The 214,416-nt window shown below is 33.4% G+C and overlaps 30 protein-coding genes, 1 long non-coding RNA gene, 1 other non-coding gene and 1 pseudogene across 46 annotated transcripts; 14 read left to right on the top strand and 19 right to left on the bottom strand.

The window, feature by feature from the left end:
* Positions 1 to 8,857: 8,857 nt before the first annotated feature.
* LOC105767741 (conserved oligomeric Golgi complex subunit 8-like) lies at positions 8,858 to 12,702 on the bottom strand (annotated as a pseudogene).
* LOC128032032 (conserved oligomeric Golgi complex subunit 8-like) lies at positions 12,414 to 14,164 on the bottom strand. Its single transcript, XM_052630919.1, has 4 exons — positions 13,820 to 14,164; positions 13,568 to 13,720; positions 13,116 to 13,221; positions 12,414 to 12,979 (listed from the first exon to the last, which is right to left on the bottom strand). Exons 2-4 carry the CDS (start codon positions 13,673 to 13,675, stop codon positions 12,795 to 12,797), a joined length of 399 nt encoding a protein of 132 aa, XP_052486879.1. The 5' UTR covers positions 13,676 to 13,720; positions 13,820 to 14,164; the 3' UTR covers positions 12,414 to 12,794.
* Positions 13,698 to 15,377, bottom strand: LOC105766750 (ENHANCER OF AG-4 protein 2). Its single transcript, XM_052631410.1, has 3 exons — positions 14,850 to 15,377; positions 13,820 to 14,001; positions 13,698 to 13,743 (listed from the first exon to the last, which is right to left on the bottom strand). Exons 1-3 carry the CDS (start codon positions 15,375 to 15,377, stop codon positions 13,698 to 13,700), a joined length of 756 nt encoding a protein of 251 aa, XP_052487370.1.
* An 829-nt stretch (positions 15,378 to 16,206) lies between these two features.
* Positions 16,207 to 20,199, bottom strand: LOC105767731 (U-box domain-containing protein 52). Its single transcript, XM_012587303.2, has 9 exons — positions 19,450 to 20,199; positions 19,234 to 19,307; positions 19,027 to 19,148; positions 18,728 to 18,940; positions 18,358 to 18,652; positions 18,156 to 18,257; positions 17,608 to 18,036; positions 16,682 to 17,479; positions 16,207 to 16,505 (listed from the first exon to the last, which is right to left on the bottom strand). The coding sequence occupies exons 1-9, from the start codon at positions 19,607 to 19,609 to the stop codon at positions 16,470 to 16,472; spliced, it is 2,229 nt and encodes a 742-aa protein (XP_012442757.1). The 5' UTR covers positions 19,610 to 20,199; the 3' UTR covers positions 16,207 to 16,469.
* Positions 20,200 to 27,681: 7,482 nt separating this feature from the next.
* On the top strand, positions 27,682 to 29,506 carry LOC105770179 (protein ALP1-like). The gene has a single exon (XM_012591259.2). The coding sequence runs from the start codon at positions 27,737 to 27,739 to the stop codon at positions 29,192 to 29,194; it is 1,458 nt and encodes a 485-aa protein (XP_012446713.1). The 5' UTR covers positions 27,682 to 27,736; the 3' UTR covers positions 29,195 to 29,506.
* Positions 29,507 to 33,189: 3,683 nt separating this feature from the next.
* Positions 33,190 to 40,182, top strand: LOC105767946 (uncharacterized). 2 transcript variants are annotated; one of them, XM_012587557.2, is made up of 13 exons: positions 33,190 to 33,531; positions 34,822 to 34,996; positions 35,152 to 35,235; positions 35,615 to 35,775; positions 35,908 to 36,142; positions 36,623 to 36,702; positions 36,978 to 37,062; positions 37,541 to 37,672; positions 37,757 to 37,870; positions 38,016 to 38,063; positions 38,443 to 38,527; positions 39,455 to 39,502; positions 39,614 to 40,182. In XM_012587557.2, the coding sequence occupies exons 1-13, from the start codon at positions 33,389 to 33,391 to the stop codon at positions 39,703 to 39,705; spliced, it is 1,482 nt and encodes a 493-aa protein (XP_012443011.1). In that variant the 5' UTR covers positions 33,190 to 33,388; the 3' UTR covers positions 39,706 to 40,182. The 2 variants fall into 2 exon arrangements, with proteins under 2 accessions (XP_012443011.1, XP_012443010.1); XM_012587556.2 differs by having other exon boundaries at positions 33,191 to 33,531; positions 35,534 to 35,775.
* Positions 40,183 to 42,305: 2,123 nt separating this feature from the next.
* LOC105767945 (protein phosphatase 2C 53) lies at positions 42,306 to 46,587 on the top strand. Of its 5 annotated transcripts, none has more exons than XM_052631426.1 (7): positions 42,306 to 42,513; positions 42,613 to 42,687; positions 42,771 to 42,844; positions 43,170 to 44,477; positions 44,571 to 44,888; positions 44,979 to 45,084; positions 45,862 to 46,587. In XM_052631426.1, exons 4-7 carry the CDS (start codon positions 43,560 to 43,562, stop codon positions 46,194 to 46,196), a joined length of 1,677 nt encoding a protein of 558 aa, XP_052487386.1. In that variant the 5' UTR covers positions 42,306 to 42,513; positions 42,613 to 42,687; positions 42,771 to 42,844; positions 43,170 to 43,559; the 3' UTR covers positions 46,197 to 46,587. The 5 variants fall into 5 exon arrangements, with proteins under 5 accessions (XP_052487386.1, XP_052487385.1, XP_012443007.1 ...); XM_052631425.1 differs by having other exon boundaries at positions 42,771 to 42,853; XM_012587553.2 differs by lacking the exon at positions 42,771 to 42,844.
* Positions 46,588 to 47,505: 918 nt separating this feature from the next.
* LOC105767947 ((S)-coclaurine N-methyltransferase) lies at positions 47,506 to 51,893 on the bottom strand. Of its 4 annotated transcripts, none has more exons than XM_052631428.1 (8): positions 51,578 to 51,893; positions 51,364 to 51,472; positions 51,044 to 51,268; positions 50,848 to 50,947; positions 50,646 to 50,756; positions 50,405 to 50,488; positions 50,208 to 50,266; positions 47,506 to 47,914 (listed from the first exon to the last, which is right to left on the bottom strand). In XM_052631428.1, the coding sequence occupies exons 1-8, from the start codon at positions 51,762 to 51,764 to the stop codon at positions 47,722 to 47,724; spliced, it is 1,068 nt and encodes a 355-aa protein (XP_052487388.1). In that variant the 5' UTR covers positions 51,765 to 51,893; the 3' UTR covers positions 47,506 to 47,721. The 4 variants fall into 4 exon arrangements, with proteins under 4 accessions (XP_052487388.1, XP_052487389.1, XP_052487387.1 ...); XM_052631429.1 differs by lacking the exons at positions 50,208 to 50,266; positions 50,405 to 50,488 and adding exons at positions 48,078 to 48,136; positions 48,275 to 48,358; XM_052631427.1 differs by lacking the exon at positions 50,208 to 50,266 and adding an exon at positions 48,078 to 48,136 and having other exon boundaries at positions 51,578 to 51,892.
* A 2,581-nt stretch (positions 51,894 to 54,474) lies between these two features.
* On the bottom strand, positions 54,475 to 56,379 carry LOC105767985 (uncharacterized). Its single transcript, XR_001125689.2, has 3 exons — positions 55,992 to 56,379; positions 55,784 to 55,855; positions 54,475 to 54,792 (listed from the first exon to the last, which is right to left on the bottom strand). It is a non-coding gene; the product is annotated as an uncharacterized LOC105767985 (long non-coding RNA).
* A 4,525-nt stretch (positions 56,380 to 60,904) lies between these two features.
* Positions 60,905 to 65,027, top strand: LOC105767979 (25S rRNA (cytosine-C(5))-methyltransferase NSUN5). The gene is made up of 13 exons (XM_012587633.2): positions 60,905 to 61,193; positions 61,339 to 61,397; positions 61,489 to 61,539; positions 61,967 to 62,102; positions 62,184 to 62,269; positions 62,554 to 62,652; positions 62,786 to 62,839; positions 63,077 to 63,221; positions 63,486 to 63,547; positions 63,847 to 63,934; positions 64,242 to 64,325; positions 64,410 to 64,571; positions 64,685 to 65,027. The coding sequence occupies exons 1-13, from the start codon at positions 60,956 to 60,958 to the stop codon at positions 64,933 to 64,935; spliced, it is 1,515 nt and encodes a 504-aa protein (XP_012443087.1). The 5' UTR covers positions 60,905 to 60,955; the 3' UTR covers positions 64,936 to 65,027.
* Positions 65,028 to 65,118: 91 nt separating this feature from the next.
* On the bottom strand, positions 65,119 to 65,981 carry LOC105767983 (17.3 kDa class II heat shock protein). The gene has a single exon (XM_012587640.2). It carries the CDS (start codon positions 65,772 to 65,774, stop codon positions 65,304 to 65,306), a length of 471 nt encoding a protein of 156 aa, XP_012443094.1. The 5' UTR covers positions 65,775 to 65,981; the 3' UTR covers positions 65,119 to 65,303.
* Positions 65,982 to 66,910: 929 nt separating this feature from the next.
* On the bottom strand, positions 66,911 to 67,805 carry LOC105767982 (17.6 kDa class II heat shock protein). The gene has a single exon (XM_012587639.2). It carries the CDS (start codon positions 67,586 to 67,588, stop codon positions 67,109 to 67,111), a length of 480 nt encoding a protein of 159 aa, XP_012443093.1. The 5' UTR covers positions 67,589 to 67,805; the 3' UTR covers positions 66,911 to 67,108.
* Positions 67,806 to 68,550: 745 nt separating this feature from the next.
* Positions 68,551 to 70,504, top strand: LOC105767980 (uncharacterized). Its single transcript, XM_012587636.2, has one exon. The coding sequence runs from the start codon at positions 69,292 to 69,294 to the stop codon at positions 70,348 to 70,350; it is 1,059 nt and encodes a 352-aa protein (XP_012443090.1). The 5' UTR covers positions 68,551 to 69,291; the 3' UTR covers positions 70,351 to 70,504.
* A 3,306-nt stretch (positions 70,505 to 73,810) lies between these two features.
* Positions 73,811 to 76,629, bottom strand: LOC105767981 (PHD finger protein ALFIN-LIKE 4). 2 transcript variants are annotated; one of them, XM_012587637.2, is made up of 5 exons: positions 76,302 to 76,629; positions 76,147 to 76,179; positions 75,243 to 75,471; positions 74,676 to 74,808; positions 73,811 to 74,365 (listed from the first exon to the last, which is right to left on the bottom strand). In XM_012587637.2, the coding sequence occupies exons 1-5, from the start codon at positions 76,396 to 76,398 to the stop codon at positions 74,090 to 74,092; spliced, it is 768 nt and encodes a 255-aa protein (XP_012443091.1). In that variant the 5' UTR covers positions 76,399 to 76,629; the 3' UTR covers positions 73,811 to 74,089. The 2 variants fall into 2 exon arrangements, with proteins under 2 accessions (XP_012443091.1, XP_012443092.1); XM_012587638.2 differs by having other exon boundaries at positions 73,811 to 74,356; positions 76,302 to 76,626.
* A 16,686-nt stretch (positions 76,630 to 93,315) lies between these two features.
* On the top strand, positions 93,316 to 97,242 carry LOC105770073 (omega-amidase, chloroplastic). Its single transcript, XM_012591122.2, has 10 exons — positions 93,316 to 93,619; positions 93,711 to 93,827; positions 94,166 to 94,390; positions 94,869 to 94,962; positions 95,231 to 95,305; positions 95,413 to 95,491; positions 96,039 to 96,054; positions 96,509 to 96,589; positions 96,732 to 96,814; positions 96,926 to 97,242. Exons 1-10 carry the CDS (start codon positions 93,344 to 93,346, stop codon positions 97,002 to 97,004), a joined length of 1,125 nt encoding a protein of 374 aa, XP_012446576.1. The 5' UTR covers positions 93,316 to 93,343; the 3' UTR covers positions 97,005 to 97,242.
* A 5,699-nt stretch (positions 97,243 to 102,941) lies between these two features.
* LOC105770838 (protein BIG GRAIN 1-like B) lies at positions 102,942 to 104,631 on the top strand. The gene has a single exon (XM_012592194.1). It carries the CDS (start codon positions 103,135 to 103,137, stop codon positions 104,485 to 104,487), a length of 1,353 nt encoding a protein of 450 aa, XP_012447648.1. The 5' UTR covers positions 102,942 to 103,134; the 3' UTR covers positions 104,488 to 104,631.
* Positions 104,632 to 108,565: 3,934 nt separating this feature from the next.
* On the top strand, positions 108,566 to 110,655 carry LOC105766024 (serine/threonine-protein kinase STY46). The gene is made up of 5 exons (XM_012585318.2): positions 108,566 to 108,821; positions 109,133 to 109,417; positions 109,496 to 110,009; positions 110,088 to 110,230; positions 110,328 to 110,655. Exons 1-5 carry the CDS (start codon positions 108,573 to 108,575, stop codon positions 110,523 to 110,525), a joined length of 1,389 nt encoding a protein of 462 aa, XP_012440772.1. The 5' UTR covers positions 108,566 to 108,572; the 3' UTR covers positions 110,526 to 110,655.
* Positions 110,656 to 113,342: 2,687 nt separating this feature from the next.
* On the top strand, positions 113,343 to 117,449 carry LOC105768145 (mechanosensitive ion channel protein 10). 4 transcript variants are annotated; one of them, XM_052631226.1, is made up of 7 exons: positions 113,343 to 113,466; positions 114,212 to 115,571; positions 115,681 to 115,801; positions 116,017 to 116,310; positions 116,394 to 116,596; positions 116,778 to 117,067; positions 117,311 to 117,449. In XM_052631226.1, the coding sequence occupies exons 2-6, from the start codon at positions 114,235 to 114,237 to the stop codon at positions 117,052 to 117,054; spliced, it is 2,232 nt and encodes a 743-aa protein (XP_052487186.1). In that variant the 5' UTR covers positions 113,343 to 113,466; positions 114,212 to 114,234; the 3' UTR covers positions 117,055 to 117,067; positions 117,311 to 117,449. The 4 variants fall into 4 exon arrangements, with proteins under 4 accessions (XP_052487186.1, XP_012443357.1, XP_012443359.1 ...); XM_012587903.2 differs by lacking the exon at positions 113,343 to 113,466 and adding an exon at positions 113,537 to 113,911; XM_012587905.2 differs by lacking the exon at positions 113,343 to 113,466 and adding an exon at positions 113,537 to 113,911 and having other exon boundaries at positions 117,192 to 117,449.
* Positions 117,450 to 117,702: 253 nt separating this feature from the next.
* LOC105768147 (40S ribosomal protein S3-3) lies at positions 117,703 to 120,418 on the bottom strand. Its single transcript, XM_012587908.2, has 6 exons — positions 120,250 to 120,418; positions 119,739 to 119,886; positions 119,455 to 119,626; positions 118,483 to 118,537; positions 118,260 to 118,391; positions 117,703 to 118,069 (listed from the first exon to the last, which is right to left on the bottom strand). Exons 1-6 carry the CDS (start codon positions 120,277 to 120,279, stop codon positions 117,884 to 117,886), a joined length of 723 nt encoding a protein of 240 aa, XP_012443362.1. The 5' UTR covers positions 120,280 to 120,418; the 3' UTR covers positions 117,703 to 117,883.
* A 314-nt stretch (positions 120,419 to 120,732) lies between these two features.
* TRNAD-GUC (transfer RNA aspartic acid (anticodon GUC)) lies at positions 120,733 to 120,804 on the bottom strand. The gene has a single exon. It is a non-coding gene; the product is annotated as a tRNA-Asp (tRNA).
* Positions 120,805 to 120,840: 36 nt separating this feature from the next.
* Positions 120,841 to 122,215, top strand: LOC105768148 (NAD(P)H-quinone oxidoreductase subunit U, chloroplastic). The gene is made up of 5 exons (XM_012587909.2): positions 120,841 to 121,231; positions 121,383 to 121,444; positions 121,535 to 121,624; positions 121,711 to 121,851; positions 121,983 to 122,215. Exons 1-5 carry the CDS (start codon positions 120,961 to 120,963, stop codon positions 122,076 to 122,078), a joined length of 660 nt encoding a protein of 219 aa, XP_012443363.1. The 5' UTR covers positions 120,841 to 120,960; the 3' UTR covers positions 122,079 to 122,215.
* Positions 122,216 to 122,266: 51 nt separating this feature from the next.
* LOC105768146 (uncharacterized) lies at positions 122,267 to 125,922 on the bottom strand. Its single transcript, XM_012587907.2, has 3 exons — positions 125,538 to 125,922; positions 124,155 to 124,384; positions 122,267 to 122,770 (listed from the first exon to the last, which is right to left on the bottom strand). The coding sequence occupies exons 1-3, from the start codon at positions 125,878 to 125,880 to the stop codon at positions 122,492 to 122,494; spliced, it is 852 nt and encodes a 283-aa protein (XP_012443361.1). The 5' UTR covers positions 125,881 to 125,922; the 3' UTR covers positions 122,267 to 122,491.
* A 729-nt stretch (positions 125,923 to 126,651) lies between these two features.
* On the bottom strand, positions 126,652 to 127,716 carry LOC105767566 (transcription factor MYB114). The gene is made up of 3 exons (XM_012587134.2): positions 127,497 to 127,716; positions 127,279 to 127,408; positions 126,652 to 127,196 (listed from the first exon to the last, which is right to left on the bottom strand). The coding sequence occupies exons 1-3, from the start codon at positions 127,639 to 127,641 to the stop codon at positions 126,899 to 126,901; spliced, it is 573 nt and encodes a 190-aa protein (XP_012442588.1). The 5' UTR covers positions 127,642 to 127,716; the 3' UTR covers positions 126,652 to 126,898.
* Positions 127,717 to 130,390: 2,674 nt separating this feature from the next.
* LOC105765990 (transcription factor MYB114) lies at positions 130,391 to 131,903 on the bottom strand. The gene is made up of 3 exons (XM_012585284.2): positions 131,623 to 131,903; positions 131,382 to 131,511; positions 130,391 to 131,264 (listed from the first exon to the last, which is right to left on the bottom strand). Exons 1-3 carry the CDS (start codon positions 131,762 to 131,764, stop codon positions 130,937 to 130,939), a joined length of 600 nt encoding a protein of 199 aa, XP_012440738.1. The 5' UTR covers positions 131,765 to 131,903; the 3' UTR covers positions 130,391 to 130,936.
* Positions 131,904 to 143,244: 11,341 nt separating this feature from the next.
* On the top strand, positions 143,245 to 146,629 carry LOC105769821 (cytokinin dehydrogenase 7). Its single transcript, XM_012590707.2, has 4 exons — positions 143,245 to 144,037; positions 144,189 to 144,461; positions 145,066 to 145,328; positions 146,152 to 146,629. Exons 1-4 carry the CDS (start codon positions 143,342 to 143,344, stop codon positions 146,477 to 146,479), a joined length of 1,560 nt encoding a protein of 519 aa, XP_012446161.1. The 5' UTR covers positions 143,245 to 143,341; the 3' UTR covers positions 146,480 to 146,629.
* Positions 146,630 to 150,558: 3,929 nt separating this feature from the next.
* On the top strand, positions 150,559 to 152,265 carry LOC105768346 (uncharacterized). The gene is made up of 2 exons (XM_012588228.2): positions 150,559 to 150,816; positions 151,419 to 152,265. Exons 1-2 carry the CDS (start codon positions 150,750 to 150,752, stop codon positions 152,012 to 152,014), a joined length of 663 nt encoding a protein of 220 aa, XP_012443682.1. The 5' UTR covers positions 150,559 to 150,749; the 3' UTR covers positions 152,015 to 152,265.
* A 164-nt stretch (positions 152,266 to 152,429) lies between these two features.
* LOC105768348 (uncharacterized) lies at positions 152,430 to 153,432 on the bottom strand. The gene has a single exon (XM_012588233.2). It carries the CDS (start codon positions 153,317 to 153,319, stop codon positions 152,762 to 152,764), a length of 558 nt encoding a protein of 185 aa, XP_012443687.1. The 5' UTR covers positions 153,320 to 153,432; the 3' UTR covers positions 152,430 to 152,761.
* A 2,426-nt stretch (positions 153,433 to 155,858) lies between these two features.
* Positions 155,859 to 172,638, top strand: LOC105768345 (myosin-15). Its single transcript, XM_012588227.2, has 39 exons — positions 155,859 to 156,156; positions 156,345 to 156,473; positions 156,579 to 156,728; positions 157,602 to 157,747; positions 157,839 to 157,995; positions 158,443 to 158,501; positions 159,096 to 159,252; positions 159,747 to 159,896; positions 159,979 to 160,115; positions 160,795 to 160,941; positions 161,074 to 161,175; positions 161,292 to 161,349; positions 161,444 to 161,545; positions 162,077 to 162,114; positions 162,211 to 162,337; positions 162,429 to 162,602; positions 164,232 to 164,363; positions 165,058 to 165,167; positions 165,540 to 165,600; positions 165,735 to 165,912; positions 166,436 to 166,641; positions 166,923 to 167,042; positions 167,576 to 167,674; positions 168,005 to 168,226; positions 168,426 to 168,565; positions 168,737 to 168,848; positions 169,038 to 169,088; positions 169,206 to 169,295; positions 169,426 to 169,596; positions 169,767 to 169,919; positions 170,191 to 170,367; positions 170,770 to 170,904; positions 171,105 to 171,175; positions 171,256 to 171,355; positions 171,424 to 171,480; positions 171,561 to 171,617; positions 171,705 to 171,785; positions 171,865 to 171,947; positions 172,124 to 172,638. Exons 2-39 carry the CDS (start codon positions 156,354 to 156,356, stop codon positions 172,245 to 172,247), a joined length of 4,554 nt encoding a protein of 1,517 aa, XP_012443681.1. The 5' UTR covers positions 155,859 to 156,156; positions 156,345 to 156,353; the 3' UTR covers positions 172,248 to 172,638.
* A 642-nt stretch (positions 172,639 to 173,280) lies between these two features.
* On the bottom strand, positions 173,281 to 174,529 carry LOC105768347 (protein OXIDATIVE STRESS 3 LIKE 1). Of its 3 annotated transcripts, none has more exons than XM_012588231.2 (3): positions 174,393 to 174,529; positions 173,954 to 174,219; positions 173,281 to 173,870 (listed from the first exon to the last, which is right to left on the bottom strand). In XM_012588231.2, exons 2-3 carry the CDS (start codon positions 174,175 to 174,177, stop codon positions 173,537 to 173,539), a joined length of 558 nt encoding a protein of 185 aa, XP_012443685.1. In that variant the 5' UTR covers positions 174,178 to 174,219; positions 174,393 to 174,529; the 3' UTR covers positions 173,281 to 173,536. The 3 variants fall into 3 exon arrangements, with proteins under 3 accessions (XP_012443685.1, XP_052487692.1, XP_012443683.1); XM_052631732.1 differs by lacking the exon at positions 174,393 to 174,529 and adding an exon at positions 174,355 to 174,372; XM_012588229.2 differs by lacking the exon at positions 174,393 to 174,529 and having other exon boundaries at positions 173,954 to 174,343.
* A 1,738-nt stretch (positions 174,530 to 176,267) lies between these two features.
* On the bottom strand, positions 176,268 to 181,362 carry LOC105769724 (guanine nucleotide-binding protein alpha-1 subunit). Its single transcript, XM_012590548.2, has 14 exons — positions 180,727 to 181,362; positions 179,720 to 179,913; positions 179,525 to 179,597; positions 178,950 to 178,987; positions 178,770 to 178,859; positions 178,560 to 178,637; positions 178,357 to 178,464; positions 178,129 to 178,230; positions 177,790 to 177,845; positions 177,440 to 177,574; positions 177,217 to 177,310; positions 177,054 to 177,113; positions 176,892 to 176,971; positions 176,268 to 176,812 (listed from the first exon to the last, which is right to left on the bottom strand). Exons 2-14 carry the CDS (start codon positions 179,804 to 179,806, stop codon positions 176,635 to 176,637), a joined length of 1,179 nt encoding a protein of 392 aa, XP_012446002.1. The 5' UTR covers positions 179,807 to 179,913; positions 180,727 to 181,362; the 3' UTR covers positions 176,268 to 176,634.
* Positions 181,363 to 190,840: 9,478 nt separating this feature from the next.
* On the top strand, positions 190,841 to 196,052 carry LOC105767624 (polyadenylate-binding protein-interacting protein 7). Its single transcript, XM_012587193.2, has 6 exons — positions 190,841 to 191,130; positions 191,942 to 192,829; positions 193,442 to 193,892; positions 193,997 to 194,067; positions 194,740 to 194,864; positions 195,306 to 196,052. The coding sequence occupies exons 2-6, from the start codon at positions 192,035 to 192,037 to the stop codon at positions 195,598 to 195,600; spliced, it is 1,737 nt and encodes a 578-aa protein (XP_012442647.1). The 5' UTR covers positions 190,841 to 191,130; positions 191,942 to 192,034; the 3' UTR covers positions 195,601 to 196,052.
* Positions 196,053 to 196,311: 259 nt separating this feature from the next.
* Positions 196,312 to 200,629, bottom strand: LOC105767625 (uncharacterized). Its single transcript, XM_012587197.2, has 10 exons — positions 199,941 to 200,629; positions 199,769 to 199,860; positions 199,466 to 199,568; positions 198,948 to 199,210; positions 198,607 to 198,738; positions 198,355 to 198,477; positions 198,115 to 198,243; positions 197,812 to 198,026; positions 197,574 to 197,727; positions 196,312 to 197,454 (listed from the first exon to the last, which is right to left on the bottom strand). The coding sequence occupies exons 1-10, from the start codon at positions 200,161 to 200,163 to the stop codon at positions 197,236 to 197,238; spliced, it is 1,653 nt and encodes a 550-aa protein (XP_012442651.1). The 5' UTR covers positions 200,164 to 200,629; the 3' UTR covers positions 196,312 to 197,235.
* An 8,343-nt stretch (positions 200,630 to 208,972) lies between these two features.
* Positions 208,973 to 211,154, bottom strand: LOC105767626 (uncharacterized). Its single transcript, XM_012587199.2, has 2 exons — positions 209,849 to 211,154; positions 208,973 to 209,288 (listed from the first exon to the last, which is right to left on the bottom strand). The coding sequence occupies exons 1-2, from the start codon at positions 211,051 to 211,053 to the stop codon at positions 209,240 to 209,242; spliced, it is 1,254 nt and encodes a 417-aa protein (XP_012442653.1). The 5' UTR covers positions 211,054 to 211,154; the 3' UTR covers positions 208,973 to 209,239.
* Between the last annotated feature and the right edge of the window lie 3,262 nt (positions 211,155 to 214,416).

The following is a 214,416-nucleotide window of genomic DNA, read 5'->3' as shown; positions in this document are numbered from 1 at the left end:
TTATATTTTGTGCTTAATTTTAAATAATATACCAAACAATTTGTATAACCTAAATTCAATACTTAAATTTTAGTTTATCAAACAACACCTTAGTTAAAATTGGTATAAATAATTTATAATAAATATTATGTAATTTAGTTAAATATTTAGTAGGTCAAAATGTACAAAAAAAATATCTTTTATGGATAAAAGTTTCAATTTTCAAAATAAAATATAATTGTAATTTAAAAAAATATATGTACTATTATAATTTTATAAAATTAAAACTTAAATTTAAATTATGTATGAGTGTTTGGAATGGCATAAGCTAATTAGATTTTAGTGTAATTATTTGTAATTATCAGTATAATTGCTCCAACTCTCCTCTTCCTCCAAAATTGAAGAATATAAACACTCAATTTAACGGGATTCACTAATTATAATAATTATAGAAACAAACCACACATATATAATTATAATCACACTCAAATCATAAAATAATTTTACAATCGCATCCAAAAATTAAAATTTCGTTTGGATTGTATTAACATGTAATAATACTATTCATGTTTGGGTTAATTTAATAATTACACTCCCAAATCTACTTAAATTTGTTTCAATTAATAAGCAATATATTAGTTTTTGGGGACTAGATGCTTTCTTAGAAAAAATAAATTAATATATGTTCCTCAATATATATATATATATATATGAAATTCGAGCGTACGTAACAAAGATAAATTTAAGTCTTAAATTTTGATTAAGTTCATCAGCCTTTATTTTTAAATGTTTATATTATAAAAATAAAATAATTATAAATTAAATAAAAATAAATTTTAATTTGAATAATTATGAATTTTTAATACTAACCAAACCAAAAGTATCAAATAATAGTCACACCAAACACTACGGGTTTTTTTTAAATTTTTATAGTTGCTCATCAACTCTTAAATAGAAAGATAACACATTTCAACGCTCTCAAACACACGTCTTCTTACATTGACATCAATACTCATATCAATCGAGCTGAAACTCAACTAACATCTTTAACACAAATTTACAAGGAAGAAAAATAAGAATCTTGCACAACAAAATCTATTATTTCATTCTTTCAAAATTTAAAGTAAAACTTAATTTTCTTGATATCTAAAAATGAAACCTAAAGGAAGTAAACTTGACCGTAAGTCTTGTATAATTTCTCCATAAACCAAAAAAAAAGAAATGGACGATTGTCTGCACACTTCACATCTGTAAATGCACTTTTTTTCAACTACAATTTATATTTTTTTTCCTTAAAAGGTAAAAAAAAAATTGAAACAAAATTGAAAAAAAAGAGGAGACTGAAACGATCGGGACGCATGCATGCATGGGAAGGGCGTTGTTTGCCAACCCTGAAGAGCCAATGGCATGCATACATTGATGTTACAAAGTTAAAGAAGCATGTGGGTGAAGCACATGCATCTGATACCCTGAAAACCCTCACATGCTTCGCATTAAGCTGTCGACTGTTGACCCACAAACCGGCCTTTTCCTCATTCCTTCATCTGTTTTAATGCCATAAGGGATGGTTGGTTCATGGTCCTCCACAATCCACATATCTCTCTTTTACTTTTTAATTCATATTTCTACACTTTCTCAGACAAGAGAATAATTAATTTAATATGCTCCATCTTTTCTTTTTTTCTTGGGAACAAACAGTTGACTGTCTTCATCCTTCTACTGCTGTTAAAAAAACTGTCCTAATTTGGACAGTATTGCAGGTAAGATTAGGTTAAATATATAGTCCAGCATTGAAGTTGTTGGGTTATCTTTATTCAATTTTATGTTTAGAAACGAGTTTTAAGTAAGTTTATGAAGTTTTTGATCCTATCCTTATATACATTCCTCGCAAAACTGATTAATTTGATTATATTCATAGACAAACAACTTACCCACGACAAACAAGACTATCTTTGTGATTAGAACATGACTTTTAAGTAAGTAAACACCTAGTTGCTAGGTCAAGAGCTGAGATTCAGATTAATTGCTTTTGAATATATTTTCCTTTTTTGATTGGACAAAATTCAAAGCTGAGAGATCATTGAAAGAAGGGGGAATATAATAGACAGTGGTAGGAGATGCAAATGGCAAAGGCAAAAACAACAAACTGATGGGTATGTATGTGTGAAGCTGGGAGCAGGTTCCTTCAAGCTTCTCCCTGTGTTGCCATTTGTAGTCCACACACACACACATCAAAATCCAGTCTCTGTACCAACTTGCCGAAAGTTGTAGAAACAGATAGGGTACCCCAACCCCAACTTTCTCTTCATTCTATACACGTGAAAAATAATTAAATAAAATTTTACCAGCCTTTTGAATACTCCTTAATATTATTATATGCAAAATATTTTTAATTTCATATTGAAAATTATAAAATATTATTATTGTTACAAATAAAAATAGTTCCAAATTTGAAAAAAAGAAAAAGGAAAAGGTGTTAGCCTTTAGCCTTTGCATATATAGAAGATGCTTATCATAATTGTTGAAGTTGGGGTTTGTGGTGAGAAATGGGATCCCACATGTAAGGGAGCCTCATTTTCAACTCTCGACCAACTTGAAAGGGAAAGTTTAGGGTTTAGAAATACTCCCCCCATTTCCATAATGGGAAAAAAACTTTTATAATTCTTTTGTTTTGTACCCACTAGATGCCATCATTCTTAAGTACACTAGTAAATTAGGTTATTCTCCATTATGGAATCATCTTCTTCTTTTTTTTTAAAAAAAAAACAGGTTTAATTGCTAAGTCAGTACACTTTTTTTATTATATAAGAAAATACTATACTTTGCATTTGCTTAAAATGATATTCTTTTTAAAAATACAATAAAAAATAATGGATTAAATAATTCTTAACTTATTTTTAGGGTAAATATCTATAAACAATGATTATATAATATTTCATATATCATATATATGTATGTCTATGATCTGATTACAATCTTAATTATGATTAAGTAATTGGATCAACGCGGATTGCATCATTACATTAAAGGTGAAGCATGCTTGATTTGGAAAAAGAAAAGACTTAAAACAATAAAAATTCTAATTTTTCAATAAATAATAAATTCTAATGAGACACATCATCAAATTTTTTTTTAAAAATTAATTCTATTCTTAATGACATACCGTTATTTAATTCTTCTTAATATATAAAATGTAAAAAATTATATGTTAATGTTGGAGGTTACTTTACGCTAGCATCAAAATCTAATGGGGGTAGCGAACCAAGCATTTGGGTATGGAGTGATTGGTCGGAACATTTGTGATATGATTCTTTTACATATATAAAGCATGATTTATTTATGTTTAATTAATAATTAATTAAATATAAAAGCATATATACTTTAAGGTACATTATAGTATATAGCAGCGCCGTATTGGAGCTTTGCGTTCTCATGCGCTGTGTTGAGCTCTCATTGGCTCAACCTAATAACCTTTTACTTTTAACGAAAACCACTCTTTCATTCTCTAATTTATTTTATTTACTAACCTTTTCTTTTTCTTCTTTATCTTTTTTCAAAGGCAATGGGGAAGGACCAGTTGCAATTTTGGGTCCCAACTTCATTTGTTATGTACTATTAATTCATTAATATTACCAGGTGACTGAATCATAATATTAGTAAAAAAACAAAAATTAGAATTAACAAGTGTAATAGAAAATATTAATTATTTTTATTTTTATTTTGATGAATGATAAGAGAGGGCAAAACCTTAACAGCAACACGACTAACGTGATTCGAATCCAGACCACACCTAGAGTGATGAACAGCTTAACTATTAGGTCAACGCACAGATTTCTATTTTTAATTTTTTTTACTACCATGTTGTATAACATTCTAAATTTTATGTTGTCATTTATGGCATCTTTGGTCACAATAATTAAGAAGGGTGAAAAAGATAAAAGAAAAATGGAATTCAATTTTTTTTTCAAACACAAAATATTAATTGAATTAAGCATGTTGGATGCGATACAATCATGAGTCGGGTTGGGGATTATATGTAGGAAAAAATGGGTAAGAGAATTTTAGGGAACTTCTTGTTTTAAGAGACAAAGCTAAAATTAATATAAAATATGAGTCGGGAGAAGTCAAAAAAATTTTGGGTTAGAATTAAATTATATATTTTTATGATAGTAGAAATATAATTTCGTCATTTTGATAGTTTATAATTTATAATTTTAGAAGGTTAAATCAATTTTTTATCATTTTCAGAGGACCAAAGTATAATTTTACTATTATTAATTTAAAATTTTATAAATTATAAAGAACTTAAATAGAAAATTTTCCAGGTTAAAACACTTAAGTCTATAACTTTCAACATGAGTGTGAGTAATATTGATATATTATTCAAAAACAATATTAAACAAATGAATGAAATACTTTTAACTTCATTTAGTAACTTCATAATTATGTTACTGTACTGGTAATAAGTTATGTTAAGTTGAAGAAAAGAGTTAAAAGAAATGTTGGGAGCAAGATTATATATAGTAAGAGACATGGTTGTGTGGTAATTCCAATGTGGAAGAAATCAAGCGAATAAGAGTAAAATATATGATCTAGTTTTTACTCATTCTTTCTAAATTAAACCAAGCAAAGAGTCAAAAATAAAGACAAGAAGGCATTTAATGGGGAAAGATGAAATTGATTATATCATCAGACCACCATAAAAGGGAAAGGTTGAGGATTGGGGAGGGCAGGGTTTTTAAAGATTTAGAATTACTAGATGCATTGGCAACAGTAATCTGTAATTGAATAAAGGAGGGTGGTTAGATTTGTATGGGCCTTTGTCTTCTTATAATAATATATTAGAAATTCCATTAATAAATATTTTATTGGTGCTACTGCCTAAGGATTATCTAACTTAATTCCTAATCTTATAGTAAATGAGAAAGAAAACCCTACGTATAAAAACCAGCTAATTAACAAAAATATACTTTCTTTCAATTTCCGGAAATGGTATTAAAAAAATGGGGAGTGACACCCACATTTATTCCAAACGTGATGCAACCACCTTCTTTTCCATTCTATATAAAGCCCCCAAAATCCTCCATTGTTTCCCACACCAAAGCAAAACAAAGCCAAGACATGTTTCAGTACTCTAATATTGAAACATTTCTAGGTATATAAATACAATTTTATATGTTATATAGGGATCATATGTATACCTAGCTAGGGAAGTCATAGAATCCAGCTCCAGGGCATGGGAGTTTGGCCTGCCAAAAAAGAAAAAAGAAAAAAGAAGAAGGGGGTTTTAGGGTAAGGGAGGTGACAGAAGAGAGTGAGCACACAGGGTACTTTCTTGCATGCTTGAGCCTTTCATGCTTGAAGCTCTGCGTGCTCACCCTCTATCTGTCATCCACTTTTCTCTCTCTCTCTCTCTCACTCTTTCTCTTTGTTGTTTATGTTTTTCTATGAATCTGTGTAAAGGCCAGCTGCTTGCTATGCTAGGGATTTTCTGTTTATTTTCCACATGTATACTGTGCATAGTACTTGATTCATTTACCTTGTGTACTTGTGGCTATGGAAAAAAAGTCATGGTCGTTTCATTTTGATAGGACTACAAAGATCTTGTACTTGGCTTGCACTTTTACAGTGTTAGAGCTGAATCATACCACACTCCATCGAAACCATAGCCCGAAACAAAGACCAAAATATAATAAATTTTCTAGCTGTTAGGAATTCCAGCTTCCGTTTTCATCTTTAGTTAGGGTTTCATTAACTACCTGACTAGATCTAAGTTGAACTCGATGGAGGTGCATGATCTTTCAGTCTTATTATAAGCTATAATTATGGATACATGGAGTGTGTAGCATATAATCCCGACATCAGAGTTAGCATGTTGCTATATGCATATATATATGGTTCAGTTTGTATATGTAGTTAACTTGTGAAGGTGAAGATATATGCAGGTGCAATGGTGGATCTACGCAGTTGTTTCAAGTGTTTATTACAATTACAAGAAGAATGGCTCCATTGAATTTTTGTTTTGTCTTTCATTCCTACTCTTCCTGATCTACTTATAAAGGTGTATATATGAAAGATATGCGAAATGAATTTCTCCAGTTCCTTGCATGTGTGCATCAGATCTGTGGATATGGAGGTGTTAGAGAAGCACAACCCAGAATCTGCAAGCTTTCAAATAACTGGCTCTTCTTAGTTTGTGAAATGTTAGTGTCATCTGAAAAAAACCCTCAACTTATAACCATGTTGATGTTGACATTTCTAAGCAAGCAAGTTGGAAGTTCTCTTAATTAAGGAGAAGTAAAGAAGATGATAATCACTTTCCTTTGCTTTTTTCAATGTTTTATTTTGATCTATCTGTGACGGCTCGTAATTTTACTTGGTTTATTCGATGCGATTTCCTTTGTAAATTCAATCCAGAAAAGGAAACCGAAGCATTAATTTTTTTAAAAACAGAACATTGATTTTCTCGTAAGTTGTACCGTTTATGTTATTTTAATCTGATCCAAATTCGTCTTTGTTGTTATTTGATGAAGCAAATCTAATAAAGTAAAAAGTTCATCTAACAAACTAATGGCAGATCTGAGTGTAATAATGAATGCATATGTTGTGGTTTGTCTCATGAAAGGGTAAATAAGAAGGAAATCATTTTCAGGGTTTTGGCTTAATCAATCTCAAAATATAAATTACAAAAAAATTTCAATCCAGCGTGCATAATATAATAAGGTCAAACTAAAACATCCGATCTTAACTCTTGGATGCAATTTTATCTGCTCTTCATTTTGAATATATGTATATATACACACACTATTAATTGGTGATCAAAAGATTTTTTTTTCTCGCGGGCAAAGGGAACGACGGATCATATTATAAAAGTATATCAAATCAGATAAGATTTTGGTTTTCTTTCTTTGCATGGTTGAACAGTGTAAAATGCTCTATGCGTCAGAGTCCTTCAAGCTAAATATAAGATTACAGATGATTTCTCAAACACAGATTTCTAAAGGTCAGTGTTTTTTTTTTTTTGAGATCTCTAGCTAAGGTTTCATCAAATCCTTGTTTGGTCAGTGGGTGATGGAAGTCTAATTAGATTCTGGACTCTTTCTTGGATTGTGGAGCTTGGTCCATTAATTAACTTCTGTCTTAATACCGAGTTGATTGATGTTTCTATTACTCTTAGGGAGGTGACGACTACTGATGGTATTTGGAATTGGAACTACTTGGGTCGTTATTTGAATAATAATATTATTTCTTATATTGTAGGCATTCCGGCACCGAGCCCTTTAATAGGGTGTGATACTTTGATTTTGAAGTGATCTACAAATGGTAGTTTTATTATTAAATCAACTTATAATACTCTTATGAAAGATTCTTTTCAATTGATGACAACAAATGGAAGCTTGCATATGGTCCTTTTCTAGCCCTCAACGTGTTCGACAGTTTCTTTGGTTAATCTTTAAAGAACGTTTGCTCACTAACGCTGAACGTTGCAGAAGAGGTAGGGTGTTGAGCAAAAGCTAATACTATACATGTTCTTCAATCAACATGGTGTTGGGCAAAATCCTAGAAGACAGATTCGTGATCGAACTTGAAATCCCCCACCTATAGGTTCTACTAAGCTGAATTCGAATGGGGCACGAAATCCAGGCTCGGGTTTAGCCTTCTCGACGCTAGTGGTTAGGGATGACTAGGATAAGTAGATTTCTGGAATTGGAAGAAATATTGGTAGATATAGTGTTAAACAAGTTAAGTTATAGCTAATTTATGATGGTCTCCAATTGACTTAGTCTGCTAATGAAATAATATAATTGTTGAATCGGATTGTGCTTTAGCTGTTGAAGCCCTTAATGGTAGGCTCCAAAAACAGATAAATATAGAAGATTGATTCTAAGAATTTAAGAACTTTGTAGAAGAGATTGGAGGGTAAAAATTAAACAAGTTTCGAAGGAGACAAATAATGCTGCTCTTACTCTAGCTGGGTTAATGAAAGATTTTCCTTTTGATTCTTATGTTTTTCAAGAATTACCTTCAAAAATTGCTGATCAAATTAAAAATGATGGTCAAATTTTGGATTTATGACTTTACTGCTCATTTGTAATTGATCTATATTTTTTTCCTTTTACCAAAAAAAATAAATTGAATTAATTAACATGCCGATCATGTACAGTGAATTTAGGCATGATCTCATATCATAACTTTAATACACTCAATATAATCATTATTTTTTTTATAGTGATAATGAATAATTTAATAGGAAAAAAATTTCATAAAAATATACACATATTTACTTATCACGATTCACAGATCAAAACTCATAATAAATATACACAAAACGTCGCAGGAAAGTTAATTGATTGAATTGGGTTCATTCGATCCACTTGAATTAACTTAATTCATGGAAGATGTGGAAAAATCCATCTATTTGAAAGTTTGATAGTAAAGTGAAGCACTTAGATAAAATCCCTTAACAATCTCAATTGTAAAGTAAATTCTACCGTTGGATCTAAAAGAACTCTATTATAAATAAGAGTTTTTCCTATTATACTTCATTTTGAGTAATATAATACTTTGAGAACATTTACTCAAAAACTTTATAAGCATTGTTTTCTTATGACTTTTCCGTTTTATTTTCGATACCTTAGAAAATTTATACGATGAATTGTCATTTTTGAGATCAAAGTTAACTTAAACGAATTTGAATTCCAAAAATACTTAAAACTACATAGATTAACACTTATATCTATCTAAGTGCAAATAACTAAAATTCAAAACTTAAAAATGAAGTCATTAATATTGATTTAAAATTAATCTCTGTATTCAGCAAACAAAAATAGAAAGTATTTTGGCTTTAAAATGTAAATTGAAAATGCAAATGTTGCTGTTTTCTAACTTAGTGAAATAGTATTCTCAATCTTTCTTGCATATATAGTAGGACATATCTATATCATATTCTGAAATGAAATCTGCTTTTTCTTTTACGGGCAGCAAGAATGGACCAATAATTACAAACAACTAAGATAAAAAACCGAGTGGTTAAAAGGAAAAGAATTTTTAAATGATGAGCTACCTAGGATACTTCCCCAACCTCTAAGATAAAAAATCGAGTGGTTAAACGTAAAACAATTTTTAAATGATGCGCTACCTAGGATACTTCCCCAAGCTTTTCATCAATCTGCAAAATGGGACTGTTCTATTTCCTTCTCATCTGCATTTGAGATCCTCGTTTCATCAATTGTGCCTGTGGGTTCAACACCATTTTCCATAACAGCCTGACGAAAGTCACCATTTTCTGAAGTGGTCTTTTCTTCTACGTTACGAACTGGTTTCGAAGGTTCTTTCAATGAAGCGATTGTCGACAGGCGACCAAATCCATCATATAAATTCTTAGCATCCATGATAAGAGCAGCTCCACCAGGGTAACAACGACCAAAGCATGTTGCACTATGTGGGAAAGCAACCTATGAATAAGAGAACTTAATTACATGAAAGCTGTCAAATATGCTTTGTGAAGAGAAATGGCAGGGGGGACAGTCTGCCAAATTTCATTAGAAAGCACCTCTATAAATGCTTGGCAAAGCGAGAGGAAAAGCCCAGACTCGTTTTCTCTGAGCATCCAAATGCAACCCCTTAATTAATTCTTGAGCAAGAACTTTCTTCAAACTTACTAGCGCACAAGCACGTAGCTCAGTCAATGCCACAGAAACACCTCAAATCACCGGAGAGAAGAAATAAAGCGTGTCAATTTCCACTTATGGAATGAAAAATATTTCACCATTTATTTATTCGGAAAGCATCTGTAATGAAAATATTTCATGATCAACCATTTATTTATTCGGAAAGCATCTGTAATGAAGAGATTAATAATTTATTCGAAAATCACCTTATTTACAACAAATAAAAAATAAAAAGCTTTTGCTCACAAGATTCAAGTAACTGAATGAAAATTATCACGATAGTTTGTAGTTTTGCAGATAATTTATATAATTCTTCTAGTTTTAGCTAGAAACCAAATGAAAAAACACAGATACACAGGAAACACCTCAATTCCTTATGGTCCAACATCAAAAGTCTAACTTAAGACACAAAAACTGGTTCTCTTTTGCCTTTGCACTCAATACAAGAGTATTATGGATAAAACTAGCTTGAATTTAGAAGTGATCTCCAACTTTGAATGTTCAAAACTATGACTCAAGAAATAAGACTGAGCATTTTGAGAAGCATGGATCAAACTTACTGTTAATTAACACTGCAACCGGCGCTGTTCCATAAGATAAGATGGAACTAATACTTGTTGCTGAAAAGCCAACGGCTGGCAGTGGAACCCAACGGTGTGAATCCAAAACTAACTGGAGCCGAGTAACACAAGAAGTTACTAATCAACAAAATGTAGATTGTTCAGAAAAAGTTGTGAGCCCAAACTGTAACACTTAGCCAAAGTAAACTCATCTGAGGACATCATAAAACAATAATTCCTAACTTTGACTTCCTCCCGCATTCTTGAGAGTTATCAACCGCTGTTTTCATATTCCTTGAGAATATATTCAGCACTGTTCTGTAAAGGGTGAAAGTCAATGTAATTAATCACGAGGTATATTGTGTTATTTGCTCACCTCATCCTTCCTTTAATCGTATAGAGGTTGGATTCCCACTTATAAAAATGGAGCACATTTCATACTTATTATTTATCTTTTTAGAGAAGACCGTGACGAGAAAATTAATCACTTCAATTGACAAAATGAACACCTTAGTTTCGAAAAAAATCAATGTAACTACTCATAGATATAGGAAAAACGCAGTTTTGGGAAACAAGAAAAAGAGGATTATTTATTTACTCTTCAAAAAGAGATGGAAGCAAACCTCGAAAATCCAGCCCAACCCAACCTAGTCCTATTGCACAATACTGTCAAGTGTCAACAACAAAGAACAAAACAGACTATTACCAAATTTGGAAGCAACAAAGTTACTTGTTTCACATGAGGTATGAATCAGCCACCTAGGAGCAGCGTTTCTTTTGCACAATTAACCCCATTCTAAAATGAAGTGGTGTTAGAGTAGCATTACTGCAAATCTGAAACCAGATTACCTTTCAAGTTCGCTCAAAAAGTGAAATCTTTTGATACAAGCTGATATTGACTATGATCTTGTTAGAAACGAAAATTTTTCTCACCATACACTGATCCAGAATACTTGACAGTGATTCACCCTCTGTTATCTTTGGGAGCATGAAAGAGTTTTAAGGTCTGAACTAATCTGATGCATGGCTCAACTAAAAAGAAGCCCACCGTCATAGTTCTCTTCACTTCCAGATGCATCATCAGAAAAAATTGCTCGATATTGGTTAACAACATCAAAAAGATGCATCCTATGACAGCTTATCATCCCTTTTAAATACTCATAAGCATTTTCTGGTCCACATCCGCAAGAATCCTAGTGAGCCACGTCTCTCGGCATCTCAAAAACTGAAACATTAAGTAATGCTGTCAGAAGGGCACACATGAAGTCACCGACTTCTCTTTCTCGATCTTTCTTACTGTTTTCTAGAGAACTCTTAAACTCGTCATCATTTAAGCTTATTCATAGATAAACTTATCTATAATTATTATATGCATGTATATTTAATCTAAACTGTATAGGAAACCTATAAGTTGGCTATGAATTTCTTCATTTATATGCGTGAGTTAGTATGTCATTTTAATCTATGGATAAGTTTATCTATGGATAAGCTTAGATGATAAGAGTTCTCTGAAAACGGTAAGAAAGATCGGGAAAGAGAGAAGTCGGTGACTTCAACACTTCCCTCATCGACTTTTCTTTTTTACTATAATTTTTTTATGCTATTTCAATTGAATTGCAACAATTAAGCACTAATTTAATTAATGAAAATTTTGATTTTCACTCATGAATGAAACATATGGAGATACATTATCGATAATTTAATTTTTATACGAATATATTTTATTTTAATTTCGTATATGAAAGATTGGATTCTTCTAATTAAATTGTTGATCCTAAGATGACATAAAAACAATAATGAGTTAGAAAAGTTTGATGAGAGAAAGTGTTGAAGTCACCGATTCTTTTCTTTTGCAATCTTTTTCATTGTTTTAGAGAACTTTTGAACTTATCATCATATAATCTTATCCATAAATTAAAATAATATTACACGTATGTATATCTAGTCTAAACCGGCTTAGGAAGCTTATAAATGGGCCATGAATTTCTTCATTTATATCCACGAGTTAAAAGGAAAATAAAAGTGGAAGTAAATGGTTTCTTAAGTTTTGGTGTTATTTTCTATGTATCCAAGTTTGTTTTATTTTCTTTTTATTCAGTCCCTCCCTTTTATTATTTGTTATTTTATATTTGCTCCCTCAATTACTTCAACACATGATGAAGACCAAAAAGAAATAAGGGAACGGAGATGGAAATTGATGAAGTAGCTGTGCAAAAAGTTACCTGCAATCGCATTTCATACTCGCCAAACACTCCTATTCGGCGTAAATATCCAATAATTAGAAGACATTCCAGTAACTGCAATACATGGACCATGTACTTCACTAAATTCCAAGTAAAATAAAATTTCACTCATTGCTTGCAAATAAATACCTGAATATTAGAGCGAAGCTTCTGGAGAAGCTGAGAGAGCAGCGATGGGGTTGTCTGCCTAACTTCTACAGCCACTGCTTGAATAACAGGTAATCTTCTTAAGAAGGGAAAAGCAAAGCTCGCTCAATTGTCTTCTAAAGTTGACAAGGAAATAATAGGAGTTAACTCACTTAGGGTGAGTTTGGATGGGCGGTGCGTTTACCTATTAACGGTTAGTGTAAAAACAACGGAGGCGGTGAGATTAGATACTGTAGCGATGCTGTAGCGTGAGACAAAAAGTAAGCTAAACGCACCGCACCGCGCCCATCCAAACCCACCCTTAGGGTGCAAGGTTGAGAGCTTGCAAACAAATGCTTCCAAGTCCAGAGCTTCATCATAATTGCCATTTCGTACACATCTGCAGAAATTTTGAATTTAATTATGCATCCTAGAATGTGCATTCGAAGCAATTAATGTCTCAATAACATTTACAATTTATTCAAGCACATAAGTGTCCATAAGCTGAGGAATCTCAAGCAAGTCGAGCAAAGTACTATGATTTGCTAGCAGAGTCTGATTCATCTTCCTCTTCTCCAAGATATGTTCTGCAGATTCAACAAACTCTGTGCAACCGGATGTCAGGTTTGGGATCACAGTTATCTGAAAAGCCATGAGATATTGTGATTGATTCCTCCTCTTAAGTAGAGTAACTTTACCCGATGTACAAGTTCTGCCTTCTTTCACCATTATAAATATGGGGACAGAGAAAGAGAAGCAAACACATTAGGAAAACCAAAAAAAAAAAACACAGTGTATGCCCTCATGCTTTATCCAAAGATACTTTCTAACACAAGATAATTGAAGCTATTTTTCAAGTTTTTTGCTCTTACTCATATTAATTAGCAAAGGTAACCGGTATAATTGAGATTCACTAGGTGGCCTGTACCACTATTATTCAGTTACATAACACCATAGCTCAAATGAATTGAAAAAGTAGGGTCATTACCATCGATTCAAGATGCTTATTGATAGAAGGTACTTCCTCTTTGATCGCAACCAACGCATCCGCAGCAGAGATGAAAGCGCGATAATTACCAACCGCCACTTCTAGCATTTGCCTCTGAATCCTCTCCGTGTCAACTCGAAGAAGCTCCGGTTCCTTTCTCATTCAGGAACAATAAACTTAATTCAGTATCAAACAACTTATACAAAGAAAAGAAGAAAACAAGAAAGACAATAGGAAAAAAGGAAGAGAGACCTTATGTCCTTATGGAGGCGATCGAGAGTGAAGGAGAGGAGCTCGGAGACGTAAGGCTGTTGAGAAACGGAAGCGAGAGGGAGGAGACTGGCCATGGCGGAGGCCACTGACGCTGATAGGGAAACGGCGATGTCTCCATTCTGTAGCTCCATTACCATTGCCAAATTATGGTTTGCTGGATCCTGGAACAGATCCGGAATTTGGTTTAAAGGAGATTGAAAAAAAAAAAAGTCGGTACAACTTTAGTTTGCTACAGCTTCTTTTCCAGTTAGAACATTTCTGGATCCGGATGACTTTTTGGTAGTGAGTCTCCGACTTCCGAGGAGTTAGCGGTTAGCTTGATCATATCAGGCCATGTCAGCATTCTGGCGGGTACCCGATTTAGACCCCTTTTTTTTAACTTACAAAACGCTGTGTTAATGTATTATTATAATTATTTTTTTATTTTTACTGATTCCAACCTAAACTAGTCTTACGAAGATGAACATCAGACTGTAATTTGGAGTTTATTTGTTTGTTTTTTGAACTTAGAAAATGCAGAATTAAAGTATAGATTGAGTTATTTAATTTTACAAATTAAGGGATTAAAAATGAAATATATCATTTATTTTTAATCATCTTAAAATTCTACCGTCAATGTATATACATTAATTCATTTTATGTAAATTATGATGAAATGTTTTAATTAGCTTAATAGGTATTCTTTATGCTTTATAATCATGAAAACTAATTTTTAGGAATTGTGATTATTGTTGCTAAGTTTTAAATTTATGATAGATGAACAGATTAAGAACACTTGCACAAGTTCCAAACAAATGAGGAATAACAAAAACCTGATATATTATAATTAATTTATGTCTAAACATCCCCAGAAATAGAATGATAAACGAGCATAAAAAATGAACAGGCCAAATGGCTTCCTGATTTCTCTACATTTACCTGTGAGATACCATTACTCCCCATAAAAGAACATATAAACGTCAACCCTTCAACAACGCAATAACAAAACAGTGAAACAAAACAGCATTACAAGTGACAAGGATGCCTGAAAAGAAAGAGGGGAAGCCTTTGATACATAGTAGTAAGGATAGGGATACTGGATTGGTCCTACTATTGCAGGTGGCCCTTGACCATTAGGTGCGTTGTAGAAGTACTCAAAACGAGGTGGTGGTGGACTAGCCTTTGAGGAATACGATGAAGGTGCTGGTGGTGGCGGGGGTGAGGGTGGCCGTGGTGGAGGTGGAGGTGGAGATGGAGATGGAAGTGATACCGATTCTAATGGTGGTGGTGAGCATTGAGAGTCAGGTAATTGTGGTGGGATGTAATCAGGTTCAGGTGGTGAGTCGTGAACTGATGGTGACGGTGGTGAAAACGACTTCAGCTGCGACGGAGGTGGCGGTGAACAAATGACTGGACATGTTGTGCATTCGCTGATGCATAGTGACCCGTCTGATGGTGTCCCCATTTCATGCTCGGATGTTACTCTAGCCAGCATGATCATGCCCATGATCCCTATTTTCAGCCATTTGCTTCCTTGGAAAACTCGACCCATCACCATTTCTTTAGTTTTCTTGTAACATAAGTTGAAAGAAACCAGTTATGGCTATATGTTCTGAAGCTTTATCGACACAAATGCCAAATGAAAACTACGCACCTTTATACAAGCGTGTGTATGGCTCTTCTAAAAGTCTGGTTTAGATTCTTCCTTAATGATGGTTTATGATGCTTTGCTGTAAAGTGAAAGATTTACTTCCACAACTTTTTTTTTTTTTCAATTGTTAAATCGATCGGATTAAACAACGAAATGGCCAATATTTTGGACACATAATAACACTAGGTAGCATTGATTACTAAATAGCTTGAAATTGGTAACCCTTCAAATATAATTGCATTACATCATACTACTGAAAAAAAGTAGACATCGAATGAGATGGTTAAAAATACATTAGTGCTAATCTGCTTGGCTTTTGAAGCTTTCGCTTTCATGGCAGGGGGGAATCCAAAGCTGAACTTGGTTGGTAATACCATTCTATACCTTTTTTCTTATCATAAGTTCAACTTTGCTTAATATGTCACCCTTAAAACTTTATTCATTGTTTGTGCTTTTCTTTCATAAGAGGGCTCTCCTGATTCTCCTTTTCCTCATTGCAGCTTTCTAGGGAATTCTTTGCTTGTAGCAGCATTTTGTATGAGTTGGAACTAATTGTTATAGGCCAGCTTGGAACTAATTGTCAGGCCATGTTCATCCAGAACAAGAAAAAAATACCTGTGTTATTAGATGATTCAGTGTGTATCATTATGATTTGTGATACTAATGAACGACTTTCATATATTATACATCTAAATATAAGACGGGAAGTAAGTTTTCAATTCTTAAAGATAAATTAAAAAAAAAAAAAAAAGCTGCTAATTGTTCTGCAAGCACAGACATGAAGTAATTTTAATAAGGCTTAATTTCCGAAAGCAGCTTTTTGTAAGTACTAAAATGATCCTGTAAATATACACATTCCTATGTTATATTGTATAATCCAGCATCCATCCATCCCTCTTCATCTTGTTTCTCTTTAGATGCAAGCAGTTTCTTTCTCTCAGTCCTTCAATCTATGTTGGAACTTCAGTTAGTGCCATCTTCATTACAGTTTGCCGTTTCTTAAGGGTCAGAATTTGCAGTCTTAGTCAATGATTCCTAGCCATTACACAACAAAACTATGTAAGTAAACCAGGTTTTGAGTAATAGTCACTTGTCTGAAGACGTTCTTGTAACTATTCCTGTTTCTTCTGTTTATTTGGCTATGATTTGAAATACATAAACTTTTCAAGCAATGCATCTAATTTAATGTGAATGATAGATAAGTCTCAAACCTGACTATCTGCTGACAGCATCGACCTCGAACTGCGACCATTAGCACCGGTGTTACCATCACTGCTATAACCACCGCTGTTACCCTGGCATCCATGGCTATGCGAGTCAGAGCTACTTCCCAAGTCTCTTAATCGGTTAAGTTCCGGCACTATGATAGTGCCAAGATCTGGTCTGTCCCTCTTTCTCAGCTCCACACACTTGAGTGCTAATTGAGCAAATGATAAAGCCTCTTCAACTGGCCAATTTGGTACCGCTGGATCAAGCATATCGGCGAAAGTTCCTTTCTCAATGGCCCTTCCAACATGGTGAGCAATACCCATTGGAGGCTTGGCTGTAATAATCTGAAGCAGCATTATTCCAAGGGAATATATGTCTGATTTAGTTGTTAGCATGCCTGTTTGTTGATATTCCGGATCTATGTAACAGAATGTCCCTGCAGCTGAAGTCATGTGATATTGTGTCACACTGTCAGCTACAGAAGGTGGAACTAGCCGTGCTAGGCCGACATCGCTTATTTTGCTCACATAATTTCGGTCTAAGAGAATGTTAGCCGGCTTAAGGTCCCGATGCACTAGTGGTTCTGGCTTTGCTTGGTGAAGGAATAAAAGGGCAGTTGCGATTTCAGCAGCTATTGTAAATCGTCTCCTCCATGAAAGTGGAGGAGTATTGCCCCTTCGGAACAGCCTATCCTCTAAACTGCCATTGAACATGTATTCATATACCAGGCATCCATACTCAGGGCAGGCACCAAGGAGAAGGACCATGTTTGGATGTCTCATGCAGCTAAGAACCTCAACCTGTACAGGTAACAAAGTATTAGCTTAAGATAACCATGCCAACATCCTGTTTGGTCTTTTCCAACTGAAATTAAATGATCTTAAGAACATGATAATCTTTGTTTGATATCCCAACATTGACAGCTAACCTCTTGCTGGAACTGTTTCTTTCCTTGAGCAGCATCAGGTCTTAAAACTTTGATGGCAACCGGAGTGTGATCAAGTTTGCCTTTATAAACAGGTCCATAGCCTCCTTCTCCGATCTTATTATGTGCTTCGAAGTTTTCAGTAGCTTCTTCTATTTCTTCAATGGTATATTTTCTATACCGAACATCATTATGAGCCAAAGCATTCAAAGCTCGATTCTTCTCGTCAGCCTCCTTCTTGGCTTTAAGCTCTGCTTGTCTTCTTCTATGTGCTTCCATCTCTGCTAGCCTCTTAGCTGCCTCAGCTGCTTCAATGGCAGCTTTGCACTTAGCCTTCTCCTTCTCTGCCATGGCAAGAGCTGCCTCTCCAGCTAGCCTTGCTTCCTCAAACTTACGAGCCTCCTCCATCTTCCACTGATGAAGCTCATTAGCCTGGACTCGAAAAAGTCCATTAATTATGTTCTCAAATTAGTGTTATTGACACTTGGTATTATCTTGTTGCTTTAATTGATAGAAATTTAAGAGTTGAGACTATATTGGTATAAGATTACCTTTTGCTTGGCTGTAAGAGCTTCTTTGCAAGCTGTGCTGTACATATCCATGGTTTGCTTAAGTTCAAGCTTCAACCTTCTCATTTCAGCTTCTATGTCTCGCTGCAATTCACGGCCATGAATGTTAGCAATTCTTCCATTAAACAGCCAATGCTTTACTGTAAAATAGAATAAAATTTCACTATCTGTCAATTCTTCTTACAGAGCTTTGCGGGAGTTGCCCCGTAGAGGGACCGGAAATCACAGAAAAATCTAAATTTTGGTCTGAAAAATCGATAGATCCATGGGAGCGTTTGTTTGGAAAACTCGAGTCACTAGACAAAGAATCTTGGCTAGATGAAGGCTGTGCCGCTCGCATAGCTGAATCAATGTCAAATGACAGATTTCCTGGCGAGCTTCTTTGCCTGTCACGGTCACGCATAGGGGCTTTCGGGGTATTATCCACTGACATTCTATCCGCTCCTGCATTTCTCGACCCTCCCCGCGCATAATATGCTCTGTTTTAGATACAATGTCAACAACGGACCAATATCCAATCAATAAACAACAATGTAAAACCAAATTTCCTTCACCTGCTTCCATCGTCTTCAAATTGATCCGACGGAATTGGCGGTGGCATTCCGCTTGGTGCCTTTGGTGGGGTAGCAGTGTTCGATATAGGTCGCTGTGCCGTACGCATTGTCAGTATCTTACCTTTGGAAATCACATACACAGAACAAAAATCCGGTGCACTTTTGATCAAGCTTGCCGAAATGTCATTCTTGCATTTCCTATACGTCAAATAACTGAACCCCTTTGATCGTTAGAAAATGATGAAAAGAAATAAATTCGAGCTTGAATAAAGAAGGAAAGAAGATTTATATTGCTTAACCTTGATAAACCATTCCTTGTTGCTCCGCCAATAACTAGGTTGTTAATCAAGTTTTTGTTCACATAGTCCATAAGTGCTTTACAGATATCAGCATCATCCAGGACAACCTCCTTCAATTGAATCTGAACTTGACAATGAAAAATTGGATATCAGCTTGAAATTTGATTACAAACAATTATAATACTGTTCTGCATGATGATTGTTTACCGCTTTGCGTGCACAGTAGCCGCGAAAAGGAATGAAAAGCTGGTTTATGTCGTAATCAGATTCGCTTTCGCCCACTGCATGTTGGATTTCAGAACAAAAATATACCAGAAAAAGGAAGGTTTAAGATCAATAGTTTCATTAACTCTTTTCTTGCGTCACAAGGCAACGAAGATAATAACAATAATACTACTACGAGAAAAGAGAGAGGGTACCTACGGTTTCTATGCCTAACATGGATCAAGATGATGTAGGGATTGGAGACCACGAGATGGTCAATAGCCCAACGTACAGCATGTGGGCTGTTTTTATCTTTGTCGATGGCCACCGCAGTGGTGTTGGTCGGTATATTATCATCAGATGAGAAAGGAGGAGCCATATCTCAAGGGAACAAATCCAGAACTTTTGTCACCGGCACGACCACCGTCACAAACGCGCCCCTCCACCTCCCGATATACAATTTTTTTTTTATAATATTTTATTTGTAAGACGAAAGAAAGAAAGATGGGAAGGGAGAAAAAGCCTAGTCGAGGGGTTTATTTCTGCCGGTGTTTAGACGCAATGCAATGCGATATTTGGTCATGAAATGAACTTTTAAGAATCTATTTCCGCCATTGCCTTGTTTTAGGCAATTTGACCTGGCCCGTTCCTTCAACAACTGTATTGTAAAACGAAAGGAAAAAGAAAAAAATGGCTGCCATTTGAGTTTATCAGCAGTTTTTATTGTTTGTTTTATTTTTTACTATAATTAGAGCATTTGGCCATCAGCCGATCTAGTCAAAAAGCATGATATTTCAACTTCAGCTCTTCCTTGGAATGGTTGGATGGATCAGTTCAGACGATGTTAAAGGAACTAAAATTAGAGCAAAGCTATTTTCCTTTGTGGATTCTAACTACAACTTCCCCACCATTATTTATAAATGGCTGGATAGTTTTTTTTTTTTTAAATCAAAGTGGATCTTTTCTTGAGAGAAATATGCATCCCTCTGGATTGTTTTTTTAATATAATAATAAAATTTTTTTATAAAATTTTCAAATAAAAATAGATAAGTTATATTTATTTTTTTTAAAAATTGAATTTCTCACTTAATTTTATATACACGTTTCTCTCACATTAGCAAAACTTTTAAATGTTCTGTTAGATGTTTGAAATTTTTAAAATTTATAATTAGATCCCAAACAATAATTATTGAACTTTTACAGATAAAGAGATACATGAGACATTGAATTTATTTAGCTTGAATGCATCATCTAAAATAAATTTTGCATACGGTTATTTTAGAGTATCATGTTAATAGACTTTGAATAAAGTTTGAGAATTTGTCTGAAGTGGTCAAAGAGTAGAAACTAGAAACTATGACCACTAAAAAGTAAGAGTGCATGGTAACATGGCTGCTAAAAAACTAGCGCATGTATGATTTGGACACATGACCTCAATAAATGACTCATGGGCAATGAAGGTGCCATTTGGATTAAACCAGCTTTAGCAGTCATGAGTTTCCACCACGTTCGATTTCTTCATTGGTGCAAGAGGTGCCTTTTAAGTTTTTTTCAGAGTCAGTGGACAAAATCTTGAGAATGTGTTGATCTTTTAGCATCATTCAAAGATAACAATACCTTTAATTTATCAATACGATATATCTAACAGCATCAAAAGCCAAGTATGTGTGCATGGCTAATGCTGATACGGATTTCCAGTTGTTCAGCAAGGCTACACGAAGAAAGTTATTACAAAAACTGAAGAAGTATAGACTTCAAGGACATGAAAATGAAGTATGTTATAAATTTTTTTGTTCAATGTTTTTCCTTACTATTTTGCGTCTCTTTATTTATTTTTTCTGTCTATATAATAAGCTCTCACATGTTAGAATCTCACATTCAACTTAGTTTTGGAAAAAGTGAGTGATTATAGGCTTTGTTGCTTATGAAAATCATTTCTCTTAATTTTTTTTAACATAAACATCCTTCCTTGTAAAAAGGTGGCCAATACTACTAGTATATAGCTATTACGTACATTGCCTGAAGGCGATCAAAAATGGGGACCAAAAGAACCCCAAACATAGAGCTCAAGATCACGTAAAACCCAACTCAGAACTCAAACCAAATCAACAACAAATGTTTGGAAACAAGACTTACAGACAGGTACATGCAAAAAACTCGCGTGTGAGAGCGTTGAATCCGTGGATCAACTATATCCCTATTGTCGCAACGAAAGAGTCAAATTTAGTGACAAAATAAAACAGAAACAAATAAAAAGAACAAATACAAGAAATTACACCGAAAATAGAAAACAGGGAAAAGTTTAAGAAAATAGGATGAAAAAAAGTACAAAGAAAGGAGAGAAAAGAAAAAGATAACATCGACCAAACTAATTAGTCATGTAGTTTCACAACAATCTCATCCTCCTCGATAAATAAATAAATAAAAACTCTATTGCAAAAGAGGAGAAAAGAGCTACTAACCATCAATGGATAGTAGCATCCCATCAATGGATCCATCCTTGGGCCAGTAGATAACTGAACCACAGTTCAAGGCTTAACTTTTCATAAAGGATAGAAACAAAGGGACAAAGAAAAAGGAAAGGAAGAGAGGAGAGGAAAGTGTAACGGCAAGCCACCTAGCAAACTAGATTTAGAGCTTGATTACTTTTAGAGACAAATCAGAGAGTTTGTTTTAGAAAAAGAAGAGAGATGATTGCGCATGCATTTTGTTGGGGTAGAAAAGAAGGCAAAGCCTTGTATTACATCAAACTAAAGAGTAAAGACAACATTATCTCCCATATGTAATTTCCATACGACCGGCAAGTAATGTGTGTTTGACCCCTAGTGCATTGTTGGGCCAACTAGCCATGTAATCGGCCACTAAATCTGCCTCCCTGTAGATGTGTTTGATTTTAACTCGTGTATGCTTTTGGCCAAAGAAAAATTACTGGCGTCTTCCTTTGCTCCATTCAGCATATGAAGCATTAATTTATTATCAATCTCAAGTACGATTTTCCTGCCACCCTGGGCTATTAGCATCCCATCACCCTAAACTCACAATTTCGCTTGAGTGATGGTACAAATTTCTAAATTCATTCTGAATTCAACAATCCCATTATCATTTAAATTTCAAAGAACATCCCTGGGGAATAAATTCCAATGTTTCTATCTACAAATGTTGAGCACAAAAATAAAATTATATTTTTTAAAAGAGTTATTTTCATTTTTAGAACGAATAGAGAGAATATTTTAATTAAAAAAATTTATCGTTAAATTAACATTAAATTTTACCTGATGATATCCACCCAATTTACTTAAAACTCTTTCCCGACTTATTAAGATATGCGTTACCTAAACTAACCCACAATTTCATCAACATTATGATTAATGTCTTCGGAAAAAGAAATTATTTTCTTACTAATTTCCATAGCCGCCAACATACCATACCAAATTCTAGAGTTTCTCTTAATTGAATATTGGAGAGAAAGAAAAATGGTGATAGGCATGGGCTTAGATATTTATTCATACGTTTTGCATATTCTAGAATCATAACATAATGAGTCGAATAGAGGAATTGGAGATTTCCTTAATTTATTAGTAATCTTTAATGGGGTTTTATCTAGTTAAGGATGTACATGCCCGGAAATGATCATCTTTTAACTTTATTTGAAAGAATTGAATATGAATGGCATTTGGGTTTTTGCCAAACCCACCAAAGATTCGGAAAATTCAACCATTTGACACGTTAAGAGTTTCATGGAGCATCCATCCACCTGCAAAATTGTCTATCTTATATTAATAGCTTTGGAAGCATGCACGCTGCCTGCAATCTTTTATTCTAGGTAAAAGACTCATTCAACAACTACTCACTGCCACTGCACCCTCATTTTTAATGTTACTAATCGAAACTTGATGCATACAAAAAGTCAAAAAGAGACACGCATGGTTGACTCTGCATGTGCCTTTCAGATTTGGCCAATCTCGTTTTTACTGTTTACGTATTTTGGGTTTGATTTTTCTGAACTGGTCCCAGAGAATCGAAGGACAGTTAACGTTATGCTTTAAATCTTGGCTACCTTTTCTTATTTTCAAATTTTGGCAGAAACAAAAGTAGCAGTAAATGTTGAAAAATGGTGACCTTTGTGTACCCCACTTGAGCCCCTCTTCACTAAATCAGGTAACATTCATTCAGCAGCACACCAGTAATCAAGCAATTAAGTGTGTTATCTGTGTTCATTTTAGACTTCTTGAAATTCCAATTTACACTCTTCTTGTTTTTGAACTTAGCTTTATTTAGGTGATGAGTGTTTTACTTTTACTTTTACTTTTTTTAGTAAAAACCCTCTAATGTAATATACATTACTAAACTTAAATTTTTTATTTAGTTAATAACATGTATCAATTCAATTAAAAATTATCTAAAAATTAATAAATATTATTATAGTAGTATTTTTGTCATGGTGTAGTTGTTATGGGTTGCGTATGGAAGCCCGCAACTACGACACACTTGTGTGATCCATCATGTTTAAGGGAGATCATTTGGCTTAATCGAACTGGCTCGTTGCTTGGAGAGATTGAAAGCCCATCTACAAAGCATGACAAATATGGAATGTAATCTTCGAATATATGCAATCTTAGATATGACTTGTAATCTTAGAAGATATGATTTTATAATCTTAAAAAATTGATTTTGTAGATAGCTTTTAATATTAGCCGTTGATATACTTCAATTTGTACCATTAATTTTGGAGGCTCAACTATAAATAAAAGTCACCTCATTGAGTAATAGAATTATTGAGAGCATTCATTCAAATTGCTTTTGCTTTGGGTCAATGCCTTGGAGGAATTTTATTTGAATCCTCAATTATTGAGAGTTAGATTAACTTAAGTGTTTTTGAGTGCGGAACTAAAATTTTATACCCATAATCTCTTAACCAATCCTCACTCATGGGGATTAGTTACTGCTGCTAATGATGAATCTATTAATTTAAAATATATATTTTTATTCTTTTATATTTATAAAATCAATTCAAAATCAAATTAAATTCACTAATTTTAACTTAAAACACTAAAATTTTAAATTAATCAAAACGTCATTTAATTTTATTATAATTTTAATTTTCTTTTTGAAATATTGCATTTATGCATAGCCTAAAATAAATAAATAAATAGATTCTACTCAAGTTTAGACTTAGTTTTATCCTTGATTCCATCCAGGCAGGCGTAATGTTTTACTTGTACCAAAGGAAATCAAGATTCTTCTCGAATGTTATGCACATTTGCTCCTTTATATATAAGAGTAAAAATTCAATTAATAAAATTAAAATAATGTCTCTCCAAACATATTTAAAAATTAAAACAAATAAAACATACATCATCATTGTAATATTTTTTCAACATTATTTATCATTTTCCCAAAATTCATTCAATATGAAATAAAATATTTACAATATGATTATAAATGTCAATGTCAATGTGAAAGTATCATCAAGCCAAGCCAAGCATATATTTTTTAATAATTAAGATGGATATCTATAATTGCCAATGCCATGACTCAAGGCACCGATTTGTGGGCCTAAAAATTTCACAACCATTTTCGTGCCTTTTCTTTTTTGTCCGTTACTAATCAGAGAAATTAATTATATATATATATTTGTTAAAATTTTATCAAATTATACATATAAAATGTGGAGATATCTTATCGTCAAACAAGTTTTGAAATTTAAGAGAGCCGAAATTACCCAAAATAAAAAAATAAAAAGAAGAAAAGAAAATAGGAAAATCCACGTAATCTAATTCCAATCTAAGGCCACCGTCCCACACCTACCGCCTAGGCGCCTACCACCTCCTTATCTAAACAGTTTAACTAAAAAAAGTAAAAGGCCTCGTTCACACTTCACACTGGTCGCTATTTTTCTTTAAAAAATGTTTATTCCTATTTACAAATTGCAACTCTATGTTGGCTGGCGCCTTCATCCAAAGTTGTAAGTTTTGACTTTCTGCTTTTCCTCCTTATTTATGTTTATAACCATTAATTACATAATTTTAATGAAAAATGTCTTTTAGTTTTTTTAATTATTAATGCATTTAACATGATTGATGAATTATTTAGTTAACACAATTAATGCAATGTTATTTTAAGGAAGCATTTTACATTTTACATTTAATTATTAATTATTCTTATAAGAAAAATAGTGTATTTATAATATTTTAAAGCTTCGTTCCTGCCTATAATTAAAATTTGTATTTGGAAGTAGTTAAAATTTAAAACTTTTCTCTTTTTACCAGCTGAATTTATTTCTTATGATTAATTCTTTCAAATATTATTATATTCTTTAAATACATGTATCGTATTTGAATTTGCTTTTTATATAAAATTGCCCACAAAAACACACAATTGAAATTGAATGATTGAATCTCTTTGCGTTCACACTTACTCCAATCTTTTCATGCCTTTCTCCCCCACACTTTCCAAACCCCACAAGAAAAGAAAAACAAATGATAAATTGCACAATTAAGTCACTCAATTTTTGTAAATTTTCATTTTGAGCATTAAAAAGACAAGTTTGCAAAAAAGGCACCGTTGTTAGCAAATATTTTAGTTTGGTCACTATCGATTGTAAGGGCTACGGAAATTTTACCTGGCATGCCAACTCATTTTTTATTTTTTTTCATGTATACAATTTCCACCTCATTATTTGTTTTAAACACAAAAAAATCTCATAATATAATTTTGGATATCTTATCATCCATTTTTCTTTTTTTTTTTGAAACCCTAAAGAACATTATTGTGATGTCATCGCCGCTTCTTCTCTAGCGACCATCTCCAATTGTTGACATCACTAAAATGCTTCTCATCCTCCTATTTCACTTTATTGGAGCAAATCTCCTTGAAATAGCTAAGTTTCACTCCTTTTATCCCTTATTGTTTTAGCAATGCCATGAGAACCACATTTCTTCAGCATCGAAACTTTGATCGGGCACAATTGTTCGATAGCCCAAAATCTCCTCACTCTTTCTCTCTCTCTCTCTCTCTCTCTCTCTCTCTATAATATATATATTTGTTATCTTTGTTCTTTAAAGAATGGCTTAAAACTTTCTAAGTTTACCCCTTAAGTCATGATTGAAAACATTTTCAATCTACAAATCTTGTCGTCCTTGGCATTGGCTTCTAACTATATTTATGTGGTGTAGGTGGGTGATGGTTGGTTTTGACGGTGGTAATTCAGGATTGTTGTGGATGATGGGACCAGTGGTTGAGATTTTGGGTTTCATGGAAGTTGGTTCGAGTTAGAGTAGCATAATGAGTTGATGGTGGTTCAAAGTGGAGGGGATGCATTAGAGGGTGAAGATTTAAAGAGTTAGAACCAGAATAAGGAGGTGGAAATTATATACTTATGTGGAAAATAAAAAGAATGATTTGACGTACCAATTAGAATTTTCGTCAATCTCTATAACCGAGAGTGACTAAAATGAAAACATTTGTTAACGTCAATGCCCTTTTAGCAAATGGTACACAAAATGAGAATCTATGAAAGTTCTATGTAGTTTACCAAAAGCAAAATTCATTTTTTAATGGGTAAACTACACCCGTGGTCACTTTTGTTTACCTTAGGTTACATTTCAGTCACTTATGTTTGAAATGTTACATTTTAGTCACTTATGTTATCGTGTTGTAACATTTTAGTCACTGAGCCGTTAATTGTCGTTAATGGTGTAATGGTAAGCTGACATGGCACGTTAAATCATCATTTCAAACAAAAACTTTAGGTTAAATTATAGAATTGGTCCCCATAATTTTTCGTTTTGAGCAATTTAATTCTTTTATGTTCTTTTAACTTTCTTTCTTCTTTTTTTTTCCTTTTTTTTCCATTCTCTTCTACTTCTCCCTCTGTTTTTCTACCTTCTTTATCTCTTTTAATATACCAGAAAGTCGAATTGGTAGTGAAAAAAGAAGCATGGTATGAGTTTATGGGTTTTGGTTATAGGCAAATGATGACAGTCGACTTCTTACTTCTTTTTTCATTGCCAATTCAACTTCCTAATATGTTAAAAGAAATGGAAAAGGTATGAAAACAGAGGGAGAAACAAAAGAGAATGGAAAAAAAGAGGAAAGTTTAAAGAACATAAAAGAAAAAAAATTAAATTACTTAAAACGGAAAAAATATGGAGATCAATTGTATAATTTAACCTAAAATTTTGTTTGAAATGATGATTTAACGTACACGTCAGCTATCGTTACACCATTAACGATTTATTAATGGCTCAATGACTAAAATGTTACAACATGATAACGTAAATGACTAAAACGTAACATTTCAAACATAAGTGACTAAAACGTAACGTAAGGTAAACAAAAGTGACTATAGGTGTAGTTTACCCTTTTTTAATTTATTTAAAATTTCGCCTGTTTAAATTAAATATTTTCCCTTATTTTCATTTTCTTTTCATATATAAAACGCCCAGCTTTGCTATTCCCCAAAGAAACGAATTTTTGTTTTTTCCTCACTATTTCTTGCTTTGAAATGATTAACGGCGAGAATTATAAGAGACGACGGGAGGAAACATTTTCCGACGATGAAGATAGCTGTTCCACCGACAATGAACCCAAGAAGAAAGATTTGAACGGTATTATCACTTCGCTACTGTTGCTTGAAGAGCAAGAAAAGCGAGACCATGAAGAGCAAAACGAAGCATCCAATGAAGAGAAATCGATCTTGGAGTCCAATCACAAGAGAAAAACTCGAACTATGCTCGAATTTTACACCAATCTCCAAGACTACTACTCCGAAATCGACGAAACCGACCGTGTGAAGCGGAAGAAGTCCCGAACCATGGCGGCATCCGTCGCTGTCGCTGCCGTTAGCCAAACGGAAAACCAATCACCCAACCAACAGAACAAACAATCCGGGTCGGGTCAGCAAAGGCGATTATGGGTAAAAGACAGATCGAAGGCTTGGTGGGACGACTGCAACCGACCCGATTACCCCGAAGAAGAATTCAAGAAGGCTTTCAGGATGAGCAAGTCAACCTTCGAGCTCATCTGCGAAGAACTCAACTCCGTTATCGCCAAAGAAGACACGACGTTACGGAACGCGATCCCCGTTAAGCAAAGAGTGGCGGTTTGCATTTGGCGGCTAGCCACAGGCGAACCGTTACGGCTCGTTTCGAAACGGTTCGGTTTAGGCATCTCGACGTGTCATAAGCTGGTCCTCGAAGTGTGTTCGGCAATACGCAGCGTTTTGATGCCGAAATACTTACACTGGCCAGAAGAGGATTCCTTGCGGAAAATAAAAGAAGAGTTCGAGGGCATTTCGGGGATACCAAACGTCGTCGGATCAATGTACACAACGCACATCCCGATTATCGCACCGAAAATAAGCGTGGCGGCGTATTTCAACAAGAGACACACGGAGCGGAACCAGAAAACCTCGTACTCGATAACCGTACAAGGCGTGGTCGATCCTAGGGGAGTTTTTACAGATGTTTGTATAGGGTGGCCGGGTTCGATGACCGATGATCAAGTGCTTGAAAAATCAGCTTTGTATCAAAGGGCAAATGGGGGATTACTAAAAGGAGTTTGGATTGTTGGGAGTTCAGGGTATCCATTAATGGATTGGGTTTTGGTTCCTTACACACAACAGCATTTGACTTGGACACAACATGCTTTCAATGAAAAGATTGGGGAGATTCAAAAGATTGCTAAGGAAGCATTTGGGAGACTTAAAGGGAGGTGGTGTTGTTTGCAGAAAAGGACAGAGGTTAAGTTACAGGATTTGCCTGTTGTGCTGGGAGCTTGTTGTGTTTTACATAATATTTGTGAAATGATGGATGAAGGGATCGACCCAGACTTGAAATTTGCGCTTGCTGATGATGAAATGGTCCCTGAAGTTGCTTTGAAATCGGTAAGTTCGATGAAAGCTAGAGATGCTATTGCTCATAATCTTTTACATCATGGTCTTGCTGGCACTGCTTTTCTGTAATTTACAAAAATGGAATTTGGGGGGCAGAGAATATCCAATATTTGTTTTTTTGAAAGATTATAAATTCTTTTTTTTTTTTTTGCAAGGTAGTATGACATTATTGCAGGGATTAATTGTAAATTTGTTTGAAGGGATGTGTAAAATTCTATATTTGTTCCCTCCAATGAATGAAACATTTATTTAGTTTTGAGTTACAGTGTTAGCCTGTTAGGTTTTCACTTACATTAAGATATGTGTATTCCTTGGTTCTATACTGCTTCCATTATGGAATAAAGACTATGAATGAAATCAAAAATCAAAATTATTCTTTTAGATGTTCAATTTCAAACAAGGTTATATGAAAATTTTCTTTTTCTTCTTGAATTTTGTTGTGAACGAACTTAGCCTGTTGAGTCAAATGAATGGAAGGGACCCTTTAGGCCCATTTTTGTTACCATTACTTTGGGAGTGCCCCTTTCAGATTTATCTTTGCATATCTCCTCTCAAGACCAGCTTAAAATCAAAATATGGTTCAAGCTTTAGCACTGTTTGTTTTTCTCATTTTTCTCATATGTTATTATATTAACAGTATGAGCTTATGCCCTTGGTTAGGTTGCCTGGTGATTTTATGGTTATTTTAATACTTGACATCCACTCGCAACTGAGTATTAAATTTACAAGCTACACGACAAATCAAAATGATTCTAATAGGACAGGAGAAGCAAGTTTATCACCTGATTTATTGGTTTATTAAACAAAGAAATGAATAGCTGTCGTGGTGACTTCATCCCCAAGACATAGGAATGCTGAAGTCCTTGGCGAATTTCAGGGCATAACATCTTTTATTAGTCAAACCTGTAATCTTTCTTGGATGACTTCAAACGCCCCTGTTTTATTGATTTGTCTTTGTCTGAACATTCTTCAACAAACTAAATATTCTTTTCACGTTTAATCTACCACTCTCGTGGTGTATGATGCCCTAAAAATATGAGATTTCAGTTTTAGTTGTCAACCCCACGTTTGTAATGAAATTGTATTGAGTTTTGCAAAATAGCTTGCCTTGAGTTGCCTGATTCAGACAGGCATTGGGCTGCAATCTGCATGGGAACTAGGCAATTATAGCAACCATTACATGATTAAAACATGTCGATATCATGATGCATAGAAAGCTTTAAGCAGAAAAATGTATGGTAACTGGTTTGATACAACTTAGGTGTTATTCTAACAGAGGAAAGAGCTCCACCGATAACTAGGAAGTCAAATAGAGAGAAAAGACCCATTAGTAAACTTACATGTCTTTGTTCCTTGTAAATAAATTGTCATTGTGGCGTTAGGGAGCCTTCCTTAAATATCCATGAAAGGTTTACGTAATCAACTCCAGCAAAGTCCAGTTTAAATGATATCATAATAATCACATCCACTACAACGGGAGAAAAAAGAAGAAGAAGCTAAATTCAAAATATCATATAGATTGAAAATTTGCAGACAATGATCCCAGAAGACAATCTTTATAATCAAACAAGCGAGATTCCAGTAATCAAAAGAAAGAAAACGTAAACATGTGAAAAAGACAAGCATGAGCACTTCTGTCAGCTGTAACAGCACGTTGCCTGTAATAAGGTACCCCCACCCCCTCCCATGTGTTTCTGCAACTTCCCCTTTCCCTTTCATATTGAAACCTCTTTGCTTATCAGCTATTGCCATTGGCGATTTTGGTGATTGAGAGTAGGGGAGGACTACCTGGGCTCCGTTTTGTTCAGGCTTAAAATATTCTAAACAGCCCAATAATGAAACTTTACCCTTTTGTTTTGATCGAATGGTCCAAAAGGTTTTCTTTTTATTCGAAGAAAGTTTTGGTTTTGCTTTTAAGTCCTAATTGCTTCATCTATTGTGTTGAGTTGAGTACAGTGATGATATATATATTAATTTTTAAGAAAATAGTAAAGAAATACTTACGAATTTAAAAAAATATTTAGTCTTCATGGAATAATTTTTTTTTGTTGTTAAAAATTGGGATTTCAAGGGCGAATAAATATACTAAAGATCAATTTATATGACAAAAGCTTTATAACTAAAATTAACATTAATTTTCAAGACATTAAAAAGCTTCAAAGAGGGTCACAGTGTAGTCTAAGCAATTTTCACTACCTCATATCTGAAACTAAAATTGCAGCTATTGTTCTTCTTACACTGCAAAAAGTATTAGATTGATTGCACAAAGGCAACCACAGACAGGGCTTTTTTTCTTCTGAAAACTTGCCCACTACACCAAATGGAACAGCTGTCTTTTTGAGAGCTGCTGCTAAACTGCCTGTCCTAAATGCTGTCAAACATGAAAGGAAGATAAAACAATTTCATTTTCCCCCACTCTTTGTTTACAATTTTTGATTTCTCTCATGTCACCCACATTTAGAAAATGTACAACTTCAATGATTTTCTCATCTGTATACAAAAATACTGAAATACTACAAAAGTGACCCATTAATGTGGGATGTCATCACATGACCGAGAACTGTCATTGACCAATAAAAAATGGACAAGTTGAGAGACCCAGGTGAACTTGGTTTTTTTTTTGGAGTACTGAATCATTTGGTCTAATTATGGTACAACTCACCACACATGAGATATACATATCATATATGAGTTCTATGGCAGAGTGTTGCTGGTTTAACAGCTAGATTTCACTGTGAAAATTAATTATTTTTTAAGACAATATTGCCTGCATAGATACAGGTAATCTTTCCTACCCTCACATGTCCAAAAAGCACATCTTATTTAGAATCCTAGATTACCGATACTAGATTTTACCGGTTTCTGTGTTACCAAAAAGTACAACTCACCACACATGAGATATACATATATATGCTCTCTTTTAGTCAAGTCACCATAATTTTAACTCTAATTTATTGATTAATACAAAAAATATATATATATGTATTAAACATAACAACTTATTTTTAATTTTAATTAAATTAAAATATTAGGAGCGGAGTGTTTGACTGCAGCTTTAATTACTATGTTAGCTTATTGTACTCAATGATTTGATTCCCATAATCAGTTATTTTATTAGAGCTTTAAATATGTAGTTAACACAGTATTAACATTAATTAATAAAAGAGTAATTTTCGAAGCTCCCTTTTTACTATTGGATTTTATTTATTTTTCAGTAAAATGATTCACTTCAAACAAATTTAAAGCATGAATTATAAAATCCATTGAAATAAATAATTACACAAATCAATTAAATTAAACATGTCTAGAATTGTAAGTTCTAACGCATAGAAATCATCAAACTATTGTATTTGGTAAATATTCTTATAAATAATAATTTAATTGAAGAATCCATGATTTATTTACCACCTTTATAATCTTGAAAGGGAAATAATAACAATAAATATAAAAGACAGCAGCATGTTAAGGTTGTCGTAAGATTTCAGTATATGAATTTCTTTTGTTACAACTAAGATCAAAGGGAACAAACAATAATGCAAACAGTGAGTTTGTGTGTGAGCATTAATAGAAGAGATCGACCCTTTTTTTTAAGCAGCAAAAGACAGCCAATCACTGACCAGATAATTAAAAAAAATTGGAAACAGACAAAAACCCACATTGTATTCGAGGCGAGTGAGCGGCACTGTCCAATCATAACCCAGAACCCAGTGGGCCCGATTGCAGCTTTCTTGTCCTAAAATGTGTTAAATAATCATTTATGACCGGAAAACGACACCTCTCTCCACCGCATCTCGAAGGGAATTCACGCTTTCATCGCCGCGCGTGAGAGTTTCTTTCCCCCCATTCCTACGCTGACAACACTCGCTAAATTTATTGCTTAAAAATAAAATAAAAACATATCCTCCACTGCTCCCAGTCCCACCCTGAACCCGCTCCAAAACAAGAATCAATACGCTGCCATGATGGTATTTATCCACGTGGATGATTTTTATTGGGTATAAACAGGAAAGGATGGTGAGAGTGGAAGTAGAAGATTAAGAGGAAAATCAGTGAAAGAGCTCTCTGTTTTCTCTTCCATCATCTCTCTTCCTTGGCTGTTGCAGTAAATCAGAAAGTTTTTATCTTTCTTTAAGTAAAGAGATATACAGAAAAAAGTTGAAAGCTTTTAGAAGAGGAAATATATAAATATATATACTGAGAGAGAGAGACAGACAGACAGACGGAGAACGGGAGATTTTAGAGAGAGAGAGAGAGAGAGGGGAAATGGAGGGTATAGAGGAAGAAGAGAGTGGAGAAGAGGAGGTGTTAGGGTCAAGCTTGACGATGGAGAAAGTGGCGGCTGCTAAACAGTTTATCGAGAATCATTATAGAGCTCAGATGAAGAATATTCAAGAACGCAAAGAAAGGTATTGTTTTACTTAAACAAAAAATTGCAATTTCTTTCTCCTTTTTTTTTTTTGCATTATTTACGATTTTTGTTTGGTTGCTGTGAAATCAAAAAAGAGAAAGATAGGAACTTGTGATGATAGATTAGAGCATTTTTGTTGGTGGAATCAATGAACTTTGTCGTCAGCTGATCCTAATTTCAACTGCTTCTTCTTTTTAATTCAATTTTCCGGTTTTGAGCTGATGAGTCTGGTGTTTGCTTTGCTTTACTATGTATGAGGCTTAGTTTTTTTTCCCCTTTGTTAGTATTTGGGGAGTGGATTAATGTCAAACTAGGTTTCCATGATAGGAAATTGGGGCAGTTAATAGGAGAATTTAGCAGTTTCCCAAATCAGGTAATTTTTCGAAAAATGGATTTCGAAGTATCAGGAAAAGAAAATTGTGTTATGTATTCTCCTTTGCTTTTCTCATCAATTAATGGTATGTGCTTATTAAAACTGATCTGGTGCATGCTTTACTTATAATGCAAAGTTGTTCCAGTAAGAAGCTTCTATTTAATGTCTTTTACAGTTCTCTTTGAGTTGATAATTTTGATGATCCAAACTTCTCCTTATACCATTGATATTTTGTAGTTGAAGCCCCAAACCAGCTCCCTCGGAACAAAAGAAACTACAATCACCTCAAAGGGAACTCCTGTTACTTGTGTCCTTAGGAGATAAAAAATGTTAAAAGCAAAATTTTTATTTTGGAAACTATGGAAAATTTAGGGCTAATATAAATGACTTATCATGAGGTACATATGCAGTGCTGTCCAACACATATTTGATTAAGACAATGAAGGAAAGCATGTTTTGCTTCATTGATCTACAGGATATGCAGATGTTATTTGTAGAAAACTGATAGATTTGGATTGGTTCATACCAATTCACCACAACCATGACATCAGGTTATCTTTTTCGTTTTTCATTTTTTTCTGTGTGTGTGCATGCATGTGCAGTGCGCAGATTAAAATATCTGATTTGCTAGTCAAATTATTACTTTTAGTTTTATCCTTAGAGAACTTACTAATTTCATGTGGTACATGATATTTTCAGCTTTATTTGATAAAGGATTTTTAAATCAATTCTAGAATGACTTTTGGGTTATTTTGTAAATGAGATCTATTGCGATGAAGTTTCTTGTTCCTTGTAAGTTGTAACACTGTTTTCCTCAACCTGATGTAGCCTTTTCCAAAATGTTCTCTGCATTTGTATGCTTGAAGTTGGTAATGCCAATTTCAGTTTAAATAACATGATTTAATTTCATTGCAGACGATGGGTCCTTGAGAGAAAGTTAGCTGCTTCAGATGTGCCCAAGGAGGAACAGATCAATCTGATAAAGGATTTAGAGAGGAAAGAGACAGAGTTTATGAGACTTAAAAGGCACAAGATTTGTGTGGATGATTTTGATCTTTTAACCATTATTGGCAGGGGAGCCTTTGGTGAGGTTAGAATGCTAATTCTTGTTATGTGCCAAACTATTTGTTGCTTCTAACATAAGCTGCTTCATAGTCTTGGAACTACATTCTGTTTTGGGCTTCTTATTTATATCACCATTTGCTGGCTGCCCGGAGTATTTTACTGCTCATACTTGTTCTGCAGGTTCGGTTGTGCCGGGAGAAGAAATCTGGAAATATTTTTGCAATGAAGAAGTTAAAGAAATCTGAAATGCTTATGAGGGGACAGGTAACATGCAATTAACATTCATTTAATTGTAAAGTTAGAGTTGAGGAGAGTGGAACTTTTGCCCACCATCTGCTTCTATATTACACCTCTTGGTTTTAAAACTTATACACACACTCTCTACATGTTAACTTCATGCTTTTGAATCCCTTGTCTATTCTCTGATGTTCAGCTGCTGTCTGCTCCTTGGTTGATACCTAACCTTCTTATAAATATCTCATGCTTCAAATTCTAATATTTTGTCAGCTTCCATTAGTCTCCTCTCCATACTACTAATCTAAAATGTACTTTCACTCCTTAGGTAGAACATGTTAGAGCTGAGAGGAACTTGCTGGCAGAAGTTGCAAGCCACTGCATAGTAAAACTTTATTATTCATTTCAGGATGCCGAGTACTTGTATTTGATCATGGAATATCTTCCTGGTGGTGATATGATGACTCTGCTAATGAGGGAGGATACCTTAACTGAAAATGTAGCCAAGTTTTACATTGCGCAGAGTGTCTTGGCCATTGAGTCTATTCACAAGCATAATTACATTCACAGGTTAATATTTTAGCTTTCCCTACTATGTTGCGTAATTAGTCCATTTTGAGCTAGGGTGATGTGGCAGTTTACGTTGATAATTGTTACAAGTAATTTTTTTCCTTATCTTATTTCTTTACATTCACTTTCCAGAGACATTAAACCTGACAACCTTCTTCTGGACAAAAATGGTCACATGAAGTTATCAGATTTTGGCCTTTGTAAGCCTATTGATTGTGCAAATTTACCAGCAATCTATGAGAATAAGCCCATGGATGATGAGAATATGACAGAACCTATGGATATTGATGGATGTATTACTGATAAGAGCAGTTTTAGAAGCCCTCGTGAGCAGCTTCAGCATTGGCAGATGAACAGAAGAAAGTTGGTATGTAAATATTTTTCTCCAGTCTTTATCTTTTAATGCATGTATTCTCAAAGTACATTCCAATTGTATCGGTAAAGCGCAATAAGGCAGCAGCAAATTTTTCCAGTTTTGATGCTTGATTGATGCTTGGACTAATGGCACTGTTTCCCTTACTTTATCTGATCACTTCTTTCGAACCATGCCTAACTTCTCTTGTTGCTAAATGTGAACGATTCCATTATGTACTGGACTTTCTAGATGGCAACTAATGGCAACCATCATTCCTTAAGCATTTAAAAGTTTCTTCTCCTTAAAAGGTATTTGCAATAGCAGCATTGTTAACTACCAATGAATCTTAAAACTCAAAGAGTGACAAAAGATTTTGGTAACTCATTGAATATCTAAATAAGCAGTAATGCAATCAGATTATGCTATGAAAGCATACAGTTTGTGGAGCAGATTTGAAATATTATAATAAGAATTATTATTATTATTTTGAAGGCATTTTCAACCGTGGGAACGCCTGATTACATAGCTCCTGAAGTGTTACTGAAGAAAGGATATGGCATGGAATGTGACTGGTTAGTTATATTTCTTTTCTGTCTCTTTCAGTCATGCTTGTAACCAGTATGAGGCATACCTGTTCTACTTTTCTTTTTCTATTTTTTGAAGGGATCTGTTCTACTTTTCTAATTGTGAATCATCTATCACCTTTTCCTGTTAACAAATTTGAATGTGGGAACTAACAATTGCCTAAAGTTTTGTTTTACTTTCTATTGTGTAGACACAGCTTCTTTTATGTTGTTAACTTATTATAACTTAAGTAATGCTGACTGTTCTATTGGATTTCTTTTAGGTGGTCATTAGGAGCAATAATGTACGAAATGCTAATTGGATATCCACCATTTTATTCAGATGATCCAATTACCACATGCAGGAAGGTAAGACATATGTCTGGCTTTATTTTCTTAGTTCTGGTTTACCATAGATGTATTCTTATGATTATCTTCCTTGTGTGCTCTCCCCAAATTCCAGATATTCCACTATGGAACTTCTTTTCTCTAGTTTGGGCTAGTTTATTGTATAGAATCTTCTCTTTACAGGTGGAGACTGCTATTACTAAAGAATTCTAATGCAGGACAAATGCTTACTTGTATAGGATAACTATGTTATTGGTGTCTTACCAGCACCATCGTTGATCTTGTGTTCTTCGAGCTTTTTGAAAAAGCTAGTTGTTGTGTTTTTCTCCTCAAAAGTTTAGTTGTAACACCTATGCACCATGACTGCTTTTGATTTTGTTATGCATGCTGCATTATGTCTGTTGCCCCCACCCAAGTTTTAGAAAGAACATTTTCACCATGTTACTCTTGATGGTGATACCATTCTTTCCCTAACATATCGGTCATAAATCATTTTTAGATCGTGCACTGGAAAAGTCACCTAAGATTTCCTGAAGATTCAAGGATAAGTCATGAGGCAAAGGATCTCATATGTAGATTGCTGTGTGATGTTGACCACAGATTGGGTACTGGAGGGGCACATCAAATTAAAGTAAGATCATGATATATTGAGATGTTATTCCTTTTCTACCAACTTCCTGTTCCTAATTAGGTTGTTGACATTTGATGTTATCAGGCTCATCCTTGGTTCAATGACGTTGTATGGGATAAACTCTATGAGATGGAGGCAGCATTTAAACCTGAAGTGAATGGGGAGTTAGATACTCAAAATTTTATGAAGTTTGATGAAGTATAACTTGAACCCCCCCTTTTCTGTTTCTTTTGTTTTTGCTTATTCCAAATACTAATCCCTTCACTATTTTTTTTATCCATCTTGGCAAAATTAAAAATATCTTTTTTTCTCATAAATTGAATACTTTTGGAATTCTCACCAGTTGGATGCTCCAGCACCAGCAAGAACTAGCTCGGGACCTTCACGGAAGGTTTGTAACATATAAAATTTCCAACTAGTGTATTTCTTTTTATTTACACTTTTTTCTTAGTATGTGGCTAGTTTTTGTCATGCAATATGATCTGATAAGGCTATGAATATGCAATTATTGAACTTCTATTCCTTTTGAAAATATGTCAATTTACAAAACAATTGTTGGTCTCTCTTCTTAAAAAAAAAAAATCTCTATTAATAACTTGTGAGAACGACAATTGCATAGATGTGATGAGTATGCATTTTTGTCCACAAAAACCAACTTGCTTGTTTCATGTTATATTTATATCTTGATATTATTTATACATAGTTGCGAGTATTGACTAACATGCAAAAACATGTTGGAGTTTATCTATCTTTTTTCTTACTTAATGCAGATGCTTTTAACGCCCAAAGATCTAAATTTTGTTGGTTATACATACAAGAACTTTGATGCGGTCAAAGGGCTACGCCATACTTTTGGTAAGCAATTTCACAAAGTTGTCAAGATTTCAACCTTTTCCCCTATTTATTATTATTATTATTTTTTTTTGGGGGGGGGGGGCGGGAATGCACTTGCATTTTGGGCAGAAACAAATAAAGTTTGGGTTTAGGTCAGAAAAGCTAAGGGTGTTGAATTCAATTTGCTTATTCTTATCAATGTTGATTATAAGCTTGATATTCTTATTCATATTCTTATTCATCTCATATGGAAGCACTGTAGCAGCAGACATATAGAACGGCATAATGAGCCTTGATTTCTTTGCAGCTTTAGCTTTTTCCTGTGGGAGGATTGGTATGCTAATAATTTTAGGTAGTCAAGTTGCTATCCCATTTTGAATCTGTCTAAAGAAATTATAGTTTTAGAATAGACCGTGGATGACAATGAGAATGGAGCTAGGATGCAGAACCGATCAGTGATAGTTGAAATTGTTGTGGTAACATGCAAACAAGGTGCTTGCACGAAAGATTATTAAGAAGTGCTGAATCCACTGCTCATATTAACTGTTGCTAGTTGATAAACATTGATAAAATTCTCTTATGAGAATATAGGCTTGATGCAGTATTTGACTGAGGCAAATACAAATTTGGATTGAAACTGTTTAGGTAGGGGCAATTAGGTAGGCATGCAAGATGAACTAGTCCAGCTAACAACTTGAAAATGATTCTCCAATAGCAATAAAATCACCTCAAAATGCTGGAGTATGTTGACAGCATTCTATTCCTGGAGCCTCTGAGAAAAAGAAAGTAACATTCTTGATATTTTGTCTAATATCGCTATGAACAAGAATATAAAGTGAACTGCAGTATCTACCAATGCTTTAGAAATATAATATTCAATTTTCTTATTGTTCAGTGTCCAGTTTTTCTTTTAAATAACACCTACCTAAACTTATTTTACTTTTGCAGATTTCAAGAATCCATCAATGGAACAGCAATCCCATGGTTCTATATATGGTAATGTACCTTCTCTTTCTTCTTCTTCTTTCTCCTCCTACCATTAGAGTAATAGATGTTATAATTTGCCTTTCTTCACTATTAAATGGATTAAGTTGTTATTATCTGCAGGTGATTCAGGGGTAGGTTATTCTACTAAGCAATCAGCTGAGGAAACAGAGATGCAAATGCTTGCATCAGCAGGTGATCCCATGTTGCCATAAAGTAACTGAAGGGAAAGCCTGTTACAGTGATATATGGATATTTCTGCTTGTTTTAAAGTAGGCAATCCTCCAAGATCTTCAGTTCTTGTGCAGTGGCTGCCATCTGATTTATGGAACCACTTTGTTAAGTGTACAGAAGTATTTAAAGAAAAATCTAAAAACCCAGTTCCTAGTTGACTGGTAGAACAAGCTGAGACCCTTTTTTTTCAGCCAAATAGGCTGTGTATTAGAAGTTAGATCAGGGTTCTGAACTTGCTGATGCACTGGCACTGGCTGCCCAGGTTGGCTTTAGTAAAATTTGCCTTCTCTAGTGGCAGTTTCTGGTCAAAATTTTTAAGTGATATCAAACTCCTGAGAAACTCTATTAAGCCATTTTGGGAATAGTGATTCCCCCCTATAGTTGTGTGTAAACTTATTAGCAAAAAACTAGAAATCAGCTGCGAGGAAATAACATTTTGCTGATAAAATTTCATTTCAGTAACTTGTCCATTGAAGTACTCCCCTACTATTTTTATTGCATGACTGCCTTTTTTATTTTTAAGTTTGTCCACTTTTGCAAATGTTATATCAGTGAACAGTTTTAAGCAATTCTTCCCTGTTTCTTCCTTTGGCCACTGATACAAATTATTAAGTGCTCCTCCATCATGGGAAACACCACCTGAATTTTGCTGAAGTGGGTTGACCTCATAATTGCCATCACTGCACAACTACACCAGAAAATAATTTTTAAAAATGACTATTTCATATTAGAATTATTAGCATGCTAAGATTTATAAAATCTATATAATGTTATTATAACATGTAAAAATACGATCAACCAACTTGAAGACTACGATCTGGTAAGTGTTTTTTTTTTCCTTCAAATCATCTGACGGACATGTATTCATGGTAGAGGTGTTCATGGGCCAGGCGGACCGTCATGGTAGAGGTGTTTATGGGCCGGGCCGACGGCCCGCTCGAAATATGAGGGGATTCGGGTAGAAATATAGGCTCGAAATATGAGTTTAGACAAAAAAATGAGGCCCGTTTAGAAAATGGACAGGGCCTCGGGTATCACTTTTTTTGGCCCGGGCCCGGTCCGAATATAATAAATATATATTTTTATTTTTTAATTTTAAAATATTTTTTAATTTTTTAATTTTAAAATATTTTTTGGTGTTTATTAAAAAATGGGCTGGGTCGGGTCAGACTCGGGCTTAGAAATTTTTCTCGAGCCTGATTTAGACAAAATTTTAGGCCCATATTTTGGGCCGGACCCAGGCCTAGGATGCGGGCCAAAATTTTTCTGGACCCATCCCTGCCTGGCCCATGAACACCTCTAATTCATGGTGGCCGGTTAGAATTCTAACATATTTTTTCTGTTAGGTGACAGGGATTATCGACCTTTCCTTCAATCAAAAACAGGATTTTCTTCTGTCTGAATCTGAGAATCTAGGATGGTCTGAATCAGGCCCTTTAGGATTGAATCTTGTGGTTTGGTCCAAGGAAATGATGACCCAAAAGACTAACAGCAAATTGGCTTAAAAAATCTTAATCCTGAAACCATGGAAAAACCAAAGGTTTCGTGCCTTGAAGAAAAAGTCCATTGCCATTGACTTAGAAAGTAGTAGCAGTTGTCGTCCTAACAAGGAAACTAGAGGTGAAAAAAAAAAGGAGGTCAAAGCTGGCCATTACCTAAAATACAACCAAACCAAATAGGCTAAATAAAAGGTCAAGTTTGAGCCAATAAATCAACTATGATTAACATATAAATCAATTGTTTAGGTGAGATAGATATGTTGTGATTGTTTGAGAGGTTGCCAAGGATTATACTTTTCACTTGAGGCAGGTAAATTTTGGTTGATTTTGACTTACTGTCATACTCATGCACCAAACCTAAATTTTAATATAATTAACAGATTAATTATAGGAAAAAAGCTGTCGGTTCAACTATTGGTAGAGTAAAATATTTGTATTCAATTTTTTAGTTGATATCAATTTGATCTTCAATTTTTAGACCACGGATACCATTAAAAAGTTTATTTAAAGATCAGCATTAAGATATTATATTTTAATAAATTTCATTTCAGAAATTCTACATCTATAGTAATTTATTAATCCATAAAAGTAAAATAAAAAAAAATAGGTGTAAAGACCAACATTTTCTTCACTAGGTGTCCACTGCTTTTGGATGATAAACTAAACTAATGAAGTAGAAAACAAAGATAAACCAGTAAAAGTCCTAGTAATTCTTAATTAAAAGAAACCTGTCATGCCAATAATTGAGGTTGATAAAATCAAACAAGTTCTCAAGAAAAAAGATGGCCAAGAAAAACAACGAATAAAAGATGCCAGATGCTGATAAGCAGAAAGCCTAGCAAAAATCTAACAGTAGTACTATTTTTTTTCTTCGTATTTATTAAAATTAATTAAGATAGAATTTAGAAAAGAAACTTGTATGGTTGGAGGATAAAAAAAAAATTAAAATAAGAAGGACAAAAGAAAGAGATGCTTTAATATGCTTTTCAAGATTTGACATTTGTCATCTCTTTTTTCTTTTATTTTAATCTTCCTCTCTCTGTCTTTTTCATTTTACCAATGCAGTTTCTTCTATTAATTTTTTCACTTCTCCTTTTCTTCTCCAGCACCTTTTCTTTGGCTCCTTCAACTCTCTAAATACCCCAGAATATTGATATTGCAAGTATAAATAAAAGATAAAAGAATATAAAAGTTCTTTTCTTTTTTGCCCTTTTAGTGAAGTAAAAAAATTAAGTCTTTTTTGAATCCTTAATGACCACTTGAGCTGTCCACCATTTATTTCTTTTAATGGTAAGCTAGGTCCATATCTTTTTTCTTTTGAAAAATCCATATCTTTGATTTTCTTTCTCACTTGATTTTTTTTCTCTTTTTCAATGTCTCGTCTCCCAGATGTTAAATGGTCCTTGCTTGGAACAACTATAACGAGAGGGAAATAGAAGACTTAACTACAGTTGACAAAATTAGGTAGTAGTCATTCTTTCTCTTTTGGTTAAAGTTTCTACATTTATTTTCATTTTTTATTATAATTGTACCCAATTATTTGACAGAGAGAGGGAGAAGGATGAGGGGGAGGGACTGAGCGGTAACTGGTGGGGAAACCAAAGGTCCAAAACTACATGAGGTTGGGAAGGTTGCCTCAGATCCAGGGAACTCTTTAATTGATATTTGAAAGAAAAAAGTACTATGTAGAGTTTTCCTGTGATTCTTGGGGGGCGGGGGGAGATCACCTTTCTTTGAGTTCTTTCTCATGACCCTTTTTATTTTTTTCCTCTCTCTCTCTCTCTCTCCTAGTCTTTCTTTTTGTGTTTGAGGATAAGGGTTTGGTTTTAATTTTGATGTAATTGTGGTTCTCTTAAAGTTTTTTTTTTTTTTTGAAAATTATTATAAATATATGGTTTATATGGACTTTGGATATTAAGTTGTTTTTCTGGTTCTTCTGTGTTTAGTTGATGAAGGGAGATAAAGATTAAAGAAAGCTCCAGAGAAGAAGTTGGAAATAAAGCATAATCAAAGTCTAAAGTTACTATTTTTGGGTAATAATTTCCACAAATGGAAGTTTGGATCCACTTGCAGTTGACCAGATCTGACTAACCCATATCCCTTTCATTACCGTTTCTGCTCACCAACAAGTTGCGACACCTGAACTCGTATCCTTCTTTTTTGGACACCTTTTAGTTGATCAAGGCATGGGAAATGGCCTCTTAAAACCCACCATTCACATTCCGTTGTTATTCTTTATTTCATCAGAAGGTCATAGTTTCGTTGAAAAATGACAGGTTGTGTGATGTTTGAAGGGTTGGAGGGTAACTTTTTGTACTGCCAATATAGGGATTTTGATGGAGGAGATGTCTTTGACGGTCGCAGTGCCATTTAGATTAGGTAACTCAGTGTGTGAAAACTCTACCTTTGCTACCTGTATGGACATCACAAGACTTAAGCTTACGGCAAGTCCTGCTCCTGTTTTAACTGATTCTGAAACCAAGGCTACTAACCATTTAGATACTGCTGAAGATGTGGATTGTAACTATGCTGGTATGGAGACTAAAGAAAGTAGTGTAGAGCTGCCACTGACAGGAGAAGTCAAGGGAGAAAGAGCTACTACCTCCATGGATATGATTTCTGATAGTAAAGATGGTTGGATTTCTAGTAATGATGTTATGGACCGAGACAGCGGGGAGGAGGATTCTTTCTCACTGGAAGGTGATCGGGTTTTTGATCTTGATAGCTCTTGTTCATTATCGGTTGCCAGTGAAACTAGTAGCCTTTGCGGGGAGGATTTTTTGGGTTTTGATGCTACTTCTGAGGTAGGAACACCAAGTACCATGGACAATGAGAAAAGCATTTGCAGTGTTGATATTATTGCAAAAGCCACCAAGTTTGTGGAGTCAAATGTTGAAACAGTGTTTGCAAGTGATCCCCTTGCTGTGGCAGTAAACCTTGAGGAAGAGATTGGAGATGGGTCTGAACAGAAGCCATCTGCAGTGGTTCTTCAATTGGCTCTCGAAAAGGAACCGAGTACAACAGCTCAGGTTGGGCGCAGTGTGTTTGAGGTTGAATATGTGCCTCTTTGGGGATCTACCTCTATATGCGGAAGGAGACCTGAGATGGAGGATGCCTTTGCTACTGTGCCTCGATTTTTAAAGGTTCCAATTCAGTTGTTAATTGGTGATCGGGTAGTTGATGGCCTTAGCAAGGACTTTGTTGATCAGACCGCTCATTTCTTTGGTGTCTATGATGGTCATGGAGGTTCACAGGTTAGTTGGACTGTTTGATTTGTATCTTTCCATTAAATCATGCATGAGATGTCCTGGAAGTAATTTTGTTTCCTGGTCTTTGCCGTTGTACAGGTTGCAAACTACTGTCGCGGGCGTATTCACTCTGCCTTGGCTGAGGAAATAGAGTCCATTAAGGAATGCCAGAGTAATGCAAACATTACAGATGGTTGCCAAGAGCTATGGAAAAAGGCATTCACAAATTGTTTTGTTAAAGTTGATGCTGAGATTGTGGGAAAAGCTGATCAGGAACCTGTTGCTCCTGAAACAGTTGGTTCCACTGCTGTTGTTGCCCTCATTTGTTCTTCTCATATTATTGTAGCAAACTGTGGAGATTCAAGAGCTGTTCTATGTCGTGGGAAACAGCCCATGGCTTTGTCTGTGGACCATAAAGTAAGAGACTGCAAATTCTGCCTTTATATCCTCTTGTATTTCTTACTGTTAGTAACTTATACCCATTTAACTTTTATTCTGTTTATTTAGCCAAATCGAGAAGATGAATATGAAAGGATTGAAGCCGCTGGAGGCAAGGTTATCCAATGGAATGGTCATAGAGTTTTCGGTGTTCTTGCAATGTCAAGGTCCATTGGTATGTCTTTCAGTTATGATGAATTGAACTCTTTGCTTACCGTTTTATGTTTTTCATATGCTTTTATTTTTTCTTTTCAAACCATAATTTAGAATAAGAGACAAGGGTGGAGGAACTTCAGAATTTGATGAATTTGTCTTAGTTTTGTGTAAAATAATCATTGCAGTGCCTTAATCGGGTGACAGAGTAGTAAATCAAAATATATTGCTGTTTTTCTTGAAATTTTTACTCTAGCTTCCTCTGGCATATGCGTGTCTTAAGTCTTTTTTGGTGCATAAACTGTTCAAAATGTACAAGGTACGGTTGTTTTATAATCAAATAAATTGTAAATATCCATGCATTTGTTTTTCTCTTGATTAAAGTTTGCACGATGAAACAATGTGTCCTAACTGATTTAGAAGTTTCATTTTGAGTATTAAACCTTGGAAGTATGATATCTTTTAAATTATAATTTGGCATCAATCTTATATGATTTAACTTGCAATTAACTTCAAATTGCTATTAGTGTGTTGTTTTTCTCAAGAAGTAAGCATTACTTGGCTATTTCTGAGGATAGATTCTTAGGTGTTTCTTTTATAAAGTCCGTGCAGGATAATAGAATATAAGCTCCTCTTGTCAAATGACAAACTTATAACGCACCTGATTGCAGGTGTTACCATGTTGATATGTTTTTTTTAAGTGTACTGGATTGATGCATGTCACAATTAATTATAAATAATTTGACTGGACAGAATAATTAAAAAGAAGAAATGATGATGGTGATTCTTGTTGTTTCAGGTGATAGATATTTGAAGCCATGGATCATTCCAGATCCAGAAGTAGTGTTTGTTCCTAGAGCAAAAGAAGATGAATGCCTCATTTTGGCCAGTGATGGTCTATGGGATGTAATGTCAAATGAAGAAGCATGTGACCTAGCTCGGAGACGAATACTTCAATGGCACAAAAAGAACGGTGCTACACTGACTCCAGAAAGGGGCGAGACGATCGATCCAGCTTCTCAATCTGCAGCAGAATACCTTTCGAACCGAGCTCTTCAAAAAGGAAGCAAGGACAACATCACAGTAATTGTGGTGGATCTCAAAGCTCAAAGGAAGTTCAAGAGTAAGACCTGATGATCTCTCAACCATCGTTTGGTCTTCAATCTTGTTATATGGCATATTCTTATATGCTTCAATATAGTTTTTCCCATTTGTTTCTCAAGGGAGAGGAGGCTTTTGTATCACAGTATCAGTCTCTTATGTAGTATAGAACATGCACCATTCTAGCACCTCTCCATTGTTTCAAGAGTCTTGATGCAAACCATGCGAGGTTCTGGCTATTGTATTGTAAATCTTAGCTGTGCCGTAGGAAAATAGGAGATTATGTCAATTCCATGCCTACTGACATTGTGGGAAATTTGTATTCATTGAGAGCCTCCGAGTTAAAAAGAAATCACTCAGAGAGGTATTTGTTTGTATTATTTCAACCTATGGTGCTTATAAAAAGTTTGTCAAATTTGGAAGATACTAGGGTTTTTCTTCATCTTTCCATTGTCTGAATGAATTGATGATTGCTTTTGACGAGATGTTTCTAGTTTTTGTAGCACAATAAGCCGGCCAATGCATATGGTTTTGGAAGTGATCATTTTTGGCCATGCAAGGTGCTTCTTTTCTCATAGTGCATGGTGCATGTAGAAATATTGGTGTTAATGTTTATCTACGTTGCCTTACTTTCATTCGATTATAATTCAAATAAACACTGGTTTGAATGTTTTTCATCCCATTTTTACTTGATTACTTGTTCCATTTCTTCCATTACTGATTGATGTGAGTCTAGTGGAGACAAGGTAATGTGAGCTTCGAAATTCACTCCTGCTTTTACTTGGAGAAGGAAAGAAAGCAATGGAAAATAATAGTAATGACACAGCATCAATTTTTAACAGTGAAGAAAAAGGCAAACCGCACCTAAGAAAGGACAAGATGGAACCTACAGAAAAACTAGTATATAGTTGTCAAAATATAAAGACATCAATAATCTGTTTCAGAGTAGAAATGAAAAGGAGTTCATTAGAGAAAGCAAAAGTCTGGTTTTCAAGTATAATTTCTCGGCTCCATATCATCATAACGTTACAAGCAGTTTTTTGTTAATCACTAGAATACCTAAGCTTTGCAACTTAACAGTAATAGGAAGCCTATCAAGTATGACCCTCCACGCCACACTAGAGTGCCTGAGATATGAGAAGGAAAACCAAACAAGTACTTGCTATTGAATTTTTAGCCTGTTAATCCCTGATAGCCTGCCTTCATTGCAACTTCTGTATGGAGTTCCTTGGGTCTATGATGGAGAACAGTCATAGCCAGGCTCCTTGGAAGCTGGTGATGCTGTCGGTTCCATTTTTAAGATAATAGTGGAAACCCAGTTAAGAATGTTGCTAAATAGTGAAAAAAAAACAGGTAAAGTAGCTAACTGAAATTATACTTTCATCAGTTATTTAATTTCTATCGTGATTTATTTTCTACATTGATGGAGTAGGAGTTGCATTCGTCTTTCCAATGGAGTAGGAGTTGCATAAAATATTCAGCGATTCTACAGTCGCTCTTATTTAGTCCCCTAATGCCCCAAGCTGATTATTGGTGGAAATGAGCACTGATGATGGCTTTATTTCTTCTTGAATAGGAAAACTGGAACCATCCATTCTTCTCCGTTAACGTATCCAAAGAGTTCCGCAACAGCAATAAAGAATGTTCTCCAATACACTGTCCATTTCACAGCCTGATCCTTGCCATAGGTGGACTCCATTATTGGCTTAATGGAAGCCAAGCTTCGGTCCATCCTCTTCAGCCACTCTTCACTGCAATATAAAAGTGTACTCTCTGAACTTTCAAATTGCTAACAGGGAAACAAATACTATAGCTATTTCTCAGGGAAGAATCAGGGTGGTTAAACAAGTTAGTATAGCTATTGAAAGACTGTAATGATCTTTTATATTGGTATTACAAAACAACTGCTCTCACCTAGTTTTTGCATAATGTTTCCCATTCACAAGCCAATGGTTGACAACAGAAACATCATCCTGCGTACAAAGGATGGACAACAAGGCATTAAAATCAGTTGGGTCATGCAGATCATAAATATGACATCAAAATCTACGGCTATTGAATTTCAATTTTCAGAATTCATAGCATATATGAGATGTAAAAAGGCCTTTTACCTGGAAATATAGAAGCAGATTAGCTGAAGGCATTGTACCTCCTGTAAAGAAGTACCTGGTTATCCAGTCATCTTCATTTATGTCCTAGATTAAAATAATTTGACAAGATATTGTCAGTTCAGCTAATATCCCTTGGATTTAAAATAGATTCTCGAAAACGGGATGACGTCTAGTTATTGCATAAACCCATTTTAGCAATAACAATTAGGGTTACTCAGCACAATCAGTTTATTTCGCATACCTCAAAGTGGTAAGCAAATGCTGACAGAAATGATGAACAAAAAGAAGACTATCCTGTTTCATCCACTTTGATATCTTCTTGAGAAGATCCTGATAACTTGAACGGTCAAACGCATCAAAACTATCCCTAGTTTTTAGTTGCATGGCTCTTTTGTTAGCCAGTTGTGCCTTCAATTAAAGCCTAACCAACATTAGTGATTATGAAATATGCTTTATTTCCATAAATGATGATAAAACCCCAATTACATGATTAAAGCATGAGGTAAACAACCACCACAACACACCTTATAATTAAGCATTACTTATAATATAATACCAAGTTACTTTCCTATTCAAGAATTTATTATCATATGAATTTTGTAGTTACTGTTATTTCATTACAAGGTGAACAAAAGCGAATCTAGGGGCTGGCAGAGACCCAACCACCCTAAAATAAAAATTTATTATTTAGGTCCTTTAGAAATGTTTAAAATTTTAATTTAATAAAGATAAAATTATATTTTGACTCCTAAAATTATAAAATTTTGATTTAATTCTTTAAAATTTATAAAGATTTAGACTATTAAAAATTAAAATTTCATTTCGACCCCTACAAAAATTTTCTGGATTCGCTGCTGCTCAGAGATTTTAGCTCTATCCAAATTGTTCCTTGTTTTCCCTCTTATCTCCATATTAAATTATGCACGTCAATCGGCAAATATTGATGAAAAAGAGAAACTTAACAAGCTGACCTCCTTTCAAAAAGGAAAAAGAAGAAGTTATAGGCATCAATAATTTGTTTCAGAGTAGAAAAGAAAGGACGTCATTAGAGAAGGAAGCCTATCAAGTATGGCCATCCAAGCTACATTAGAGTGGCTGAGATATGAGAAGGGAACCAAACAAGTTATTGCTGATGAACTTGAGCCTGTTAATCCCTGATAGCCTTCCTTGCAACTTCTGTATGAAGTACCCTGGGTCTATGATGGAGAACAGTCATAGCCAGGCTCCTTGGAAGCTGATGACTTTGTTGGTTCCATTTTCAAGATAATAGTGGAAACCCAGTTGAGAATGTTGCTACATAGTGTAAAACTAAACAGGTGAAGTAACTAACGGAAGTTATACTTTCATCAATTATTTAAATTTTATGCTATGATTTATTCTCTGCATTGACGCTTCTTGATGCAGTTGTTTGGTTTCGTCCAAAGTACAAAATGCATTCGTCTTTCCAATGGAACAAGTAGCAAGACGTGTGTGACTCGTACGAGTTGCAAAATATTCAACGATTCTACAGTTGCTCTTATTTTAGTCCCCTAATGCCCAAAGTTGATTATTGGTGGAAATGAGCATTGATGACGGCTTTATTTCTTGTTGAATAGGAAAAGTGCAACCATCCATTCTTCTCCATTATTGTATCCAAAGAGTTCCGCAACAGCAATAAAGAATGTTCTCCAATACACTGTCCATTTCACAGCCTGATCCTTGCCATAGGTGGACTCCATTATTGGCTTAATGGAAGCCAAGCTTCGGTCCATCCTCTTCAGCCACTCTTCACTGCAATATAAAAGTGTACTCTCTGAACTTTCAAATTGCTAACAGGGAAACAAATACTATAGCTATTTCTCAGGGAAGAATCAGGGTGGTTAAACAAGTTAGTATAGCTATTGAAAGACTGTAATGATCTTTTATATTGGTATTACAAAACAACTGCTCTCACCTAGTTTTTGCATAATGTTTCCCATTCACAAGCCAATGGTTGACAACAGAAACATCATCCTGCGTACCAAGGATGGACAACAAGGCATTAAAATCAGTTGGGTCATGCAGATCATAAATATGACGTCAAAATCTACGGCTATTGAATTTCAATTTTCAGAATTCATAGCATATATGAGATGTAAAAAGGCTTTTTACCTGGAAATATAGAAGCAGATTAGCTGAAGGCATTGTACCTCCTGTAAAGAAGTACCTGGTTATCCAGTCATCTTCATTTATGTCCTAGATTAAAATAATTTGACAAGATATTGTCATTTCAGGTAAAATCCCTTGGATTTAAAATAGACTCTCGAAAACCGGATGACGTCTAGCTATTGCATAAACCCATATTAGCAATAACAATTAGGGTTACTCGGCACAATCAGATTATTTTGCACACCTCAAAGTGGTAAGCAAATGCTTTATGGCAGAAATAATGAACAAAAAGAAGACTATCCTCTTTCATCCACTTTGATATCTTCTTGAGAAGATCGTGATAGTTCTTCATATGCTGTTAAAAAGCAGAAATTATAAGATTTCAAATCACCAACATTAAAACTGTGTAGTAGCACAGACTGTACGAAAAGTCGAAAACAATGAACCTCAAACATTTCAATCGAATATATCCTGTCGTATGATGCCTCCATTTCAAATGTGCTTATGTCCGCAACAATGATCTCCACATTTTGCAATTGCCGATCCCTATGAAGGGTAACCATAAATTTGTTTTAAAGAATAAAAAAGTAATAAATTAACATGGAGTAATAATACTTTTCATTTAGCAAGTGGAGCATTTACCGGTATTGCTCCTCTATAAAAGCTTTCTGAGTGGTGGAATTGCAAATCCCTGTAACCCTGCAATTGGGGTACTTACGGGCAATGTATAGAGAAAGTGAACCCCATCCACACCCCACATCAAGAACTGTTTGGCCATCTTTTAATTGCGATCTCTCACAGTACAGTTCCAACATTGCTTCCTCAGCATCCTCCAAAGTTTTCGACTCGTCAGAAAAGTAACAACAACTGCATCATCCCATTAAAAAAAAATTCACCCAACAACTAAAAAAGCAGTACACAAGATCAAACAAAAAGAGAGGGAAAAAAAGAAGGAAAAGAACCTGTATTTGAAGTTCTTCCCAAGAACCAACTTGAAGAAAGAGGTTGGCAATTCGTAATGTTGAGTTTTAGGCTTGTCTGTCTTGATAGCTATAGGCATCTCCTTTAGGGCTACAAAGCAAACAAACAAGTCAGTTTGGACACAGTCAAATCAAATCAAATCAAATCAAATCAAATCCAAGAAAAAAAGGGTTTAATCTAAGAAATGTTACATACAATGAGCAAACTGAAGGAGATTGGAGAGTTGCAGCTCAGTGGAGGGTTTATAACCAGAACGAAGACGACTAGCCAGGAGAAGCCGAGTCAACCTCCTTATAATAGCATCAGGCAACAAATTGCGCTCCAAGGAAGTCAACATGAACCTGACCGTAACATCATAAGGCACCTGAATTAGACCCTCCATTAGCAAACGCTTTGCTTTGCTAGATTGATGCTTGGATTTTCTGGCAGTAGCTAATGGCCGGTTGCTAGAACTGGATGAGGATAACAAGTTAACAGCCTAAGTGGCATGGTTCATACAAATTGTAGGTGACTTTGATGTCGTTATCATTGTCAACGAGCTTTTTGGTATGACTTTTATAACAGTTAATGGGCCTGGGAAAGTGGGTGTCAAGAATTACTAATTTTTCTTCTTTTGTTTTCAATTTATTTTAATTGACAGAAACTTTTTTTTAAAAATTTACTGGTGTAGTCAACAGAGGCACCATTAAGGAAATATAGGGAAATATAGTTTTTCTTTTTTTTTTACTGTAAATATCCGTATTTTTTACGAATATTCTAAAAAATACATACATGTGCCGCTTGATACAGTGAAGATGCTAAAATTATCTTTTAAAAAAATTTAATGGTTTGAGTAATGATTAAGGGAAAAAGAGGTGATGTCCTCGGTTGATCAGACAATATCAACTTTCATTGTAATAAATGAATCATTTTCGTATATAATTTTTTTTAAAATTATAATAGTAATTAATTAATATCTTATAATTATTTATATATAAAAAACCATATCACCCAATCTAAATTTACAGCACGTTTGGTTCGCTGTATTGGAATAGAGGCGTAATGAAATAGAGGTGTAATAGCAAATCAATTGTTTGGTTGAATGTAATGGAATAGAGACGTAATAGTAATCTTGTATTTGGTTGAATGGAATAGAGGTGTAATAGCATAATGGAAAAAAACTAAAATGACTAGAATACCCATAGCATAAATTTGTTTTGATAAATGATTATTGTTATTGTTATTAAATTTTAATAAGATTATTAATATCAATAATAAATAATTTAATCATATTTTAACATAATTATTATTAAATATATTTTAATTAAAATATATAATTTAATAAAATTCTTAATAATCAATATTCTTATATGAATTTACTCAAATCATAATATATGATACTATAAAATATAATTTAACATAATTATTATTAAATATATTTTAATTAAAATATATGATTTAATAAAATTCTTAATAATCAATATTCTTATATGAATTTACTAAAATCATAATATATGATACTATAAAATATAATTTGAAATAATTATTATTAAATATATTTTAATTAAAATATATGATTTAATAAAATTCTAAATAATCAATATTCTTATATGAATTTACTTAAAATCATAATATATGATACTATAAAATATAATTTGAAATAATTATTATTAAATATATTTTAATTAAAATATATGATTTAATAAAATTCTAAATAATCAATATTCTTATATGAATTTACTTAAAATCATAATATATGATACTATAAAATATAATTTGAAATAATTATTATTAAATATATTTTAATTAAAATATATGATTTAATAAAATTTAAAATAATTATTACTAATAAATTTTCTTAAATGAATTTGTATAGTTTAATATAATTATTATTAAATATAATTTAATAATAATATATAATTTCATAAAACTCTTGATAATAAATATTCTTATATGAATTTATATAATTTAAAATAATTAATATTAAATATAATTTAATAATGATATATAATTTCATAAAATTCTTAATAATAAATATTCTTACATGAATTTACTAAAATCATAATATAACTTGAGAATTATATTCGCATAAACATAATTAACTTATAATAAGCCACTTCACTTGTTTGATATCATAGTAAATAATTTACCTTTTTACACTACTTATAATCATAAGTTTGTATAAATTATTAACAATAAATAAACACCATAATTAACTTGAACCTCAGTATTAACTTGATGGATAAAGTATTTATCACCTCAAATATGATTTGGGTGATCATAAATGTGATTTGAGCTCAAATTATACTCATAGTAAGCTCAAATTTTATTAATGCCAATGCCAACACTACCACATTTGGGTTCAAATTATACTCATAGTAAGCTCAAACTTTTATTGATGCCAATGCCAATACTACCAAAACCTTTTGGACAATTATTTCGAAGATTTAAACCAACAAAAAGAAAATCAATAAGTAATAAAACCATAGAAAATAAAAGAAAAAATTTGCCTTTGAAGCACATTCAATTGTGCACTTGATTCTCTTTGATATCTCCATGATTTCTTCATCTTTATTCATAATATCAAACATAGGCAAACAAAACGATAACTGTAACCCCTACCCCTACCAACATTTTATTGTAAGTATAACTAACATAGGATAACTAGTTGGCCTCTTAAAACAGTCAAAGACCAGACCCCAAACCAAACCAAACTGCTAAACAACAAAGCAGACTTCATTAAAAAGACCCCATCCCCAGATTGCATCATTTTCAATTCTTAGAAAGGAGGAGCATAGAGCTGGAGAACCTTCTGCCAGGACGGTCTGCTGCTAATATCATCCCACCAAGCACTCACATGCTTCCTGCTGGTTGTCATGTATTCCTTTCCCATTTGACCCACCAAGTACTGAGTAAATGGCAGGTGGCTCAGGTCAACAAGGCTGAAGAAATCACCAGCCAAGTACTTGTTCTTTGACAGCCTCTCCTCATAAATATCCAGAACTTTGCCTAGCTTTTCCTCGCTTTCCTTGATCAAATTTTCATCAGGAGGGAACCCCATCTTAGAAGCAAACATCTGAGTTTTTCATTTACAAACTAGATACAATTCAAACTAGTCCAATAGCTTTGTACCTCAATTAAAGTTTTAGTTATAATTTCATTACAATGAAGAATAAGCAAGAACAATCAGGCATGGAGCCTGGCGCAGGTCTGCACTCCAGCAACTAGAACTGGCCATATCAAACCAAAAAAAGAAGACTCAAAGGCAGTATCCCTAAACCATAAATATAATATGCCATATGATTTAAATGTAAAAACAACCCAAGAGCATAAAATTTGCAAATTTTGTCACAAGATGCCATCCTCTTCACAACAGCCAAAGCAACTCATAGTTCCTCTTGCGAATTATCTCTAATTTGCAAGATCCAAATCTAGGAATTCAAGGAAGAATATCTGTGAGTACAACTATCAAAAAAGAAAAACAGATTTCTTATATAGAAACCGCAAAACTGCACTCCAGCAAATACGCAGAGCACAAATATTAGGTTAGATAGATGAAAGCAATTTCCAGGAAAAACTGCAGAAGTAAAATGCATTTAGTTTTTTCACAATCTGCTAGTTTGTAGTCCAGATATTACAGAACTGGAAGTCTTTTCATTGTGTCCATGTGGAGCATTTCTTTAGTCTGGCAAACCAGATAACATATCTTGTTATATAATATTTGTCCTTGAATCAAATAACATGCTATAAAGCAAACTCCCATTTGTTTTGCATAAGAGCAGAAAGAAATGAAAGGAAAAAAAAAAACTATTCCAGGTATGCATATGAGATCAATTCCATAAACTCATGAAATTGCGGCATTTCATTCTCAAACATAATATCCTATGAAATGAGAGGTGAGTTGAGTTAAACTTTCATTGGGTTATCAAAATGCAGCCTGGCATGCGGAAACATCAAAAGAAACCACAGGGCAGTATTGCTCACAATCAACTTGAAATCATTGGAAACAAAGTTTGGTAAGGCTTTTAGCCACAACTTTTCATAAAACGAAAATGCCCAAATCTACAATTTCACCCGCTTTAAATACCTAAAAGTTCCCCTACTACTTAAAATCGATATATTATGAGAAATTCTATTCAATAAACTCTCCCCAGTAAAACGAAGCACAGATATCCAAGTTAAATCACTCTATCAAACAGATCAACCACTCACCAAATGTATAGCTTATAAGATTACGCATAAAAGGCCAGTCAAACACAGCATTCAACAACCTTTTTATTTATTTATTTATCACAGTTTTAAAAAATCAAACAGTTTCGTGAGTACCGAAAATCACCTAATTACATTGACCCGTTTGCATGTCAATCAAAAGCATCCAAACGAAAATAATATATATACACATCCATATAATGGAAATACCACCTGAAATTTGGGGACGATGAAGTGAAGCAATCAGTTCAAAAAGAGACTCTGCCTATTAGTTGAACTGAAGATCTGAGACAGTGAAGCCGGCGAAAACAGAGACCGATAGAAAAAATGAAGAAATGAAAAGACAGACAAATCAGCATGCAAAGCAGCCACAATCCAAGGCAAAGACAGAAAACTAAAATGAAAAGTTCAAGATTCATACCTCACGCCGAGACCGAGAGAAAAAAATGAAGCAGTGGCTTTCAAACGTGCTGCAACAAATGAAAGGGAAAAAATGATCGACAGAGAGAATCGGTAAAGGCAGGCGAGGAGAAATGATGAGGACAGAAAAAGGAGAGGGTCGGGTGGGTCGGGTGGGTAAAACAGAGAGTTGGGAAGGGAATAGAAAAGCAGGGAATTTGAGGATTAGGTCGGGATTGTAATACGCGCGTAATACCTATTACAGCTAACCAAATGTCGGAATAGGTCGTTAATGTAATAGACGCGTAATCGGGGCGTAATGGATTACCTATTACACTGAACCAAACACACTGTTATGTTAGAATGATTGATCGCGGTTTTGTTTTAAAAAAATTAAATTAATTTTACGGCAGACAAAAGTCCATTCTATGGGTAATAAACATGAGACCGGCAACACTTTATCCGATGTTTTTAGTGAAGGTAAAATATTTTACAAATGGACCTAAAATTCGCGTGTTTTGTAGTAAAATGTTCTTTAGACAAAATATATATATATATATATATAATGGACTTGTGGTTTTGCTTCTCCATTCTTTCTTCTCTCAGATGCCTTTCTCTGCTTCATTCTCTCTCAGCCAAACGCCTCTCCTTGCATCTCCAATCAACACACCTTGGTTTTGTACAGAGCGTATTTGCATTATTTATGTGTTTTTTTAGCTAGTTCACAGCCTTGTATTATTTTAGCTCACTTACTAATGAAAATTTTGATGATTTTGAAAGCATTGTTGTTTGTTTCTAAGAAATGTGTCCGAGTGACATCTTATGCATTTTCTAACGAAGGAGACTTACTGAAAGAGATGATTTGTTGATTTTTTTAAAGGTGTTCAAAGTGGGCATGTAGATGTGTTAAAGCGGTTCATGAGGTGGAAGGTTTATAGACATTGTTGCTCCATTGTTATTTTTATTAACATCAGATTATGTAGTTGTTTTATGGTAGAGTTGGTGTTGATGATTGGACAGATGTTTTGCTTAGAGGTTCAAATCTTAACCGTTGACAGGGGTGGAAGGGGCCCAAATCCTATAATATAGAACTTTTAAAATTTTAAATTAGTAAAATTTCAATCACCTAAAAAGTGCCTAACCATTGAATAAATTTGTTTCTTGGTTGACTGTAGCTTGGTGTATCAGGGATTGATTGTACTAATTTATTCTGTCTTTTTATTCCATTTGTTTGAGTTCTCTATATATTCTGTCTTTGGCCAAAAAATATTATGACATTGTTTAGTAATGGCTCAAATTGATAATTTGAAGTAGATGTTTTAATTAAAATATATGCTTATGTTAGTGAATGTAATTAATTTGTATTGGACCATTAATAATCATTATTTAATTTAAATACAAATATAATATTAAAATGATTTCTTGATTATTTTATTCAAAATTATCCAAACACCAAAAGGTATAAGATTTTTCAGAAAATAAATTCAATTTCTAGAAATTATTTTTAGTAAAATATTTTACACCAAACAAACGTACCATTAGTCTTTAATGTTTATATATTTTATCAATTTTGCTCTAATTTTTTAAAGCTAAATTTATTATTAATCTTTCAAATAGAGTCAAATAATATTTTAATAAAATATTAATTAAAACATTAACTTTTTAATGGCGTTGGTGTGTCAACGTACATGGCAACCCACGTGTACATCTTGATATGATATTATTTATCTTAAATGTCAAATTAGCAAAAAAATTGAATTTTATAAAATAAATTAAAATTTTAAAAATGTTAAGTTTGTAAAAAGATAGTATAAAGTACACATGGATTGTTATAGGGCTTTCATGTTTAAAATTTTAACATTTTAGTTAATATTTTCTTTAAAAAATAATTCCATTCTTTTTGAAAAGTTGACTATAACACCCCTTACTTGTATTCGACACCGAAATAGGGTACGAGGCATTACCAAAACACATAAACTTGTAAACATATTGAACCGAGTTATAAAATTTCATCTAAATTAAAACTTTCAAATTATTAACATGCTTTTATAATTCTTCACAATATATCCTCAATATATTATAATCATAATAAATAGGGCCTACGAGATCCGATACATACTCGTGCAATTCAATGCTTCATTTCTTTTTATTCAATTCACAATTTCTCATGCTCACACTTCAAATCCTATCACTAGCAATTTCCGTTTAGGCACTTACCATCTCAATGCATAACTTATAAGTTTAACATGGCATAATCCAACCACAACTTGGCCAAAGCCTAAGCATGTACACCAAAAATATTAACCCAAATAAACATATAGCATAAGCATTATAAGCATGGATGAGTACAACATTTGTTCATGTATCAAACTTACCAACATGTGTTAATTCATAAACCATTCATGACATTACTTCAAGCCAAATCATATTCCAAATATATCATACACACATACTATGAAACTTTATTTTCCCACAAAATGTTAAATCATGACCAATCACGCGCAAATATAAGCATTATTTCTATTTCATCGTTTATCAATCATAATCGAGCATATGGCCAATTTTACACAAATTATTCATATATTTTCCAATTTTCCTCCTCCTCCTCTCTATTCCACATCCTTAATGTGTATAACACACTTAAATAACATTATCCATACTTTCATTATTTTCTTGTATGTAAATTCAAACTGTCTGTCTGAGTATGAGTCACTAATTTATTTATATCTCGAGCTACCGAGCTCCAAATTAAGACCCGTTAATTTTTCTTGAAACTAGACTCACATATCTTTTTGCCATAAAATTTTCAAAATTTTTGGCTTAGTCAATAAGTACAGTTTATTGTTTAAAGTTTTCCCTGTTTCACTGCTCTACAGTTCTGACCCTTCTTCACTAAAATTAATTATTTCATAGTACAGAATTCAAATAATGTTATCGTTTGTTTGTTTTGAAAATAGACTCATTCAGGATTCTAAACATATAAAGTTTATCCCATAATTATTTTTGTACAATTTTTAATGATTTTCCAAAGTCAGAACAGGGGATTTCGAAATCATTCTAGCCATAAACATGCATAATCTACCATTTACCATCAAAATACACAAATTTCTAACATGGGTCAAAACTTAGACCTTCATCATATCTCAAATAAATGGTAGAAATAAATAAATCATGTTACAAGGATTTCAAAAACGTGAAAATCATTAAAAACGAGGATAGAACGAACTTACAATCGAGCTTCGAAGCTTGAAAAACCCTAGCCATGGTTTCTCCATGCACATTTCAGCCCCTAGCTTGAAGATGGACAAAAATTGGCTTTTAATTTTTTTAATTCATTTTAAATACTAAATGACTAAAATGCCCTTAATGAAAAACTTTGGAAACATGCCTAACCATGTCCATTTTTGTCCATCAACTTAACAAATGGTCTAATTACCATATAAGGATCTCCAATTTAAAATTTCATAACAATTGGACACTTCTAACATGTAGAACTCAATTTTTGCACTTTTTACATTTAGTCCTTTTTATTAAATTGAGTGCTCAAACGTCGAAATTTTCGAACAAAATTTTCATGAAATTATTCCGTGAAATTGTAGACCATAAAAATATAATAAGAATAAATTTTTTCTCGTTGGATTTATGGTCCCGAAACTACTGTTCTAACTAGGCCCAAAATCGTATTGTGACATTGACGGTTAAATCAGGGGAGAAACCAGGGGTTGGCAGGGGCCCCGGCCCCCTTAGAATGAAAATTTTTTCATTTAGGCTTTTTTGAAATTTTTAAAATTTTAAATTAGTAAAGGTAAAATTGCACTTTGACCTCCCCTAAAAATAATAAAATTTTGATTAATCCTTTAAAAACTATAAAGATAGAGACTATTAAAATGATGAAAATATAATTTTACTATCATAAAATTACAATTTAATTTCGCCCTTAAAAAAAATTTAACTTCGGCCCTAAGTTTAAATTTTAACCAACTTTAATTTAAATATATATATCAATTTTAAAAGCTTAATTTGTCATTATGCGGAAAACGTTCCATGCTAATGCTCATTATATATTAATTATCTAACTAATACATACTTTTATAATGGAAAAGGAAATCGGCTTTCTAAAATCAATTTTCACACTTTCTTTCCTCAACCATCAATCATTTGTCATTCAATCAATACATGTTATTTTTAGTATTAATTTAAAAACAAAAGGTAAAAGTATTTAATATTTTCAACTTCAATTAAATTTCTTTTTATTTTATAATTTTTAATTTTAAAACTTGTGCGGGCGCCGCCACTCCTTATTTCTTCCTAGTCCTTTACACAAAGTGTGCTTTTAAAATTTTTTTCCTTCCAAGCTTCCTTTTTGGAAAAGAGCTTTCGAAGCTCATTAGATATTTGCAAATTGTAATGTTATTTTTTAATAATATTTAAATAAATTTTATTATTTTAAAATTTAATTTTAATTATTAATTTATAATATTATTTTAAAGCAATCTTAAAAAATATTAAACTTACAAACTTGTCCCCAAAATGCAGTTGGACTTACAATTAGGTGACTTCAGGCCCCATAGGTGGTCCCGGTTCTGTATGTCAGCAATGACTAGATTCCAACGTGGTCCACTATCTACATCCCATTTATTACAGGAAAAGATTCTCTCAGTTTGGAGGGAGGTGCAGGTTTACGCCCTATGGATTATGTAAATAGATTAATGGGCCTTTCTATGGTTGGTTACGGCTGGAATTGTTGGTGATGGAGACCATATCAGTGACCACAACATCCAGATCCTTGAGGCTAATCAAGCCCACTGCATTGATTGTTGGGTCAAACTTGGGCTTGAAACTTATTTCCCAGCCCGGTGTGGAGAGCCCTAGCTCCACAATGAGGAAACGGTGCGTTTTGGATCGAGTTGAATCCGATCGTGGGATTTTCAGAGGTTTCTTTCTTTGCTTGCTCCCTCCTAGGCTCTCCCCACTCTCTTGCAAACAATGGCCCGTTTCAAGGCGAAGCAACCATCATCGGGAGCCGCCGAGAAGAAGAAGCCTCGAATGAGCAACGCCGAGAGGTCTGCTTACTTCTCGAGGAGGGAGGCGGCCAAGGTACTGCGATCAGTTCTTCAAGGAGACGCTCATCGACGAGCCGTAGCCTCCATAAAGTCCCTCGTTTATAGCCCGTCTATTAAGAACAAGAAGGCTACTTTCGCTCTCGTTTGTCAAACCCTCAAACGTAACTTAACTTTATTCTTCTCTTTATTTCTATCAGTGTTTCTGTTCGATGATAATAGCAGAACCATTTGAAGCTTTATTTAACATAGCTCTTCTTCTTTTTCTTTTTTGGTTTACGCTTCACATTTGGGTTGACTTGTTTTCAGATCTTCCTATCATTAAGGATGTGCTGGAGGGTGCTAACATATTGAATAGTAGATGGAAGGTAAAAATTTATGAGTTTTAGTGATTTTTGTTTTTCCTGAATTTGCCTTGTAAAGTGTTTGATAATTCTGATTATTATCTTGATGTTGCAGAGGCAAGTGGAATTGGTTTATATAATCACATATGATATTCTTTTTGGTCAGGTATTTTTATTTTTTATTTTTTTGTATCTTCATTAGCTTCACATTTCCATTTTTTACATTTTCTTTTCACTTTCTGCATTTCTCGAGACAATATGTGAACTTTCTATGCAATTAACGATAAGCCGTTTTATGTCTAGTGTCTCAAAGAATCTTATGCTTTCTAAGAAGGAACTTTTATTTCAAATTTGAAAAAAGTGAATATGATATTGTTTACCTTTCTTTCCTCAGAATTCCTGAATTTCTAAGGTTGTCTCACTGAGTTCATGTGAGGGAGTGAGCTATGCTGAGGAGTTGTAGTGACTTTTTTAATAGAATGGTTTTGAAGTTATTTGCTAAAGGTTTCATCTTCTATATGCTATTTTTGCCAATGTTGTGTGTCCTTTTTGTTGTACTTGTGGTAATCTCGTCTAATGATTCTGATCTCTAGGAAATTTCATTTGTTGGTGAAGCGGAGAAATTTTTGCTACAGAGAAAAGTCTCTCTTCAGTCTGCTTTAGCTCGGCTTTTGGTGAGGAAAAAGATGAAGCGCATTGAAGATTTGTTAGACCATTACCAAACTCCTGGTATGTGTTAAGTAAGATGTTTTCTTACATCCAAGTGTGTCATTCTTTCGTTACTTGATGCGTAGCATAAATGTGTTGCAGATGTTTCAAAACCACGATATGTTCGTGTCAACACACTTAAACTGGATGTTGATTCTGCCTTAATTGAATTGAGGAAACAATACATGGTACTTTTGCAACCTACGCTAAAGCTAAACCTTAGTGGGGTGTCATGCATTATTTTGAATGTTTTATGTAATATAGAGTAATCTCTAAAGCAACCGTTCTTACCTTTCTCTTTGCTGCTTATTCTTATCATATATTTAATAAAAAGTCCATGGTTGCAGGTCTGGTTACCTCTTCTTTTTCTTTCTTATGTTTTTACTTTGCTGATATCTCTAATCTGTGTCTACTTTTCGAAGTCAGTTTTTTTTGTGTGTTATTTTGTTAAAACTTTTCATTTTCTTAATAGGTGGAGAAAGATGACCTGGTCCCTGACTTGTTAAAACTCCCACCAAAATGTGATCTTCATGATCACCCTTTGGTCATGAATGGAAGTGTGTTTATGCAAGTAAGTCATTAATAAGTTCATAAATGAGCGACTATTATAGTTGTCTACTGTTGGAATATTGTTACTATGCACTAATAGCAGTTTCTCAAATTTTTTTAGTTTTTTTGTTTGATTCAAATTTGCAATCATACAGGGGAAAGCAAGTTCTATGGTGGCAGCGGCTCTTGATCCTGAACCAGGATGGGAGGTTAGTTAATGGTCATCAGACATTGATTGTTTACCAAGTCTTCTCGCTAGAGAAATTGTTATTTTATCATTTTTATGTTGTACATGGTATATCGAGTCATCCTTACTTTGTGACTATATAAATATTCTGTACCCATGCAGATTCGTTTTGGTTGTGTGGTAGATATTCATAAGTTTCCTGCTTGAGTTTGATGTTGGCAGCTATTTATAGCATGCTTACTTCCATATTTCTGTGAAGGTTCTTGATGCATGTGCAGCTCCAGGGAATAAAACTGTCCATCTCGCTGCTCTTATGAGAGGGAAAGGAAAGGTCATAGCCTGTGAACTGAACAAGGAAAGGATAAAACGTTTAGCAGACACTGTCAGACTATCTGGCGCATGTAGTATCCTTGCAAATATCTTTTGATTGTTTAGATTTGTCTATTTAAGGACTACTCTTATTCTATATAACACTGGTTTTCATCATGGAATAGCCTGCTATATACAACTTAAAATCTGTTCTCATTGTAAAGCATTCTTTTCCTGTTATCCTTGTTTTATAATTATTTGTTTTCATTTCAGTCAACTCCTCGCATATGTTGTTAATCATCATCCTCGCTTCTGAATGAAAATTTTTGCTGTGGTATGTTATTCTTAATTGGTTGTAGATATTGAAGTTTTTCATAGCGATTTTCTAAGCTTAGACCCAAAAGATCCTCCATACTCCAAGGTAAGCATGCACTCGTTTGTGTCCTGAGTTAAAATAGGTTAGACATGCCTTTTTCAAAAGGCAGATGTTTGTGCAATACTTAAACTTGTTTGAGTCTCAGAAGTAGAGACTAAATGAGTTTTAGTTGCATGGCTCTTTTGTTAGCCGGTTGTTCTTTCAATTGAAGCATAAGCAGCTCACCTCAGCAGTGTGTCAAGTTCCATTCACTAGTTTTAAACATCAAATGTCTTTCTCCTCTAGCTTCTTTAATGCTACAGTCTTACTTATTCTTCAAGTTCTCAAGCAAATTGACGTTGCAGGTGCGTGCCATTCTTTTAGATCCTTCCTGCTCTGGATCTGGTACAGTTGCTGAGAGATTGGACCATCTGCTTCCATCTCATGCTGCGGGTAATTATGTGCATCTTTGTAGTGTGGTAATAGCTTCCTTTCTTAGTTTTTTTTAGTGATTAAGGTAATTATGTGCATCTATTCAATCATAAAACTTTCTAGAAGCAAGTGTTACTGATGCGAACTTCTTATTTGGTATTACTTATATTGTCATACCAAGTTAGTTTCCTATTTAAGTATTTATTATCAAATGAGTTTTGCAGTTACTATTATTTCATTACAATGTGAACATTATGCTGTTCATAGATTTTAACTCTGTCCAAATTGCTCCTTGTTTTCTCTCTTATCTGCATATTAAATTATTCAGGTCAATCAGCAAATGTTGATGAAACAGAGAGACTTACCAAGCTGGCCGCCTTTCAAAAGAAAGCGCTAACACATGCACTGTGCTGTTAAGTATATATATGTTTCATGCTTTTATTTATGTGGCATTTAAATTATGGGCTGATTATATGTTTTACATTCTCAACGACAGTTCCCCAAGTTGAGAGAATAGTCTACAGCACTTGTTCCATCCACCAAATTGAAAATGAAGATGTTGTCAAGTCTATTTTACCCCTTGCTGCATCTCATGGTTTTCGACTAGCAACACCTTTTCCCCAGTGGCACCGTCGTGGTCTTCCGGTTCTAGAAGGCTGTAAGTTGATGATTTATCCCCACAATATCCATGTCTGTGATTGGCTGCTTTTTGGACATTGGTATTTGGTGTGTATTAATTAGTTAAAATTCCGCTGCGTTATTGCTTTGTAGTTGAACATTTGCTCCGGACTGACCCGGGTGAGGACAAAGAAGGCTTTTTCATTGCTCTGTTTATCAGGGAAGAAGGATCCGTAATCCACCCATCGCTGAGCCCTGATTCATCTCATCTGTCTCTTGTAGAGCGTACTAAAAAGAAAAATCTTAGCAAGAAAGAGGCGAGAATTATAATGCCAACCCTGTTTGGCGGAATGTTTAAAATGTTTTTATATTCTAAACCTAGTTTTAGGGTTAACCTGAAATAACAGCCTGCTATTTGATTAAATTTTTTTTATCAACCCTGTTTTGTCATGTTACCTCCCAAGTTTTAATACAATTTGCTGCAAGTCTTTCCCTTTCTCTTTTAGCCATAAATTTCTGCCTGGCATGAGGAATTCCATTGACCATTGTTAGCAAAAACATATGTGATTAAAACCAGAGATGGAAAATACAAGAAAATACTAACGGTAACATCTGCATTTCATGATTTCAACACAACACGACATAGAACTCTGACATCAAACGTTTAACACACTCAGAAACCACCACGGCAAACGCTAGAAACTACTTGCAGGGCTAACCCCCAACTTATTTAAAGCCCCCATTGACAATTAACCGTAAATCTAAAGCTGCTTCAAGCTATTTTAACCTCGATGGTCTTGGGTTTCTTAGGCTCAGGGGGTGGCAGTTTCTCCACAGTAACAGTTAAAACCCCGTCTTGACAGATTGCAGAGATGGCATCAGCGTTAGCATTCTCAGGCAACGCAAATTTCCTCATAAACTTGCCGACCCGCCTCTCCATTCTCACGTACTTGGCTCCTTCTTTCTCTTCCTCTCGCTTCCTTTCTCCGCTGATCAAGAGCATATTGTCGTCCTCCACTTGGACCTTGATGTCCCCTGATTTCAGCCCCGGCATGTCGACGATGAACACGTAAGACTTGGGGTACTCCTTAATGTCCGCTGGTGTTGCAGCCATGGCTTTGGCATCCCGCATGTAAACCTTTGATGGTGCGCTCGGGATCTTCTCCGTATCGTCAGAAAGATCCATCATGTGTTGGAGAGTATTCAAGAGCGGAGAATCGAAACCCATGATTCTGAGATCCATTTTTCTTTTTTGTAGCTGGATGAGATTGCGAAGATCTTGATTCGGTTTTCGGTTGCAAATTAACTACGTTTCTCGGCTTGGATAGGGAATCATGAATGGGATTAGCTCATTTATAAGGTTGGGTAGGAAGTTTCTGGAAGAAGACGTCGAGAGTTTTCGAGAAGGTTGTGTTATAATGTCACATATTCTTCAAGGATTTCCACTCTTCCAGAATGTTTTGGGAAGGTCTAGAATTTCTTACACACTACAGGAAAGAGCGAGTCATTGATTGACACAACATACGGTGCGGTGGGCCGGATTTTGTTTTGTTTTTCTTGGAATGGTTCTATTTAATCATTGGTTAGAGTTAAACGGTAGGGCAAACCGTTTAACAACACAACTACAAAGAACAGCAAAAAATAACTTCCAAAAAGAAGAAAATTAGAGAAAAATCGAAAATCAAAGTCCAAAAATTCCTATAAAATCGAACATTTTAGAGTTCATATGCTCTTTTTCCTGAAGAAACTCATAACCTAATGCAAAAAGATCTTTAATAAGAGTTTGATCGCATCAAATAATAGTATTATTATACAATAGTTCAAAGGCTTGAGACAGCCTACCGGTTCTAAGGCCTAGACATCCAAGCAGTGCTTCTTGAATAAATGATACACCCAGCTCTCTCATTTTCTGATTTCAAACCAGTTCTCAAGTTATTATCTATTGAAACGTAAGCTTAGTGATCAAATGAAGGAAGAAAAGAGTTCTCTTAAAGGATAAAAAATGAAAGCAAAGTTCGAAGAACCTAAGGAGAGGAAGAATGCTTTATTTTTTCCTTCTTTTTTAAAGTTGTAATGGTTTCAGCTCTCATTTTTCATAGCATACAAATGCTTACACTAATTCTTAAAATGAGACAGATATCATTACAATAAGTTATCTTAAGAAGCCAAGACTGAAAAAAAAGAGAGGTGATAGATGAATGGAATCCCATGACTCTCAACTCCATCTATAATATGCATGACGAAGCTAGGTTGAAGAATAGCTTAGCTGAAAATTAAGTTGTTGCTTTAGGATGCAGTAAATTAAAGGTTTGTTCAATGGGATGTTGTCTTTTGGTAAAACAAATTTTATTCTGTGCTGTAAAGAAATGCGGCAACTAGTAACCAAAATCCAGTTTTATTGTTATACTGCATTAATACGCAACATTCGATCTTCTTCAACATGAAATCAAAATAAAGAAACCTTAACTTTATTATTCTGTGTTGATAAACTTCAAAACTCACACAACCAGAATGAAACACTGACGTTTCTTTGATTTGTTTTTTATCAAATCGAACAGATCAACAACCATAACTCTCTTATGCAACTTTAACTTCAATGGTCTTGGGCTTCTTAGGTTCAGGTGGAGGTAATTTCTCCACCGTCACTCTCAACACCCCATCTTGACAAACTGCAGATATCTTATCCATATTCGCATTCTCAGGCAATGCGAACTTCCTCATAAACTTGCCCACTCTCCTTTCCATCCTCACATACTTCACCCCTTCTTTCTCATCTTTCTCTTTCTCACGCTTTCGCTCCCCGCTCACCACAAGCACATTCTCGTTTTCAACCTGCACCTTGATCTCGCCGTGATTTATGCCGGGCATGTCCACGATGAAGACGTAAGATGTTGGGTACTCTATCACGTCAGCTGGAGTGGCAGCCATGGCCTTTGCATCTCGAACATAGGCTCGAGATGGGTTATTTCGGGACTTCTCTTGTTCCTCCGGGATGTCCAGCATGTCTTCCAGGATTGTAAAGAGTGGAGAATCGAAGCCAAAGTTCCTCAAAGCCATAATTCAAGCTCTAAAATATAAACAGACAAGGGATATAGAAAGAAAGACGTTTATGTAATGAGTTTTAAGCTGATTTTCAGAGTGATTTGGGAAGCGAAGAGCTGATTCATATTTATAGGAGGTAATCAAGAGAGACGAGAGTTCTAGAGATTAATCGGTGCAGATGGAAAAGTTTGGTAATGGGGCTCTGTAACATTCTGTCTAGAATATTGAAGAAGACGAGCAATTGTTCTGTAATTTTCCATTTCTTTAATATTTTGGGTCCAAACTGTACTTAACAATGCCAGGGCCCGTGTTGCCATGCAAGATAGGTTGGATCAAATCTGCAATGAATAATTTCATGTGTAACAAGGCTAAAAATAACCCAAATTTGCTCTTGGGCCAAGCTTGACCAGCATAAAAGGTTCATCTCATCATGTAATGTCCTGATCAAAATTCCTTATCAAAATCTTACCCAATTTCATTTTTACTTTAATACCTAATGTGTCGAAGGTTAATTTTTAGTTCCCTGGATCAAAGTCAAGACTGAAGTACAGAGTTTTATAGGCCAAAACAATGAGTAAAAGGTGAAGTCTTTTGATAGATAGATAAATAGATAGAATGGCTTGCTTTGCTGTATTTAACTTACCTCAAAGAGAAAAGGGAAAAACAGACTCAAATCAGAGGGTTCCTTGTTGCCATAAATGGTGAGATACTGGTTACTGACATCCTGTATATGAAATTTGAGGCATCCATTTATAAAACACAAACATATTACTGAGACTGACTCACCCACAGTTTAGTTGGAAATCAGAGGGTAGCAAGCAAGCTAATCCCTGCCAACAATCAAGCTGCTTAAAACAATTGAACCTTGAAATCAGCCTATAAAACTAATACCTATAGAAGCAATTACCGACACGTGTCTATTTTCCTCGATACGCTAACACTTTGCTACAATCCCATTGCTCTCTGGTCTCTACCGTTAAAGCGCTCTATTTTTTTCTCATTCTCTCCCACTCCTTCACTTTCCATTTCCTTCTTATTGACACTATCCTCTTCAGCATTTCGTTTTCCGTGAACCCGCCACCCCCATAACCCCCTTTTTGCCCCACTTCATTTATATTCTTTGCGCTTTTGAGATCTGTGCTTCTCTCTCTTTATGATTTCCCAGTTGCCTATCTGACAAATTAAGATGAAGCCTTGATTGAAGATGTTGCAAAGGCTTGGACTTTTTCTGGTAAGAATCAAAAATAAAATCTGGGGTTCTTGTATGGTGAGTGAATGTTCGACTTATTTCTGCTGATCCACGTTCGCTCACAAATTTGGCTTCGCAAAAGGAAGAAAAGAAAACCAACAAAACCCCATTCTTTTTTCTTCTTTTTTTATACCTAATCATACTAACGAAAGAAATCTTTTTTTTCCCTTTTTCTTTCCGCTTAGATTTCCTAACTTTTGTACAGTCCAAATACTGGAAGAATAAATACCCCTCATAAATTTTCCTTCTTTTTGCCTTTTGATCCTTTCATCGCTCTCGTATTAATTTGTAGCTTTAATTTTATAGAAAACCCAAGTAGTTGGAGTTATATTTTAATAGAGCTGGGTTGTTTTACATTTGAGTTTTGAATAGGATTTTAAGGTGGTTTCTGATTAATTTTGGTGAAAGGATAACAAAAAGAGAGCAGATTTTAGTTATTTGCACTAAACAGCTTACAAAAGTGGCGAAAATGAGTTTAAGTGCAGCTGAGGATGATTCAAGGTCAGAGATTCATATACCGGCAGATATAGATTGGCACATGCTTGATAAATCCAAGTTCTTTTTCCTTGGTGCGGCTTTATTTTCAGGTGTATCTGCTGCTCTTTACCCTATAGTAGTCTTGAAAACTAGGCAACAGGTGTCATCCGCTCAAATTTCTTGCTCTAAGATGTCTCTCTCTATTATGAGATATGAAGGGTTGAGAGGATTCTATAGGGGTTTTGGTACCTCCTTGATGGGGACAATCCCAGCTCGAGCACTTTACATGGGAGTCCTTGAGGTTACCAAGAGCAGTGTTGGCACTGCAACTGTTCGTTTAGGGTTTTCAGACACTACAGCAACGGCTATAGCTAGTGCTGCTGCTGGGTTAAATTCAGCTATGGCTGCACAACTCGTTTGGACCCCAATCGATGTTGTGAGCCAAAGACTTATGGTTCAAGGTTACAACAATAGTAACAGTTGCAAGAATGCAATTTCAAACGTGCATTCTTGTCGATATAAGAATGGTCTTGATGCGTTTAGGAAGATTCTGTATGCAGATGGTCCTAGAGGGTTGTATAGGGGGTTTGGGATCTCAATATTGACATATGCACCATCTAATGCTGTTTGGTGGACATCTTACTCTCTTGCTCACAAGCTCATTTGGGGTGGTATTGGTTGCTCCATGGGTAAAAAAGATGAAACTGGTGTGATTGAAGGATCTGGTTTCAAGCCTGATTCAAGGGCCGTGGTGGCAGTCCAAGGTTTAAGTGCAGCCATGGCTAGTGGTGTTTCAGCTTTAATCACTATGCCACTTGACACCATCAAAACCAGGTTACAGGTCCTGGATGGAGAAGACAATGGGGTAAGAAGACCTATGACGGTTTTGCAGACAATAAGGAATTTGGTTAAAGAAGGCGGATTGTCTGCTTGTTACAGGGGACTGGGACCAAGGTGGGCATCAATGTCTATGTCTGCCACAACCATGATCACTACCTATGAGTTCTTAAAACGGTTATCAGCTAAGAGTCGAGACAGCTTATCATCATGAATGAAAAACATACAGATTTCTCACACTTGAGAAGTTTGTGACCCTATTCCTTAGTTAAGTGTACATTTTTATCTTCTTAGTTTGGCTCTGTAATGATGAGTATCACTATCGATGTAAAACATATATCTATGTATAAGATTTTGTTTCTTTTTCATTTGGCTCACTCTTTAATAATTTCATGTTCTCAATCTATTATTATAACTACATCCTTTTCTCATTCTAATTATGATTGAAAAAGAACAAGTCACTCTGTAATAAGTGAATTTTGTCTATTTATTGCTTAAGGGTGGGTTTGGATGGGCGATTGGGTGCGGTACGGTGTGTTTAGTTTACTTTTGTTTCACGCTATAATATTGTTACAGTATTTAATTTTACCGCTATCGCTATTTTTATATTAACCGCAAGTAAACGCACCTTCCTTCTAAACTCACTCTAAGTTATTTCAGTTTAAGGACATGAAGAAGTTGCTTTTACTTTAACCAATATGATACTTTGGCTGTGCCCCTCTAAAACTTGAAAAGACAGAAAATTTTTGGATACAGAAGGGTTAATACTTAAAGCTTCTCACTGTGGGTCATATAACGCATCCCAACTTCTCAAATCTCGGCCCCAACATTACCCAATTGTTAAAAGAAATCGTACAGTTAGACTTGGTCAAAAAAAATGACAAAAGTAAATCATCCAAAGATTGAGCAGTCAACCAGCTTTTGAATATAAAACAATAAACCGTGTCTCTTTCGTTTTAAATTTTGGTCACCTGCACGGTGCACTAGAGATTAACAGTCATATGTATAGGAAATTACTCCCAGGGTATTCTTAAACAAGACCTGAGGTGCACGGCATCTTGAAATGCAACAGAGACACCACATGCCCTCTTACTGCAGAACACTGTACATATTTGAATAATTTTTCTAGCCCATGTTTCACTGTATCTCCTTTATGCGAACCCATGGCCAGTTAGTTTAGCCTTATAGTATGGGGTAGCAATCCTGCTATACGAATTAATAGGGAAAAAAAAGTTTTATCTCTTTCACTTATCCAAAAATGCATTAGTCTAAATGGTAATGAAATTGTGTTAAAGGCTTCAAATTCAGTGTGCTGAAATTTTCACTTTTTAACTACAGTAATGTGATATAGATACTGGTGCTGGAAATGGGTTCCGTTCTTTGAATGCATACTTGATTTAAAACAGGATAAAAAAATATATATTAATGAAGTCTAGTACATTACCGTTCACTTTCATCTTTAATACTGCCGAAAGCAAATCTACAACATATGAGTTTTAAACCCAATAACTTGCATCTGCATCGGTAAATGCAAAGAAGTAAAGAAGCAGTGATTGGGGGCGGGCAAGGCAACAGAGAGAAATGATAGGGATAAGGAGTCAGAGTGACACAATCAAAGCAAAGCAGACAGGGATCCAAAAACCAGGGGCTGATAACATAACCCATTTGCCCTTTTTATTTACTATGGACCACCCAATACGAACCACACCAGCAGAAACTACAGGCAGACCTTCCCATCATTCTCTGTGTCCTGTTCGATTTTTAACCTCAACAGCATGCATACGGCATACTTGTCCGTCTCAGAGACCAAAAGAAACAACTGAGATTGAAGCCAATTTGAGGACGACTTCTCTTTTGTTTTTTCTCTTCTTTTAAAACAAAGGTGAGAGATCTCGAACAAAATGCAACAGGATTCATTTTTGGTTACATGTTTCAGAAAACTGGATGCTGACATTCAAACGAAACCAAGTTAGAGCCGTCATAATATCCTTAAAAAAAGAAAAGAAAAGCCCACCGTTGGATTCATTATTCAAGCTTATTTTACTTAGGAGTTACAGTTTACAATGGAGTAGAACCATTTTCATATTTTTCTTTTTAAATTTCAATGGAGTTACAATACCCAAACTGATGTTATAAACAAAGGTTCACACATGACATGATGCAACTCATTTGCCTCCCATGGTTGACAAGGCGTTTCAATCGAGAACACACACATATATAAAACAATATGCTAAGTACTATTTTAATACGATTAGCATCGCCTCTAATCTAATCCTTGTCGTTAGGGACAGTTTGGATCAAAGAACATGTAAGTATAACATTATTTTCTATTATTAGGTTATTCAGAAACCTTTTCTTACTTGGGTTTGGTACAATGGGTTGGAATGTAAAATTCATTAATTTGACTGAGGCAATATGAAATAACCTAATAGAATTTTTATCGAATTATACTTAATCATGAATAAAATGAAACCAAATTTAAATGGTACTAAGAGTGAAGTTAATTATGAAAATTAAAAAAAGGATAAGACTAATGATAACAATATACAAAATGTCAACTTCTTTTAAATAAATAAGAAAAGTTACTTATAATAATATTAATCAATTAACAATTAAAATGTAATAAAGTTAAAGTTTATCAACTTATTAGTTATTATTATCTCAAAATTATAAATGAACTTTGGCCTAAAATGTAATTTTATACATGAAATTTTGATTCGATCCAATTATCACAAATTATCAACACAATTATTGTTATAAAATCATTTTATCTTTATATATTACATACATATAATTATATTCATCTAATATAAAAATAAATTTATGTATTTATTTTTTAATGCATATAATCAAATCAAAACGAAAATTTCATGTATATATTTATTCCTGATAATAATAATAATAATAATAAACCACAAAACTTTAGCTGAAAAAAAATTTTAAACTTGTTCTCAAGTGAGATCAACAAGAGAAAGTAGTAGATAGTGATGATTATGACAATTCACACTAGTTGGGGGCAGAGAACCCTTGTACATTGTGATGGTCAGGGAAATGTAGAGAGAAGCTTGTTTTATGAGGGTCTATATGATTAAAAAGGAAGGTTTCTAAATGTTGTGTCCGATGATATCTTGAAGGAGTTTATATATGAGAGATAATGGATGCTATGCGTCTTGAACTTACTAGTAGCAAAGTCATATCTTGTCTCTTTACAACGACAATGATGTGAGAGGTTGTATAACAAAACTTGCAAGAAAATCAAAGATCAGGAGAGTTTGTTATTTTACTCAAGAAATGTAACAGTTTTCGAAAAACATAAAAACTGATTATCTTAAACGAAATCATTGAACCAAATATAATCATCTGATTAAGATTAAAGAATTCTCGACAGCAATAAAACGTAACTCGATACTAACGCCTTAAACAATATTTGGTTGAACAGTTAAAAAAATGGCGGAAAAGGACAAGATTTTCATTTCTCCATCTATACCATCTTTATTTTATAATATTATTTGATTAGCATTCAAATGAATTCGTAACGTATGATAGAAACACCACTTGGACCAAGAACCGTCCCTTAACAGGCCGTTGTGGTGGGCTGAAAGGTGTCTCATCCATTATTTCATTCATCTTTTTTCCTTTCAAAGGATGCCAAAGCATTACACTTTACAAGCTCATTGAATACCAAAAGAAAAACGCAATTGCATGCATATAAACACAATAAGATCAAACTTAAACAAAAGTCAAGTCTCCCTTCCTACGGCAGGAAGAACAATGATTTTCAGAGAACAACTTAAACAGCTTTGCGACCTACAAATAAAAAGCTGAGAAAGATTTGCTAAGATTAAAGAACATAATCTACTACCAACATACTTGAGTTGAGTACATGAGCTTCGAGACAATTAGCAGACTCCAAGATGACAGAATTCAAGGCAAGGGCCACCGACCTGTCATCATCAAGGCCGTGCTCTCTTGTTGCTGCAAGATGGGCATTTGTACTGCTTAATATGCTCTGCCCTTGCTGGTGTAATCTTGACACACTTTCCATGGAACCATTTCTCACATATATCACAGCAAATCCAGAATTCATCAGCTCCGTCACTCTCTCCGCAAGCCCCACATAGTGTCTCTCCATGCTCCTCCTCTTCCTCCTCTAGTCCATCATCATCCTCATCCTTTGATGGCACTGCCTTTGAATATTTGGGCAGAGGCTCAGAACCTCGCTGCAATTTCTCCAAACACAAAGGAAAAGAAAGAAACTAATTTGTAAGGTTACATTGAAAATTTCAAGTTATTTCCCTCTTTCAGTCAGCTATCGGCACAAGAAGAATGGACTTCACAGAAATATTTGATAAAACAAGCCAAAATGCCAACAATACTTCCAGGACCATAGTTTTAACCATGTCAGAAACTGCTGTCAAATAGTGAGAAACAATCAACAATGTAATATTATGTTTTAGCACTAACACCAACCTACCTTTACCCTAGAACTAGCACCACTTAAACATATAAAGAAACAGTAGTAAGGAAAAAGCTTGCCACCTTAGAGTTTGATTTAGATTTACTTCCGCTGTGATTTGAAACCAAAGATTTCTCCTTTGTCTGTTTCTTAGCTGCTCCTGTTACTACTTCGAATACTGTTGGAAGATCATTTATCATATTGAAAAGCCGTTTCCTGCATCATTTCAACCAACATGGTATGATTGAGGATAAATTGTAGCTCAAAATAAATACGGCACACTTGTTATACACAAAAGCAAATCCAGGGCAAAGCATCCCAATTTAATCAAGCTCACTCATGCTATGCCTTGTATATAATATTTGGGCATTATCTGTAAGTGGTTCGTATTGAAGCCTAAGTCTGAGGATCCATTTACAGAGGGTTTGCCAACTTAGGGGGAAGGACAACATGTAATAATTTTCATAATGGACATATAAAATTACCTTGGTAAATAACAGAAAACCAAAACTACAAGAGACTCATATCAATTATTTGGCTAAACTGAGGCTGGGAGGGTATGCATGCTAACCAAGTAAATTAGCTTATTTACACTTGGAATGTGTATGTAAAGCCAAATCAGGACTGTGCTCAGGCAAGGTGAAAATTACCTATCAGCTTTATCAAATCCAAACCTAGCACCAAAATAGAAAGCCACAGAGAGTAACCACGAGTCACTGTGTACAGCAACCAAAGACAACCAATCCTTTTCTTGCATTCCATCTCTGGCAAAGTTAATACCCAATGCGGGCTCTGGAAGCTCCGGAGGTACCTCTTCGGCAGGTAAATTCACCTCCCACTGCTCACTAGGGAATCCATAAAGGCAAAGATTCTCCTTTTCTGTAATCACAATGTTAACATTTTAATTAACCCATTCCGTTCTGTGCATTTAGAACCTAACCAGGGAGAATTAGTGAAAGCATAGGGAAACCACATTGAATTTAGCACATTCTCGTTCATCAATTTGCCTTTCAACTTCAAATGAACATGCTTTTTATCGAAATTAAAGCCATCTAAAAAACCCAATAAGAATCAAATAATGACAACAATCCTAAAAAACCTTTAAAAATGTAAAGCTATTTAAAGAAAGAAAAAGAATATACGTATCTAAAAGAGCAAGAAAGGAATAACAGCAATATTGTCTAAATTGTTAAATCCTAAACATACATATATCATACTTAGCTCAAACTATTCTTTTCTATTTTCAAAGGGAAAAGTACAATTTAAGCAGAAATAGTAACCCCATAATTAAAAATGTTTCTTCATGCCATAGATTTAAACAGTAATAAAGCTACGATCTCAAATATCACGGGATGCACTAATAACGTCATTTATACTGAACTTTAAACAACTTCAGTCACCGGGCCTGAATGCTCTGTTTCATTTATATATACAAAGACCTTCAAAATAAAAATTGTAACTTCAATTTCCAGATAAATCATGTCATCAACCAAACAAAACAAATCTGGGTATTAAAATCTAGAAATTAATTCTCCAAAAACAAAAACCCAGTACCTGGATCACACTGCTGGTAAAACTCCTCCACATCTGCAACCACAACCACTCCCGAATAGTAATTAAATAAAAATAAACTTCAAAAGCATAGGCGAAAACAAATATGGTTGAGAAAATAGCAGTCAAGTAAGAGAAAAGAAAAATAGTAGTATTACCGGTAGTAAGGGCTTTAATCATTCCAGCTCGACGACCCTTGAAATCTCGAAAGATTTCTTCGACTGTACGTGGGTTGTACGGAACACCGCCGTCCATAATCCGGGCTGATACTTTTCTTCCTTTCTTTGTCTTCTCTTTGAAAGAGAAATTGTGTTGCAGTGTGGAGATCGAGTAGCAGAGAGGAAGGGAAAAGGGAAGGAGACGGTCTGAGAGAGAGAGGAAAAGGAGGGAAATGAAAGATTTGCAAAGGGGAATTTTCGTTTTAGTTTTTAAGAGTAAAATTAACTGACCCCTTCTCTCTGTTTCTCTCTATGGAGGGAGAAAGAAGGAAAAGGCAGAAATATGTGAACCAATCCGGGAAAAAAATGGGACCGGCCCATCTATGAATAAATTATTTATAGAAAAAAAGCCCATTTTGACGAAATTAAACTCAAATCTATAATAATATATCATTTTATTAAATCCAAATTTAAATTTTAGAGATAGATAAATAATATAATTAAGAAAAACAATTCTAAAATAATTACTCCTCATCAAAATTTATTAAACTCTTAAATTAAGTTTTATAATTATTAATGTCTGTCCAATAGTAATGGCTGCTAAGCTTTATAAATTTTATCATATAAAGACAAAATACATATTATTTGGATTCATATTAAATTTTTAGATTATTTTCTTTGTTCAATATGATACTAATATTGTATAAGGTATGTAAAGATAACATTGTTAATTTTAAAGTTCCTAATATTATTCGGTTTAAATTTTCATAATCTTACTAATCAAATAAATTTAGTGTTAAATGTGAATTTTTAAATTTGTGTTTGATTATTAAAAAAATATGGGTGTGATTTTTCTCAAGTTTTAGGGTTAAAATGATGAAAGTTAATTGACAATATCATTCTATTTTATGAATTCTTAACAAATAAATCTCAAAATTCAAAGTTAAACACTAAAAATTAACATCGTTATTTTTAAATAAGGTCAAAAAAAATTAATTAATCAATTAAATTGAACCAATTTAATAGAATTAATTTGACTTAATAAGTTTTTTAATTTATTAAATTAAGAGATTTGACTTAATTTACAAATCAAACAGACAGAAAATACAAATATTTCATATTATATAGCATTCATGTTAAAAACCAATTAAAAGCATACATATTGTCTCTTATATGAGCCCCCGAGGCCCCAAATTACGCATTAGAAACAAATCGAGACTAAATCGAAAACTCAAAAAATTTTCTAGAAACATTTGAAATTTTTCAACACTGCAGGGGTCACACGGCCGTGTGGCTCACACGGTCAAGAGACACGCACGTACCTCAGGCCGTGTGGACATTCGAATTAAGGACATACAGCCGTGTCCTAGCCCGTGCCTATGCCCATGTAACTCACTAACTTGTGCCACACGGCCAAGCCACATGCCCGTGTGCCAGGCCGTGTGAATATACTGACTTGCACTCTTTAAAAGATACATGAGACACACGACCGTGTCACCTGCCCGTGTGTCACACACAGCTGATGCCCGTGTCTCTACTTGTGTGGACGAAAATAGGTCATTTTTCAAGCCATATTTTTCACCCAAATTGGTGTTAACCTACTATCAACACTATGCATATCAAAACACCATAATTAGGCATCTAAAACAAGCCAAAATCAAGCTTTAAACATATAATATCTTCACATACAACCAATATGTCTTTAGGCACCTCAAATGACAACTTATAACATGTGTATTCAATATATTCATATGTATAACTAACTTGCTATTTTGCATTATTTCAAACCAAGTCACTTACCTACCAAAACATACCATTTGGTGCCAAAATGTATTTCAAATACTAACATATTTAGATATATATACCTTACATATCAATGTACCAATTCATGATTAATTCATCACATCCCAAAACACATGTATAAAATGCACATTTAGCTAACATTTTACCTTTCACTGTACAACCATAAACCAAAGCACACATCAACCACATAAGGCAAATATGCACAAACCAAAATGTGCCAAAACACAAGCCAAAGAAGTGGCTGATATCAACAAAATACATATAGACCAACATTAACCAGAATACATATACATGCCATTATAACCAAAACCAAAACATCCAAAAGTACCGATAGAACCGATGGATAGTGTGATAGATCTCCGACAAGCTTCCAACACGATCGAACTTTCGATAATCTGTAAAGTAAGGGATAAACAACTACGTAAGCAATGAATGCTTAGTAAGCTGGTACAGACTTTAAACATAATATTCCAATTCAATAATAAACTTTATATGATAAATATAAAGCTATACAAATGCCTCAAGATTTATCAACTACATAACCATCAACTCATAAATGAGTAAGTTTATCAACATCATATATATAATCATTCCTAAAATAATAAGATTTTATAAAACATTTTACACCATCACTAACATTTTCATAAAACTACGAAAAATTTCTTTTACTTACTTTCCATTTCATTTACCTAACATAAACTTAAATAATAACATCAATTAATTTATTAATATATTTATTCATAACATAGGTAAATTCAACCATAACATACATACTTTCTCATATATAAGTACATTATTCAACTCATCAATCCCTTTTTCATCATATCACATTTCAATTATGAACTTACCATTTCATCTATATAATACCAGACATAAGCATATGCATCAATCATAATCTCAAACTTGACATAATGTAATAGCCCGATTTTAGGCTTAGTCGGAACAGTGGTTTCGGGACCACAAATCCGACGAAAAAAAAAATGTAATGGCTTGAATTTTCAGAGGTGTCGGAACGGTGATTCGAGATCACTAAATTCGACAAATGGGTAGAAAATATTATTAATTTAGTAAGTATAAGTTAAATATGAAGTTAGGAAAATTTTTGAAATAGTGAATAGTGCACTAGAAATAAATATTAAAATAATTAGAATCGAAATGAGGTATCAAGACCTCGGGGATTTTAAACTGAGCCATAAATATTTTTATAAATATTTATGGAGTGTTAAAAAGTTAGTATTAAAGTTTCGTTAAGAAATTTTAAAGTTCCGATAATTAATTGAACAAAAGGACTAAATTGTAACAAATGCAAAATTTTGGGAAATGATTAAATAGCTTAAATGATAAAAGGAAGAGGGTTAAAAGACAAATAGACCCAAGGTCTATTTGGGCTGGACAACAGAGGCATGAAATCAGCAAGAAAGTAAGGAGAATTAAGGGAAAAATTGGAAAATTGCAAATTTTGCTTAATAAAGTTAGGACCCAAGTGGAATTATCTAGATTTCTCTTCATTTTTCTGAATTCTCATCAGCTAAAACACCATGGAAGGGCTTCTTCAAACTGGTTCTTCATATTTTTATTACAAGTAAGTTCAATTCTTGACTATTTCTTGAAATTTTTGTATTTTATGACTTTTACAACTAGGCCCACTTGTTAAATTCATTAGTTTTTGATTTTATGAAAGAAGTTGAAAGTTGATATGAATATGTGCTGGAAGTATATGATGATTTAGCATGAAATTAGAGCTTTAAATTGTTCATATGCTGATTTTATTGAAAGAATTGAATAGAAAGTGAATGTTTGGGACCTAATAGTAAAAGAGTTTGAAGATAGAGTTATATGTGGAAATTCTGAATTTCAGTAGTTGTGTAACAACTTATAATGTCTAGTAAAGTACTAATTGAGAAAATTAGATTAATTGAGGGTTAATTGAGAAAGGACCGAATTGTATAAACTGTGAAATTTGGGGCAAAATGGAAATCAACATTTTGCACTAAAGCAGTTTTGGACAGCAGCAGTAGTGTAACTTTGAAAAATCACCAAAATTGTAGAGATTGAATTAGAGGATGAATAAAATATGAAACTAAAGCTTATTGAGTCTAGTTTCTTATAAAAGAAATGATGTGAGCAATGGAATTGTAAATCATGAGATATAATAGATTTTGTGAGACAAGGTCAGAATGAATTCAGGTTCCCTGTTCTGACTTTGGAAAATCATTAAAATTGTAAAAAAATGATTATGAGTTATAGTTTATATGGTTAGAATCCTTAATGAGTCTATTTTAGAAGAAACAAGCTAAAACATCATCCGAATTCTGTACAATGAGATAATTAATTTTAGTGAAGAGTGGTCGGAACTGTCAGACAGCGAAACAGGGAAACTTTAAAGAATAAACTGTACTATTTGGCTGAACCAAAATTATGAAAATTTTATGGTATGAAGATATGTGAGTCTAATTTCAGGAAAATTAACGGATCTTAATTTGGAGCTCTGTAGCTCCGGATAAAAATAATTTAGTGACTCTGACTCGGATAAACAGCTTTGAATATACATGTTAGTGAATATTGAAATTATGGTTAATGTTGTTTAAGTGTGTTATACACATTAAGGATGTGGAATGGAGAGGAGGAGGAGGAAAATTGGGAAATATATGAATGATTCGTGTATAAATGGTCATATGTTTGATTATAACTCATAAACGATGAAATATGAATGATGCTTATTTTTGTGCATTATTGGTCATGGTTTAAGCTCATGTGTGAAAATAAAGTTTCATAGTATGTGTGCATGGTATATTCAGTATATGATTTGGCATGAAATAATACCATGAATGGTTTATGAATTAACACATGTTGGTAAGCCTGATATATGAATAAATGATCAAATTGAGCGGAACGCCGGATTTGAGTACTTCTGATCAAGTGACAAAGTGATAAGTGGTAGCTTTAGCTACACTTATCTGATCAAGTGACAAGTGAAAAGTGATAAGTGATAGCTTCGGCTACACTTATCTGATCAAGAGACAAAGTGATAAGTGGCTACACTTATCTGATCAAGAAACAAAGTGATAAGTGGCTACACTTATCGATCAAGAGACAAAGTGATAAGTGGCTACACTTATCTGATCAAGAAACAAAGTGATAGGTGGCTACACTTATCTGATCAGGGACAAGTGATAAGTGATCATACGTAAGACCATAGTTATACTATGGCAAAGTGAAAGTGAAGTACTCAATTTTCCGTGACTGTTCCCTAATTTGATTAAGGATGGTAAGTGACAAATGGGCCCGAAAGAATTAAAGTAAATGGATAAGTGGTAGTGTATTTATATCAGGACGATGTTGTTATTCAAACTAAAGTGATATTTTCATTGCTAAATTGAGAATTTCATAAATGTGTTATTGAATGGTATAATCAATAAACATTGAGTTAAATGGTAAATACGTATTAGTTTTGAATTTGATGTCATTGAATTGTACGTGAATTAAATGGAAATTGCTAGTGATATGATTTAAATTATGAGCATGAGAAATTGCGAATTGAATGAAATGGAAATGAAGCATTAAATTGCATGAGTATGTATCGGGTCTCGCAGGCCCTAATTATTATGATTATAATATTTTGAGGATATATTGTGAAAAGTTATAGAAACATGTTTATTATTTTGAAAGTTTTAATTTTGATGAAATTTTATAACTCGGTTAAATACGTTTACAAGTGTATGTGTTTTGGTAAGGCCTCGTACCCTATTCCGGTGTTGGATACGGTTAAGGGGTGTTACACATAAGCCTAATCACCATCGTCAATGTAACACCCCTAACCCATATCCGTCGCCAGATTAGGGTTACGAAGCATTACTGAACATAGCATGATAGAACACAAACATTTAACATTCAAATGATATGCATACTATTTAAACTTTAATCATATAGTTGCATTAAGATATGATTGTAAATAACTTCTCTATTGTTATTACATGTACATAACTCATTTTATCATAAAACAACCAAATTATCTTAAGTAATGCATATATATAAATATACTAATACATCATAAACTTATAGTTGCATATAACATAAATTTAATACTTGTCCATTTAAGATCAAATTATGTAAAAATGAACATGAATTTATATAATAAAAATGCATAATCACCACATTATAACTATTCAATACATCAACATCAATAAGACTAATGTAATATCCCGAAAATTACTACTTGTAATACCCCAAAAATTACTACAAGAAGAAAGTAGGTATCCTTGATATAGTAAAACAAGGAAATAAAGTGACAAAAAGGAAATTTTCAGTTATGGCAACATTGGGAAGTATATTAAGATATATTAATTCAAGAAAAGATTAAATCGCAAAAGTGAGAAAAGTTTTGTTAATTAAGAGTAAATACTCAAAATTTAAGGGAGAAAAGTGTAAATATGAAAAAGTTAAAGGACCAATGGTGAAAATATTTTAAGGGTGGAATAATCTAGAAACTAAGGAAAATGGATGAATTAGGACCAAATTGAAAAGGCGAAGAATATTGAGGGACTAAATCACAATTTTACCAAATTAAGCGATGACTCAATGATGTAATTTTTAAAGATCATAAAGGGCAAAATGATCAATTAGAAGAGAGAAATATAGAAGGCAATGATGATGTTGGAGATATTTTAGATTAATTAATTAAATATTAGTTTATTAATATTTTAATTTGATTTTTAAATATTATTTTATTATTTTATTTAGTATATATATAAGAAAAGGAAGATGAAGAATCACCATCCCACAATTTTTCCCCATGCACCAACGTGAGAAGAAGAGAGATAGAAAGAAAGTTTTGCTTTCTTTACAATTTGGTCCTTCCACCAAAAATTCACCATTTTCACCTAGAAATCAAAAGAATTTCCATATCCATCAAGAGAGAAAGATAACAATGAGACTATAGGGAGCTAGAATATCAAGTTAGATTTAAGAAATAGAAGCTGGAGGAGAGAGAAAATCAAGTTAAAGTTTGAAATTAATAGGACAAGGTAAGAACATCAAGATTTCAATATATTTTTAAGTTTGATATTATTGAAAAACATGGAAATGATGTTATAGTAGAGTTTTATTAAATAAGGTCTTATGTTCTTGATATATCAGTGAAGGAAATAAGAGAAAGTGATGGGAAATATTATAGAAATAAAGAATAATGGAGTTTTAAACTTTGTAATCAACATATTGCATTAAAACAGTTTTGGCCAGTAGCAGTAGTCTAACTTTGAAAACCAAAAATTGTAGGAATCAAATTAGAAGATGAATAAAATATGAAATTAAATCTTAACGAGTCTAGTTTCTCATAAAAGAAACGGTGTAAGCAATGGAGTTGTAAATCATGAGATATAATAAATTTTGAGAAACAAGGTTAGAATGATTTTGGGTTCCCCTATTTTGACTTTGGAAAATCATAAAAAAATTGAGAAAAATAATTAGGGGCTTAAATTTATATGTTTAAATCCTTAATTAGTTTATTTTCAATAGAAACAAATGGTAACATCATCTGAATCCCGTACGAGGAGATAATTAATTTTTAGTGAAGAAGGGTCAAAACTGTCAGACAGCAGAACAGGGATAACTTTAAAAAATAAGCTGTACTTATTGACTGAACCATAAATTCTGAAATTTTATAGTAAGAAGATATGTGAGTCTAGTTTCATATAAATTTAGCGGATATTAATTCGAAATTCCGTAGCTCAAGATATAAATAATTTAGTGACTATAACTCAAGTGGACAGCTTTGAATGAACATATAAATAAATAGTGAAATTATAGATAATGTTACATATAAGCATGTTATATACATTAAGGATGTGGAATGTAAATGATGAGGAGGAAAATATATGATTATTCAACTGGCATGAGTTTTCATTAAAATGACTGATTTGCATGGTTTAGATTTAGGGACTAAATTGAATAAAAGTAAAATTTTAAGGGTAAATTTATAAAATGTCAAAAAGTGACCAAATTGCATGAAATGAATTATTTTATTATTTAATTTAATAAATTGAATGAAATATTAATTTAGATCAAGATTGGGTGGAAATTGAGGAAAATAGAAAATTATCAAAATGTCCCTAAATTTTAGTATTTTTACAATTTAGCTTGGTAAGTTCGTATGAACTATATTTTGTATAATTTTAATTAAAGTGAATGTTATTTGGTGATGAATATTATATAAATATGTTTTTTATTATTGGAATTGAATTATTATTGGTAATATGTATAATTATTAGATGCATTGAAATGATTATCAGAAGCTCGATTAGGTTGGAAGCTTGTCGGAGATATATTGTAACAGCCTGAATTTAGGGCTAGTAGGAATAGTGGTTTTGAGACCACAAATTTGACGAGAAAAAAATTTATTTTCATTATATTTTTATGGTCTACGATTTCACAAAATGATTTTGTGAAAATTTCGCTTGAAAATTTTGACGTTTGGACACTCAATTTAGTCAAAAGGACTAAATTATAAAAAGTGCAAAAGTTGAGTTCTATATGTTAGAGGTGTCCAATTGTTATGAAATTTTAAATTGGAGGTCTTTATATGGTAATTAGACCGTTGGTTAAGTTGGTGGACAAAAATGGGTATGGTTAGGCATGTTTCCAAAGTTTTTCATTAAGGGCATTTTGGTCATTTAGTTATTAAAATGAATTAAAAACAAAATTAAAAGCCAATTTTTGTCCATCTTCAACCCCTAGGCCAAAAATTGCATGGAAAAACCATGGCTGGGGTTTTTCAAGTTTCCAAGCTCGATTGTAAGTTCGTTCTATCCCCGTTTTTAATGATTTTTACGTTTTTGAAATCCTCGTAACAAGATTTACCTATTTTTACCATTGTTTTGAACTAGGGTTTGTGTTTAAAAATTTACCAATGAATGATATGCATGTATTTTGATGTTTTATGGAAGAATATGAATGTTTGGAGTGTGATAAACGATTTGTACTAAGTAATTTTCGATGAAAATGCCTAAAAGGATTAATTTGTAAAAGTTATAAAACATGTCACAATTGTGTGAATAAGTGAGTATTGTGGATTGCTATAATTATGAAAATGGTTAATCTAGGCCTAAAATGCAAGGAAATTTAATAAAAATTATTTTACGGGCCTAGGGGTAAAATTGTAATTTTGTGAAACTTTAGGGGCAAAAACGTAATTTTTCCAAAGTATGACTTTTGGACTGGAATGAATAGTGTGAATGTTATATAAGTTAAATGTATTGTTATAAATCAAGAAAGACAAGAAATTGAAATTGATCGATAAAAAGAAAAGTGAGAAAAAGTGAAAAATTCTCGAATGAACCTTTGGAACAAAAAGGGATACGAATGAAGTGACAGAAATGATCACATGTGTGGCACGGATTGTGTGTAGGCCGCTATGTAAAAGTGAAAGTGATGGTCACATGTGTAGTACTATGTGCAGGCTACTACGTGTACCGGAATGATAGGTCGCATGTGTAGTACTATGTGCAGGCTACTATGCGTACCGGATAGTTTCGATCACATGTGTAGTACTATGTGCAGGCTACTACGTGTATCGGATGGTAATGGTCACATGTGTAGTACTATGTGCAGGCTACTATGTGAACCGAACATGATTGATTAGTAAGGTGGTTGCTATGTGCTGATTCCACCAGACATCATTAATTAATAATGTGGTTACTATGTGCTGAATCCACCGAGTATCTGTTATTATTCTAAAGTGTTCATTGGGAAATTGACTAAGTGTAATTGAATAATGAATATAGGTGTGGAATTGAATTGAATATCGACTTAGAAATGGAAAAATGAATTTTGAATTGAATTGTGATTGAAAGTGAAAAAGTGAAATTATGAAAGAGTACATTTAGCAATAAAACAGTTTAGATAGCAACAGTTGTGTGACTTTAAAAAATCACCAAAAATGATGGAGATTGAATTAGAGGCTGAATAATATATGAAATTGAATCTGAATGAGTTTATTTTCACATAAAAGAAACAAAGCAAGCAAAAGAGTTATATATTTTGAGATATTTGAAGTTTAGTTAGACAGAGTCAAAATGAGTTCGGAATCCCCTGTTCTGACTTTGGAAATTTGTCAAAAATTGTAAAAAAAATTATGGAATAAATTTTATATGTTTAAAATCCTCAGTGAATCTATTTTCAAGAGAAACAAACAGAAACAATATCCAAATTCTATACAATGAGATAATTAATTTTTAGTGAAGAGAGGTCATAACTGTCGAGCAGTGGAACAGGGGAAATTTAAAGAATAAACTGTACTATTTGGCTAAACCAAAAATTCTAAAAATTTTATGGTAAGAAGATATATGAATTTATTTTCAGGGAAAATTAATGGTCCTTAATTTGGAGCCTTGTAGCTTCGGGTAAAAATAATTTAGTAACTCTGACTAGGAGAGACAGTTTTAAGTATACATGTAAGTGAATAGTGAAACTATAGAAAATGTTATTTCTAAGAGTGTTATGTACATTAAGGATGTGGAATAGAGAGGAGGGGGAGGAAAATTGGAAGAACATATGAATTATTTGTGTATAATTGGTCATATGCTCGATTATAATTGATAAACGATTGAAAAGAAATGATGTTTATAATTGTGCATTATCAGTTATGGTTAAAGTTCATGTGAGAAAATAAAGTTTCATAGTATGTGTATGTGGTATACTTGGTATATGATTTGGTATGTAGCAATGTCAGAAATGGTTTATGAATTAACTCATATTGATAAGTTTGATACATAAATAAATGTGATGCTTATCCATGCTTATAATGCTTATACTATATGTTTATTTGGCTAGTATGTTTGGTGTGTATGCTTAGGCTTTGGCCAAGTTGTGGCTGGATTATGCCACATTAAATTTATAAAATTATGCATTGAGATGGTAAATGCCTAGATGGAAATTTGCTTGTGATCATAAAAGGGTGGTAAGGTTTAAAGTTTGTAATATTTATTAAAATGGTTTATCATGTGGTTAGTCTTCAAAAAGAACTAGCTTGCGACTATGGTTGAGTGTAATGTTTATATCTTGTGTGATATGCATAGGAAATGGGAGTGGAAAGGAAATGAAATACTAAGTTCATGCTTGAAGTGTAAAATGACGTAAAAAGGGGACGTTAAGTTAAAAGATAAATATGTATTAGTATTGAACTTAATGAAATTGAACTGTACGTGAATTAAATGGAAATTGCAAATGATATGATTTGAATTAAATGAATTATTGTGGTATTGAAACGTATATTGGATTTAGAAATTGAACTGAATTGTGAACATGAGAATCGTGAATTAAATGAAATGGAAATGAAGTATTGAATTGCATGAGTATGTATTGGGTCTTAGAAGCCCTATTTGTTACAAATATAGTATTTTGAAGTTATAACGTGAAGATTTATAAAAGCATGTTAAAAATTTGAAGAGTTTAAATTTGAATGAAATTTTATAACTCAGTTTAACATGTTTATAAGTGTATGTGTTCTGGTAATGCCTCGTACCCTATTCCGGTGTCGAATACGGGTAAGGGGTGTTACATATATCACACTATCCATTGGTTTTATCGGTAATTTTGGATGATTGGATTCTGGTTATAATGACATGTATAAGTTAAATTAGCCAACGTTAGCTCATTAATGTTTTGATTTTTATTGGTTATAAGTATGAATGCTTGATGAAATGAAATGTCTGTAAATTAATTTGTAAACTCTGGTAATGCTCTATAACTCTATTCTGGCGATAGATACGAGTTAGGGGTGTTACAACTAAACCTAAGCATTCGACTATATGCCATAATCAAATTCATTTATATCAAAGACTATATAACTGAATTTAATCTATCAAATTTTTACATACCATTACCGAATACAAATTATACCTATGACCACAACAAAACATGCCCATATTAGACATAAGCATAAACTCCATTTTTATACTTGTACATGAATGCTCATACTCGATCTACTTCCAAGTTTATGCTTAAATTCATTACCAAGTAACTAAGCATTTATTTTTGAATCATGCATATAAATCATCCAATACATATCATGATATTATATGCTATCAACAAAACAAGTATCAAATTATATTCAATGGTAAACCCATTCATTTATCGACTTAATCATATAAACTAGCAATTACATTCAACATCCACATTTAAACATATCATATTCAAATTTTATGTTAAAATCACAAATCCAAGTCATTAGATAAATAAGTATGTCAACATTCATTCACCCTTATAATAAGACTAAAGAAACTCATTATTAACAATTATAGGTACATCTTCATACATATATACATATACATATATACTATTATTCATACAATGTTAAACCTAAATCAAAATATGCTCTAGACATCATTCATTCAAAACCGAACACCACAAGATAACTAAGCCATTTTCGCATGGCTTTAGTATATACACATTTGAATTTAAACAAAGTTCAAACTAGTCTATACATGCCATAATCCAAATTAAGTTGCAACTTATAAAATACCGTAGTTATTTGATAGTGTGACGAGCTTTACTGACGAATCCCTGAGCTCGTAACAATCTCCAAAATCTATAAAACAAGAGTAAACAAAAATACAAAGTAAGCTACCTTAGCTTAGTAAGTCTTAAGCAATACATAAATAAAATATGAATCATATAATTTCTTAAATAAATTTACTAAGCCGCAAATACCATTTATAAATACTATCAAAACGTTTATTAACCTCAAGACCTTTTATTTATAACAATTAAGCATGATATAAACTCACAAATTTGTACCTACCATTTGCACATAACCGAATATGTATACTCATCAAATACAAATAAATATATACCTCAATATTTTTTTGTTATTTACAATCAATCAATGTACTTACCTAATATCAAATAAGAGATGAATAACACATACCTGATTATCATAATTTCATAATCCATTAGTTATTACATTGACAAATAACTTACTAATCACATATTTTAAAATGATTCACTGGCATGTAGCCTGCTAGGCTTAAAGCCTGATTCAGAACACTGGCATTAAGCCTGCTAGATGTAAAGTCTGAAATATTTCACCGGCATTAAGCCTGCTAGACGTAAAGTTTGAATTATTTCACTGGCATTAAGGCTGCTAGATGTAAAGTCTGAATTATTTCACTAGCATTAAGCCTGCTAAGCACAGAGCCTGAATAACTCAGATACAAAATTAATCTTTCATATAATGCTTTATGGTTCACATAAATCCTTCTCAAGAAACTCAAATCATATATTCAATCCACATGAATATATATATAATTCATAACATTAACTTTAGCTCAAAGAACTTGTATATTACATTCGAACCTCATATGTATAGTTCAAAACATTAAATTCAGCTCAATGACTTTGTAACCTATATTCGAACCACATATATATATAAAATGTATACATCAAATTTGGCTCAAGAGATTTTGCAATCTATGTTTGAACCACATACGTATAAGAAATTTATATATTAAATTCAACTTAAGAACTTGAATATATTTATATATATATATTTATTCGAACCACATATATATGAAATTATACATCAAATTCGCTCAAAGAAGTTAAATCTTGCATTCGATTTACATGTCCATGCATATATTCTTCTATTAGTTTCATATCATTGAACTTAAAGTATACTTTAGCTAATATACATGTAATTTACACCTTTAATATCAACCAACCAAAATCAATTCCTATGTTCGGCTATCATGTAGAAAAATCTTAAAGTTTTATTCAATTTAAATACTTTTAGTTCCAGCTTACTAATGTATGATAGATATATATATATATATTCCAATTTGATAACATTTAAATTGCTATTAGACTTACCTCGGATGTCAACTGACACAATTGACTACTCGGCTACTTTCGATTTCCCCCGATCTAACTCCATTTTCTTCATTTCTTGATCTAAACATATTCAAATTTAGCCTTTTTATTCATTAAATCATTCAATTTAATCCAAAAACACATAAATTGGCAAATTACCATTTTACCCCCGACATTTTACACTTTTTGCAATTTAGTCTCTATTGCATAAAACACAAAATACACAAAATTTGCACACGCTATGCTAGGGCCGAATGTTCATAAGCTTCACACAAGTCCCCACATTTCATTTATTTCACATTTTAGTCCCTCAAAAATTTATTTTCACAATTTAGGCCTAATTACTCAATTTCACCAAAAATTCAAAGACAAAACATGTTAATCTTTCACATATCTTTCATATTTCACCATCAACTATCACAAAGCTCAAGTATTCATCAATGACATGTATCAAAATCACCATCAAATTCTAAATTTAAAGCATGGGCTAGATAGAACACGAAGCAACGATCACAAAAACGTAAAAATCATCCAAAATCGAAACCAAAACATACCTTAATCAAGCTAAGGAAGTGCCAAAACTTAAGAAGCCATGGATGGTTTCTTCCTTTTCAATATTCAGCTAACAAAGATGAACATATTCATCTTTTTATGACTTATTTTTTTATTATAATGTTAATATTTACCTTATTATTATATTAACCTTTTAATAATAATTATGTATAACATATATATTAAGGTTAGTTTTGTCAAATGTCGCCCACTATCTAACTTTTGGTCTTATTGCATCATAAATCCTCCCATTTAAAAAGACAACAACATTTAAGTGCTTTTAGATTTAACCCTTAAATTTTCATTTTACGCGATTAAGTCATTTTTATTAAATCGGACACTTAAACGACGGAATTAAAACACGAAAATTTCATACAATCAAATTCACACATAATAAACTCACAAAATAATATTAAGATATTTTTCTGACTCGGATTTGTGGTCCCGAAACCATTATTTCTAATATTGGGCTGTTACAGTCAATACACAAGTTAGTGCATTTATGTATATAACTCATTTGGGGTTAATCACATGATAAACCATTTTAGAAGAAATTACACCTTTTGAATCTTACCACCTTTTCATGAACATAAGCATATTTCCATTTAACCAATTACCATTTCAATGTATATAACTAATATTCAACATGATATAATGCAACTAAAAGCTTAGCACAAACCTAAGCATTGTCCATCATCTCATGTTCAGGTCAATATATTATCTTACCGAGATTTTCCATACAAAAAACGACTTACGAGTAAGAGTACATCGTCAACAGAAGCTCATAAGAGCTGGTCCTCCCGAAAACGCTAACAGAAGCTTATAAGAGCTGAAAAAAAGCTCAAAAGAGCTGAACAGAAGCTCATAAGAGTTGAACAGAAGCTCGTAAGAGCTTATCCACCCGAATCACGCCAAACAGAAAGTAAAACGTGAGAGTTCGCAACAAATGCTTAACCCTGGTTTACTTGGGTAAAATGCCAATATCTCCCTCCAGTACCATCTCCACTCCAAACCCTCGTTATGCACCAAATCACGAATATACTCAAATCCCGCGTTCAATCCAAACTGAGTATTAAATTCAAAATATATTTCCAACAATAATTAAATTCCAACAATAGAACATTTATATAATATCAATCATCAATTTATACAAATGTTAAATTTTAACCGCACGAACTTACCTGGCTAAATTGCAAAAATACCAAGATTCAGGGACATTTTGGTAATTTTTTATTTTTCTCGATTTTCTACCCAATCTTGATCTAAATTAATAATTTCATTAAATTTATTAATTTAGAAAATAAAAAAAATATTTAATGTAATTTGGTTATTTTTGACATTTTTACAAAATTCTCCTAAAGTTTTACTTTTATTCAATTTAGTCCCTGAGCCCAAAACATGCAAATTAACCATTTTTAAGGCAAACCCGTGCTAGCCGAATAGTCATGGTATTCAATACAGTTCATTTTTTGCAATAATTTCACAACAAATCATTATATTTTTACTATTTCAACAATTTAATCCTTAATCAAAAAATTCATCAAAAATCACTTATTAAAATACTTTTAAATAACAATTAATATCTTAGATTCATTATTTAACATAAAAAATCACAAGATTCATCAATGCCAACCTTCAAAATCTTTAACAGTTTCAAAATCAAAGGTACTGGTTAACTGGACCTAATTGCAACAATCTCAAAAACATAAAAATTAAAAGAAACGGGTGAAAGATGGCTTAGCATGCATGAATTGAAGCATGGCTGAACCTTGGTTCTTCTTGCCATGGTGTTTCGGTGGTTTGGAGAAGATGATAAGTATACAATGTTTTTCTTACTTTTTGTTTTACTTATTTTTAATGTTTTTAATACATTATTATTATTATTATTATTATTTTAATTAATAAAAATAACACATACTTATCCTAAAAACAAGCATTGACAGACTATAATAATTCATCATGGTATAATTGTAATATCAGTCCACCTACTTCCACTAAGTAATCTATTTAAATCATTAAAATTCAATAGCAACTAGGTTTTGCATCTTTTACAATTTAGTCATTTTAATTAATTAACTATCATAACGTTAAAATTTTTTAACAAAATTTTAATACCACTTTAACAACACCGTAAATATTTATAAAAATATTTACGGCTCGGTTTATAGATATGAGGTCCCGATACCTTATTTTCTAAAATCACTTGAACTTAATAATTCGCTTATATAACAAAAATCACTATATCAAAAACTTTTTTAAAACCATATTTAACTCGTAAATATTAAATAATACTATTTACGAACTTACTCGTCGGATTCAGTGACCCCGAAACCACTGTTTCTGATACTACTGAAAAATCGGGCTGATATAACATCATAATAAACAATTTAATTTATTTTAATAATGTACATATTTAATGTACTTTTCATTTTTTATTTTAAATTTATGACTTTGATTTATATATAAGATTTTTAGTATATAACAAAAGCTAAACAATTAAAGTTAATACCATTTCAAAATTAAAATAACCGCATACAAAATTCAAATATCGAATTTAGTAAAACGAAACTACTTTTAGGTGCGGCTAAAGAACGTTTTCTTAGATGTAAATATCATATTGTTTAATTATTGTTCAGTTTAATATTTGGATATCAACTATAAACTTTAGTTGATTTTTGCCCTCTTCTTCCTATAAATAACAATTTTAGTAAAATACCAAAAGTTTTAATCTTTATTATTGGTACGAATAACTTTTGTAAAATATATAAAAAAAAATACCATTAAAATATTTGCCGGAAGCAAGTAAACAAAACGTGAAAACAAATATGAAGTCATCACTTGTTAGCTCCAAGAATCTAATAAGACTTCAATCCGCTATCTCACGCTCCTTCCTTCAACACTCATCCAAACCCATTTCTCAAACACCGTTCTTCATTCCAATCATCCCCACAAACACCATAAACCTGTACAATCAACGTTACCAAAACCTCCAATTCCAAATCCGGTCCAACTCAACATCCATAATGTCATCATCAGCTTTCAAGCCTGAACAAGCGAGGCTACCACCTGCTCTTCCTCTTCCCTCCCCTCCTCTCACCAAGGCAACCTCTTTTGCTTTCTTTTGCTGTCTTCTCCTTTTTTGTTTTGATTGCGTGTTTGTTAAAGTGATCTGTTTTGGGTTTGTTGTTATAGTTCAAGATTGGGATTTGTCAGTTGGCAGTGACACCTGATAAAGAGAGGAACATACAGCATGCTCGGAAGGCCATCGAAGAGGCTGCTCAAAAGGGTGCCCAGCTTGTTGTCTTGCCTGTGAGTTTTATTATTGTCTATGTCTCAAGTTTTCTCCTTTCTGATGTTCGCATGAGGGTTTTCGTTAGGTAACAAATTGTGCATAATTAAGCTTTGTGCTATTGGATTCGAGGTTGAAAATTTAGAAGCTTGGAGGGTCTTAGAAATTTGAGCATACCAGATAAGCTAAAGCCTAAGTCTTTTTTTCCCATTATTTTTGGTGAAATCAGCTTGACGAGCCAAATATATAGTGGAATATTAAACCACAAAATGGTTGTTTTGGTGTTCCTCAATTACATATAATAGATTTTGCTATTAACATTTTAAGGCCCGTCCTTCTTTCTGTTATTCTGTTTCAGGAAATATGGAACAGCCCATATTCAAATGACGGTTTTCCAGTTTATGCTGAAGATATAGATGCAGGTCATGATGCATCTCCTTCAACAGCTATGCTGTCTGAAGTTTCTAGTCGTCTGAAGATCACGGTAGTTGGTGGATCTATTCCAGAACGCTGTGGGGATAAATTGTATAATACTTGTTGTGTCTTTGGTACCGATGGAAAGCTGAAAGCCAAGCACCGCAAGGTAGAGGCACTTCGTATACCATATGGTAGTATATAGGAATTGCCAATTTTGTGCATTGTGTATGGCTGAACTTGGCAATGCATTATGGAGCCACTGTTTATTTTTAGTTCATTAGGTAGAGTGAATTTGACTATGGTGCAACATCTGTCAATTCATCACCTGTATAAAAGCTCATACATCTACACATATTGCTAGATGGCTGAGCCATTTAGTACTCAGTTCTTGATATAATCGTGGAATTTTTTGTTTGGTACCATTAAAACTTATGAAAGAAAGAAAAACATTGATATTAAGCTTTATCTTTACCTTTTGCTGCTAAAGTTTCAAATACACACACACCAGTATGCAAACACCAAAATTCCTGATCTCTGATACCAAGTTTGCTGCTTCCTTTAGGCAATTCTAAAGTTCACTAATATCATTTTGAAGATTCCATTTGAAGTGCACATGATATTTATGAATTCCTTTGGAACTACAGATTCACCTTTTTGATATCGATATTCCTGGGAAGATTACCTTCATGGAATCCAAGACTCTTACTGCTGGGGAAACTCCTACCATTGTGGACACAGGTTGATGTTTCCTTAGACTTCACATGCATGAACATGTTACCCTGTCCATAATTTTTTTAGAATCGTTTTCTAGATCATATATTGTATATCATCTCGTCCACTGTCATGAGACATTCCTATGTTTCTTACATCTTTACCATTATTTGGTGAAGTACTATGTCAAATCTTCTACAATCAGATTTAACTGACGAGTAATTATTATCAGCAATTGAGTATACTAGGTGAATGGTTTTGTAAGTGGGAAGCTAATCATCAATAGTTCATGCAGATGTTGGGCGAATTGGTGTAGGGATTTGTTATGACATTCGTTTTCAGGAATTGGCAATGATATATGCCTCAAGAGGTGTGTATACCTCTCCCTCGAACCGTTATTCAATTAATTTCATTTGTAATATTGGCTTTTGGTAGCTGATGAATGCAATTATTATTTCCTGTGTTTATTGAAATTAGGTGCTCACTTGCTATGTTATCCTGGAGCATTTAACATGACAACCGGACCATTGCATTGGGAGTTGCTGCAGAGAGCAAGGTGCTAGTTATTTCCCTGCTTTCACTTTCCTTGTTAATCTTTTTAACTTTACTGAAAGGTAGAGAGAAATAAGGTAGACTGGGGAGGGGAGGTGATGCAGTCACTGAAAAAAGCAATATAAAAGTCAGTGTTATAATTCTTTTGGCCTTGTATCCTTACAGAGATGGTTCCTAGTTTTAGCTTTAGGTGGACGTTATGAACTTCATACGTGGCAGTAATTTTATCTTTAAACATTACCTTCTGAATTTTCTTTGCCAAGACACCAATAAATTTACTTGATGAAATGGAATTTATCATGTTTGATCATCTTCCAAAACCATCATTTCATTTAAAGAGAGAAAATTAAATTACTTTTACAGCAATGGATTAAAACTTAGATCAAGTCGTACCAGTTTGTCCTCCACGTTTGCTCTTTTTTGTTTTTAACATCCAACCGTTTCTCAACCTGACGGGGACTGTCGTATTGGATGATTTAGTGAGCTAATTGTTATTTTGTGATGGTAGTTGTTCATCTACTAATTTTTTTTTCTTGCTATTCTGTATGCAGGGCTGTGGATAATCAGGTATAGTAACAAAATTTTCCGTAAAGGCTTTCATAAGTCTCGTAATTAGCATACTGTACTATTTGGTTTAATAAGACAGACAGTACTAGTACAGATGAAAATTAATGTAGATCCTGTTATTTTATGGTCAAAACTAGAATGCAGTCAGTATTTGGTTAGTCTAACATGCTGGACTTTGATGCTGTTCTGGTTGGTAGCAAAGACACCGCTTTCTTTCCTTTGGCCTTTTTCTTTATGAAGGATTCTTTCCTTCTGTTTAGTCTTGAAAAATACTTGTTTATATAATTCATGCTCTGATGTTACCATATATACTGGATGGTGAAAATGGGATGGATTCATCAGAACTGTGACTTCAGATCACTGGAGCTCTGCACTGTCTAGGACATGAATATATGATTTCTCATAGAAGATTTCATTCTTTTTTTCCTTCTCTAATAAAAATTTTAAATAACAGTTATATGTGGCAACTTGTTCACCTGCTCGAGATACTGGAGCTGGTTATGTGGCTTGGGGTCACTCAACCCTTGTAGGACCTGTAAGTGGATACTTGTTTTTTTAGCTCTGTTGTGGGTTTATGAATAGAAAGGCTTTTCTCCTGTAATACGAATTCCTGAATCTTTTATGGCTTGAAGTGTTTTGAGCAGACAAATACATACTTAAATTTTTGCATGTGACAGTTTGGAGAAGTCCTAGCCACAACTGAACATGATGAGGACATAATTATAGCAGAGATTGATTACTCAATACTTGAGCAACGAAGGTGATATGGCTTCCACATAATATTTGTTCTATACATGTTGCATGTTTATGGTTTTATTCAATCGTATATACTTTCTAGTCTTTTTAATTGGGTGCCTTGTATGAAATTTAGGGCTAATCTCCCTTTGGCAAAGCAACGGCGGGGTGATCTTTATCAGTTGGTAGACATCCGGAGAGTCAGTGCTCATTGATTAGAGAAGAGAAGCATGTAAATAGCTATGAGTCATGGTGGGGATGTAATATACGGTGCAACTTTACTAAAATCATGGGACTGTTATCGTCCTTTGTCCAGTTGAAGAAAATCTGTAGTTAACCTTAACCAGATTTTATCATTCGGATGATAGCTTTGCTACCCATATTTGAACAATAATTGGATGTGATACTGTTGCCATGTTTTTAATTGCTAATTTAGCCAGACTTAGTCTTCAACACTCTGTAACATGGATGATAGGGCTTAAAAATGATGACACCTTATCTAATCAGCTAAATTTTGCAGAATTTTTGAGTCGTTGTTATGACACCGTATCCTACAATTTTCTTCAAGAAACGAGCTAAATTACCCAGGATAGCATATATATATATATAGTGAAGATCTAATATTTGGTTGGGAGAGATCACAACTTTGCTCGGACAAGGTTGGATTACAGTATCATAGCCAATATGAAAGAGTCAGTTTTGACCTCAATTGCTGATGTAGGTTTGAAAATGATTATTTGGAGAAGTATTTCCGCAAGTCCGCAACCTACCGTCAACTATCAAATACGAATGTTGATAAAGTCAACCATTTCTCCTGGCTATCATTTTCATTTTACTTTCTCATTCTCAATTTGTTTTTCATCTATATATGATTGAATGGGCATGTCAAATCCTGTGGATAAGTGCTAGAAAATGTGGGTCTAACCTTAATTAAGTATCATGCATACCCAGAATAACATATATTAAAAACTATAGACCTACTTAGACTGGAGACATGAATATTAAAGAAGACGACGACCTTCAGGGTCAGTTAGTTCACTCTCCATATCCACTCCCCCCTCGCCCCATAGGCCCTAGCTTATATTATCCCTCTTCATTCACATGGGTATTCTACATGGGAGAGTACCGGAAAAATGTGGCTTTGTCTCCTATTTTTGAAGAGTAATCGCGATAGTGTTTCCTACCAATGTTCAAACAGAAAGATACCGTTTAACAAAAGAAACAAATAATCTAAAACTAAAACACACTATTTCCTTTTGCTCTACATAAAGGAGGACTAGAAAGCTGCCGCGTCATCGCATGCACGACCGCACGTGGATGCATCATGCTGGACTGACTCCACTGCAATTCGCAAACATAAGCAAAATCAAAAGCAAAAGACCCCCAAAATAGAAAGCTATTATATCTCTCGTCTTGTTTGCTTCGTTGGAAAAGAACAAAGTTGTTCTGTTCCTTTCTTCATTGCCAACCAAAAACGAAAAGGAAAGGAAAGAAGAATCTAATCAACATTCTCCACCGTCTGATTCTCAGTTAACAGTTGTGGGATCTTGCCCTGTCCACGTGAAAAAATAATACATGTGTGAGTGAGGCAGGCAGGGTGTACAGTGTTGTCTGCAAGATTGCAAATTGAAGAGGTGAAAATATAATCAGGTGTGGCCATGTAGTTCTCTGCCGAGGAGGCAACCTCTCGATCCTACAAAGTCTATGTCCCCTTGTGATTAGACCCTACATATGTCTCGTTGGGGCACTTTCAGATTGTCCTTTGGAGGCCCCAATAGTCTCATATTTCTAATTTAATTGACTCATGATAAAAAATTCTACGCCTTAATTTTTCTTAATCGGAAAGGGGCTACTATACACGTGGCGAGTCACAATTGGTGAGTATATGGGAAACTAGACCTTTGGGAAGGAATAGGAAGCTCAGAAAGGAAAAGAGAGGCTAATAGCCTTTAAAGCGCACGTGTCAAAGGCAGTGAATATAGTTCACGTGCCTCGGAAATGGCCCCCACATTCCGTTTCCCCACAGTGGCCAAATACTTTAGGCCCCACCAGACCAGAACAGCGCGTGATGCCCTAACAGCCGTTAATTATTTACGCCCGTGCAAAGCTTATGGTCATAGCTGTTTCTGCTCACATTGGACCCCCTCCCCCCCCTACACATTCTAATTAATTAAGAAAATCAGTCAGTCGTCCACAGCCCGTACTTTGCTGTTAACTCTTAGTCTTAATCCCCTACTAAATCTAGATAAGGTTTATATTAGATTAATTATTAGCATATAAATTCATATAGAACCAATCAATGAACTACACCGAAGATATATAGCAACTTGATTTGTTTATTTATAAAGAGAATATCTTATATTGGCCCGTTTCTGTTTTTTGGAACCTCTAATTGGTCGTTTCTGACTGTTATTCTTGTTGGCCTCTTGACCCGATCCTACACACAATTTTAATATATATAAAAGTTTAAGTAAAAGGAATGAAATAAATTACATCTGATTTTGGGAAGATACCCAAGTTTAAAATGGGTTGAAGATTTAATTGATTTACAATTATGATGACCAAAGTATGGTTGAAGAGAGGAATCATGCAATGGGATGGGATCAACGTTCTGAAACCGTGGGTCTCTCTCTCTTTGCACCATGAAATTAATTAAAGACAAGATAGTCGATAGGTTTCCCCAAGGTGCCAATGCCATTCAGTATTGCCCTGGGAAATGGGATATGGCGTTTCCTTTTTAAGCAAAGCAAGGTATACAATGCCGCACGGGCATCAAATATATCAAGGGCCTACCCCTTTTTTTTCTTTAAATGGTAAAATATATATCTAATCTCTTTAGAGTTCAACCAAATCTATTCGCATCATATGTTGAAAGACAACCATGATATTCAAAACAAGAAAAAGAAAAAGTACACATCGATCATTGTCTAATATTGCTTGCTAAGTGGTGGAAGCCACCCTTGCATGTTGTGTATTTTGTAGGCTTATTTTAACTCAAAAATTCAAAGGTGACTGATGAGAGATACTGCTTGAGACCAGATCAATGACCTTTCTGCATCGATCCCCTTTTTTCCCTACCACAGAGGGCACATAAAAGAGTTATGCTTGTTGCTTCCATTATAGCTCATGTCCTGGAAATGGAGGTACATTAGTAAACCAAAAACATGAAAACAAGTGATCCTTACAGGAAGTTTCGAGGTAGACGATCCCGCTCCTCGACCACCCTGTAAATGATAATTAAATAGGGATTGCAACACAATGTTATGTAATCACTAATTACGTGTTTGGGCTGTCAATATCCACTGCACTACCAATAAAAACGATCTGATAAATAAAGCAAGTAGCAGATAATGTCTGGATAGGGTTTGCTAACAAGGTTAAGTGAACTTGGCATGGGGATGTTGCTATAGCATGTGATGTCTTTGGCCTCCTCGATGAACACCTTCCTTCAAATTTAATTCGTCCACATGGTTCCTTCGTTGTTAGGTTGATGGATTCAATCCATACCATATCTGATAATTTATGCATGTCTAGAGTCACTTTCATTAATTACTCAGGCATTAGATTGCTGGTACACTTTTAGAATATGAGCAAATTTACTAATCAATAATTGAATTTTGCCACTAAACTTAAAATTTAAGTGAATATTTTTGCCACCAAATCTAGTTTTTAATTAACTTTTTACAGCTGATTACGTGAAAACAAAATTTTAATTTAATATCTAAAAATAAGTTAATTTAAAATAATGACGAGTTTTAGCTTTGGATTAGCCAAACACACACGCTCTTGTCTTAGTCAAATACTGTAGCTTAGCTACCCAAATCGTGTCGAAAAATAATGCGATTTGCTTTTGGGGAAGTAATGGGCGCATGAACTTCTTTAGACCGTATATTGACTATTCCCTCTTAAAGTAGAGTAGAAAAAGGCATCTCAGCCTATACGAGATGTGCAAAAGTGGATATTTTAAAATAATAAAGAAGAAAATGCCTTTGTTTTTTTGTTTCAACTTTGAACCGTTATTGAATCCAGAGCTTTTAAATTTGAAACAAAATGAAGGCTGCCTCCCCCAATCAACTTACCCACATAATTAAATCTGATTTTTATCCATTCCTTTTACTTATATTTCACAAATATATAATTTCACGCCATTCAAATAAATTTATTTAATCTTGGAATTTTCTTAGATATTTGGATTAAATTCAAATTTTGAAATCGATATTATTGTAAGAGTTTTACCTAAATACCATATTCAACCTGAATAAAACTAGATTCAGACCATAAAATGCTTGTAAATTGTGCAATGTTATTATTGAATCTCATTGCAAAGTTTTCATCAATAATCTTTAATGAATCATAAAACACATCGAATATTAACTCTCTTTCATTTTAAATATTTTTATTTATTTAAAAATAACACGTGTCATAACTTTACGAAATAAAAATTACATATTTTACCTATTTTTGTTATAAACCATTAATACGTAGAATGCAACATTAAATTTTAAGTTTTCGTAATAAGTGAGGTCTGGATTACACCATTATAATATATGTTTTGTTTTTTCGAATAAACGTTATTTATTTGGTGAGAAAAAAAAAAGGTAAAAATATTGTATGAATTAGTACATCGTACAAATCAGAGAGTTGTCTCAAAACTGTAGCACCTGTTCCCTGCTAAAGATTCATGGCAGTTCCACAACGATTTGCTATCACTTCAATGTTTATATGGTAGTGAATAATATGCACTCAGAATTAATCAGTTAATTGAATGAGAAATATATATCGAGGATTTCCACATTCCATTTATGTCTTGTCTCCTGCCTATTATGGTTCAAATATGCCAACTCAATGGCAATTTTAAAACCCTAGCAACACTCAACCTTCCTTCAATTCATAGTAATAAAATTTGAACTTTCCTGCCCTCCCTCCTCCTTTGATTAATTATTCTATAATTGTTTATTTTTATTTTAAAAACAATTCTAAGGAATAAAAATGCCTTTTAATTCTGTCTTATGTCATTTTTGTTCAGTTATATTATACACCTACTTTTTATAATAACTATTATTTTGATAAATTCATTTAAAAATAAATTTTTATTTGATGCATGATAAATTTTAATTCCAACAGACTTAATTTAAAATATTAATTAAAGACATTTAACGTTCTTTTAATTCTACTTATATAGTTAAAAACTTTACAATCAACGTATCAAACTTTTGATTATAAAGTTTATAAATTTTATTAGTACTTTAGTTCGGTAATATGATTTTATTAGTAGTTGTGTAAATAAAAGGTAATTTTAGTACCATCTATTCATTGGTAGTATTAAATTTTCTTGACAACGTGATATTTTGATAAATTTACCTCACATTAAATTACCTTAGTTTATTTTCTCTATTAGTTAATTTTGCTCTTAAATAATAACAAAAACATATTTTTCAACATTATATTTTCTCCTTAAGAGTTTAATTGGCATCATCATTACACCCAACACTTGTTGATAATAATCTAAAACAATATAATGTAACATAAATGATACTAAATAATCTTATATTCAATAATTTTGTTATTTGAAAAATTCGACATTCCATCAGCCAAATCTACGTAACCAAAATCAAATATACTCTTCCTATAAAAAGAGTTAAAACCTTGAAAGTAATATATATATAGATATATAAATTGTGATACGGGTACATGAATAATTTGAGTTATATAAATTTAAAATTTGTTATTATATATAATATTTATAATGATTTTTCATTTTATATAATGATTAATTTTAATTGTAATTATTGATATGATAAATTATAGCTTTTTAAATAATCCGAAATAATGGAATCTATTTCAAAGTCGTTTCATCTTTTCTTTCCAGACCACCATTACGGCATTACCATCTCCATCTTTAAGCACCCAGAAATCTTTTTTCCATTCTTAAACCAACATTTGGACCCACATAAGACTGACAAACCCTTGTCCTTCCATAATAGAGCTCATCAGACGGTCCAAAATTCAAAGCGAATGAAAATGAAAGGGCTAATCTGGGGATTGCCGAAAAAAAGCGGAAGAGTGCCACATAGACAGATGACAATCTGGCATTACCTTCCATCGTAGTAAGTTGTAAAACACCCTTTATATAAGTACCTAGCTTCTGTTCTCCATCCACCTTCATATCCAAGAAGAACAAAAAAAAACCCCATCGATTTCTCTGTTCCGTTTCATATTTCCTTTCTTTCATTTCCAGCAATTCAAAGAAAATTTGAAACAGTGATCTCATTTCTTTGTAGCGAAAATCTTCTCTTTTTTATTTCCACTGCTTTTGAACCCTTGTTCACCGGCAAAAGAGAAGCCATGTACAGATTGGAGAAAACAGTGTACAGGCAGGAGAAAGACAACCCATCTTTTTCATCTACTCTGCTTGACAAAATCTACCGTTCCATCGATGATGGTGACACCAGGAATGTTGATTTGAAATTCTACAGGGAAACAATGCAAAAGAAACAAAGCAAAGCTAGCGTGAGATGCAATGGAAGCAGAGTAGAAGAGGAAGATGAAGAAATGTCGAGTTTCCAACGAGCTCGTTTGATCGAGAAATGGATGGAAAAGAAGGTCACTGAAAAGGCAAATGCAGGCCGGAAACAGGTTTCACATCATGATTATGATCATGATCATGATGTTCTTTTCTTTAGCTCCACTTCCACCTCATCCGATTCCAGTTCCGGTGGTTTCTCATCGTCGGACACTGAATCTATGTATGTTTCAAAATCGAAGTCATCATGTTTTGTAAGATCGAGGCCTAAACCAGTAAGGACCACAATGTCAGCTCGGTCGGAGAAACCACTTAAAACAGAGAAAACAGGGAGAACAGAGAGGGCTTTGTTTTACGAACAAAGGGAGTCGCATTTGCTCGATGATTATCATTACAATTCCGCCTCCGACTACACACCAAAGCTCGAAGAAAGTCTTTTCAAGTCAAAATCAAGAGCCACTAAAATTTACGGCAATTTAAAGAAGGTGAAACAACCCATTTCACCTGGCGGCCGTCTAGCGAGTTTCATCAATTCTCTGTTCACAACAAGTAATACAAAGAAAGCAAGGGGTCCGTCTTCGATGTTAAGTTGTGATGATGAAAGGAAATTGAAGTCTGGACAGGTTTCAACCTGTTCTTCAGCTTCCTCGTTTTCAAGATCATGTCTAAGCAAGAACTCACCTTCGACGAGAGAAAGGTTACGAAATGGAGTCAAAAGAAGTGTTAGATTTTGCCCAGTGAGTGTAATTGTCGACGAAGACTGCAGACCCTGTGGGCAAAAATGCTTATACGAAGAACAAGACTCGAGTTCAGTGTCGGTTGCTGTCCCTACCGTATGGAAAATTAGGAAATCGCCATCGGGGAAGCTCGACGAAGAGCTAAAGTTACAAGCAATGGAGAAAAGTAGGCGAGTAGAAGAAATGGCTACTAAGTTTTTAAAAGAATATCATCTAAACCAAATGAAGGACTTTATTTCAAGGGACAATCACAGTAATTATGTGATGGAGGAGATGGAGGAAGATGAAGATGATGCAGCAAGCTATTCGAGTTCGGATTTGTTCGAGTTGGATCATCTTGTTCTTATTGGTAATGATAGGTATCGAGAAGAGCTTCCAGTGTATGAAACTACTCATGTAGAAACAAATCGAGCCATTGCTAATGGCTTGATAGCATAGTTAATTTTTCACTTTTCTTTTTTTGTTATTTTGGTTATAGTAATGACAAGGCTTTATGCATTATTCTATGGCCAATTTTAGTGTAAATATCATTCCAATGGATTTCACTTTCATTTTTTGGGTAACATGTATCATTTTAGCAAATGGGTAGCATGCAAGAAATGAAAAACAAAGGCAAAGTGGTAAGATAGAAAGAAAAAAAAAAGTGGAAGGGAAGAATGGAATTTTGTTATCTTCTGTTTTTTCTCTGAAAAAGTGAGAAATGGGGATTTGATAATGCTTTTGATCATGATCTGAAGTGAAGAGATACTGACAGTGGCATTTGATTGAACAATGAAAAAGAAAAAGAGAAGGAGTGGGAAAATGAAAGATTCGAATGAATGAATGAATGAAAGACAGAAGGATTGTGATGGTAAAGGCAAAGGCAGATCTTTGTTCCCCCCATGGGAATAGCGAAAGTTAAGAATTGAGATTAGGGTCTTTTGCTTTCTTTCTTGAACACTGTGTTGCCAATTCACCCATTCAACCCCCTTCCGCTTCTTTGTGAATCCACTTAAAGTAAATAAATAAAACCATTCAATAAGATTTTAAAACCCTACTTTGCTATGATCTTTTGAACCAGGTCGACCCCGGTAATTTTGTATGAGATATAATTCAAAAACCCAAAAATTCGATGTTAAAATAGACTAAATTGAATTATTAGATTTTAAGAGGGGCTAGGAAATAAAATTATACCATGTTACCAATGGGGCAAGCCGGCAAGGCCATGCTCCCTGATTTCGCCCCCTGTTTTGAACCAAGATATGTTTAAATTAACAAAAGATACAAGGATGATAAAATTGTCTTGTTTGAAAGCCATCGTGAATTTTAACTGTGGAAGATAAAATTTTTGAACGTATTTAACAGATGAAATTAACCTTTTTTTTTAACTATGCAAACAACAATGCCAAATAATGAAGCTTTTCATGCTACAATAATTTACTGTGAAAAAGAGAAAAAAAGAGTACATCTCCCACTGAAGTTTACGAACATATTTATAAGTTAACAGGTAAAACGTAAAATATGTCAGAATCATTAATAGGAACAACCATTATCTGTTTTCTTTGTTTCTTTTTGGGTTTCCTAGGGAAGCAAGCAAGAAGATGGTCCACGAAATTTAATGGGATTTGATTGAAGCAATTTCAACAAGAAACAGAGTTATACGCTGCTGATCTGCATTATTACAATTCAATCTTAGGATCCCTTTACCTGGTAAAAGGGACCAAACACTGTAACTCTGCTCTTCAATTTTCCTACATTTTCTACAATACATCTTTGTCCAAACGATTGGAGAAGGCAGCGACCAGAGAGCTGAAAACGCTATGAAGTTGCCATTTATTACTGTAGACTTACTGCTTCCTCTATAATCAACCTAATGGACCAAACTAGTCGCATAATCTGTAATAAAGTTTAAATTTTTTTTTTATTTCATTTCAATCGCTGCTTCCAAGACAATAGATACAAGGTAAGAAAATTGGAAAGTCCCAAACATTCATTTATTTAGGTTGAATACGATTAAAGCAATCGATAAGTATTAAATAAATAAATAAGAACTAGAAAGAGATGTGCATATAAAATTATATTATTATTGGTATAAATTTTGCTTTTGGCAACCTCCAAGAACTTTGTAATGAAATGGATGGAGGAAACAGAGATAGTGACTCTTTAACCTACTTAAGGTTGATGTCAATAACTTTCAATTCATATATTAATATTTAAGTAGACTTTTATAATTGCCTATAAACGCATCATTAGTACTACGTGACAAGCATGGAACTAGAGTTTGTAATGTTAAAAAAGAAGAAGGGTCGATCCTATCGAAATTTATAATTATCGGTTAGTATTTTTGGTATATTATTACAATTAATACATTTAATTAATACAACAATATAGAAAAGATTATGAGAAAGAAGAATGGGTTTAAAATAATACGTAGTAATACCATACTAATTACCGCATGTTAAGAATGGGCATGAGCCGCCCACTCAGCAGAAGCAAAATCTCTTAAAGTCAAAATCTAGTATGATCATGCACTAATAGACAAGCTTAAATTAACTATACTTGTTTAGGACGGCAGTGGATTTGTAACTAAAATTCAAGAATTGTAGGCGGAGGATGATTTGTTTATAGAGTTTGAAAACCTCTAAAGTAGTTACAACTAAATTAAGCATCATTGTTTAAACAACAACTAATATAGTAATAACAAGATTGAAATTAATTAATCAGTATTAGTTACGAATCTATCACTTCTAAACCTAGGGTTTATATATATATATATTTATTTTGGGATAATCTCTCCTCTCTCCCTCTATAGTCTCTATTTGTTAGAGACGTTCTCGTTAATTGAGTTCATAGAGCATAAAAAGTCAGTCACAAAATTTGTCCTAATGGATACATGGGAAGCGAAACTTGCTACTTTTCATAAAAATTATACCAGTTAAAGTTAGTAGTTTTGAATGCATTACTTAAGGCAGTTTTGGTTGTTTTGAGCATTAGGGTTATAATTATCATCTTGTTCTTGCCCTCGTACTTCTTTATTCATTTGTAATTAAGTTAGAACGTGTGGGATAATAGTATAATTGGCTTGAAGTTTGGGTAGGTGAGTTTACTCTTGGGACAAGTTCAAATTTTGAGCCGGGATTAAACAAAATTAATGATCAGCTTTGAGTAACCATGATCTTCTTAAGGGCATAAATTAATTACAAAACTTGACTAATCCTTAATCTTATATATATTTGAAAGAATCTTTCATGTCAAATAATTTGTGTTTCAAATATTGGCAGGCCCAAGGTTGTGGTAATAAATTGGTAATTTGATAGAATCGAGTTGTGGAGAATGGAGCATAACATTAGCTTCAAGTTTCTAAGTTTAGTTGTGTCGTATAAGGCAGGAAAAAGACAAACATACTAACAACCAATGAGTTGATAGACAATGGGGGTTAGGGTTCCATTCCAGGGTGTATTCCATCTGGTAAAGCGCTTTGGAAACTATTTCAGCTTTTAGTCTATTATTTTCTTTTTGTGGGAATCAATTCCCATAAACAAATCAAGAACCCCCCCCCCCCATTGTTTTTATCTTCAAATGCAGAGAGAAAATGTCACTATTTTGGAGCCTACTATCTGCTAACGAATAAGATGGAAGCAAGTTTTTTTTTTCTTTAATGGGTTCATAAATTTAACCACCATTCATAAACTTAAGTCGAACCAACCCCTATTAACAATTTTTAACTTAGCAAAAACCGCGTATGAGTCGGCAATGGCCAAACAACCTGACCTGGCCTTCTGCTCTGCAACTTGGGATGGTCCATTATTTGGCTACTGTTGCTTTGGTATAGTAAATGACAAAGATTTATGATTGGCGATCCCAAGATGAGTTTCCATAAGATCCTTACCAGCTTTCCCTTTTTCTTTTCTTTGATCCATAAAAGTAAAAGAAATGAACTCAGATGCACGAGTGAGTTCATATTTGATCCACAAAAGATTCAATCTTAGCGATAAAGGAACATATAGAAAATGAAAAAGAAGAGAAAGATATTTAACTTCTTTTTGGAGCCATTTAACGTAGCTTGTAAACTTCATTGTTTCAACGACCCTATTCATTTCTTGAAGTTCAGTTTTCAATTTTTAGAGTGAAGCAAATGACCTAACCTGGTTGGTCTATTCATTTTCACTTATTAAAAGCTTTGATTTCAATATAGCAGGAGGGTTTGCAAGGACGAAATGATGAATACAGTATAAATATAATTGCATTAATTTTCACTAACCATGCACGCTTTCTAATTTGCAGAGTAGAGTATGGACCATGTTTATTGTGGTCCAATTTTGTATGGATTCTGAATGTGTTTCTTAGGTAACCACGCTTGACAATGATCATCAACTTCATTTTTCACATCATCTTTTTGGCATTGGACTAAACGTCACAGTTCACAATTAACATTAGCCTATAGTTTCATTAGAATATCCGTCCAGAACAAGAATAAGACCATTTTATAAGGAAGGACCATTAACATCGAAATGAACTAGGCAAAAATAAAATACAACATAGAAATGAACTCGACTTCGGGTACCCCAGAGCAGAGAAGGGGCACCACCGTATCGCATCACCATCAACAAGCTCTATTAACGAGTCCCGTGGTAAAAATAGATAAGGCTACGACATCTAAGCAATTTTGCTTTGGATTTAAAGATTGTTTGGGAAAAGGGTCGGTTGCCTCTACGAACCCACAGCATTTGCAGCAACACCAACAAGGAAAGCAACAACGTTCGCGTAGCCCGACCTCCAAATTAGAGCACCAGGTATAGACTTTGGACCACCTTCTTATTCGTTAGGTGAAATCGTCACTGCATTTTTTCTTTCTTTTTTTGGTATTATCATTGAAAATGTACATAAGATACAAGGCCTCATCTGAATATTGTGGTCCATTCACCCTTGAGGCCCGAACTCTTTCCTTTTCTTCCACAAGGTAAACCACTGTTTTCATCTATTTGATTTTAATTAACATTAAAACTATAAGCAGATGAAACGTAAGTGGGTCATAAAAGAAGACCATGAAAAGATGGGCCTTAAAGAGTTTTTCTGATTATGTATGATTTGGGCTTTGGTGAAGGTGACAGAGCTTGAACAGGAAGTCCAGAAACAGAAAGAAATTCGGAGCATGTACAAAATGAGAATGGAGAGAACACAAGACTATTTAAGGTACTGTCTTCAAATAGCTCAGGATAATGGATTCTTGGACCTTTTAAGTAACCACAAATCTCCTGTTTCTCGGGATGTTGTCCTAAATATCGATACCACCAGTCCTCAACTCCCTGCCCCGGTTTCTCACCAATCAGATCTAGGTCTACTCATCAACCAAGCCAAGTTGAACGGGTGGTTCATTGACCCCATCGAGGTAATGCTTACGGGATTGCATGATCGTTTTGTTTCTTCAGAGCAGTCAATGACATGTTTTTATAACTTACTGGAGCAGATTGAATTGCGAGAAGTAATTGGCCAAGGAAGTACTGCAGACATTTACAGAGGAATTTGGCGAGGCCTTGAAGTTGCGGTGAAGTGTATATATCCCGATTTCTTCGAGAAAAATGAAAATGGTGTTTCATTTTTTGCTCAAGAAGTCGAGACATTGTCTAAGCAGCACCATCGCTTTATACTACAGCTAATGGGTGCATGCCTCGAGCCGCCTATTCAAGGTTGGATAGTGACGGAGTTCTTGAGCATGACGCTGAAGGATTGGCTACATGGACCGGGAAACAACAGGCGAAAAGAAAGGGTGATACCACTCCCTCCGTTGCAAGAGAGATTGAATAAAGCCGTGGAAATTGCACAAGCAATGCAATATCTCCATGAACAAAAACCCAAAGTTATTCACCGTGATTTGAAGCCCAGCAACATTTTTTTAGACGATGCCAAGCATGTAAGGGTGGCTGATTTCGGGCATGCTCGGTTTTTAAGTGACGAAGAAATGGCACTTACAGGCGAAACAGGCAAGAACCGATCTCTTTTGCTCTGATTAAGCCACTCCGAGCTAGTTATTTGCTCTGAAATTTTGCTTGTCCTCTCAGGAACTTTTGTTTACATGGCACCAGAGGTTATCAGATGTGAACCTTATAACGAAAAGTGCGATGTATACAGCTTCGGAATCATTCTGAATGAACTCATCACAGGCAATTATCCTTATACTGAGACCAATTATGGACCGGCCAAGGTATTTTCAATCGATTACTCGTTAACATTGTCTCATCTCTGCTGCTAAAATATTACAAGTTTAACACATAACCATCGGATGATATTGTTATTATTAGATTGCCTTGGAGGTTGGAGATGGAAAGCTAAGACCAGCACTTCCAGAAGACAATGGCGAACGGAAGGAGCTGATCGAGCTGATTTGCCAGTCATGGGATGGAGATGCTTGTGTTAGACCCACCTTTGCGAACATTACTTCCACTCTATCAAATATCCAAACCAGATTCAATGACAATAGCATCCCATCCATCCATTAAGTAGCCATGGTTCAGTGGCAATTTTAAAATGTTCAAATTTATATGGATGTTTAATTGTATTAATTTTCAGTTCTGACAATTTTACATTTTCTTTTTGACAAAATATGAAAGAGTATCAATTACAAAATAATATTAGTATCAGTAAGACTAAGCATATAAAGTCGTCTATCTAATCGAATTTGGTCAACAACTTTTGAACGAGCTGTATGGAATATTTTGGGGCCAAATGGGTAATTCTTTCATCATTCTGATCAGAATATGACGAGCAAAATTTGCATCCTTTGGTATCTGCTTGATTTTCACATGCCAATCACGTCTGCATAGTTTTTGAATTCTTAAAATCAAATTTTTGTTCGGTTAACCTTTAATACCTCCCTGAATCTCCTTGATAGCTAGAGTATAATCAGTCTCAACGATAACTCTATCTCATTTAGCATCCCAAGCTACCCGAAGACCTCTATATCTTCCAATGCTACGTCTATCCCCACATTCATCTACCATACTCATCTCTTACTATTATTGTCGAAAAGACTAAAACTAAAGACGAAATACGAACTTTATCAACATTCAACTTAAAAGAAGCAAGAAGTGATGAATAGGAAGCGACTAAAATTACTTGACTTCTACTTAATAGATCTCACCTGATACCATCAACACTAAATAACATTTTCAACATTAAAAGGGTTATCTTGGAAAACTACAAAACTAGAAGAAAAATATATATTGGGATATGCGGAATGAAGCTATTATAAAACACGGGGAGGGAAAATTCATTAGCAATTTTGTCCAAAATCTTGTATTGTATTGTAACATATGGAAGGGAAATAAATGATAGTTAAAGACTTCCACTTAGTCTTTCATTCCGATATATTTTCTATTTCAATTGAAATCATTTGTGTTTTACTAAAACAATTCACGCCTATTTACCTCAAATCAAACAACTTTAATTCACCCCCATTCTAAACTTTAACTCATTTCCCTAAACCTAAAAATTAAACTTTGTTGGTGTCCAAAATTCAGAACAAACTTATCAACAACTCAGGCTCCGTTTATTTCACTGAAAATGGCTTCCGGAAAATGAGTTCTGAAAAATGATTTACTTTTTTGAAAAAGTTAATATTTTCTGGTGTTTGGATAAATCTGTGTAAAATATTTTCTGTTGTTTGGTTGATTTTTAAAAAATATTTCATAGAAGTCGTTTTCAATTAAAGAAACATACATATGAGATTTTATTGTTATTATTTTGTTATTTAATTAAATTTATTTTTATCTATAATTTTATATTTTACATTGTTTTTGAATATATTAAAATATTATGTTAAATTCGGGTTCATTACAATGTCATTTTTAATTACATGACTACCAAGTGAGTATTTTTATTTAAAATGTGACATCAACAAAATTGACAAAAAATTTTAATGATGTCAACAATTAGACTTGATTTTCAAGTTTGAAAAGTAAAGGGTTAAATTTTGAAAAACAAGTACAAAGGCTAAATTGCAAATCAGTAAAGTGTACATAGACTTATGACATATTTTAACCTTTATACTACAAAACATTTATTTTAATATATTTATAATTGTAATAAATATTTATTATTAAATTATTAACATTGAACATTTTAATAATATATAAATAATATTATTTAAAATTATTATTTTAAAATTTATTAAAACAATAAATTATATTTATTATATTAATAATATATTATATGATTAAATATAAATAATTAAATATGTATGTTTAATAATATTGGAAAATATAATATTTTAATAACTTTAAATATTTTAAAAATAAAAATAAAATTTATTATCAATATAATAATATTAAACTTGATTTAAGTTAATTTTTATATAAAAATAAAATTATCTATAGATAAGTTCTTTTCCGGAAAATGACTTAGGCTCTTCAAAATGGTAGGTCATTTTATAGAAAAAAGGGCTTTACGTTGACTTGTGAGTCATTTTTCATTGACCAAGCTGTTTTCCGTTAAACAAACACAAGAAAATATAAAAAAGTATTTTCCGTAAAACTTTTTACATGTAAACAAACGGACCCTTAGTGTTTGATGCTTATGGGCAAATTTTCGATATTGTTTCTATTTAAATCTATCGTCTCCAAAGAAGATAACCCGCGGAGATCTAACATAAAATGTTAGTCAACTTAGATTTTGTCAAATACAAAAATGATCAAACTCAATTATGATTTTGTATCCAAGAGTCAAAATTTTCATCATTTCGAGAGTTATTTTTGTAGAATGTGAAAATCTGAATAAATTGGATTAGAGAATATATTAAATATGAATAAGTGTATAATATTTAATCTTATATCTTTATAAATTAACAAAATATCATTATTTGATTAGTGCCTAGAAAGTAGAAACTAAAATTTTGAAAATCATCCTAAATTAAATTATTTCCTTAAAAATTAAATAAAAAAAAATCCCAACAAATTTTCATCCAAGGCAATGAAAAACTTGAATAACGTTTATTGGTCCTGTTACGTATGAGGGAAAAAAGGAGAGGGCATATCTAATTAGCACAGGTTAGATGCACATTGTTAAACAAATTTGACTTTTGTAGCTCAAATTGTATAATGGAGGTTAGCTCAATGTACATTTTATATTTCGTCTCATATTCCAATACTATGTCGTTTTTATTTCAATATAATTTTGGTTTAACTTATTTTAATCGTTTTCTTAAAAGTATTAAATAGAAGTTTTGGATTTATTAAATACAAGCGTCACCAAATAAAAGCTACGTCATGGCCTAAAGCTCAAACAAAATTATAGACCGCGAAACCCTATCTCGTACTCACAGATCTTCAAATTCCCAGATTACCCTTCAGATGCTCACCGTTTACTTCCGGCTCCCGCCCTAGTTTTCTGCAGTAATCATCACAAAAAGGAAAAGCAAGGGTCATTCTCGTCCACGAATAAAAAGTAAGCTTTCGTCCCATTAAAAATAAATATATATGCTATCTCCCTGCACCTAACAATGAGTTTAGCCATGCTAAGGACGGTTTAATAGTTTATTTTTTGTTTGACTCCATTGTTGACTCTCTCCAAATATATATATCTCTGTTTCCCACTCTCTGTAGTGTTTTCCATTTTTCCTTCTTAGATTGATTTTCTTTTTCTGTTGTCTTGTTAATGTGAGAGTAATTAACTAGTGCAATTGCTTGTCTTTCACTGCCTCAACCAAATATCTCTCAATCTTCGTCTCTTTCATTTAGTTCTATTTTCCCTTCATTTTCCAGTTCTTTCCTGCTCTTTATTTGGTATCTTTGCACTGCTTTGAGTGGTGCACTCCTGGTTCTTCCTTTGTACGCTTTCTGGGTATTTTTTGGATGCTTACTTTATTCTGGAAACCTTTATCTTTTTTCAGGTAAAAGTGAAAGGATTCGCTGCGACTAATTTATTTATGATTTTTTCTTGCTAAAGTTGAAAATTAATAGTCTATTTTTTTAGCTAAATAAGTTGATTCTTTGTTTCCTATATGGTGCCAATGTGCCATTGATTTAACGGAGATGTTCTTCCAAGCTACTTTAACAGCTGTTAATATTTGATTAATGAAAAGCCTCACTTTTTAAATGTAAAGTTTCCTCTTTTGTTCCTAAATGTGAACCTGGTTCTGTTTCATAGGCGAAAGCTAACTTCTTTGTTTAATATTTTTATCTCTTACCAGGGTTTTGACGGAAAATTGAAGAAATGGCGGAGGGAAACGGTGGTGGAACACAAGTGGTGATTACTGTTGCCGGTGAAGGGCCAAAAGGGTCTTCTCCAAAAGAAGCAGAGGCATTGAACCCTAAGCAAAATTCTCAAGGTGCACCCAACAAAGCTTCGACTGAATCTGGTGCTGTTACTGCAAGTAAGCCACCAAAAGCCCCAGTTGCAGGTAATGAACCTCTTCTTAGACGAAGGTCATTTGTTAAACCCAAGTCAAGATTTGGAGAACAATCTTATACCCCTGAATCTGATGAAATGGAAGAAACTAATTTAGCTAATCAAGAACAAGTTGGTTGTAATTCACCCATCAATAAGGCCTCCCCTAATAACAAGTCGGCTAGAAGTATTAGGACGGACTCTGCTGTGTCGAAAACGTTATCGCCGGCTTCTAAAGGCTCCCCTGGGGAAAATGAAAATGAGGAGATAATTAAGAAAGTTAAACAGCATAAAGAGCAGCATAAGGGAGTGAAAGCTAAGGTTGTGATTGAGTGGGTTGTATTTTTGTTTCTCATAGGGTGCTTAATAGCTAGTTTAACAGTAGGTAAAGAAAAGAATATCCTTTTATGGGGTTTGGAAATTTGGAAATGGTGTGTACTTGTGGTGGTTATATTCTGCGGTATGTTGGTTACTCGTTGGTTTATGCATCTAGTTGTCTTCTTGATCGAGATTAACTTTTTGCTTCGGAAGAAAGTGCTATACTTCGTTCACGGTTTAAAGAAGATTGTTCAGGTCTTCATTTGGCTGAGTATAGTACTTCTTACTTGGGTTCTTCTGTTTCTTGATGTTGAGAGATCGAAGACTGCCTCAAAGATTCTAGATTATGTGACGTGGACTCTAGTGAGCATCCTCATTGGAGCATTTTTGTGGTTGTTGAAGACTTTGATGTTAAAGATACTGGCTTCGAATTTCCATATGAACAAGTTCTTTGACAGAATACAAGAATCAGTCTTCCATCACTACATACTTAGGACCCTTTCGGGACCACCATTTATGGAGATTGATGGGATTCAAAAACCGCCAGCTCATTTGATTGTTAGCAATGCAAAAAAGGGTAAAGAACCAAAAACAAAAAGGTTGATTGACATGGGAAAAGTCCATAGATTGAAGCGAGAAAAAGTTTCAGCTTGGCATATGAAGGTGTTGGTAGATGCCATCACGAATTCAGGGCTTTCAACAGTCTCCGAAACATTAGAGGAAAGTGCGTACGATGAAGGTGGCAAAGAAGCAGAACAGGAAATTACTAACGAGGAGGAGGCACAATATGTTGCTCATCAAATTTTTGCACACGTTGCACAACATGATAGTAATCAAAATCGCAAGTGAGAAAATCCGCCCTGCATGATGCTTCTAGTGATTTTCCTGCCGACTTTTCTAATTATTATTATTTTAATATTTCCTTACCCTAACTATTTGCTCTTTTACAATCAGTTGCATTGACGAGGATGACCTCTTAAGGTTCATGATTAAGGAAGAGGTGGATCTTGTGTTTCCTTTGTTCGAAGGATCGAGCACTGGAAAAATTGATAGAAAAAGTTTCACAAACTGGGTGGTAAAAGCTCTTTATGAAAATCGGATAAATCTTGAGCAACTTTTTGAATCTTTTCATATTTTACAGTGTGTGTGTGTGCTTCCTTGCAAATGGAAAATAGCAAGTTTTTATGGTTTGAACACAATCGGACACTATAGGGTGTTGCTGCAATGAAGGAAAACCATCCTTAAAGATGAGGATTTTTTTATTAACATGCCCGTTGTTATTTTGTACAGGTAAAGGTTTACACGGATCGGAAAACACTAGTACATGCTTTGAGTGACACCAAAACAGCCGTAAAGCAGTTGAATACACTCGTGACAGTGGTCCTAATTATTGTTACTGTCATCATATGGCTTCTTTTGCTGGAAATTGCAACCACGAAACTGCTTTTGCTCCTTTCATCGCAGCTTGTAGTAGCTGCTTTTATGTTCGGAAACACCTGCAAGACTATCTTTGAAGCTATAGTATTCGTGTTTGTGACGCATCCTTTTGATGTCGGCGATCGTTGTGTGGTTGATGGTGTTCAGGTAACTATTGAAAATGACATTCTTACATGCATGTATGGGAAAGTTACTAATTATGCTTATCACTTGGTAATGGTAACTGACAGTTGCTGGTCGAGGAGATGAATATTTTAACGACTGTCTTTCTGAAACTTGATAATGAAAAGGTGTACTACCCGAATTCAGTTTTGGCTACAAAGCCCATCAGCAACTATTATAGAAGCCCGGATATGGGTGATACAATAGAGTTCTCGATTGATTTTTTGACCCCAGCAAAGACAATAGGCAGGCTGAAAGAAGAGATAAAGAAGTAAGTTGACTTTAGTTCAAGCATGTAAGGTGTCTCCATGTTATATAATATTTTTTATCATGTTTTGATCTCGATAGTTGAGTATGATTTTTATTATGTTTATCAGAACTTACTGTTCTTTGTTCCAAGTTCGTTTTGGTCTGTACAATTTATGATGTTTCTGCTGCCATGTCTTAATCAGGCATTTGGAAGCTAATACCCTGTGGCGTCCTAATCACCTTGTGGTGGTGAAGGAAATCGAGAATGTGAATAAGTTAAAGATGGCTCTCTTTTGTAATCACACGATGAACTTCCAGGACTTTAGAGAGAAGAACAGGCGTAGAACCGAACTGGTTCTTGAGCTGAAGAGAATTTTTGAGGAGCTGGGTATACGATACAATCTTCTTCCTCAGCATGTGAATCTCAACCAGGTCAATCAAGACAGGCCGGATGCAACCTATGCGACCACTTGGTCATGATCGCATATTATAGGTATGCATCCTCATCCTTTTGGCATATAATAAAGAAGAGGCCACTTATTATGATATTTGATCCACTCTTTTACCTGTTTGCATTTGATACATAAATAATTCTAGATCATTGTAATTTATTGTAGTTTACGTCGAAATGGAACTTTTGTTAGAGGTCGAGGAAGGCATTGCATTGATGAAATGGAACTTTCTTCGAAATTTACTTCTAAATTCTAATGGCATCTTTGTTTCAACTTTCAACCAGGGATGAAATGGGCTGACAGTGTTGCCCGGAGCTTAGGACAGGAGTGGTAAGTAATGAAGCCCGTTCAGCTGTTGTAATCTAACTTGAACCAAGTGTATTTTCAGATTTAAGATTACTATTATCGAAGTCTTTTAAGACCTATGATGGTATGCCGGTTTCAAGAATAATTTTCCTCATGTTCTAACAGTCTTGAGCTCTATTATTAAATGTCAAACTATATATTTCTATCACATAACCAACAAACAAGTTACAAAAGGGAATATTTACATCTTTCTATCAAATTCCCAATATATATCGCCATGGTTAATAATTGTAGTGTGAAGGTATTGACCTCAAATATCTTGGTTGATTGAAACCATCTGCTTCCGATTTAATCAGCGTGGACGATAAGCTAAGCAAACAGATAAGCTTAATAATATTCCTTTAAAACATACCAAGTACACTAAACACGACCAAAATCCACCTCATTCACAAAATAGTAATCCGTACAGGCAGAAATCTAGCGATCTCCTTTAACTAAATAGTTGAAAACTTGAGTGAAACACTACATTCAAGACTCATTTGGGGTGGGCTCTAAACCACAACCGGAACCTCGATATTGGCATGGGGAGCAAGCGGTTCAAAGTCTTTCTTTTCTGTATACTCTTCCTCTTCCTTGGGAGGGTGGATGGTGACGAGATCAGGCAATGGGGTCATTGGACCCTGCTTGCCCTTTGGATCCCAATCCAGCATGATTTTAACTTTGATACCCAGCACACCCTGAATACATTTCAAACACAAGAATAAGACTCGATCCAACAAAAGATTGTGTGAGCCAGAATGAAAATATTGCAAATAATACACAAACCAAAAAAGGATCACTCTTCGAGTTAGAAGTCTTTACACTAAACTGAGCCGTTAGCTGATAGCAGCAAGATACCAAGCAACTAATATAAGCATTTCAACTGACCTGCCTAAGAAGAACATGTCTGACAGCAGAATCAATATATTCCTTGACGGGATGACCAGAGGATATCATGTACCCATCCTTGAACTTCATCGACTTTGCACGCTGAGCTCGGAGCTTTCCACTCACTATGACCTGAGTTCATATCCCAGAAATATAACTATGATGTCTAAATTTCTGGGTGCAGCCAGTTAGAATCAAGGAGGACAAAAGCTACTGGATTTACCTCGCATCCCTTGGCTCCACTCTCCATGACAAATCTGAGAACACCATAGCAAGCCCTATCCACGGTCCAGAAAGAACAAAAAACCCTACTTAGACTTTTGTTTGTTTTTCAAATGCAGGCATTCATTTCATTTAGAAAAACAAAGACTTAAAATACTAGCATGAGAACATCCTTAAGAGTTAGGTAAACAAAAATACTAAAATTAACTTCTCTACATCTAGATGAGGAAAAATAAAGAAAAAAAAACCCTACTTAGACTTTTGTTTGTTTTTCAAGGGGTATAAATGAATGCAGGCATTCATTTCATTTAGAAAAACAAAGACTTAAAATGCTAGCATGAGAACATCCTTAAGAGTTAAGTAAACAAAAATATTAAAATTAACTTCTCTACATCTAGATGAGGAAAAATAAAGAAAAGACAATTAGCTTACAGGAGTAAACTAAATCTTTCAAGACCAGCATACACTGTTCAAGCAAATAGAAATGTAAAACATGTTGGAGGATATTCCAAACTCCAAGCACCTTAAATTGAGCACAAGAAGCCTGACAAACTCCATTGAAATATTTTATTTGGGCATCTGATCACACCCCCCCAGGCTTTCATGCAACAGATGAGGGGCTAAATAATAGTAATGCATCAATGCCCGTGCAAAGAGGATTGTTGCTACATACACAAAAATATAAGAAATATATTCGATGAAATCTACCATCTAAATTTGTTTTCCAAGAATATGAATGTTTCTTTTCCTTGACCTAAGAAATCTAGATGGAATAAAAAATATAGTCATCCTCAGACACGAGAGAGTATTGTTTGTAAGTTACCAACTCGCTGTAAAGATGACATTAGACTAATAGGACACCTGCATCAACATAAGCTGGAAAACATATTTTCATGCCCAAGCCCCAAAGCAAACCCAAATCTTATAAAACTTTACGTAAAACCATAACACAACATAAGTTTCTTTAATTTACCTCCGAACAGCAAGGCCTCCAAGGAGCTTGTATCGCAGGGACTCGGCCTGTGCAATGGCGCAAAGACCCCTGTTGTTAACTTTCTCAGCATAGAGCTCCACACTGTTCTCCGGAAACTTGAATCGTTTCTGAACAACAGAAGTCAACTCTCTAATCCTTCTACCCTTCTCACCTGACATAAAATCATCAAACCTCAAGTGAGAATTAAAAGATTAAAATCAACAATACAATCACAGCAGAAAAGGGGTGATAGACACCTAGAAAAAATTGGGTGAATTAATTACCAAGAACATTTTGAGTACGAGTAGCTCTGATGATGATCTCAGTACGCATAGGAGTAACTCTGACTTCAACTCCGGAGTATCCATCCTCAGCAAGCTCCCTTGTCAAAACCTCATTTAGCTCCGCGTAGAACACTCCATCCGCAACAAACTGTACGCCCAATCAAATCGTAAACAAAAAGCTTTAAGCATCACATGATGACTATTCAGCTCAACGGATGTGAAGTGGCAATTTTTCTTCTTTTCTTTCAAAAAAATACTCCTTTGGTTACCTTATTATATAACCAAGTATAAACTCGATTTCGGTTTCTAACCTATATGATACCTTCCAAATAAATGAAGAAGAAACAACATATACATAGTAAGAATCGTTCGAGTAATTACAAATGCTTTATTGCATAACTAGGGAGAAATGAATTGAACTAATAGATTTTATCACTTGACAACGAACCTAAAGTTGCAAATCTGAATAAATTCTGGGAAATGAAGGAAAGAAAGCGAAGGGAGGAAGAACCTTGCGCTTCTTGCTAATCTGAGCAGCCATGATTTTAAGGAGAATCCAATCGTGAGAAACGGTGAGTTGAGATTGCAAATCGCTTCGCCGCTTTGCTAGTGACTAGCTAACAGTATAACTAGGGTTCTTTTTATGGGGCGAAAATATATGGATAGGTGGCCGGCTAGGGTTAGGTACCCAAAATTACCTTTCAACCCAAAATCCAAATACAAGAAAAGATGGTTTTCTATTTTTTGTTTTATTTTCATTTTTAGAAAATTATTTTTTTTGGAAATTTAAAAAATACATTTGATAAATAAAAAAGAAAATTTATTTTCAATTTTCAAAATACAAAAACACGTTGATTTTTTAACTATAATAAAGTATGATAAATAAAATATATATATTTAAAACATAAGAAAAAAAAAGTATTTATTTCAGTCGGTGATGGAGGGATCCGATTCTCAGCTTGGGCCAGGGTCGTCTGAAAATTAAAAACGTTAACGCCGTTGCCGGGGATCGAACCCGGGTCGCCCGCGTGACAGGCGGGAATACTCACCACTATACTACAACGACCCGATTGATAGCATTCGACAGAAAAATTCATATAAGTTTATATTCTTCTTGAAGATAATGTTCCTTTGGTTCAAAGCTCACGTCTTATCTACTCTTGTTTTGAACAGAAAAACTATTGGAAAGTAGTATACCAGAAAACTGAGTATCAAACAAGTCATGGCTCTATCAACCACAGCTGCAACAACACTATACATTTCTGGCAACAACATACATGCCTCAACCCCCAAAAACGCTTCCTTATTCTCAAATTCTACCATCAGCTTTTCAGCAAAGCAGAGAAGAAGACTAAGCATCAGGAGCTCTGGTGATGTATCATCCGAGACACCAACGACTGAAACAGAATCTGAAAAGTCCATTGATGAAGCTCCTAAAGGACCTCCTTCTTTGATCTCTGCTCTTAATGTTGAACGAGCTCTTCGTGGCATCGGTAAAAGCAATGATCAACCCTTTTCACTTTTATTTATTTATAGGACTAGCATTTTAATCCAACAACTTCAAATTCTTACGAGATGTGCCTTCACCGTTATTGCTGGGAAAAAGAATGCACTCAATTGATGAGGTTTTAGTTTAGCATGCAGCAATCACAGACGCAGATCACTATGGTAGACTCGGCCTTCAAAGAGGGTGTTCTTATGAACAGGTCCTTGCCAAATCAACAATAGCATTTACTCCATTCTGATAAACTCTCTTCTTCTTTTTTAAACTTTGGTTCGGTCCCTTTGTGTTTCAGGTCACTGTGGCCTACAGAAACAAGGTTGATGAACTCCTGAATCAGGGACTAGATGAAGAAGAACTCAGCAAGAAAATGGATCTCTTAAAAGTTAGTCTTTTCAAACTGTTCTCTCGTATAATAAACAACAAAGTAACTATATATGATAAGCTGAAAAAACTTGGTTTCGATCTCAGGAGTCGTACTCGATTTTGTCATCGGTGGAAGAAAGAAGGCTGTATGACTGGAGCTTGGCTAGAACTGAACAACCAGATAGATATGCTTGGCCTTTTGAGGTGGATATCACCCAAACTCCTACGGAGGAGCCTCCACCAGGCGTACGTAATCAACCCATAATTATTTTCTTTTATACGTATTTGTTTTCAGCCAATTATATGTTACTAGTACTAGTTTTTAAACCATACATTTTAGCTAGCTCTGAGAGTTTATTGATCTGTTGGCGTGACAGGAGCCGGAGGACGTCGGACCAACAAGAGCGGTGGGATACTTCATGCTGGGATGGCTAATACTGTCTTTCGTCTTGTCTATTGCCTTTGCTCGATAGGGCATGTTTTCTTTTAATCTATATGTATAATACTTGTTTTTTTTTTTCTTTGCTTATACGAACTTGGCTGAAGAGAACCGCCACTATTATCATTCTTTAGCATCAAGAAAATATAATTAAATCAACTTCCAATCCAACCCAGTCATGTCATCAATGATACAGAAACTGCAAAAGGGCAAACCATAAAATAGAAAATCCAGTGTCTTGCTGATAGTGAAGGTAGCAAACAAACTTCAAAAATCTTATTACAAGGTGAAAAGCAAGGAAGGATTAGATCACTTCCATCCTTTATTTACAATCTTACAAGAAGGCATAGCTTCCGCTATATAGTTTAAGGAGTTTTACCAATACAAAACCTATATTCTGGTAGCTTCTTATCAAGGAATACAAACATTTAGTATTCCAATTGTGCTTCAAAGCGAAGAAAATATGGGAACACCGGGTAAGGTAGACCCGGCATCAACGATGAATATGTTACCTGTTACGTATTCCGAAGAATCATGGATTAAGTATCTAACTAGCGAGGTTAATGCGGGATCTGCCGTACCAAATGTTCTTAAAGGGTTGATTTTTGTAGCCACTTCTTGTAGCCAAGCCTTCTTCAGAAGGCCTTCTGTGATCTCAGATTTGAAAAGCCCAGGTGATATTGAGTTCACTCGGATTTTATGCATCCCCAGTTCCATGGCCATGGTCTGCATAATGATCATTGTCATTCTTTAATTATAATAACTTCCATCGTTCTATAAGTATTTTTCAAAGAAATATTTAATAAACTAACAATTCAAAGAAAAAAATATAAAATTTAATTAAAATATGAAAAAAATAATTTTGGAAACAACTACCCGATTGAAAAAGTGATGGGAGAATAAACTTGAAATCAGTCACCAATTTTTCATTTTTCCTGAAATATTTAATAAAATAAAGAAATACATGATTCACTTCATAAATGCTTGTTGGAGGATCTAATGATCACCAAATTCTACAATTTTAAGATACAACCTCTCATTACTTACAATAGGATGCAACCTTTCTATTTTTATCCATTCAGAGAAAACTGTAAAAAACTTGGTGACTACCCTTAATGGTTTCCATATAAAAGTAAGTACCTTGAAAGAGATTTGAATCCATATTCTAATTGGTTGTTTCGGTTTGCACTAGATAGGTTTCTAGTTTTGTGTTTTTGCCACATTAAGAATGTCATTTACTTAATGAAAAGTCATATATTTCATCATAGGACCAAACACATTGATTTCACATATCACGTCATTCAAAAAAAATGTTTTGCTTTTGTGATTAGTAAGGCTTCTATTGAGGAGAATATTATGAAAATGTTGGTCTAAGCTACCCCTACGTAGGAGTACAAGCATTCCTTGGACTTAGTCCTTTAATAAGGAAGTACCAAAAGTGTCAATATAGGGGAGGCGGTGATTGGCTATAATACTTGCTTTGAGCAATTTTAAGCCAATTTGGACATTTACTGAAGTAGATGGCTGAAAATTCAACATGACAACTTCTACCCATGTCATCTTTTTTTTTTTTTTTTTTAAATGTTGTCCTACTTGCACCCTATTATCCTCATTCCCTTGCCTAAAGCCCCTTAATGCAACTTGGGAATAGGAGGAAAAAGAAGTGATGCAATATGAGGCTTTATGGTGTGGTGTGATAAGTTTTAAGAGAAACCTAAAAGTAATCTTCATCTTTTCTTGAGTATATTGAAAATTTCTACTCTGACCCGTGGATATAAACATTAAGCAAAACCATCTAAATTCATGTGTTTTTGTAAGATTTTATTTTAGGAAATTATTTTTAGATGTATGCTTTAGTTTAGTGTTCATTATATGTATTTGCTTTATATTTGACTTCCTTGGATTACACAGGCATTTTTTTTTTGAATTAGTGTTATGTACATCATAGAATTGCTTTCTTTCTACCACTTGATAATCATCTTACACTATATCAAACTTGATGCTCACAAATGCTTAGATTTTCTAGAGACAATATTGCATAAAAAGTTGAAAAAGTTAAAAACTCGTATAATTTTAAAACATCTACAAAAGTTTTTAGTAAAATAATTACCTTTGTCATGGTGTTTAGGCCTGCTTTTGAGGAAGCATAAGCCAAACCTCCAGGTAGTTGCCCACGATTAAGACCAGCAATGGAAGATATATTGATTACAGATCCTCCTTGTTTTGCATCACGCATGAGCATACAAACATATTTTGACACCAACCAAGACCCTGTTAGATTGGTTCTGATGTTTTGATTCCATTCCTCCTCAGTCAATTCCAAAGGATCCTTCACATTACCTACCAACGCATAATAGCTGCAAATGATAAACAAATTTCCGACATAATGACCACAAACTGAACAAAAGGATCGTGACAAACTTGATAATGTTTCACAAAGATCAGGTAAAAAAAACGAAGCTGGAACTGGTTTCTTTCCATTTTAAATTATTAATGAATAAGATTTTGTACGTAATACCTAAATGGCCCCAACCCTACAAGACAAGTTCCACTTAAACAAGCATTCTTGCTTTCTTTGTCAAGGATTTGTTTTCAAAAAAGATAAGATGGCCCAACCGAAGAACTAACATTGCCTTATTATGGCCACTTAGTGACATATATACCAATTATCTGTGTAACAGTATCAGTGGAATTATGTAAATAATCCTAAGCAGATTTACAGGGATCTAGAATGATTTATAGGGATCATATAGTCGACATCCAGAAGTGCTAAATGCCACCACAGTAAGAAGCATGGTGTCAGTTAAGCTATCCGCCTGAGTTCAGTAACCGGATCACCGACAAGTGGACGTGCCAACCAAAGATTCTGGAATTTCCTTCATGTGTTGGCACATGGGAGAGTATGGCTTTGGATCACTTCTACAACATCAACTCATGGTTCCCGTCATAACCTAGTGTACAAGTGATTGAAGTGTTGGTGAAAACCTCAGATTGACTAATTTGCTCACTGTTGGAGCATCGTTGGTTGAGAATATTTGGTGAATTGATATGCTACTTTGTGGGAGGTTTTGTGCAGTATTGGTGTTGATTGGCAGTGATTTATTGCTTTGTCGATTACAAATTACAATGTTGGTGATTGGCACTTGGCGTTAGCTATGGAACGATTCATTGGACAATTCATAGAAAAGTGCTTCGATTGAGGAAGCCTTTCCCTTCTTGTGGTTCGTACCATGTGAATATACTATGATTAATATATGAAACTTGTCGAACGGAGCTCCTAACCCTAGAACATCGGAGACTTTCAAAAAACGCCTCTATCTATTCTAAAATTTGTCAAAGAACACCTTTATCTATTCCATTGAAAATTAACATCGGAGACTTTCAAAAAAATAAAAATCGGAGGTAATTTAGACCCTACTAATTTTCCAGCAAATATGATCGGGCAAAACTAATTAAGGGACACGAAAATTTTAAATAACAAAAAATGGAGTACCTCTAACGCCAGCGTTATTTATTAAAGCATCGATCCTCCCAAAGGCATCCCAGGCCGCTTTCACAGAGCTCTGTATGGTGGATCCGTCAGCACATACGTCGAGCTCGACAGCGAAAGCTCGAGGGCCACTAGGCTGGGGTCCGGAAAAAGGAAAGGTGAGGTGATTGATTTCATCACAGAGGGATTTAAGGCGATCGACGCGGCGCGCGGCAGCCACGATACGACAGCCGCCTTTACTCAAGTCAAGACAAAAGTCACGACCTAAACCAGAAGATGCCCCCGTCACCATCACCACTTTGCCACTGAGGTCGGTCCATGGCTCTAGTTGCTGCTGCTCCGCCATCGCCAAATCAGAGGGACGGTGTAAAAAGAAGGATACCAAATTTAATAATCACAGTTTACGAGGGAGTCAACTCTTATGGTTTTAAATAAAAATGGGTAAACCAACGTAATAGTCACTCAACTATGAATGTTTTCTTTTTTGTCACTTAACTATTATTCAATTTCTTTTTTGACCATTCAACTATTTAACTTTATCTTTTCTGTTCTTCCAACTATCTTGAGTTTTTAATATTTGCATTTTACATTAGCTAGCTGATAACCAATTAAAAATATATTTAAATTGATACAAAGTACAGATAGATAAAAAAAATCAAAATTTAATCATAAAAACTCACAGTAATTGTGTATGGTGAGACTAGAGAACAAAACGAATGGACCACCACTTTATATCTAATTTAATACTGTTAAGCATAGGTACAACATTGATAGGTAGGTATCAAAATAGACATTTTTAAAGCAAAAGTACCATATTAAAAGATTTGATAAACTGTAGGGATCAAATGATGAAATTATCCCATCTCTTGTTAATCGTTTCACTTGTCAGCTAACCAACCAGTACCGTTTGGGCTTGGGTCCATTTTGAATCAAAGTGGGTACAATCTCGAAGGGGAAAAGAAAGAGTTGCAAATGTCATCGCTAATTTCGGATTAATTAAAGTGCTTGTAATGATCCATTCAAGTAAACTTACGTGAGTTTTGCGGCGGTTAATATAAATATTGTGACCATCTCCATCCAAACCCAACCTTATTTTAAATTTATTAAACCTCCACGAAAGTCTTCTTTCTTTTTTTATATTTATGAAATAATCAAACATACAGCTTTACTTTTCCAACTTTACAATGTCTTTTAATGGCCGACTCTCTCACTCAGTAGACAGTTCCGAGGTCCAAGTCTGCCATTAACATCGCGACATTTTTCATAATTTGTTAATCCAAGAAAAGGAATCCCTTAGTCAACAACATTACTACCAGAAATGAAACTGAAGGATTGAAATAGATGGACAAAGTCTAAATAAAATATCAAGCTAAGTTAAGCCATAACTCATCCGTTTCAAAGAAATGACTCGTCCACTCCAAGTTCAGAGGCTCCTCGCTATAAGAATCGAACAAGCTATCATCACCATTAATGAAACAAGCTGTGGAGTTTTCATCTCTCTTGGATTCACTTACCTTACAATTCTCAAGCACCGGTTCTTGCATTCTTGAACCTATGGTTTGTTTCTCATTTTGCTTCGTTTTCTTGCTCAAATGAGAATTCCAATAGTTCTTGATTTCATTATCGGTTCGACCTGGTAGTCTTCCAGCAATCAAAGACCATCTGAATGACAATTAACGTCATATATATTCATTTCAATCATTAATTGATCAATAAACTCAGACACTTAATTATCACAACTTACCTGTTTCCGAGCAGTTTATGTAGCCGTAATATCAAGTCTTCCTCTTGGTCCGAAATGTTGCCTCTCTTTATATTGGGCCTAAGATAATTCAACCATCTCAATCTGCAACTCTTTCCACTTCTGTTAAGACCTGGAACAAAGAGGAAACCATCAAGTACAGTTTCATAATAAAACCATCATTGTAAGAATTACACTTCAACATTTATTCTCAAATGAACCTGCTTTTGCTGCAACTGCTTGCCACCTCTTTGGACCATAAATTTCAACTACTTGAGCAAGCTTTTGGTCTTCTTCATCTGTCCAAGCTCCTCTGTTCACTTCTTTCTTACTGCATTTCGTGCTTATAGGAGGAGCCACTGGCATCTTCTTTCACCTTCTTCCTATATTTTCCACAAAACCAGAATTCTATTAATTAGCAGAGACAGAAAAGGAGATGGGTCTGCAACGGGATTGCGATGGAAACGTTTCTTTATGCAAGGTGGTACATATATATAATATAATACATAAGTACCTACCATTCTAGGTAGAATATATAAACCCAAGGGATTCGCAGCCAACTAACATAACCCATTTATTGGTCAAAGACGGGATTTAGAGACTGAAAGTTATTCCAAATTAGATGATCGTGGCATAAAGACGTAAACAGTATCTCCACCTTCTATATATATTAATTGCATGTGATGTTGTAGTGGGGAAGAGGAGTGAATATGTATTACTGCAGTTAGTTCTCCAATCAAATTCGGGAGGTAAGAACAAGTTGCTGAGAGTCAAATTAAACGACAGTCAAAAACTTCATTTACGATCCGTGAACTCCTTGTCTGTGGCTTTGTGCCATGCAGGGGAATATACTCTCACTTTAAGCACATGATCCATCTTTTCTTTTTGGGGGAATATCATTTGGTTTTGATTTCCATCACTTATTTTAGTGTTTTTAAGAGGGTTAAAACCAAGTAACGTGTACCAATAAAGTTATTACACGTGTCACAAGACCCTAGGTATTTAAGTAGCTTATTATGCGTATATCTCTAATCTCACCGATCTAATTATTATGAAAAAAGATTGTATGAAACAGTAATTTTTTTAAATAATTTAATATTACATCAATTACTAATGTAATATTAAACTACTGAAAACGAACATCCATACAATTCTTTCTCAATTACTATGAGTGATTTCATCGGATTATATTTTAATTTTTCTTCATGCTATAGTTTATAATAATGAAAGCGTTTCAATGGAATAACTATTTTTATGATTATTCATAGTATATTCAGTTTAAAAATATGAATTCCTTTTGTTGGAAAATACTGCTTCATAAAATTCAATAGCAAATACAAAAGGAGAACAAACCCTTAGAGTAACAAGCAGACCCAAGGCTCTGAAAACATCAACAATCCAAAAGACATGCACCAAAAATAGAAGAAACCAAAGCAATAAAAACAACCACCTCGGGGACAAATGGTATCAAAACCCTAAAGGCCAAAAAGAGCTTGATAATTGAGAATTCTTGGCAGAAAGAAGAGCCAAAGCCTTATAGCAAGTGTCAGTAACCAGTGCTCCGTCTGGTGTGTTGATAGTGGCAATACTTACATCTAAGGTGTTAAGGATTAATTCTTAGTATCAACTTCACAATTATATACTCAAAATCTTACAACCAAGTCCATCCCTCATCCTGTAACTTATACACATTCTTACTTCATTTTAGGAGGGCCCCTTCTGTTCCTCTGTAATTTCCTTGATTATCACGTTCAGATTGGAAGGGAAGTCGTACTCCAGAAGCTAATCTTCCAACTTTTTTCATAACAATAGTTGCTTCAAAAGTTGATACCTACCGTCTCTTTCCATAACTTCTTTCTCGGCACAGACCTTAAACTGAAAACTCATTTTATTTGCATGAAGCTTCTAAATTGATATACACAACTGATCTGTCGGAATAAGAAATTAAGAAGATTAACAAATTCCTCAATCATATCAGCTATGCTTCTGGGAAATTTCACACTCCACGCCTAAATTCCTAGATGTTTTCTTCAATGTGGGACTTAGCTTCCTTGTTTGTAATACCATCCGGATGAACTATTGGGCTTTCATATGGGCAAACCTTTTTAATCAAGAAAACAAATAATAGAATTGAAGCGTGGTTGACTATTTTAAGGATACAACAATTCTTCGAATAACAAAAACATAATGATAAAAACAGCAATATTAAGTTTTATATAATGTTTTTTCACAACATTATAAATTTCCAGAAAAATTATATTTATTCATTAATTACGATTCTTTTTGAAATTTATATTTATTCGAATAAGTTTATTTAATAAAATTATTATTTTAAATAAAATAATATTTGTATATATAAAATTCATCTTTTGACCTAACAATATCCCAATACATAAGCCCACTGGATAGGCTAGCTACCCAATTCAGTTGTCAGAAAATTCTTTAAACTTTATATATGTTTTCAGAAAAATATATATGTTAGCAATGCAGGATCATTAAACAAAAATATTTATAAAAGCTTGATATTAAATATAGTAATGTTTATTATTTTATAAAAGAAAAAGTTTTTGAAAATTGCCTATATGACCCATTGATAGGAAGTAACAACTCAATTAATTCTTTAAATGCAATATAGACAATAACTAGAGGGTAAACGAATCACCAACTCCAAATCTATAAAATTAAATCTTATTTAATATTTTTCAAAATAAAATTTATTTACTGGTCATTTAATTTTCTCATGTATATTTTCTCTCCTGCTGGATGCCTTTTCATCTGATTTGACAGGAAAAAGCGTCTAGCAAAGTGCATTATCTATTTTCTCTTAAAAATAACCTATTTCACATAACATTTAAAAATTAATCTAAAACCCTAATCATTTCCTAAAAACAGCATATATATCAAATTTACCCTTTAATTTCATATATATTTATAAAACTATTGTTTGATACATTGTAAAAGAATGGAAATATTTCATAAATAGAGTTAAAATAATAGAATATGCATTTTAAAATATATATTTGACATGAAAACAAGTAAAATATTCGTTGTAAAATATTTTACATACAGTCTTGATATATGTTAACTATAACAAAAAAAAAAGATGTGTGAATAATTTTTTAAATTTGAAAATCATTTTTACTGAACTGATTAAATAATTATACAAATATAAATAATAATTACAAAAAGAAGAAGCAGATTCTGAAATTCCATTAGGAGTTGAGAAGTAGATAAAACTCCGTTAGTGAATGTCTGCAATGGTCTGTTAACCTAATACCGATAGGCTTTGGGTTTGGGTACAATCTCCAAGGAAAAATGAAACAAAAAGAGTTGCAAGTATCATTGCTAATATTGGATTAATCAAAGTGCTGGCAATGATCTTATTAAACTTATTTTCCTTCCACAAAAGTCTTCTTCCTTTTATCTTTTAATGGCAGACTCTGACTCAGCAGTAGACGATTCCAAGGTCGAAGTTTGGCAGCAACATGATCACATTCACACTTTTCATTTCTCTACCTTTGAAAATAGAATTCAATAATAATCTGAATTATACTTGAATAAGGGAAACATAACATTTTAATATTTGTTAATCCAAGGAAAAACCTTTGTCAACAGAACTGAAACTCAAGGATTTTACTTGGATTACCAACAAATGTAGATATCAAGCTAAGTTAAGCCATATCTCGTCTGTTTCGAAGAAATGACTCATCCACTCCAACTCCAGAGGCTCCTTGTTATACAAATCGAACAAGCTACTATCACCATTGAAGCAAGATGTGGAGTACTCATCATCTCTCTTGGACGAACCTTCTTCACTCGCCTTGTGTAGAGGCTCCTCCCTTTCGCTTACCTTAGAATTCTCAAGCACCGGTTCTTGCATTCTGGTTTGCTTCTCATTTTGCTTTATTTTCTTGCTCAAATGAGAATTCCAGTAGTTTTTTATTTCGTTATCGGTTCGACCTGGTAATCTTCCGGCAATCAATGACCACCTAAATCATAATTAACGTCATATTAATTTCAGTCATTCACCAATAAACCCAGACACTTAATTATCATAACCACGACATATATATATATATATATATATATAATATAAACTAACATACCTGTTTCCGAGCAGTTTATGTAGCCTTAGTATCAGGTCTTCTTCTTGGTCTGAAATGTTGCCTCTCTTTATATTGGGCCTAAGGTAATTCATCCATCTCAACCTGCAACTCTTTCCACATCTGTTGATACCTGAAACAAAAAGGAAAGCATCAAGTACAGTTTCAGAATAAAACTAGCTTAATATGATCTGCTTCATCGATCATTGTAAGAATTGAGTTGAACATGTATTCTCAAATGAACCTGCTTTTGCTGCAACAGCTTTCCACCTCTTTGGGCCATGAATTTCAACAACTTGAGCAAGCTTTTGGTCTTCTTCAGCTGTCCAAGCTCCTCTGTTCACTTCTTTCTTACTGCATTTAGTGCTTGTAGGAGCCATCGGCATCTTCTTCCACTTTCTTCCTATATTTCCCTGAGATGGGTGGTATAGGGATTTGCAAAGCTATACTGGCAAGGATTATTTATGGAAGTTGATATATATATATATATGATTGTAGAATAAAGGGAATCTATTATATTTTATGTTCATACAAAAGATTACCAGTGCTACAATCCAGCGGCTGTTAAAGGCATACAATATTATATATAATAAAATATAGATATATATTAATTGCATGTGATGTTTTTAGTGGAGAGGAAGAAGAATACATGTAGTCTCTCAAGCTTTGTAATTTGTATATATAATTTATATATAATTAGCATCTGACGTTTAGTGGAGAAGAAGAATTGAAGTGCAACTGGGGGAATGAGCTCCTCTAGATTTGAGGACAACAAAGAGTCAAGTTAAATGTCAGTCAAACCCATCATTTACGTGACATGACCTCATTGTCTGTGTCGCGTCCGGGAATATATAACACTAGCTTGTGTGAACTGTGAAGTAAAAAATTGTTTTTGAGTCTTTTTATTAAATTGTAATTAAAGTAAAGTCACTGAATCAAATGGGATAAATTTGTTCTTACTATAAGCACATGATCCATTCCTTTTATATATATATATATCTTAAAAGGTCCTGAGATTCAGTTTCCGGTCATAGGAGCATGTTATATACGGTTGTAAGATAGAGTACAAAAGGATGTTGGTGGGATAAATCACCTAATCCCTGGAAAATGTAATGGGTTTAGGTGAAAATTAAACAGCGCTTACGACATATGAGAGTGATGGATTTAGCATATAATTCAGGAATGGTATCTTAGTGGATGTATATATATGGCTTGGAAGGGTCTGTCCTCTTGTGCGTATCTTCAGCTTCAGATACAAACGCCTGTTAAACTAAACCCCACTAGGCTACCTAAAATAGATATAATATACATTCAAGTATTCTAATATTATTTTTATATATCGAAGGTGAAACTTAGACGAGGTGATATAATATACATTCAAGCAGGGACGGCGCGAAGGGCAGGCAGGGGTAATTTTTTATTTTAGTCCCTTGAAGTTTTTAAAATTATAAATTAATTTAGTGGTAGAAATATATTTTGGCCTCTCCAAAGATGAAAATTTTTTAGTTTGATCCCTTTCAAATTCTAAATTAACAAACAGATACAAACATAAAGTTATACTTTAACTCCGAAGGTAAACTAAGCTTCATCATGTGGTCAAGTGAATCCACCAGTCAAGATGGTTCTTTATGGCTAAATTTTCCTATTAGTCCTTGTATTAGATGGGGGATTAGTCCATATGCTTCAAAATGATAAAAATAGTTTCGATATTTTTTGAATCAGTCAATTTTAGTTCGTGTATTCTTCAAATTTTTAAATTTCAATCTTAAACCAAATAGTAACAATTAAATTCAATTTATTAAATTTGGTTATTGATTTTGTGCTATGCATAAAATTGTGGACTTAGTTCATGTTTTTCAATTGGATCATTTTTAGTCCCTACTTTTCGAATTTTAAATTGCAATCTTGGCACAAACGATAACAATTAAATCTATTAACGGACTTTTTTTATGAGTAAAATGTGAAAGTAATTAGCTAGCGCGACATTGCACATGTAGTATTATGTTTGTCACATCAAATTTTAAAAATAACAAAACTTAATAAATTTAAAATTGACCATTTAATAAGGAATACAATTTTAAAATTCAAAAAATAAAAGTACTGAAATTATTAAATTAAAATACAAAATTTAAATTTACAACTTCTTTTTTTCATTCCATGCCTTCTGATTTTGGATTGAAGCAAATTTTTTTAAATTTTATTTTCCAACTATTTGTGGAAAGAGATAATGGTGCGTCAATCTTTTGTTGTGATCAGCACGAGAGGCAATCATAGAAACATTTTAATCGTTATAAATATAAATTTTAAATTTGAATATATAGAAACAGAGGTTCCAAGTTGCAAGCACCCACATCCCTGTCATGATTACCGACATATGTAACGGTGATCATGCGTGTAGTAAATTATTTCAATAAATTAGGCAACAGCCGGTTTTTTTTTACTTACTATGGGTTTAGTTAGAATAATGATGACAATTATCTAACATTGTAGTTTGGGAACTAATATTCTTAATCATCTCCAGAAAACTCGATCCTACACCACGCCCAATGGTTTGTTGTAAAGTCAATAAGCTTTGAAACAAGAAACTCAAGTGGAACTAAATATTTTTTTTCTTTTTATAACTCAAATTCTCTTGCCAGAGTCATCACCCATGCCTTAATAAGCTTTACATTTGAGTGTATTATATTGTAAGAAGAGATTACCCCTTACAACTTAAAATTTTACATCAATAAACAATTTAAGCAGCATAAATCATTTTTCACTACACCAATGATTAATTGACACAAATTACAATTTGTTGAGTATATAACGAAAAAAAAGAGTTATTTTTTAATTTGTAAAATGGTTATATCCCTAATAAGATGAGACACGTGGCAGGTTGATAAGTGGTACGCAACTGACTCCTCGTAAGTTTTTTGGGTCCTCTCGTTGGACTAGCCTATCAACGGTCTGTGATACACCCCTCATTAAAGCCAACTAAGTTTAATTGTCCCATATGACTTCAATGATAAGAATGTTAGAACAAGACAACTAGACTTAATTATGGATCAGGTTTGGATCATGTCGGTGTCAAATTTTAGGCCCAGGCCTGTCTCAAAAAGGGCCTAAAACTTTTCTCAAGCTTGATCCAGAAAAAAAATACTAAAATTGAGCTCGACTCGGTCCTCCCGTATTAATTTTTTTATATAAAAATAAATTTTAAAAATATAATACATCAAATACACTAAAAACATTAAAACAAATGTTTCTCAACAAATTGAAAATACATTAAGAAAAAAGTTTTATACTTAAATAATACAAATATAGTTACAACCTAGCAAGCAAACCTCTACAATAGTAGCAAAATTATCAATAAAACAAGAGTTATACAATATCCAAAAAATAACAACAAAATAGTAGTAATATAATAGCAAAATGACAGCAAAACAACAACAATAAAAATAATTTATGCATATTCGGGTCGGGACGACCCTAGACAAAAAAAATCACCCGAGGCCCGACCAGTTTAGAAAACGGGTATTATTTTTTGTCCAAGCCCGTTTTTTGGGTCTATTTTTTGCTCAAACCCTCCCACTTTTAGGACAGGCCTTCGAACCTAGTTAGGTGGCTCGACCTAAGAACAGACTAATGACAACCTACGATACTGGCAATACCACACAGTACATGCCATGGTGACACCTAACCTAAACAACATTGACATCTAGCCAACCCACATAAATATTCAAGTTATCATACGATTTACTACATGACACTACAAGACAAGGAGTGACTAAACTCGATCATGTGTTGAGCCACCTGCCTAGGCTCGAAGGCCCACTTGAAACAAGGCTCATTTTCTAAATGGGTCAAGCCTCGGTTTGATTTTTTGCCCGAGCCCAACCTAAATCAACTTAAACTTCTTTTTTCTATTGCTGCTTTTTTGCTATTTACACTATTATATCACAATTATTTTGTTGTTATTGTTTGGATTTTATATAACTGTTGTTTTATTGTTAATTTTGCTAGATACATTTGCTTACTAAGTTGCAAATCTCTTTAATATTATTTAAGTGTAAAGACTTTTTTAATATATTTTCAATTTATTGGGAAACATTTATTTTAATGTTTTTAGAGTATTTGATGTATTATATTTTTAATTTTATTTTTATATAAAAATAATATAAAGTAAATATAATTCAGACGAGCCGAGTCGGATTTGAATTTTGTATTTTAAATCTGGACTAAACTTAGATAGAATTTTAACCTAAAAAGGGAGTTTAAAATTTTGCATATAACCCAAACTCCCACTAGGTGTACGAGGGTAGGTGTAATACCCCGAAAATTTTTACAGTAAGATATTATTTTTGATATAGTAAGGAAATAAAGTGACAAAAAGGAGATTTTTGAGCTATGACAACATTGGGAAGTATATTATGACATATTAATTCAAGAAAGGATTAAATTGAAAAAGTGAGAAAAGTTTTGTTACCTAATAGTAAATACTCAAAATTTGAGGGGTTAAAATGTAATTATGAAAAAGTTGAAGGATCAATAGTGTAAATATTTTAAGGGTGGAATAATCTAGAAACTAAGGAAAATGGATGAATTGGGACCAAATTGAATAGATGAAGAATTATGAGGGACTAAATCGTAATTTTACCAAATTAAGTGATGACTCAAGGATGGAATTTTAGAAGATCTAAAGGGCAAAATGGTCAATTTGAAGAGAGAGAAATCTAGAAAATAATGATGATGTTGGAGATATTTTAGATTAAATAAATAAATAAATATTAGTTTATTATATTTTGATTTGATTTTTTTTCTTAATGATATTTTATTATTTTATTTAGTGTATATATATATAAGTGGAAAGAAAGATGGAAGCCACCATCCCACCAATTTTCCGTGCATCAACGTGAGAAGAAGAGAGAAAGAAAGAAAGTTTTGCTTTCTTTACAATTTGGTCCTCTCACCAAAAATTCACTATTTTCACTTAGAATTCAAAGAAATTTCCATAGCCACCAAGAGAGAAAATTGATAAGGAGACTATGGGGAGCTATAATATCAAGTTAGATTCAAGAAATAGAGGCTGGAGGAGAGAGAAAATCAAGTTAAAGATTGAAATCAATAGAGCAAGGTAAGAACATCAAGATTTTAATATATTTTTGAGTTTGATATTATTGAAAAAGTATGAAATTGATGTTAATGTAGGGTTTTATTATATAAGGTTCTATGTTCTTGATATGTTAGTGAAGAAAATAAGAGAAAGTGATGGGAAATACTATAGAGAAAGGGAATAAGGGTGTTATAAATTTAGTAATCAACATTTTGCACTAAAACAGTTTTGGGCAGCAACAATAAGTTAACTTTGAAAAATCACCATAAATAATGAAAATTGAATTAGAGGATGAAAAAATATGAAATTAAATCTTATTGAGTCTAGTTTCTCATAGAAGACACAGTGTAATCAATGGAATTATAAATTATGAGATATAATAAATTTTGTGAGACAATGTCAGAATGAATTTGGGTTCCCCTGTTCTGACTTTGTAAAATCATTAAAATTGTAAAAAAATGATTATGAGTTATAATTTATATGATTAGAATCCTTAATAAGTCTACTTTCAAAAGGAACAAACGAGACCATCATCCAAATTCTGTACAATGAGATAATTAATTTTTAGTGAAGAAGGGTTGAAACTGTCGGACAACAAAACAAGGATGACTTTAAAGAATAAAATATACTTATTGGCTAGACCAAAAATTCTTAAAATTTTATGGTAATAATATATGTAATTCTAGTTTCAGATAAAATTTACGGATCTCAATTCGGAGTTTTATAGCTTAAGATATAATTAATTTAGTTACTATGACTCAAGTGAACAACTTGTTATGAGTAAACAAGTAAATAGTGATAATATATATATCAAGGATGTGGAATGGAGTGGAGGAGGAGGAAAAATAATATACGTGAATGTTCAGCTAATATGAGTTTATTTTAAAATATCTAATTTACATGTTTTAGGTTCGGGGACTAAATCGAATAAAAGTAAAATTTTAAGGGTAATTTTGTAAAATGTCAAAATGACCAAATTGCATGAAATGAATTGTTTTATCATTTAAATTAATAAATTAAATGAAATATTAATTTAGATCAAGATTTGGGTGGAAATTGAGAAAATGGAAAATTACCAAAATGTCCCTAAATTTTGATATTTCTGTAATTTAGCCCGGTAAGTTCGAACTTGAATTATATTCTTAAATGCTTGAAATGTATGTTATTGATGTGAATATGATTTGAATGTTCATTGTTTGAAAATTGATGAAACATTTATATATTTGATAAAAAGGGGAAGAAATCTCTGTTGAATGGAAGGAAAATTCGATGGATCTCTGAAAAGGAATTGACGGTAAAAAGGATCTAACCCGGACGGGTGATCGTATTCTGATATAGCCCTCCCGAAGAATATGTGAAAAATAGATTTAGCCCGGACGGATAATCCGAATTAAGGTCTGAATTTAGCCTGGACTGGTAATTCAGATCCAATCTTATTAGAGTAATTGTCGTTGCAGGAGATCTAGCCTGGACTGGTAATCCCGACAATACTCTTTGAGTTTATATTACAGGGGATTTAGCCTGGACTGGTAATCCCGCTGTAAGAAATGAGGTTCGCGGGAGTGTGCTCTCTTGTAGGGGATTTAGCCTGGACTGGTAATCCCGCTGTAAGAAATGAGGTTCGCGGGAGTGTGCTCTCTTGTAGGGGATTTAGCCTGGACTGGTAATCCCGCTATAAGAAATAAGGTTCGTGGGAGTGTGCTCTCTGAATTGGAAAATACGCGCACATGAATATGAATTGACGGTCCTGAATTTGTACACTAAAGTGTACCCCTAAAAATCCATCGAAATTCCGAGAAATTCAACGGGATAAAAATAGAAAATGATAAGTACTTAAAGTCATGAAATTAAATTTGAAATACATAGAGATGATAATTATTTGATATACTAAAATATGACATGGAAAATACATGTATGTGAAACTTGCTTGATAATTATGCATATTCAAGATTATGAACTGCTCTTGGAATAAATATACATTGAACTTATAAAAAATTATGGTACATGAAATATTGTCATCTTGAATTGAATAATTTATATTTAAGAAGAAACAACAAGAAAATGATATGTATCATGACATGTAAATATGAGACTATCTTTGATACGTATACAAGGAAAATTATGTGTATTAAGACGAGTAATAAATTTAAGTGAGACATGGCGAGAAAATAAGTTTGTCAATATTAAAGTACGCTAACCAATGTTGTTGCTTGAAGTTTAGGCAAGTGTCAAATTACTGTTGAATGGTAATATGTTTAATTATAAGGTGCATTGGAATGGTAAGTGCTTAGATGAAAGTATAATTGAGCTTATAAAAGAGTGGAAAGGTTTCAGTTATGCAATTTCTTATGAAAAGATTTGTTATGTGATACGCCCGTATGAACCCTGCACCTAATTCGGAAAAAAAATTCTAAAATCTATATATATATATATATATATTTAGGATTTTGCGAAAAATTCCCTAGGATTCCGATTTAATCCCAGTAGGTTCTTAATAAATGTTTTGGGCTTCGAGAGCCCAATAGAGAGACGTTATGATTATTTTCAGAATATGAATAATAAATTATTCAGAATTATTGAAAATATTCAGTAAACTCCAGTAGGAGGATCTTGTCCTTTCCCACCATCTCCATTATTACCATCTTTCCCTTTTCCCTTCTTCTTTGTCCTCAAGAACCTCTTCCTACTCCCCCCTTTCATTAATTCTCCGAGTTGGATGAATCGCTACTCTTTCTTTGACCATTATCTTCTGTTTGTTGATAGTAATCAGTATCAAGAAAAATAACTATACAAAAAATTATGTTTTAACAATTACTTCAAAGTAGAAAAAAGAAGTGATATAAAAATCTAGTCAAACAGGATATCTAACTCAATTATAGCGCAAACCACCATTCAAAGCCACATATATATATACTGACTTAACTGATAATCCCCCCAACGTTTTTATATTTTAAATCCAAATCTGGGTTTGAGTTTCCTTTCTTGGTAAAATGATTTTTAAATACAGCTGAATAAATAGCCAAACTTATAAACTCAAAATTCAATTAAATATCAAAGATTCACACAGCAATAAATTAGTATTTCATAATAACAAGGCAGCAGCAACTTTCAAAATCACCCATCCCCTCACTCTTTTGTCATTGATGAAACAGACGATTATTTTTTCTTCACATTTATGATTTTTCTTGTATTTTTCTCATGAACTGCATCCATAATTTTAGAACACGCCAAAATGCATTCCCCATGAAGATATATTGTTGAATTTCCAACTTTTCCAATAAGCTCATTTGGAGCAAATTGAACTTGAAATTTAACCCAAAAGACTGCATCGATAACCTTGTGAGATTTCCTTCTTCTTCTTCTTCTTTTTTTATGATTAATTGCTAGTTTAAGGTTATCCTATGCTAAAATCAGAGACCATGAGATTAACTAATAGACCTTACAGGTGGGGGACTACTTGAAATTTTGTGCAGATTCAACATGTTGCCATTATTAAAGTTTCCCCCCCTCATTTATGGCTTGATAATTGGGAGGAGAAATATCATAAAATTACAGAGAATAAAGTGGGCCATAAACTGAAGATGAAGCCATCATAGCAATTGCTCCGAAGAACAGATCAATCATGATGGGTAGAAAATTTCAAACCATTGTGAAACAATATTGTGATTGGGTAGCTAGCTACATGTCATTGAGAGCTTTGGCCATGGAGGGATTTTCCAAGGCATAGGCGACAAAATCTTTACTTAACAATTCCCAGACTCGAATCATATCCTATAGCAAAAGTGCAAAAATGTTGCTCAGCCATCCCAAATCAAAATTTGTGCCATGTTGGATAATATTTAAAATTGTTAGATTAAATGAATGAAATGAATTGGGGTTGTGACACTGGTCATGAAATAAACAAAAATTTGAGATGAAGGGAAAGGGAAATCTGCTTTTCATTCATGACAAAATATCCATGGAATCAAAGGACACATCTGAAATCAAATGGTATTTGGATGTAATGAAGCAAAGGTGGAAAAATAATGGCATTTTTTTTGGATTCTATAGGCATCATAAAATCAGAATTTTTCATCTCACTATATATTATTCTTCAGCATTCTATCCAAAGCCAACTCCATTACGTAAACGTGGACATTCACTCACAAGTCACAAGATAATGTATTCACAAGTTGCTATACATGTTCATAATCTGCAACAAATCATTTCTTTTTACATTATTACAAGATACCAACACTTTTGCTAAGGAAAGCAAATAGAGTTATGGACTTGTTGGCCTCGTTGTTTTTGGTTCTATTCTCCTCATAAACAAAACAAAACAAAAAAAGCAGCAGCAGTAGTGATGTTATAAGATTCTCATCCCCCAATATTCAACCTTAACTAAGATGCTTATTGTCTTATTATCTTACTTCGGAAAAAACATGATATCTTAACAAAATAGCACCACAAGATTTATATCTGTCCCACACGAAATCTATTACCCACCCAAATTTTGGTCAAGAAAAATCAAAAAAAGATTTCTAAAATTTCTTGAAAACTTATACATATATCAGATTACGAACAGGACAATATCTTTGAAAGTTGAAACAAATATGAATGTTCCAAATACATGTACCTAAAAATTTTGAATAACCCTTTTTTTTCTTGGTATAAAATCATATTGTATGATGGAAATTGAGCATATATATGCCTTTTTTTCTTCTGAAGTTAGTACTAACTAAAATCTTTTCGTTTTCGAATAGATTTGCATGGCATCATGCTTAAATCTTTCTTTGGATATACACAAATTGCAGTAACCAATTTGTCAATGCTTAAATGAATCTTATATTATTAACCGTATAGACTATGTATAAAAATCATACATATACATATGTATATAGTTGACTGTGTTAACCAAAATATAAGATGGAATAACCTTGAAAAACATATATATAGTTTATTGTAATAATATGAATATGTAAGTTGCAGATAAGTGAGGCTGTTATTAATGTAATTTATTGCCGTTGTGTTTGAGCAAAGTTTAGATAAGCAAATTTTAAATAAAAATGTGCCGACGTTTGAAGTTTGACCGAGTCTCAATCAGACGAACGCATATATTATGAAATGAAAAAGCAAGCTGTTGGAAATGGTAGTGACACTCAGACCAAATTTCACATTGCCAAATCGGGGCACAATATTTTTTTAAAACTCCAAGGATGTAAATTCTGAAAAGGTGGCGCAGACAAGTTTGGCATCAATGGCGGGCGTTCAAAGAAAATCAATAATCCAGATTTACCTTTGAATTTTTAATAATGGGTTGTTCCAAAAACTGTTAACTATCAGTTAGTCACTATTCACATTGAATGAACGGATAAAATAAAATATAATCTAAAGTGCTACTTTTCTTAAGCTAATACGCAAAGTGACTTTTGAAAAGGATGCATTCTATGGTACATTATTAAGACGTTTATACGAGAAAGTGTAAATTTTAAATTTCAATTTTAACTAATATTGTTTGAATCAAATTATGAATGCTGGAATCAGAAAACTTTTTTTTGGGGTCCGAATTAAATTGTATATTTTTACGATAATAAAAATATAATTTTATTATTTTAATAGTCTATATCTTTATAATTTTAAAGGATTAAATCAGATTTTTATTATTTTTGGAGGCCAAAGTGTAATTTTATCATTATTAATTTAAAATTTTATAAATTATAAATGACCTAAATGGAAAATTTTTCATTTTAGGGGGCCTGGGGCTCCTACTCCCTTGGCTCCGCTGTTGAATTAGACTTGTTGAATCGAAAATTAATTAAAATATCAATTCGAAAGAAGACTTTGAGTCAATTAAATCGAGAATCAATACAATTTATGGTTAGAGCAATTCCTAATATTCATAAACTTAATTGGGAGATTTATACCTAATTCATTTTCTATATTATTTTTTTTGTTGTGTAAATGTGATAGAAGCAATCCTATTTGTTAAGTCTATTTTCACTTAAATTGGGTGAGATGCATTTTCGCATTAAAATAGCAAGGGTTTGTAGGGATAGTTTAACATTTTAATTATTAATTAACAAGAAATCAAAAAGTAAATGCACAAATAATCCAAATGTTGCATTCATTTTAAACTGAGGAAAAAATTTTCAAAGATATTTGCAATGGAAAAAATTATAAAGGCTAAGATTTGAAATCCAAATACATTGATGTCACTAATAATGCTTTAATATATTGTTGGAAAAATAAAATCTAGATTCATTTTTTTAAGTTGCAATCATTATTATTTTCATATATCTTTATTCAAAATAAATATATAAACGAAAATTCAATGTATTACTTTTACAATAAATAAAACGTCAACATTGATGTACATTTTTTACAGTTCTTTGTCATACACAAAATACACCATTGCTAGAAAAACTTCTTTTAATTTTTTAAAATATATTGTTCAAGTATACAGGAATACAATAATTATTTAACTAAATAATGTTTTAGTTCTTTTTAAAAATAAGTTCTTTAATTATAAGTACTTTTTAAAAATGATATTAATATATTTAATATTTTTGAACGAGTCCAATGACTAATTATTTGTATTTTATAAGTCTATTAAAGAGGTAATTATTAGTTACAAATTTTAAATTTACTCTACTCAGACGAATATCGAACTCTAAACCACTAGTTAAAGTAATAAAATCCTTATTATATAACCTAAGAGCTTAGTTAGCCTGATAATTTTTTAAACCTCATAAAAAAAACCTTCATTAAAGCATTATTTAAGCCCCTCCAATTAACTTCCAAAGACGGCTCATCTTTACAGTGCTCTAAAATCTAAATAAACTAAAACTACCATTTCTTTTATTTGTCTCTTTTGCTTTTGCATACAAAGATGATAGCTTACTTGGGGCGAATCGTACACAACAACGACGCCGAGTCCAAGCTCGACGACGATGTTTCCAGCATATCTAAATCCCTCGACCTACAAGGCAGCATCGAAAACGGTGATGTTAGCAGTTTAGCCAGTAAAGATTTCGGTGGTCTTTATTCGGTTAAGCCCTTGTTCTTAATCAAACCCTCTGGAGCGGAAGATATAAGTCGGGTCGTTAAGCTTGCATCGAGGACCTCCAATTTGACGGTGGCGGCAAGGGGTAACGGCCACTCAATTAACGGTCAGGCGATGGCCGAGGGGGGGCTCGTGATAGACATGTGTTCGACGGAGAAAAACCATTTCGAATTCTTGCCAATCAATGGCTCTCATTATATCGATGTTTCCGGCGGGGCATTATGGGAAGACGTCTTGACACGGTGCGTCTCGAGGTACGGCTATGCTCCGAGGTCGTGGACGGATTACCTCAGCTTAACGGTGGGTGGGACTTTATCTAACGCTGGCGTTAGTGGACAAGCTTTCCGTTATGGTCCGCAAACGTCGAACGTGACGGAATTGGAAGTTGTAACTGGAAAAGGAGAAATAACGGTTTGCTCCGAAACGCTAAACTCCGAACTCTTTTTCGGAGTCCTCGGCGGGCTTGGTCAGTTCGGTATTATTACCCGAGCAAGAATTAAGCTACAACAAGCTCCAGACATGGTGGGTATTTCTGTTTTAAGAAATAAAATAACTCTTGTTATTCATATTCAAATTTTCTACATTTTTTAATTTGAAGTGCATGAGCGACACGTTTGACGTTTCCGCTACGTAACTTAGCTATGTTATTTATTTTATTTATCTGTATGATTAGGTAAGATGGATAAGGGTAGTGTATTCTGAGTTTGAGGAGTTTACTCGGGATGCTGAGTTTCTGGTGACTCAGAAAGAAGGCGAGTCGTTTGATTACGTGGAAGGGTTCGTATTCTGTAACAATGATGATCCGTTCAATGGTTGGCCATCCGTGCCATTGGACCCGGGCCATGAGTTCAACCCGACTCATATCTCTCAAACCGCCGGCTCAGTCCTCTACTGCCTCGAAGTGGCTTTCCATTACCGCAACAGTGACCACCCAACTGTAGATACGGTAACAATTTTTTTTTTTTTGGTTTATTCATTAATCTCCTGCATCATGGACTAACTAACAAGTTTGAGCCTTGATTGCTAAACGTCGATGACTGAGTGGGACATACATGATTTCTCTGTTGCATACTGAGTTTTTAGTTTTGACCTAGGCGTTTACTAAGTGGATCCCATATAAAACTGTTAACTATGAACATCAAAAAAGAAATTCGTGGGGTCCTATTATCGACCCTGTTGTAGCCGGACAGTGAAAAAGAATGTCAAAAGAAAATCTCAGAGCATTCTCGCGCCGTCAGCGATGGAGGACGGCCTTATTCTACTCCTCCATCGGATTTTCTGATATTCAAAATAAAGTAGTTGCCGAAACTGCCAAACCTAAGGGGTTTAATTACGAGAATGGGACGCTACTGTAACTATTCCTTATATGAATGAGATTTTGGGTGGCGTTTTGGTCCCCCACTGGCACAGTTCCGGAAATGGCCCCAAACACCCCCATCGCAATCATCTATCATGGAATCTATGTAATTCACGAGTGCCAATATGGTTTAAACAATGGAATGACGATATTGTCCTTGACTTCCTTCTATTTTACTGTATTCCCTATGCAGGCCGTAAACGGGCTTCTTGGACGGCTACGATTCGTTGAAGGGTTGAAATCCCAGGTGGACGTAAGCTACACGAAGTTCTTACTGCGTGTAAACCGAGCGGAGGAACAAGTGAAAGCCAATGGCACTTGGGATGGTCCTCACCCTTGGTTGAACCTCTTCGTGTCTAAATCGGACGTCGTTAATTTTGATCGGACGGTGTTTAAAACGATGTTGAAAGATGGAGTCGGTGGGCCCATGCTGATCTACCCTCTTCTGCGTAGCAAGTGAGTAAAACTCCCCCTTATTTATTTTATGGATCCCCATGTCAAAACTGCACGTCTGAGAGCTTCTTGTGGCTAAGATTTTATGCTGTCCGAAAGACGTCAAATAATTTCTTAATAAATTTTCCCAAAAGAGTCAATCACATAGAGGGACCCACAGTATTATATCATATGGCCTACAACATCAACCTATCCCTAAGCAAACTGGCGGCTGTAGGACCGTCTTACTCTGTGCTCAACTGTAACGGATCATATCCGTCCTCGAGAATTTGTGCAGCCGGCGGGGGTGCTCTCAGACCAGTAAAAAAAAGGGTAACCGTATCGGTTTGCGGCGTAAAAAATTGAACCAAGCAACCAGATCTTTTGACATGCATTGCCGCCCCACAAAAGGAAAATATCAAAATAATTCTATAAATGATATCAAGGAAAACTGAGATTCTTTTGTCCCAACTTCCTCAATTATAGAATAGGATAAGATCGTCGTGACCCAATGACATGCAATCCTACGTGTCTTTTTGCTGTATATAGTTACATACCTTATAAAAGCCTGTCATTTATTTCGTTCAAATTTGGATAAATGCAGAGAAAAGAGAAGTGCTTGATTATCAGAATAAACAATTCATTTCTAGTTGGCGTGACAATGATGGGATATGATGAAAGAATGTTTTTATTTTATAGAATAATGAATAAAAAAGGGCAGAAATAGAGCATCATTTATTGGTGCTGCTTTCATCCTTTTCCGTATAAAATGGATAGGTATATATGAATCTCTTGTTCTTCTAATATGTGTGTGTGTGTGGGGTTGCTTTCAAATGTGTTTTTTCAGATGGGATGATCGAACGTCTGTGGTGTTACCCGAAGGTGAAATCTTCTACATCGTGGCTTTGCTACGCTTCGTTCCCAATGGCCCATCTGTTGAAAAATCGGTTGCTCAAAACCGTGAGATTGTAAATTGGTGCATCAAAGTGGGTTTGGATTTCAAGTTATACCTCCCTCACTACCAATCAAAAGAGGATTGGGAACGACATTTTGGGAATCGATGGTCAAGATTTGTGGAGAGGAAGGCTAGCTTTGATCCTATGGCCATACTTGCACCGGGGCAAAATATTTTCAGGAGGGACCTACCGAATATCATAATTGGCAGGGAATTTTAATTTTAATTTTTTTTGCATATCATCACATTTATCATCTTTAATGTTTCCCCCTAATTAATTTGTGGGTTAGGTCAGTTCTGTTTGCAAATGATTGATGACAATGAATGTTGCATTATCATTGTAAAGGGGAAAAAAATCTTCGTCAAATAATTTGGATTCTTTTTTAAAAGAAGAAAAAAAAAACCTCCAAAGAAAATTAAAATTTGAGTTAAACGGATTATATATACGATTTATTTTAATTAAAAATCTAAACTCGACCAATAATCTAATCGCCTAAAAACTGATTTAACTGTTATAAAGTTTTTTTTCTTTAATCTCAAAATGGGGCATACTTCATGCAAAAACTACTTCCATTTGCTTCTGGACTCTATTTTTGATTCAGGTCTCTGTCATTCATATAAACCAATCAATTTGGACCGTTCAATTCATGTCAAATCTGAATTAATAATTAATCTCAAGTGGGATTTGATGTTACAATTCTAGAAAATTTGACTTCAAACTGTAAAACTACATATTTTAAAATTTATGCTCATTTCCTTTTTCAATAAACATCATTTTAGGAGTTAAAAAAAGTATAAAACTCGAAAAGTGCATATCAATTTCACTTTTCAAACCAAAAAACTTTCTTCCCATTTATTTATTTATGGCAGTAACTTTCAAAAAAAATTAATTTCCAGGTATCAATAAAATTAAGTTATGTAATCAAATTTTAAAGAAATAAAAATAAAATATACATACATGCATAGACAATCTCTTCTCTTAAATTATTTAAAAGATAAATAATATCACATAATACAACCAATTTCTCTTTCATTATATGCAGTTGTTTCAGCTTTAAAATATTTCAAGTTTCGTGAATAAAGGGATACTGAAACATGGAAAACGAAAGATGCACTTTTTTACAAGAACTAATGGGAACAACACCCTTCAGGAAACGGTTTAGGCTGTGAAAAAAATTATAAAAACAGTAACGGCAAAAGTCATAAAAACATGATCAGTTCATTGCTTTAATAGTATGTGAAGGTTACAAGAATTGAATTTCTAATTAAGTTTGACTCTTTATTTTTAAATAATTTAATTTAAAAATCGAATTATATATTTAAAATGGATGACAGGACTTGATTTTACTAGCGTCTAAAAACTAAACTTTTTAACATCATATTAGTATACTCTTTCATTTATTTATTCCTTAAGCATTAGGTTTTCTTAATTGTTTGAACGTTGAAACAATGCAAATCGAATCTACTTGGTTTCCTTTTTCCTTTTCTTTTTCCAATTTCCACTTATAAAAAGAAGAGAAAAAGTTAAAAATGGAGGGGGTCCAATAGCAACTTTAGAGTTTCATTACAAGATCATGATTTATTGTAAGATATCACATGTACCAACCAATCATTGATGGCTCCCTCTAACATTTGTTGAGGTACAATTTGATTCTAGCCTACGCAAGAGAAGATAAATTTTTATATATTACACTAAGAAAAAAAAAATGCGGTACTTTGCATGCATTCGAAATTAAGTTTGGACGGTGTTAGTGGTTGTATTTGTATTATCTTTACTTTTCAATAAAATTACTCTTTTTTCTTGTCACGGTCTAATGAAAAGCCAAAAGGCACGGACATATAGTCCACTTACTTCGTTACGTAGTAAGCTATCTTGTAAGGCAGATTAAAGTTGGAGTAGGCTACATGCATGCCTTTCTCTGCATAAATACAAAATTAAATCGGTATTTTCATAAATGAATATATTATAGTTAGTGAACTTTACAGTTGGTAGCCATGAATGATTCTTTTTTCGTACGTCGACTGATTATATGCAGTTTCATTATGGTCCACTTTCCCTTCTCTTATAGTTCCCTACAACTGTCTTGGGCGAGGATGAAGCCACAAACATATTGTAGGTGTGGTAATAGGATTTGAAATGTGGGGCTTCAGTGTGGCTGACATGGAAGGAAGACGACAGATATTATTAAGGCGATACAGCTTGGAGATGTTACTATATTAGAGACGATATAATTTAATACTGAATTTTATTGGTTTTAATATATATTAGAAACGACAGCCACAAATCAGCTGACTGATCCTTGATTTCATAGGAAAGATTGTATTGTGAAAATGCTAAACACAAATCTCTCAATCCTCTTTGGGTCTATTGATAAGAGTTGGAGTGTGACTTCTTTTTCCTTTTTCATTTGATTTGGCTAAGTGAAATGTATATATTAATCTTACTTATTTTTGGATAGTGGCTTAGTTAGAATTTTTTTTTTAAATGTTGCATTATTGTCACTCTCGACAGAATCATTAACTCAGTTGTTAAATTACGGAAATATTTTTCTGTAATTAAAATAAGTTATATTATTCGATGGTACTTTAATATTTTTCATTAAAAACAAAAAAATTGCATATAATGAGATTTAAACATAAACCAATTGCATTATGCATTTTATTTACCACTAAGCTAAGACTTCATTTTGATATATTTTATACAGTTTTATTTTAAAATGCACAACTTATTATCTCCATCAGTTGTGTATATTAATAATGTTATTAATTGAATTCGTGTGGCAAGTTAACTCGATACTAACTCACAACCGATGATAACGTCGTGATAAATAATTGTAGTGCATTTAGTATTGTTAATCTGATGTATGTATGGAGAAAAAAATTGTATAAAACTATGATTCCACGTCATTCTTATCCCTTTATAATAGGAGGATGACAAATCAAAATTTTCCTCTTAACTTTTAGCATTTAGTTGGATTTGAATTTTTTCAGAAGTAAAAATACAATTTGTCATTCTCCTATTAAAAAGAGATAAAGATAAAATGGAATCATAATTCCGTACAATCCCTTCTTTGTATGCATGTTGTTAATTTCATATGTAATTTTATATTTCAAATTCTAAATATTTATGTTTATGTATATTATCATCACTATGTTTGGAATATATTTATGAAGCTTATGATAAAAGTTATATATGGGCTTGATGATGCAATTTCATTTGGAAAGTTCAATTAATCTATAAAATGTTTTTGAGCTTAGATAAAGATAAGAAAAGATGAACTGAGCTGATACATTTGGACGCCTGACGCCCAGCAACCGGCTGTGTTAGGGTTAAGCCCGACGTAAAAGACCCAATTATTCCCTAATAGAAGCCCTGTTGGGTTTGTTCTTGAGGAAAGTGAAGATCAAATGTCCACACTTTTATCTGTACTTACATATTTTATTAGTATTTAAGCATTTTATTAAATTAATATCGTTTTCAATTGATTCACCGATTTAATTACGAAATTATTAAAATATATTTTTAAAAATTATACTTAATATATCTTTAAATGAAATAATTAAAATTACAAGTTCATCACTGCTCCATCTACATTCAATATTAAATTATTTTCTTTCAAATGTGAAAAATTTAGTGACTCGATTTTTTATTTTTATCCCGTTTTATTGTTTAAAGTATTTTCCATTATAATTTTTGTCAAAACATAATGGGTTTTATATATATATAAAAGGCAAACTCTAAACAATTAAATCATGTCACATAATTTTGTTGTTAAAAAGAAAAAATGCTATGATCCTACAAAGAAATGGTTGCATTAAAGATATATATACATATATTTGAAGGAATATGCATTAAGGATATCAGTTGATTGGAAGCATGAATTTGTGACGACAGACATTCAACATTTGAAGTTGGGGACCTTAATATCAGATACTTTCAGAGTACGCACTGCTTAGGTCCATTAATTGAGCAAATGGCCCAATATGCACCTACAGTTCATGTACCTTATACCTAATTGTGTTTATTTAATATGCCAACCATGTTTAAAGATATTTTATTTTGTATAAATAAGATTGCATCTAAAAAATTCAGAGTTATTAATATTTAATTCACATATAAGTTTTATTGAACATCAAAAATAATATTTAAACACGTTTGGGGTTATGATAATAAAATAATAATTTATAACTAAAACAGTTGGCTTTAGAAAAATTGCCTTCCTCACATCACATGCATCTGTGTTGTAGATTGAATCATTTTTCTTAAAATTAAAATAGTATACCACACGAGATAATTATTTTAAAGTCCAAGAAGAACCCGGATGGTGGTAATGTCGGCAAATAAAGACCAAAACAACAGATTAGCCATAGTTGTACAGCAACCGAAACGAAGTAGACATTTTACTGACTCTTTCTTTCTTCTGTATCAGATCTACTGAGTTATATTCTTCATAGCAACTTAAGGAAAAAAAGGGAAATACCCAGCAACAATGGCAATGGTTTTATGGCTTCTTTTTTCTCCTTTTCTGTTCTTATCTGTTTCTGCCAACACTCAGAGTAAGTCTCCCTCCCCTCTTCTTTCTCTTATCCAGCTTTAGCTTCTGTTACAAAATTAAAAAATATGGTTTATTTTTCTTTTTCTGTTGGTCTGAGTAAGTGATGAATCTGCTTAATAACTATAGAATTATATCCTTTTTCCATGTTTATTTCTGGGTTTTTTTTTCGTATTTTCCAAATGCTTCTTTTATTTATTAGTTGGTAAGATGTAGTATTGATCTGAATCTCAGGCATTGCGGTTCTAAAGTCTAAACTTGAATGGTTGCCCATTTTGATATGACTTTCTTTAAGCAGTTTTTCCCCCCTGGATCACATGTTTAAAGCTGTGTATTTTAGGCAGTTGACTTAATTTTTTCAGTCCTTTATTTAGTTGATAAAGGAGGACAAAGGAAAGAAAATTTATTTTGCATCTCAGGTTTCCGTGTATTCTGATTGGAAACATTTTTAATGCATTTAATTCCACCGTATACTTCTTGCTTGTCTATGATAAGGAATAATCATCTGTTATAGAAGAGGGAAGAGGAACTATCTTTGTGGTTTCAGTTTATGGTCTAATTTTATTATTATGCTGGAGCCCTTATGATGGAACTGTTCAATTGTAGCCAAAGTAACCGATAACCCTGCGGATGAATTGGTGGCTGCGCTTAATGCCAATAGGACAGCTCACAAGTCATCGGCTCTCACCGACAACCCAGGCCTGGCCTGCATTGCTTTGCAATATATAAAAGCATACCAAGGTGACTGTAAAGCTGTAGGAGAGGCCAAGAAGCCCGCTGACTCCGAATTTGCTGAAACTTTTGCCCCCGACTGTGGTGTGGAAGCCTCAACCCTCTCTCCAATCACTGGTCGTTTACTTGGATGCCAATCGAAATACGTCAAGCCTTCTGAAGCTTTCTCGATGTTGATGAAAAACGAGAAGAGTTTGGAAATTCTTTACAATAAGAACCACACTGAAGTTGGGGCTGGTGTGACCGGCTCCGATGGTGGGGGTCCCTATTTCTGGTGTGTACTTTTCAGCAACGGTAAGCATAACAGTAGCTTTGTTGCACAAGGTGGTGTGGCTAAAATCTCGAGACCGGGATGCTTTAGTGGTGCCAATGATGAATGCAGCAGTGCTAATGATTTATCTCGACTTCATCAAATGTGGCTGTACGCCATAACAGCTTTCGTTGCTGCAGGATATGCCTTCGGAATATGATCATACCCTACAGTATCCGAACTCTTTATCATTAGATTGTTCATTCTGAGGCCTGCTTCAGTCCATTGCCATATATAGCTAGCCTCTCTAGTAGTTTTTTGGAGGGGTTTATATATTGTTATAATTTTATTGATTTGTTTCTTTTTTCACATTGAGCAAGTTTCACACTGTGCCATTGAATTCTCCAGTTTCATGTGTCAACCTTCAAATTGAGTGAACCTACTTGGAATGACAATTACTTATTTTTTTCACTTGGAATGGTACATGTTGTTCATCATTGACTTGTGAAACCATCATACACCACGATTTAAAGAGGCGTTGGCTTTTCTCTTTCCCACTTGGAATGGTGTATGTTGTTATGCTTGGCACCCTGGTAGACCCCTATTCGATGTTGTTTTTGTGGTGCTTCATGAAATTTATCTTGAATCTACATTTTATGCATACGTGAGCAGGTGACATTGTTGAACACTTGAACTACATTCACACCATGCGTCCAATATAGTCAAGTATAGAGCTTGGCTTTGTGGTAAAGCCCTGTTACAGGGATTATGGAAACCGTACACAACTGGATAAAACACCAGTTTAACAGTAAACTGTACATTCGTTCTTCTTACAATGACATGGTCTAATACCTGCAAGGCTGCAACTATGAAACAGAGAACCTTCGTCTCCAAGACATTGACAGAAACAGAAGCTTCATGACTTGTGTTCTTTAATGAATCACTTCCTGTTGTTAGAAATTCAACTTCAACCGGCATTCTTACACTTCAAAACGACAGCAAGAATCAAAAGAACCAGTAAGATCCCAGCAGAAGAACCCCCAACTCTATGAATCCAGTTAGGATCGAACTTCGTACAGCCTCTATCACAGAAAAGCAATGTAGCGATGGCCAAGGTTAATATCAATAGCAGAAGAGGCAACCAAGAAGCAAAGTTGATGGGCTGCTCATCAGGTTCGAGCTCACTCGTGCCCTTGTTGATATAAAGAGGAGAAAGAACACCTAAGACTATCAAGCCTATTGCAACCAGTCTTTCATATGATGAATACCTGCTCGGCCTAATCCAATGACGGTCGAACCTGGTAAAGCTCTGGTTCAAGTAAAGCCAGAAAGCAAAGGCCAAGAGCAGTAGCACAAACAGGAGACATAACCATGAGGTGAAGTCCATGGATTGCTCTTCAAGCTCCAGCTCTGTTGGCTTTTGGTTGACGTAGAGAGGTGAAACCACAGCTAGAAAGGTCAATACAATTGCCACCCATTTCTCAAATGAAGACCTGTTTGATCTGCAAGCACCTCTAGGCTCCATTGATGAAAACAAATTTCTTTAGGAGCAACCCTTTTTTTTCTTATTGAGAATTTCCCAGTTCGTAATATAATCCTATATTTGCCTCTTTTTTTCTTTTTTAAAGAAAGGTGTGAACTTTCCCTTTGGATCATCCATTTGGAATATAGTTTGGGGTGGAGAAACATTCCAATCCAACGGCCAAGGCACAGGGGTGAAATGAAAGAGCAATTTCTTTAAACCAATATCCCATTGGAATCCTTCCGGAAGTTGCATTTTAAATTGTTTGGAATCAGATTCTAGGAGCAGAATTCCTGTGCAAATTTCCAGTTATGTCTAAAGTTGTTTAAATAGATGCTATTTGAGATCAACACCTTTTAAAATGTCCGGTAAGGTAAGACAACAAACAGCGGAAGATATCTCAACTTTTAATTATACAAGCAACGGTATGAGATTTGTACTATTTTGATCGGGATGATCTTTTAAGTAAAATCTTCGTAATAATGATAATTTCAAGATTTAAACTTAATCTAATTCTATTTCTTCCAATTACTTATTGATAAGTATTTATAGGTTTAACTTAAACATTTTAACTTTCATTGGCACATTTTTATTGTTTTATTTAATCTGTAAAATTAATGAAATATCTTGATTGATGAATTTACGACATTAGGAATTGATAAAATTCCATATCATCCGCTTCGAAGAAGCGACATGTTATTTTCATGTTTAAAAAATATACAATTGTTATTGCTATACCATTTGTATTTGAAAATGTGAATTCAATTTTTTAAAAGAGAGAAAATTGAAAAACCTATAAAAGTCCATAATAGAACGAGCTAGAATGATTTGTGGCACAATATATATATATATATATCAACGTAATATACTTTTTCTTTTTTTCGGTCTACAAATTTGCTTAAAAGCTAACACTAATCAACCAAAAGTTAAATAAAATCTTCATATTTCTTAACATACTTAAGATTAATGTTTTTCTGTGCAGCGACAAATTAAAGAATGTAACAATGACGTGAGACAAAGCAGCCGCCGCTTCAATGCGGTTGCGAACGACAACTTATTGGAGCTGCGTAATATTTGATGTTATTATCAGAACAAGTTCTTGACGGTGCTTTTTGTTTTCAACCAACACCAATAAAAGCTCTTTACTTAAAAAGGGTGGCAGTTTAACCATTTTATGAGAAAAATGAGTAAATTAATTTGTATATATTTTAAAATTGTACAAAATAATATATCCATTAAATTTTACTTGTTAATGATAAGTTTGAAGTAAATCATCTATAAACTTTTCATTAAAGTTTCGAATGACAGGATCGAGACATTAAGCTATTAATCATTCTAAGTACTAGACTAAGGGATATGTCGTATTGTATATAAACATTGTCATTTAGGATGAACTAATTTACATATTTTGAAATGTACAAAGGGTAATTGAAATTCAATCCGCTCCTAAGTATAAGGGCTTTTCTGGTACTTTAACCACCAACACTTTATATACAAATACTTTAAAATGTAAATATTATAATATTAAATCTATTTTTTTCTCATTTATACCTTAAAATGAGTTTTTTTTTATACAATATGACGGAGAAGGGTGTAACATAGTTTGTATCCATGTGACAAAAATTTTAACCACCGTTCTACTTAAATCAATACATAATTTAAAATAAATTAAAATGTCCACGAAACATGATAGCCGTATTTAAAGTTGATTAATTTATTTATATTCTCTTAAAAATTTAAAATTATTATTTCATAATATTTTAGTTTTATCCTAAAAAATTGGGTACATGCTAAGCCTTGAATGGCATGTGTAGCCATAAAAGCCCTAATTTAAAAAATTGATAACGGATTGGTCCTTGAGAGGGAAGAAGAAAATGCAGTGGGGGTAACTCCAAGTGAAATGGACTTGTTGTCATCAGCCAATAATGACGAAACAACTTACATTCCTTTCTGGTTTGGATGATTAAAACAACTCAAATTATGTGTCACTTCATTGCACTGTTCCTACATAACATCACCATTTATTAAAACCGTAAAAAATGCTTTACAATTAAGGTTCAAGTACATTTTGTAAATTAAAATTCTTTTTTTTTATAGTTGGAGTTCAATTAATAATGAGTTTATTTTTATTTTTGCTAAAATATTTTCGTTATACCTTTTTGTAATGTTGTTTTAGATAAAGATGTTACAATACAAATTCAACATTTTAATTTGTTTATTTGATATTTCATGAATTTCATCTTAAAATTGTTATCCGGTTGAATCAAAATTTTGTTAAATAAAAAATGAAGAGATTAAATTATTGATATTAAAAGTAAAAGAATTGTGAAAGACGAATAGATTTTGAAATTTGAATTTTCAAAGGAGGAAAACAAATAAATGTCTTCAATAACATTTTTGTTTAAAAAAAAAAAGAAAAAAAAGAAGAAGAAATGGAGCGTTGAAAAATCAAAAGTTAACTGAAGCTAGAGTTGAATATGAATAGATTACAGCTCCTGGGCATCCCCACGCAAATTCAAAGTTTCGAAAACATTGGGGTTTTCCCTTCTCTTTCAAGATTTGAAAATTTCAATTTTCCCAGTAACCAAACAAACAGTCAAAGTTATGAAGAACAAGCAAACTTGTCCCGCCCGCTCCAGTAAATTTATAAAAATTTGTATTTACATTCCAAAATAAGAGAAACACAAGCTAAGCAAAGGGCACAGTAAAGAGTGACGTGTCCGATACGATATATTAAAAAAGAAAAAGAAAATCAAAATAGTACTCGTTCAATATTGTTTAGAGTCTACAGCTGCAGTTAGGGCGGGAAGTCGAAAAAATTCACAGCTAATAACTTGCCCGTAATCTCTCTCTCTCTCCTTTTGTCTTTCTATGTCCGTTTAGGGTTTCTTTGAAATTTCCAATGTCACACTCGTCGCACCCACATTTTACTTCACTCTAACTAACAAACAAACAGAACGAGATTCTTTAGGGTTTCATTTTAATTAATTTTCTTCCTTAGTTTCTTGAATTTTCCAAATTTTCTCAGGAACCAAACATGAATTTCCGCAAGGGTGCTAAGGTTTGGGTTGAGGACAAGCACTTGGCTTGGGTTCCAGCTGAAATTACTGATTGCAGAGGCAAGCAGGTCCAACTCCAAATTGGCTCCGGTAAAACGGTATAAGTTTCATTCATTTCCGTTTGTTTTTAAATTCTTTTGGGTGTTTTGAATAGTATTTGTTTGCTTATTTTTGAACTTGTTGGTTTCATTTTCGTTGTTCAGGTGTTAGCTTTGCCAGAGAAATTGTTTCCTAGAGATGCGGATGAAGAGGAAGAACATGGAGGAGTTGATGATATGACGAAGTTGACTTATTTGAATGAGCCCGGTGTGCTTTATAATCTCCAGAGGAGATATGCTTTGAATGATATTTATGTAAGTTTGATTCCGTTAGCTACTCAAGTGATGTTCAAAATTATGCTAAGTTGTGAACTTAATTATTGGTTTTTCGTGCATATTTTCTTTGTAGATGTTCAAAATGGTAATGATTATAACATATGATCAATATGTTTGATTTGTTACTTAAATTTGATGATGAATTTGTTCTGACGTCTGAACCGCCATGTTGGATATATTATCTTTGAGTTACGTATTAATGGAATTATGGTGTTTGTGATCCACTATGCAGCCTGTCTTCCAAATTTGGTTAAAAATATATTTCCCATAAATGCTTGAATCTTGGTTCCATGTGTTGGCGCATTGAAACACTAGTCATCCCCTCGTATTAATTAAGAAACCCGTTTAGTTTCTTTCCTTTTTGTTTATTTCTTACTTATTGCCACGATGATGTAAATTGTGGTCAACGAGATTTATGTTCCATGGTTATCATGCAATATGTTCTTTTCTAATGTAATATGTTCTTTCAGTCAGCGTACCATATGGACAAGTTAATGTGGAGTTTTTACTAGTTATCTAGACATGTTCTTTTCTCTTACTTGTATAGCTTCATTCATTTGATGAGACACTGCTGACTAAATTTGTATTTTTCCAATTTGGTTTTCTAGTTTCATTATGAGATTATTAGTGATTGACTCTGATCTTTTGTGTGTTGTTATCAGTGGTCTTTAGCAAGTCATGACTAACATATTTTAGTTTAAAAAGAAACCATTTTTTATTCTCATTGGTTACGCGATGTGTTCGCTCATGCACTTGTGCATTATTTGTATAACATTTTCTGATTTTCTTGGTATCCTTAGTTGGTAAATTTTCTGCTACCAAACCAGTTACAAAGATGTTTCTCTTTTATAGACGTATACAGGAAGCATTTTGATAGCCGTTAATCCGTTCACAAAACTTCCTCATCTTTACAATGTGCATATGATGGAGCAGTACAAGGGTGCTCCATTTGGTGAGCTAAGCCCCCATGTTTTCGCTGTGGCTGATGTATCATACAGGTATGTCATCTTTGTCTGGATGCTTGATCCATAATTTTGCTTATGGCATGATTCAGCTGGTATCTATTAAACCCCTTGTTTTATAACCTAGGGCAATGATGAATGAGGGTCGAAGCCAGTCTATACTAGTCAGTGGAGAAAGTGGGGCTGGTAAAACTGAGACAACAAAACTTATCATGCAATATCTTACTTTTGTTGGAGGCCGTGCAGCTGGTGATGACCGAACTGTTGAGCAGCAAGTTCTGGAAGTAAGATGGCATAAGTTGACTTACTTTATTATTACTTAAATACCATGGTTACATATATAAACTTTTTTATTTTGCTATTATTAGGTTTTTCTCTTACTGCTAAATGTGGTCTCTCTGTTTTCGCTTTCCTTTGAGGGGTGGGGGTGAGTGGGTGGACTGGCATGTCAGGTAGCCCGCTGTCTTATGAAAGTTTGGCAGCTACTAGCATTTTTTGCTCTAGGTTGATAGCAGATTACTTTTAGAATGGATCAAACTTTATAGCAGATTACTTTTAGAATGGATCAAACCTTTATTTTTCTTATTTTGTAGTTTCATGGAAGCTTAATAGAGGATCCTATAAACTAATTATGCAGTTTAGCCTAGTTCATGTTTTCTTACACACTCTTGGAATGCGCTACCCCTCTTTGCTACCAACTTGCTCTTGATTTCATTTCCTTTTTCATTCAGTCAAATCCGCTCTTGGAGGCTTTTGGAAATGCAAGGACTGTTAGAAACGACAATTCGAGGTGAGATTTAGAACAAGTTTCACAAAATACATGTGGCTACTGGCTAGTGCATATACTTTCTTGTTGAGTTTATATACTCCATCAGCAGTGTATAGGATTATAGTTCTTTTCAAATAGATCTAATAACAAAGTTCGAAGTAAGAGTTTAGCTTCTTTTACATTGTTGCTGATCTTATCCTACTAATCCATGTTGTTTCTCTAATCTTTGATTTTTTTCTTCACTACTGCCCTTATATAGTTGTTCTTCATGAGTACAATTTTTGTGTGATCTGTATTGTTGATTCAATCTGTGGTGTGGTAAGTATCATGATTATAGCTATAATCATGCAAGATAGATGAAACCATGTAGTTTGTTCTTTTGCTTCTGTATCAGTATATGTTTTAAATGCATCAAGATGGGAGAATATAAGATGACTTTATTTGAATGTGTCACATAAAGCCATATCATTGCAACTCAGAATCTGTTAAGCTTGGGCTATTTCCATATTACATTCCAGTTTACAGTTGTATGCTAACAAGATACAAGCGACAGAGGATATAATTTATTTATCTTGTACTATTGTTTAATCCTTATGCTTAATTTGTTTGTGGCAGTCGCTTTGGAAAGTTTGTTGAGATCCAATTCGATGCAAATGGTAGAATATCTGGTGCTGCAGTCAGAACTTACCTTCTTGAACGGTCTCGCGTTGTTCAGATAACAGATCCTGAGAGGAATTATCACTGCTTCTACCAGTTGTGTGCATCTGGGAAAGTAATCTGTCTTACCTTTATCTTGTTATTTTGGCCATATATGTCTCTTTTTCCCTTTTTCTTTTCTTCATTTTCTATCTCATCGTGTTTATCCATGTTTAGAGTTTGTGTACATGCTGTATATATGCTTGAGAGTGTTTTGTTTAATGTTGAGATTGCTGCACTTTCTTTTATTGCTAATATTATGTTTAATTAGTATGCATATACGCATGTTATAATGCTGTTTTGTTTGATTGCGTAGTTCCTTTTTTTACTCTTCATGTTGTTGAATTTTTCCTACAAATGTTTTTGTTAACATACTTCATGTACGCCTATAAGAAAACTGCTGTTGTAGTATTATACTACTTTTACTTTTTAAAAACGGCTTTTGTTGAGCTGAATTGTATTATTAGAATTTAGAAGGTTATTTCATTAATGTCGGGATATAAAATAAGGGCTTAGGTCACTTAATCCCTTAACTGGCATATTTTCATCCCTATCACTTTTTTTGTTCAGGATGCAGAAAAGTACAAATTAGGCCATCCAAGCCACTTTCACTATTTAAATCAAAGCAAGACATATGACCTTGAAGGAGTAAGCAATGCAGAGGAATATATGAAGGCAAGGAGGGCAATGGATATTGTTGGCATCAGTCATGAGGAACAGGTTTGAAAATATTACACTTATCTTTTACTTTTGAATTATTTTTTCCTGGATTAACTTTTGCTATTGTGATTTTTTTTATCAGGAAGCTATATTTCGCACCTTGGCTGCTATTTTGCATCTGGGAAACGTTGAATTTTCCCCTGGAAGAGAGCATGATTCTTCAGTTGTTAAAGATCAGAAATCTACATTGCATATGCAGATGGCTGCTGATCTTTTTAGGTGGGTCACCCTAGAAGATAGCTTTCAATCTTGTCTTGTTTGTCATTCTTGAGTAAAGTATAAATTATAGAACTTTCTTTTTGTTTTCAGTAATGGTTTGGAAACTGTAATATGAATAAAGTAACAACCAACGTTTTTAGAAGTGTTAAAAGTTGTTTCTTATGTCATGTATGTGTTGATAAAAGCAACTATTCCAATTCATGGATGAGCCTATGAGGATTCTTGGATGTTTTCGCAATTTAAAGACAAAATTACCATATGGAACTTGAGGTTTGGATTCGGAAGCACAGTATTTAATTGCAATCAATGGTTTATGTTGATATGTTTTATCACTATTGTGCTAATTGGCTTAATAAAATATTTTCTCAATAAAAAAAGTTGGATTGCATGTATAGTTTGGAACAAAAAAGACTAAAATCAAAGCTGTGATTTATTTTCACTAGTATATGAAACAACTTTTGTAGTATAATTAGTTCAAATTTCAGTAGTAAAAGTATCTACTTTAAACACCTAATAGTTTTTGCACGGATGTTTTGAGTTTATTAAATACCCTGTGACTTGCACATTGGCAATGGCATAGTAGGTTGCTGGGTAGTTCAAGCCAGCAGCTTGTTGATCTATGCAATTTGTAGATTTTCATTCTCTTGTTAGGCATGTTAAAAAATTGCTCATTTGGCAGGTGTGATGTGAACCTCTTGTTGGCGACATTATGTACTCGTACCATTCAAACCCGTGAAGGAAGTATAGTTAAAGCTCTTGATTGTAATGCTGCTGTGGCTAGTCGGGATGCGTTGGCAAAGACAGTTTATGCTCGATTGTTTGATTGGTATGCTTATGTTAATTCATGTTTGGAGGCATTTATTTTATCATATGCTCATATTTTGTATTACTTGCCTTGCCAGCATGGGGTCAAGATTAAACTGTTTCTGTTCTGAAAATTTTCTTTCTATTTTGTAAGGCTTGTTGATAAGATTAATATATCCGTGGGGCAAGATCCAAATTCCTGTGTGCAAATTGGAGTTTTGGACATCTATGGATTTGAATGCTTTAAGCATAATAGGTAAAATATTGTTCTTTGGTTTTGTATGTTTATTTAATATTTTTATCGTTATTATTAGGTAAATGTATAGCTTTATGTTTCTTTTCATTGATTGGTTGTAATCTTTTATGCTCTAGTTTTGAGCAATTTTGCATTAATTTTGCGAATGAAAAGCTTCAGCAGCATTTCAACGAGGTTAGAAGTCAATCTTCCATGCAATGAAGTCTACATTTATTCTGATGGTGCTATGCTCTCCAGTCTTATATATTCCCTTCTTGATTTGTTTCAGCATGTATTCAAGATGGAACAGGATGAATATAAGAAAGAAGAAATTAATTGGAGCTACATCGAATTTATAGACAACCAAGATGTCTTGGATTTGATTGAGAAGGTTTTCATGCTTGGTCTTCTAAAAAGAAATGTTTATCTTGTTTAGTTCTATTTGTTATTTCTGTTGGCAATAGAGCTTTACTTTGGCTATTTTTATCTTCCTAATAGTACAATCAGGTAGCTAATCAATATGGAGCTAAGTACTATTCTTTCCTTTAGTTTAAACATTCTTGTATACCTAAGGTGTGCACTACTACATGTTGGAGACTGTAAGTGCATAAGGCCTTATTTAAGTTCTGCCATTATCATCATGGTGTATTTGGAATACCTTGCAATATCCCATTATCTAAGTTTTGTCCTTTATGGTGCTGTTATTATAAGTAGCATTTCTTTTAAGGGGGTGAGGATGAATCTAACTTAAATGATGTGCACTTGAAATTTGCATCTGTATGATATTTAGTGATTACTGATTAGCAATGCACATGTAGGTACTGTTATTATTTTCACTGTGTAAATTTGTGCTTGAGCAAATATATAACACCCAATTTGTACATTTTTTAAATATTTTTAACTATTGTGCTTGCATATGCAGAAACCGATAGGGATAATTGCTCTCTTGGATGAAGCTTGGTACAGTTTAAGTTCTTCATTATAAATTGGTGCGTGTTGCTCTATACTATTTGATCTGTGCTGTTAGTCCTTATCCTGATTTTCTTATTTGTGCAGCATGTTCCCGAGATCCACACATGAAACATTTTCAACCAAATTATTTCAGAATTTCCGTGGTCACCCAAGGTTGGAAAAGGCTAAATTTTCAGAAACAGATTTTACCGTTTCACATTATGCTGGCAAGGCAAGTAATAGAACATTGTGTATTAGTTAATATAACTATATTCTGATATGGCAGATAATATGATGATGTGTACATCTTCCTTTCTTTCTAGGTTACTTATCAAACAGATTCCTTTTTAGACAAAAACCGGGATTATGTTGTGGTAGAACATTGCAATCTCTTGGCTTCTTCTAAATGCCCATTTGTTGCGGGTCTTTTCCCTTCACCACCTGAGGAATCTTCAAGATCATCATACAAGTTTTCCTCGGTCGCCACAAGATTTAAAGTACGAGACTCTTTTTGGTTTTTGATGGCTTTCCTAAGGAATCAGAAATTTAAAGATGTTTCTAATAATTATGTCATATGATATATTTAGATAATTTTTCTTAGTTATTGTCAAAAACTGCTATTTTTTTGGCTTAAGTCACGATTGGGCCCCTTAATTATACTCTTTTTCCTGCTTTGGTACCTAAGCTTTTTTTATGCCACTTTGTTACCTAAACTATCATTTTTGTCCCATTTTACACCAAAAGTTACCTATGTACAATAATAATATGCCACATGTCACCTTATTGGCAGGTTTTATATTTTCGGGTAAACTGAAATGAAAATGATAGTTCAAGTACCAAAATGGGATAAAAAAAGTTTAGGTACCAAAGTGAAAAAATAGATATAGTTTAGGAGCCAAATTGCGACATTAGCCTTTTTTTTTCTTCAAACACCAGTGTTGCTTGGACAAAGCATTTTCTACCCGCCTATCCATGTTGAAGCAACATGACACAGATTTGAGTGTGGCATATGTGTCCAGTATGGTGATTCTTATTAGACTGGGTCTCTTTCATGTACAGCAAATCTTAAAACCCCAATCCAGACATTATAGGAAAAAAAGATATTCTGATGGGGTAGTGTAAGAAAGCATGAGAGGAAGTTTAAAGCTGCAATTAGGAGCTTATTGCCATGGGAGGGATTGGGCTCCCGAGGCACATTCACATCACAGCCTGCTTTATTTTCCTTTTTTTTTTTTTTCCTTTTTTAACCTTTGCTTGAGCATTTTTTTTTTAAAAAAAAAGAGCAGAATGGTAGCTATTGTCAAGCAGAAAGAAAACAAAGAGGACATTCAGGGGTACCGTTAAAAGAAAATGACATGTGGCTTGCAACTTGCAATGGTTTAAAAAACTAATAAATAGAAGTTTGTTTGAGATTTGGGGGGGGGGTTAAATAGAAACAATTATTAGGTCGTATAAAATTGTTATTGTGTCACCATAAGCCCTTTTATAAAATGAGAGAAAGGAAGAATATGAGCTGACCCTCGGTTTGGAGTTGGATGGGTCAATTTGTTCTTACTTTTCTTAACACGGTGTTTTGCTCGAGTCGAATGGAATTTTCTAATTTCTAACTTTTAGAAGTAGGACTATTATGTTCACATAAGTTTTTACAATGATCCCCATTTCTGTATCTTATTTTCCTTCACTTTTAAGCCAAATCTGCAAGTAACATATTTTACCAAAAGATGAGTCTGACAGATGGACACATACTTTTATTGGATACTCATACTCGAGTACATGTAACATAGTTGAGCACTTATTTTAGGAAGCTCTTGTGAAGGTTCAGGCATGCATAAATGCATGTTGTTGAATGCATTTTTTAAGAGAATAAACTTATGAAAGGAATTTTTGGCTATGTCAATCTTTTCTTTCTTGTGGTGCTGATATTATTCTTTGTTGGATCATACTTTTAGCGGGTGGAATATTTGAAGATTTTGATGATTCATTTTCTTTATTAATGTTCTTGGTTGAGTGCCTTGATTACTAAAAGATTTCCCTGTTAACTTGCCTATTTAGTTGTGATTTACTGACGAGGGCTTTCTGCTTAGTGTAAGCACATCAGGCATAATTATTTTTCCTTTTCTTTATAGCAACAACTTCAAGCACTCATGGAAACCCTCAACTCAACAGAACCTCATTATATACGCTGTGTGAAGCCAAACTCATCAAACCGGCCTCAGAAATTTGAGAACCTTAGTATCCTTCATCAGCTACGCTGTGGGGTAAGTAGTCTCTTTTATGTATGCTTCCTATGTTGAACTGTAGTGCGAGCAATCTAAATGGAAAGGTCAGTCTAAAGCTTTGTGCTCCTGATGATGATTAGTCTTGTGTTGTAACATTTGACCTTGGCCTTTCATGGTTACATAATTATCTGTTCATTACTTTCCTAATCTCTTTGACTGCAATTTCTTTTACATGGAAATCTCATCCATGTATTTTGGCTCCATTTCATTCTGGAAGTTCTTTATTTCTAGTTGATTTATGAATCTGTATTAATTTCTACATGAAAATGGGTTCTAAATTTCTAAAACACTACTTAAACGGTCCAATTTGCAGATTTCTTTGATAAATGGCAGGAAAGTATGTAAAAGCTTACTAGCAATGAAGGCATATCTTTTACATTTTCAGTCAGACTTGAAAATGTCTCTTTTAGATGAAGGAATAGAATAGGCAAGTCTGTTAACAAGAAATTTCCGATGCCATTAATAATGCTAAATACTTGGTATGCTATGGAAGAGGTTCCTGGTGCAAGTGACACACAATTAATTCATGATTGGTTTTACATTTATTTCAATCTGACTGCCTGTGCATTTCTCCCCTGTGGCACATGGATATCCTCCCATTCCTGGTCTTGATTCTTGCTAAATACTATAGATTTGATTTGCTGAGAACATTTTTTTTTTGATTTGGAATTAGGGTGTTCTGGAGGCTGTTCGAATAAGTTTAGCTGGCTATCCAACTCGACGGACTTATTCTGAATTTGTGGACCGCTTTGGCTTGTTAGCTCCAGAATTTATGGATACAAGGTTGTATATGTTTTCCAAACATACCTGCATATCGTGCAGATTATCATATGCACATGTAAAACTGCATATTTCCTTAATTTTCTTTAGGATTGTTAAAATATAGTCAGTATCTCCCCGTATTCCTTGTAGAAATCCTTTTTTCATCTCTGGTAAAATCTCTGCTTGTGCAGTATTTTGCATATCTAGTTCTCCCAAGAATTTGCTTACAACTTGCCATTCTTTGTTTGTGAATAGTTAAAAGGCATCCTTGCTTCTCCATGGTTGTGTTTTTCTAGATTTTTTTTTCTAAAGAAATCCATTTCTTCTCTGTTTTGCAGTTCTCTGTGACTTCTTTTTCTGTTTCTTGTTTAACTTTTAAAGCTATATTTGCAGTTATGATGAAAAGAGATTGACTGAAAAAATTCTGCAGAAGTTAAACCTTCAAAATTTTCAGGTAATTATGATTAACATTGTATAAATAAATTATTTCCAAGTTTTTGTTGCTTCTTTTGCATATCTTTTGCAATTTTGTCTTTAGATTGCCTATTTTTTTTCTTCTAATTCTTCATTTTCAAATATTTTGTGCAGTTGGGCAGGACAAAAGTGTTTCTTAGGGCTGGTCAGATTGGTGTTTTAGATTCACGAAGGGCTGAGGTTTTGGATATGGCTGCAAAACGTATTCAGCATCGTTTGCGGACATTTATTGCTCATAGGAAGTTTATTTCAGCCAGGGTTGCCGCAATTGCACTCCAGGCATATTGCAGAGGTTTTCTTGGCGTCTGGATACCAACTTTTCTTACATAACTAATCTGTTATTCACTTTTTGTTTTGCTGCTTGAATCTTTCTTTTTCTTTAATGTTATTCTCTTTATATTCTTCAAAGATTACATTTGGCTATATTTTTTATTTCACACAAAATTAATATCTGATTCTGATGTATGGCACGAGGGTAGATAGAATATGAATTGAGAAGCATTGAGAAAAAAGGAATCGAGAGAATTTAGGTAAACAGAGGAATAAGAGAGGAGGCTAGAGAATCAAGCCTTGAAATTATTCAATTTATCAACATAATAACTTTGATGTTCAAAATATATAATGGAGATTTAAAAAAAAAAACTAGCACAAAACTTAAATTACATATTCTTAAATCAAAATTGAAATTACAGAATACTCATTTGATTAGCCTCTTCTGAGAACAAAATGTATTTGAGTCACTAACTATCCTTTCCATGTGATTGTCTCATGCATTCCATCTAAGCTGTAGTACTAAGTTACCATGATTCCTACAGGATGCCTTGCTCGAAAGATGTTTGCTGCAAGGAGAGAGGCTGCAGCTGCTATTTGTTTACAGAAATATGTCCGCAGGTGGCTATTGAGGCATGCGTATCTGAAACTAATTTCTGCAGCTGTTTGTATACAGTCCAACATTCGTGGCTTTTCAACTCGTCAAAAGTTTTTGCATGGAAAGAGGCATAGAGCTGCCTCTGTAATCCAGGTGAAATCAACTTCATCTAATTTATATATGCATTTCTGTGCTATCTTGTGGTTTTCAATATGTATATGATTATGTTCATCATGGTTTTATGAAGTTGCACTCTGGGCACGTGAGTGATAAACAATTAATGTGTTTCCCCGTCCTCAAATTCATAGCATGCTTAGCATTCAATTGCTTATTTTGAAGCTGTTTCACCTTTTCTGCTTTTTTTGAGAGTTCTGTAAAATCCTTTGCAGGCTGCAATGTGACTTTTAATATATTCTGTTTCTTGTATTGAGCAGGCTCATTGGAGATTGTGCAGATTCCGCTCTGCTTTCCATAATTATAAAAAATCTATCATAGCATTACAATGTCGTTGGAGGCAAAAACTTGCAAAAAGAGAGCTCCGAAGGCTTAAGCAAGTATGTGGAACTGCTTTTTCTTGTGTTTTCTTTCGCTGTAAATGGCATATTAAATGTGTTTTGTGGAATCTGCCTAGTGCTACCTCTAGGGCCCAAGAAAAAGTACTTGAAGAGAAGAGAATCCTTGTTCGTTGAAAACTGTTCTTTGAATACCTTAAACTTCATTTTAGTTTCATTAAATGTAAAGGTAGTTGTACGCACTTATTTAGTAAGTCAAATGTTTGGTCAACAATCTTCATGTGTGAGGTATAAAGCAGGGTAGGAAAGTCCTATATTTTCCAGGTGTATTAATCTTTTTAATAATTGTTGATTGTACTTGTTATGAATTTAAGGAATTGTAGAAAAGTAATCAGTAATGATTCCTAGTTTTCTCAAGTTTGACTTGAGAAGTGAGTATTCATTTAAGATCAGACCTGTCTATACAAGGAGGTGGAATATTCCTACTTATGCATTCAATAGAATCCCAATTCATCATCAAACTTTCCACATGTTAAGTTTCAATGCATGACCACTTTTGCATGTGCATTTTTCAGGAGGCTAATGAAGCAGGTGCCTTGCGGTTAGCTAAGAGCAAGCTTGAAAAGCAATTAGAAGACCTAACATGGCGGCTACATCTAGAAAAACGAATGCGGGTATCGCTTTTATTTTTTTAATTCTTGTTTTAGAAAAGTTAGGTGATCATATAAATTTGGGAAGTTTGTATTTTGGTCTTTTCTTTGTGGTTATGGCTAGTGATGCTAATGACAGGGTTCTCCACTTTCTATAAAAAGCTGAATCGCTTAATTATGAACTGGAATTCTTAACTTTATTGTGTATAAACTTGGCAAGCTAACTGTTCAGTTTGTGCTATAAATATCTGGCTCTTAGATCTTTGTTCTAGTGCCTCTATTCTTTTCCTTAATAAAATACTCTATTATTCTACATTCCATTTCCTTTTTTAATTTAAATGTGGCAATCTGCAGGTTTCCAATGAAGATGCGAAGTCAGTAGAAATTTCGAAACTTCAAAAAGCCTTTGAATCTTTGAAGCTTGAGTTAGATGCAGCTAAGCTAGCAACAATTAGTGAGTGCAACAAGAACGCAGTGCTGCAAAATCAATTGGAATTATCAAGAAAAGAGAAATCTGCTTTGGAAAAGGAATTTACTATGATCGCTGAAATGAGAAAGGAAAATGCATCACTTAAGGTTTGTGTTTTGGTGTTGATTATGAGTATCTCATGATAAGTCTAAGAGCACTATTTACGTTCTGCTTTGGGACTTTGTGGTTTACTTTGTCTGATTTAAATATTTTCTTATATATTGAATTTAGAATATGCTTTTGTATATTCTTTATCTGCTTTATTATTAATAAGGACTTTCCATTGGCTTCCATTTACTTTTTCAGAGTTCTTTGGATACCTTGGAAAAGAAGAATTCTGCCCTGGAGCTTGAGCTCAAGAAGGCTCTAAAAGATGCCAATGATACCGTTGACAAGTTGCAGGAATTAGAACAGAAGAATTCTGAGCTCCAGAATAACATGCAGAGGTATCTTTGATAACTGAAACTATTATATTACTTTTAGACTTAATGCATACATGTCTGCTATGAGTGCTGTTTATTTGGTTGTCTTGCCATCTGAAGTGAATATATTAATTTGGTTTGCACAGTTAATTAATTTTACTTCCTGATTCATTTTGTTTGGTGGTTTTTTTTAAGTTTGGAGGAGAAGCTCTCACATTTAGAAGATGAAAATCATGTTCTACGACAAAAAGCATTGACCCCATCCCCGAAAAGCAACCGCTCTAACTTTTTAAAGTCATTTTCAGATGTAAGTGCTTGTGTGTTTTGTCTTTGATGGCTTATCACTGCGCTAACCATAGTGTTTGTTTTTCTTGGATGATGCCAGTCTGACAGGCATTCTTTTTTCAATTTCTTCTTTATTTTCTTATTAAATTTGCATTTTTTTGGACTTGCTGAGAAGTGGTTCATGTAAATTATTGTTTTCTTAATGAACCAGAAATATGGTGGTATGCTTAATCTTCCTTTGAATGACCGGAAGCAAGTATTTGTAAGACCCCTCCCAATTTCTCATTTTTTCCATGAGAAAAATATTTCTGCATTTCACTAATTTTAGCTCAACTGTTGTGCAAGTTTTAAGCTTTCTTCATTACATTCTTTTCTGCAGGAGTCTCCCACTCCTTCAAAACTTATTGTACCTTTCTCACATAGCATGTCTGAATCAAGAAGACCTAAACTAACAGCAGAGAGACAACAGGTTTCTTGTTTATACAAATATCATTAAGTTTATTCTTTTGATTTTCATGAGATCTTTTAGTAGATAAATAGTTTCGAAATTGATAGTTTTACATTTGCATGACTTAATATATAAGTATCTTTGTCCACAGGAAAATTATGAATTCCTTTCAAGATGTATCAAAGAAAATTTAGGGTTTCACAATGGTAAACCGCTGGCTGCTTGTATCATATATAAATGTCTCCATCATTGGCATTCCTTTGAGTCTGAACGGACAGCTATATTTGACTACATAATAGAAGGAATCAATGATGTTCTGAAGGTACTATTAGACATTATCACAAATTTCATGAAATTGAAAGGCCATATGTAATAGATACTGCTGATGATGAGTCATATTTCATACCTTCTCTCAGCTCAATCCCATAATATTTTTAGCAACTTTTTTGCCTTCTGTGGATGTTACCCATATTCATCTGGCCTTTTTTGCAGGTTGGAGCTGAAAATGAAACCTTACCTTATTGGCTGTCCAACACCTCAGCACTTTTGTGTCTGCTGCAGAAAAATTTGCGATCAAATGGCTTTCTGTCTGCTGGCACTCAACGTTCTGGGGGAAACACTGGTTTACCTGGGAGAGTTTCTTATGTGAGTTCCGTTGCAATATTTTGAAAATAAGACTTTTTCTGGTTGTAATTTTGTTATATATGGTAGAGAATATTTAATTTCTTATCTCTATTTCTTTGAAATTTTAATGCAATTCTAGCTGAAAATATTTCCTGAGTTTTGGTTATCATGTTATCGTTATCATATGACTGAATAGTTGACACCTTTATGAATTGGTCTTCTCTTGATATATTTTTTTCTAATGATAATCATTATTGTTGTATGTAACTGATTTTGTTTATGATGCCTCCAGGGTCTAAAATCCCCTTTCAAATACCTCGGGTTCGAGGATGGTATGTCACATATAGATGCAAGATATCCAGCAATACTATTCAAACAACAATTGACGGCCTGTGTTGAGAAGATTTTTGGCTTGATTCGTGACAATATTAAGAAAGAATTATCTCCACTTTTGGCACTGTGCATTCAGGTTTGTATTCAATGTTAGATGTTAATATCTTATGCAGATCTAGAATCTAAAGCCAAAAATCAAATTTATAAATTACTTGGCCCCAAGATTAGTTTTGATTATTATTTAGCTGTGTGTGTTATGTCCCAAATAATCTCTGCATTGTGCGGTTCAAGTGCTTAGCTTTTTATATTGAGTTAACTTGACACTAAAAAGTAACTTAGGCAGAAAGGCATTAGGTGTCTGATTAAGATTTGATCACGGTGTTTTTTATATATGTTGTCATGTATATGCGATCCTTTTATTTATTTATTTTGTTAAATAAGGTATATTTGTTTGGATTCTTGTGAGGAAGCATCAGACTTTTAGTTGGTTAGAAACTTCAAAACTCTAATTGCTGGATAATATTTGTTAATTTTGAAGGTGCCAAAAAATGCACGAATGCTTGCTGGAAAATCAAGATCTCCTGGAGGGCTTCCCCAGCAATCACCTAGTAGTCAATGGGATAGTATCATCAAGTTCTTGAATAACCTTATGGATCGTTTGCGTGAAAATCATGTAGGTGTAAAAGTTTAAAGCAAGGTGTATCTCTTCTAGAAACAATAATTACTAGTTTGCAGTTGATCCTTAAACCTTAATTGAGAAGGTCATCATTTGTGTGCAATAATGAAGAAAATTTATTTAGAGCAGTACTGATAAAAATAATCCCAGCTTTTGCTTCTTTAATTACCTTCCTGACCTAACCCCTGTGCATGTAGGTACCCTCTTTCTTCATTCGTAAGCTGATAACTCAGGTTTTCTCCTTCATCAACATGTCTCTTTTCAACAGGTATGTGCTCATAGTATCCAAAATTATCCTAAGATTCAATTGGTTGAATGACCAGACTATTAAGTTGAAATTTTCTCCAGTCTTTTACTTAGACGAGAATGTTGCTCGTTCTCAAATGGGGAATATGTTAAATCTGGCCTAGCAGAACTAGAGAAATGGATAGGCAATGCAACAGAAGAGGTAAATAACTTTTTTCTGTGAGTTATTGTGCTAATGGTATCAATATTCTGAAATATTGCAATATGTAGTTTGCAGGAACCTCATGGCATGAGCTAAACTATATTAGACAAGCTGTTGGCTTTCTGGTTAGTGTCCTACATTTTTTTGGCTAGTTAAACTATAAATTATGAAGTTTGTTCACTTTTTTCCTTCTACATTTATTTAGGTTATACATCAGAAGAGGAAAAAATCTCTGGATGAGATCAGTAATGATTTGTGTCCGGTAAGTTAGTGCTTATCTGAATCCCCTATCTCAAGTTCACCCTTTTGGACGCTAGTCATGTTTCCTTGTATTGTGGAACTTGTGCAGGTCTTGACTATCAGGCAAATTTACCGAATAAGTACCATGTACTGGGATGACAAATATGGCACTCAAAGTGTGTCAAATGAGGCAAGTTATATAAATCAGGGCCCATGTTAAATTTGTGTTCCATAATGTCCCTTGGGTTTCTAACTTTATTTACCACCAGGTTGTTGCTGAAATGAGGGAGATGTTGAACAAGGACAACCAGTATCTTGCCTCAAACTCATTTTTACTGGATGATGATCTGAGGTAATACATTCTGTCAAATTTGTGTATAATTGAACTTACTGGAGTAATGGCACGTCATGCCTTTTGAAAGTGTGTTTTCCCTGCCAGAACCCACTTGGTATTATTATACGTGAATACATGTTTCTATGTATATCAATTTGATTTGCTATTGATTTCAAATTGTTTTCTGATTGCAGCATTCCATTCTCAACTGAAGATATAGATATTGCGATACCAGCAATAGACCCTTCTGACATTGAACTCCCTGCGATCTTGTCGGAATATTCATGTGCACAATTCCTAACGCAGAACCAAAAGTAAGTCTACCGTATGATTCCGAAGGCAGCTTTTTGAACTCACAGTATAGCTCGTATTGAAAGTTAAATGCATCGAAGATAAAAGATTTAGCAGCAAAGAACCTAGAAACTTGTGAAATTAAGTCTATATAAACTGCCATCTCTCTTGATGGCGTCCACATTGGGTAGCCGTAGGACTTAGGTAACCACATGGTTGGCATTGTTTAGAGATAGCCATTTATTTGGGTTTTAAATTGAGAAGGATGCTTCTTGTTTTTTGTCTTGTGAAGCTTGTCCTCTCCTGTTTTGTCCTTTCTTCATATTTGCTTTTTTAACTGTAGAAATGCTTTCATGTTGTATTCTTATGCCTGTATACAGAATGTTTAGATTGTACATAGAACTGCCATTACTGCTCATGGACTGAGTTCTGGACATTTTTTTTTTCAAGTTCTAATTATTTTAAAGAAAAACATAAATGTTTAGTAAAAAATGTTTTTAAGATTTGACAGATCAAATTGAATTTGATTGAGTAAAAATTTATCAAGCCAATTATGAGCCTACGCCTTATCGTTAGCTTCTTTATTGTTAATGAAATCTTTATTCTTCTTTTTTTTACTTCATTCCATTTTAATTTGATTGACTATGACATTCTTATCTAATCCATTCACATTATTTTCGCCACGTTAAGTATTTTACAAATAAAGTTAAATAGTAATATTATATGTAGTTATATACACATTTGCTATTTTGCTGGTTGTGAACAGTCCATCACCTCCATCCTAGGACCCAAACAGATAAAAAGTAAACTTCAGAAATCAATAGAAGTACAAGACACTTTCTCCGTTTACTTTATTCAGTTCCATCTTTTGAGGCGAGCGATTGATAAGCTTTTACCAAAACTTTGTTGAAGTTTTTAATGTTTATGAGAATTTTTAATTTATACCAATATCAATATTTTTAATAAAAGCTTTAAAAATTTTTGTGTGCTCCACTCTGAAGCATTACGATGATTAAAACTTTTTTTTAAAAAAAAGGTTGAATATTTAATAGACTTTAACTTGAATTTTAATGTCTATACGTAAAAGAGAAAAAGTACCGCTCAGCATGATCATCCACATGCATTAGGGTCAATAAAATATATATCAAGCTCTGTAAGAAGCAAAGCAAATTAGTATCAATTTTGTTTCTTAAGAGTTAGTTTTATCCTCAAGTAATGAGCAATCGGGATGAATGCTTCCCATGACAGTGCCGTACACCAGACAACGAAAAGGACAACCAATTAGAGAAATTCCGGCTACGACGAGTAAGGGGGTCTTATATTATTGAAAGAAGTGGGGGTTTGAGGGCGGGTGCAGAGGGCATGAAGTTAGAAGTAGAGTGGTCACTTGTGGTAGCAGAGATACTTTCAGAGCTACCCATTGCAACAGCTAGAAAAGCCAATCTGCTTTTTCTTGAATTCATTATGGATTTGATGGGTCTTTTGAACTTGTTCTTGTCCCATGCATAGTTGATTGCTAACAGGTTTCTCCTCCTCCGTGTATAGGCGTTTTCAGGTTTTGCTATCTCTTTAATCGATGAAGTGGATGAGCCATCAGCTAAATTTGTGAAACACTTGGATTTCCCATTGTAAAAACTTGAGATCCCTCTCCTGTTCATAAACCCAGTTTTTTGTTTACATTATGAAATCATAAAAAGAAATTTTAATGTAAGCGGCGGAGAATAGATACGAACCTCATAGGCAAAACCTGTTGAAGCGAATCCATAATGTCTAAGCCACCTTTATAAGAGCTTTCCACCTCATCATCATCTCCGTCGCAATCTCCACCATCGGCAGATCCATCACTATTCATCCCGATCCAAGACGACGACGTCGTGGTGGTAGACGATGAACTCCTCCAATCATCTTCCTCAACCTCTTTCCTTTGGTTCAGCGCCGTGGATGCATTACACGCCATTCCCGATACAGTCGAGATATTAATCACTTCTTCGCCAAAATACTAAAATTGATAAACAAAGTAAGAATAAGAAGACAGAAGAGTTTGTTTCTTAAAACAAAATGGCAAGGAAAATGGAAGTCTTTGGCGAAAAAAAACAAGGATAAGTTAGATTTTGATGACTGAAATGTTTATTACTCAAAGTTTAAAGCAACCAACTGGGGCCTTATCCTCACCCACTCATTGTTGATGTTTCCATTTTCTTTTTCTTTTTAAAAAAAGAGAGAGTATAATCAGTTGTTTTCGAAGCGCACGACTTGTTTGTTTGCACCCGAATGTGCTTTATCGCTGTGTAAATGTTAAGTGAAGCGATGAGTCATAGTTACGTTCTCATCTTAAAAAAAGTAGTGATGAGCAACTGTTACGTAATTAAATACCAAGAATGGTTGGCAATTTCACGTGCCACGTGGTCCAATTATAGAAGCAAGGTGTTGGTTTACTACATGTTCAGGAACTGTCTGTCTCCGACTCTGACGTGGTAGTTCGTACTTACAATGTCCGCTGACAATGCATTTGCGTTATCCATATCCTTTATTTATTTTTGAAGCTTGGCTTTCTTACCCTACCTTTTTTAAAATTTATTATATTTCTCTTAACATTTTTAAAACATAAATATTTTCTTTAAAACTATTTCTAAACGAATTTGGTTTAAAAAAGTAATATAAAATGAAGTTGATGTTTTCTATTAATTAACTTAATAACAAACAGTTTAATTGTAACATAAAGTACAATGTTTTAAATAAAGATAATATACAACTATAAACTATCTAAATTTAAAATGAAATTAAAGGTAGGATATCTAATGATAACATTATTCAATTATATTATGATATATTTAATATATAAATAGTTCAATTAATAACATGTTTTACTATTTTTCCATTTTTGTGTCATATGTGATAAGCTTTTTTTTTATTGTAAATATGTAATTGTAAAAATAAGCCAAAATTGCAGCTTATGAAAATATAATTAAGGCTAAATAATATTTTATGCCAGCGCTATAACTTTTACCATGCATGAAACAGCTTTTTTTTTTTTAAAAAATCATAAATATACCCCGAAAAGAATGGGTTGAGCAGAGCCGAAGGGTTTAGTTGGGAAGTCGGCTTGAATGGGCCTATGGGTTTTGTAGTATCGGCGTAGAGAGTCGGTAAGTGGGGCTAGTTAAAAGGGCCCGGCCTCAGTTGTTTTATTTAATATTATTTTATAATAATAATAATAATAAGGAAAGACCGTAAGAGTTCGACACGTGTAGAAACAGTTCAAGGGGTCGGTCTTTCTTGTTCTCCGTCTCAGATCGCTGTCAATGTACGTTTTGGTTAGTTTTATTGTTATTTTACTCGCCATCTGCTGCATCATCGAAGGCCACGCGCTTCATATCCTAACGGATCACCATGTATAAAAAATTATTATTAAAGAAGTAATATTAAAATGAGGATATAACTTCAAAAATGTAATATTATATCTTAAATAATACTAAGGATTAAGACATAGGAGATCTACCTTAACAGTTTAAGGTTTAAGATTCAAGCCCTAACAAAAATATTGCATGTGCTCTCAAGTTGTAACATATCAAATATATATCAGATTAATCATAAATTTTTTATATTAAAATGAAGAATTAGAGCAATTAAAAATACATAAAAAAAGAATTAGTTAAAATTCTCAAATCCAGAAGTAGTGATGTAGCTAAAACATTTATCAACCAAGAATATAGGCCATTTAATTTTGTGGGTTAAAATTCCCTGTTATCACTACTTAGGTGGCAAAAAGAACCCATATATTGTGACAAACACAACTGCCAGTAACAAATTCAGTTTAGACCACAAACAGACCGCCTAAACTTATCCCTCTATTATTTTTGTTTCTAAGAAAAGGCCTCACTTTGGGACAAATCGAGGCTCAAAGAGTAAAAGGAGAAAACTCCAGTTTCTTTCTTTTTCTTTTTGGCTTAATTAATAATCATGAAATAGTGGCTTAGTTATATTTTCAAAAACAGGGTGTAATGCCAAATTCCCAGACAAGAATAATCATGACGAGAATTACTAGAATATTATAAACAATGTGTTGTATTACTAGGAAATAAAGAATGTCTTTTCATGTTCATTGTTCCTTCATACGTCTGATCCGATACACCCCCCCAAACCCTGAAAGACAGAAACAAACAAGAAAAACAAATTCCTCTGGGGAATGTTTTACCCTGAACAAATCAGAGTCCCTAGAATCATGGGGATTTTAGAGAAGATTTTTAACAAAAAAAAATTTGATCAACAATATGGGGAAATCAAAACTTTTAGCCTGTGATGAAAATATGATATGATATGATATGCCAGCATTTCAAAAACATCCAAGATGGTGTGATGATCACATTCTTCATATTATGAACAAGTCTTTGCAATTAGGGTTTTGTGATCTCGTTCACAACAACCCAGCCTCGAACAGATTTCTCCGTCTCAAAGACTCATCAACGAGCTTGAAAGTTTTCTTCACAAGCTTCTGGTCAAGGGCAGTGGTTCTATATATCTTAAAGACTCGGTCAACTCTATCAGGGGCTGTGCTTTGAAAATACAGCTCCTCGAATTTCTTCTTTACAAACCTGAACAGAAAGAGAGTTCATAAAATTGTCATAAGTTGAAAAATTCCTTCTTCGCAAAGAGGGGAGATGAATTGCTTACTCGTATGCATGCTCGATCTCTTGCTTTCCAGTTGAAACTGGCTGGTAATCTTTGAACCACTCGCATACATTTAGCGGAACCTATGGAATGTTGAATGTCAAAGATCACACTCATGCAAACACATAAATATTGTAATTTTATACCCATTATACTGGCTTTTACCTTTAGAACCTTGTTTTCGAATATGTCGAATTTGTTGAGGAACAGCATGAAGGATGTTTTCTGTAAAAAACAACCAAGTTTTTACATTAAGTTAAATTCCAGCTATAACCAAAACCCTTTACCTTGTAGACACACAAAAAGCATAATATAGCATAAGGAAAACCTCAAAGCATGGTTGCTTTAAGACCCAATCAAAGAGTTCTTTTGTCTCCACCATCCGATTCTTCTGTTCGTCCTCAAAAAGAGTTTGATCATACCTAAACCACAACGATTTCTAGGTTAATATTTCTGTATTTTGATACCAGGTTCAATATAGAAGCAGTGTTGTATCGTTACGTGTACAGACAAAATGGAATCTGCAGATGGCAAAAGCAAAAAGGTCTTACTCGCTAATAGCAGCACAAAAGATCACAGCCGTAACACCTTCAAAAAGATGGATCCATTTCCTTCTCTCATTTCTCTGGCCTCCCACATCAAAGAGTCTGTATACTTCACCACTTTTCTTATTCTCCCCCACAGGGCTGCAAAGCAGACATCATACATAACAACATGAGTTATTAATCAAGTAACCCAATAAAATGCATACAGGAACCTATGCTGTATCGATGATCTAACCATTGATTTAAGTCACCTTACCAAAATATAATTTGCATAGATCATGTCAAACATGAACACCTATTTGAGTACCTAATTGAATTTATCCATATAATCAAAGGAGAGACTAGATATAATTCACCTGAACTGAATTTCAACAACACCAGTTGTACGAACTCTTGCATATAGAACATCCTCCTGCAATATGGAACAGAATAAGAAGCCGATGGACAGAGTTTGTAGTTCTTAAAATAGTGCAATGTTACCAACATTGCATGTTAAATAGGCTAATAAAGATGCAGACAGGACCAAAAAGAATTCATTTTCAAGGTTTTTTTTATCATTCACACTCATCTTGTTGAGGGTATAAATCATATACATGATAATTGTTTTGATGAGCAAGGACGTATATTATAATTGTCTTTATCATATATACATGATAGAACTTCTTTAAGAAGGAAATATTGCAACTTCTAGATACCTTCGTGGGAATATAATTTGCATCAGACAATCTTTGCAAATTTTCCATGAAATAATGAGTACAATCTGGAACTTGAAGTTCATTACCATGAGCATAGGTTTCCTACAAGTACACAGAGTGATTAAGTACTAAAATACACCATCGAAAGGACCAGTTTCAACAGGTTCAGTAAATTCCACACACAAAAGGAGCAATGCTTAAACAGCTTAAGGTAAAGCAAATAGGCACCTGAATTGCAGAATCTTTCCAGAGAGTTTCTATCTCCTGTGCAAGTTCTCTATTAAGACGTGGATAGTCCAACCTGCTTCCGATTTCTGATAGTTTCTCTCCAATAACCTGACAGAGTAAAGAAAGTGTGTGTAATACCTTGACTACAAATCAAAAACTGATTTATTCAAAAAAAATGCAACATGAAAATGATGAATTCAAACCTTAATTTCGTTGGATAAAACATATTTGGAAGAATCTGCATCATTTTGAGCAAATTCCTTTGATCCATCATACAGTATCTATCAAACCATGTTAAGCTCAAGTTAAGAACATCGATAAAGATCCTCTTATGATATAAATAAAATTCCTCGTCATAGATAACTGACACCTGAAGGGAAATAACCAACACACCCTTTTCAGGTTTTGCGTACTTTTATAGTCTGATAGATGTTTGCATGGATGACTGAGATATAGCTCTTCAGCTCGTCCTCGTCAAAGCCAGTTTGAAACAGAAGCTTTATCTACAGATAAGAATAAAAGAACAATATACACACCAGCATTGTAGACTGATAAGAAATCAATTCAATAAAAGGCCAATCAATCTGTCTTACCTGCTTAAAAATTGTTGACTTCCCAGATTCACCAGCACCTTAAAAACAATGAATATTTAAGTCATTGAAAGAACAAGAAAGAAAACAAAAAGCATTGCTGCAAATCAGCACGAACAGTTTAGGCTGCTCAACTTCGTATCTCAATTGTTAAGAATTAATCGATCAAACATTCTTTGATACTAATCTAGGTGTAGCAAGTATAAGCATAACCAACTACAATTCTATGATAACCATTACTATTTGCCAGTCTTGGACAAAAACAAATGAAAAAAGTGCAATTTAGCTATCAATACAAACCATTAAACAAATTAGGTGATAAAGACTAATAAGCATGCCAAGTCCTCTATAAGCATGAACATTTTCCATAGACAAACAGAAAAACACATGACATTTAACATGCTCCTATTCATATCCATAAAATTTGGACAGTGTTAGAACATGAATGGTTCCATATCAATGTCTTCAACCACTCAAACATAATAATAAGAATTTAACAGTCAAAATACGAAAGTACAAAGCTCATTTTTTGCTAACGAACAAGGCAAAAAATGGAAAGCAAACTAAGTAGCACACACCAAGTAGTAGAAGTTTTTGGATATGCTTCTCAGCTTTTCGCTCTTGTTCAATTCTCCTGTCAATTTCTGCAGCCTGAAAATGAACAAACTCAAAATTAAACTAAATATACACTGTAAATAAAACCATGTCCAAAGGGTTCGTCCAGTTGCACTAAAATAAAAGGATGGTCTATGTTGCATGTAAACTGTGTTCACCTGTGCATTCTCCTCGGCATCTGCTTCAGTGAAACGACGATTTTTACTGCATAATAAACCCATATTCTCTAGAACAGTAATCAGCATAGAAGATGCATAAAATTAAGCACCAAAAGGCATCTTATGTGCCCTTGCCTCCATCAGTATTCACTAATAAAGAATTTTAAGGCAACAATGATTACAGTCGTCTCCTCCTACAAGAGATCCTTTCGTAAGAAACCATGAAATTTCTTAAAACAACTTAATAAGCTTTCTAGCAATAGTCCACAAAATGGCAAGAAAGTTTCTTTTACTACAAACATGAGAAAAACTGCCTGAAATTCAGGTTACAAACAAACTCATGATCAGCAGTCAAAACATTCCAAAAAAACTGTACAAATATAAATCAAAGCATATCATAACTGATTAAATTCCCTCCCCCCTCCCACTCAGATGTAAGCCTACAAATCAGCAATCAGATTCCATTTTATTTCACGTGAATCTACAAACTTAATGTGAACATGACATCGAAGCACATGGCCACGTGCTAGACAACAACTAATAAACCATACATGAACGTCCATTTCTGTATTCACCATTACCCACAACAACAATATACCGTCCTTTAGATGTTTACAATGTTTTTGGGACTTCATTACCCTCCTTTACAGCATAATTTTCATGCCTCCTCGACTTTTTCCACGAAATATTAGAAACTAAAGTGCTCAATTGTGTCAAACAAACAGAAATTAACCCACAAATCTTAGCTGCTCACGGGATCACTCACCGGAAAACCTTTCAGTTCAAAGAAATGGTAAGGAAATCAGTAGAATGAAGGTTCTCACTAGTTAAACAAAAGAAAAAATCAAAACACAAAAAATGAGCATACCCAAAATCCTCCTGATCTAATCACCAAAAAACCAACAAAGAGATCTCCAAAAGCAGGCCCAAAAAAACCCAAAAGATCTAAAGCACAAAAGATTGGAAGTTCAACAAGATGCAAACAAAAATAAGAAGAAAAAACTTACCCAATAACAAGAAGAAGGGTCTGGTAAGGTTGATAGACTAAAAGGGTTAGCTTTAGATTCGTACAATTGGGGCAAGAAAACAGAGAGTGAAAGAGGTTTTCTTTTGAGGGCCAACTATGGATATGTTATTTTATTAGTGGTAATAAAAAAAATGTTTTGAAACTTTGTTCAAGTGTGAAAATTATAAATAAACAATAAAAATTGGAATTTTAAAAGAGAGATTTTGGAGAGCAAAACAAGGAAGAAGAAAGATGGAGACGCAAGCAAAGCAAAGCCAAAGGGAAGAAAGAAGGAGCGCCGAAAGTGTTGGCTTTGGTTGCCTTCTCTTTCTTTCAATCTTCAGTCAAAGTTAGAAAGATCTGTACTTTTTTATATATAATAGAAAATTTTTAAACATCCTCCTCCCCCATAAAAAAATGTGTATAAATTACACAAGAATATATAGTATAGTGTTTTTATATAGCGAGAGAAATGGGTGTCTCGGGAAAATACATAGACGCGCTTAGACTGGAACTCTGCTCTGCTCTGCTTCAGCTTCAGTTGCTGCCATTGCCATTGCCTATCTTTTTCCTTTGCTTTTTTCCCTCTGATCCTCTCTGTTCACAAAGTCTCGAATATCTTCTCACATTTTGACCATAGAAAAAATAATGCACTTTTTATTTGCGTTTTCTTTTTCAAAATAAAAATTAATGCTTTGTTTGAATTAATATTTATTAATTTAATAAATAATTTTAAAAAGTGTTAAGACCTCGATAAAACTACTCAAGCTCAGAGGTATTACAGCTCAACAAAGAGTAGGACTGCCCGAAATAAGCTCCAGCCTAAAAGCTAATTTCATCCAAATAAATTTGGATAACGATCATATCTTTTCCCCGGGTGAAATCACAATTTTTTTTAATCGAAATTATATTGTATATTTTTATAATAGTTTAAGTTTTTATAATTTTTTAAAAATTAAATTATTTTTTATCATTTTTTATATTAAAGTACAATTTTACTTATAAATAATAAAGAGATTTAAATAAAAAATTTATTTTAAGGAGACTAGGACTCTATCTTCGCCACTATTTTTTACCAAACGCAATGTAAATGTTGGAAAAAAAGATACTTTGGAAGCTTTGAGGCATATTCTTGATTAGTAAAGGTAGATATTTGAATCATAAAATTATGGTTTTATATTTTACTCTATGAGATCTTTATAGCGGTATATCATATGCTCAAAATGATTGAGTGATGAATGAGAAGTTGATGCTCAAAGTGAGTCACTTGTGAATTAAGTTGAGGAAATTGAAAAGCTTAAGGTTATCATTCGTTGATCACTGCAGCCGTGCTCATCTTGTTGTTGTGAGCGGAAGAATCTATCTTAAAGAAACTGTCTAAACAGGCTTCAACTGCCAGTATACTATTTCAATTTACTTTTGTTTTCTATTTTCCAGTTATATATGTATTAATGTTATTCTTGTTCGATCTTGTGATTGATATAAAAGTTTTATATTATTGTATTTTACTAACGCTTATGCAATAGTAAATACTCTTGAATTAAATTTTTATTCCAAATAAAAAATTTTCTTTTTGGCATTTACAATGAAATTACTTGTTTACCTTAATTCAACTTATCTTTTATTTTATAATATGAAATCTAAAATAAACATTTTTAACTTCTAAAAAAAATACTTTTTGGACAAAATGATAAAAGATTGTGGAACTTTTCAAAGTAATTCTTAGACGATTTTTCAACTTCAATAATATCGATGGAAGAAATTAGGCAAAATGTGAAAATAAATAAATCAGCGAATTAGATTTAGGCAAGTCGGGGAATGGAACTCTAAGCAACATTTCACAAGGACTTATAAATACTGAAGTCAGGCGATTAAGCAATGTATCATCTATCCTTTTATTCACTTCAATATTTCTTTCCTTGCAGTCCACTTACCATTCATCGTAGACCCCAACATTGTGTATTATGTAATATTAATACACTCATTTTACGATCATAGAAATTAAAAATAATTTTAAGATATAAAATATCTTATTTTAAAATGTTTTAGATAAATTCTTTTAACATATTAGTATAATTAAAATTATTTTGATTTAACGTCCTACGTAAATCATTAGTTACTTTTTAAATTACAGCATCTACAAGTTTGGTCTAAATTAATTTTAATTTAATAATGGAGATATTCCAATTACAAAGCATAATTAATTAAATATGTTACTGTTCTAACTTAGAAAAATAATTAATTAGATCTTTTAAGTTGTTTAATTATTATTGTTTAAAATTAAAAGTGTTTGAATTAATGGGCCAATTGAACCAATTTCATTTGGTTTTAAATCAATCAAACAAAACAACCATCATTAAAAACCAAACTCGATAATACAGAATTTGTAAGAACAAAAATATGCATACCTTTGAACTCTGTACTAAAACCAAATTAACTCAATTACCTACCTTTGGTTGGATAAATTACTCATAAATTATTTTATTCGTTTTATATAATCTTAGATTGAGCCGATTCCTTCTTCTTTTTTCTTTTTCTTTATTAGCATAAATAACATAAGGAAAGATTACTTATTTATTTGTTTCAATTACTTTATTAATTGTCTATCATCATTTTTTTGTTTTTGTAATAATTACAAAGACGGTAATAACATAAAGTGAGAAACAGCGTCCATATACGGCTTTTGCCAGGTGATGTTCATGGGTCTGGAAATTCAATAATGGAGCAGGTAGTGGTGCAACCGACGTTTCGGGCAAAACACGTTAGGCCGCATCCAATGCTTGGATTCGTGAAGCAACCTGCAAGACAACTGAAAATATCGCAATTTAAGAAGCAGGTTATACTCCCACTAACTTTGTCCGGGCAACTGTCCTGCCGTTCCGTGGCCAACGCATTTTTGGTCATCGCCACCGCCCCTATCCCTACTACCCCTATGCAGATATTCAGCAACAGCAGTCGTGCCAGTACCACGCTCACGGACCTAGATGATCTCAATCCAACACTACCCATTTTTATTACGAATTAATAATAATCAAAGAGCTTGAATATTTGTGTGTATATATAGCAGCTTGTGTGTTATATGGGAAGGCAGAGAGTTGATTAAACGAATGGAAACACGTTTTTAAGTATATATCAAATCATGCGAGAGGAATGATGATAAATGGTGGGTTAATTTGCTTTAGCTGCACGACAATTCTAACTCCAGTTGTTAATATAAATTGCATGCTTGCTTGCTTCATGGCATACCCTTTAACCCCCTACCTAATTGCATTTTACTCCCAAATACGAATTACTCGTGTGTAATTATCATATTTGTTATTTAACGGATCATGCAGTGTTTATTGTAATTATGACCAAATGCAAAGTTATTGCATTCATGGCAGTTAATAACATATAGAAACTACATTTTAAGGTTTTTGTATGTTTAAAGTATTATCAATATTTATTTCATGCATTAATTTTTATTTTTATAATTTTGCGTTTTCATCTTATTCTTCTTGTCATGCTTTAATGGCCGTGTATAAACTAATCATTTATTGATTATAATTTTAATTTTAAATTCATTTTCTTAATAGAATTTTGATCATATTATATTTGTCAAACATTGATATAAATAGTTTAGAAATAATTTTTAGCACTTTAATTTAATTTTCTAAAGCATAACGAAGAGCATACTCCCGTTTAAGATTAATGTGCTCTTCATGTTACTAAGAAAAGCAATAGTGGATTATAATTGAAACCAATTTTATAGGTTTATGATAGATTTAGGGTTTTAAAAAATTAAGTACTTAATCTGATCATTTATTGAAATTAGGATTTAGTTATTAAAAATCAAATAAATCAACAATAATTGAAAAACCAAAGCGGACAAAATATGTGCATAAAGATGGAATATCCTTTAACATTACAAATTTCGTACTCAAACAAAGACTAAAGAATTGGCCACCTATTTAAGGTTAATTATTTGTGATGCATCATGAATAATAGGTGGATTCAGTTGGTTACATTCATATACAATCAACTTATTTTATTTTTATAATTTTAAATCAAATCAACCTAAATGGTTGAATGCTCTTCTTACTTGTTAAGCATAAAACAACATAACACTAATCCAGTGGCATTGTATAAGTTTACTTGTTTATTTATTTCAAAGACATTATTCATTGTGTATCATCATGTTTTTTGTTTTGTAATAATAATAACAAACACTTAATAATAAACAAACAACGCGCGCGCTCACACATATATATATATATATATCCCTCTAGGTCTTAACACGGGCTGATTGGCCTCGAATATCAAAGGGGGTGCAGCCAAATTGGCAACTGGTGTTTTCGAAAAAGCACTTATAGCCGCATCCTATCGAGGGAGATGTCACGCAGCCAGCAAGGCAGCCGAGATAACCGCATTTCATGGAGCAGGACATGGTACTCTTGCCGCAATAGCCCCCCAGTTTTGAGGCCAACGCATTTGGGGGATTCACTTGGGCTGATGCCGCCTTCGCCAATATTCCTATGCAGATACTCAACAACAGCAATCGTGCCATTACCGGAGACATGGTGTTGGATCCCAGACCACGACCCATATTTTAGTATGCTGCTACGGTCACTAATGGTTAAAGAACTTGATTCACCCAGAAAAGGAAAAAAAAAAAAGTTAAAGAGCTTGAATATGGATACTAGATTTTATATATATGTATATTGCAGCTTGTGTTTAAATGGGAAAGCAGAGTGTTGATAAACGACTGAAAACATGCACGTTTCTTAGTATCATGCAAGAGTGATGATGGTGGGTTGATTTGCTTTAGCTGCACGACAATGCTAACTAATAAAACATTAATATATGCTTGCATTTTACTTCAAAATATGCATTCCTATTCTCATCTCATAGATTGTTTTAATCATATTATGTTTACCCCAATTACAATGTTAGGGAAACGTAGTCATTGATTCTTTTCTTTTAACATTTTAATTGCAATAGTTATTATAAAAAGTAAGACACGCACTTCAAAAACCACCCATTCATAATTCATTAAGTGTAAAACCACAATGGGTAAAATATGAAAGTGGTTTCATTAGATAATAGTTAATCTTGAATACATGTACTGATTCTGTATATCCGGAGTTACTAGCTAGAATATGATGTCGGAGCTTTGCGATATGTGTGTCATACTGTGATTAAGCTCTTGGTTCACTTCTACGATCTATTAGATTCAACTATCCATGATTGATAGGAGGAGGTCTCCTTCGCCCTTCTTTCTTCACCACCTTCATCAAAGTTTCCCGCCTTAAATTCCTCAATGTTCTCCCACTTTGCTAGCTCTCTTCAGTTGTAATGTCGTGTTATCTGATTTTTCTCAACTTGAAGCCTCTTCATCATTCATCGACTTTCCGATCGAAATGACAGCCCGAAAATGAGCAAGTCGGGAACGAAAGCCAGTGCTGGGTTTTTGTCATTGGGCTGCTTGGTCAAGCTTTGGAGGCCATACATAAGTGTATGGTGGTCTCGTTGTCAGTGTCAATGCGTATGTGACGTAAGGCCAGAGGTGGCAAAGCATTGGTGGAGGTAGAAATTGGTTTGGATTTAGTATTTGACTTTTTTGGAAGGCCGCCTATAAATTTATCCGGAAATAATGTAGAAACAAAATGTTTTCATAGTAATTCAGCTTTTTTTTTATGGATTTTTTTTTAAATAAGCTCAATTTTTTTTCTTAATTTGATTGTTATTGCTATTTAGTTAATTTGATCAATAATTTTCTAAAAATAGATAATTTATTTTTAATGTAAATGATAACTATAATATTAACTTTTTAATAATATTTATCTTATATGTCATATCAATAAACAATTAAAAATATATAAAATAATTTTAATTTTAAATATATATAAACATTTCATACAAATTTTAAGAAAAACATTAATTATATCGTGAATGGCTATGTAAGATTTTCGTTAAAAATAACAATTTGACTATTTTTAAAAAATTAATAATTAAGTTTAACTCTTTTTAAAATATTAAAATTAAATTTAACTAAGAATAAAAAAATATAAACATTGAAAATTAAATTACCATTATCTCTAAAAATAAAATAAAACATCGATTTGGTTTGGTACTTTGATTAGATTGGTTTTTCTTTGATGTGGGAGCCATGGTGACCTGATAGCAAACTCTATGTCACAATTTACTTAAAGCGGAGGTTGGGAGGCTCTGTTACGAAAAATGGTTTCAAATTTATTTAGAAAATCTAAAACAAATATATAATTTTATATTATAAAGATGAAATAATATTAAACAAATCTATAAGAATTAATATTATAATTAAACTCAATAAAATTAAATACCATTAATACTTAATATACATATCATATTTTCATTCGGAATATTAATAATATATATTTATGCTTACACAAATGAAATTGAAAAAGAAAATACGCAATTCAATCAGCAAATGCAAACTTGACCTGTAAATGTTAATTGCCTAGGATAGAAAACTTTCATTATAACCTCAACCATATTTGGTTTTTGTTCCCCATCACCCAAACAAGGCTTGTCTGGTGTACATTTCAAGACTAGGGTCGATGGGGACCGTGTTATACTTATTGGTTTAATTATTATTTAATATTAATTCATTTATTAAATAATTTAAATCAGTAGAGCAAATTAAGAAAACTGATATTTTTTTAAATACATTCTCTCTTTCAATGTCTACGAACAAAAATATTATTTTTAAGGATATTATTTAAATGTCTAACGAAATTATAATAATTGTTTCAAATAAATTTTGACATTAATGGTGTATTTGGTTGGGTGAAAATGTGAAAGAATAATAAGAGGTAGTGAAAAGAAATAAATTCTGAGTATAGTTGGTTGAGAGGAAATAAAACAGGAGGGATAGTCATTTTCCATTCTAATATATAAATATTAAAAATAAGAGGAGAGATGTGTATAATAATTTAAAATTATGTATTTTTAATTATTTTATTTTTCTTATCATTTTCAATTCTACCAAGTAATTAATAAAAAAATTTATGTCTCTTACCCTTTTAATCTTTCATCCTTCCAATTTTTCCGGACTTAAATAAAATGTATAGAATAAATTAAAACATCAATACTCAAAGTTGATAAAGTTTTTTAGACCAAAGTTGAAGTTTGGATGTGATTTACGAGGGAAAGGAGTGGTATTAGATTATGAAACATTTACCGTGTAAATATAAATTTTATATAATAATTAAATATAATTTTAGTTGAAATAGTAAAATTGAGATATTAAAGATTATAATGTTGTGGGTTTAAAGTTATTATTTTATAAAAGTAAAATATTTTAAGTAATTTATAAGAAATTTAATCTAAATTTTACATCAATTTAATCTAAATCTTAAATGTAGTATAGATTACGGATGGAATGTGTACATATGTACTCTTTTTTTATCCTCTAATATTATAATTTTTTATTGAGTTTACAGACAATTTAATATTAGTTTACTTGAAAAAAAATAAAATTCCATATTCATTAATTAAAAAATGGTTGACTTCACAGGATGGTAGAGGGACAGCATGTGAGAGGGCTTCTCGGACTTAGAATTTCATAGTATATTTCCTCTTTGTAAAAAAAAAAGGTTGACTGGATTTGATGTAACGAACACAGTTTAGTTGGAAAAAGAAAGGGTTTCTTTAACTTTGAGAATCATAACAAATTAAAGATATAATTAGTGGTCAATAATATAATTAGTGGTTAATAATTACTTCTGTTATATATTATAAAAAAATATTTTATAAAAATATATATTGTTATTGTTTATTTTATAATTGAAGGAGGAAACAAATATTTTATTATTAGATAAAAGTTGTTGCATATATTATTATTGTTACACACAACATTTAATTATAAATAATTATCATTATCATTCTTCTATCCAAACTAATCAATGATAGCTACAAATGACAAATGTTGGATTTAATTAAAATATTTTAGTGATGTAATGGGAAAATTTTGGTCATAAGTCCAGCAATTAACCATGTTTTAATATTACAAATTACTCTAGAATTAAAAATAAACAAGAATATGTTTATTATTTGGTTTAATTGTACTCCAAACCTCCGTACTATTTGAACAATTTTGAAGTTTAGTTCATTTATTTCTAATTTCATGGATTTAGTCCCATTACTCTTTCAATTTAATAATTGCAATCCAATTGACACTACTGACTTTTTTAAACTTTAAAAATTATTCATGCACGCATAAAGGATCAAATAAGCAAATAAAAATATTGAATGAGACTTGGAAAGTTTTGTTATTGTTATAAATATGGGGTTGGAAGGATTTTTATTATGAATATGAGGTTGTACAACTCTTTAGCACTAATTTAGATACGGAGAGTGAAAGTTAATATATGTATACATATTTTTACTTACACAACTTCTGCATGTTTTAAAATTGATTACATCTAATTTAATTTAATGAAGCTCTTTTGATAGTGTTATTAATTTGACTTTAATTATTAAATTAAACTAATAAAAGGATAAACTTTCAGGAATTAAAAGTAGAGAGTACATGGACTGAAAGCGAAATTAGACCTTTGCCCTTTCATTTCCCGAAATCGCAACTCAAAAATACAATAACATTAGATTAATAATTAAATGATTGCTAGAAATACTGTATTGTGAACAATTATTTATGATTACCTAAAATGGATAGATTTAAAGAGTTAGATCTCTATATCAAATTAATGTTGGTTTTGCATTTTGTTGGGTAATTTATTATCTGATTTTCTTTTTTTATATTTCAGGTATAAAAATTCTTCAATTTAAAAAAAAAAAGTAAGTTTCTGTTTTTTTTTTCCACTCAATTGGGTATTTGAACTTTTAAAATGTATTAAAAATGCCTTCAAAAATTTTCAAATAACACAATTAAGCTCCTGCTTTATTTTTCACACTCAATTAAGTACTCGGTCTGTCAAGATGCATTAAAAAGGCCCTTTAACCGTTGAAGTTATCTGCCCCTAATTTTTTTTTGGTTAAAGTCACTTCGTGTCACAATCACAACGTGACATGTGACAAAAAATATAAAAAATAAAAATTATTAAATTTTAATAAAAAACATAAAAATTGAAAATTTTTATAAAAATTACAAAATACACCAAAAAGACTATTTACTCATTAACTTTAATCGTCGGTCATTAAAGTTAACATTCTCAAGTTTTTTTCTAATTAAAGCCATCACGTGTCGCAACATAACGTGACATGTGGCGAAAAAAAACAATAAAAGTTATAAGGAAATTAAAAAATGCTTCTTTTGGTACAATAATTTTTTAAGAATTTTATGTTTCTTTACATTTTTTTTATAATTTTCTATATATTTTATAATTTTTTTCTAATTTTTAATAAATTTCAAATATTTTTATTTAAATTTAATAATTTTATTTTATACCTTTTTTGCTACATCGTGGTTGTAACACGTGGTTGCTTTAATTGAAATAAATTAGGGTAATTAACTTTAATAATCAACGCTTAAAGGATCTTTTAATATATTTTGACAATTGAAGTACCTAATTGAGTGCAAAACTTTTTTGAAAAATTGAGAACTTTTACCCTTAATCTTCTTTTTCATAATAAATGATAATTGTAAAACTAAATTACATCTTAAATCTTAAAAACCTTACAATACATCCCAACTGTTATTAAAGTTAAGATTGTTATGAGTTATTATCTATGAGTTGAATCAAACATTCTTTTAGGTTTAAAATCATTTACGATTTCGAAATTTCGATACGATCATGCTTTATATCAATATCATAATAAGTATAATTGTTGAAACATATATATAACCTTATTTGTAATTTTAAGATTTAAAATGGATTCAAAATCTATCGTATTATAAATTGATGTAAAATTAATTTTATAATCCAACTCTTTAGTTTATGATTTTAATTTATTGACAAATAACGTGTAAGGTCGTCAGATTAGAAAAAAGAAAAAAGAGTTATTTTTGAAAATAAAAGATAAAATTGAAATTGGAAAAAAAGGTCAAATCTTCAAATGAAGTGGCGAAGGGGGTTGGATTGGAATTAGATGTGTAGTTTTATTATATATATATATTTTTGTGGTGTTGGGCTTTAACCGTTTTCAAACCAAAAAAAAAAAAAGAGAAGAAAACTCGAAGAGAAAGAGATAGAAAGAAAAGAGAAACAGGGAAACCTGTGCTGTGAAACAAAAAGCTGAGATAATACACTGCAGCCAGAGAAAAACAAAAACCAAAAAGCTCAAATCCCAATCAGTTTAATTAAGCCAAAAATCATCGGGAATACATACTTTGTTCATCGATTCTCCTCTTTGATCTTCTTTTCGTTTTTTCCCCTTTTTCATCTGAAAGCTTTAGCTATGGATCCTTTCGATTTGTTTCGCAAAGGTATAATTTTCTTCTTAGATCTCTCTCTTTTTTTTCATATGTCTTTCTCCGTTCCGTTTACTACAAAATTTACCCTTTTTTTATAATTTTTATTTTTATTTTTGTGCTTTTTTGTGTTGGATTGACTTGAGATCTCGGATACTTTGGGACTAGATAATGGGAGATTATAGATTTGACTTATGCTGCCTTTTCGTTTTAATTATTCGTTTAGCTAGATACCTAGAAAGCTTTTTTCTTATTCTTATTTTTATTTTTAATTAGGGTTTTTAATTAAAGGAGCTTGCTATTTAATTCTTACTTGAGGATTTTGTGATTTCCTTTTCTCTTCAGGTTAAAGTCTTGTTGATAAGTGAATTTCAAGGCTTTGAACTGTATATTGGTATAATTTTGGTTTATTTAATGAAAATCTCGCTATTAATTCGTAGTCTGAAGGCTTAATTTTAATGTTACTTATATAGGAAACGTTTGGCTGTGAGCTCCATTCAGTTGTTAATTAAACACAGCACTATGTTTGTTTCATTTAAAGCAATGGATTTTGCATGCGTAAGAGTCAAATACGGTTTAATATTTCCTTTATCTTAGTCATTCCGATTGTCTTGGCTTTTCGTAATCATTATTTTATTGGAGATGATTAGTGTGACAGTTTATATAAAGAGCGATGTGGTGTTTTTGGTATTAATCTCGTTCTAGATTTGTTATTGAGTTATTTTCGGCTCAGGGTTGATTTTATACATGTGTGTTTGTCTTCAATTTAAGATTCTTTTGTAAGTTTCACTAATTAATATTATGACACGGATGGACGGTTTTGCAGGTTTTGGTTAGAATTTAGTGGAACTCAAGTGTATATCCTCTGCATCAGTTTCCTTTATATACATAGAATCTACTTTTTCCTTTTAAGTAAAGAATGAGCTTGTCCAAGAAAGGGACCCAAATTAGTGACGCAAAATCAAATGTCCCTAGCAAGGCAACAACTTTGAATCCTAATGCAGCCGAGTTCGTTCCCTTCTCTCTTAGGTCTCCATCTTCATCAGGAAGCACTAGAGCAGCTGCTACAGCAACGTTTTCTACTTCTGGTACTGTAGGAAAAGCAGTGCTTGATCGGTCAGGGTCTTCTGTTTCAAATAATTCTGATGATGAGGCTCATCAGTTCTGGCGACACCAGCTCCCTGATGACATTACCCCAGACTTTAAGGTTATTAATGAGGATGATTCTCAAAGTATGGAGCCTGGGAGCCTCTCCTTAGCAGGTTTGTCCTTGCATGATGGTAGCGAAGCTTCAAGGTTTCCTGCTTCTGCTGCTGGTGGATATGTATTTGGTGATCAGCAGGAACTACTGCATCAGTATGGTAATGGTAATAACTTGGATGAAAAATTTAGATATCCTTCTTCATCCTATGGAGAGGAGCCTATTTCAGCTAGTTTTTTGAACTTACCACTCAAACCTTGGGATGAGCAACTTGTTAACAGTGATCAGTTGATTGGCAATGGGAGGGAAGGACAACTGTATGATGGAAATTCTAGGCATGCATTTGCCAGTGATATTTTGGGTGAGCACACAAATATCAATGATACTGAAATGAATCATGTGGATTTTTTGGCTTCCCAATTCCCTGGATTTGCTGCTGAAAGCCTTGCTGAAGTTTATTTCGCCAATGGTTGTGACTTAAATCTAACTATAGAGATGCTCACACAACTTGAGGTGAGTGGTGCTCAACTGTTTTTAGTTGGTCAATTTTCAAGTGCTTGCATCTGTCCTTTGTTTACGTAGTGATGCAGAGTTATTATATCTTCAAATTATATGTAGATATATATTATATTATGGTTATCTTATTTTTTTGCTTAATATATTATTTTATGATTATCATTTGCTAGAAAGTTGCAGAATACTAAAGGAATGGTTTATATTTAAAGTCTGGATGTGGAACTCTTTTAGAAGTTTTCCACATTCCTTTATTTTTACACTGCAATTGCTTATCATTTTTCTTCTCATGTGGTACTTATGGGATGTTGGGAATCTGCTGTGGGCACCATGGATTTCGTGGATGTTTTGAGGTGACTCAATTCGACCATAGTCTTGTATGTTGACTCTAGTTCATGATATCCTGTGGCCTGGTAGAGGGGTAGATTTCCTTATGTGATTTTCTTCACTTTTTGTTATTCCTTTTTGAAGTTATATCTTCTTAGGTTTTTGTTTTCGGCTCACAATATCTAGCATACTCAAAAGGGTTTTGGAGTTTTGTTGTATGTTTTGTTCCTTTTAATTGTACTAAAACTTTTAGCATTTCATGGGTCGTTTTGATTCTTATTGCAGCTTCAAGTTGATGGTGGTTTCAACCAGAACCTTAATTCAAAGACCTTGTCAGCTCCCAATCTGAGTACAATGGACTTTCCTGCACTTACTGTGTCAGATGGTCAGAGTGGTCCTCCAAAATATACAGGAGATGATCTTCAACATAGTGCCAGTACCTATCGATCTTCTGAGAAGGACAATCTGCTTATGTTCAAAACCAGTTCCTCCCTTCCATCCAGAGGTGCCATAGATTTTGCATCAGCTGTCAGGAAAATGGCATCTCAAGATTCCGGAATGTGGAAGTATGATAGAAATGGTTCTGCTGATTCAACTGTGGGGTCAAGTAGAAGTTCTAACGGGTCAGCTAATTCCTACAGTGCTGCACCTGGAAGAGGGGTTTATGCTAATAGGTTGCAGACTCGTGGTTCAGCTCGTTCAGCTCCTGTTTGGCTTGAAACTGGAGATGCAGTGGGTAATATTCTGCACTTGATAAAATTCATGCATTTATAAAGCTTTTAATAGGAGCATTCTATCCTCTCTGCATATTCATATGCTTTAACATTATTGATCTGGCAGGAAATTTATACTCTGAACTACGGGAAGAAGCTCGAGACCATGCGCGTTTACGTAATGCTTATTTTGAACAGGTGTTTTATTGGAAATTTGATTTAAGCTGCTATATTTTGTAGGTTTTTCATTTTTGTTTGCAAGCTATGAAATCAAGTTCCTTCACATGTTCAGCCTAATTGCTAAACTGCTTTTTTCTTTAAATTTTTTTGTGCCCCATTTTGTAACCCTAGAAAATAAGTTTTCTTTTTTATTCCTTTCATGTATAGCACTTCGAGTTTTGCTTCTGCTTTTACTGCTATCTCTTTGTTAACTTTATAGTTTTCCACTAAGTTATATCAATCTTCAATCGGCTTAGCTAGATATAGGAAAAATTAATAGAATTTGGACTCCAGTATTACCACCTCCCCCCACTCAAAAAAGAAAATAAAAATCTTGAGGTAAGCTTCAACGCGTTTCATGTTGACTAATGCATCATCATTGGGCTTTCTCAAGTTAGGAAGTAAACAAAGTCTGTTTAATATCCTGAATGAGCATGTGTTTGATGAGTAGTAGCCCTTGCTTTTGAGAGTTGATTGAATTATACATGTACAGAGTGCATCAACTATTAACTGGTAGAAGGAAAATTTCTAAAGTTTGGCTGCTCTTAATCGATTGTATCTCTCTCGTTCTTTCTTTCTGCCCCACTGAACTAGGCCCACTCATCTTACTTATATATTTAAGTGATATTACTTCTTGCATATTTAACATAGGCACGTCAAGCATTTCTCATTGGCAACAAGGCTCTAGCAAAGGAGCTTAGTGTGAAAGGACAAATGCACAATATGCATATGAAGGCAGCTCATGGAAAAGCTCAGGAATCTATATATCACCAGAGGTTTGTCATTTCTTTCCTGTTGTACTTGGTCCCTTGACAGGGTGGTTTCAAGGCTTCTAGCCGTTCTTCTCTTGCTATGAATTATTATTGCTTTTATTATCTGTTTTATCAATGGATATTTTTGTGTGGAGACTGAAGAGTAAAAGCATTGGTTCCTGAGATCTATGAGGGGGTGGTATTAATTATCTGTGCTGTTTCGACATTTAAGTATAATTAGTTGGTATACCTCACTTCTACTAGCCTGAGCCCCGGTTCTTCTTTCACTATCCATCCATCTGTTCATCTTTCATACTCACAGGTCTGATGCATAATATAACTGAGTTTGTCAGCTTTGAAGCCTGGTCGTTTGTTATTTCCAATAATCCAAATTCATGTTTTATTATTAGGTCGCTTAATACTAGTTTTTTCTTGTTTGACTGCTTATGAACTATGATAATATAGGAACCCAGTTCCTCTAGAGAATTTCAGAGGGCAGGAGCGGATGATAGACCTGCATGGATTGCATGTAAGTGAGGCCCTTCATATGCTGAAACATGAACTATCAGTGCTGCGGAGCACAGCACGGGCAGCAGATCAGCGTCTGCAGGTATACATATGTGTTGGAACTGGCCACCATACTAGGGGTTCTCGTACTCCAGCGAGACTTCCAGTTGCTGTGCAACGGTATCTGCTTGAAGAAGAGGGCCTTGACTATACAGAACCACAGCCAGGGCTACTTCGAGTTGTCATATATTGAAGCCATGGACTTGACAGCGTTGAGGTATAGGAGTTTTTGACACTACAGAAAAAAGAAACCATCAAGTCATAGTCACCATAGTCATTCTTGTATCTGTACATGGGAGGAAATGGAAAGGGGGATGTAGTTGAAGTCTGGAAAAGGAAATCAAAAAACAGAAAGTTAGGGGAAGAAAAAAGTTTAAAAAACAAAAAGAAGCAGAAGTGTATCATTAAAGTTTTAGCCAGATGACCTCAGGAATTGCATTTTGGTAGCATCAGGGGTGGGGGGGTTGCACTGGGGCGGACACTGCCTGCAAGCAAGCAACATCTTTTCTCCGGTTTGTTAATTTTGTATCTTAAATCTTACTATGTTAAATTTTGGGTTTAATTCTCAGATGTAACTGATAGATTTGAATTACATGATATTACAATTCATGAAATGTAACTCATGCTGGAACTTTGATGTTTCTACTCTGCTTGTCTGTGCTCTCTAGTATGGAGATTTTATTAGGGGGTAGATTCTCTTTTTTGGTTCATTATTAGGGGATGGATTTAGATTAGGGTAGGAATTTTGGAATATAATCATTTTAGTTTTAGGTCTGGTTTTGTTGGTAAAAAGAAATTGTATTGACATTCCTTTAGGCCTTATGGAGAGTGGTTGGGTGCAAGAGTTTGTCGTTAAGTGGAAGGAAACACCCCTTGAACAGCACACATTTGCCGACATGATCAAAACAATGACGTTCTGAATATAGAAAACAAAGATGATGGAATCCAATAATACACGAAAAGCATTTCATACCAAATGCAAAAGAACAGCAAACAACGGGATGACTGTGGATGGGGACTCCCAACATTTTTGTATCATATAGTCCTTAATAGCGGCCACTGTAAAATATACTTGGTCCAAGTCATGTTGTATGTCTGCAATAACAGAGGACAGGAATCTTGTGGAAGAGAACAAAACGGGGGTGTAACTGTGAAGATTCAAGTCAAAGCCGAGTGATATTGTTGAAAGGATATTAACCCAACTGAGTAACCTTACCTGACCAATCTTTTGTTTTTTCAACTTTATGATCACTGCTAGTTTCTTATCGTTCTCGCTTTTTTCTTGATGGTAATCCTTCGGAAATTTGGCCATTGTGCTGAGCCTGAGATAGACTAGAAAAAAGGGGGTTTTCTCATCAGCTTTGCATAAAAAAAAAGATCACCTTCAATGCACCCAGATTTCTGCATGATGGAATGCAAGCAAGGGCTGCCAAAAACAAAAGTTGTTGGGACACTGCAACACCCTTTAAGCTTTATCAACTTTTAAAGGAGGGGAATCTCATCATTGGGTCCTACCATCTTTTTGTTTCAATATATCAATAGAGAATGTTGTATTATCCGGCAGTCGGCCATTTTCCTTCATATTTCTTCACAGTATTTTAGGACGAAGCTGATCTTCATCATGTTAAATATAGAGCTATGACAAACAAAGTTTTAAGTTCGCTCATTCACTCTTCCTTTCACACCGGACACACTATAACTAAACAAGGATCATGTCATAATACGATGTGTAACTATTTTTTTCCGTTGAAATGTTGATGCTGCTAACTGAAGATTCGAAGCCATCTTCGGTAGTGGTATATGAAGGCATCTAATGCAAATGGCATGTTTAAGCTCTAATCAAGAGTTCATATACATTACTGTCATTATCTCCGCTAACACGCTTCAGCATTTCAAAGCTTTTACGACTTCCTAGGAAATCTATTCGTTTGAAAACCGTATATCCATGTTCTATTGTCTCTTTGCTACAGTATGCTGATCGAAGCCTGTCAGCATGCCTTGAGTCTGTGTGAATAGCGGCCTCTATTTCATGGACTGACATGTTCTCCTACAAAAGATGAGCAACAGCAAAGAGAATCCGGGTAAAGATTGATTGCTTTCAGGACAAGTGCAATAGTTGAACAGGTTCCATTAACACAATAAGCTAGAGGCGTATACAAGTCATACCTGATAAAAAGCATATATAAAATCCAAAATCTGCAGACGTGTAAAGCCATTATTGCTGAAATATGTCCGTGAAGAAGGCCCCATTTCAGAAAATCGATCAGCTGGAAATAGTATGGTAAGAAAATGGTTCTTGAATATCAACTCATTTTTCTCACTGCAGGAGAATTGAATCAAAACATGAGAAGGAACCGAAAATTACAGGGCTAATCAATAGAATATCAAGAGAGTGATCCATCACCTTTCTGTAAGTGACCGGGTTATGTTAGTAAATGAGGTCTCAGAATCCTTGCCATCACCATTTGCATCAAAGAACACAGATTGATGCTCACTAGCATCTTCGCCACTAACAGTGTCTGTGAAAATAGAGGCAGTCGAAGTTGGCTCCGATATCGACCAACAAATTGTCTCCAGAAGAATGGTTGGGCTTATTGGACGGAAAGGGTTTTGACAAGTCTGAAAGAAAAACAGATGTTCAAAGAAATGCAAGAATTCACATTAGTATGAAGCTCTAGCACATACCAAACATGATTAAACCACTTGCCTGCATACGGAGACTGCGATGATTTCTAACCCCCGTTTTAGCCAAATGTACAATTTGTTGCCTCTCTTCATGACTTGCATTCCCTCTAACGCTCCGAGTAGATATTGTTGAACTAGCCACATTATTTTCCTATTAAAGAAAAGGTGAAAACATTAGCATCATTCTCGGTCTTTCTAGCATCACAAGGAAGGCATAATATAGTACTATCTGTAATTCTGACAGCAATATCTTCAAAAGTACCTCTCCTACAATGCCATTCTGAGATTTTTCAAGCAGTATCCCAATTTGCCTGGCCAAATCAGCAGACATGTGAACAAGCCTTTGCAAATTTCTATCCTCGGCTGTTTTCAGGACCCATAATGGCTGAGACATTAATATCAAATTCAGTTCAAGCATAACAAACATTGATTGTTCCTATAAGTGCTTCGTATATCTTTTGATGATTATGCATAAAAGAACCCTATTTCCATAACGCAATACAGAAGCACTCACTGTAACTATGTTGTTCGAGTGGCCAATATATCGATGTACAGAGTTTCCTTCACACACTACATGACTTGCACTGCAACCAGCAAACCAACCATCTACTGCCATGGCCCCTTCTTCTGATGCTGCCTCGAGAACCTATCAACATACTAAATGTCTCAAAGAATTGCTAAAAGCAACCTAGAAACCGACAGTAACTAAAATAGTGAATCATTTACTAGTCTTTCAGTGATATATAGACTGATACACCAAATCTATGACCTTAGTTTATGACTTATACCATGCAGCAGATGCAACATATTCTAAACTAGCATTACAAAAAGGAAACATGAGTTTCAGAATGTTACCTTATTACGTAGTTCAACTGAAATATCAGAATCGATGTATATTGTATGACCAGATAACACTGAGTCCATACTTCTATTGAGGACTCTTCCAGAATACCGTACATTTGGCTTTCCTATCATGTCTAGTTTCTTTGCTTCATGAAAACCGGCAGGAAGACATGAGCTTTCGGAAGCAGTAGACCCAGCAAGCCGATTCAACTCATCTACACATGCGGCATGTTCTTCTGCACCCTTCACGGTGTAGAGTGATTCACTTAACCTTACTGCATGAATGGAGAAAACAAAAATTATAAACTAACAGAAATCAAATTACCCCACAAAAATTATAAACTAACATTTCTGCTTCCGTTAACAAGGCAAGCAACAACAGGTAACATAAGGTATCCTAATCTTAACAAGTAGTAGAATAACTGAGTTCGAATTTTCGTATTAAACAAGCATTGCAGCAAATCCTTCATATTGCAACAGAACATTACACTACAGGGAAGTATAAAATGAGAGGCATATCCTAATCTTACCATTCCTCTTGACACTATCCACAAACCATCCAAGTTTAACAAGGAATAGACCATTTCTCGATCCATGTTTTACAGCGTGATCGAACTTACGTCCAGTAACACTGTGACTAATATTAAGGTTGGACACAACAACTGCACTTGCAGCAGCAGAGACAATATAAAAGACAGACAATAGGAAACCTTATTATTATCCATCTGCCAGTTACAATAATGTTAGAAAAATTACAATCATATTGGTCATTCTTTTTCTCTTTATTCCAATCAGCCAATATAAAGAAAACAATAACAATGAGAAAAGGATATCTGGACCACCAAATGAGTGCATTGAGGATGTAAACTGGTACTGTATTGACCACCTAATCTCTCTGTAGCCTCCATTACTTGTTTCCTTGCTTCTGCAACCAACACATCATCTAACATGAATACAAAGCACAAAATTCTGGGGAGGATTTCATTTAGATGCAAATTTGCCAACCTTTGGACAAGCCAGTAACGCATATAACAAGACCGGAAAATGGACCAGTGGATCGAACCGGTTCAGAACCAAGAGAAGTAGAAGCAGGGGACATTGGTTCAAACGATTGGAAACTTCTAAATGATGGCACCGAAGATGAGAACCCAACAAACAACTTTGAACAACCTTTGCTGTTTATCACTTCCACCTTGTTAACACCACCCATGTTTTTTTTTTCTTTCATTCACTTCAAAATTTTCAAAACAAACGAATTTAAATGAACCCAAGGAAAGAAAACTTGAAATAAGCGAGTCAAAAGAAGGAATCCTGAATGTGAAAAAAGAGGAATCAAATAAGGGAAAAAAATAAAAGTAAGAGAGAGAGGAGGCAAATGGGAATCAGAGATTGGAGACAAACGAGGATTTTTAGTTTATATTTTCATCAGTAGGTTAACTTATTATATACAAAAAGGCTATGGTAAAAAAGAAAAGGTGAATTCTTTTTGAAGGAAGTGATTTGTTTTTGGAGCTCTGCCATACACAGTCATAGATTGAATACAGAGATCAACTTTGGGTGTGTGTGTGTGTGTGTGTGTGTGTTTTTTTCTGTATTGAGTGATCTTTTGAATACAAAGTCGTAACCGTTCAAAGTTTGCAGAAGAAAAAAAAGCCAGCTTAGCCAACTATATCCAGAGCACGGGACAGGGGTTTTTTTTGGGCTTTTTTTTACTGTAAATTTCTCGTGCTTTCAAAAGTTTGGTCCTTTTCCTTTTTCCTCTAAAATGGGTTTATGATTTTATTGAATTCACGAGCACCTAGCCAAGTTCGCAGACTTGCAGGGGCTCCACCATTGTAGAGGCCCCCTACCTTAAATGGCGGCAATGGTTTTAGTTTTTAGCCTGTTATATATATATATAATATTCAAAAATAAAAGAGGATTCCAACGCCGCTCTTTGAGGTACAGAATTACTCATTAATCATTAAACCAAATGCTGGTGGTGACTTCGATGAAGCCGAGCTGTTTTTTTTAAATGCATCTTGCCTGGTTTTTCTTTAGTGTTGATATTTAGGTAAATTATACCTAATATCGTTAAATTATTAATAAATTTATTTTTAATCATTTAAAAAAATTATTGAATTGTTTAAAATTTTTTATTTAAGTAATTAAATTATTTAAAATATTTTATTTAAGTTATTGGTTTGTTAAATTATGTTAAGAGAAGTCTAGCTAATGAGTTTTAAGTAACGATCCAACGATTGGTACGGTATATTAGTATACGTTGACGAGAAAAAAAATATGCTTTAAATCTAAGTCGATCCAATGAACAATGTTGGAGATCGAGGAAGAAAGCTATTTAAAATTTGATTGACAGATTCGTGATATTTAAAACTATTTCATAAAAAAAAACTTAACTGTTAAAGAAAATGGGAATGAGAGCTTTCGATTAGTGCAGACGATGCGAATAGAAAATGTCATGCAACAATGATTTTTATAGGTCACTGACTTAAATAAAAAAACTTTTGAATAGTTTAATAAATATTTTGTAATTTTTTGAAATTGAGTGGCCAAAATATAAATTTACTAATAATTCAGTGATCTTGGATGTAATTTACTTTAATATTTAATTTTTGAGTATATAATTTTATATATTATCAATTTATTATTAAAATAAAATTATATATTTTTTATAATATTCGGTCATTTTATTTATTAATAATATATAAAATTATTCATTAAAAATATTTTTTGCCTTCTTAGACTCTATATTTAAGGAATAAATAAGATATTAGTATTGATAAATTTTAGAGTTTGATAGAAAAATTTGATTCAACAATTATAGAATCGAGCTCAAACTATTAATAGAGTTAAATTTAAATTTAATAATACTTGATTTGAATGACTCACGAATCTTATAAAAAATTATATTTTTATATTATTAAATTATGTAATTATCTTTAATATATATTATTAATCTTAAATTTTATTATTTAACAGAGTTTAAACTCTAATTTTATCTTTAAAGAAAAAATTTATTAATGGAGCTCGAATAATAAAATTATATCTTGAACCCAACTTCAACACAAAAACAAATATTTGACCAAAGTCAAACGGAATATGAAGGTCGGAATTTTGAATTGAACCCTAGCAAATGGGAATGGTCCATGAATGATATTGATGTGACCTTTTTCCGCTTTATCAAAATTACTGTCATTTGCGACAAATAAAGTATCTGTGATTGAAACAGAAACCCCTTGAAATAAATAAACTGCAGCAGCTACTTTTGGACTTGAAAATTAACTAGTTTAGTATCAATTGCTGTAATTTTGGATACTGTATTTAGTATTTTCATAATTATAAAATTTAATATTAAAATTAATTAATATTTTTAAAATACTTTCCTTTGAAGTTCTTAAATAATATATTAAAATAAGATAACTTTTAACAACTTTTTATCTAAACCACCTCTAAAAATTATCATTAAATTTAAAATAAATATAATTTTTAGGTTTAATTTATTATTTGTATTTGAGTTTAACATTTTTAATGCTTAAATTAAAATATATATACATTTTAAGCATTAAAATTAGGGATTAGAATTATTTCGATGAAAAATTATAATTAAATTTTATCAATTCTACTCTAAAACTTGAAGTAATCGCAACAATCAAGCTGCGTTTAATAGAATAAAACCAAAAATTTAAACAAAGTCATAAAAATTTAAATATGATAATATTAACAATTAATTTTCATCAAATTAATATAAAACTCGAATTAAACACGTTATTTGAGTACCGAAATATGTAACTTTTGACAAATAAAAATACTAAAAGGCACATACCACATTTGACAAAAGAGTCAAACTCAAGTATTAAATGATGTCTTAAGCCTTGATTTAAGTGACAAAATTAATATACGGTTGCGCAAGTAAAATACCAAAGTAAATTAGTATCATATTGTAACTTATGCCAACCCACTTAAAAATATCAAATAAACTAAATTTATATAAAAATAAAATTAAATTAAGTAATATATTCCAAAACTAACATTTAATAATTGATTTGATATGTGGCAGTAGAAAGATATTTTTGATTTGTGGAGGAGAAACAGAACGAGATAACATATGCAAAATCTTCCTATTATATATTTTATTGAAAGTGACCCATATTTTTATCCACTTCATAACTATGACCATTTGGGACACAAATTAAATCTACCTCCATTAGTTTTAGAAATCAATTTTCCCTGCATTTATGAAGGCAGCTATAAACCAAATATGATTCAAATTTCCTCCAAAACAGGAGAAGGACACCATAGGTATAAAAGTGTGCATCCTTTAAAATATATACTAGGTGTCTCATTCAAATTTGGTTGAGCTTGATGTTCCGTTGACTCTTGACATTTTATTAAATAGAGTTTTTTACGATATGAGAAAAATAACACTATTGTCTATAATCTACCACATATATATATATACTAAAAGCAGTAACTAATTTGAATCAAGAAACATGATTCATCTTGTAGAAGAAACAAATTATTTGAAACAAGAGTAGCAGTAACAGGACGACATGCAAATGTATCTATTCACATAATTTAATGTTGTCCTAACTCTCAACTAGTCTCAAATTGCCAACAAGTACTTTTTTGTTTTTGTTTTGTTGGATCATGATATATACATGTACGGAGGTATGTATGTAAGGTGTTATCAGTTTGGGCAGTGATTACTGGTAATCTGGAGCTATCCAATGAAGATATGAATAAATCAGAGAGGGCAGTGCACGCGCATGGGAAATATGGATATCACATTGATTGGCCAAACTTCATCTGGCTTGCACATCATGACAAAGGGAAGGGGATTGAGTCCACCATGAAATGATTAATAAACCATCCAATTTTTTCATGTATGTATATGTAAGTTCTGTTTAGAAGCAGAAGTGTTCAGTTATATAAATCTAGATACAAATATGTGGGACAATGGACATGAGTCATGTCATGTATATATCATCAACTCTTTTTCTTTAACCATCTAGTGCCTACAAGATCCTATTTAACTGGCCACTGTCTTTTTTATGTCATTGTTGCTGTAATATATCAAAACCTGTAGGAAAAATCTACACGCACAAAAAAAAAAAAAAAGAAAGCTAAAAGGTCTTTAGCATTAATCTAGCTTTAGGGTATGGCCTATTCCTATATTATCAAACAAGTCGTAAAATTCAAAGAGCTTGTGGCTCCCACCATAGAAAATCTATATTGCTTAATTTTTCATTTAATTAAAAATTATATATCTGTCATATTCAACATTCATACATAAATATATTGATTGATGTTTGGGGAGAATGGAGCTGAAAGAAGTAGAGGCACGGGGCCAAAGTTAAGCAGTAAGGTAGGGGTTGCAGTTAAAGATTCTGTCAACGCAGAAACAGATGAAACTTTTCTTTTTAGTTGTGTTATCAAAATCATCGAGTTTAGGAAAGTATATATTCAAAAGACAAGAGCGGGGGTCAATGGAGCTACCTTTTTTTTCTTCTTTTCTTTTTCCATTAAACAAATAAAAGCATTTATATTTCATATCTTTCTACTTAATATTTTATTGTTCCATGTTTTAGTTTTATTTGTGCATTTAGTATTATTGTTTATCCATGTTTTTTTTAGTCTGTTTTTATGTTTGTTGGTTATAAGTAATTATTTTGAGTATTTTCGTAACTTAAATTAAGTACATATGAGTTTGGAAGGCGAGTCCAAACAAGGACAAATAGGCCGCAGCCTCACAACCCAGTGCCGCGGTGCCAACCCAACATCCAGCACCTCGAGCCTCTGCTGCGGTGTTTTAGTTTTAATTTAATTTGCGTTTTATTTTCTTATGGATCGCTAAACACTTCTTTTTTTAGTTGAAATAATATTCGAAGTTTAATTCCACAATTTTGTGAGATCTAAGTACTCTTAATTTTTTTTCTTAGAATAATTGATTTGTCAATTAGGTAATTAGTCTATCGATTTATTTCTAATAATTGTGTCGACCGCATGATAATTTGTGTAGTGTGGGCATGCAATCTAACTTAAATAAATCTTGATTGTGCGTTTGTTGGTTGGAATTGGGTCTCTTTCATGCTATTGATAAATTAAATTCCCAAGTGATTGTTATAGAGTTGTTTGTCAAGACAATTGTCTTAATTATAGAGAAAGGAATAAGAGATTAGGTTACTTGACGATTGTCAGCAACTATAACCAATTAATTAAAGAACATTAGAATTTATCGTTGCACATTTGAATCAAACTAAAACTTTAGTTTTCTCAAAACATTTATTATTGCTATTTTTATTTTTCTAAATTCTGATTTAAATTTTTAATTTTCTTTAAACAAAACCACCTTCCTTATTTTATTTATTTTAATCAGAGATCCCAATCTGTATAGATTCCATCCTATTTATCATTTCTACTAATTATTTTTCTTTAAATAAATTTTATTTTAACCATATAATCGTACCTCACACTCACTGCTTGGATTTAGTTTATTATTGTTTGTAGTGTTTTTCTTTCTTAGTAGACTGGGTTAATAGGATGGACTTGGGTTGGCTAGTTAACCGGGTTTAGAAAAAGGCAAACCCATGCCTGCAATTGAACTGTGGGCTAGCTAAGATTTCAGAGCTGCAAATTCTGAAAATTTTCAACCAACCAAATCTTGACAAAAACTAAAAGGGATTAAAAGAAAACATATTCCTCTAATCCTTTTTATATGCTAATGTTAATTATTCATGCACATAAAATCTTGACGTCTCTTTTTAAAAATCTGCATTGATTTTCAAATACTTTCTGTTCAAGTTATTTTTCTTCATTAAACTTGCTAATAAAAATAAAGAAAATTGAGATAATGACATAATGTTACATAGAATAATATCAATCCACGAAATTAAATCCTTGGATTAAGTCTGAGTCTTACATGCCGTTGAACCCGTTGAACCTATAAAAAGTTCCAGTTGACTTCTAAAAACCATTGAAACAAAAGCTGGAACCCTACTTATGTAAACATAATGTATAAATATAATTGTTGAGTTCAGTTTTTGACGAGATGACTCGGAATGGTCAGATTAACGCGTCAAGTGATTTACAAGACAAGAAACATGATAAAGGGTGTCGAATTCATCTTTCAGAGCACCCTTCGATACTTAATAAAATTTGAAGAAATGAGTTAAAATGGTGTAGAATTTGGAGAGAGTTCATACCTGATGAATGTCACGATGCAAATATTTATAGATTTTCTAATGTTTGCCCAAAGCTACTCGGGTAATGCTTCATTTTACCAAATGATTTGAGCTGGTGTAAGTTTATAAAAGATTCTTGCTGCTTCATAAAGGAGTGCGCAGAGTGTTGTGCTGCCATGCTGGGCTTGCGGGGATAATGATCCCTTGTGAGACTCTTCACGCCTGTTTACATTTTAGGAAAATAACCTCTTCAAGCCTGTTTGCATTTGAGCATTTTATGTTAACAGGCTCTTCAGGCCTGTTTAGATTTGAGTACTAATAATAACCATTAATTATATGATATTTGCATTGTTGAATGCCTAAATTTAGAGTTGAGTATTCAATCGAGTCGAATTGAGTTAGAAAATTTTTAGTTAGTCTAGTTGAGAATCTTATTTTAGCAACTGAATTCAATTTGAAATTTTTTCGAAACGAGTTGAGTTAACGAAACATATTATTTATAGTTAATGTTGCGTTTACATCGACTGATTATTTAACTAGTAGACGAAATACAAGATTATTTAACTACATAAGTAAGGTTGATGGGTAAACATTTATTAAAATGTCGTAGTTTTGCCTTTTACTTAATGATTTTGATTTTTAACTTTAGAAAAGATAAACATTTATCACAACGATGTAGTTTTGCTTTTTATTATATGGATTTTCGGATAACGAAATCATGTAATTCATATTCAAGTTAAATCGAAAATTTTAATTTTTTATTCCAGTTTATTTGAATAACTCGATTAACTCAAATAACTTGAACTATTTAATTTAAAATTTAAAATTTTTATTGAATTTATTGAATCAAATCGGACTTTACTCACTCCTACCTAAACCTGGAAGCAACATATTCCAAGAAATCAACACTAGAAAATGTAACTTTAAACCCTAGGTGAAATATTTTGCTAGAGTTTCCAAACAACTATTGTTTGGGTGGTTTCAAAGCCGATCATTGACGTCATCCGGTAGACGAAGCAAGAACACATGAACTTTCAAATCGAAAAAGAGAATAGAAAATATCATCCGAAGATATTGCTTTTGATGTTTTGAAGAAGCAAATTAATCTACCCAAACCTCACAAGCTAACTGATTGATCACGAAACATTTAAGGATGACAAAATTTGAACTGTTTCATAGATTTTGAATCAATCCACTTCATTTGAAAAATAGATATAGGGAAGGGTGAAGTAGACTGAATTGTTTTTAGACAATGAGTATAGAGATAATTGATTGTTCTGCCTTACTCTATTATATAAAATTATCATTTTATTCTTGTATATATATATAACTATTAAAAGAATAAAAATGTAATGATATATTATAAATATATATTATGTTTAAATATTTACTTAACTTTAAAAATATTAAAAATAAGTAGCAAAAATTAAATTGAAGTGGAGCGGGAATAGATGCATCCAATGTCCATAAAAGTGGTAGTAGATTTTAAGATTATACATCCACAATAGAGATGGTGGAACAAAATGTACCAACTGTGAAATGATGGTGGATTTAGCAACATTTATCCTGTCCTATCCCATTGCCATTCCTAATTAAAGGGAAATGGCTTGTGACTATGAAGATAAGATTATTTGGAAGAAGAAGAGGAACGGTTGATCGAGTAACAATCACTTAAAAATGTTCTGGGATTCTAATGATGTAGATTGATAAATGGATTCAGCTAAGGGAGATTTTGGTTTTGTGGGTTGAGTATAGGGCCAAATGGGTGATTCAATGTAAACATATCCTCAGCATTTTAGGGTGGTAAAATCTAAAGAAAGGGGTTGAGATTTTGGAGGTTATAGATGGAAATCCTGCTTGGGCAATTGCAGAGTTGGAAAAGACATCATTGGGTTCACATTCTTTGCCGTTTCCTTTTGTACATGTTTTACGCTGTGTTTTACAAGGTATCATCTGTTTTTAATATAAATTGCATGTCGATGACGAGCTAAACATACACTGGACGTGATAAATGTGAAAGCATTCATAGTTCAAGTGGGCCCCTTAAAATGTTCTTTAAGCTCTCACGACTTTCGAGTTTCATTTATACGAGTGTAACTTTGCTTACTTACTTATTGGTTGTATCAGGTAATAAAAACCTTTTCTTTTTAGAACGAACGGTAATTGTCAAAACTTTAAGCATGAAGCTGTTCATTGTTTTCACGTTTTTCTTTGCCTTCACATTGCTTTTTCAGCAAATTCATCAAACTGCTTCATTAGGGAAGATGAGAATTGAAATTTGCAACATTTCATAACATATAGCTTGACTTTTCAATATGAAAGCTCAACTTCAACTGGGTCTCTGGTCTGGTTTTTTGAGTTTATTTATTTATTTTTCCATAGTTTGAAAATATATTTGACTAAAGGTTACAAACGTTGAGATTCTCATCACGCAGACTTCAACTTTTACTTACCAGTTTAAGAGTATCCCTCATTTATTTACTTGAATCAAGTTGGCTAAGAGTCTTTTTTTTTCCTGTTAATTACAGTAAGAGATGCATGAACTGATCTGGCAATTTGCATGGCAATACCATGCTTAACAGTATATATATGTGTGTGTTTTATAACCAGGCTTTGACGCTTGCCCCTTTGCATGGCTGCTTTTGTACACTTGGACTTGGACCGCTTCTGCTTTAAAGCTTAGCTTATAGCTGCCTTTCTCTCAGTATTTTTCCCTCTTGGATTTTCTTCCACTTCTCTCCTTTATTTTTCATAAACTCTCTACGTGTATTGAAATTATTTGTGTTTCTATCTAAATTTTACGATATATTCAAAATATTGATATAAAAGGGGAATCAATTTAAGCCCGAGTAAAGGTTGAGAAAAGAAATATAAAATTGTTCGATATTGGAAAATTGGTAGAGGAAAAAAACAAACTCCTCTTGCTTATACATATATATATATATAGTAATAGTATTTTTCTCAATCGGCTGCGATGCATGCCAACCTTTCACATACTCGCAAGCCTTTATTATTTAGATTTCTAGAATAGCAGTAGGGAGAATAAGAACTTAAAAAAGAAAAACAAAGGGAGATAAAATGCCAAAAAAAGGTTTGATTAAACTAAAACACAATCAATCCTTGTTAAGCCAGCCATTCGCCATCTATTCCTTCAATCTCTCCAATGTCCATGCTGTGTGCATCACAACAAAAAAATTAAATAAGTTCCTCTACTTATAAAATCTCAAATTTCTATAATAAAAAGAATACACTTCTCTTGTATAAACATATTGAATTATGGCAATGGAATTTATAAACCTTTTAATAATTGCTAAGATTGTAAAAAAGAAGAAGAGAAGCTTCTATAAGGAAAGCCCATATCCTTGACTTAAATGGGCTATTTCTGCATTGGGTTTGATAAGGATATAATTGGTATTTACTGGATTATTACGATAACAAAAAAAGAAAAAAAAGGTAGTATTTATTGGAAGTGTCTGTGGAAGAAACTTAGGGTAAATTCACTCTTTTCTTGATCAAAATTGAGAAACAAAGTTCAATTGAATTGGATTGAGTGGAATTCAATCCAATTACCGTCTGATGGATTTATCGAAATATTTTGTTTTTTCTTTTATAGTAGTTATATTGAGAATCAAAATCATAGTAAATATTCAATGTACGAATGGACATGACCTAAGAAATATTCCATAATAGATAAACTTTTAGTTTTGTATAAAAAAAATTTTGGACTCTTACCAAGGTAAGGCAGGATCCCGGAAGTAGTCATCAGGACAAAGATCAGTGAAATGGTGTTGCAAGCAAGTATCATTTGCATTCAACCAGGCAGGGAATTCCATCACTTGATCAAACGGTTGATACCCACCATCATCCTCAGTTTTCAGTTCAGGTGCCCCCAGGTCCATAGTCTTCAAGAACTTGAACCACCATGCTGATGTTACCAAATTCATGGTGTCATTCCACTCCATTTCATGCTGCTCTCCTAATGATCTGATCTCCGCCATCTCCTCATCGTCCATAGCATGATGCAGGCCTCCTCCCCCACCGTAGGCCTCAGTTAGATCGGCGGCCCGCCCCACTTCATGCGATAGTGCAACTGAAGGAACTTCTTCGGTTACAACGGATAGAGTTGGAGAAGATGAAGATGTTGGAGATGATGATGAATAAATTGATGGGTTGTTGGTGTTATAGTAAAGGTTGGTGTCTATGGTGTTGAAATCATGAAAGTTGAGGTTTAGGCCTAATGGTTGGTTTGGCAGAGTGAAGTTGATAGCATCTGTGGGAGATGGAAGAGGAGATTGAAGAGAAGCAGGCCATGAATACGGATTTGTAGGAGGAGGAGGAGGAGGGTAATGTTGTGAGAAAGATGAACATGAAAAACTGTCTAGATTATAAGGAGACAAGTTGTTTGTGCTTGCTGGGTATATCCTAGGATTTCTCCTAGACTTTGTCTTTGATTCTTGTTCAAAAGGTGGTGGTGATGAAAGATGAGAGGCATGTGATAATTGCTGTTCTTGTTGTTGGGTTTGTTGTTGTTGTTGTTCATTTGCATGTTTCATGGAAGCTCTATGGAACTTGAGTGCAGTGACAATTTCTCTCCTAGCCTCAGCCATGTTAAGCAACCTTTCTTGGTAAGGCCTGCTAGTGTGAAGTCTCCTCCTCACTTGCTTCTTATGCTGCTGAGGAGGTTGGGGTTTGTGGTGGGTCGTTTGTGGCGGTGTTTCACTAAAACCATCACTGAATTTGGCCGAGTTTTGGCCATTGAAACCGTCGTCAGGTTCTTTGGGAAGGTTCATGGGTTGGGTTTTGGTTCTAGTAGAGGTGAGTTGTTTAACAAGACTACGGATATAAGCACCAGACAGATGAGGCTCTTCTTTGAGTTTACTAATTTGATCAATTTCCATTCCTTCTTTTGTTTCATGCTTGGAAGATCGACCCTTCATATCTCACTTTTTTTGTTTTTTCAATTTAGAGCTCGGTAGAGAAAAAAAATCATTGATTTTCTCTCAAATATTCTTAGAGGGAAAAAAAAAAAAGAGTACAGGCTGCAGAGGGTGATAATGGTTAAGGGCGGAGGCGAGGGGTAATATAAATACTAGTAAAAGCCATGGGTTGGTTTTGGGGGCAGTGGGGACTAAAGTCTCCACCTAGCCTAGGGCTTTTCAATTGTTTTGGATTTTTCCTGGTTTTGGTAATCAACATTTGTTACCATTTTATTACATGCTTTAAATGGGCAGTTAAGATTTCAGATTCCTCCTTTACTAAAATGCCCTCGGCTTTCAACTACATTTACAACAAGCTTGCCTTCCCTTTGCCATTTGGACATTGTAACTTCGATGCTTTCCCTTCCTTCAAGCAACCCAAAATTGAAAACAAACCCCCTTGCTGACTCACGGTAATTGAATAAGTTCTAGAATTTTTATTTTTTACTAAGAATTTTTTGCGCTGGAGCACTAATTCAATTAAGAAATATTTGTAGTATAGTTTTGTTTTTTTAATTTTTATATAATATATTAAAATAATTTAAATCATGAGCTTTTAAAATAAAAAATTGACAGATAGATTTAGTTTTTATTTTTATTAAATTGGTCTTTATTCTTTCTTTTTGAGTTAAATTTGGTCATTAATTTTTTAAAAAGTCAAATCGTTTTTAACAAAAATGTTGATTAAAATATTATTTTTTAACGATATTAGCATGACAACTAGCGTGACACGATATTTCGTGTTAACATGATATCATTTATCTTATATATTACATCGAATAATTTAAAAACATAAAAGTTTGTAAAATTCAAAAGAAAATCATGAATTATACGTGGATTACCGTACAAGCTATCATGTTTAAAAATTCAACGTTTTATTCAATATTTATGTTTAATAAACAATAATTCAACTCTTTCTAAAAATTAATAGTCCAATTGACTATTTTAAAAAGTTCGAGGCCAAATTTACTTAAGAATGGTAGCTAAATTAATAAAAGAGGTAACTATTAAAGACTAAAATTATGATTATGTTTTTTAAAACAAAGTTTAAATTAATAGTTGAACAGTAACTTAAATTATTGAATTTATCCTAATAAAATTGTGTGGCTTGAATTGAGACAAATATAGGAGACAAGTTAGCTCAATCATTGAAGCAAAACTTGCAAATTTTTTCATGCTTGCATGATAAAAATATAAATCTCACTATGAACAATATATTTGTTTTTCTTATGCCTGTGCCCTGCATTGTTTTTAAAATGAAAAAATAAATATTATATACAAACAATGGAGGATTTGGTTGTTGGTCCTCATTATGTCGAAGGGGACGGCTTCTGACTCCTAGGCTGGGGATTTTGGACGGTGAAAATGAGGTTAAGTGGTAAATGGAGAATAACTAAGGGTGAGTTTGGATGGACAGTGCGTTTATCTGTGGTTAGTGTAAAAACAGCGGTGGCAGTGTGATTAGATACTGTAGCAACACTGTAGCGTGAGACAAAAAGTAAACTAAACACACCGCACTGCACTCAATCGCCCATCCAAACTCACCCTAAATAAGGTCTCTTCCTATTTGATTTTGATGAAATCAAATATAATCTGGAATCAAATTTATTAAATTATTAGTAAATTTATGTTTTAATAATTTAATTTTAAAAAATTATAAATTAATTATTATTGTTTTTTATTGTTGTACCAATAAAAAATTCTCATTCCCCATCTCTTTTATTATTGCTTTTTTTTATAAAATTAATTTTAAGAATTTGTAAACTAAAATTTAAATAGTTTTTTTCGATTTTTGACACGGATCGTCGAATCGAATTGGATATAAGTTATTTCTTATACTCAATAATGAGTAATGATCCACGATATTGATCATAAAATCATCGCTTGAAATTTACTATCCAAATATTTTAAAAACTTAATAATTCAAATGACTAAAATAAAACCTTGAATAATTCAATACCTTAAATAAAACCTCCAATAGTTTAATAAAGAGTAATAAGTCTAACTACACTTTAGAAATCTAATCATGAAAATTTGTCTGGAATTATTGTTTCCTCAAATAATTGGTTTGATGTTTGGTTTGTAATCTCATTAACCAGAGTGAATTATTGTCATGAAAAGGGTTTTAATGTTTAGTTTGTAATTTGTTGCAGAGTAAAATTTAGGCCAAAGGAAAAGATAGATGGGCTATTATGTGGTATCTTTGTCTGCAAGTACGATGGGACCAGGCTATATGAGCAACGTCGGCAACACCCTAAACACAAGAGACTGACAGAAGAATCTCCATTACTGTTGTAACTTTCCTTTATATATATGAAGGGAAGAAAAAAACAGGGTTCCAATATTTCTGTTTTAAAAAACAAAATTGTTGGACATGATGATTTGAGTCTCATCTGTTTTTGAAACAGAGAACTTGGACCTTTTGTGAACCCTTTCTACGGCAAGTTGAAACACATGTTTGAGCCACTTCTGTTTCATCAAACAAATTGTTCCACATGATTTGAATCTGTCCCATGCCATCGTCTTCATCATTTATGTATATCGTTCTAAAACTGTTTGCTGCCATTTTCATTTGACCCTCTTCTTTTTTTTACTGTAACTCTTTTAATTCTTACTCCGATTGGAGGTGACAGAGGCAGAGGTATGGTTTTCTGCTGCTTTTATCAGAGCTTTTTCAGGCACCAAAAACAGTGAAAATAAAGCCTAGAGAAGAGATATTATTACTGCTGTCAATGATGGTAAGTAATAATATTGCACAAATCAGCTGCTTCCATACGCAATTCTGAAAAAAAAAAACGAGAAATTTATATATTAATTAATATTATATATAGACGGTTGTGGTTTGAATTAAAAATTTACGAAGAAAATAAAGTCATTGTAAAGTCAAGCGCTGCTTACCTCATCATTATGGCCTAAGAATGGAAGCAATGAACCCAACCCTGATGATGTGCTTACAATAATGCTTGCTAATGATTGTTGGGAAATATACGACACTAAATCACTAAATTTGGCCGCCCAACTCAATTTCACCTGTTAAGTGAGAATGTTATTTTAACATACACAACAAAATGGAAAAAAAAGGGGGGGGGGGGGCGGTAATTACATAGGGTGAATAAGTTAGATAATTACGGTGAAATTAAGCAGAGAGGGTTGAAATATAGAGTAAACACAGAACAGAAACAAAAATGTGAAATGTTTAACCATGGCCATTGAGATACCTGCAAGTGACACCAGACAGAAATATTTATAGCTAGGATAAAAATAAAACAGTATACATATATACAGAGAAAGAGAGGGGACAGGGGCAGGGGGAGGGGCAGGGGT

The sequence above is a fragment of the Gossypium raimondii genome, chromosome 5 (genome assembly GCF_025698545.1).
Source record: "Gossypium raimondii isolate GPD5lz chromosome 5, ASM2569854v1, whole genome shotgun sequence".
NCBI classification, from domain to species: Eukaryota; Viridiplantae; Streptophyta; class Magnoliopsida; order Malvales; family Malvaceae; genus Gossypium; species Gossypium raimondii.
This window is presented reverse-complemented; position numbering and strand designations above follow the sequence as displayed.

Coding starts and splice junctions, on each gene's coding strand:
- LOC105770838 (XM_012592194.1), top strand. CDS start 103,135: ATGTACAGATTGGAGAAAACAGTGTACAGGCAGGAGAAAGACAACCCA.
- LOC105768346 (XM_012588228.2), top strand. CDS start 150,750: ATGGCAATGGTTTTATGGCTTCTTTTTTCTCCTTTTCTGTTCTTATCT. Junction 150,817..151,418: donor TGTTTCTGCCAACACTCAGA/GTAAGTCTCCCT, acceptor GTTCAATTGTAG/CCAAAGTAACCGATAACCCT.
- LOC105769724 (XM_012590548.2), bottom strand. CDS start 179,806: ATGCTGATTACTGTTCTAGAGAATATGGGTTTATTATGCAGTAAAAAT. Junction 178,988..179,524: donor CCAAAAACTTCTACTACTTG/GTGTGTGCTACT, acceptor ATTGTTTTTAAG/GTGCTGGTGAATCTGGGAAG. Junction 177,311..177,439: donor TTTTGTGCTGCTATTAGCGA/GTAAGACCTTTT, acceptor GTTGTGGTTTAG/GTATGATCAAACTCTTTTTG.
- LOC105768147 (XM_012587908.2), bottom strand. CDS start 120,279: ATGGCTGCTCAGATTAGCAAGAAGCGCAAG. Junction 118,538..119,454: donor GGAGGCCTTGCTGTTCGGAG/GTAAATTAAAGA, acceptor GACCGTGGATAG/GGCTTGCTATGGTGTTCTCA. Junction 118,392..118,482: donor GTGGAGCCAAGGGATGCGAG/GTAAATCCAGTA, acceptor ATATGAACTCAG/GTCATAGTGAGTGGAAAGCT.
- LOC105768145 (XM_052631226.1), top strand. CDS start 114,235: ATGGCGGAGGGAAACGGTGGTGGAACACAAGTGGTGATTACTGTTGCC. Junction 115,802..116,016: donor AAAGTTTCACAAACTGGGTG/GTAAAAGCTCTT, acceptor TATTTTGTACAG/GTAAAGGTTTACACGGATCG. Junction 116,311..116,393: donor GTGTGGTTGATGGTGTTCAG/GTAACTATTGAA, acceptor GGTAACTGACAG/TTGCTGGTCGAGGAGATGAA.
- LOC128032032 (XM_052630919.1), bottom strand. CDS start 13,675: ATGCTAGAAGTGGCGGTTGGTAATTATCGCGCTTTCATCTCTGCTGCG. Junction 13,222..13,567: donor ATAAGCATCTTGAATCGATG/GTAATGACCCTA, acceptor ATGGCTTTTCAG/ATAACTGTGATCCCAAACCT. Junction 12,980..13,115: donor GACTCTGCTAGCAAATCATA/GTACTTTGCTCG, acceptor AAATTTCTGCAG/ATGTGTACGAAATGGCAATT.
- LOC105767731 (XM_012587303.2), bottom strand. CDS start 19,609: ATGGCTCCTCCTTTCTCATCTGATGATAATATACCGACCAACACCACT. Junction 19,308..19,449: donor CCATGTTAGGCATAGAAACC/GTAGGTACCCTC, acceptor TCCAACATGCAG/TGGGCGAAAGCGAATCTGAT. Junction 19,149..19,233: donor GCTACTGTGCACGCAAAGCG/GTAAACAATCAT, acceptor TGTCAAGTTCAG/ATTCAATTGAAGGAGGTTGT.
- LOC105766750 (XM_052631410.1), bottom strand. CDS start 15,377: ATGGTGATGGGTCGAGTTTTCCAAGGAAGCAAATGGCTGAAAATAGGG. Junction 14,002..14,849: donor TTCAGGCATCCTTGTCACTT/GTAATGCTGTTT, acceptor GATCTGTTCCAG/GATCCAGCAAACCATAATTT. Junction 13,744..13,819: donor CGCCTCCATAAGGACATAAG/GTCTCTCTTCCT, acceptor TACTGAATTAAG/TTTATTGTTCCTGAATGAGA.
- LOC105768348 (XM_012588233.2), bottom strand. CDS start 153,319: ATGGAGCCTAGAGGTGCTTGCAGATCAAACAGGTCTTCATTTGAGAAA.
- LOC105767626 (XM_012587199.2), bottom strand. CDS start 211,053: ATGAAGGGTCGATCTTCCAAGCATGAAACAAAAGAAGGAATGGAAATT. Junction 209,289..209,848: donor CGGGATCCTGCCTTACCTTG/GTAAGAGTCCAA, acceptor TGATGCACACAG/CATGGACATTGGAGAGATTG.
- LOC105768148 (XM_012587909.2), top strand. CDS start 120,961: ATGGCTCTATCAACCACAGCTGCAACAACACTATACATTTCTGGCAAC. Junction 121,232..121,382: donor ACGAGCTCTTCGTGGCATCG/GTAAAAGCAATG, acceptor TTTAGCATGCAG/CAATCACAGACGCAGATCAC. Junction 121,445..121,534: donor GAGGGTGTTCTTATGAACAG/GTCCTTGCCAAA, acceptor TTTGTGTTTCAG/GTCACTGTGGCCTACAGAAA.
- LOC105766024 (XM_012585318.2), top strand. CDS start 108,573: ATGAACTCGACTTCGGGTACCCCAGAGCAGAGAAGGGGCACCACCGTA. Junction 109,418..109,495: donor GGTTCATTGACCCCATCGAG/GTAATGCTTACG, acceptor TTACTGGAGCAG/ATTGAATTGCGAGAAGTAAT. Junction 110,010..110,087: donor GGCACTTACAGGCGAAACAG/GCAAGAACCGAT, acceptor TTGTCCTCTCAG/GAACTTTTGTTTACATGGCA.
- LOC105769821 (XM_012590707.2), top strand. CDS start 143,342: ATGATAGCTTACTTGGGGCGAATCGTACACAACAACGACGCCGAGTCC. Junction 144,038..144,188: donor TACAACAAGCTCCAGACATG/GTGGGTATTTCT, acceptor CTGTATGATTAG/GTAAGATGGATAAGGGTAGT. Junction 144,462..145,065: donor ACCACCCAACTGTAGATACG/GTAACAATTTTT, acceptor TTCCCTATGCAG/GCCGTAAACGGGCTTCTTGG.
- LOC105767981 (XM_012587637.2), bottom strand. CDS start 76,398: ATGGACGGCGGTGTTCCGTACAACCCACGTACAGTCGAAGAAATCTTT. Junction 76,180..76,301: donor GATTAAAGCCCTTACTACCG/GTAATACTACTA, acceptor TTGTGGTTGCAG/ATGTGGAGGAGTTTTACCAG. Junction 74,809..75,242: donor GGATTTGATAAAGCTGATAG/GTAATTTTCACC, acceptor GAAATGATGCAG/GAAACGGCTTTTCAATATGA.
- LOC105770179 (XM_012591259.2), top strand. CDS start 27,737: ATGATTAACGGCGAGAATTATAAGAGACGACGGGAGGAAACATTTTCC.
- LOC105768347 (XM_012588231.2), bottom strand. CDS start 174,177: ATGGCGTGTAATGCATCCACGGCGCTGAACCAAAGGAAAGAGGTTGAG. Junction 173,871..173,953: donor CAACAGGTTTTGCCTATGAG/GTTCGTATCTAT, acceptor GTTTATGAACAG/GAGAGGGATCTCAAGTTTTT.
- LOC105767947 (XM_052631428.1), bottom strand. CDS start 51,764: ATGGAGGGTCTAATTCAGGTGCCTTATGATGTTACGGTCAGGTTCATG. Junction 51,473..51,577: donor TCTCCTTCAGTTTGCTCATT/GTATGTAACATT, acceptor TTTGCTTTGTAG/CCCTAAAGGAGATGCCTATA. Junction 51,269..51,363: donor GGGAAGAACTTCAAATACAG/GTTCTTTTCCTT, acceptor GGGATGATGCAG/TTGTTGTTACTTTTCTGACG.
- LOC105765990 (XM_012585284.2), bottom strand. CDS start 131,764: ATGCCGATGGCTCCTACAAGCACTAAATGCAGTAAGAAAGAAGTGAAC. Junction 131,512..131,622: donor AGCTGTTGCAGCAAAAGCAG/GTTCATTTGAGA, acceptor TTTTTGTTTCAG/GTATCAACAGATGTGGAAAG. Junction 131,265..131,381: donor CATAAACTGCTCGGAAACAG/GTATGTTAGTTT, acceptor ATTATGATTTAG/GTGGTCATTGATTGCCGGAA.
- LOC105767979 (XM_012587633.2), top strand. CDS start 60,956: ATGGCCCGTTTCAAGGCGAAGCAACCATCATCGGGAGCCGCCGAGAAG. Junction 63,222..63,485: donor CAGACTATCTGGCGCATGTA/GTATCCTTGCAA, acceptor AATTGGTTGTAG/ATATTGAAGTTTTTCATAGC. Junction 63,548..63,846: donor AAGATCCTCCATACTCCAAG/GTAAGCATGCAC, acceptor TTGACGTTGCAG/GTGCGTGCCATTCTTTTAGA.
- LOC105767980 (XM_012587636.2), top strand. CDS start 69,292: ATGAGTTTAAGTGCAGCTGAGGATGATTCAAGGTCAGAGATTCATATA.
- LOC105767625 (XM_012587197.2), bottom strand. CDS start 200,163: ATGAAAGAAAAAAAAAACATGGGTGGTGTTAACAAGGTGGAAGTGATA. Junction 199,861..199,940: donor CGTTACTGGCTTGTCCAAAG/GTTGGCAAATTT, acceptor TGTTGGTTGCAG/AAGCAAGGAAACAAGTAATG. Junction 199,569..199,768: donor GCACTCATTTGGTGGTCCAG/ATATCCTTTTCT, acceptor AATATTAGTCAC/AGTGTTACTGGACGTAAGTT.
- LOC105768146 (XM_012587907.2), bottom strand. CDS start 125,880: ATGGCGGAGCAGCAGCAACTAGAGCCATGGACCGACCTCAGTGGCAAA. Junction 124,385..125,537: donor AAATAACGCTGGCGTTAGAG/GTACTCCATTTT, acceptor ATGCGTTGGTAG/GTAATGTGAAGGATCCTTTG. Junction 122,771..124,154: donor GCCTAAACACCATGACAAAG/GTAATTATTTTA, acceptor ATCATTATGCAG/ACCATGGCCATGGAACTGGG.
- LOC105768345 (XM_012588227.2), top strand. CDS start 156,354: ATGAATTTCCGCAAGGGTGCTAAGGTTTGGGTTGAGGACAAGCACTTG. Junction 170,905..171,104: donor ATCGTTTGCGTGAAAATCAT/GTAGGTGTAAAA, acceptor CTGTGCATGTAG/GTACCCTCTTTCTTCATTCG. Junction 171,786..171,864: donor CTCAAAGTGTGTCAAATGAG/GCAAGTTATATA, acceptor ATTTACCACCAG/GTTGTTGCTGAAATGAGGGA.
- LOC105767945 (XM_012587553.2), top strand. CDS start 43,560: ATGGAGGAGATGTCTTTGACGGTCGCAGTGCCATTTAGATTAGGTAAC. Junction 44,478..44,570: donor ATGGTCATGGAGGTTCACAG/GTTAGTTGGACT, acceptor GCCGTTGTACAG/GTTGCAAACTACTGTCGCGG. Junction 44,889..44,978: donor CTTTGTCTGTGGACCATAAA/GTAAGAGACTGC, acceptor CTGTTTATTTAG/CCAAATCGAGAAGATGAATA.
- LOC105767946 (XM_012587556.2), top strand. CDS start 33,389: ATGGAGGGTATAGAGGAAGAAGAGAGTGGAGAAGAGGAGGTGTTAGGG. Junction 33,532..34,821: donor ATTCAAGAACGCAAAGAAAG/GTATTGTTTTAC, acceptor ATTTCATTGCAG/ACGATGGGTCCTTGAGAGAA. Junction 38,528..39,454: donor AGGGCTACGCCATACTTTTG/GTAAGCAATTTC, acceptor TTACTTTTGCAG/ATTTCAAGAATCCATCAATG.
- LOC105767982 (XM_012587639.2), bottom strand. CDS start 67,588: ATGGCTTTGAGGAACTTTGGCTTCGATTCTCCACTCTTTACAATCCTG.
- LOC105767983 (XM_012587640.2), bottom strand. CDS start 65,774: ATGGATCTCAGAATCATGGGTTTCGATTCTCCGCTCTTGAATACTCTC.
- LOC105767566 (XM_012587134.2), bottom strand. CDS start 127,641: ATGCCAGTGGCTCCTCCTATAAGCACGAAATGCAGTAAGAAAGAAGTG. Junction 127,409..127,496: donor AGCAGTTGCAGCAAAAGCAG/GTTCATTTGAGA, acceptor TCTTTGTTCCAG/GTCTTAACAGAAGTGGAAAG. Junction 127,197..127,278: donor CATAAACTGCTCGGAAACAG/GTAAGTTGTGAT, acceptor ATTGTCATTCAG/ATGGTCTTTGATTGCTGGAA.
- LOC105767624 (XM_012587193.2), top strand. CDS start 192,035: ATGAGCTTGTCCAAGAAAGGGACCCAAATTAGTGACGCAAAATCAAAT. Junction 193,893..193,996: donor TGAAACTGGAGATGCAGTGG/GTAATATTCTGC, acceptor TTGATCTGGCAG/GAAATTTATACTCTGAACTA. Junction 194,068..194,739: donor GTAATGCTTATTTTGAACAG/GTGTTTTATTGG, acceptor TATTTAACATAG/GCACGTCAAGCATTTCTCAT.
- LOC105770073 (XM_012591122.2), top strand. CDS start 93,344: ATGAAGTCATCACTTGTTAGCTCCAAGAATCTAATAAGACTTCAATCC. Junction 94,963..95,230: donor TCCTACCATTGTGGACACAG/GTTGATGTTTCC, acceptor TAGTTCATGCAG/ATGTTGGGCGAATTGGTGTA. Junction 96,815..96,925: donor TCAATACTTGAGCAACGAAG/GTGATATGGCTT, acceptor TATGAAATTTAG/GGCTAATCTCCCTTTGGCAA.